Source organism: Sylvia atricapilla, chromosome 1 (assembly GCF_009819655.1).
Source record: "Sylvia atricapilla isolate bSylAtr1 chromosome 1, bSylAtr1.pri, whole genome shotgun sequence".
Classification (NCBI taxonomy): Eukaryota; Metazoa; Chordata; class Aves; order Passeriformes; family Sylviidae; genus Sylvia; species Sylvia atricapilla.
The window spans coordinates 4,538,750-4,822,500 of NC_089140.1; the positions used below are offsets into that span (position 1 = coordinate 4,538,750).

At 46.4% G+C, this 283,751-nt stretch overlaps 7 protein-coding genes across 7 annotated transcripts; 4 read left to right on the forward strand and 3 right to left on the reverse strand.

The window, feature by feature from the left end:
• The first annotated feature begins 8,295 nt into the window (after positions 1-8,295).
• Positions 8,296-26,354, forward strand: LOC136362515 (cryptochrome DASH-like). Its single transcript, XM_066321170.1, has 14 exons — positions 8,296-8,390; positions 8,491-8,663; positions 9,730-9,823; positions 10,104-10,234; positions 11,195-11,343; positions 12,259-12,347; positions 14,321-14,394; positions 16,021-16,110; positions 18,132-18,211; positions 19,458-19,517; positions 20,554-20,711; positions 23,515-23,634; positions 24,606-24,780; positions 25,956-26,354. The coding sequence occupies exons 1-14, from the start codon at positions 8,331-8,333 to the stop codon at positions 26,051-26,053; spliced, it is 1,551 nt and encodes a 516-aa protein (XP_066177267.1). The 5' UTR covers positions 8,296-8,330; the 3' UTR covers positions 26,054-26,354.
• A 1,539-nt stretch (positions 26,355-27,893) lies between these two features.
• On the forward strand, positions 27,894-39,810 carry MYD88 (MYD88 innate immune signal transduction adaptor). The gene is made up of 5 exons (XM_066313964.1): positions 27,894-28,257; positions 32,710-32,841; positions 34,433-34,613; positions 35,146-35,237; positions 36,818-39,810. The coding sequence occupies exons 1-5, from the start codon at positions 27,918-27,920 to the stop codon at positions 36,970-36,972; spliced, it is 900 nt and encodes a 299-aa protein (XP_066170061.1). The 5' UTR covers positions 27,894-27,917; the 3' UTR covers positions 36,973-39,810.
• A 9,610-nt stretch (positions 39,811-49,420) lies between these two features.
• Positions 49,421-137,189, forward strand: OXSR1 (oxidative stress responsive kinase 1). The gene is made up of 18 exons (XM_066314004.1): positions 49,421-49,649; positions 68,663-68,775; positions 78,237-78,345; positions 88,918-89,059; positions 103,283-103,338; positions 112,408-112,517; positions 115,919-116,020; positions 118,655-118,788; positions 120,626-120,674; positions 123,318-123,383; positions 123,625-123,747; positions 128,345-128,380; positions 129,854-130,030; positions 131,486-131,562; positions 132,408-132,460; positions 132,762-132,830; positions 133,564-133,628; positions 134,483-137,189. The coding sequence occupies exons 1-18, from the start codon at positions 49,580-49,582 to the stop codon at positions 134,555-134,557; spliced, it is 1,626 nt and encodes a 541-aa protein (XP_066170101.1). The 5' UTR covers positions 49,421-49,579; the 3' UTR covers positions 134,558-137,189.
• Positions 137,190-138,507: 1,318 nt separating this feature from the next.
• On the forward strand, positions 138,508-144,612 carry LOC136358114 (solute carrier family 22 member 13-like). Its single transcript, XM_066313978.1, has 10 exons — positions 138,508-138,888; positions 139,879-139,982; positions 140,316-140,470; positions 140,794-140,962; positions 141,392-141,512; positions 142,086-142,180; positions 142,488-142,702; positions 143,145-143,253; positions 143,373-143,583; positions 144,039-144,612. Exons 1-10 carry the CDS (start codon positions 138,517-138,519, stop codon positions 144,132-144,134), a joined length of 1,647 nt encoding a protein of 548 aa, XP_066170075.1. The 5' UTR covers positions 138,508-138,516; the 3' UTR covers positions 144,135-144,612.
• Positions 144,613-148,553: 3,941 nt separating this feature from the next.
• On the reverse strand, positions 148,554-154,409 carry LOC136358671 (solute carrier family 22 member 13-like). Its single transcript, XM_066314601.1, has 10 exons — positions 154,038-154,409; positions 152,659-152,762; positions 152,067-152,221; positions 151,795-151,963; positions 151,240-151,360; positions 150,574-150,668; positions 149,873-150,087; positions 149,032-149,140; positions 148,707-148,917; positions 148,554-148,580 (listed from the first exon to the last, which is right to left on the reverse strand). Exons 1-10 carry the CDS (start codon positions 154,407-154,409, stop codon positions 148,554-148,556), a joined length of 1,578 nt encoding a protein of 525 aa, XP_066170698.1.
• Positions 154,410-168,609: 14,200 nt separating this feature from the next.
• Positions 168,610-188,104, reverse strand: XIRP1 (xin actin binding repeat containing 1). The gene is made up of 4 exons (XM_066313992.1): positions 188,072-188,104; positions 179,490-179,644; positions 178,192-178,245; positions 168,610-176,590 (listed from the first exon to the last, which is right to left on the reverse strand). Exon 4 carries the CDS (start codon positions 176,588-176,590, stop codon positions 168,941-168,943), a length of 7,650 nt encoding a protein of 2,549 aa, XP_066170089.1. The 5' UTR covers positions 178,192-178,245; positions 179,490-179,644; positions 188,072-188,104; the 3' UTR covers positions 168,610-168,940.
• LOC136358812 (uncharacterized) lies at positions 178,872-198,101 on the reverse strand. The gene is made up of 6 exons (XM_066314860.1): positions 197,974-198,101; positions 196,684-196,738; positions 194,944-195,348; positions 194,102-194,183; positions 179,490-179,644; positions 178,872-178,883 (listed from the first exon to the last, which is right to left on the reverse strand). The coding sequence occupies exons 1-6, from the start codon at positions 198,099-198,101 to the stop codon at positions 178,872-178,874; spliced, it is 837 nt and encodes a 278-aa protein (XP_066170957.1).
• Between the last annotated feature and the right edge of the window lie 85,650 nt (positions 198,102-283,751).

Below are 283,751 nucleotides of genomic sequence, written 5' to 3' on the forward strand. Positions count from 1 at the left end.
GGCATGGAAACCCAAGAGCAGGGAGCCACTCTCCATGCACTGCCATCAAACAATGGGGAATACTGCAACACCCCATCTTGAGGGGTTGGGAAGTTGCTCCATGGGGGAGTCAGAGCAAAGAGATGCTCCCCAGCCCTCTCTGACCAGCATTTGTGTCCATCCACAGCTGCCTGGAGAGAGATTTCAGATCTTACAAAGCAAAGGCTGAAGGCTACATGTGACACACAGAGGGAGCAGCTTGCAGCAGCCAGCAGTGCCAATCAACCAAAAAGAACAGGTTTAAACTCATATTTCTTTGAAGCTGGGTGTGACTTACACTAATATTGAGAGGTATGAATGAGTTTTTTTTTTTTTTTTTTTGGTGGTAGTCATAACATGAATTTTCACAGCTGAACGTAAATTTCCACACTGCCTCTGTTCCATGACTCACCTTCTCTGCCCAAACAGAGGGAAGAAAAACATCTCCAAAAAGGACAGAATGAAAGTGAAGAGGGTCTGATTTCTGGGTGGGTTGTTAAGGAAACATTGTTGGAGGGCATTTTTCCGTGAAGTTTTTTCACATGTGCATAGTGCTTGGAACTTATGTCAACCAAACCAAACTGTATTTGCAAGGTGGCTCTGTCACAGTGGTGAAAAGTGTGAAGCTGGAAGCCTGGAGAGCAACGCTGCTTCTCTGCAAACAGGCTCAGTTTAAACTTTCTCAGGTAAGGTCAGAACTATTCCAGAATATTTATGGGTTCATCTGGCACCTGAATATTGTGGAAAATCACACAAGAAATATTGTCCTTGTGGCATTTGCAGCTGAGACTGCAAGAAAGCCAAAAATTGCAGTGGACATCCTGTGTTTGCATCTCAACTCTCTGAAACTTCAGAGAAAACCTTGAGACTTTCCTTGAAAAGAACCAAGATTCTCCACCATGCAACTGGTTTTTCTTGAGCAGAGTGTAAGGGACAAGAGAAGGACTGAAAGAGCATGGCCCACACATGGATATAGGTAAGTGTCTCCAGACTGCCCTGCTCTTTGTCCCCACTGATAACAGGATTTTGTTCCTTGAGAATATGAGCCTATTTCTCCAATCTGTCTCTTGATTTGAAAGATAACCAATCTACAGGGGTGTAGGCAAAGCCACCCATTATAATCACAGGATTTTGGCTGCCTTTTTTGAGCTATTTACTGTAATCTTGCCAGGAGCTTTTCAGGAATATTTGTACTCCAGCAATTGAAAGGAGATCGTGTATGAGCAGCCATCAAACCCCAATTTCTTTGTATTTCTTCCCATTTACCCACACAGAGCTGGATTTTTGGTGACAGAAATCAAAGGAAGTATTGAGTGATTTACTGCAAGTGGGATCTCTCCAATTTGCCACAGAGTTATCTGCACGCACCAAGTGGAAACCTCCAGTTTTTCCTTTACATCTGTCACGAGGGGGAAGAAATCACTGAAACAATCAAAACCTGGCTGTTTACACGTGTTTTGTTTTATAAATGGACTTGTATAGAAAGTTGCAGCGCTGCCGCACAGACAGCTCGCATAAATCTCTTATCACAAAAGCCATATGTCCTCATTTCCTCATCTGCGGCGAAACACAAGCCGTGGCGCTCCGATAATTAGGAAGCTGGAGGTAAAGCCCTCAGCATCCAGCAGGAGGAAAGTGGATGTGGGTGAAGGTTGCAAAACACAAAGCAGAGCAGTTTGGGTTCGAGCCGTGCCGCTCGTCCTCGCGGCTTTCCATTGCGCGCGCGGCGCTCGCGTGTTTGCAAACCAGTTCCTCCACGGATGGATACTGGAAGCACTGGGAGGGCCTGAGGGTGCCTGATCTTCCCCACTCAGTTTGCACTGAGTTGGCAGACTGGTGGCTGCTCTTTGCAGGGCAGAAATCCTTCCCTTGGAAAGGACTCTAGGTCAGAGCTCAAAAGGCAGTGAACTGCCCCGGTGCCATTTCAGGACCTTTGATGGGATCTCCAGACAGGGAGAGGGGGAGAAAAGTACCCACTGATGGTCCTGGAAAAACCCTTCTCCTTGGATGACCAGATGGCACAGTGGAGGATTCCTTGTTCTTTGCATGGACCAAATACATTCATCTGGGAAGAAGGAACAGAAGGGTCCCAGAGGACCACTCAGACATATTTTGGCTTCTCCCTTACCAAAAACTCAAGATGACTCTACCTGTGCTCCTTGTTGGCACTGGTATACCAAACCAGTGTCATTCATTAACCTTTAACTTCACCCACAAATTTCCATAAAGCCACTCTAAAATGGATAAAAATTAACTGAGAGTGTACAATTAGCACAGCTGCTGTTATGGCATGTCTGGGTCTTTCCAAACTTTTTTTTTTTTCCCCCCTCAAAAAAGACATTTCCTAAATTTCAGCTCAGCCAGCAATGGTGAAATGCCCTTTTGCCCAGCTTGGTGTGCTTTGTGTAAGGGGTATTTATTTAATCCATCTGAAACTACATGAGAAAGGAGAGAAATATCCCGGCGGCGAGATAAGATGATTATCTTCCTGGCAAACAATAGGAACGTGGTCAAAATTAAAAATAATTTGATTGCAAATAGGAAGCCTAGTAAAGCAGCAGGACTAGAGGAAACATGACTAATTTTTTTTTTAGCTTGTCTGAACTCACAGAGCAGAGCTTTGCGAGAGCCATAACTTTGAAATATAGATCTGTAGAAAACCCATGGGGGGAGGATGGCAACAGTCCAACTGCAATAGTACAATAGAGGCAAGTTCATGCAGCTGGTAGGTCCGACCTAAATGGCTGAATAGCAACAGACAAAAGCTATTTTAGGTGTTGTTTGGTGGGGACAGTAAATATGAATTGGGGAGGAGTGGAGAAAGTGAAGGTGCTTTTTTCAAAGGCTTTTTTTTTAATTTGTTTCCATTCCTTTGCCATTTTCCTTGGCAAAACCATGATGCCAGTGTCACCTGCAAGAGCAGCACTAAGCTCTCCTTACTGAGCCTACAGCTCAGTGTTTCACATCCCTGGTCAATGTTGGTTCTTCCCATCTCCAGCAAAGAGCCTCACTTTCTGCAGGGCAAGGAGAAGATGGCTGCAGGACCATGATCCCCTTGGGGTTTGCTTCCAAGAGAAAAATCCAATAGGTGTGACACCTTAAAATGGCATTTCCTTCTAATAATGATTACCCTGCAAATTGTTTCTGTGATTCCCAGAAATATTGTCTACTGAACTGCTGCCCCCTTTAAACAAAATTCAACATGAACCCTCATGTGGGGGTGTGAAGAAGAAAAGGGTGTGTAGGACAGCTGTTCCTCAGCACCCATGGCAGGACTGTAACCTCTTCCTCTGCCCCTGACAGTGCCCAAATCTGCTGTAGACATCCCACTGAGCTGGGCAGATACAGAGCTGCAATCCTTGTCCTTGTGTCACAGCCTGTGTGTCTGAAATTGCCTGGTGACTATTGATTTTTAACCCCGTGGACAGGAACATTTGGATGTTTTTAAATATCTTAGATGATTTGACTGTAACCCTCTCTATCTATATATTTTCTAGAATTTCCTGTGCTTTTAATAACACCATTAGAGCTGGGTGTCTGATATGAGGGCAGTCACCACTCAAACTGCCCTGTGCAAGAGGGAAGTGATGTTACATCCATTTTACAGCAGAAGAAATTCTGCTGTAGGCAGAGGGTTGAAATGATCCCTTCCAAGAACACGAGGAGAAGCATGGAGGAGAACACAACACAGACACCATGTTCCTAGGTCTAGTTGTGACCACAAAACCACAGCTGCTTCTTTTTTTTTCTCTTTAAAAGCCTCTTGAACAGAGTTGGGTTTTGTTTGTGTTTTTTTTTGGTTTTTTTGGTTTTTTTTTGTCAGCTGAGGGTTGAAGTAAATCAATCCTTGGTTAGCTCTGTTGAATTCCATCAGCCAAGGATGTGAGTACACTTGACTGATATTAAGCTACTTCAGTTGCAGAGGTGCAAGTCTGATCCTTTGCCTGGGTAGATACTTTTTTCTAGTGTTTTGAGGGTGTAGTAAAAGCCAGGTGAGATTGTGCTGCAAACCTGTGTGCCAGCCGACACCGGAGCAGCTGACACCGGAGACTAAACAGTATTTAAGCCACTTGGCAAAGCTTACACAGGTCCAGTAATTGTAGGTGGATGAGAGCTTGCAGAGGGTCATTAGGTTCCTGATGGAGGAAACACCGCTGAAAGGCAGAAGAGGAAATGACAGATTTAATGAATAGTGGTCACAAGCTGAACTACAAAGAGCAATCAGTCTCTATGTTTTCCTACAAGGACGATCACAGCAGAACCAAGGCCAGACAGTCCCTGCACTGTCTCTGATGGCAAGACCCCTCCAAACCAGAATGACAAATGGCATCAGGGAAAAAGCCTCTGACCCGTAGAAAGAGTGGCTGCATTTCTGCAGGCAGAGAACTGAACCCTTGGAGCAGGGCTATGTCCTCCTGCTTCCACCAGGGAAGAGAGTGCCAAGCCTTCTGCAGTCAAAACATCAAAGCATTGTCTCTAGAAGGAAATGGGCATTAAAAGCAGGTTGACAGTGATAATAATGGTTCCAAAAGCTAAAAGATAGATCTAGGTGCAGTATCAGATATGCATGAAAAGAGAGAGGTGTTTGGTGGATGGGATTTATCACGCTACTCAAACTGTGCTTGTCATAGTCAAAGAGCCATTAGAGCACACACTTGGTTGTATCAGGACTGGAAACAGAATCTCTAATCTGTCCCTGAGCAGAGCTGCACTCTGTGTTGATCCCAGAGTTTTTACGCTTTTATGAAAACAGTTAATGATGACATGATTCAAGATTCTGTGAAGGGCTCGGAGGGAGAATCAGTAAAACATCAAATAATGATGTCAAACTTTTCATGCATGACAAGCTAAATGCAAAAAGCGTCATTCTCGCAGAGACTTGAAAGGAGCAACAGTTGGGATTTGCTTCCAAAATGAAAAGGGAAGTGTTTCAGGCCAATTTGTGCTTTTGACAGGTGAAACACCACCTGAATTAAAATGGTGGGTACACATGGTGAATGAAATTGGACACAGGCACTTGTGAACATGGGAGGGGAGGGAAGGAGAGGAGAGAAAAAGAGAAATGTCACAAATTTGGCTATATTTCTATCATGTTTTTGTATTTATTCAGCAAAAGCCATAAAAGCTGACCTTCCTGTAGGGGTGATGAGGTACAATCCTCTGTTACCCAGGATGGGTACGACAGGCAGTCCTGACTGTCACACTCAACACCAGGAATAGACAAGAGACCATGAATGGCTTTAATGAGCGAAAAAGGACATCCAAAGATGCCAGGGGAAAAGGACTGATGAATGATTATTGACTTGGAAGTTGGGGTCTGTCCATGGCCTGGTATCCCAGGGGGTTTTCTCTGAGAAACAAAGAGCTCACATGCTGCTGTTCACATTGATAGCCAATTCTTTTATTACAGGTCCCCTGTGTAACTTTGTTGTAGCTCCTAGACTTCCTCCCATGTCCCATGTATTGCCTAACTTCAGGACTCCAGGAAAGGAGTTGGTTCTTGGAGGATACTTAGAAGAACAAAAATGACAGTGGACAGCATGTTCCCTCCATACTGGCATAGAGATTGCTGGTATTGCAAGCAGCCAATGCTCCCCTGCCTCCAAAAGGGAGAATGGAAAGCTGGAACACCATCCTGGAGGAAAGAGACAGGTGTCAGTGGGGGAAAAAAAGAAAGCTTTTGTTCTCATTGACTGTGTTCATCTGAATGGAAAATCCAGGCAAGGAGACTGGCAAGCCTGCAGTTCACAATGCCAGGTCTCCTGCTTTCTAATTTTAGAACAAAGTACTCCTGCCCACACTGCCTTTCCTAAACACCTCTGTTACACTTATTTTCAGAGCATGATTTCATAAGGTCTCACAGAAACAGGAACGAGGCAGATGTACTTGCAGAATCTGAAGAGAAGAAACTCTGTAAGTAAAAAAACCTATCTTTTTTCTCAGGGTAGAATCCAGACTGGATGTGATCAGCACTGTTTTAGGAAGCACTGGCTCCAGTGTGCAACACTCTCCTACAAGGGTGCAAAAGAAATAAAACCAACCTCCAGCCATGCAACAGAAAGGCTTTGGTGTTGGGTATAAATCTGGGTTCTGGGCCTGAGCAAACTGCCCATCCCCTTATGGATATCTGTTTTTCCTGCCCACTCTTGCTGGATCACCACATCCAACAGCCTTGTGGGTGCAGAGTCTGTTGTGCTGCTCTTGCTGCCAGTGCTGGACACTTCACATCTTTTATATCAATACAAATCAAAAGCTGGCAGAGACTCACTGTTTAACCCACTTTTCTTTCCTCGCTGTCACATCAGGAATTTCAAAACTTCTCTTGGTGTTATGTTGCCAGAGGTGTGTATTCAGTGGAAACCACCCTGCCTTGCCAATGGGAAATACCCCCTTTGCAGGCAGCAGGGCACCCCTTTTGTGCACACCCTTTTGAGGAGGCTCTTGGCATTGCAGTGCACGTGGGTGGCTGTCTCGTAGCTCTGAGTAAGCTGCAGGAGGATGTCAGCATTGCCAGACTTGGCCCAGCTTAATGTCAACCAAGACACTGTGGGGGAAGCCTGACTGCAAACAAAAGCAAAGCCAACTTTTGTCTGTTTGCACTGTTTGTCCTCGTCCAAATGAAGGCAAAGGCAAACAGGGAAGATTTATAAACTGGAGGGGTTTTTTTCATTATTTCTAATATGATAAAGAGTCATGTTGTCTTCTAAGCATTGCAAGCGGACAGCAGTGTTTTCCTGGGGCATGAGCCAAAGTTTTGGCTCCTCTTTTACCAAACATGAGCCCTCTGGGGTGAGTCACTGGTTCTCAATGGGCTGCAGCTGCTGAGCCAGGAAAAGGAGCCCTTGGTGCACAGAGAAGGCATCAGGAGATGATGTGTCATGTGGGTTACACAGGGAGCCACATCACTTCCCACAGCCAGCTGATGCAGGCTGCATGCAGAGCACCACCAGGCCTGGGGGAGGTGGAGATGAAGCCAGGACTCCCCAGGACCCACTGGGGTTTGGGGACCACATTTAATCTCTGCTCAGCTGCTCAGAGTGTGGCTTCACTAAAAAATCCGCTTCAGCAATTCAGGTACTTAAATGAGCTGCAGAAACTCATTGCTGTGAATCTGGATCCTGAATCATCACCAGCTCCTTGCTTCCACATGTTAACCCCTTCTCCATCCTCTCCCATGCCCGGACAATCAGTGGAGTTACACAAGGGAAGCAGGTGGCTGGAGAACACATCGACCAAGCATTTCCCAGAATCATAGAATCGTTGAAGTTGAGCAAGGCCTCCAGCCCAACCATTAACGCAGCGCTGCCACATCCACCACCGAGCTGTGTCCCTAAGGATGGTGACTCCACTACATCCTTGGGCAGGCAGTTCCTGCGCTTGGTTTCCTCTTTTGAGACTAGCTGAATGAAAAAAAAAAAAAAAAGGATCCCGAGGGACAATTCAATGAGTAAGAGTTTGTGTGACCACTGGTGCCATACATCAGCTGATGGAAGCCATAGCATGAGGCAAAGCCTTCTCACTTCAGCCGCTTCTGTCAGCGCTGAGAACAAAGTACATTAATTATCGCTAATCTACAGCTCGCCTTCTGCCGGTCAGCAGGTGACAAAGCTGATTCCTGTGCTAGTGGCCATCACATCGCAGCCTTGGCATTTAAAGGATAAGCAGCGATCAACGCTGCCAGAGCAGGGCCAGGCTCGGTGTCACCGACCTCAGCAGAGTGTCGCTGTCACCGCGGCTGAAGCGCTGCAGCGCGGAGTGAGGCGGCTCCCTGATGATATAATGTGTGAAAGATAAAGAGATTAAAAAAGATAAAGAGGTTAAAAAAAACCCAAAACCAACCAACCAACCAAACAAACAAACAAAAAACCCACACCACCTGGCAATAAGAGCGACCGGCCAGGGCAGAGCTCTGGTGAGATTCAGGGGACTCCAGACCTAGGGAAGCGATCTCATTGCGCTCCCGCTCAGCACAGCGCTGCAGCGCGGAGTGAGGCGGCTCCCTGATGATAATGGGTGAAAGATGAAAAGATTTAAAAGATAAAGAGGTTAAAAAAAAAATAACCAAGAAAAAAAAAAAAAACCACCCGGCAATAAGAGCGACCGGCCGGGGCCGGGCTCTGGGGACATTCCGGGGACTCCAGACCCAGGGAAGCGCCCTCAGGGCCGGGACCCGCCCGTCCCACGGGATGCGCTGGGGCGGACGCGGCGATCCGGAGGCAGGACGGCTCCTCCCCGGCGGGGCGGGATGAGGGGCCGGGCACAGAGACCCCGAGCCGGGCCGGGCGAGGTGGCAGAGGCCACAGCGAGGGACAATGTCGGGGACAGCGGCCATCTGCCTGCTGCGCTGCGATCTGCGCGCCCACGACAACCAGGTGAGGACCGCCGGGGGATTCCGTGGGGACACGGCTGCTGTTGGGCACGATGGAGAGGGATTCTCCCTGCATCCTGCCCCGGGCCGCTCTGTGCTTCCAGGTGCTGCACTGGGCTCAGCACAAGGCGGATTTCCTGATTCCCCTGTACTGCTTCGACCCGCGGCACTACCTGGGCACACACTGCTACGGGCTGCCGAAGACGGGGCCCCACAGGCTCCGGTTTTTGCTGGAAAGTGTGAAGGATCTGAGGGAAACGCTCAAGAAAAAAGGAAGGTAGTTGAGAAAGCGCCGTGTAAATAACAGGTTTCTGTTTTCCTGCTCTTTTTCAGCACATACCTGTCTGTGCTGTGGCTCGGATCGTGTTGGGTGCTCTGGGCTCTGGTGGTGGCTTGTTTCAGAGAGACACGGCCCCTCTGTTAGATACAGTCGGGTGCCATGTGTGTGTAGCTGCTGTTGAGGTGACCTGCTGTGGTCACCTGCACAGGCTCTGTGCCACGGGGGTTTTGCTTTTTGAGGTGTCCCAGATGAGCCTTGAGGTGTCAGCCTTGAGTGCTTTGCCCAGAGTGCTGACAGTGGGAAACAGGATTTTGAGTTGTGGGCAATTACATTAACCACTGTGGCCTGGAGCCTTCCTTGTCTCTGGGAGCTGGTTTGAGATAGACCAGCGTGGATGCTGGCTTCTGAGACTGGAGAGTTACATTTCTTTATACCCTGTCCCACTAAGCCGAGTCTCTAGACTTGGATATCCTTGTTTATAATGCCTTTAGGACCATAACTGGGGTAGACCAGGGCCTGGATGATCCATTACCAGGTGATACCTGTCTTTGTAGAGCAAAGTGCCATAGAATAGTTTGGGCTGGAAGAGACCTTTAAAGGCCATCTAGTCCAACCCCCTGCAATGAGCAGGGGACATCTTCAACCAGATCTGGTTCAGAGCCCTGTTCAGTCTGGCCTTGAATATTTCCAGGGATGGAACAACCTCTCTGAGAAACTTGGAGAAGGTGGATCAGCCATCCCATGAATCTCTTTAGTGTGTGAGGATGAACAGATTCACTTTTAGGTAACAGCCTGGCTTGGTGCCCAGTCATCCTTTCTATGGCATGCAGAATGGCAGAAATGTGTTTGACACAAACTAAGCCCCAGAGGCTTACAAGCTCTGTTCAGGGGCTCCTAAAAAATGCAGGCTGGTTAAATCCTGTCTGTGTGCCTCCACACGCTGTCTGTGCTCCATAGAAAACTAGGACACCAGGAGTGCCTGCCTGGGCTGGGATGATGGCCTCTTGTACACATAAATAACAATAACATCAAACCTATTTCAGGGCACTACTTTGTATTTCAGTACCCTGGTTGTGAGGAAGGGGAAGCCGGAAGATGTGGTCTGTGATCTGATTACTCAGCTGGGCTCTGTCACCGCTGTGGTTTTCCATGAAGAGGTAAGGGAAACGCTTAAGTGACACAATTAAAAGATAAAATTATGCTGTGAAGGTTTCTTCCATGACCAAGTGGTGATGCAGATCCTGCGTGTTCAGAGCCTTTCTTGGCTGTGGTGTTGTTAACTTTGGGGACACTGGGGAGTTCCTGGGATGGGGACTCCCTGAGTGGGAGTCCTCGATGGGCCAAAGGGATGAAGGTAATGTGGAGGGCAAGACCAGCGTCTTTGTGCATGTGGGAGCTGCATTTGTGCAGCCCTGGCTTCACTGTTTTGTTCTCTAGGCCACGCAGGAGGAGCTGGATGTGGAGAAGGGGCTGTGCCAGGTGTGTAGGCAGCACGGGGTGAAGATTCAGACGTTTTGGGGCTCCACGCTGTACCATCGGGATGATCTTCCCTTCAGGCCTATTGACAGGTGGGCTGCTCTGTGCTGTCACCCCTCCACTGTCCCCTTTGTTTCTCACTCAGGAGGGCTCCCAGTCCTCTGGTCCCACAGACAAAGGACCTGTTAGTCCATCTGTTTTGGCTTTTATGGAACAGTGCTGTCATGCTCAGGCACACAAAGGTGGAGCAGCACATTCAACCCTCTGCACTAGTAGGATTTATGTTTTTGTATGTATAAAGCCAAGGTGTGTGTCTGACCAGAGGTCTTTTCCAGTCCTCTTAAGATCATCAAATCAAACCATTAACTAAGCCAAGCCCATCAGTAAACCGTGTCCTTCAATGCCACATTTGCACATCTTTTAAATCCTCCAGGAACAGTGACTCCACCATTTCCCTGGACAGCTTCTTCCAGCCTGACCACCCTTTCTGTGAAGAAACTTTTCCTAATAGCCAATCTAAACTTCACCTGAAGCAACTTCATAGAACCATTACATGGTTTGGGTTGGAAGGAACCTAAGAGATGATTTACTTCCATCCCCCCTTTGGTGTGTGTACTCTTCATGCTCCCTCAGTAGTCACTTGAAGTGTAGTTAATGGAGTTGAGTGATTCATGTAATTCTGGAGAAAATGTAAATAATAAGGGTGGACAAGTGAGGCCATAAAAATGCCTGTTTTTCTCCTTTGACTGAAAAGGCACCAGGAGGATGAAGATTTTTACACTGAGATCAGCTGTGTTAATCAGCAGTTAGGTGAACCTAACCAAGGCACGCCTTAAATTGAAAAGGCACGATTTGCATCAGAAGCAGAAAGAAATTGGGCGAAGGGCTGAGCTGTTATCCCCGGGGCACCCGCCCCTATTGTGCCTGGCTGTGTTCAAACAGGCATCACAAACCTGGGAGGACAGCCTGGAATGCTAATCCTGCTGCTGAGGAAGGGGTGTGTGGTGTGTGGAGGGGCCAGGGCAGTGCCATGACTGCTCCTGTCTGTGCAGGTTACCTGATGTCTACACCCACTTCCGAAAAGAGCTGGAATCCAGGGCCAAGGTCAGGCCAACCCTGAGGATGGCAGATCAGCTCAAACCCCTGGCTCCAGGGCTGGAAGAAGGGACTATCCCTACAATGGAGGATTTTGGACAGAAGGGTGAGAAAAAACTTAATTTGGAAGTTGCTCTGATGACATGCTGCTTAGATCTGTTTTGAAAAATGGGGTTTACAAATGTGGCTTCCTGCTGCCCCAGATTCCCAGATGTTCAGCCAGGGTGAAGTAGGTACCTGCAGTGGCTGCACTTGAGCTCTGATGGTTAATGCAAACCAAACATCTTGCAGTGCATATTATATTCTGTCACAGAAAAAAGAAGTCTTTTTGTAAAAATGCAGAGGCAACTAGTGCTTGAGAGACACATGAAATGCAGTCCCTAAGGATGATTGGATTGTCAAGGCCCTTTCAGTTTGGGAGGTGCTGTAGAAGCATCTGTCTTTAGTTGCAGGGTTAGGCAGATATTTGTCTTCAAATTAAAAGAGAGTAGATTTAGATTAGATATGAAGAAGAAATTCTTCCCTGTGAGGGTGGAGAGGCCCTGGCACAGGCTGCCCAGAGAAGCTGTGGATGGGCCATCATTGGAAGTGTCCAAGGCCAGGCTGGACAGGGCTTGGAGCAACCTGGGATAGTGGAAGGTGTCCCTGCTCATGGCAGGGGGTAGAATGAGATGATCTTAATGTCCCCTCCAACCCAAACTATTCTGTGATTCCACGATACATCTCTTACCAAAACACAGAGGCAGTGGTTGCCCTTCAAACTGTAACTAAGCCTCAGTTCAGTCACACTGGAAATGAAAATAAATTCCCTGTGTGGAGGAGCTGCCCTGCAGCTGGGTAGGAAACATTCTCTTAGTGATTTTTAATGTGCTTGATATGACCCTTATTTTAAAGGAAGAACACATAGTCTTTTCTGCCCCCAAAGCAGACATCCCCACTGCTGAGCATCCCTGGGTTTTATGCTCCCTGCCTTGGAGATGTGTTCCCAGGGGGTAACAAGTGTTGGTGTTTTATGTGGCAGATCCTGTGACTGATCCACGAACAGCCTTCCCCTGCAGTGGAGGAGAGACCCAGGCTTTAATGAGGCTGCAATATTATTTTTGGGACACGGTAACTCTTACATTTCCTTGCCTACATCCTCCCCCTTGTACACATGGCTGTGCAAATGGGTGAGGCTGCAATTTCACTTCCTAATAATATTTCCTATGCTCCTGTATAAAACTTAACAGGGGAGGGAATTAGCATTATTTCAGTTTTTCAGAGAGACAAACTACACCAAAAAGAACTCATCTGGGACTGGGGAATGTAAGTCAAATACTTAGAAACCTAGTTTATTGGCCATCTCTCTGAAGTGTTTTTTCCCATTAGTTTCTGGGACTGGGGACAAAACTTTTTAGCTGCTTTACCTTGATTTGCTTCTTCTATGCTCATGTCCCACATCATCAGCAATTAGTTCCTCTGTTTTGGAGGAGTGAAAAGTGGCCTGAAGGGCTGGAATTGCAACTGGGGTGAGTTCTGCTCACAGTTATAAATAGTGGGAGGTTTCTGTAGTCTGGTTTAAAATCTTCCAGCCAATAATGACAACTTCCTTGCTTTGGTGGAGTGAGGCTCCTGCTGACTGCATTTTGTCAGACAGTTTTTGAACTTCTTTCTGGTCTAGTTTGAGGAACTTTTTTGAATTTGCCTTGTCTGAATCCAAAGGTACATGTGCTGATTTCCAACAGCATCAGACCACAAGGAGCTTTCTGGATAAAGGAGGGAGCACCTCTCCAGCTGAGATGGGTTAAAAGTGTGGTGTTCCCAGCGCCTCACTGGAACAGCCCCCAGGGCATCCTTTCGGCTGTGTTTCCCAAATTCCTGCATTCCTTTGCTTTTGGGGAGCATTGTCCTGGTTTAAGCCCATGAGGCAGCTCAGCCCTACAGCAGCTGCTCCCTCAGTTCCTGCCAGTGAGATGAAGGAGAGATTTAGAAGGATTAAAGTGAGAAAAGTCACGTGTTGAGTTAAAGACCATTTTATAGGGAAAGCAAAAGCTGCATGCACAGGCAAAGCAAGGTAAGGATTCATTTAATGCTTCCCACCAGTGGGCAGGTGGGTTCAGTTCAGCCATCCTCAAGAAAGCACAGCTCCACCACAGTTACTTGGGAAGACAAATGGCATCACTCCAAACATCCTGACTTCCAGCTTTATATGCTGAGCATGACATCATTTGGGTCAGCTGGGGTCGGCTGTCCCAGCTGTGTCCTCTTCCAAATCCTTGTGCACCCCCAGCCTCCTCAGGGTGGGGTGGTGAGAGAAGCAGAAAGGGCCTTGAGGCTGTGTGAGCTCTGCTCTGCAGTAAGGAAAACATTGGTGTGCTCTCTGCACTGTTTTCAGCACAAATCCAAAACAGCCCCACAATAGCTACAATGAAGAAAATTAACTCCATCCCAACCAAAATGAGTACAAGTGTGCTTGGCTTCTGCTCTTGGTCAAGCATTAATATAATCAGAGCTGGAAAACCTCTTCCTTCTTTTTGTTGTAATTTACTTCCCCAGTGAGCTACAACTGCCCTTTAGGGACTGTAACCTGTGCAGTGAGGGTGACCAAGGAGAGATTGGTCTTCCCTATGTCCTCTGCATTGTCCATGGAATGCTCAGGACATGGAAGATCTGCATCCTGCTGTAAATGTGTGGGGCACAGAAACAGCAGCAGTCAGGGTTCCTGCAGCTGAGTGTTGGGTGCTGTCACACTGCTTCTGTAACCCACAAACCACAAGGCTGCCAGTTCCACTGGTGCTTTTCAGTGGGTTTTTGATCCAGAATCAGATGGGAATGGGCAGGGAGCAGCACAGCTTGTAGAAAGAAACGTGCCACAGGCTGAAATGGGGAGCACAGCTTGTGACACACACCCCAGAGCTGGAATGAAAACTGCTGGCCTGATCCATGCCTGTGTGCTGGAGGCAGGAATTGGGCAGCTGTGCAATCCTCGCAGGCAGCCATGAGAGGGAGCCCAGCCCTGCCAGATTGCTCTGGCTCCAGAAGGAAAGAACATTTAGCGGGTTGTTTGTAAAGTATTGAAACCTTTTGTTCTTTTGCTCTCATAGAACCTGGTTGCTTCTTACAAGGAGACTCGGAACGAGCTGGTGGGAATGGATTACTCAACCAAATTCGCACCATGGTAAAAGTTTTTGTTAAGACTGGGAAATCCTTTTCTGCTTCCACCCCAAAGTGATGTTACCTGCCTGCTGAGTGCTGCTGGGCACGGGCAGGGATCTAGATGTGGTTCCTTTGGACCTTTCTGTTGTGGTAGAGCAGCTCTGAGGCTGCACGTCCCTGGAAGTGCTGCAGAGAGGCAGAACTTTGCTGAGATCTGGGTGTTCTGGGAGCATCAGTGTGGACAAGGGAGCAGCAGGGACTCACCATTTGCTTTGTGTGGGAAAGGGAGAGGCAGAGAGGCAGCACAGCTTCAGTGTGGTGGTAGGGCTGTAGCAGAACTCAGCCCAGGCTTGGCTTCCTGAATACTCTGGGGCAAGTCACCTCACCTCACTGATATTCTCCTTCTGCGGGGTGAAGAGACTTCTGATTATTCCTGTTGAAAAGGATCTTTTGTTCAGATTAATATCTTGATTTTTAATTAGGGGCTTTAGTCCCTGCTGCTGGAAGGAGGCAGAGTTAATTCCAGTCTGGAATTGCAGCAGCAGAACCCAGTTCAGCCTAAGCTGAGAGCATCTGAATTCTCCTAACAGAATTTCAATGAGAACCAAATTTCTGAGGCTGTTGCAGGTCAGGATTTCTTGTTTCCAACGAGCTTTGTGCTTTGATGGTTGCAGTGGATGGCTCCATCTGGTGGCACTTCGGGGTCCCAGGACTGCTGGCTCTGTGGAAGTTTGTTATTTGTGGCCTCCACTTCAGTTTTTCCAAGCTGCCCATTTGCTCAGAGCAAACAGTCCTGTTCTGCCTGCCCCAAAATGTCTCTCTGTCATGTAATTAAAATCAGAGCAGTTCAAGTTGCAGCCAGTCATTCCCATCTCATGCTGGCCATTAGAGCTGGTCAGCAATTAAGGAAAAACTCTTCAAAGCCTTTCTTCCTGTTTCCCCCAATTAATTTGAACATCCAGTGTTTTCACAAGGTGTAGTGGAAATGGCAGAAAAGGCATTTCCAGGAAAAGCAAGGTAAAAGTTGTTCTTTATCACCCTCTATGATGGGGTTGGAGTCTGCAAGTTCTTTCCTGTCTTGGCCTCAGCACTGATTTGGAACAAATGGAAGGAGCCCAGTGGGTTGAAATGCCAGAGCAGGGTTTGATTCCCTAGTTTTCCTGCCAAGGCTCAGGTTTTCAGCAGTCACTTGCCTCCTGTGATTGCTCAAACGAGCCACTGAGGTTCTGCAGGAAAAGGAGCCCTGGGCATAGGATAAGGAGGTTTGTGGTAAAAGGACAGGTAGGACATGTGATGCAGAGGGTGACATTTGAGATTCTTTTCTGGGTTTGTCATTGGGTTAAATAATTTAGGCAAAACTTGCCAAACTTGAGTAAACTGATTTATCTTCGTAGCTTGGAGACTCCTGTAACAGTCATACCCCAGGAAGGGGAGGATTTTGATTCTTGGAAGAGAATTCTCCTTCTTGAAGAGTTGCAGAGAAGTTACAACTGACTAGAGCCATTTAGGAAGTCAGGGTCAGAACTGCAAGCCGAACAGAAGTTTTAGACAACACCTCTTGACACAAAACTGCCCCTCTTCTCCCTCTGAGCTGACACCAAGCTGTCAGTCCTGCGTGGCACTCAGGACATCACTCCTCTGCTTTCAGGCTGGCACTGGGCTGCATCTCACCTCGATACATCTATGAGCAGATCCAGAAGTATGAGAGAGAGAGAACAGCAAATCAGAGCACATCCTGGTATGTCTTTGCACCATCAGCATGGCTTATTTTCTCTGAGAAGGAGCCTGGCATTTTAGGCACAGGAAAGTGATTTGTTGACTCTCTTTGTAATTAATGTTTGTTTTTCCTGTGCCTGCTGGCTGGTTCCTCTGGGTTGCACTGTAGTTCTCTTTCAGTGCAGATTTATTACTCTGTCTTTGACACCCAGGGGCTGTAGGCACTTTGTAAGTAAAGATTATGAATGCCAGTTGTCATGATTATTGCTGGGAAAGCGTGGCTCATGATTTTGGAAAACAATCTCAGCAAATCAGCACCATCCGTCTCTGTGTTGTTGTTCTGGGCTAAATGAGAAGGAAGGAGAGTTTACAAATAAAAGCCAAATGGTTTCTCAGACCGGGGACATGAGCCCCAAAGTCTCAGTGACTGTGTGACTCATGCAAATCTCATGATGTTTGAAGGTCTCATGGCCACAAGTCCAGCAAGTGGCCCTGTGGTTGCTCAGCTGCCTGGCTGTGACCACCACGTCAGAGCAGAGGGGAGGAGGGCACTGGGAATTGGGTTTAATGCATCCCATCTTGTCACCGTGCTCCTCCTCACCTCTCAGGTTATCCATCCCTGGGCTGGCCTTGAACTTGTTCAGATCTGCCCAGACACTGAATCAGAACCTGGAATTCTGACAGAGAAACAGGTTCGTGGTAGAGCCTGGCCTGACGCTACACCTGAATGGGAAAAATCCCAACCCACAACGTCTGTGCAACCGCTAGAACTAAATATTCATTTTGGTTTGTTACATTTGCAACATGTCAAACAGCACAGTGGTTGGTGAAGAGCAGGCAGAACACTGCCAACCATTCTGGCTAAAATGCTCAGTTTCATTAAAATTCAAATGACAGATAAAATACCAACACCCATCAAGTGGATGTTTGGGGTTTTTTAACTTCAAAGACGATTAAATAAGGAAAGATTTCAAGAAATGAACATAACTCCTGTTTTCCATCTAACAGTCAGCCAGCCTGCTGGCAGCTGGCATGCCATGGTGATTTTAGCATTTTGAAGTGTTCAGTAATTATAAAAATGAAACTGTCAAGCTCCCAAGAAGTTAATTGTACAATGAAGTACAGGTCATGGTGGCTGCATGAGGGACTCGTTGAACCTCAGTGTTATGACACTGCTTTTTAGGATTTAGACAGTGTCCTGTTCAGGCTGGACATTAGGAGGAATTTCTTCACTGAAAGGTGATTAGACATGGGAGTGGATTTGCCAGGGAGGTGGTGGAGTCACTGTCCCTGAAGGTATTTAAGGGAAGACTGGACTCAGTGCCATGTTCTGGTTGACACGGTGGTGTTTGGTCATAGATGGGTCAGGATGGTCTCAGAGGTCTTTTCCAACCTAACTGAATCCCTAATTCTGTGATTCTGTTCCATAACCAGATTATCCAGAAGGATCTTGTCAGCCTAAAAATCAGCTGAGCAGAGTGCTTCCCATATGGCATAGAGTTGAAGCAGGTCTCTGAGGCTGATGTGCCATCATTTTATAAAAAGCTCTTTTATATAAAAGTTTTTATATAAAACAGTCCTTTTTTTTTCCCATGGGCCTGTCATCTGATCTAATGGGCTGGAGCACTGTAAACCAGCTTTGAAAGGTGTCTCAGAGTCCCTTGCAAAGGTTACTGCTTAAATCAATGCAAAGCTCTCAGGCATGTTCTCCTTCCTGTGGAAGTGTGAAGCTGAACGAGGCCCTCTCCCTGCTCTGTGGAGAATTACATCCCACCAGGGATGGAGGAGGGACATATTTCCTGAAACTCTGCCTCCTGCATGTGAGCTAAGGAAAGCTTCCAGGTGATTCATGCAGAGTTTGCTTTCCCTGTAAGCCAGGTAAGCAGGCTTGGGGAAAGAACTGGTGCCACAGGGAAGGTCCCTGAGACTGCTCATTGTGGATAAACTCTCATGGTGTTAATGATGGGTTGTATGGAAGGAAAACCCTCGTTCAGTAATCATATCTGACCCACAGTGTAATACTGAGGTGGCTCTGTGTTTCAGGGTCCTGTTTGAATTGCTGTGGAGGGATTACTTTCACTTTGTGGCCCTGAAGTACGGCAGGAGGATTTTCTCATTAAGAGGTGTGTATGGTTCACCACATTTAGGGGGGAAAGGTACTCTCTTACAACAGGGAAAGTAAGAGAAGAGGCTATTGGAATTAAGTTCTACAAAAGTTCCTCTCGTGGTGCTTGTATCACCACCCTGGGATGCTGCTGGGAACTCTCTGTTAGCACAAAACTGTCTCAGCACCACAGTGCTGGACACTGATCCCCAAATCTTTAGATTTGATTAGATTTGGAGTCTTACTGACACGTGTTTGTGGGAGAGAGCAGCACAAGGAGAGTGAAGATGCTGTTTCCAGAGATATTGCACCTTTCAGCAGGATCCAGGCTTCAGGCTTGCCCGAGTTCTCAGAGGACCTGGGACAGGGCAGGAACTGAGCCAGCAGGGTGAATCCCAAGAAATTGGATATTGCACTACATATCTAAAATCAGAATGGGATTCAGCTCCAGCCCCAGTGACAGGAACATGAAATGAGGGTCTGAACACTCAGTGCAGCAACAAATACCCAGCCCATGTGTCAGGAGACCCTGCAGGAGATGCCTGTGCTGGGTGAGCTGCTCTGCAGGTGATGCAGCACTGGCTTAGATGCTCCAGGGCAGCCTGCCTGGCATCCAGCTGTGGCTGCAGAGGGACACGTCTCTCTCAGGGCCTGTGTCACATCTGCCAGGCCTGTGTGGCTGTTCTGATGGCATTGGATGGGCCTGATCTTGAATGTTTGTAGCTAGAGCTGAGTTGTCCCTGCTGCACTGCACAGAAGGCCATAATTGTCCCCGGATCCTGCAAACATTAAATCATCCCCTCATCTGTTCATATCCCATTTGCAGGGGCAAAGTGTTACCTGGGGCTTCTGCCAGGTAGTTCTGGGTGTAATACCTGCTATAGGAACAGATTTCATATAAACATTGTCCTGGAGTAAAACTGATAAAAGAAAATACCAGCGTGGGCCAGAGTACATCTCTGTCCACTTGTGAGGTCTGAGTCATGTTTAATTAAAAAAGATAAAAAAAAAAATCAGCCAAACAAACAGACAAAATCCATTAGGGCTTGAGCACTCTCTGTGTGCAAAAGACACCCCTTTGCAACACTTGAGGGGAGGACTGGATCATCTCTAAACCTGTGCAGAAGGTTTGTTTGTAATGGCACTGAGAGGCTGAGCTTCACCCTCATGCCCCGTGTCAGCCAAGCACCCCTGGCTGTGTTGTGCTATAAATAACTGATTGTGTCAGTATTTCTTCATCAGCAGGTCATTATTTTCCTGCACAGGGCTTCAAAGTAAAGAGATCCCTTGGAAAAAGGACCTTCAGCTCTTCGACTGTTGGAAAGGTCAGTAGAAACCCCAGGTGTGGCTGGGTGTGTTGTGTTCTCCACGTGTCTGTTGGGGCTCACAGGTACCTTAACACTGGCTCAGGTCTCTGTAGGGGAGCTGCCAGCATGGTCAGGGCTGGCATTTAAACTGGCATCACCAAGGTATCAATGTGTGTGGCTTCCCTTCCCAGGCTGAACACCACACAGGAGCAGCCCACAGGGATGCCCTGCTTTGGGAGGTGCACTGCAGGTAGATTTTCCTGCCCAGCAGGGAGTGTTTGTGACCTGCTGGTCCCTTCTGTTTAGTCACACAGAGGCTGACCAGCCCTTCTTATCAGTATCAGATTGCCATGCCTGCTATGTTTGGTTCTGTTTGCTTTTGGTTACAAGGTTACAATACATTTAGACTAAATCACATCTTTTGTAGTCCCACAGCCTTTTCTTTAGCTGTTATAACTTTGTTGTTGTAACAAGAATAGCAAGGATAATATCTCAAAACTTGGAGGGACCAACAGATTAAAGTATTAGAATCAGTGCAATGCACACCTCTGTATCTTTTTTCGTGTTAATGCCACGTGTACCCATTTGCACACAGGATAAAATAAATCATCCTGGCACTGTAAAATCTTTTCCTTAACAACAGACAAACTCTACTTTTCAGGTACTAACCCTGGGGGATTTGTCCAGTGCATCCCTCTGTTAGTCACCTATCAAGAATCTTTCTGTTCTTGGCCCATCTCACTGTTGTCTGCATATTTATTTTACTCTGAAAAATTCCCTTCAACCCACCTGATTGTTTTTCCAGTCTGAGATTTTTCTGTAATACTCCTTTTCTTCTTGCCAAAACTTCTCCCCAGCTTAATTTTCAGTACGATATCCCATTTAATTTCCAGTGGATCTTAGTGGCTGCACTCCAGCTGAACCACACTGAAATCCCTCCTTGCTGCTGTGCACTGGCAGTGTAATGAAAATGACTATGAATGCATGACCACAGGGTGGTTTATGAGTGCCCAAAAGCATCCTGATTCCCCAGTGCTGTGTTTTGTCTCTGCAGAGGGCAGAACTGGGGTCCCTTTTGTGGATGCCAACATGAGGGAGCTGAGTGCCACGGGCTTCATGTCAAACAGAGGACGGCAGAACGTCGCCAGCTTCCTCACCAAGGACCTGGGGCTGGACTGGAGGATGGGGGCAGAATGGTTTGAATACCTGCTGGTAAGACTGGGCCCTTTGTGTACCTGGAGCTGAATGACAGGCAGGAGGACAGGCCTGGTTTACAAGAAAGGGTACAGGTGATAATCAGTAATTTTCAGGCTGGTACAAGACCATGTAGGCACTTTTTTCAGGGTGTGAACTTCCCAAAGCTCACATAAGTAAAAGGAATTTTTCCACAGTGGAGCTGCCATTAACAAAGATAGGAGCTAGGAAGTTTGCTTCAAGTAAGTGTTGATTCTCTGTGTAGGGTTTTAGCCAGAGATCTGCTGCACTTGAGAAGACTTTCAAACATGAATTATGCTAACAATGCTCTGATTTCCCCACTCCAGAGACTGGGGAGGAGGACAGCCCAGAAATAGAACATAAAAAGAAGTGTGTGCTGGCACAGTGTCCACGCATTGATGGCTGTTGACTGGGAAGCCATCTAGTCAAGCACAGGCAAGTAGGGACAATAGCTGGATCAGCTTCCACAGAGCTCCACCCTGGATGCTGGAGGCATCCTTCTTCATTCTGGGGTGTTCCAGGCCTCCCTGCCAACTGGAGCACCAATTCCTCTCTCATATATCAATCAGCAGCTGTGTGAGCTCAGTTAAATAGCTGGGTCACTTTTCCGACCTCAGTCCCCATGGATTCTCTTGGTACTGACTGAAAAAAGGCCAAATACTCACATCAGCCTGACATTAAAGGTCTTATCTGTGGAATACAGGACGCTATTGGCAATCAGAAAACTTTCCACTCACTCAGAGTGCTCAATGGGCAGAGAAAGCCCAGTTGCCATGCAAATATCTGCAATTTAAAGAGACTTTTTTTTTGTGATTTTTTTTTTTTTAACTTGCTTGGAGCTGGGCTCTGACATGGCTTTGGTTGCAAGAGGAAAATCTGGGTGCTGTGAGCAGCAGTGGGCTTGGACAACAACGTGGTGCAGGACTTCAGGATCCTCCAGAAAGGGGGTTTGGAAGCTTCATGCTTTTCCAGATAAGAGCAAGAGCCTTCCACAAGTGTCCTATTCCACAAGTGAGGAAGACCTGGAAGGTCTCACACTAGAAAGATGCTGCCTGTGTTATTTATTCCTAAGGATATGAATCCCAGCCTTGCTGGAAGCAGAATTCAGCATGCTGCACTGGCCCTTCCACCTTGGCAAGCCCCAGATGCTGATGGCCACTGTAGGTTGGTGTGGCACAGGCTGATCCTTGTGCCCATCTTGTGTCACACAGCTCTGTTACTGTAACCTGGTGGCATCCCCAGAGCAGCACACAGGAAACATCAGCTTGGTGGGGAGGACATGGCTGTAGAAGGGTAGAGGCCAGTACAGAACTGAAACTGGTCTCACTTGCCTCTAAGAAAAGGAAAGCAACGCCTATTTCATCTCCAGTACTGCCAGCAAAGGCTCCCTGAGTGTTTGTGTGTGCCATCCACACAAGACAGGCAGGGAAACTGAGGCACAAGCTCTCTGCAACCCACCAGAGCCAGGGGAAAGGCCAGAGGCCACTGGTGTCCTGAACTGAGAATATTTCAGCTCTGACTTCATTGATTTCATTCACAGGGTCAGGCCCCAAGGAAAGGCAGAGAAACAAACAGAAGAGAATGCCAGGAAGGGGCAAGGCTGGGGGGGAAATGAGCCTGCCTCCTCCAGGCCCCCTTGGATTTGCCCTCACCTCCCACACACTCTTTCCTGCACGTTAATCACACAATCAGGCCTCCAATTGCATCTTTCTTCCCTCCTTATCTCAGCAGCTGGAGGAAGTGAGCTGGGAAGGGGAAGCCTGGTGCCCAGGGAGCAGAGCTGGCTGCTGCTCACCCTGACCCCAGCACTCACTGGCTCTGCAGAGAAAGGGCAGCTTGACAGAGCCCATTCCCTGAGCCCTCTGCCATCCTGGAGCATGATGCTCCTCACCCCAAGGAGTGGCTGAGATCTTGGAAACATCTCTTTGTGGACTGGTGGCTGCTGTGGCTGCAGTCAGGGGAGAAGAGAATGGCACTGAACCAGCTCTTTCTGCCACAGCTGCTGCTTTTGCAGCACACACACCCCTAGGAATGCTCAGAAATCCCAGACCCTCCTTGCTATCGCTTCCACTCTGCTCCTGAGCAGGGTTTGAATTGTCCTACAACTGGAAAACTTCTGGTGTTGGATTTAAGCCACCCTGCCCAGCTGAAGAGCACTCAGATGGGATCATGTTCTGCTTTCATTTGTAGTGTTCCAAAAGCCCTGCTCCATGTTATATAAGCATCCTTGAGAGCTTTTTATTTGTTTGGAGAAGGAATAACTTGACAATGGGAAAAAACTGCAGTGCTTGTATTGTTTGTATCTTCATATGCACTGTGTGGCTTCTCTGCACAGTCTGAGTTAGACTTCTCTCCAAACTGCCTAGTAGGATCTGCAGAGATGATTTTGCCAGTGTGTGGTATCTGGGTAATGGGTCAGAAAGAATTTTCTCTCATATTCAAATACTTTTCTTTTGGAATAGGAGCATTCAAATGCTAGGGCTACTTGTGAAGTCTGCCAAATTATGGCAGAAAGAGAAGGATTTCCTTTAAAAGGAAACTGAGACTTTGGTTGGACTTTTATCTGTCTCGCTGACCTAAGTATTGTGAATTGAAGTAGCCTGGGAAGCTGATCCCAGCTGTAAAAAACAGCCTTTTCTGAGCCAGATGCCTGTACCAACATGGGGGAGCTCTGACCATCCCAGTCTGGCTGGAGTGAATCCCATTCAAGGAGTTTTCCCCCTGAGCTGAAGGATGGATGAGAAGATTGACCAAGGGCCAGCCCAGCTCTCCTGACCTGTTTCCTCCCTCTGTTCTCAAGGTGGATTACGATGTTTGTAGCAATTACGGCAACTGGTTATACAGCGCTGGCATTGGCAACAACCCACGGGACAACAGGAAGTTTAACATGATCAAACAAGGCCTGGATTACGATGGGAATGTAAGTCTTCTTCGGCTGTTTTACAAGGATGAGTGCAGTGAAGGACACGTGGTGTTTTCAGGGAGCAGAGGAGACCAATGTGCTGTGTGGATATGAAATCAGTTCTTCTGTCTCCTGGGCAACAGTAGGGCAAGTTCCCCCTTGTGTATAGGGCAATGTCACTTTAACAACCTGCTGCTGGTCCCAGGGAGCCTAGGACTCCCCACACCCTCCCTGGTCAGTGTGTGAAGTGTTTCATCACCATTTCTTTGGGGTCACAGCCACATCCCATCAGTATCTCATACAGATGCTTCCCTGAGCACGGAGCAGCTTCTTGGAGAACTCAGGAGTTGCTTGAGAAACAGAACATTCCTTGAGAGGTGCTGAAGAGTAGATTAAACCTGCAACTCCTCTGACTGTCCTCTCTTAAATGGTGGGAGCAGATAAACTGCCCTTTCCATGTGCTTAGCCAGTATTCACATACTGGATTACCTGTTTCTACACTATTCCTTAGCTTTACATCAGGCTGTGCTGTTGCCTTTTGACACTGTAGCTGGCAGGATTTAACAAGAAATGAGAAATTAGTCCTAGTAGAGGACACAGCAGTAGAGTTAAATAGGAGAGATTCAGGAACAAAGAGTGTTCACTGAGCTAGTCACCCTATTTTCCTTCAGTCACTGGATGCTTCTTGGGGGTGATTTCATGTCAGGATGTCCTAAACAGGGCAGGTGGACAGTGCTGAAAATGCACCTCTAGCTGCAGTATGAGCATGGGAGAAGAGCTCCAGCATTCAGGTCTCTCTTCAGGCACTATTTCTGGCTGGAGGATTTAGCAAGAGGGGCTCAGGCTTGTCAGAGGTGACTGAAGCTGTACAACACCATCTTCTCTACCTGGAAATCTGGCTCCTCCCTTTCCCATTGAGAAAGAGCCTTGCTGGGAAGCACTTACAGATTGTCACTGACTGGATCCTGTCCCTCTGGTTCTGTTTGCAGGGGGATTATGTCCGGCTCTGGGTGCCAGAACTGCAGGGCATAAAGGGAGCAGACATCCACACCCCCTGGGCACTGAGCAGTGCTGCTCTCTCCCAGGCAGGAGTAACTCTAGGTGAGACCTACCCACGGCCAGTGGTGACAGCCCCAGAGTGGAGCAGACACATCCACCAGAGGCCTGTGAGTACTGGGAGGGCTGGGATGGGGTGGGAGGGCTCCAGGGGCTGCTCTGCATCAGCCTCTGTCAGTCCTGCTCTTCTTTCTCAGGTGTAAAGAGAAAAAAAGTTGTTTTATTGCAAGCTGACATTACATCACAGCAGGGACTGTGCAGCCAGGATTGTGTAGCTGTCTGTCCTACCTGCTGTGGTGAAGGATGTAAATTTTTGCTGCCTCTTGTGTAGTCAGCAGGGCTTAGCAATAGCATATCCTGAGCATCCTCCCATGCCCTGGCAGCCCTGCCAGAGGGATGGGGTTTCTCCAAGGCCCCCACTGGTGTGATCACCCCCCAGTGCAGGTTAGATAGAAAACAGCTCAGTGTCATTTCTGTTCAGGAGGTGGAAGTAAAAACAACCAACTTCCTGCTTGAGTGCATCCAAACTGGAGTCAGCAAGACCTGTAAATATGGGGACTGCTCCTTGCACTTTGCTTTTGGGGTGTATCTCCCCTTTAGAATGGGGGCAGAACGAGATGTTGATCCTGTAATATGTCAAGGCTTTTATCTGCTGCTTGGGACACTGTTCTTGGAGGAGATGGGTATGGAAGGAAATGGATGTTACCAAGGCTTATGTGTTATAAGAGTGTTCAGCATATTGCCTTTGCCCCATGCATCTTCCCTTCCTCTTGAGTGAGGATACTTTATAGAGGCTCAAATTTAAGCATTGCACCAAGTCAGTGAAGAATGAAGCATGCCCCCATTTCAGGTTTTAATCCCAAGGTGAAGTAGCAAATTTTTAGGCCAGATTCCTTTGCCATGAGTGGAAAGTTTTTTTGGAAGCAAAGCCTTCTTCATTTATTGGAGGGCCTGGATTAGTAACCTTCTGGGATGAGAGGAAGGACTCTGCAGGAGCATCTTAGTGTGACACTACTTTGAGGCAGTGGTGAAACTTGAAGCCAAAAAGCTTCTCCATCAGGCAAAAGTTGAATTTTGAGCAACTTTCCTAGCTCACCATACCAGAAACCCTCATTTCCTAAATCCCAGCCTACAGCAGTGCCTGTCAGGCCTTCCTGCCTTTTTGGGTGAACTTGGGAGGCAGAGGTTCCATGTGCACATTCCCCTGGATGTCAGCACTGCTTTGTGACCAAATCCAGTCTGCAGCATCAGTAAATATCTCACTGTTCCTTGTCATTTGCCACAGGGAGGAAGTCCCCATCCCAGGGGCAGGAGGGGACCAGCTCAGCACAAGGACAGAGGAATAGGTTTTTATTTCTCCCGCAAGAAAGATGCTTGCTGAAGGAGTGCTCAGCAGGAGGTTTTGCTGCTGAGGGTGCCTGGATAATGGTTAATCACCTTGAAGAAGCCAAAGGTCCAGGTTTGGCATGGTAAAATAACACAGAATCTGCCTGTCTGGTGTTCCCAGGGACACTTGCTGGATGTGGGTGTTTGGAGGTTGTGTATTAGCACCTCTCCTTGCAATCTGGAGCCAGTGGTTTATGTGGCAGGTGTTCAATCAGTCCTGAAACTTCTTATGCTCATTTTTCATGTTTTAAAGTTTTAAACCCACCAACTGTTGTGCAATTAAAAGTTTTTCTACCGAAATATTTTATCTTCCTCATTTCCACAGAGCTCCATAGATAGAGACTGCAGGGGATGGTTTTTTACTCTGTGTCCTGCAGTACTTTGGAGAAGCAGCGTGTTCCTCCTGAAAATTTCCTTGCAGTACCCTGTTGTTTTTGGTACTATCCTGGAAGCTGAAAAACATTCAGTTTATACCCAGGAATTGTGTTTTGTACTCAGCATCAAAAACAGTTTGAAATGGATCCCTGGCCATTTTTAGGATTTTATTTTTATGCAGAATATTCTGCTTCCTGGAAGAGTTTGGGAATTTGGAGATGGCCATATTTGTGCTGTCATGGTGCATTGTCATCTAAGGGGAGCCCAGATCTCCGAAAGATGGGACATGGTTCTGGATTTATTGCTTCTAGAGATCCACTGGGCCTGTTCTGTCAAGAATAACTGTAATACTGTAAAATCTCTGAACACTCTGGGTTGATAGGTTCAGGTCTGGTGAGAAATAAACAGACATTGAACAAAAAGAGCAAGTTGTTCTGCCAAAAGCAGAAAAACCAAGTACCCTGTCAGAGCCACATTAACAATTGTAACATTTCTTGTATATGGGGCTTCTATATGTAGCCCATATACATATACATATATATATGGGCTACATATACAAGCCCCATATACATATACATATACATATACATATACATATACATATACATATACATATACATATACACCCCCTAAATTCATCAGGGGTTCAAATAAATTGAACCCTAAATTCAAATATCTGTATATATAAATATTAATATAAATTCATCAGGGGGTGATTTGGGGGGGAATAGAGTGAAACAGCTTTAGTGACAGCACTGTTGTCTCTGGCATAAGTGTCTCCTGACACACAGCACAGATCCCTGTCCAGGTCACTCCAGAGGGCAGGGCACTATGTTTGGACAAAGCCCAGCAGGAGAATCACAGGATCAATTAGGCTGGAAAAGTCCTCTGAGATCAATGAGTCCAACCTGCGACCCAACATCACCATGTCAGAGTGCCACGTCCAGTCTTTCCTTAAACAGCACCAGGGATGGTGATTCCACCACCTCTCTGGGGAAGCCCATTCCAATGTAGTCAATCTTTCTGTGAAAGAAAAAAAAAAAAAAATCTTCCTGATGTCCAACCTAAGCTTACCCAGCACAGTTTAAGATTCTGTCATCTTGCCCTATCATTAATTGCCTGGGAGAAGAGCAATACCTGTCTATACACTTGTCTACATCTTCCTGTCACGAGGGAGTTTTAGAGAGTGATAATATATTCCCTGGGCCTCCTTTTCTCCAGATTAAACACCTTCAGCTCAGTTGGGCTCCTCCTCACAGGACGAGTGTTTCAGACCATTCCCCAGCTCCGTTCCGTTCTCCGGCCCCTGAATGCCCTTCGTGCGGACCCAGGAGCGGAGCACAGGGGCATCATCCATCCCCGCGGTCCTGCCGCCCCCGGGCTCGGTACAAACCCGTGCTGCCCCGCAGCGGAGGCGGCGGAGAGGCGGGGCGAGCCGGGAAGCGAAAGTGCCGGGAAGGGGAAGTTCGGAACGCGGCACGGCCATGGCCACAGCTCCATGGGAGCCCGGCTCCGGCCCCGGGCCCGTCCCGCTGGAGCTGCACGCCGTGCCCATGGTCGCGCTGAACTACGGCGTCCGCCGCCGCCTCGGCCTCTACCTGAACCCGCGGGCGGCCGCCGCCGCAGACTGGACGGCGCTGGCGGAGGCGCTGGGATGCAGCTTCCTGGAAATCCGGCGGCTGGAGGGGCTGGCCGACCCCACGGCCACGCTGCTGGAGGAATGGCCGAGGCGCTGTCCCGGCGGGGCCACTGTGGGGCAGCTCCTCGATGTGCTGCGCCGCTTGGGTCGCCACGATGTCCTGACGGACCTGGCCGGCAGCGTGGGTGAGGCGCTGGGGACGGGGAGAGCCGGGATAGCCCCGGGAATTCCGGATAGCCCCGGGAGTCCTGGATAGCCTCGAGAGTCCTGGATAGCCCCGGGAGTCCGGGATAGCCCCGGGAATCCCGGAGAACCCCGGAGACTGCCCTCGGTGCTGCATCCTTGATGCCTGGGGAAGGAGGGGATGCTGTTCGCGTTGGTCTTTCTGTTCATATCGGTCTGTTCGTGTTGCTCTTTGCTGCTCGGGCCGCGGAGGTGAGGTTAAGAAGAAAATCCCGCTCGAGAAGCCCTTTCCAGGTTACGGAGTGACATCCTCGGGATGTCGGGAGGGCCACAAAGATGCTCCGAAGGCTGGGACACGTGTGCTGTGGAGACAGGCAGAGAACTGGGGGTGTTCAGCCTGAAGAGGAGACCTCAGAGCCCCTTCCAGTGCCTGAAGGGGGCTTAGAAAAAGGACAGAGGGGGACTTGTTGCGTAGGTGAATAGTGATAGGATAAGGGAGAATGGTTTTAAACTAAAAGAAGAGAGATTTAGATTAGATGTTAGAAGATTAGATATTAGATTAGGTATTGGGAAGAAAATCTTCCCAGTGAGGGTGGGGAGGCCCTGGCACAGGTGCCAAGAGAAGCTGTGGCTGCCCCTGGATCCCTGGAAGTGTCCAAGGGCAGGTTGGATGCTGCTTTGAGCAATGTGGGATACTGGAAGGTGTCCCTGCCCATGGCAAGGGGTCAGAATGAGGTGACCTGTAAGGTCCCTTCCAACCCAAACCATTCTGTGATTCACAGAAGTCTCACCTGGCTCCCAGGAGAGATGTGTGCTGTGTTTCTGCTAACCATGAGCCTTGCAAAGTAACCTAGGGCCCTGTCTTATCCCAAACCTTCAATTAAAAAGTTTCTGTGTGTCAAAAGATGCTCTTAGCCAAGTTAGCTAGGAGATGGATTGCAGTGACACTGGGCAGTGTGAAAATTATGATGTAGTGTGGATATAGTGTGATAGGAAGATGTTGGGAGAGATGAGGGATGTGTGGAACTGGATAAGGTCAGGAGAAAAAAAATCCATGCACACTGAAAAAATTGAGATAGGTCAATGAAAAGGATGAAGGTCCTTGTGCTGTTCTGATAACTTTTTCTTTTTTGGGCTCTCTGTATTCTTTGTGGTCAGAGAAATTCGGAGGGAGCCCAGCTGTCATCATAAGGGGAAATTTCTTGCCAAAGGATTTCCAAAGCCAGAGAATTCCCTGAAGGGCCTCTGTTGTATAATAGAGCTTATAATAGAGTTAGCAATGAGGAAGTAATGAATCTCACTTCCTGTTACTCATGGAGATAAAGGAAGATGAAGAAATGCATCTCTGTAGAGAGCCTGACCAAGAAGCAATGGAGGACTTCCCTTTGTGGTTCTTCCTGCTTAAGATCACAGTCTGAAGGGCAGGTTTTGGGAAAGGCAAAAGCATCAGTGTGCTTTCTGATCTGCTTATCAGAGGTTCCTAACACATCTGGGGCAGCTTCCAGCTGTGCAAAAGATCTGGGGCTTCACAAAAACATTGGGATCACCCAGGCTGGTTCTGGCCCTGAGCACAGGACCTGTCTGTCCCACTGCAAGGGAGTGTGGTGGATGGACTTTGTCAGAGCTGGAATAGACTCCAGCAGAATGACTGGGAAGAGCCTGGGTTGCTGTAGATTGCAGGAAAATCACAAGTTTTACCCAGATAAGAGGAGACAGGTAAATTCTTGGAAGAGGGGCCCACTAAGGGCTGTTCAACAAAAACACTGGCTGTGGCTCAGGAAATTCCTTACCTGTGAATAGTCCAAAGGACAGATTATAAAAATAGTTTGTAGAGTATACCAAAAAGATAGATTTTGTGGAAATACGTATATATGTATATGTTAGGGAAATATATATATGCAGTACTTGAGACAGGATGAGGCTTGGGGCTGGTGGACCTTCAGCCTGACCAGTGGGACTGTTCCTCTTCTATGATATTTGGTTGAGGACTGCACTGAGGGCTTGTTACCTGTTGCTGGTGCTCTTGCAGAAGTTAGAGATGGAAAGGAGAGGAGAGGAGAGGTTTCATGTACTCTTGTGCATGGTATTTCCTGATGCCAGGGGCATCTTTGTGTACACTGGAACTTCTTCAGTGAGATGCAGCTCAGAATGAGAAAACATCGGTGTCAATGTCCCAGCAGCTCTGCCCTAACTGTGATCTTTCCCAGCAGTTTATTTCGCTGTGGAATCATTTTCAGGGATGTGAAGCTTTTTGCTTTGATACATTTGTACTCTTTCCTGCTGAAACTCAAGGATTTTTGTTTCTTCTGTGACCTGTTACAGCAACGCTACTTTCCTGCCTGTCAGTTACTGGGTCTGTTTTCTCTGTGTTCTCATCATGCTACTGATTTTGTGCTTTATATTTCATGTTTCTATTCTTTTTTTCCCAATTCCTTGGGGATTTGTTTGACTGCCAGAGGAATGTAAAGACTACTTAGGTGCTTGGTGGAGGAGGACAGCTTGGAGGAGTTTCTTGCTACTTGGTTGTGTTGTTTAGCATCCTTTATCTTCATGGTCTAAAGTCATCCCTGATCCTTGTTCACTCTCATTAACCTGTACAATCAGGTGTTGTTTGCAGCTGGGGACTGATCCATCCCAAATCAGAGGCAAGGAGAGAAGACTTGGAGCAAATGCACTGTAAATGAACATTTCTCTATTGAGCATTATGCAATGCTGTTAAATAAGTGCCTCTTCTTGCCTATTCAGCAGTATTTTGGATTGTGAACCTGGCTCCTGAGGGAATTAAGGCATACTTAAGGTGGTGGCTGTGTGCCAGTCCTTCCTTTAAGACTGCTGAACCCATTGGCAACTTCAAAGTGACTTTAATCATGATTTCAAAGATACTGACTTAGATGACACACCTCATGCAACAGGCAGCTGGCAGAGATCTGGGACCTGAGTTAGGGTTCTGGTGAGGAAAGTTGTGAAATCTGAACCTTCTGGCTGGTAAAGAACGTGGCTGATTGTTCCCTCTGCGGGACTGGGGAGGCTGAGGGGAGGAGAAAGGCAGATTGGGAATGCCTCAGCCTCAGGAAAGGCTTTGATCAGATCTGAGCCTTATTAGATTGGAGATAATCCAGTAACAAGATGCAAAGCTGAGATAGAAGCAGGGGATGGGGGCTCAAGCTGGGCTCCTACAGACCTGCTTTTGCCAGCTTGTGTTACAGGAGGACTCACTGGGCTCCCACCAGCATCCTGCACTTCCAAGGGATCCTTTCCTCTGCTGTTGCACCAGTCAGCTGTGCCAGTGATTAACACTTGTTGGGTTGGATTTTTTTTTTTTAATTTTAAGTAAAGGGAAAGTCTCTAAGGAGCCTTATCTTTTTCTTAATTCCTGTTTTCAAATCTCCTTTTACTTTCAGTTCTTCTGTAATTGCAGCGTAGCAGAGGCTGCAGAGTTTCTTGTTGCTTCTCCGAAGGCTTCACATGTAGATTTATGATTTATTTTTAAACCAGGTCTGTTTAGAATAGATCTGTGCCCATCACTGACCTGATTGGGAAGGTCACACCTGTGACTGTGACACATCTTTGCCCTTCAGTTATCTCAGGGTGGCATTCATGTCTACTCTGCTTGGGATAGGAGGATCCCTATTGCTGTTGCACAACATAAAAGCTGCTTCAGGGACTCCTTAAATTTTTACATGGTCCTGCTGTATGTGGTGAGTGTGTGTAGTCATTGTCACCTGCAGTTGTCTTGGCTGGCAAAGGCTGGGGGTGTGAATCAGCTTTTGTGTGTCTGCAGAGAGTTGGTAAGGTTGGAAAAGACCTACAGGATCATTAACCCAGCACTGCCAAGGCCACCTCTAAACCCTTTCCCCAAGTGCCACATCTACACATCTTTGAATTCCCTCCAGGGATGCTGACTCCACCATTGCCCTGGGCAGCCTGTTCCAGTGCCTGACCACTCTTTCAGTGGAGAATTGTTCCCTAATGTCCAATCTAAACCTCCCCTGGTGGAGCTTGAGGCCATTTTTTCTTGTCTTACGGCTTTTTACATGGGCAGAAAAACTGACATCATGAAAACCTCCCCTACTATTTTGTGATTTCAAATACTTCAAAATGCAGAATGGTGAGAGCAGATAGCAGAGTTGGGAGCTGCTCTGTACCTTATGCCTGGTATTGAAGGTGTACTGGGATATAGTAGAGCTAAGGGGAGGAGGAGGAATAAAACAAGTAAAAGAAAGTACTTAAAATATCAAGAGTGATTTTCAGGAATTAATTGCTAGAGGAGGTGGTGGAGGCAGCATCAAAATGTTCAGAAAAAGGTGAGAGAAATTCTACACACTGAAAGAAACAGACAGGGGGTTTCCCTTGAGCATCCCTGATCCATGAAATAGCTATTCCTGTTTTAATGAACTCCAGCAGTGTAAACCCATGTCACAGGAGCCTCTTGCCCTGGCTGTGTGTTTTTGCAGAGGAGGACTGTAAGAAGTACTTGCAGAGGAAGCAGGAAGAGGCCAACCAGCCTGTCCAAGTGCCAGCAGTGGACAGCAGCGTGCCCAAGACATCGGAACTGATGGGCATCACCATCAGGGATGATCCGTATGGTGAGAGCCCACACTTCCATTGCTGCCTGATGCCTCGTGCTGGGATCGCCTTCCCCATGGGAAGTGTAGAAAACCTGTTTGCTTTCATAATTCCCACAACTTTTCAGACCCCAGGCCAGCATGCTTTCTTCATTTTTCCTGTTTCTTAGAGCAGAGAGGGAAAACAAACCTGGGGAGCACTTCACCCAGGAACAGGCTGGCACAGAGCCACTGGACACACATGGGAGGAGACTTCATGGAAGAATGTCCCTTAGCCCAGCCTGGCCCAGAGCTGCTGAAAGCTCAAGGGGTTGGAGCCCAGGGAGAAGGGTGTCATAGGTGACTTCCCTGCCCTGTCTTTGGCAGGTGGAACCACCTTGAATGAAAAGGAAGTGGGTTTGAAGTAGGACTGGGTGTGCAGTGGGTGGGGAGAGGAAATGGGTTCTGTGGGTGTGGGCTGCTGTGTGTGCAGCCCTGCATGTGCAGCCAGGTGTGTGTACTCATGTGCTGGCCAGTCTGACTTTGGGTGGCCACCTTTGCTGCATGTGTGAACATCAATAACCATCCCCAAATGTCCACAGACCAATATTCTGGTGTTTGTACGTGGCAGCTTTGCCTGATGTGACCCCCAAGTTAGTGCCATGCCCCTGCAGCTGTACCCTCAGTTTGACTGACCTGGCAGACATTCTCCTTCTGCTTCACTGGATGCTTCTTGGGCTGAATCTGCCTGCTGGGTTGATACTTTCCTCAGCAGCTTTTAGAGCCTGACCTATTTTTTTCGCTGTGGTAGGCTTTAACTGGCATAAAAAATGGAATATATCTGTAGTGACACTGATATGGAAAAAAAAAAAAATAACACAGTTGGAAACTATCCAGCAGTATTAAAGCACTTAATAATTATGAGAAACATTGCCTTAAAAAGCAGCACTTTAATATTTGGATAACTTCTAAATAAACAAGAGCTGCCAGCCATTAATGTAATTGGAAAGCAAGCCCATTAGGATATGACTTCAGGTAACCAGGCTTGACATCTTAGGCATAAAAATGACAGCTTCCAAATTTCAAGGCTCACCCCATAGCTCCATCAACAGCAGATGGCAGGACATTGCTGAATGCTGTTTTGGTTGGGAAGTTTGAATCTCTGTGATCTGAACTAGGGAAAAAGGACCCGAGCCACAAGGATATTACAGATGTGAAACTCCCAGTGGAATTCCAGGGTGTCAGGGCTCTGATTGCATACCCTGGGGTGCTCTGCTCCCTCCAGCTCCACCCAGACTCCCCGTGGTTTGATGTCATTGCCTCCACAGATTTTGCCTGTCTGTAACTCAGCTCCTTTCCCTGACCCTTGACAGGCAATGTGGGTGTGTGTGAACAGCCTGGCCAGTGAAAGCAGCCAGGGCACTCATGTGTGTTACCTCCTGCCAGCCCTGTTAAGGACAGGAGTGGGCTGAAGGGCAGCTCATCTAATAAAATTCTAAATTACCTTTGCAAGTTTGGCCAGAGCTTTTCTGTCAGACTCCTGATTAAAGTCTGTGGGAGCTCTTGAAAATTCACTACAGGAGCGAACTTCATTTACAGTAGAAGATGACAGCTACATTTTTAATGGTTTCAGGGAGTGGAACAGAGATATTTGATGCCTTCATCTGCTACTGTCAGAAGGACCTCCAGTTTGTCCAGGAGATGATCAGGGAGCTGGAGCAAACAGAGTTCAAACTGAAGCTCTGTGTATTTGACCGGGATGTCTTGCCAGGAGCCTGTGTGTGGTCCATCAGCGGAGAACTTATAGAGAGGAGGTAAGTGAACCGTGGCTCTTGGGGCCAGCTGTGAGTGTAGTGGAACATCACATTCATTTGACAGGGATGTCTGCAGCGTGGTGCCAGTGAAACAGCAAAAATCCACAAGAATGTCTTAATGGGGTTTGTTTTATGCTCTTGGCTCAAGAAGCACGACTCAGGCGTTCCGCAGTGTGTCACTTCATTTTGTTCATGAGGGAGGTGCCACTGTGGTGATGCTACTTATGTTCAGTTGCTTTTCTTTGCCTTGTGTGTCATGTATAGACACAGGATCACATAAGGGTTGCACAGACACTCTGGACTTCACTGTTTCCTCATTTTTTGGTTTATGAGTGTGTATCTGTAACCAGGTTTTTCTGTGTGACGTCACTATGTGTCTGTCAGTCATTCCTGCTCTGCAGTTAATTCCTGCTGGAACACAGCCAGGTCCTTCTCCACTGGAGCAATTCAGAGCAGTACATGTTTCTGTTTGTGGGACTGAAAACCATGTCATTTGACATTTTATCTGTTTTCTCCCCTGTTTATTCTCCAGGTGTCGGAGGATGGTGGTTGTCGTTTCAGATGACTACCTGGAAAGCGACGAATGTGATTTCCAGACCAAATTTGCTCTTAGTCTTTCCCCAGGTAAGATCACACAAATATTCCACTTACAATTGCACATTATCATTTTTATTACAATGACATCTAAACCTTCAGCTGAGGTCAGTGGGCACTGTACCACTGGAACTAACAGGGGCTTCATAATTTGGTTGTGCAGGCAGAGGCTTGGGCTCAGTCCTTCCCTGCTCTTGACCTCTCTCACATAGCTGTGAGCAAGAAGCTGCTTGTGCTGCACTGCTCCAGCTGTCAGTGAGATAATGCTGCCTGCTCCAGAAATGTCAGAGCTGCATGTCAGGTATGTGAAGGGCTTCCAGATCCATACAGGAAAATTTGCTGCTAAAGAGACAAGTAGTATAATAAATCCAGGATGTTTGTGAGTAAAGCTGGGAATTAGGTGACAGGTAATGAATATGCAGATTTCAAGGCCAGGCTGGATGGGGCTCTGAAGCAACCTGGTCTAGAAGGTGTCTCTGCTCATAGCAAGGGGATTGGAACTGGATGATCTTCAAGGCCTCTTCCAACCTAACCCATTCCATTTTATGATTCTTGCAGGGATCCTTGAGTATTATGGATAGGTAAACAAAATACGGAATGAATGTTCAACTTGGGTTGAAAAATTTTTTACATATTTTGTTCTGAATTGAAAAGCCACCAGTTTACTTCTGCCAGCTCTGTTGTGATTGCTCTTCTCTAGCCACTAGTTGTTCTACAATTGTCTGTGTTGCTGGGGACTAACTGCAGGCTCATGGTGTGGAGGATATGTAGAATTGGGAAGAGTATCTGGATATAAAGTCTCTTTTCTAGATGAGGCATCTGACTTGATATTATAAAGGACATGCCAGAGGTTAGACTGGAAGCTGGTGGCAGAGATGGGAATTCACTTCATCTTCCTTGACACACTAATTTCATATCATATCAGTTAATCCATTGAACACTCCCAGGACTTTGTATCAGCCCCCAGTCATCAAGATTTATAGAAAAGTCCTTTTAGTTCTTCACTAGTGTTTTGTGGGCATCACATCTTCCATTAGAACAGGAAAAGAAGTTCCATCTGTATGGAATGACCTGAACTCTGCCAGTGAGAACGTGGGTGAGGTACAGGCTCAGAGAAGTCACAGCATCACCTGTTTGTGTGGGGTGTTAGTAATGAACAGAAGGGTTTGGTGGCAGGCTCTGGGAGCTCCATGGATTACTCCAGCATCTGCTGCAGTTATGAAATCTTGGTCATTTGCTTCATCCTGGTCTCAGTGTCATCACTTGTGCAGTGGAGGTGGTGGCAAGTGTCCCTGTGGAGAGCTACGGGGGGAGAAACTCCTTTGTAGAAGAGCTGCTCCTTCAAGCAGCAGCAGTAACAGGGAGAGTATTCTCATCTCATGGTGTCTCAAAAGCAGCAGTCCATGTTAGCAGGGGGGATTCATTGGGGAACATCTGCAGCCTGAATAAATCAGGACTCAGAGACTCGCTCTCCAGAGTGAGAGCTGGTTGCAGTATAATCAGATGATGCCCAGTCAGGAGCAAACGTGGATCTTGTGCTGTGTGTGCTGTGGATGTGGGCTCTGCCTGTGGCTCTGTGTAACCCTCTGCCTGTGTGACCTCTCTTCCAGGTGCTCGTCAGAAACGGCTGATTCCAGTCAAGTACAAGTCCATGAAGAACGAGTTTCCCAGTATCTTACGGTTCATTACAATTTGTGACTACACCAATCCTTGCACCAAAAAATGGTTCTGGATGAGACTGGCAAAATCCCTCATGCTGCCCTGATGCAAAGCCCTGAGAGCTGGGTGCTCTTGTAACCTGTCCTGGCCGTGCCTTTGGACCAGGGGTGTCCTTGACACAGGGTCTTCCACCACTTCAGAACCTGGATCCTCGCTTGGAGCCTGTGACTGGGAACAAAGAACTCTCTCCAGCACTTTCTCACAACTCTGAGGGGAAATAAAGCAACTGTGTGGGTGTTCTGGGTTAAGTCAGTGAGCAGCAGCATCCAGGATTTGTGGAGTAAGCACTTCCAGTAAAAATACTGAAAATACACATTTCAAGAGTGTGTGATGCAGGAATACTCTGTTGTAAGAACTAGCAAGACCTCAGAGCCTCAAACTACAGGTTTTGTCAATGTTTTAAAAGCTACAGTAACATCGAGGCTTGTGGGAATTTTACCATATTGGACAGGTCTGTCTCTATTCAGGTCACATTTGATTCAGTGACCTTACATCAGCATTTAATATTCCTAGATATTACTAAATTTTTACTTCTCCTTCAGGAGAAATTCAGTCTTAAAATACATCTTCTCAGTGACAGCCCTTACTACACAAAGCAGGGGCTGCTATTGCTCATTGACTTGACCGAGGTCTGCACCTCAGTGGTTTCAGATCTCAAATTCTTTCACCTTTAAAAGCCCTCCAAAACACAGCAGCTTTTGGGATGCCTCAAAGGCATAGACTGATTAAGGAGTGTATTAAATTGACATTTGGGCCGTTTAAAATATGGAGGTGAATGTTACATTAGTAGGAAAGCCTAATTTAATTAACTGCCACAATAATGACTGTATTTCTGTGACTAAGGCTCAGAGCAATGTCAAGACTACTCTGCTTGAATCCTGCCTGTGACTAGTGGATCTCATCAGTACTCCAGGCTGGAGAGCAGGAGTTCTACCCAAAGGAGTGTTTAAAGCGATCCATTGGTATATTAAACAGATTTACAGTAAATATTGACTTTTTAAATTGGGGAAGAGAGGAATCTTGATTATGTCTCTGCAGTTGCTTGAACTCTGCCCCTTTGTTCATTACTTCAGCCACTGACTCATGTTGATTTTACAGCTTAATGTTTTACTAGTTTACATTTTTTAAGGTTGCATCCGGATGGGATTTTATTTTTTTGAATTTTAGCTTTGTTTTAAAGCATTACCAGGGCTGAGACAGAAATGTGCCCTCACGCTCCCTGTCAGTGAATTCATGTCGATGAATCCCTTACTGGGGATGCTGCCAGATCCTGCCCAGGTGCTGCTGCTGCTGGTCCCTCCTGGCTGACATCAGCAGCCCTTGACCTGAGCGTGGTGAAGCTCATTCACACACATCATGTTGGCAGCAGGAGCCATTTTTGGATAGACCCAGGAGCTGGGTGTTTCTACCACAAAAGTAACTGCTGCCATCGTGCCAAGGTGACATTTGCACCTTCCTGTCTTGCTGGAACAAGTGAGAAGTCTGTGGGCACGGGAGGGGGAAAGTTGGGTTGATGAGGGGTTTCTGAATAGTTTGTCTTCAGTGTCCTGTTGCCCTGGGGCCTCTCCTGCAGAAGTGGAGACAGCTGCTTGCCTCGGGTTTTCTGCATAATCTTTAAATGTTAATTATAGAAGAGCTTCAGAAGGCTGCTTGATCCCCAGGCACTGCGGGGGCTCAGTGAATTCTCATACTCCGGAGAGCCTATAAACATCAATTATGGGTCATTACTCGCAGGACCGAACCGGATTCCTCCTGCCTGGAGAGCTGGAAGGGCTCTGGAGGCTCACTGAGGAGCCCGTGCTGTGGACGCTAGAGGGAGGCCATGGCCCACGCTGGTACCCTGTGAGAGAATGCGGGTGGGATGGGGAGACAGCCGGGATGGGCCAGCGGGGCACTAAGCCTGGCATGGAAAAATCACAGCTGGGTTCTCCTCCTCTTCCCCTTGCTCTCCTTCTGGGCAAGGTATACCAAAACCAGCGAGAATTTTGGCAGCTTGAACCTTGTGTGATGTCTTCTGAGTCCTGATGGTTTGGGACTTGGCGTGTTGCATATGAGGGGAAAATAACAGCAAGGAAAAATGAATTGTGTTTGTAATTGATGATTTGGTGATTGCCCAACAGGGAAGCGCTAGTTCTGGAAGGGAAAGCAAACAGAGGGGCTAAATTTGCTAAATTTTCTGAGTTCCAATAGATAAATGCCAAATTCCAGTTAATGGTGAAAGATCTTGGGATCTTATTACCACTCTGCTTGTGGTGCCCTGGCCGTTCTCTCTGCTTGGCTTGGAGCTGGGGAGATCTTACTGTTATGGGAGTTCTGCTTTATTACAAGTTACTATTTATCCTGTAGGCTAAAATAATTATTTTGGGGTAAAGTGAGGTAACAGCCCTAAAACATAAAATATGCTTTAAATATGTATCCTCTTCTATGCAAACCCCAGAGTTTATGCACTTCTGACACTTTCATATATGCCTTGTCACAATAACTTGAAGTGTGACATTGTGAATTATACAAAATGTAGTTCTTGTAAACTGTTTGCCCAGTTCGGTGGCATTTGGGGTTCTCCTCCACTCTTTCATTCTCTGTGGGAGGTCAAAGTTCTTGAACGCCTTTAAAAAAGGGATTCATAAAATTGTGATGTTACAGAGTTTCTTTTATTTTGTTTCTGTCCCTCACTGAAATTGTCTTAGTTAAATCTGTTAGTGCCAAATCATTTATTTTTCTATATAGACATATATATTTATAATAATTTTGTGTCCTGATACCAAGAAAGAAAGCATGTGTCTTTATAGGCATTCTGAAAATAGACAGTGTTTCTGTTTTGCTCCTCAAAAATCCAAACTTTTGCTACTTATGAAAATATTTTAAAATAAAGAATGAAAACCCAGCAGGCTGAATCTACTTTGTAGGCATCCAAGAACAAAACCATGTCTCAAAATTGAGTGTAAGTGAGGAATGATATGGGATATTTCTTTATTTTTTGTGTGTGTGTGTTTTGGCTAAGTAACTTCATCAGAGAGGTTAGTTGGCTGTGCCTGGGAGAGAGAGAAATAGAGTTATGTCATGCCAGGAGGAAAATTTGTCAAGAAATTTGTACTTAGACATGTGGTTCCTCTCCAGGTCTTGGGTGTTTTTTTGTGATCTGTGATCTTTTTGTTTTGTGATGGAAGAATCCATCCTGGATTTCTTCAGCTGTGGTACCCATCAGGCTGGAGGGGACAGAGCCAGGGCTCTGTTGGGATGCTGCTCCTGTTCCACACCCTTTCTGGAGGCCCCAGCAGGGATTATGGCAGCACAGCAATCCCAGGGATTCTGCCAGCTTTATTTCCTTTGGCTTGCAGTCAGTCCAAGCCAGGGAAATAACTTCGAAGCCCAGCAGCTGTTGGGCCAAGGCCGTGCCACAGAAAAGACGAAGGATCACTGAATCACAGAAGCATTGGTTGGAAGGAATTCCTGGAGGTCAAGGCTGAGCTGCTCTTCCCCATGGGAGGGGCCATACCCTAAGCCACTTGCAGGGCCACGTTCCCTATAGAGCATATGAAGTCGTGTCTCTGCTATGGCTACTATGAACATATGGACAGCAGTATGGAAACCATCCCTGGACAGATTATTCTAGATGGAAGCTGCTGGCAAGAGCAGCCTGCCAGGAGGGTCCCATTCCTTGGAAGTGCTGGCATCCCACCACTCCCAGTGCAGCTTTACACACTGCCCTATTCTGTGGTTTGGAGCAGTTAATGATTCTTGCCCATATTTGAGCCTGAGCTCTGATTCAGGTGAGGTTGAGGGGTCCAGCAGCAGCAGCCCTTTTCCAGCTGTCATTCCCCTTGTGCTGAAGAAATATTTCCAGTCCTGTTGTACTTTGGTGCAAGAATGTTGGTGCTGTTTCCTCATTTATTGGAGGACAGCATTTACTTGGTGAAACTGCTGCAGAACGTTCTCAGCTTCAAAGAGAGAGGGTGAGAGGTCAAGTATTGACTTTGATGGATCAAATTCCATCCTTTTTCACCAATGTGACAAGAGTTGTGCTACCAGGAGGGAGGCACTGCGTGGTCCAGAGGGCACATTTACAGGAATAAAATTAGCATAGAGAAGAAAGTGTAATTATGCATAGAAAAATAGCTGGAAAAATGCTGCTTGAGCATCCTGGAAACACATTTTAATAAGGCAATAAAAACCAAACCCCACAAGGTTCACACTGCTGGGAAACATGCTCATAGAGCTTATTAAAGAGCACCTCTGTCAGACCATTTGGGGCTTGACAACATGTGCTGTGTACAAATATTTTGCTAAAGGTAATTTTCTCTAGGTGTTACAACCATTTTCGTATCCCCACTAGGACTTTGAGATGACTTTGAACCCAACCCAACCTCTTGATCAGCACTATCAAGCCCAGCCCTGGAAAAAACTTGTTTATTTTGCAACAAAATCTGCAGTCAGGGGATTGAATAGTGTTGTATTCACTCTGGGACTGTGCTGCGCTGCAAAAGTTTAATTAATTGAAGCTGTGTTTAAGTCTTAAGCAGTTCCAAAGTCTGATTTACAAACAATGCATTTTCTGTTCTGCAGGAGAACCCAGCTTAGCAGAGCCTTTTCCTCATCCTGTTCCCACTGATAAAGCTGCTCATGCCATGGCAGAGGTTGGGACTGCCCTTGCCCTCCAGACAGCATGATCCTTCTATCTCAGCTGGATGCAGGGTTTCCACACAGGCAGGGGCTGCATCCCTGCAGTTCAGAGCATGAAGGCTGATTCCCATCTCCCCAGTTTCTAGTCTTGCTTAGGGTGGGTTTTGGTGGGGCTGGACTGGAAGGACGGAATCAATGTATCTGTATCGTCCATGAAACACTTAACTGTGGCTCTCTACAAAAGGTTGCTTGGAACTTTTTCCTCCTCCTGTTTCCACGCACTTTCCCACCGCCTTGGAGAGCAGGACAACGTGCAGTGTGTCCGGCTGAGCCCAAGGACAGCACAGCTGTTCCATCCTGTGCTTCCAAGCCTCCCCCTCCCCTTCCCAGCAAACACGGAGAACCCCCAGTGAGGAGGCAGGTGGCAGATGGCTGGGAGCACAGAGGCACTGGGAAGAACATGTCAGTGTTTCCTCAACAGTCAAGCATCCAAAGCGTCCCCAGACCAGACAGATTTTGCACATCTCTCAGTCCTTCCTTGCATTCCTGCAGGGAAAGAGCAAAGCAGCATGTCTGGCTGGGTGCCAGCCTCCAGGGAAAGATGCTCTGGGTCCTGCTGGCTCCTAAGGGAAGTGGTTGCTTATTCACCTGTGCCAAGAGAGCAGGAGGGCTCTGCAGAGGAGGCAGTGAGTGACATGATGCAGGACCACAGGAGAACCCTTGCTCAAAGCCCAGTGAGAACATGGGAGGCTCAATGCTACCAATCTTCTGTGGTTTCTTAATGAAATCAAAGTCATGAGGTGATAAAACAGGTCTTTATCCGCTGTTTAGGATGCTGCTCAGGAACTCACGGGGAATATGTTCAGGCAAATGTGGGGTTACCATGAAGTGAACTTTGACAAAGTTTTTGCAGATTTTTTCTGGCTCTGATCTTCAGCTGTGTCCGCCTTCTGTCTGTGTCAGCAGAATGAGATGTATGAGCTGCAAGACCTGAGGTGTTTAACTGCTCATGTGCCATTTCTGAGGCTCTTGCCTCAGAAGCAAATACCACTCAGGAGCAGAAAAACTGGGAAAGCAAACCTGGAGTCCCATGTGCTCTTCCCTGTCCCACTGGAGGCAGGGCAGACAGGGCAGTTGGCTTTACAGCACATTTCCCAAAGTATCCAGAATTCTGGGTGACAGATTTAAAACTACTGAATCATGGAAGATTTAGTGTTTGATTTTTGGTAGCACTTGACAGAGACTCCCCCAGTGAAATACACAGGGAAATGAGATTTCAAGTGCTTTGAGCCAAGGAATAAATTGGACATTGGCCTTAAAACAGCACTGTCTCAGTATCTCTAAAACCTTGCACATAGTTTTTCCATATCAGTAAAGGGCTTTTGAGATCTTAAGAAAGACAAAGAAGAAAAGCATCACATGTTTTACTTTAAATCTATTCAGTGTTAAAATTAATATTCCCTGCTTTTCCTAACAGTTATTCTCTAGACTCCTTGGTGTCTTCACCTCTCCTAGCACTGCACCTGGCATCTGCTTGGCTGTGTTGTGTTTTTGAGCATCAGGAGTGGAAGCTTTTCAGGTTCCCTCTCAGAATCTCGCCTCATCAGCATGCTGCTCTTGGCAGACGGGCTCGTCTTCAGCTCCAAGACATGAATATTGATCAGTCATTTCCTTTGTTACCTTGCATCCCGCCATCGATTTTAATATTTCCCTACTGAAGAGGAAGCATTCAGTACAGGTACAATTACCAATGACAAAAGCTTTCCTTTCCACACCTTTTGCCAGGTGGTGCCTTGAGCTCAGCTCTCCAGAGCTGTGGATCTCTCTCCCTCTCAGCAAGCAGCAATCTGCACAAATCATGCAGCAGTCAATTTGTGTCTATTAAATCAATTTCTGATTCTCTGTGACAGCTTTCCCTGCTGCATGATTTCACACTTCAGCAGTTTGTTTCTGAGGTGCCATGTGTTTTTTTTTTTTTCTTTTTCGAAGGGGTAGTGGTGATAATCCATTTTTTTTGCAGATACCTTACTCATGTCTTCCCTTCCTGCTGCTGTCCTTAAGGGACTTGTACAACTTCAAATGACTCCTAGTGAGTGTCCTCTTGTGGCTCCTCTCTGGCTCCTCATCAGCCCAAAGGGCTGTTCCTGGGCTGTTCCCTGGAGCTTCCTGCTGCTGAAGTGGAATAGCTTCTTCAAGACAAAGCTGCATCTTGGTCCTGTACCTCCCACCTCTATGGTGCAAAATACCAAAGCTGGGAACTGCTGTGACTCATTAATTCATCTCCTTCTTCTTTCCAAGATACCTTATTAGATCGTTCCCATCTTTTAAAAACATTCCTGCATTCTCAGAGGGCTTTCATTACAAATATTTCCTGAGGGCCCTGTGTGGAAGGACCTTGGTCCCCTCCCACTGTCTCCCTGATTCTAGGTTTTCCTTTAGATACACAAAAAGGAGCCTATTTTTAGCAGCTAGCAGTCAATGGCACAGGAATTCATGAGTAGGGAGGAAAGGATGTGAACTATCCAAATATATTTTTTTTTCAAACCAGATCTCTTTACATTCCTATCGCCCCAGTAATAAGCCATGAGTCACTGTTACACTGAACTATTAGACCATTATTGTAAACTCATGTCACTAGAATCTGCTAATGTGAAGCAAAAACCCTGCCTGCCCTCTGCTTTCCTGGGTTCGAGAAGATATTGGCCATTTATAAGGATAAGAACAGTATTCCCTCACACATTTTATTCCCAGATGGCAAAAAGTGAATGAAATCTTATTCAATCCTATCTTTCCTAGAGTTTCTTTTCTCATTGCCTTTTAAGAGAACTCCTCTTACTTCACTGTAACATTACAAAAGAAGTTTTATTTGATTTCTTCAAAGTTTGCCAGCTGGAAATTGGGTCCAAGCACTCCCAGCTGAGAGAATATCCATGCTGTACCACCTGGGAGTAGCAGTGTCACCTCCAAAAGCTGCTTTCTGTGCCCAGTCCTGCCATGGCCACCCCTCCCTGCCATTTGCTGTGGCAGCAGAGAAGCCTCAAGTGTCCCTGGATACTTCAATCTCCTTCCAAGGTTCTGTCAGGGGTTATGTCCAGGCTGGGATCTTTTCTAGAAGAGTTTTGTTGAATAATAAAATTTCAGAATGGTCTTAAATACACACACAAAGCTTTACATCATAGAACCAACAGTCCTTGGCCACCCTTCATCAGCTGCAGAAGAGATGGGCCAAGTGTATCCACTTGTCCATCAGGGTCTGGCTGCTTCCACCAGGCTTATTTTGCACTTTCAAGAACCAGGAAAAAAGCTTTCAAGTACATTCTCATCCCTGTCCTGGTCAGCTGCTTAGAAAATGCTTTATGATGGAGATTTACCCTTCACAGAAGAGGCTGATGGGAAAACCTTTCTGTCCTCAGAAGCTGTGACATTCCCAGGGTGAAAAGAGGTGCAGGCATGTGAAGTGTCTTTCATTGATTTCTGTGAAGACAAAGAGATATGAAGAAAGCATTATTGTAAACCAGAGCAGAGCAAGGGCTTATTATTAAATGGTGGTTCAGGTATGTGCTAATCAAGATCTTGTTATAATTATTTCTTGCAAAGCCCGGCATTGATTTTATATCAGATTGGAAGGAGGCAGCAAAGCTTTAATTTGTTACAGAGAGGGTTAAATGGCTTTCAATTTATATACAAAAAAAAAATAAATCATAAGCTTAGAAGAAAAGAGTAAGAAAAAACCCCTTGGTCATAAACTATTTGCTTGCTTCCTGGAGCTTAAGATCTGGGGGATATTTTCAGTGAAGGAAGTTAGAGAGCAGCACAAAGTTTCTGTTGAGAGGCAGGGTGCTGGGATGAGAAGTGTGTTTGCAGAATGAAAGCTGCTTTCAGTAAACACCCTGTGAGAACCAGAATTCACCTGTTAAAACCGGGCCTTCAGCTACTTGACTTCAAAGTGACCTCAGAGCTGAATTTAAAATGGCTCAGTGATGGGGTGGAGATACAGGGTAGCACACGGGCTCACTTAGGAAAACCTGCTGGTGTGGTTTAGACTGGAATTCAGCTTGTGGTTTGAAAACAACTATTATTAAAAGCTTGCTCCAGTCGGAGGGTTTGAAATCACTGCTCCTTCCTCCACTGCAGGGTCCTCACCTCATTTCTCCAAAGCAAAGCTGCCAGAAGAAACCCCTGGAGACAGAGTGCAGTGCCTGCCTTTGTTTGTTGGAGAGGAAACTGCCTTGTACTTAGTTAAGTAATCAGCTGCAGTTTGATAGAGTAAGGTCCCTTCAATAAACCTGGAAGTGTTTCCATGAAGAGAGAACAGCAGGCAAATTCTGCAGGGGAACAAGGTCAGGCATTCTGCTCGAGGACATGGGCTTGCCCAGCTCCAAAGGCAATAAAAAAGGCATTGTTGGGCTTCCCTCAGCCCAGGCCTGTACCAGGCAGCTCCACAGGCACATTAATTGCCATTGTTTGAACCAGCCCTGGGAGCAACTGCCCTTACAGAGGTTTATGGTGCCTTAAAGAGCCTTAAACCATAAACATGGCAACAATGATGAAATCTGTATGGCCTCAGTACACAAACTGAAGTTTAAATTAGTTTTCTGCGACTCAAGCGTAAATGAAGTTAGTTTATGTTCACTGTTGAGATGAACACAGCATTTTATGATCTTAGAATCATAAAATAGTTTGGGTTGGAAGGGATCTTCAAAGGCCATCCTCCCTGCAATGAGCAGGGACATCTTCCACCAGAACAGATTGCTCAGAGCCCCATCCAACCCGACCTTGAATATCTGCAGGAATGGGGCATTATCACCTCTCTGGGTGACCTGTGCCAGTAACTCATCACCCTTACGATAAAAAAAAATTTCTTCCTGATATGTCATCTAAACCGACAGTCCTTCGGTTTAAAGTCATTCCTCCTTGTCCTATTGTAACGGGCCCTGCTAAAAACTTTGTTCCCATTTTTCTTACAGCAGAGAAGGCCTCCTCTGGATCTGCTCCAACAGCTCCATGTCCTTCCTGTGCTGGGACCCTGGAGCTGGATGCAGCTCTGCAGGTGGGGTCTCACCAGACTGGAGTAGAGGGACAGAATCACCCCCCTTGACCTGCTGACAAAACCCATCAAGGACCTTTTCCCAGGTACTAAAGGTAGCAGTGTCTGTGTGCTGAGCATCAAAAACCAACCCGGGCATGAAACATCATTTTTACAATATTACATGGATGGAAAAACCAAGCTAAGAGCTGGACAGTGCCAGTAAGTTTCACTGAAACAATAAGTAATTGGCCCAGAAAGGCAGGAAACCATGTGCCTTACGAGAAGGGGAGCAGTTTGTGTGAGAGCATGCGTTGTGTGCCTGGTGTGCCAAGGCTTTGGCAGTGCAACACCAAGCCCCAGGATATCAGTGAAATGCAGGAGCCAGGAGAAAGCCTCCATTCTGCTGCAGAATCAAGAGGAGGAAGGCTCTGCCTGCCCTGATCTGTGGTGTTTTACTGGAAGTCAAAAAATTCAGGAAACCCAGCTCTGGAATTTTTTTTTTTTCACAGGGAATTTTTTTTTTTTTCCTAAGGCTGCAGCCTTCCCACCTGAAAGACATCTGAAGTTTTTCCACTTCTCAGTCTCCCCTAAAGCCTGGTCCAGAGCGGAGGTGGATACACCAGGAAACTGCTTTTCCACTTCAGATTTCCACTAAAATTTCTTGTTATTACAAAAGAGTACTTGATTCAGCAGCACCACTTCACAGCTCTTTTATAAATAGAGGCATTGCCTCTGCCCTGAGGAGCTCACAGCCTACACGAGACAGGCAAAATACAGCAAATCCAGAAAAAGAGGATGAGCAGAAGTGATGAAAGAGGAGAAAGTGCTGCTTGGAGGGCTGAAGCTGGCTAAGGAATAAAAGCTTTGTGGAATCCAGCTCCATGTTTTCATCCCTCAGCAGACTCAGCTTGGAACAACTCACTAAATGAATAAGTGCAAGAGCAACCCCTGACTTTTGAGAGACTCAAAATGCTGAGTTCATTAAAAAAAAAAAATGCAAAATTTATGAGACCTGGAGTCTACAAGTGAATGAAAGATCTGGGTTTAAAAATATGGAAATGCATTTTTCATGGCAGAACTGGAAAACTAAAATGTGGCACTCATCTCTCTATGCTCACGTGGTTACTAGTGGTCTTGCCAGTGAACATTTTAAATTTTAATTTTGATCAAAGCCTGTGGTTATTCTTAAAGAACAAGGCACATTGTGGACCTAATCCTACTCCAGTGGTCTAAAGCAGTAAGAGTTTTAGCATTGCCTTCAGAGACAGGATTTTCAGCCCAGAATAAGAGAATCCAAAAGATGGTTCTGAGTGTAAAAGCATGTGGTAAAATTAAGTGTATAAGTCTCTTTTTGTTGTTTGTGCCTGGCTCAGATCCATTTTTAACATGCTGCTAGCTATCAGAAATACTAGACTGGCTACCAGGGTGCCTGCTCTGGGGTAAAACCTGTTTTTAATTGCTATATAAACTCCTTTTATAACATGGTTAAAAGATCACAGAGATGGTTCCGAGCAGTAATTAAGGCATATTTAGCAAATATTAAAAATGGCTCAGCAGGGGAATGTTTAACGCAGACAAGCAGGAAAACAAACAGCTTTTCAGTTGGAGGTTCTGCCTTATGACAGAGCTGTGGAACCCCCTGCACAGCAGCGAGTGAGATGGGGCTGTGGGGCTTTTTGTAGAACACACCAAAAAAAAAAAAGAGTAGAAGGAAGGAGCCGGTGTCCTGCATTAGAGCACGAGTGAAAGCACTGTGGTGAGACCATGCCTTTGGCAATGGCCCTCCACAAAGCTTGGTTCACCAGAGGCATCTCAGGAATTTGTCCTAATAAACTAAAAATACATGTAACTGATGTTCTTTGACCCACAGAAGGGCCTGACATCAAGCCACAAGAAGAGCGACCAGCAAAGAAGGATGAAACCTGATACTACTGAGATTCCAAGTCGGTTCCTGATGGTTTCTAGTCCGGCATTGGAGTAGTGAGATGCTGTTTTCTCTCTTTTCATGTTGGGGGAAAAAAAATAATCATCAAACTACCGACAATTAAATGTGTATATATATTAGAGAGAGACATCAGCTTTCGTGAGTGCCATTCAGCCTTGTATTCCTCACTCTTCTACATTTCAATTCGTTCTCCTCAATGACCACCTGAATGCATCCAGATAAAAAAAAGCTCCGGCTGCGGAGCCTGAAACCATAGGATGAGAGTGCAAGACATCTCCAGGAGGGTGTCGGACATACCCACGAACGCTGGAACTGCAGCGTGGAGAATTGCCCATCCTCGGGGGCTGCGAGAATACCAGGCCTCCTGATCCCTCACAGCCACACGCTATTTTTAAACACGGAATGTGCATCCCTGGAGCCGCCCGCAGGCTGCGGCCGCCCTCACGGCAGGATCAGGCCCGGCCCCGGGGGCACAGGGACCCGGGAAACGCCGGCCCGTGATTGACAGCCGCTCGACCAAACGGAGCAGCGGATCCGGCCGCGGGCAGCCAATCGTTGTCCTCGCTCTTCTTAAACCGGCACCCGCTCCCGCCTTGGGCCTGGGGGCGGGGACAAGAGACGCAGCCGCCATCTTGTGTGTGGCATCCCCGCCCTTTCCTTAGGGGCTCCTCCTCCGTCCTTCGCTTTCAATCCTCCCTTACCGGCCCGTCCCCTGAGGCCGCTGGTGATAACCGAGCGAACCGTAGCGTAGCCGCCTTCTGGCGGCGGGCTAGGAGTGGCCACGCCACACTCAAGATGGCGGCGGGCGGCGCCCCGCCGTGGCGGGCGGGGCGCACGCGGGTGACGTTAGGCGCTCCGGGCATGGGCAGGTGCAGGAGGTGGTGGCGGCCGGAGTTGGGCCGGCGGTAGCGGCGGGAGAGGAGGAGGCGGAGGAGGAGGGGGCTCGGGCTCGGCCGGGGTTCGGGGACAGCCGGGACACCGCAGCGCCTCCTCTCCGCTCCCTCGCCCCTCGGGGACGCTCCCCCTCGCGGCGCGGAGGGCGGCGGGCGCGGCGCGGCCATGGCCGAGGAGCCCAGCGCTCTGCCCTGGTCCATCAACAAGGATGACTACGAGCTGCAGGAGGTCATCGGTGAGCGGTCATCGGGGTCTGGCGGGGTGTAGGCTCCCCCTCGGATGTGAGGGTGTGAGTCCACTGAGGGAACGGGGCTCCGACCCCCCTCAGCTGAGGGGCATCCTGTCACATACCCCGCAAAGGAGTGGGACTGTGCGGCTTCCCCCTCTCTCTGCCATGTGAGGCTGTGAGAGGGTCCGTTCCCCCACGCTGAGCTGTGTGACGGTCTGGGAGACTCCTTAGCTGAGGGGGGTCTGTCTCCCCACTCTGAGGGGTGTGAGGTCTGTCTGCCCACTCTGTGGGTGCCCATCAGCTGGGAGGGTCCCTTCGCACACACCCGGTCAGGGACTGTGTGAGCACCCCCCGCTCCTCCAGCCACGTATGTAGGAAGGATGTGAGAGGCTCTGTCCCCCCGCCTTGCGGGGGACTCTGAGGGGCCCGAGGGTCTGCGGGACCCCTCTGCTGAGGCTGCCGCCTCTCCTCATCTCTGTGTGGAAAGGGATATGTGGGTCTGCCCCATCCCGAGAGAGGATTGTGGCGGTCGCGGGGACGCCGCCCTGGCGAGGGGCTCGTCGCTGGCCTCTGCCCGCTCCTCCGGGCAGGCTCCGTGTCTCCTCTTGTCGGAGTGAGTGGCACGGGCTCCGCTTTGGGGGGCTTCTCCTCCCACCACGGTGTGCTCTGCGATGTGCTGGGTTGAGGCGGCCGGCGGGAGTGAACTCCAGAGCTTGCCTGGGCTCTCTCCTTCCCGGGCACCCCGGTCTTTTTGGGGCATCTCTCGGCAGTGTCGGAGCCCCGCGCTGCTTTGGCCCGGAGGGTTTGGCAGAGCCGCCGAACGAGCCTTTTACCCTGGGATTGTGCTGCTGCCCCGCGTTTTCATTCATTGTCCTCACCTCGAGGCCCCAGCCCTTGCTCTCTCCATTAAATGATTTTTTTTTTCTTTTTTCTTCTTCACTCTCTCTTGGCGTTAAACTGCCCAGTTACCAAAGGCCTCCCGCTGTACTGATTTATTGGCTGTCTCGACCATTTTGCTGGGGTGTGTTTGAGGGATACATTGCTCTAGGGCGAGTGTGTGACACATCAGAGGTGGTGCCACAGGTGACTCTAAGGTCAGTGCCTCCCGTCTCACCCTCCGGAGGCTCGGAATGAAGCCGGAGAGTGGCAGGGCAGGCTCCCGGCCAAAGGGTTTTAGGAAGGAGGTTAATTCTTTGAGTAATCTTTGTGGAGTGCTTTTATTTGAAGTTTTTGGATGACGTAGCACTGTCATGCCCAGGCTTTCCATCTCTGCCTCGTGGGGAGGCTTGTTTTCTGTTAAGGGTGGGAGAGTCTGTGAAAATGCTGTTGTAAGAGATTAAATTTCTTAGCATTGTTTAAAAGTAGGAAGGAACTAAAGCTGTGGAGTGGGGGAAATCCTTTTGGAAATCCCTGTTGCTCTGTGGGATCAGGCTTTGTCCTCTCCCTCTGCTCAGAGGGAGCAACAGCGCTTTAGGAAGACCAACTCCCTGTAAAGACAGAGAAGATGTAATCCTGCAGACGAAGCCTTTAAATCTCCTCTGGAAAATGTGCCCTGGGGAGGAGGATGCTCAGCCTCCCTGATACAGGTGTGGGGAGGAACGGGGAGAACGTGCTACCCATTTCCTAGGGAAAGAGAACTGAATTTCCCTGTATAGGAAATACTTCCTTTTCTCTTGAGAGCCTGCAGAGGGATGCTTTGTGGGCACAAAGCAACGATTTGGACCTGAGTAATCAAGGATAGGAGTGAATGCCGCTTTGTAGCTGGGGAGTGGGGTGAGATGGGAACAAAAGGGAATGTAAATACACTTCTGCTCATGGGAGAACTTGCTGCTGGAGACGCACATTCCTCTGCCTCAGAGTGCTGGGAGGAGCACGGCGATGTGCAGTCTCATGTTAACTGACAGAACTTGGGGAGAAATCTGGAAAAAGCGTTTACTTTCTTCTGTATCTTTTCCCTGTCCCTCTGCTAACTGAGTTTCTGGATGTTGCCTGCTCGCTGAAAGGTTGTGTTGGCATTTTGGCATGTGATGGAGTGTACACTGAGATGTGTATATTGCAAACATATGGTTTCTCTTTTTAACTTTCCTGTCCCCTGCCCCCCCTTTACTCGTTTCAAACACTGGTGTGTCTGCCAGCGGCCTGGATGGAGATGTGACGCAAGTTTCCTAGCACGTATATGATTTGTGGGACAAAATGTCACTGTGTTAACTGAGCTGGACTGCCTTGCCTCCTGCTTCATGTCTCCTGTAAACCTCAAGGGTTTTTTGGTTGGGTTGGTTTTTGTTTCTTTTTTTTTTTTTTTTTTTGAGCTCTCTTCATAACTGAAGAGCTGTAAAGGTTCTTCAGGATGGAACAAAGAGACGTTTTAGTGTGGAAAGAGATGAACCTTGTACTGCTACTTTTAAAGGATTTAACTTGTTTCCTGATGAAAGAAAAATTACTCTTACAATTTAGAGTAAATTTTGAGATTACCAGCTCAGCTGCTTTTTCCTGATGGAAATCCATTTGTAGTCCAGTTTTTTTTAATTTGTGTTGGTTTTGCCTGAAAATAGCCACATGTGGCTTTTATTGGATGTGGATGGTTCCATACCACTCAAGTGCAGGAATACAAAAAGGTTTCCTACCTGCAGTGAGAACCCCTACTGTAAAACTGCCCCCCCTGATTCTGGCTAATAATATATATATAAATAAAAAAGGATTACTCAGCACTGGGGATGACTCATGCCATTATAGAGGTGTGGATTAATATCTGTGTTGATTATGCTTGGTTAGTGTTAATAACTGCTGAGTAGCCTCCTTAGGCTTAAATAACTTCTGGTTAACACTGAATCAGGGAACTTTGATCAGATGAGATCAGATTTTAAAAAATAATAAAATGCAGGTGGGGTAGAGGAAGCAATTTAAAAAGCATTTCAGTGAAATGTACCCCCAGAGTAGCGAGAGCTCTGCAGGTGAATAGGGCCTTTGGAGATGCTGCAATTTTTATCTAAAAAGCAGAACATAGCCTGTGCTGTGGTTGTGAAGGTGGTTGGTCTTCTGAGCGTGGATTGCATATAAATTACTGCAGTCTTCTTTTTGAAGCCTGGAAAAAATTCGACCTCATGCTGCTTGTGCTGATCAGATACTCACACATGCGAGTTCCCCTGGATCTCACAATTCCTCTTGGAAATGCTGGTAGCGGGAGTGAAGTTGGTTGGAACTGGGTCATTCTCGTTTTGCTACTTTTTTGGAAAGATGAGAGCTATGCTGACTGTGGCTGCTTGATTTAGGAGCATCCCCTTTGCTGCAAACAGCCCGTGCCAGAACCAGGAGATAAATTAGTGGTGGGAGTGCTCCCAGGCTCTGTTCTGTGCCCTCTCTCCCCTGACAGATTCCTTCGCAGCGATGAGGACAGTGCAGGCTGCATGAACAGATGTGGTGGGAGTTCCTTATCCCATCAGAAATCAAGCCTAAATTGAAAATTGAAAGTCACCATTTAAGGAATGATTAGTTTTTTTAATGACTGTGGTTTGAGTAGCTTTAGAGTTGGGCTTTGCTTGTGAACATGTTGATGATCTTTTGGGGCTGAATATTTAGATTTTTATCCGTGTTCATCCCAGCCTTGTGTGGGAGAACTTTTTTTGTGGGTAGAGAGGAACTTGTTAGAATTAAGGTATCTGATCTCCCAAATTTTATCAAGATGTCCATGGTCGTCTGTCTGGTGCTTGTGTAGGAGTCTCATGTGCTGAGAAATCATGGCCATTGAAAAAGAGCAGCCTGGAGAAGCTGACCAGGAGCAATTGGGATCTTTGGATGGAAAAAACAGGCTGGAATGGGAGGCTCTTGTCCAGTGATAGCTTTAGGGATTGGGTTTTTTTTTTGGAGTGTGGTGTTCATTGCTGGCTGTGGTGCCTGTGTGCTGGCTGTAGCCGGTTTCACACGCCTGATATTTAAAACCCATTCAAGAAAAATGTTACACTGTACAATATATAACTGCCTGTGCTCTAAATGGAGTGTTTAGGATTCAGTCTTGGAGCCATATGTTTTGTTTTAGCATTTCCTCATGGATTCCCACTCCTCCCCCCCAGCTTTGCTGAGCAAAATTGATTCCTACACTATATTCCCAGTATTCAGGCTGCTTAATTCATTTGAAGACTTTCTTTGTGTGCTCATTTTTTCCACATAAAGTTGGTGGAAGAGCCTTAGTTGTTTTATATTATATTAAAACATACGTTAAATTAACTTTGGGCAAATGTAGATAAGTTAAAAAAATGAGTGGTTATTCAGAGTACTTGGTCTGCTTGGGAATTGAAGTGGGAGATGCTCAGTACCAGTTTCTCTGCTGCTGATTTGCAGACAAATATATCTTATTTGATCCTGAGTGCAACAGAATAGCCAAGCTACTCCTGCATCCAGGCTGCCTTTCCTCTGGACACTTGACACATCTCATTTCTTTCAGACCTTTGATACCATTGCCCTGCTAGAATTAGAGATAAACTGAGTTGCTTTTCACCTCTGGGGAAGTGAAAGAAAAAGGTGTTTGCTTGTGCATGTGCCTTTTTTTAGTGCCTCTGTTGTCTGTGCTCTGATAGGAAGGAGGATAAAACGCACGAGGCAGCAAAATGAGGACTTACAAAGCCAAGCAGAGATGAAGGAGGCTGGCTGGGAAAAATACGTGGTTGTTAGCCTTCCCTGCTGGTTGGAGGGGAGAGCAGAGACAGATCTCGCTGCTTTCAGCTATTCCAGGGTTATTAAGGGGAAAAAACAACAGGCAGGGTGTTTCTTGTGGAAGAGTTCACACTTTCCTGAGACCGGTTTCTATGTAGCAGTTGCTTCCAGTACTGCTAGGTACCTGGACCGATTAATGTTTAACACTTCCATTTCTCAAGAATCCATTTAAATAGTTTCAGTTTAATGCAAATATTTTGGCTGGTGCTGGGGAGTGTGTGGCTGTGCAGTGCTCCTGAGCACACCTGAGGGGTGTACTTGCTGCCTGGCAAATGCATGCCTGGGAGTCTTCTTGCTTCTGCAGCTGATGAAATCTTGAAGAGAATCAACTCTTCCCCAGAACGTTTGTCTATTTAAACTTGGCAGCATCTCTTTTCTTTCTGAGTGTTAGCAGCTTGCCCACTAAGCCAGAGTCTAGAGATGTAATCTTTTATTAAAAGATGGAGCTCTTTAAAATGATGACAATAACACTTACTGCTAATTGTATTAGTGTGTTGCAACAAACTGTGTCTTGGTCAAGCTTTCTTGGAAGATTTCCCCAAAAATGGGCAATATCCATTGTAAATCTCTGCAGCAGTAAATTGAGCTGTGGACATGCTAATGGAGTGCTTGTAAACTCAGTGTTATTAAACTTTCTTAATAGGGAGAGACAGACTTGAGTGCTTTGTGGGTGTAGAAGAATAGCTGTTGGAGCAGTGGAATTTGGCATTGCAAAAGCTTTGAAATATCAGGATTCTGGGGCTTTCCAGACAAGTTCAGCCTATTATCCTGTGTTCCCTTTAGAATCAAACAACTGAGATGCAGATATCAAGGACTTGGCTCTCAAAGTTGCTGCAGTTTCCTGTGACTTCACCTAAGGGAGTTCAGCCTTGACATTTCTAAAAAACACGTGAAACTCTGTCTCTCTTCCTGGCGGCCACATGGGAAAGTCTTGGAGACAGGGGTAGGTCCCTGGCTGACAGGCAGTCCAGGCTCTGGATCCGTAGCTCCTGGTGTGTGAGAAGAGATGGGGCACCTCTGGTAGGCAAAAGAATGCATGTACTAATAAAGGGAGCCAGACTAAGAACCAAATCCAGCTTGTCTGGCTTGAGTAAGACAAGATCACTTTAGCAAATATGTAACTGCAGCCGAATGGCAGCAGTGATACAGGTGCCTGACTGGTACTGAGTGAGAATTTCTCATGTCCCTGGTGTGCATGAACGTAAATGAAGGGACTGACCTTAGTATGGGGTTCTGTCAGCCCCAGGTTTGATCCCTTAACTTGTCTGAGCTTGTTGTTTGCCTTGAAACACTGCTCACGAGTGGAGTTTTCGTGTTAATCATCACAGCCTGCATATTTCATGGTTTTAACCATATTAGGTGGTCCTGTCACACTGTACAAGCAGGTGGGGATTTGTGGTGGTACAAGTGCACAAGCAAAAAAACCCCAGTACTTCTTTTCACAACTGCTCAACAGCTACAATAACCAGCAAAGGTTTTTTCCAAGCCCATTTTCTCACCACTCCCTGAGGTTCTTAAAGGCTGTTTCCTGGTGTGCACCACTGCACACAGAATTTTTGCTTAATGTGAATTTTCTTGTAATTAGGAGAAGTCCCATCCTGGAAAAAAAAATTTGGTTATATATCAACTTCTATCAAACCAGAGTCCAATGTGCCTTGCCAGGATTTCTGAGACCTCTTTGGTTCTACACACAGGTCAGTCTGCAGGGGATGATTGTCTTCCACTCTTAGAGGCTTCCCAGATCCATCAGTGAATGAAGTACAAAGTAAATTCAGAGCACTGATTGATTTTCTCACCGAATTCCCATATTAGGCAAATCTTCCTTTCGCCTCCCATCCCTTACAGTTTTATACAGCTTGCGCTGCATGCTTGTGAAACGACACCTTCAAAGTCTGATAACTCAGTCAAATTAAAATGCATTTGTGAGGGAATACAGAAAAGCTTTTCTGAATGGGGTTTTAATTTTTTGCCAGATTTCAATTTTCTGCTCCAACTGCCTTGTCTGTCCTGAGAGTTTGGGGCGGGGGAGAGAAAAAAAAAAAAATCTTGTTTTCTTTCATTTCACTGTTCCGTGCTAGACTGACTTTATAGCATTTTCCCCAATGGATATTTCCTTTGGGCAAGAAATGAGCCTATGTAAATTCATTCTGGAAAGAAAAGGTACAAGCAGCTGTTAAGGAATAGTGTGAATTGAAATACTTCAGTGATCATCTCTTGCTGTAGTAAATTCTCCTTGGGTTTTGCCAAAGTTTTGTAGTCATGAATGGTAATTTAAGGACAAACTTTACTCTTATTGCTAGCACCTTGCTATTAATAAAGCTGTGTGGGAGGATGCTGTTCCCATTTCAACCATCCACAGAGTTGAATTAAGTTAAAACTGCAGAGTGAAAATTTGACCTTGAGTACCCACCTCACTTCTGGTGAGATCTGACTGAGCACGTGGATTGTCCAGTGGTATCCTCTGCTACCTTGTTGTGTGGAACAACTGGAGTTGACTTTTGCTTTAGAGCAGAGCTAATTGACAAATTTCACAGTTCATTAGAGGGGAGGGTGTTGTCAGGTAGGAAAATGTCTAAAAAACTATTTGTGAATGTGGAATTGTGTTAAGGTACCTGTGGCCGGGTGTGGGATTATTGCATCTTGAGGCAGTTCAACATGTGTTTTGTAAAACTGATGGTTTACAAAATGTTGGATGAAAGCTCCATATTTACTGTTGGACAGGTTGTGCATTTTCAATTTTGATTCTCTCTGAGTTAGGCTGTTGTTCATTTTCAGTCTTCAGGGGATTTTAAGTCGATTTCCTTAGGTTCTGGGGTTCATTCCAGCTCTTCTGAAAAGGAAGCCTTGAAAACAGTGCAGAGGATATTAGAAAATGATGGTATTTGGAAAGTGAGAGAGCACATTAATGGCTGTGGGATGAGAGCACTTAAAGAATATTTTTTTAACAAAATTATCAGCTCTGCTGTGCTCTGAGGTGATACCTGTTGAGGGAAGTGGGGCAGCTGAAACTGCAGTTGGGAATTTCAGGCAGGCAACACAATATTAAGTTATCTTTATGTCTTGAAAATTCATCAGTTGAAGATAATGTTTCTTGTTGTGGAGTAAACACCTTTCCTGCAAAACCCACGGAGATGGATTTTGTGATGTCAATTTTCTGAACAAAACGGGCAATCTCGTGTCACTGATTTTGCTGAGACACAGAGCTGGTGACGACTCCCAGGGCTGTGGAGTTCAGTCCCCTGCTCTGGCTGATGCCAAACTGTATAATCCGTGTACCCAATTAATGAATGCTTGTGCTGGAAATGGCACATGGGGGAATTACTGACACACGTTCTATTAAACACTGAAACCTCCCTGTGACCCTGTCATTGCTGGGTGAAACAGCTGCTTAATGGATTCCCCAGGACAGTGGGAAGTAACAATGCCTCCTCTTTCATAGCACGTGGCTGAGCCTTGGTGGTTTTCTTACTCTTGCTTTGTGTTCAGGCTTTATCTGCAAGGACAATTCCCTGTGAAGGTCCGGGAGAGCTGAACCTTGGCATTGTGCTGTCTCTAAACCTTAAAGGTGTTGATACAAATGTCTCCAGTTTGTCATTCCACAAGAACTACCAGTGGAAACAGAGTTCTTTGGAAACTTGATGTGTTGTGTCTTTACTTCCTAGGCCATTTCTTTGTGAACCTTTCTGTCTCTCAGCATGCAAGGTAGTCATAAAATCATCGAGTCAAGGGATCATTAAGATTGGAAAAGACCTTTAAGATCACCAAGTCCAGTCAATTTCCCTGAACTACTGTGTTCACCACAAACCCTGTCCCCCAGTGCCGACATCCAGTGGTTTTGGAACACTTCCAGGTATGGTGATTCCACCACTTTCCTGGGCAGCCTGTTCCAATGCCTGGCTGCCCTTTCAGTGAAGATGGTTTTCCTAATATCTGAGATAAACCTCTCATGGTGCAGCTTGAGTTGCAATTTCCTCTCACTCTGTGACTTGTCACAGGGGAGAATAGACTGACTCCCACCTTGCCTCAGCCTCCTTTAAGGGAGCTCTAGAGGACAATGAGGACCTCCCTCCAGGAGCAGCAAGCAAGTTGAAAGGTGAAGCTGTAAGTTCCATCCTTTCACTAAAGTAAAAATAGTCATTGAGGATACCAACTGCTGTCTAATAAATAGCTTAGTATTAACAGCTAATAAATACCTTGGTATTGACTTGCAGCAAACTGTACATTAGTGGAAAAAGCATCTTGAGCATGAACAGTTTTCCTGTTGAACGATTCACCAATGCAAATCTTATTTGAACAGCTGAGAGCTCTGATGAACTGGCAGCCTCAGCTCAGTTATTTGTCCAAGTCCTAAGGCTCAGGATGGTTCTCATTACTCTTGGTTAAAGAATGTAATTTTTAACTAGTGGGCTAATCTTTTGTGCTGAACAGATTAATAGATGCAGAAAATATTTACTAGATCAAGATATTTGCTGAAAAGAAAGGATAATAGCCTTTGAAAGAGGATATATCTGATACTTAAAAGCTTATTTACCTAAAATAACCATGGTACTATCAAACATCTGCACTGTAAGCAGACAGATTGTTCTGTTAAGTGGAAACCTGGCCAAATAAAATATCCTCTACAGCTGACAATTACATTTGAGACAGAGTTCAGAGATAAAGATTGGGAGGGAAGGAAGGAGAACACTGGCTTGGCTACTGTACCAGTGCTGTGTTTTGAGCCTTGGTAATACCTGATGACAGCCAGCATGATATTTACATTCCTGCTTATACCATAAAGGTAATTGACAGTGATTAAAAGGGAAGGATGAACCTTCTCCACTGAAGTTGCTGTGTTTGGAAATGGGATGTTTGAGCCTGCTTTCCATCGTGTAGAATTAACACTGCATAGCTGCAGTGCCCTTTAAATTAGCCAGAGATGTTGGCACAAAATCAAATAAATATAATTGGTTTCAAACTAAAAATCTAATTTAGGCATGCTAATAGCATCTTAAGTAAATGTGGCAGGTCACGCAGCACTTGTGTAACTGGCCCTTGGAGCTTACTGTAGTTACTGCCAGGGGGAAAATGGTCTCCGAGGTGTTCCCCGAATCACCTGGGTACCTTGGACAGCTGGAGGGTGTTTTATTAAAGGCATGATGGAATGTCTGCCAGTCTGGACTGATTTGGGATATGGTGAGGCCTGCAGGAGGTTGGGCATACAGCCAAGAGCAGCACCCTCTGCCACCCTCTCTTCCGTGCTTTGGTGTTTGCAGTGGAAATTTTGGAGGAATATCAGATGGGCTGATTGTCCTCCCTGGTAATCCTTCTCTCTGCTGATACCTTTTGTGGCCAGTGACTTTTCCCCTGGTCTTTTTTTTTTTTTTTTTTTTTTTTTTTCCCCCCCCTTGCATCTCTTGCTCTGCTGTGGAGTCTGATGCTGGGGGTCTGCAGCTTTTTGTCTTAGGGAGGCAGTGGAAAGCTTGCCTGGGCTGCATGGGCTGGTGACTGCAGATGAAATCCAACAGCAAAGTGACCCAGTGACAACTTTGTCACATATCTTGCTGACATGCTCTGCGTGGCCAACACTATTCCTCGCCCTCTGTTCCAGTCCTGGCCTGTTTTATATTGACAGGCTGACCATTTTCTCTCCAAGCCTGTCACTTCCCTGCTTAGTCTGTGAGGATTCTCAACCTGAATGTTTGCCAAAGGTGGAAAACAGACGACATTTTTCTGTGGTCAGGGCCTAAGAGATATTGAAAGATTTTTTGAGAGAACAATGCGCTGTGGGGTGGGGTGAGAATTTCCATAAGACTTCCCTTCCTTTCTGCAGAAACCTTGGTGCTGAGTCGTTTAGATTACAGTAGCAAACCTCTCTCCAGCTTAGAAATCAATGTCATTTATTTCTTTATAGTTTAGAGTTCAGTGGGGCCATGGGGAGATGTACCTAGCTGGGGGAATTGCCCATCAGTTGCTGATGGCTCTGAAAATAATATAGGACTCCTTACAAGTGATGAGATATGGGTTTATATTCTTTCCTCTGAATCTGAGATGTGAATTAAAGACTTGGGCAATAAGTCTGCAGCATCAAGTGTTTCTGTACTGATGGACCACTGGAGGGGAAGCATATTTTAACAAGTGCTGGCAGTGCTGTGTGGTCTTTGCAGGCTTCTCATCCTTCTCCACTGTACATGGAGCACTGGGAATCTTGAGAAATACATTGTCTTACATGGGCAGAAACCTCTGGACATGGTGTGTGGTTTTCAGTGGTATTCTCAACTGTGAGAGCTCTTGTCAAGATGGTGAATAACTCACTGTCAGCAAGTTTATGTGCTGTTCAAATGTTTTGGCTCTATTTCTAATTGGACAGCAGACTTTCAGAATATGCTTCTCCTTATTTTCTGAAATTCTTTGAGCATGCTATTAATGCTGGAATATCAGTTGTCTGTTGGACACTGCAGGTGCTGATATTAACTGAGCAAAGACTCAGGCTTTGAGAAAGACACGTAATAGTGTATTAATAACAGAAATCCCTTGTATTGTGAATAGTATTTGAAATCTTTAGCCTCACAACTTGCACAGAATCTCAAACTACTTGAGCTCTGGCTGTACTGGAATAAATGATCAGAGAGTACTGCAAAGTGATACCCCTGCAATTTAAATGAAACAAACAGGAATTCACGAGTGAAAACTGCTTTTTCCTCTTTCTCCTTCCAATTCTTCAATAAAAGGTCTAGACTTTTTTTCTAGTCATCACATGTGCTGGTGTGAAATGGAAATCACTTGTATTTAAGTCTTAATTCTCTGTCTGGACTTGTTACCTCCCCATCCTTGCCCTTTCTCAGGGTGTTGTCCAGCACATGCCCTGTGCCTTACTGTACCTGCAGCCACCTTTGGCTTGAACCCAGCTGAAATTTCCCAGCACTGGGCTGTGTTCAAGGTGAGCCTGAACTGAGAATGAACCTGCTGAATGCAGTGATGTGAGTTAGGCTAGACTGAAGGGCAGGGTGACATTTTGACATTGACCACATGCGTGCAAAGTCTGAAAATTATTTATTTAAATTGGGGTTGAGCTGTTGTTCCTAAAGCCTTTTGATCAGAAATGTGAGGGTAGACACTATCTTGTAAATGTGAGAGTTCAGCTGTTCCAGTGCCTGCAGGACTGTTGGGTGCACACAGTGCAGGTGTCTTCGCATGTAGTGTGTACTTATGCTGTGCTATGTAGTCTGTGGGGATTGCTGGTTTTCCTCCACCCCCCATATAGGCTTTAAATTTGGCTTCCTCACAACTTCCCAGTTACATCTGCTTTGGCTTTCTGCCTTTGCTTATGCTTCCCTGCCTGTATTAGCCAGTGTTTCTCTCCCTCTTCTCTACACAGTATCTTTCCATCTCTGCTGTTGATCAAACACTGCGTGACTCCAGCTGAGAGAAGGTGCACCAAGTTAAACCTGGCCTCTTACTACCCCTACCAGGGTTTTAAATAGGTGCTTGTGCTGTGGATGTGTCATCCTTCAGCTTGTTAAGAAATGTAAAGCCCTGGTTCTTCCCTCAGCTGGCAACACTATTCACCAAAAATTTGTATTGGGAATAAATTGTGGAAGGGTGTCTGTGAGTGAGTGTGGCTGTGTTGGTGCAGCTCTGGGAGCTTCCTGGGGGTAGTTGCATGTCTGCACTCCCATGACGCTGTGGGAGGGGAGCTATGCTCAGTCCTGGGCTTTTGTAACTTCTTTGGGTTCGTGGATTACTGCTCTGCTGCTGCTTCAGTTTACCACAGGCCTCCCGGCCAGGCACAGAGCAAACCCAGCTGAATTCTCCCTTACTGGTTTTCCTGCTGCTCCCAGTGTCTCTACCAGCAGTACTCAGAGCCAGCTTGCTGTTGGAGCTCACTCTGAGCAGTGCTGGAAGCACCCAAGTGATCTTCCTGCTGATTTGGGGCTGTAACTCCACTTCTAGATTTGTTAACACTCTTCCTGCAGTCCCATGCTGAGTAGGTGATGCTTTGCTGTGAAAGCTTTTTCCTCTCACAGGTAAGCAGACTTTTTGCCCCCTCTGTGGCAATACTAAGGATATGTCTGAGTCCTCTTATGAATTCCTTTGGTTTTATTAGTGCTATTTGTAGCTGCTATTGTAGAATGCATCTTCCATTTTGTAGTAAGAATGTGACATGTAGTGGGGAGATGGCTTGAAAAACATGTTCAAGGACCATTAACATTGCATTACTTCACTCTTCCTGAATCGTGGGGCTTGTGCCAGAAAGACTTTGACATCCAGTGGACTCCTGTTACCAAGTCCTGCTTGGGGAAAGGAGTATTCCCACCCCATGCTGAGTTGGCTGGAAATTCGAGAGTAGGATTTTTTTTCTTTTTGCTAGCTTGTTTTTAGAAGCAATCCATTCTTTGCAAGAGAACTCTTCTCACTAGAAACCTCAAATGAGGAACAGAAAATAGAGACATCACTTTGCCTTCGTAGGAAATGGACCAAACAGTGCAAGATCGGTCTGAATTTGCAATCTGGTATTTAATTTCAGGTTTAATTAGATCTGTGTTTGCCCTGTGCTCTATAAGAATGCTTAAGAAGTTCTTTTCCCAGTCTTGTAGCTTCTTGTTTTATTGCTGTATTGTCCTTGGAGTGCATAATCAGAGCAGGGCTCCCACAGCTCTTTGGCATGAGGCTGTCAAAGAGTTGAAGCATCCAGAGATGGAGTGAGCCTGCAGAGACACAAATACCGACCCTGGGTTGTAAAGCATTAAAAGTCTCCTGGGCTTTGGGGTACCTGGAACCTGAAAATCATTGCCTGGTCCAGAGCAGCCTTGCAGGGAAGTGTTTTGTGTGCATTGTTCATAAGAGGAAAACCCGGGGGCACAATTATAAACAGAGCTTGCGTCACGAGCGGCTTTCTGGCACCGCACTCCAGATAGTGGAGGATGGATTCCAGATCTCGCTTAAAAATAGAGAGGTCGTGTGTGTGCAGGGAAGGGGGGAAGCACTGGGCAGGGTTGTGTGGAGGTGTTGGGTTCAGCATTGCCCTGTGCTGAGGGACACTTGGGAATGTGACTTATGGGGCAGGTGTGGAGGGCTGGATTTCCCCAGCCTTACAAGAGCTGTTGCTCTCCTCAACAACAGGGAATTAATGGGTGCCTAATGGTAAGTTTTAGAGGAGATGAAACTGAATCGTGCAGAGGTGCATGGTGGAAGGACAAGGTTAGGAGCAAAACTGGGAGATCTGGTTAGTTAGCAAGGGGGAAAAAATTTACAATGTGGGTGGTCAAACACAGAAGAACCCAAAAAATTGTAGAAATATCTCTTGTTAAAGCAAATCTAAACTAGACTGCATTTGGTGCTGAGGAACCTGATCTAAGTTGGGATTTGATGCTGGTTTCAGCAGGAGGGAGTCCACCCTTCTGCTGAAAGCAGGATCAAATCCCAACTTTAGGTTCATTCAGACCTAAATGGTTCGTTATGTTCATTTGACCTTGGGAAAGAATATTTCCTCTACAGAGAGGATTTGATACTGCAGTAGGATAAGGACTGATGCTCCGAGACTGTTATGGAACATGTCCCCTGTTGATTGTAACAGCTTTGTGAGCAACCAAGTTAGAGTGAGGGGAAACTTTCACATCTCTGAGGGTCCCTGAAGTAGATTTAAAGCTGGGGCAGCACTGTTTTGTGAGTCCTCCTTCCATGTAACTACTTCAAATTGCTATTGCACGTGGTGGGAGAATGCTATCCTGGAGCCAGGATTTGATGCTTGTCTTGTGACCATTTGGCACGACTGTTCCATTGCTTAAGCAGATCTCTCTGCCAAGAGGATCTCTGGCTTCAGTTGCATTTGCCTGGCAAGAGGCATCAGTGCAATTCATCCCAGTCTTACTGGGGGAGCTGCAATGTCCTTATGTGGCTGCAGAGATTCAGTTAAATTAGAGACAAAGTATGGAAGAACATGCTGTGTCCTCTGGTCAGTCCCCTGTCCTTCCACTCCTCCAATTAGCCTTGAAATAATTGGTTTCTCTTAACTTCAGCTGAGATCTCAGAGGGTTTGTCTTTGTTTTCAAAAATGGAAGCTTCATGTAAATTGTGGAACTGTGGAAGAGATGGTGTCCAGCCTCCTTTGAAAGCTGATGCTTGGCTTTCGTGGGGAGTTTGTCTCAACTTAAGGAGTTCAAGCTGGAGTTGTAGGTGCTGAAGGTACAGGGACCAGGGATCCAGAGGAGATAACCTGGAAAATCAAGCTTCAATAACTGAGTGCTTGGGGACTTTTTTGATTCTGGTTATTTTAATCCTTTCAGGGGTTGGTTTTAGTTCAGAAAGAGCCATTTCATCGTAGAAACATGAAAGAAGCAGGGGTTAGAAAGGGTATGTTTTCTTCTTAAGGCGGTGTTTTCTAAAGTAGGTCATGACCCTCTTATGCAGGAATTTTGCAGCTGCTATCCTAAGGGTCAGAACTATATCTGAGAGCCTACAGTGGCAAAAGCAGGGGGTATTAAGCAGATCCTAATACTCATTTGGGGTCTTTTTCGTCCCCATCATCCTTCAACAAAATGATCTCCTGCTTTTCAGGAATAAAGCAGCAAGCATTTGGCTGTGCCTGGTTTTCATTGTTTTGCTAAGCCGTTGTGTTGGAAGAGATTAACCAGGGAGCAAATTTTCTCCAAAAGCTGATCTTGAGAGAGGCAAAGAGCCTCAGCACTGACCTTGATCAGAGTGTCTTGAGGTGGGGAGTGAACATTAACCCTGTGCTGTCCACATTATCGGGACTGCACTTGGCTCTGATCGCAGCAGATCTGTGACTGCCTGGAGAGTTGGTTTGTCCAAGTTGTGCTACCGTGGCACAAACTGCCCTTGGGGTTTTTCCTCATCGAGGATTGTTCCTAGCAGCCCAGGAAATCTCTTCTCTTCCCGTTGTTGCCCATATATTTGTTGCCTGCTCTGAAATTTTACAGAACTTCCTCAATGAGCTTTCTCTTTTTCTCTCTGTTGGTCTCATCTCTCCCTAAGCTTGTTTTCACTTAGCAATGTGTTCAGCATCCTCTCTGCAGCTTCTCTCCTTTTCTTTCTTTTGCCATCCTGGCATTTAATAAACAAACCATGTGGCTGCAAAGCCTCTAGTGCCCATGTTGCCATGTTTTCTGAACTCTCCAAAGAAGCATGGAAACCTGTCTTTGTTTGGTCCCAGAAGCACGGCACGCTGCTGCTGCCACCAAAGAGCAGCTTGCTTGTGGCACATCGTGCTGCAGCTTGGCTTAATCCTCGCTTGATACGCCTTTGAGATTTCATTGTTTCTCTATAATTAGTGCTACAGAGGAGCTGAAAGAAATGACGAATTAGCGGGAGAGGGGGGAGTGGGGAGAGCAGGTGGTGATCGAACTAAAGAGAGCTGCCAGAAAAGTAGGAGCAGCAGGGAATTAAAGGGGAGGAGTCTCAAATTCAGATGATTCCCTGCCATGTGCCCAGGAGGATTTAGTTTGGGATTTCATTACTGTTCAAATAATGCCATACACTCATAACAGATCGAGTCCCTGTAGGCTGGGGCATTGTCCAGCACTTAGTGAAAAGCAATTTTTGCCCTAAAGTCCTAGTGAGCATTGATCCTGCAAACTTGAGGACTGGAAAGGAGCTGTAGTGTAAGTGGTCCTGCTTTTAATTAGGCTGTATCTATTGTTTCTGGTAGTAACATCCTAAAAGAATAAAATACAAAGCTATTCTTTGTGTGGTGACTTCTTTAAAACTCTGGACTTCATCTTCTGAAGGATTTGGTTCACAGTGATGATGTTGCATCTGGACTGAAAGAAGCACCTCTGTGAGTTGTGCTTACACAAGCTGGGTTTAACTGGCACAGAAATCCTGGGATGTCATGCTGTGGGGGGGAAGCAGGAGTATGCTGACACTGTTGGGTGTCTGAGATATCCAGAAAGAGTCTTTGAACACAGATAGCTGTGCTGATGAGGACAGGTAGCTTTAGAGGTAAAAATACACACTGAGAAACCAACTGGGGAGTGAAAAGGGTTGTGTGACAAGCCAGTCCTCTGAGGTGCAGAATCATATATTCTTCCAGCATCTGGCTTGTGTTTTCAGCCTCTATTACTATGCACCAAGACATCCAAAGAAAGAAATCATAATACTGGTGCTTTGAATGTTCAGCAGCAACATTTCTTCTGGGATCTAACTCTTTCCAAAGAACTGATAAAGTGTTTGTTTTTTTGTTCTGACTTCTGCAAGGCTGTTGCTGTAGGATGACCAGCAGTGGTAGGAAGTGCAAACTCACTTCTGCCTTTTGTCACCACTTCTGTGTGTGCTGTTCTCTTTGTCTTGAGCCTTTATGGTTTTAATTTTTTTTCCCCACTAAAGAAGCAGCAGAAACAAAACAAATGAAGCAGGTACTGGGTGGAGAGGAGTAAGTCAGTGCCACCCAGGATTCCCAGTGAGTGGGAATTCATTTGTTCTGGGTCTGCAGCTTTCATGCTGGATTCCTGCACCTGCTGGGCAGAGTGACTCCAGGGAGTGCCTGTGGAGGTTTGCTTTTGGGATGTTTGTCCTGTGCTAAATGTTGTGTATTTCAGCTCTGCTCCTGGCAGTCTAACCAAACTCTGCTGTCAAAACCTCCCCCCTTCCTCTTTCTGACCACTTTCTGTTAAATATCCACAGAGACCTCTCTGTCATCTGTCACTTGCTCAAGAACCTGCTTACAGCACTCAAAGTTTGTTTTCAAAGCCCCTTGTAAATATTCTTACTGTTATTGCTGTCCTTTTCCCTAATAACTTTGTTTTGGTTTGTGCTATGAATAGTCTGAAAAACAATATGTGTGCAAGTAATAAATGGCCTCAGTCTTGAACTTCTTAAAAACCCATTTGCTTTGGGAAATAATAATGCTTTTGCAGCCTTAGCATTTTGTGTTCTGCACACTTCTGCCATTAAAATGTAAACTCCTGAGTACAGGGAGTCCTGGCAAAGCTGCTCCTGATGTCCAGGGTGCACTGGCCATGCCATATAAAGTGAAATCTAGGTCCTGTAGCTCCCCTGTAGCAGGTGCTGGTTGGGGATTAAAGGAGCAGAGTCCCACAGTTCAGGGCTTTTCAGTTTATTTCAGTGCAACTCAGAATGGAGCAGTGTTCTTCAATCTTTCAGGGCTGGGTTTCAGGCTCTTTCCCTCACCTGGAACTTTATTTGAATTGGTGCAACTTGGTGTGAGAAGGCTCCTGATGGTGATTGTGGGGGGCTTCAGTAGCCTTCGTTTGAAAACTAAAGTTTTTGCCCTCGGTTTACGTGAATGTACTAGAAAAAAAAATTACAAAGCTTGCAAAAATGTACTTTACCTGAATTGCAGAATCTGGAAGTAGTTTTTATAGTGTTAAAAATAGGAGAATCTGCTAAAATAGGTGTGTTACACCAAAATGCAGAATAGTTGTTTTTGTTTCTCTTTATTAGCATTTTTTAGGTATTTGCAATAGGAACCTATAAGCTATTTTCCACGTATCTTGCCTCTTTTTTTATTAATGTGGATCTACTCCTTTCCAGTGAAGTGTGTAAATGTGGGGAACCATGATGAAGGTAGAAAGCAGAACAACAAGGTGTCCTACTGATTAGGTGAATGCTGCAACAGCCTCTGGAGGCCAACAAAATCAACTTAACATCAAATAGATTTTAAGTCTCACTATTGCAAGCTCCCTTTCATGTCAAAAGATATGATGTTGTGAATACTTTAAATCCAGAACTCCCTACTTGTAGCAGTTTGAAGAACTGTGTGTTAAAATGTGGGTTTTTTCCCCTGTTGGAATTCAAATGTTCTGGGGCTGTGGTTTTCAACCCAGAAACTGATGCAGTGTGAGAGCTTGAGCTGAACCTGCTTGAATGAAACCCACCTCGTGTCTTTGCATAAAATGAGGAGAGATGAGAACAGCAATTTATGCATAAAAATATTTGAAAAATCTCATTAGTGTCAATACCAAAGAGTGGCTTGTTTTGACAGTTTGGGTGAACACATCAGGTTAAAAGTATGTGTGACCTCAGTGACATATCTTTTAAAAGTACATGAGTAGAATCACTCTTTTATAAGGAAACTGAAGTCTAGAGAGGGTTTTTGGTCTGCAGAGCTGTAATGATCCCTGGAAGGGATCATAAAGATCCACTTGTTTTCCTTCGGTTGCCCAGCACTTGGATGTGGTGGCTGAGCCAACCCACGGAGCTGCACAGTGGGGGAAGTGCCTAGAGCGCTTTCACTGGGTTTTTACCTGCCTCTGCTGTCTTTACTATCTGGCACTCAGGATTTGGTTGCCTGGCCTCATTCCCTTTGTGCTGAGGTCTGTGAGGTGTTGGTAACTCTCTGTTTTTCCCCCCAGGGAGCGGAGCGACTGCGGTGGTCCAGGCAGCCTTCTGCGCTCCCAAGAAGGAGAAGGTGGCCATTAAACGGATCAACCTCGAGAAGTGTCAGACGAGCATGGATGAACTCCTGGTATGCAATCACAATTGTCTGGGCAGTTGTATTTCAGTTATTTCTGAAATATCTCTTTGCCAAGTGCTTTTAAAACCTTTCTTGAGGTAGGATGAAGGTGAGGAAACTCGACTGACTTCATTAGAGGCAGATCAGCTCTCCTGGTTTTGGGACATGGGACTTAAAATGTTAAAAAGATCAACTGTTGCAAAACTTCAGACTGTTTGTTTAGAGCTCAGCACTTTGTATAATCCCTTTGTTTTGAACTGAGTTAATGTGCAAGTGTGAAGCTCTGCTGTACCCACAAGAGCTCTGAAGTTTGAGGGGGATCCAGAGGGGTACATGCTTTCAGAACATTTAAAATTTAAGGGAATGGCTTTGCTTTCTTTTCCTTTCCTGCAGTTCTTTACATTTTCCCCCTTCACCTGTAAAGAGAAAAACTGAATGAATTAGCTGTTGTTACTAATCTCTTTCTAGTACTGATGCCAGCTAAAGGGATCACTGACGTATTGCAGACTGCCATATGGAAAGCCCTGTAACTCTGAGTTCAGGACAGGAGACAGAGTCCTTTGGAGCTGTAGCACTGTAATTTTCTGCTGCTCTGGACCTCTTTCCTCAAGGTTGTCTCAATGAAAAACAGATTTTTGCAGTGGTAACTGAAATTTCCCTTTTCTCATCTGGCTCCTGTGTTGATGGGCTTGGTTTTCTTCTCCTTGTGTGTGTGAGCTGGTGCCTCTGCAGTGCAGTGGTTGTCTCATTCACCTCATATCTGGAAGGTCCCTGAATTTAAGCCAGGCAGACACAGAGATTCCTGTGAACATCGAGGTGTCTCCACTAGAATGAGAAAGCTCTCTGGGTCAAAACTTTCCACAGTAAATATTGGCATTATGGAGGTGAGGGCCTGGTACCATCTTTTCTTCTGAAGCACCTCCCTAAGATTTTTATAATCCTGCCTTGTCTTTCTGTCCCCTTGAATTTTAATTTCTGTCCCCTTGAATTTTAAATCCCCTGTAATTTACCTCAGACACTTGTTTTGGTGCTTGCAATTAGAAGATAGAATAGAAACGGAATAACGGAATTTGAGAGTCCTGCTACCTCTATATTTGTATGATCTTCAGCAAATCACCTGAACCACAGTTCCAGTTTCCATCTAGTGTCTGATGGTATTTTTGTCATTATGGGTGTCTGCAGATCTGCCCTGGTTGAGAGGAAAGGCCCCATTCAGTCTGTCAGTGCTCCTGTGGAGGGTTTGCGTGTGGGACTCAGGGTGGCCTGTGTTCAAATCCTCTTAGGGCTCATGCTAGTGTAGGAGTTCAAGATCTCTTCTCACAGTTTGTCTTTTTGTCCTTATGCCAACCCTTGGTATCCTTTTCAAGCCTTTTGGTTGGCTTGCCCATACTACCCTGCCTCAGTGGTGTTCCTGAGTGCATTATCAGGGTGTCGTAATTGAGACTGTGATTCTTTGAGTAATTGCCAATTCTGGCTAAAAACATCAGGTTCAGAAAGAGACACTGCACAGATTTGATGTGTAATTTTAGATAAGTACTTCTAATTGCACATTTTAAAGTCTCTGGCTGACCCATTCCTCACAATGATTTTTCTTGTTATGGGTGGGCCTGCAATGTATTGCTGTTGTCAGCTCTCCAGAGCTTCCAGTTTTGGACTGGATCTGGTGTGGATTCTTCTCTGGGCTTAAGTGTGCAGCTGTAAGTATTCTTGAATTTAAAAGTAACAGAAGGATGGAAGATGGTTCTAGCTGTAGCAGCTCCCAGGGGCAGGGCTTGCTGTGGTGGGTGTGTTGTGTGAAAAAGTGTTTTCCCTGGGATTGTTCTGAATTTGTCAGTTTGTTGAATCACCAGTTTTGTTTCTCAGTGCAAGAGCCAAAAGAATGGAAGTTCCTGATTTCCCAGCTCTGTGTCCTCTTACCTTCACTTCTTTTTATCTTGTTTCCATATCTGCTTCTACCCTAAAGTAAATATTCTCAGGATTTATGGTCTTGTAGTCTCCCTTCATGGCAATTTTCCCAATTAGTTTAATTAACTTTTCTGAGCAACTACTTTGTATTGCAGGATTGTGCCTTCCCCACAAGAAAAAAAAAGGGAACTGTAGATGGTTGCAGGTTCCAATTGTTCTAAGAAGCAAATGCAAAGACAAATAGGATGAATTCACTTTGGGGTATGTTATGCCCCCACCTTGCTTTCTCCTTTCCCCCAGTGCAGTTAAAATCAGAAACTGGGGCTTTCATGAGCTCCATCATTATCCTTCTGTTGCTCTGAAGGTATTTGAACTCAGCAGTCAGCTTATGGTGAACTCTGCTTTCCTGCCTGGGGTCAGGAGGATGCTCTTGGGCTACAGCACTGCCCACTCATTGGGCAGTGCAATAGCAAAGGGAAAATTGTGTTTAAATTATTTTCTAATTATTTCTCTGCAGTGCCTCAGACCTGATAGACTTCTCTGTTGAAGCAAGCTTCCTTATTCCCAGAAGCTGCATAGTCAGGGAGGTAGAACACATTGCTTGGGAGGGAGTACACATTGTAGGGAGACCAGCAAGCAGTACTGCCATCCTTAAAAAGATTATTTGCTTCTTGTACACTTTTTTCAATGTCTGTGCTGCTTGGAGGTTTGCACTTGTAGTTCTTGGGATGCAGGAGAAGAGGAAGGTTAATCTGGAGTGGGAAATGCAGAGTAAGTGGCTCTATCACCAGCTGGATGGATATGAGTGGCCTTGAGCTTCCTTTTAGCCAAATAGGTGTCCTGAGGCCAGGAAATCTGGGACCACGTCCTTGCTTTGGAGGTGCTTACAGTGAGTAAGTGCTATGACTTGGCTCATTAAAAGTATTGATCTTGAGCCTTTTATCTCAGTATACATTTGAGCCGTGTGGGTGGTGAGGAATAAACTGCACATTTTGCATATACTGTATGACATTGTAGGTTAATGCACTGGATTTATTTATTGCTGCTGTGGGCAATGGAAAAGGCAGGAAGGGCCAGTTTTGTTGAATCATGAGCAAGCCAAGTCAAGGGCATTCAGCTCTTCAGCTGAAGTGCTAATTGCTGTAAAGAATGGAGACAGCAGGAGCCATGCTGTGCAGAGATGGGCCCCTTTCTAACCCAGCTACTGAATTAGGTGATGTTTGTCAGGAATTTATTTCCATGCTTCATTTTTATCTTTTTCCCTGTACATTGTTGCATGCTCACAGATCTTTCCTGGACTGCCTGTGGGATTCAGCTGACAGAGAAGTACAATGTAGATTATAATGATTCTTGCTCAGGGGTGTGACTGGGAGTGGAGCGTAAGGAGAGGTGGTCAAATACAGTGTTGTCTACAAATGATCTTGCACTTCTTGATTTATGACTAAAGTTCTACTTCTTATTTGTCTTGCAACCCACGGTAGTTAACTACCACACTGGTGTGGGTTTGCAAACAGTCTGCTTGCTCGTGTGTTGTATTTCACAGCTGCACACCATTCAGAGCTGTGTTTTGCTCTGACTCTTTTCCATTGTGGGATGCTGGTTGCTTTGCTGCTGTTGCCAATCCTTGAAACAGTGGTGTAACATCTGCCTCAAAATAACCATGCCTCCAGCCTTTTTTCTTGTATATAAGTGCTTTCTTGGTTTAAAGAATTACTGATCTAAAAGGCCTTTAAATCCCCCCTCTGTCCTACAAACTCTACTTCATTTTCATGCAATTAAAGCTGAGTTTTCTTTCATCCAGATGGAGACTTTTTTTCTCCATGAGTAGCAGATGATGTGGGTTGTCAGCTTAGCAGTTACCAGGAATGTTGTACAGCAGAGAGGGAAACATAAGCTAATGGGATATTTCACATTGGGCTTTCCCAGCTGGGGGGAAATGCTGCCTGTTTATTCCCTGAGATGATTCAACAGAAGACAGGCTCAGGAAAGAGCATGGAGGATGTGGTGCTGCTGTTCCTAGAAAGATTCCAAATTCTTCAGACTCCAGAGACTGATGGCCCTGGGCCTGACAGGTTGCACACGAGAAGTGAAGGTACTGCTCTTTCAGTGCTATGGCCAGTGGGCAGTTAAGGAGGCTGAGGGAACAAGTTGAACTGCAGTTAAACAGAAATGTCCTTTAGAATTTCATGGGAATAACCCAGGGAACTTGCTGCCAATAACATGGAGATCAAATATTGCATGAGATTAAATAAATCAACCTATAGCTGAGAAGGTTAAATTAGATAGGATTTAAAAAAAGGATTATTAAATCCCCTGGTTTAAAGCATAAACCAACTGTTAACTGCTCAGGCTTAGTCAGAAGTCTACCCTATGGGCAGATAATTGTGTAACTGCTTTTTATAGGGTTTTTACACCTTCTTTTGAAGACTTGGACAGGATATTGAACTGCCTTTGATCTGACAGACCACTTCCTACAAGTGGATTAACCAGCCTATGAGGTTGTTGGGAACAAAGCAGCAGATTGCTGTGGAAGTAGTACAGATGTTTCATCCATGCCTGTCATCTGATGGGAATTGCCATTATAATTCCATTTCCAGGCCTGAGGACCTTCACACTTGCTCCAGGGAAAAGAAGTCCTCAAATGTCAGTGCCAGGCAGCCTGATAAATGATATGTGGTTTCTGCATGGTTATTTGATCTGCTGTGTTATGTGTTCCTTGCATGTTGGGATTGCAGCTTAAGACTTAAACCTGTGCTGGGTACAGCTTGGTTGTATTAGTTATCAAAGCAGCACCAACAAAAGTCTTAATTACTGGACTGGTTTATGTTTTGGTTTGGTTTTGGGTTTTTTTGTGTAAAGTTCACTATGAACATCAGAATTAATGGTGGGTGAAATCCTGAACATGGAATATTTCCCTTCATTTGGGCTGGATGAGTGTGAGATGGTGCATGTAAAAAACTCCAGAGTTTGCAGCTGTCTGTGGGCACTGATCACATTGAAAGCATTGCTGAGCTGTAAGCGCTGGGTGTTGATCTGAACAGCTGTGAGGTCAGTGCTAGGTTAGTTGAGGATGTGGGTAGAGCTGGTTTCTATCTGTGAGAGGAGGCAGTCACTCACCCATTTGCTTTTTGGCTGAAACCAATTACAAATGGCCGTGTAGGAATTGCTATACCACAAGAATTCAGGAACACCTGCTTCCTGCACTTTCCACCAGTGCTGAAGAGTTTGAAAGAGGGAATGACCACTGAATGAGGCTGAAGAGCAGCTATTAAAATGGGCAACTGCTGAATGACTTGCCATGCGACTGTTTTGTTCCCATCACTAAAGATTACTTAATGGTTGAATGGTATTTTTCCCTTTCAGAATTGTTTCTTTTCCACTGTTGTTCTAGGGCTAATTTAACCCCTCTTTGCTCATGCCAGTTTAGCTCCTGTAGCCACTTGAGGCAAGGAGTTGGATCAGAATCTCTGATTTTGTGCTTTTCCCCTACCTTCTTAATAAAATGTCTCTTGAGTTGATTTTGGTAGAAGAACAGGTTTGGTTTTATTTTTTATTTTTAGTTTTGTGGCCAGCTCAGAAGGCAAATGAATTATTATTGTCAGTTTTACAACCTTTTAGCTAAACCGTTTAAACTTCACTTGGAGCAGAATGTGAATGATTATGGCTGCCTGAAGGACTAGAACTCTAAATCCTGCTTTAAAAGGATGAAGAGCAGCTTTAATGCCTTATCTCTCAGCTGAAATCTCATGGTGTAAGATCTTTGCCAGCCATAGTTGAAGCATTGGTGTTTTCAAGGGGTGATCACATCTGACCTGCTTTGATTTCTGTCCCAGCCATGCTTTCCCTCCCCACTTCTCTTATGGTTGTGATTCCTTTCAAACAGGGTAGCCACGTTGACAGCTCTCTGGATTCCTCTAAAGCTACAGGAAGCCACATGAAAGCACTCTGCTGCTGTGCTCTATCTCTCGAGTTCATGTCAACATGTAGGAAGTAAAACTAAATAAAGCACAATTTTTATCCTGGTATTTGAGAGCAAGTGCCTCTGAAGGAAGCCTCAGGGGCAGATAAACACAGAGTAAAAGGTGGTGATGTGAAAAGAAACTCGAGCTGGTATCTAAAACACAGCCTTACCTCCTCCTATTAATTCAAATTTCAGTTGTTTGTCAGTGGGCAAATAAACTCTCATCCAAAATAGCTGATTTCTAGAAATATGTCTGATTTACAGGAGACTAATATGTTGCTTATGATTCTAGATTAGACTTCACTGCAGTTTTATTACTGTTTTGCAGGCCTTGAAATGTTTCTTTTATTGCCTGTAGAAGTACTGAGAACACTTGTCAGAACCCTTAATGGAAGCCATGGAGGCATTTAGACCTAATCCCAGTCTATTTGCTTTTGGTATTTGACAATACAGATATTTTTAATATCTCACCCGGGGTGAGCATGTAACCATTTCCAAACCATTGCCTGTGTCTAGACATGTTTGTGTCGGGAATTCATTCTCCATAGCTGAGCAGAAAGCAGAGCAATTTATGGGAATTGGCAGGGAGGTTGTGTCTCATCACTGGAGCCATGGAGTGTGAGGGAGGAGCTGCTTATCACCCCCTGCATCTGTGGATGGCTTGGGGGTCTGTATCAAGTGACCCATGGCTGTTGGCAGAGAGGGAGTAAACCAACCTTTCCACCTTAAAACTTGTATAGAGCAGCCCAAATAAATTGTTACAGAGGTGTGGAAATCACTGAGTTTTTTATTAGCAGGCTTCCAATGTAATTTTGATGCTGGGGGAAATATGAGAAGCACAGTTGTAACTGTTATCTGGGGACAGCAGTCTTATTAGAGAGGTAGGAAGAGGAAACCTTTACCTGCTGTGACTTTGTTGTGTTTGAAGAGCAGCAAAGTCTCCCAAAAGCTTTGGGAATAGTATTAAAGCTAAGCTTACTACACACAAAATGGCTGTTGCTGCATTTTATCTCTTCCTACTCTAAATATCCTTTTGAGCAGAGCTGCCCAGGGATCCCTGAGTGGGATTCCTGCTTTAGCTACAGCCCTTCAGCCCCTGCATCTGTACTGCTGGAGCAGACTGTGGATGGATGACAGAATTGGCTTGGTTTCAGTTATGCCAGGAAGCATTTTAACCACAAAACCCCTGTGATTTGCCACTATCACTTAAAACAATTGTATGGGTTGAGCTTTCAGGATGTTGGTACCCTCTTTGGGGGAGAACAGGAACCAAGCTTTGATGTAGCCAGTGTGAGATTAGCCTAGAAAACTGCTGAAAATGAAATGGGGGTTTGTGATGGGAGGGGAAGTCTGCCTGGCTGCTGCTCCTTCTGATTGGTAATAATGTAAAAACACTGGAAATCGTGGGCTGTGATGCAATTAATTATTCAGAGCTGTGCTACACTGTGTGAGAAATGGATTAATCTGTCTGTATTACACATCCACTGGCTGACAGAGGTGTTTAATTGCACAGATCAGGTTTGTGATTATTTATTTTTACTCTTTATGCTTTGGTGCACATGACAGACTTGAGCTATTTTTTTTTCCAGTTGTGTTTCCCAGCCTAGGGAGCAGATTGTGGTAGTGAATGACAGAGGAAGTTCTTAGAAAATAATAATAAAATGGTAACTAAGTGTCACCAAATGCCTGAAAAAATCTGTAGTATGGGGCTGCTTAAATGGCAAAAATCTCATCTAGCTCTAGGATCTTAAATAAACCTGGTCCAGGCTTTATCTCATTGCCTCCTGTACTCCAGTAGCATACACAAACATATATTAAATATGCAATGTTTGTATATATTTCTCATATTACTCTTTTGGTCTCCCAGGGAACTGCTTCAAAATATTTTGAGCAGTCTAGCTGAGAAAATAGAAAGCCAGCTCCCCTAGATACTTGCTGAGAGTGGTGGATTTGGGGCAGGTCTGGCTGATGGCATGGATTACCAGTCCTGCTAGTTGCTTTCCACCTTGTTTTCCTCTGGTGCCACTTGATCTTGTGTAGTATATTTTAATTGTCAGAGTGAGAGGCACAGAGAACCACAGAAAACTCCAAAGTTGCAGATTTATTTCCTTTGTGAAAAATGACTTGACACTAGTGAAAGTTTCCAAGGAAGGGAGCTGGAGCTGTCAGAGTAAGCAAAATATATTGTTTTAAGCTGTATTTATTTTCACAGAGTGTTTTTCAGTCAGAGTATGCTTCATGGAGATGAATAGCTTATTCCCCACTCTTCAAATATCCTTTCCTGTTTAGAAGGATTCTTCTTTAATCTCCTTGTTAAGTTTCCTGGAAAGTTGGTGCCTCTCCTGGGGAAGCAGCGAGAGGAACCAATTGCTTTGGATTCCTCAAATGCACCTACTCCCTGAAAAGCAGTGCTAAGTGGATAAATCAACATGAGCTTGTTCCTTTGGAGCTGTGATTGCCAGCTCAGGCCTTGCCAAAGGGAAGCAGTGGCTTTACTCTGAACTCAGCTACAAGCAGAGCTCTGTACAGGAGCAGGAGCAAAATGTGCTGCATTTGTGAGGTGTCCTGGGCACGAGTGAATTCTTCTCAGAGCTCTTTCTTGTACTTCAGTACCAGGGAAGTCTTGTGCTTAGAGGGAGAGAAGGATCAGGGGTTGAAGGGCCTTTGCTCTCCTCCTTCCTTGTGTGCTGTGAAGGAACGCTGTAGTTGGGAGCAGAAGTTCAGGGGATGAGTGTCTGGGGTGGGCACAATTTGTCAGGTTGAGGGACTTGGCTGAAGCATAAAGGCCCAGCTGGGTGCAGTGCAGGGTGCCAGGCTTGGCTCAGTGGATGACTTTTGTCTATGGACAGCCAAGAAACTGTGATTCTTTCTGTCCAAACTGGTGATTTGTGCTTGCATAATGAAATCAGTGTTTTGTGTGGTGTTGTTCCCTCCGTAACCTGGAAAACCTGAACCCGTAACCAACACTAAGCACAGTCAAAACTCAAAACAGTTTAATATCTCAAGATATTTCATATTGTCCTTGACTGGTAGTGTCTACTGCCTTTCTAATCTCAAAGTGATCCCTCTCTTCTTCCAGTGTGACAAAGGATACAGCTGTCCTTTGTGCCTTCAACCTAATTGAGCTAAGCCATCTGCTTTCCTGCTGGGAAGAAACATTAGGAATAAGAGGCCATTTTTCCCCAGAGGCCAGTATTTCCTTTTCTCATCCAAATGATAGTCTTCAACAGATTAAGCATCTGTTGCATAGCGGTTTACTGAAAGGAGAAGTCGGCATTAACTTCCTAGGTCACAAACTGAAGTGAATTTTTGGGAGTATTCTGTTGTAGCTGTGTGCAGGTATTTTGATTGCCACGACTTTGATGGCCTCACCACGGGTTTTTTGGTTAACTTTTTCTTCCTCTAGACAGACAGGAAGAACCATAAAATACCTTTTGGCTCTAGTATGATGCAGCTTGAGTGTTCAGAGTGTTTGTGGATTTTCTGCATTTACCTTCTAGGTATCCTTTTTCTTTGCACCCTGTTTGTGTCTTGAGGAGGATAATTTCTGTGCCCGAGGAGTGATTGTCACTCTGTCCAACTGCTAATGTTTTATTTTTCTCTACAGAAAGAAATTCAAGCCATGAGTCAGTGCCATCACCCCAACATTGTATCTTACTACACATCCTTTGTGGTGAAAGATGAGCTTTGGCTGGTGATGAAGTTACTTAGTGGAGGTGAGTGGTCCAATTTCTTTACCCTAAAGGCAGCATAAAAACCTGTCCTCTCTCCTTCCTCTCTCCCTTCTTTACCTCTTTAAGTTTTCCACCTGTGAATTAAGACATTTTGTAGACTTGTAAGTTGTTTAGGTTGGAAAAAAACCTCCAGGATCAGAAAGTCCAACCATTACCCCAGCACTGCCAAGTTCACCACTAAAACCCTGTCCCCAGGTGTCACATCCACCCACCTTTTAAACACCCGTGGGGATGAGAACTCCACCACCTCCCCAGACAGCCTGTTCCAATGCTGAACATTTCCAGGAAGAAATCTTAAGTGTTTCTTAAGGTCCAAACCTCCCCTGGTGCAACTCGAGGCACCTTCACCTTGTCCTACTGCTTGTTCCCTGGGAGCAGAGCCTGACCTCACCCCCAGCTGTCCCCTCCTGTCAGGGAGTTGTGCAGAGCCACAAGGTCCCCCCTGAGCCTCCTTTTCTCCAGGCTGAGCCCCTTCCCCAGCTCCCTCAGCTGCTCCTGGTGCTCCAGAGCCTTCCCCAGCTCCGTTCCCTTTCTGGACACACTCCAGCCCCTCAATGTCTTTTTTTGTCATGAGGGGCCCAAAAGTGACTCGAGGGTTGGAGGTGTGACCTCAGCAGTGCCCAGCAGAGGGGACAATCCCTGTCCTGGTGCTGCTGTCACACTATTGCTGACCCAGGGGCCATTGGCCTTTCTGCCCATCTGGCCAAAGTCTGGCTCACATTCAGCCCCTGTCACCAGCATCCCCAGATCCCTTCCCACCAGGCAGCTTTCCAGCCATTCTGTATCAATAGTAACATTTGATTGCAACCCATTCAGCTCAGAAATAGCTTCTTGTGTTATGTCCATCAGTAGTAACACCTAACTGGCTTTTAAAAATCACTGCCTGGTTAACACAGAGCCAGGGAAACTTCCCTTTTCTGGATTTATTCTCTCAGACACTGGAGAAATAGCTTTTTTTTGAGAGAGAGTTTGAAAATTTTTTATCAGTAATGTTTTATTTGAAGTCATAATATTTTCCAGGCTCTCTGTTTAAGTTACAGCTGAGACAAGAAATGGAATCAAGTTCTGGATGATAAAACAAAGGGCTGTTGCTAAATCCTGGGCCTGTCTTTAGAAGACTTCATTTTCCTGGCACTGCAGTGAACAGGAATTGAAATCTGAAAAAAAAAAATCCCTATTTTCTTGCTTTAAAAAAACCCCTCAACCTGGCTTCTCTGTTCTTGGCTTAATTTTGTGGACTGTAAAATACCAGGAGATGATGTGGAAAAATCTGGCTAAACCTGTTTGCATTTTGCACAAGAGCTCAACAATGGCCATAAAATATGTCTCTTTGAAGGTGTTCTTTAGATAATTTTAGCAGTTCTTTGGGGGGAAGTCAAATTCCATGCCAACCTTAAGTCTGTCTTAAAAGGTTTTGAATGTCACATGTGCTCATGTGTCATTAAGCAATACCCTCTGTTCTCTTAGACAGACAAGTAACAGGTCTTTAAAGATGAGATGACTATTTGTGTGTGGAAAAGAACCCCCTGCCAGCTTAGAGCCAGCAGTGTTGCTTTGTGTATAAAAAGTGTATCTATGGGAAAGTTTCCACAACAGGAGGAAATGGCATTTCAGGGGTGCTGGAGAGGCAGCAGCAGCGGGTTTGGCTTTTTCCAGGAGAGTACACAACCTCTTGGAAGAAAATGCACAGCTGCCTCCATCACTTCACAGCAGTTTTCTGTCAGAATCGAGTCATGATGAGGCTCATCCTTGAACCTCCAAATGTTGTCTCTGTTTATTTTCAATTTTGTGTGGAGGTGGGTTGTTGTTTTTTTTTTGTATACAACTGGGAAAAAGTCAGACCATCATTATCAAGGCACCACAGATGTAAAGAATACACTGGAAAATTTCAGGAAAAATAATTATTGCTTCAGAACCAGACTCTTGCTGGTGTGAATGATGACCTGCTTCTCATTTAATATTCCCTTTGAATGGGCTTTTATGTTCTTCAGCCTGATAATTAACCCTTGTGCAGCACTGGCATTTAGTGAGGGACTTGCAGTAAAGCAGTGCTAGGAAATCTCCCTACTTATTCTGTTGCATATGTTGAAGAGTAGAGTCATACAGTAGAAGATAGACCAGTAAGAGTGTAATTCTTCCCTCTCCCCAACATTACTCTGAGTCAGTGTTTTCTCACTTTAAAGGAATAATTTGAAGGCTGGAGGAATTACTAAAGTAAATAGAAAGACTTTGAGAATGACCTGTCTCTTTCTAAGCAGGAGGATACCTTGTGAGGTATTTTTCAGCTGTTTTATTTTGTATACTTTTTACTTCATACTTTTTAATATCTGTGCTTCAGGAATTTCATATTAGATGTCATAGGCAAATTTTACAGCACAGTCTAAAGGACGGGGGAAGAAACTTGTGATGGGAGCTTTCTGACTGAAGAGCTTTTTCATTCACTTTTAATGAGACTATTTTCAGTTGGTCTTAGGCAGAGTGATTTATGTAACAAGAGACACTTCTAAAACTGCCTCTCATTCCTTTGAGCTTAGTTCTTATCAGTAATAAAGTGGCTCGTTTTGCGGTCATCTGTCATCCAGTGGGAAAAATAATGATCTGGGTTTCTCAACAGGAAAAACCTTCGAGCTGGTTTTTTAACCAGAAAACAAAAGCAAAGAAAAAAGCCCCCAAAACAAAACCAAAAACAAACAAGCAGACAAAAAACCCTCCACCAAAACAGACCCGAACCAGAGTACAGCCTAAGGCTTTCATTTTGTTTAGCTGTTCTAAAAGATTTGTACATCCTAATAAGTATGTATGAAATGCGTTCTGGTGTCCATTCTATATCTTGACCATGGCTTTTGCCCTTGAGAGTTTATTCTGGGTAAGTTCAGAATTTTACTGCATTTTTTTCCTGTCAGTGTATGCTGGTGTGTGATTTCAGGCTGAAACTAGTTTTAATTTCAGCATACAAACACTGACTTCAGTAATTTGATAAACAGTCCACAAGACAGTTCAATCTGTAATGCAAGCCTTTGTTGTTGTTGTTATAAGCACAATTTAATTTCTTCTCTGGTTGCAGTATTTTGTTAAAATCCTAACCTGGTCATACATGCAAGTGCTTTAGAAATGTCTCTAAGGGAAAATACTCTATATCCATGAATTGCTATTGTCGAACAGTGCCTGGCTTCTCCAGGGGGTACACTCAAAGGTGCCTTAATTACCTGACTGACATTGTCACTGAAACAGAACTATTTGTCTCCACAAGTGCTCTGTTGATGGGAGATTTCTATATTTGAAAGCTGTCAGCAGCCAGGAGGTAGTGTTGGGGAGCTGATGTGCATCAGAGCCCAGCCAGGCTGGTGGGAGCCACTGCTCAGAGCCATGTGAACTGGCAGCGCTGAGCCCAGAGCAGGTGTGGAGTTGCTGATGGCAGAAACGTGGCTGTGATGAGATGCAGCTCTTAGAGACCAGGGGTGCTGGTGTGTCCAGTTACTGACAGCCTCTTTCAGGTCTGCTGATGTGTGTCTGTGTGACGTTTGTGAAGTGTCTGCTGTTTCTGTTCCCTTCAGTAAAAAGTGCAGACCCTTTTCTCTAATGATGGAAGTTCTGTAGGGTTCCAAGCTTAGCAGCATGAACTCGACACCCCTTTGAGTCCAGTGTTACTACAAACTAAAATCCAATGGCTATTTCTAGACAACTGCTGACCTGCTCTTTGCCTCTCTGGCATTCTCCTGCCATGAATTTTACTCGTGCCTTTTTAAAGCCTGCTAAAGCCCAGTCCTGTTCTCAAACTCCTGTGGCTTTTTAGTAGGAAGAGGAGCAGCTGCGCTTTTGTTCTTGTGCTTTCACATTGTGACCTGCTTGCTCTTCTAAATTCTCCCTGCTTTTAACAAGCTCTCATTTCACAGGTGACCCATGGCTGTAGAGAGCTCTATAAAACAGTTGCTTCTATGAAGCAGCCAGCTCTGGTGCTACATCGCTCAGCTACATCACACAACAGTTTTTCCTGTCTTAGCCTGCAGCAGCTAAAACCTCCAAAATATTTTTAAACTGTGCAAATCCTTTAAATACTGAAACGTTTTCAGGCAGGGCTTTTGGATATTCTGCTCCTGACAAAATCTGCTAAGGAGATTGCCGTATTGAAATAGTTAAACCTTTTATTTTCCATAAGTTTGGAAGATTAGCTAATCAACTTCTTACTTCAACCTTTGATCTCAAGTTCAGAATGCCAGACCAAACGAGGCAGACAAGTCTTAGTTCTCTACCAGGGAGTTAGGACATCTTGTTCTGCTTCTGCTGTGTTAATCTCTGATCTGGCCCCTCCTAATTCCAACAGAGAGTTAGGATCAAAGCATAAACCAGAGGTCCTTAGAAATCTTCATGTTTCTGCTGAATTATTTTCTTAGGAGAGACACATGCTATTTTTAATTCATCTGGAGGGGTTTTGATTTTATTTGTAGAAGCACAACTTAATTTCAAACAATTAAGGATGGGATAAGTCAGAAGCAGGGGATGGCAGGGACTGTACGTGATTGCAGAATGCAAACTGTGTGGATACATTGCCACTCCTAACTGTAATAAGAAAAGCATGAAAAATTAGTTTGTCTTCAGATTTTCTCCTATAAATGTCTTGATCACAACAGCAATAGGCTGTTTTGCTCCCTTTATTGTATTATCTTGTTTTCTGCCTTAATCTTTTCATATTTCTTCTGCATCCTTGCACATGCCCTGGGGGGAAGGAGGCAAGAAGTGGATGTTTCCTTAGCTTCCCTCTAAAGAGGTTTAACCAGGATTATGTCTTTTCCTTTGTTTTGTATAACTTGTTGTTTCCTTTACTTTGCTGCTCTCCAGCTGTATCTGTATTCCTCAGGCCCAGAAGGGGATTGAATCCAAGCAGTTCTTCCTTCTTATGCATTTTCTTCATCTGTTTGCCAGAGACTGACAAGGTGCAGGTTTAATTCTTGGCTCTAATGACAGCCAGGCTCACCGAAACCACTGGCTAATGCTGAGATGTCTTGAAAAGAGTAGTGGTGAATCTGCCAACTCCCCCTTCTCAAAGGTTCAGCCTGTTCAGCATCAGTCTTTGTCAGGTTTGGGGTAGATTTTGGTTCTCACAAAGTTGTCTGGTTATTCCCCAGCACTGTTTTCAAGCCTATTTGTGCCAGACCTCTAAATGGCCAATCAGTGCAGGCACTGTCACCTGCTTAGTTTGGTTTTCTTTTCAAGTTGGAAGTTAGAGAATTAAATTTTCCCATTCTGCTTCCCAGACAAAGTTAAATGAGGAGTTTTCTTTGCATTTAAAGTGTATCTTGGTTCTGTCACTTAAGTTATAACATGCAAGATATGGTTCCCATAGCAACCAGCTCTGCTGTACATTTTTTCTTCCTCTGGGGGCATGTAAAATTCCAGCTGGAACACTCCTGCATTTATCTCTAATCTTGTTCCAAACAAGCTTTCCTTTCTGCTCAGGTATTCATGCCCTTCTCTGCATCAGCCTCAATGTGCTGAAGTGCTAAGCAGTGTCACTGATGACTGTGGATGTTTTCTTCCTCTGCTGAGGAGAAACGTCAGAAACAGGCTTCCTAAATGCCATTCCACAGCCTTGCTGGTGTAGGTGAGGTCAAGGAGTCGTGTTTTGGATTTGGAACAGGAAGTCTCGACGTTTGTGGTGGTTTGCTGTTGAAAGTGAATCAGTGGAACAATTAGGACTTCTTGCCCCGAGGGTGCCATTATACAGAAGTTTTCTTCAGCAGCAAAGCTGGTTTGAGGAGTTCCTGGCTGTTTGGTCTCCACCCTGCCTGGAAAACTGGATTTCCAGTTACTGCAGTGATCCAATTTTATAGTATGGCTTCTTAAGAGGATGCAGGGGCACACCAGTGAGGTGGTGAACCCTGTAACTTTAATTTGATTTTGTTGCCATAGGTTACCTGGTATCTTTGGAGTGGTACATAATTCATGGTGTTGAAAGAGTCAGTTTTGCTGGATATGTGTGGGTAGAAAGTCAGGACTGCTTTTGCTGGGATCCAAGAATGTCCATTGCCAGTGATCTGCCTGATGTCAATATCCAAAACCTGAATGTCCTTCTCTTACAAGCAGTTAAAGGTTGGGCTCTCTCAGCCGAGGGTAAATCTGTGTACAGGTTCCTTCTGACCTGTGCTGTCCTTAGGAGCTACTGCATTAGCAGCTTTTGGAGCAGACTGGGAAGCTTGTGAGTTTGAGCAGAAAACCACTTCCCTCTCAACTACTGTACAGTTTACGCTGAGAGCTTGCCCTTTACTGAGGAGGTGCATTTCCATGACCATTGGTGTCAGTACTCTGAGACATTTGGATGATGAATAACAAGTCATGCTAAATGCTTTATCAGATTGCACAGCATCTCGTAGGCTTCCTGTTGATGTGCTGCACTGTGTATATTTGATGGGCAGGAATTCGTTTCAGCTGCATTTTTTCCATATCAATCACTAAATGTTGTCTCCTTTCCTTTGTCTTGTGTTAGGCTTTGAGATCAGTTGCTCATCACCAGCTTTCTTTAAACATCCTTGTTAATGACAGCATTATTTATATTTATGGTTAGTCTCCAGTTCTGACCCTATTCTCTGTGTCTTGTTTTGTCTTCTCGTGGTATGTAGCCCTTCTGGGCTTGGAAGAGCATTCCCTTCAGCCTCAGCCAAAGTTAATTTCTTTTTTTTCCCTTTCTCTGACTTAGGGTTCACCTTCCTGTACTGTGAGTCCATACTTGCTACTGGTGAATTTTTAATGAGAAAAAATCATGAGGGATTTGTTGTAATCAAGCATAATACACACCAGAGTGCTTCATAGCATTATCTAAAATAGCGGTTTTATTTTAGGGAGGACTCAAAGATTTTATTTTTCTTCTCTGGAGACATTGTATGAATTTGTTTTCTCCTTGAAAATCTTGTAACTGTTAATACAGAGCAGGGTACCTTATTTCTAGAGTGATCCTCTTGCCACTGGGTTCTGCCTTACAGTGAGATTGAGCAGTTTGCACATGGAGCACAAATCCATTGTACAGCTGTGTTTAAGCAGAGATCCAGCTGTGTTTGGATGTTCTCTCTCTTGCCCGGTTACTCCTAAACTGGTTTGAAGCTGGCAGTCTCCAGTCATGCTGGTGTTTCCCAGCAGTGTGGTCAGTTTGTTAAGCACATCCTCTGGTGTGGTTTAGGCCCTGGTTCCAGTTCAGCTGAATTAGTTTCCAGTTAATTTTAGCAGTTATTGTATTGCTGGATTGGGAACAGGCCACTGTGCAAAACAGTCAAATTTCTCTTTAGATTGACTCCCTGATCTCTTGGTGTGGGGATTTGTCTGTGTCCTGAGGCAGTGGAGGTCTTACCCTGAGTGTGTCACACACGTAACTGAGACCCCTGGGACCAACTTTGCCTTGAGTTTATCAGCCTAATGCTGCAATCCAATCCTGGCCTTCTAGCAGGAGGTGTTTTCCTTGACAGTGACATTCCCATGACTTCTCCTTTCAAAGTAGCTCCTACCTTGGCTGTGGGCTTCTCTTTAGGGAGTTGGTTACTCTGTTGCTCCATGCCAGGCTTCCTGAGCCAGAATGCTGGAAAATTGCATGGAGCAGTGCTTGGAAATGTAGCTTGGCTTTGTTCTTTGTATTCCCTGGTCTGTGCTTAATGAAGTTGGAGTTGTGAGTCAGAACTGACTCCTAAACTTAATGATTTGTGAGTTGGAAAAATCAGTTTCATGGTGCTGTGGTGCCAGTGGCCAAACCCTGAGCAGACAAGTGGGGGATGATCCTAAGAACACTTTGTCCAGCAGAAAGGTGGCTCTTGAGTTGACTTTCTACTCTTTCCTGCAGTGGGCATTTTGCTGATCTCTTTTTGCTGTTCTCCTTTCTGTAGAGGGCTGGCAAATTCCCCCACTTCTATGAACATCTCAATGTGAAAGTAGTTTTAAAATAAATGTGCTTAAAGTGTCAGGCAGGATTGGGAGCAGATATAGCCTGGGTGTGAATCAGCCTTTTCACAACCAGGACTAGCTCTGTGCATGCCCTCTTGTCTGTCTACCCTCCACCCTCCTTTCAGGGTTAAATGCAACCTCTAACTTGGCTAAATAGAGGATTTTTTTGACCAAATGAATTTGAACACCATATGATCTGCCTCCTCATGTTCCCTGAGCCCTTTGCAGGAGAAGGGAGATGTTTGTGAACAAAGTCTGCTAACGGAGCCGTGGGTGGAAAGAGGACAAAACGAGTACGTGAAGAATCACATATTTTCACTGGACTTCTAAAACAAGTGACAGTTTGTTCTCCAGATTAAGGCACATTTCAGAGGAAAAGCATGAACAAGTGGATGTGGAGGGGCTTTTTTGGTGGGGTTTTTTATGATGCCACAAAAATTCTTGTCCAGAATAAGAAGCCTCAAACTTAGTAAGCACATGCTCTTTAGATGTGAAAAGATGATAGACTGAAGGCCAGGTGAGTCTTTATGACATACAACAGAAGATTCTTTTCTCAGAACATAAAGGTGAGATTTCAGTGAAGGGATTCATCTCCAACATCTGAAATCTCAGCTTTCTTCAGTAAAGATACTCTCGCTCTGATGCAGAAAGTCCAAAGTATGTCAAAATCACCTGAGAAACCTTTGGCTAAAATCCATGTTAAAATTCACTAAATATGAGTGTATTTCTCTGCTTGGTAAAGGAAGGCTGAACACTGAGTACTGAGTATATATATTTTCTTGCATAAAATGTTGGGGCGATGTTATGTAACTTCATTTCTGTATTTTTCTCATTTTCCTCTGGTTTTTTTTTCTATTTTTGTTACAGTCTTCTATGTTAAGATTGTGTCCTCTGCAAATATCTTCAACTAAGCAAAGATTTTTTTGGTAAAAGGAAGCTGAAGGTGCCATTCAGGGCAACCAGTTTATCCCTTAATTTATATCCTAGGTTTACTGGATGTCTTGATGTCCAGGTGAAGCTGATGCCAGTGGGCCAGAGAAGATGGAAAGTGAGAAACAGTGGCTCTGCTGGCTGCAGGAGCTCAGCATATTCTGCTTTACACCAACTAAGGGACACTGTGCACCCATGTTATTGTTTCCTGTGCAGTTTGAATTGTGCAAAATGAGCCTTTCCACATAGTGTTTGTATTCAAACCTTGCAGCTTCTGCTTTCGTAGGAGAATGCAAAAGGAAAATACTCTTCTAAGTGAAAACTGATCTGCACGATTGTTTTTGGGCTAGAAATTCAATTGGGGTAGTTAATAAAATAAATGTTAAAGAGGAAGGAGTTTTTTGCCTACCTGAATCTGAAGGGTGAGAAGAAAATCAAACCAAAAACCTCCACTGTATTTTTCCCTTGCTTCAGGAATTTATGAGGTGAAACTTCTGATCCTCCCATGGGCCAAATGCATGAGAGTTTCTGTTCTTCAGATCCAAAAATAATTTTCTCTTACTTTCTTGACTGTGAGTTAGGAACAATGAACTTCTTTAAACTTTCCTAAAACTGTACTTAGCTTTTCTAAACTAGCTGAGTTAATACTGGGATGTTCTTACCCTGCAAGTTTCCTGTTCAAAGACAGGCGAAGCTGCAATTTGTTCTCTCCAGTTGTGCCTGCTTTTCTCATTCTTTAAGAACTTCCCAGTACTGCTGACACTGCTTTGTGCTCGTAGCTGTAAAAACCCTACTAGTCCCTGTCCAGTCATTAAACCATAGAAACCCAAGTTTGAAGGGGCTAAATGGCACAGGCTTTGGAAAAGAGGCTTAGCCATGCCATGCTGGAGCAATAAAAAGTTCTGACAAGTATCTTCAGTCCAGATTCAAGTACAAAGAGGGCAGTGCCCCGTGTCTGTGGGAAGCAGGGCCTTGCACAAGAGGCCTGGTGAGAGTCACTGGTTCCATTTATTCTTGGGTGCAGTTTGAAGAAGTGGTTTGCTCTCTAAAGCCTGGTTTGTCAGGGAAGATGATGTCATTCACACCATGCTTGGGAGAGAGACTAAACATGCTTCTAGGGAAGGAGCTAAGCTATTCCAGTTTTGTACACAGTGAAGAAGGGATTTACTGTCAGAATTCAGCCTCATTTGTTCTCTATTTAATGATTTCCACTTTTTTCCCTGTTAGGGTTGTACCAGCTCTTAACAGATGAGGTTTTTCCTGCTATCCCTCTGCACAGAATTTGTAGGAGCTGAAAAAGAGTGCCTAATTTTGTCAAGCTTGTTGCCTTCAGCTTGAGAGTCTTGGCAGCCCCCTGCTTTTTCCATTTCCCCCTTCAGCATCTCCAGCACTCAGCACTAAGCCAGCTGTAGCATCAGTATCTACTTGTAAACCTTCCAAGAGTCCTGTGTCTGTACCTTTTACATTTTGACTTGTTCAAATAACTTCTCAGTTTTTTGTGTTCACAGGGGTTTTACAGCCCACCGTGCGGCTCTGCCCCCAGGGGTGCAATTACTGCCTCTGCTTTCCTGCAGCAAAAGCTTCAATTCTGACTCTGATCCAGACCATCATCAGTGAATTTCTTGTGTATTAAGCAATGATAAATTACACTTAACTATGAATTGGTTCTTCTAGTTTAAACTAAGATATTTAACTCTTCTCTAGGCTCTGTTTTGGATATTATCAAGCATATTGTGGCCAAAGGAGAACACAAGACTGGTGTCCTGGATGAAGCCTGTATAGCCACAATCCTAAAGGAAGTGCTGGAGGGACTGGACTACCTACATAAAAACGGGCAAATCCACAGGTATTTTATGGTTTTTTTCACTTTGTCATAAAATGTTATTGGAACAGAGTAGCTTGAGCACAGAGTTTCATCCCATAACTTGCTGAGGGTATAAAGAGAAGAAAGTAAAAAAGGTGGAAGTTTAATTAAAATGCAGAATTCAAATGGCTGTATTCTGTATACTATGTCTATATTCAGTGACTATTTGAGGCAAAAATCAGGGTAAGTTTTGGGGTGTTGAAAGTCCTAATACAGAGAATCTCTTTCTAAATGTCAGCATTCAGCTGCAAAGTGTAGTTGCTGGAAAGCTGGAAAACTTCCACTGGTTTTGTTTCTTGCAGAGGTACAAGTTACCAAGAGCACTGCACAGAGTTGAGCAATTTAATAAGAAGTCCTTCCAACTCTGATTTTTTTTTTTTGAGGTTAACTGCAAGATTAACATAATAAAATTAGAATTTTAATAATTTCATTAAAAAAGGAAATAAAAATAATGGAAAAAACTTACTCTGTAGGCAAAGCCCAGTTAACTAATGGCCTGTGATTTGACAGATCACTGAAATTCATGGGTTTCTGTGCTGCTGTCTTGTTTGGGATGTGTTTTTAAATCACATTTCCCTCTGTCCTGGTGTCAAGGTGTGGTGTAGTTCAGTAGGAGAAGATGCCAAGTTGATCTGTTCTACATTAAAAAGACTGAGATTTGCAATCCTAAATATGTGCTGAAAATAGAATATACTGCTTGTGGGTAATACACACAATCCCAGCCACAGACTGCTACTGGAACAGCCTCTTCTTTCTTGGGAATTTTGTGAGCTTGGCTCTCTTCTGGTACAATGCCATTATAAGCATTGCTGCTGCTGTGCTGGAGTAAGTTTCTGTCCTCTTATAGCTGCAGAAGAAGAGGTAATGTTTTTGCCAAAACATTATTTTAATTAGAAAATAGAAGAAGTATTCACAGTTTCAATCAAACTGACTGGCTTGTGTACGTTATTTTGGATTAAAAGAAAAGAAACAGTTGGAAATAATTCAGGTGGAATTCTTCTCCCTGAAAGGAGCCTCAAATTTCAGTTTCCAGTCTCAACTAACATTCTCATTTAACAGGAATCATTGTCTTTATTTGAGACAGTTTTAATTTCATAGCTGATTGCTTGTTGTTTTGTTTTTTGAGATAAGACTTGGGGTGGCTCTGGGAATTCAGAGTAAAGTAATAAACCAACTTACTTGCCAATTACATTGTAACTTTTTACTTTGCCGTAAGTAATTGACAAAATTGTGCTCATCTGTGACCTGCACTTGGTTTGCTCGGCTGGTTTAGTTATCTTCTGGTCTAGTGAAATTGAAATATATATGTTAAAGCAGCAGAAACCTGTTAAATCTCAGTTTCTCAGAAGATACCCATAATGTTTTATGTTATGAAGAGAGGTGGTTCTCCATTTGGCTGGTTGCAGTGGAAAAGCAAAACTAGTAAATGTGGTGAAGATTAGAGAGTATATATTTATGTGTGTGGTATGGGGTTCGTTTTACTGCACTCAGCAAAAATACCATGTTCACAAAATTCCCACTGCTGGTCTGAAGAAAATATGATTCACATTGAATCATTTGGAAGTGAACTGGATCAAACCTGCTGTGACCATTCTCATCCTGCTCACTGAAGCATTTTGCCCATACCTCAGTAAAGGAATCAGAGCTGTGTCATTGCTGCAGTTTAAGTTTGTGTTTCATCCCTGTATTTTGGGGGTGCTCCAAAAGTTGTGTAATATTTTATCATAGAAAGGGTTTGGATTATCTCATTGTGCTGGGCACAGTGGTCTGGGAAATTTGGAGAAGTGGGATACAGGAGGAAAGTTGTGTTTTTCCTACCTGTGGAGCAAAGCTGTTTTGGCTGTTGGCAGAAGGCAAGCTGACATGCCTTTGAAGGATGAAACATGTTTCCTTAATGGAGTTCATCATGCTGTGTTCCATTTTATCCAGATGTGTGTGTGCTGCTGAGGAAAACAGAGTTGAAAGTTGTAGTGCAGCTGGAACCTTTCCTCATCCCTAGGCAGATCTGTATGGATTTCCCATTTTGCTTAATGCTAGGGGTCGTAAGATTGGTCATGGCTGATGGGAAAGGCAGGTGGAAATCTTGCAGCCATGCCTGAGATGCTCTGAGAGGAAGTGTTTAAAATAACTGAACTTTGTTCCCCTGGGTCAGCTTAAAGTATGTGGCTCTAAAGAGAAGCACATCCAGTGATGGCTGAACTGCAGATATTGTGTGTGAAGTGTGGGGCAGCTGTAGTTGAGGTGAACTTCAGGCCAGAGCAAGATCAGCTGTGAAGGGTCAAAATTAAAGGGCTTTAGTTAAGACCTGGAACAGCCAGCCCAAAGCAAGCAGCCATCTAGCAGGAAAAATGTTCAGCTGGTTGTGCTAAATATCCCAACTCTGCTCATGTTACGCCTTGGAGAAAACAACTTGATAAAATTAGAGCCTCAGTATGAGTGAATGACTGTAATTAGCACATCTGAAGTTGGACAGCCAGGCCGGTGACACAGCCCAAAGGATGAATATTGGGTCCCAAATGTGATTTTGTGGGCACTGTAGACCAGAAGTGGGGCTGTAAATCACCAGTGAGATCAGAGAACATATTTCTGTCCGTGGAGCTACTCAATACTTCTAAATTATGCATGATCTTAAATGGGTAAATGAAGTTAACACGTGAAAAACTGGCTTAATGAAATTTTGCTGCTGCTGAATCTTGCTCTGCCTACTCCTGCCTTGAACTTAATGCCACTTCCAATTAAGGTTTGGGAAGCTCGCTTGGTGTGGAAGTGTAAATCCCTGCTTTGGACAGGAGAGGAGTTTGACAGTATTCTCTAGAGGAGATTAGAAAGCCAAATATCTAGTGAAGGTTTAAATTATAATTTTTTTCTTGTTTACTTTCCTAATTAACAGCCGCAGCGAGCCTGAGACTTGAATAGACGCCATTGTTCAGGAATAAATGCTGAAGTCTCCCACATTGCCTAAAGTGATGCTTTGCTTTTTTTTGTTTTCATCTTGCAAGGGCTGATGGGAAGTGTTTGAGGCCTTATGGCAAAGACAAAGGAGAAGACAAAATCAGTTTTATTGTCATGAACGCTCTATACCACAGTAACAATTGATTACAAATGGTCCCCATTCTGCTCCAGAATCACCAGTATGTGCCTTATCTGGGAGTTGGCAGCTCCCTGCCTTCACTGCCCTGTGCCTGTCCCTGTCCCTGTCGCTGTCCCTGGCCACCTCTCCTGTGCCAGCTGCTACTGTCCCTGTTGTGGTTTCCTGCGTAGCACGGTGATCCCAGTGCGGATTTGAAATCCCAGTGATCCGGCTCATGTTAAGTGAGTTAAGTACCTGGGCAGCAGCCAGAGCGCTGAGGACACAGGGCCAGACTGGGAAGCCCTGGGATGAAGCTGTGCTGCAGGAATCTGCTCGGGCACATTTCTTTATGGAAGTCAAACAAGACTGATGTGCTGTGAGGGGTCGCTGCCAGGCTAATCTGGGCTGGGTGACACTCAGGGTATGTTGTACCTCTTCCCCATTTGGACTCTGATTCCTTTGTGTATTTGGGGATTAGCAGGAGTTTGATGAATGACTTAGAAATAAAACCAAAGCAAAAGCAACCCAAGAGGTTTTATTGCTTAAAAAGATTTATTGGAGGGAACTTCAAGGCTTTCTTTTTCAGGTGGTGCTGCGTATGGCAGGCTGACAAATGAATCATGCTGATTAACTGTTACAAGGTCTCTCTGTCTTTCTCCCTATTTTTATCTCTGAGCTTATCTTGTGTTCATGATTAGCTGTTGTGTAACTGAATATTTTAGTTAGACCAGGTGAAATAATACACTGCTCAAATATAACCAGATTCTCCTATTGCAGCACAATAAATGTGATACTGTTCTGGTTTTTTGTAAAAACAAAAAAAGCCTGGGAAGTGGTTTAGAGTTGCATGCACTTGAGCTATTGGCATGGCAGCAATCCAGCTATTAGTTTGTTTGCTGCTCTACTTCTTACAGGGTGAGAGGAGCAGCAACATGTTTTGTGTGTTGAGTTAGATCAGCCTATGCTCCCATACAAAATGTTTGAGGGGTTTTTAGTGTCTTCAAAATGAGAATGTGGGCAGCGGGGTGCTGGGACAGCTGTTGGAATTTGGCTTTGAAGAGACCCTGGAAACAATATTCTTGCTGTGCTTTTATGCCAAATAGGTTTGGGGTTTTTTTTGTTGTAGTTTTTATTTTTTCTTTTTTGACCTTAGGATGGTTTTGACAGGGAATCAAAGTTTAATTCTTTGCCTTTTTACCCATACTAAGAGTAATTAACTCTTGAAAAATGGGTATCTATCTATCTATCTGCACATACACATCACCAATATTTGTGTGTGGGATTTTGCAGGAGCTCACCTCCAGTATCAAGTTTTTGATTTAAGTTGAAGGAGCTGGTGGATATATATTTTCAGCAGAATTTGGCTGTCCTACAGGATTCAAGCTTAATTTTCATGTAGCTGATTAATGCATTGATAGCCATGCTGGCAGGTATTGTGGTTAAACTGGATTTCAGTGTGCCTCTGGAATACTGGACTTTCATGTTCCTGTAGGAATTCTGTGGGAGAACTTCAAGCCCTCCTCTCAGTGCTGTGATCCTGCTCTGGGGAGTGTGTTTTGGAAGTGAACTTTGGTAGGGGAGGATTGAGGAATGGATAACAGGATGTGGAGCCTTTCCACCTCTAATTGCCAGTTTGATTTTAAGTCAAGACACCAGTAATTTGAAAGTTGGCTGTTGCTTAGCTTTGGGAAGTGCAATTTTTTTATTCATGGAGGTGTACTTTGGTCTCTTCTCTCTTATAGTATGGGATGGGTAGAAATAACCTTTAGAGCTGGTAGTTAATAGAAATTCTAGAGCTTTAATTTGTGAACAATTCAGAAGCCAGAAGAATAGAAGTGTTACTCTTGTGTGTCCCAGTAGGAAGGAGGACAAGAGGCTGCTCTAGATTGTACTGGGTGATTTGTTCCCCAAATAAACCTTGTTGTGCAGTGTCAAGGGCTCAAGGACCACTGAATCCCCACTCCCTGCACAGTCAGACTGGGGTGTATTGTGGTGGTTTGGCAAAGCAGCACGTTTTGGTGGCTGTTTCTTCCATTGCATCATCCAGAAATTCGTTGTTTAAAAAAAAAAAGAAAATTCCCTGTGGTTACCGAGAGATAATACAAACCAGATGTAAATCCCAAATCTGCAGACAGCCAGAAACAATAACTCCTGTGGAGACTGTTTTCCTCAAAGTGGATAAAGACAGTCTAAAACCTGGGATTCCAACCTCTGATGGTAAATATCATTGCTGCTGAAATCACAGGGGCACTGGGGGTCTGCAGTGGCTCCAGGTGATGCCCCAGCTCCTGGGAACTCCCTGCAGTACAAGGGTGAGCTCCAGGGTGATGCCTGAAGGTGTGGCTGCTGCAATCAGGTGTTTCCCCGTGTCATTTCCCTCACACCCAGGAGCTACCTCTGAACTTTGTCACTGGCTGTCCCACAGATACTCCAGGTAACTTTGAGTTTGGAGGTTTAGTTCAAAAGTAAACCCAACGGTTTTGTAGAGCTACTCTGGCCTTTTATGAAGGAAGAGGAGTTTTTAGGTTTTTCTCTCTGCTCTGCTACATGGAGATGGGAAGCAGGAAAAAATGAAGAGTGGGAAAATAGAGGTTGGGTGATCTTGTGAAGGTCCAACAGCAGTGACAGGTTTTGGTCAGTGATCCATGACTGAGTTGTACACTCACATAATGGTGGTTTCTAGCAATTCTCAAATTGTCAGCAGTATTTGAATTTGATGTGTTTCCAGGGGGAATAATCATTTGCGATCTGCAGCATAAAATGTATCAAGTGAAAATGTAACAGACTTTTAGCTTTTACTCGGGGGAAACCAAGTGCCATTCACACGTGTACAACACTGGAAATCTTTCTCATGTCACTGCCTTGATCTGGTGTAGATTGCTGAGACTAGGTCACCCAGTATAGGCTCTTGCAGCATCTCTCCAGCAGCAAAGTAATTGTTTAAATTGTCTTGTTCATCTGTTCTACTGTGATGATACATGACGTGGATATAACTCATTTCAAAGAGACAGCTTTGGATATTGTCCCTTCTTTTGGGGCTCCAGAATTCCTGGCCTTCATAGATCCTAAAAGTTGCATCTGCAGAGGTGCTTTAAACATTTATTCAGACCACTGCAGTCTTTTTATTCATGTCTTATGCTAAAGCAGGAGAAAAGGGCCACTTTCTAAATTTGTGCAGTAGCATATTAAAAACATACAAGAAATTTTCCAAGGCTGCATCAGAAATTATTTTTTATATTTACTAAATTGAATTCTATCTTGCCTTGTAGAGTTCTAATAAAACTTTGATATTAGAAAGTAAAGTGAATACTTTCAAAAACAAAAGTGAGACAAAATCCACACACATTTAGGGCAACAAAGAAAGAACAGCAACAGAGAAATCTATCTCTTCATGGTAGCCTGGAAAGCATCACCAAGTGAGACTGGGAGTTCAGAGAGGACTTGTTTCCTTTGTACAGATACCTGACTTTATAACTGCCTTCTCCATTTTATGGAAATAACTGGATGAAATAGAGATCTTTCTTCCTATGCTGGTCATGCTTAAAACTGTCATCTTACAGATTTTGGAGAAGGAAGTCTTTCTGACATGTTTCTTGTGAGCCCTGGCTGTCTTGACTTTCTCCTCCTGTATCACACTGCAGACGTGGCTGAGCAGGAGCTGTGGGTGGCTTTGGAGATAGGGACAGCACTTGGCTGCATGAGGAATGGACCTTGTGTGTGTAGAGACAGATTTACTGCTTCTTCAGAACAGGGTGCTTATTGCCTTTGGGAACTGGAGACCTTTTTGAGCTCGCCCGTGTCAATTTTTTGTGGCCTAATTTGATCCAAATTGGTTCTGTATTTGCTAGAATGACCTTTCATCTTTCCATCACAGCAGGGATATGTGTGAATCACTGACATTCCTGTTCCTTCTGTTACCTGATGCAGCTTGTTCTCATACTGGGGTGATGTACACGTGGTAATTTTTTGGAAATTCTTATTCCTGAGCATACTAGGAATATTCTGACATTTGGGAGACACTGCAGCATGGTGGTGTCACTGGTATTGCCACGTGAAGCAAACTCACCTCTTTCCACATGAAAGAATTTGACATGAACTACTGAAACAAGACCACCTTTTAACTTGACTATTTCCCTCTTTTACCAATGACTAAGGCAAGGTGTCCCAAAAATATCTGGGCCTCCAGGGGTAGGAAGAGACTTTGTGACTCCACAGCTCACTCTCTGTGTTGCTCTTCATGCAGCAGCTGTTAAAGAGTCTTTGTGCCTTGTCCCCACTGCAGTCCTTAGGAAGCAGGATCAGGAAATGGACAGGCTGAATAGATGAATTTGTGGAAGAAATCCTGTTACAATTTTAGCTGCTGTTCAACATATGAAAGCTTGATTTTAAAGCCTGCTGGGCAGAGTCCTTTCCCTATGCAAGAGAAAAAACTGAAGTTCTGACAGAAAAGGGGAAACTTTCAAAGTGGTGTATGAAGTTGGAGATGGAGCTTCTCTCTTGGAGCAACTGCTGGAGGTTGTCAGAAGCGTGGGCTGTTTGGCAGATCCTCCTTGCCATGAGCAGATGTTACAGCTGTGATGTGCTTTGGGGTGAATGTGTGAAAGGCCTCGATACAGGAGGAAGTGGGGCAGTGAGTATTGGTGTGGTTAGATCATCTCCATGTTGAGAGGCAGGCCTAGCTCCAGTGCTGGTAGCAGTATTTTCTGGCTGAAGGAGCTGATGTGTCTGAAAACTGTTTCTTAAGGGTTTGGATCTAGCTGGAGCAACTTGCCTCTCATTGATGTGCAGTTGAGGTTACTTGAGCACTGCTGCTGGGCTGGGTGCTGGATCCCATGCCAGGGATGGGAGGTGGAGTCCAAGGCAGGCAGGATCTGTCCTTGAAACGCACCTCTCTTTAATCCTCTGTTAGACTTGAACCACGTGGGAAGGGAAGGAATTAATGAGAACACCAAACCATCAGAGACAGAGTTGGCACAGGAATGAGAAGTGTGAACTGGATGTAATTTGCTGAGATAAAGGAAAATTGCAGGCGTTGAGATAGCGGTGGCTGTGTGACAGACAGGGACACAGTGAAGGATGTGACACACTGCTGCCTGTCTCACTTCATAATAAAGCCTTGCACCGAGTTAGCCCAAGGTCTGCAGCTCTTTCTGTACTGCCTCAGCATCTTCCCAGCCCCTGGAGCTATTCAGACAGCCAAGATGACAGTGAATTTCAGGCAGATCTCCTGCAGCTTTTCTTTAGTGAGTCGTCCCTTGTCTGAGCTGCCAGAGCAACTTGACCTAAAAGAAATCAAATTTGAGTGTGGTTTGGGCCCCAAACCCTCTACTTAAAGCAGCAGTCCTGCAGCACTGGAGGGCAGAAAATCGAGAGGGGTTGTACCTAGTAAATGCATTGTGGAGCCTCTGAAAGATATGTTATGTTTTTACACTGAAGTGCAATGGGAGATGAATTTCTCATGCAGCCCTTACTGAGGTTTTCCTATGCCAGGTGACAGGATGGAGTTATCTCTCCCAGGAGGTCTTCACTGCACTCAGAGTGATCTGCCTGGATCCTACGGGTGGGGCAAGAAGAAAACAAGTACTTGCTGTACTCTTAAAGCTCTGTGTGATGGAAGCTGACAGTCCTTTCCAGTGGGCTTTGTCTTCACGTGGCTCTGTTTGCAAAGTCACAGTCTGTCAGTCACTTCTGCCTTTTAAAGCCTTGCTTCAGACTGCTTAAAAAAAACCAAGCCTGAGAAACTTTTAAAATTCCTGGTAACACTGGATTATTCACCTGACTTTCTCCAGCCATTAAAATGATAATTCAAAAGCCTTTAATTATTCCCACCTATGTAGCTCTCATGAAGGTGTAGCTTCAAAAACTGCTTCCACCGTTTTGAGTCTTGGAGTTAATGATGAGTTGCCTTGTGCTGCTGGCTCAGCTCCTGTGTGGAGGCCGTGGTCTTTTACCACAGCCCAGCAGCTGAGAGCAGCTCAGAGAAGGGAAAAGCAGCAGTTGCTGTGTTTCCCTGATCCTGGGCAATAAAGCATGTCACTGGGCTGGTCCCCTGCTGGAATTTATGGCAGCCTGGCTGCTGCTGCTGGGCCTGGCTGCCAGTGGCCACGAGGACCTGCTGAGAGGGCTGTGGATGAGCAGGGGTGAAGCAAGCTGTGGACTTGGCTTTCTCTGCTCTCCTCTTATGCTGGGCTCAGCAGGGAGTATGGAAACTGCTCTGCCAGCTCTCTGCCATTGGAAAACCTTCAAGCTCTGGGAGATGTTTCCAAGTCCGGCTCTGCAGTTCAGTCCAGCTCTGTAACAGGCAGCAGTTGCACCTTGCCCAAGAGTTTGGAACTTCAGGTTCAACGCTGTGGCGAATGGAAAATGTTGGTGCACACAGCTTTTCTGAGCAGGACCAGGGACATGCTAATGTATAGCACTTCAGTGCAATTGCCTTGAATGCCTTCTCCTATGTGGTACTGAACGTGCTGACATTTGAGGGGGTAAAAATACTGATCTGCCTGCACGCTCCAAGCCTAGTTTACATTTTGCAGCTCTAAATGGTAAAGCTCTTGCCTGTCACCAGCTTTTTATATCTTGGTGTATAAGGCAGAGTGAAGAGGTGACACAGGTAACAGCATATTATTGAAGTGAGGAATGCTTAATGGTAGAGGGACAGCAGCACTCATTTGGTATAAAATGTCACAGATTGCCTCATATTTAACTGTATGTAGAGATACTGTTGTGGAAGTATTTTAAAAACTATTTAGAACACTGTCAACTCCAGCAATTGGTTGCATTCAACATAAATATTTTGAGTTATTATTCATTACCATTAAAAGAAAATAGTAATTGTTGCATCTTGCACCTTCTGTTTTTTTAAATGAAACTTGGCAGGACCAACCGCTCCTTCCTCGTGCCAAATTATGCACTATAGAGTTCAGTCCATGAAAATTTATTGTTGCAGTTGATGTAAATTGCATCTAATGGGCAAATGACTCATGGCTGTGCTTACAGCCAGCTTTGTGTTCTACAGGCACATGCCAGCAGGTTGGAAGCAGAGGCAGAGTAAACAGGGCTTATCTGTTTGCCCTCTCCTGCGACAGTTTTCTTCTCACTGCTGAGCTCCTGGGCTGACACTCTTTGCTCAGGTCCCTTCTGTTGTGGTTGCTGTGGCTGTAACAACCACCGTGGGGTGAGGCCAAGGATTGAGGGCAACAGGATTGAGGATGGATCTGAGCATTTAGCAGGATTTTAAGGACTCTGTAATGTGAACAAACCACCAGGATACAGTTCATGTAGTTTCCCTGTGCCCCACTGAAAAAATTAATTATGGGGAACGTGGAACATGGCACTTAAAACTGGGGAGCATCATCTCATTGCCTTCCTGTGCTCCCAAATCTCCTGTAGCTGGAGCTTGGCCGTAATTTTGTTGTTGGGATGAGATTTGGTTGCACAGCACCCCATGCCTAGGGCCCAGCCCCAACCTGGAGACATTGATGTGATATAACCCTTGTCTGGTCAAACTGGGAAGCTGAACCAGTTTGGAATGCAGATGAAGAATGGTTTCTGCCCTGCTGTGAAACCTTTCAAGGCTGATGTGGAGAATCCAGCTCTGCACTGGAGCGAGTCCAAACCGCTCTTCCCACTCTGGTTGTGAAGTACAAGGTAAATAAAAACATAGTTGTTATTTTTTGGAAAGGCTCTTCTTGAAGGTTTTAGAAGAGAGGAAGATGACAGCTGTGGAGCAGGAGTGTCCAGAACTACTGTAGCATTTGTTAAGCTATTGACAAGAAAGTTTACTCCAGCCTTCTGTAACTTCATTTAAAATGTGATATAATTATTGTTTACGCTAAAGCTGCTTCCTGTTTCCACTATAGCAATTATGCCAGAGGCACACCATTTATTCCCAGTGTATCAGCCCAGGATATGGTCATTACCACATTAATGGGAAGTGCCTTCAAATTGTTACACTTGGCAGTAACTATATCCTGGAGTAACAAACTTCTCGCCATTCAGCTCACAAGTTTATAAGCATCTCCTGGTGAAAATAAACAGGAAAGCGCTGATCCTCTTTCCCCTGCCCCATTGCTTCAAATGCACTTAATTTTAAATACTATTTTACAGGAGAACCTGCCTCAAAGATGCTGCTACTGCACCAATGTATGCCAAAAGGAAGGGGTTTGTGCTCACCCAGTGTTAAAGCTGCTCTGTGTTCACCTGATGCTGTTGCTGTGCTGTTACTGCAGCCTGTCACTACAGCCACTGTCACTGGGGTGGGGAATGGGAAAGCTGGAAATTGCTTCTCTGGAACAATGACTCCTCAATGGAAACAGTGACTCCTCAAACATCTGGCTGCCCCATCAGTTTTGCTGCTCTGGGGTGGAGTGTGCCAGGCTGGAGTGAATGACAGCCTTCACAGAGGGCTGGTCACTGTGAGGAAGTGCCACATGAAGTGATGATTTAATTCTGTAGTTGGACTTGGATATTTGGCAGTGGCTGTCTTGGCCTTCTGGATTTCATATTGTGGCCGTGACTTGTTTTAATTTCTTGAACTAGCTTTAAGCATCATATTTTCTGACTTTTGTTTCCAATGAGAAAATATGTAAATTTTAATTAATCCAAGCTGAAGTTATAAAGAAAGAAATCCTTTTGATTTGAGGTGGTTAAGGGCCTGGAGTCCTTTGGCTCATTTTTTCTATGGGATTCAATCTGAGTGCTTGTTTGGCTACTTCTTGCATTCCAAGCCTGTCCAGCTTGCTCTCCTGTTGTGGGATTGGTTTGGTGATAGGGAATGCCTGCTGGTTTCTGACTGCTGTTGCTATGCCAGTGAAACTTGCCTGAGTTGTTTTGGATTATGAAGTGTGTGACAGTTGAGACTTCATCCTTAAAAATCTTCCCTGGCACTTCCTTCGTGGCTGAGTGTGGTCTGTTGTGAGGGCTTGGTGAGCCACACGTGCAGCTCTGCCAGAGGGGAAGTTTGGAAAGGCTGCACAATAGTGCATGGCTCAGCTTACTGGGGAAATGGTCCAGCATCCTGGGCTGCCTTGGAGTACAGATGGAAGAGGAAATTACTCTTACTCCAGTAAGAGAAGGAATAACTTCAACAGGCAGCCTCATGCACACTGTTCCTTTCCCCATAACCTGGAACTGGCAGGGCCTCGTGCATCCTGGCTGTCACAGGAGAATCAGCTGTGGGTAAACATTTCCAGTAGGACTGGAGAGTTTCCTGAAGGCCCTGTGTTCCCTCTGAATGAGTGCTGGTGTGCAGGGGGATTCCTGGAGGTGGCTGTGCCTGTGCCAAACACATTTCCCACTGTGTGAGCCAGCTCCTTGCCTAGCACACCCCAGATTTCGGTGCTGCGCTCCCGTGGCTCCATGTGCTCCTGGGGCTGGATCCCAAAGGCATCTTCTACCTGAATATTGGCAGGGAGTTTTTCCATTCCTCCTTGTTATGGACCGTGAGCAGTTTGTGGGAGTGCTGGGCTCAGTCAGGGTTGTGTCTCTCAAGGCAAGTAGCTCAGCAGCACCAATTATATTTGATTTGGCCAATGGATGCTATGGGGGGGGTGGTGTAGCCACCTGCTTAATTTTGCATTAAATCCCTTCAGATCCTTCATATATTTAAGAGCATCCATTGATGCTGTGTTGTCTGCAATGGCTACCAGGTGCTGATTGCAGGAAGAAAACAAAAAGTCATGCTTCTGGAAGGGAGGGTCAGCTTCTTGAGGCTATCAGATCTGTATAAAACTGAAGTTATGAGACACGTGGTCATTATTAAAGCAAATTAGAATTTTCCCTGTACTCCCTCTCACACCTGTGCTTCAAACTGGGGTTAGACTCCAGGATGGGCACTTGCTAGCAAGAGGTGTACACTTGGCATGACTTGAAATACCAGTTTGAAGGCTAAAAGTACTGCCAGCTGCAGTTTGCTCTTCATCTTTAGTGGGAGTATTTTATGGGCAGTTTTTGTTCTGCTGTGTGCTGGGGAAAAGGATTGCCATTGCCACTGTCCTAGACTGGATATTGGGAAGAGTCTGATAAATGCTAGTGCTGGAGAGGATGTGTTTAAAATTATCCTGGCCTGGAACTGGCAGTGGCCCAGCCTCCTCTTCAGAATAGCAAAGCCAGGAAGGAGGAGATTTCCAGGGCCTGACTGGGGCTCTTTGGCCAGGCCATCACACCAGTTCTGTTCTCATGATGCACTAGGGAGGAGAGGAAAAAATAGTTTTGGACTTCTTTTTGTATGTGAAAGGATTTGGAATATTTGCCAAAGGCAGTGGAGGAAAAATCTGCTTGTTTTAGGTTTGTTTTCATCTTTTTGCTCCTGTTCCACGTGGGTTCCTGGGCAGTGCAAGTTCAGCAGCCTGTGCTGTTGAACAGGGGTGTCGACTATGAAGTGCTTCTCTTGGCTTGGCGTGTGGAGCAGCCTGTAAAAATAAACTGGAAAACTTCAAAGTATTTGCAGTGAAAGTAGTGTTGCCCTCAAGGATGGGGAAGTGTTGCTGTTAACCTGAAAATCAGAGCTTTTGGCTAAAAAAAGGGTAGTACAAAACATTCATAGGACATGCTGAATGTTCTTGTGCGTTTGTTTATTAAAAAAAAAAAAAAAAGAAGATAACAGGGAGACTTTTTTTCACTGGCCAGGCTCGTTAAGCCAGGAGCAAACAACATTTTTCTACTCTCTAGATTTTCATCAGTGTACAGGGCTAAATTGATTTCCTGAGGAAACCCAGGAACTTCTCTAGGGCTGGAGAGCAGTGAGATGTGGGGCTGGGGAGAACCAGATCAGCTCACACTGTCTCTTGAAGTCTCTCTCCTAGAGGGGTACATGAGTATCTGACCAGTGCTAGGTTCACTTTTCACCTTTTCAGCTCATTCTAAGAACCTGAGACAAACCACTTTCCTTGCATTTTAACCTTCTCAGAGTTTTAAATTTTCTTCTCTGTGTGTAGTACCTAAAATAGAAATCATACAAATACTACTTAATACCGTCTACTGAAGTTGCAATTAAGTCCCTATTTCTGCATGATTTGAGTCAAGAAATACTAATATAAGAAACAAAGTATAAGAAACAATAACCTTTTAGTGTATTTTTTGTTGGTTGAAGTGAAGATTTAATGACTTCCACTTATTGTTGCTTTATCTTTCTGCAGGGATGTGAAAGCAGGAAATATTCTTCTTGGAGAAGATGGCTCAGTGCAAATTGCAGGTAACTTTCCTGGTAGCTTTGAGTAAACTTTAGGCATAACTGCATATCCAAAGAAACAGTTTAACGATCAAGGAGAAACCTGCATAAAAATGTTAGCTTCAAAAAGCCCTACAGTTCATAAAACAAACAAAAAACCCCAACAATCAACAAACCACAAACCAAAACGAAAAGCCAACCCAGAGTTTATTACTTCTTGTTATCTTAAAATACTATTACTTGGAATAATGACAATCAGCAGATATAAATCATTTGATTGTGAAGTCCTCAGAATCAATAGATCAGATAAAGTTCTTGGCATAAGCTAGTCAGATTTTTACATCAGCAAGTTTATGGGCTTGGAAGTGGAGTGCACAGACCTCACTGATTTATCATTGACATTTGAGATGGTTTTCCACAGGTCTCTGGTGAAGGGTGAACAGATCCATCAGAAGGAAATGGCCATATCTGATGGTAAAAGTCATTTAGGGAAACACCAACTGGTCAAACTGCTCCTGTAGATGCTCCCTGCTCTGCTTCAGTTGAGCTGCATGGCAGAGAGGGTGTTTAAGTGCCTGCCCTGGCCCAGCCCAAACTGGGGTGAGCTGGAAGTCTTGGAGGCAGTCATGCAAAGAAAAACTGTTAAGACAGTTGCTTTAGCTAATACAGGTGTGCCTGGAGATGTGTGCTGCAGTCACTGCTGACAGGAGCTGCAGCAACAGAGCTGTGCTGGGAACAGTCCTGGCTGGGGACAGACCATGGAGAAGAGGGTGTTGTGTGGAGTGTTTTCCTCCCCTGATCCTCTTCTGATCTTTTATTTCCTACATGTTCCTCCAGACTTCACTCTTCTTTCCAGAAATCAAGAATTATGCCCCCTCCCTGAAAACATTCAGGGTTGAATGGGGCTCTGAGCAACCTGTTCTGGTTGAAGGCATCCCTGCCTGTGCCAGGGGGTTGGACATGGTGACCATTAAAGGTCCCTTCCAACTCAAATTATTCTGTGTTTTTGACTATTATTATTATTATTGCAGACTATTAAGTAAGCCAAGATTTTTGGAGAGTACATTTAGAACCTGTGATATTTCATTTTCCTTCTCTTCCCAGCATGCTGAGTACAATTTTTCTCCAGTTCTCCTTCCCCTCAGTACTGTGTTCTTGCCGTGGATCTTGTAGTGCCTTTCCAGTCCCAGTGCCACCTCTAGCTGGGAGCAGAGCTCGTGTCCTGTCCTTCCAGCTTGGCAAACATCCCTGGACGTGTGTAACATTTTCAATCCCATGTATAATTGGGAAGAGCCATATCTGTGTGACAAAGTCTCTTCTTTAGTGCCCTGTCCTGCTGGTAAAGTCACAGCAGTGGGTCAGGCCAGTGTGCTGGGAGTTTAGGGATGAGGCAGTGACTCTTGTGTGAGGGAGAAGTGCCTGTAGCATTGTTTCTTCCTTTGGAGTATCTGTGTCTGGCTTTGATTCTTGGAATGAAAGGTGTAGATTTTCCACCCGGAAACAGAACATGTTGCAATGCAGTTTTTTATAGGTAACTCTCCTCTCTGCAGAGGACAATAAGCCCTTTTACAGGACATGGCACCTATTTCTGTTTAAAACCTGAAGTATCTGTTTTCTTTTTTAAATCTCCTGGTGCCCTTAATGCCTGCTCTTATATTTCTAATGAGGTGTAAATAATTCAGTTATTTGGCAACTGATGGAAGATAGGGAGTGGCTTCAAAAATGCTTAAAGGAGCAAACTTTATACAGTGAAATCCTACATTTTTTTTCCGTAATGGGACCAAGATATAACACATTGGATTTGTAATTGCATGGAGCTTTTGATGCTGTTTTGGGAGAGGCTGCAAGAAGCTGTAACTCTGAGTGTTTCAGCCAAGCCCAGAGAGGGCTGCTTGAGTTTCTCTTCCACAAGGCTGTCAGGGCTTGGCGTTTTTGTATTAAGGGTTATTGGCAACAGGTACCTGTTCGTGTATTTTTTCTGCTGAGCAGTTTTTAGTTGATAACTAGATTTAAGGTTGGCTGGTCTTAGCTCTGTGCATTTCAGAGGACTTTTTTTGTCTGTGATTTTACATGTTCCCTAGACTGAAGTACTCCTGGTTTATATGTGCAACACTGAAATGATGAAATTCATCTCTCTGCATATCCTGCGAAAGCAGCACTGCGAGATGTGCACAGTTCCCTCTTTACAAATTCTTGCTTTGAACATGCAGAAGGACCAACCCTGCCACCTTTCATCAGCCACAGCAGGGCCACTAAACCAAGGTCAGAGGGTTCACTGCAGTGGCAGGAAGCACTTTAGTTTTTGTGGAGGCAGCTGATGACTTGAAAGAAATGAAAATAAATGAATGAATAATAGAGAAGAGCCTGACCTGGTCATAAGAGATGAGATTTTGTTTCTGTGGGAATTTCTGACACTTAAGCTTCCTTGCCTCCTGACCCAGCATGAAGTAGCAGAATTTCTGGGGAATTTTTTGAGGAGGAAAAAATGCTGGAAGCAAACCAATCCCAATAAAAATGAGTTTTGTTTCAGTGAGATCAAAGCACTTGCCTTTGACAATAAAATTAATGCATATTATGAATAATTCTGTTGATTGTTGAGCGCTTCAATTATGAGCTGGATGACATCACTTCGTTCCCATGAAACAAACGGCTCTTAAGTTTCGCTGGAAAGTTACACCACGAGATAAAAAACAAAAGATTGATCAGCTGTGGAATGTAGCCTGAGGGTTGGAGTGAATGGGGCACCTCCCTGCAAGGAGCTGGTTTGGTATACATGAAAAATTTAAATCATGTAGCAGGGAAGAAAGACTTCCATTCTTTTATAATGACTCCTTCCTTTCTGCCTCTATCCAAACTGCCTGTGAACAGTTGTTAAGAAGGTCTTATTCAATCTTTGGCTTTTTGACCTTGTGTTCCTGTGCATTTCCTACTGCTTGACACAATTCCTGCTCCTTATCCCAGATGAAATGTAATTCTCAAATGTAAATGAGGAATGTACATCTCAATCTGGAAATCCTTTGAGGGGTGGAAAAAAAGCAAAAGTGCATTTGAGGTTTGAAGTGGTGGAAACCTCACTGCAGGACTGTGCCTCCACAACGTGTCAGTGAATTTAATTATTCAAAACTGTCACTGTATGGAATTCATGGCAGTAACTTTGCTGCAGTATTACACAGCTCTGACCAGTGAAAATTAAAGCCTCTTCTGTGGATTTTGGGCTGTGAAATTCTGTTAAGGCTGAACAGAAAAAGCAGCTTGATGAAGGTGTGTCAGACATTTCTCAGGTTCTCTTCATAACCCTGAATTGGTGTTGTGCATATGGGGAAAGCTACTGTGGGAGCACAGTGAACTGAGGTGGCTGCAGGTAAAGAGGTGGAAAGATCTGTGAGCTCGGGGGCATCTGCTGAAAGTGGGAATTCTAAAAATCCCTTTAATGTCTTGCACAAATTCCCAGCTTGAAACTCCTCCCCAAGTCTTATTTTTACTCATGACTCTATTTTTAACTGTGTCGCTCCTTTGGCTTTCAAAAAGTGCATCCGCTGAACCAAGGAGAAAATTGCCTTTAACAGATCCAGCTGACCAGCAAGACCCAAAGTGAGGTAGTTTGCTTCTATCTTAACATTTCTCTTTTTTTCCCCGCAAGGGCACTGGCTTGAGCTTGTGGCTTGGCACCAAGTTTTCGGAGCCTGTTGCAATTCAGAGTGCCGCTTTCTCAGTTTGAAGTTTGGATTAATCTGTCCTCTGGAGAGAGCAGGGCTCTTTCCCAGATACCATTGTTCTGGGCTGTGCTGACAGTGGTTGCAATGTAAATGGAGATAGCCACGTTCTTTTGTGTTCCAGTCTCTCCATGGCAATTACTTCATTTCTTTTAATCAGAGCATAAAACCTCTTTGCCCTGGCATTTATCAGCTCCCTGGAGTCTAAAAGTCCACGCATAAAAACACTCTGTCAAGATAAAACTGCATCGGCATCAGTATTGATGCATAAACCAGGAGATGGCTAAGCAAGGCTTTGCATTTGTCAGTTTATTTAATTATGCAGGACCTATAAATTACTGTGAAATGAAATGAACATCTTGATAGACTGGGAAGGGATGGGAGAGGTTGAGGAGAAACTCTCCCAGGGTGCATGAGACTTGCTCAGTAGGAGCCACTCTCCAGCCATGGTGCATGCTACTGACACTGAATGCAAACATTTTATTTTATTCCTCTCATTTATCCACTGGGATATTAAATGATGCTGTCACCCACCCCTCTGAGATTGAACGTGATGACACAGGTGTCTGCTGAAGGCTGAGAGGTGCACATCCCTCCATGTGTGGATTTTTTTGGTCGTGGATACAATAACACGATCTCTTCAGGATTTAAAACCGGACTTCTCAAGGCGCCCTCCCGAGCGGTGCCGCAGTGTCAGCCATGGCCTGGGCAGGCCGTGTTGCCAAGCACTTGAAGTAGATTGAGATTTCACTAAGTCGTTCAGGACTTGCTAATTGATCCTGGGCAATTTGCCTAACCCCCTCTCTCTTTATCTATTTATAAAACGGGGATAGTTAAGGCCAGGCAAAACTTGTGTAACTGAATTTGTGTAACTTTCCACAAATCCATGCCAGCTTGTCACTGGTTCGCTGTGTTCCTGACTGCTCTTAATTCATTGCACTAAAATAGCGCTCTACATAAACATCGAGCTATGATGCAGGCAGTGTCATTCCCCACTTTCCCTTAGGAAACTCTAACTTTGGGAGATTAAATTGCCTGAACAAGGGGCAAGGCACAAATCTAACTTGGGAGGGGAGTGTCAGTTGTAGGGCTCACTCGAAGAGCATGTGTTGTATCATGAACACCTTGGAGCTTCTTCTCCCTTTAAAAAAAAAAAAAAAAAAAAAAAAAAAGACCCGAAGTATTTTTCTCTATGATTGGTGAAGACTTTTAGGGCCTCTCCTGCAGCAGCGAGTTGTGAAATAACTTTTTCTTTGTGTCACTTGCACTATCTGTGTTTCCTGAGGAGCTGTTGCACCATTTGATTGTTGAAACCACTTGTGAACGTCTCTGAGGGCAGTGGGTGGCATCACCCAGCCTGGGCTTTGTCATCCTGAAGTTACTTTGTGAAGTAGGAGCAAAAGTGTGTATTTACAGATCCAATACCACGGTGCATCCATCTAGACTTTAAAAGGAAAGAAGCCTTTGATTCTTGTTCTCCACTAATCTTCTTTTTATCTGGTGTCCTACCACCTGCTGCGTTCTCAGCACAAAATTGCTATTTATCACTGCCTTCCTCTTCTTGCTGCCAAGTTCATTCATCTTCAGTGCTCTAAAAGCTTTAAGGTTTGCAGGAAAGCACTAAGTACAACTGCAGATATTTTCTGATGGTGAACAACTGAACAAGAAGGAAGGTGACCAGTGAAAAAAGCCCCTAGTGCTGTCTTCTGAAACGCTTTTTGTTTAGAGGCAACTCAAAGTGATTTTCGAGTCAAGATTGAATTATTCTGTTTTTCTGTCCCTGTTGAAGTAGAAAATGGCACTAGGGTCTGATTCAAGCACTAAATTCTGTAGGAACCCTTCTGATATCAGCAGGTTTTGGTCCTGGCTCTTAGTGCACATTCTTCCTTCCTTTCCTTTCTATCTACCTTGTAGTAGCTACATGCAGTAGCAGGTACTTGGGCTTTTTAGCACTGAGGTAATGCTATAATATGAGAGAGCTGATTTTTAACATCTGACTTTTAGAATTGGATCAAACAATCTAAAATGTATGGTAGACTGAGAGACACACCTGCAGTGGTACCTGTTGTGATATGGTCTTGCCACAGCATTCTTGTGTTGAGTTGTTTGTGCTGGGTCTTCCCCTTCAGCTTCTACATTTCCTGAGTGGCCAGAGTAGTTTTTAAGTTTGACTATTTGGATACCTTAGTACCAAGAACTGTTGCTCCATGGAAACGTTTCCTATTTCAAACACCACTCTGCAACTTCAATGCTACTGTAGAGTGTCCTATAGGGTGTGTGGTTTGCAACATGTGTTTCTGCTGGAAGGGACAAAATTTGCCATATTTTGTGCAGAGCCTGCATCAGGAGAGTTGACATATCTCATCCTGGATTGATTTTGCTGTGATATGAGAGTCTGGAGATACGTATCTTATGTTTTGGGGTATTTTTTTTTAACAATCTTTGGTTTAAATGACTGAAATATATCAGTCTTTTCTACATTGCTTCAGAAAAATAAAAATTTTAAAAAGTCCCACCACTTCCATCCAGACACTCTGGAGACTGTTATTTGCTATCAGGTTGCTGGAAGTCTGCAGGTTTTGGGCTCCTTTAGGATGTCTGACAGTCGGCGGATCCCCAGCAGTGGTGGTTACTGGTACTGCAAGCCGAGTCCAACCATTTCCAATTCCTCCCTGTCTCTGGTGATTCAGTCCTTTCCAGTTATCACTGTAGTGAGCCAATATAAACTACGAGCTGCCAAGGAAGAGTACAAATGTGTAAACACTTTGGAGCTATCCTGAATTTCATGGGTTTTCCCATTTTCTAGAGTTAAGTTCATTTGCAATAACCAAGTTCTGTTGTAACCTTTCTAGGGGCAGAGAAACTGAGGGTGCAGATGGTCCCAACTGCTCAGAAGTAGGAATTGAACCCAAACTTGTGTTTGAGGCTGTGTTTTATTGCTTTGCAGATATTTCCTGAGAGCAGGCACATTCTTATCTGAATAGCTGGGGCTTGGATAAAGTTAGTAAGATGACATTTGAGAAGATGGTCCCAAAGTCATTCCTTACAGGGGAGTAGCACAGGCTGTTTGAGCCTGTTTTAGCCCACTGGAAATGAGGGAAATTAATTGGGAAAACATTAACTAAATCAACCATGTAATGAAATAAACTTTAATTCCATTTAAGCTTTCTTCAGATGGCAGATGTAGGGGCCTGATTTCCATCTGGAATTTATAAACCCATGTTTGATGTGAGATGTGGTGAATACTGTGTGAAGGACTTGCATTTTTACTGCTGGAATGCTTTTGCTTTGAATGGCATTTCCTTTCCCCTCAAAATGACTGCATGGAAACTTGAGGTAAGATAATATGTGCAAGTTCAAATACAGCACATCACAATAAAATGCTGATGGCACTTGGACAAGTTTCTGTTGTATTATCTTAAAAGAACTTCTAATTGCTCCTGTGTTTAGAACAATAGATCTTGGGAGACTTCCTGTAATGAGCAGTGAAAGGCAACTTTACTCTCAATCTTTTAGGGGAGTTCCTGCAGTTTCTGAGAAAAGGAAAGATGGTGGATACTCACAATAAAAGATGTCAGAGCAAAAATCACTCTTGCAAAAAAAAGTGCATTTCCAGAAGGTTCAGATTGCAGTACTGACGGGGGCAGTCATCCATCTAGGTGTGTTAAAACTTGAAGCATAGCAGGGAGGCAAGATGCCTTTGGAAAAAGGAAAAGAACAGGACAGCACATCTGGAAGAGCTGAATCCTAATGATAGGCTTTTGTTAGTGCTGGTTTTAGCCCTGTGATTTCTGTGCAACTTTCTGTAATGTCACCTTGCAGTTACCCGTGTCTAGTATTTCAGTAAGCACTAAGTTCCTGTCCTGGAAGTCTCTAACTGAAGTGAGCTGGAAGCTTTCAGCATCTTCTGAGTGATAACTTCAGAGATGTTTCTCAAATATTGAAATTCTAATAAGAAGTGACTCATTGCACTGCTGCTGTCATGCAGAGGGAACTTGGGACAGTCCTCATATGGATACCATGACTTACAAATTGTAAGGAGGGACTTTATGTTTGCAGTTAATTCTTCAGTTTAATGTCCTTAAGCCACAGATTAACTCTGGCTCCTCTGGCCACAGAGGCAAAGGCTTTTACATTTTGCATTGTTAACAGAGTTTCAAGGATTTTCAAACCAGTTGTGATCAATAATGTTCTGGTTTTCTGTTAAGTAGCCCTGAAATTTTGGAGATTTGCCCTCCAAGTCTACAATCAATCTCAAAAATTTGAGATTTTGAGGCATTTGAGATTGCTTGTACTATGTTTTTAAAAAAACAGTGATTGTGTGGATAAAGTTATGGGGAATTGAGTTATACTGAGTTATAGGCCCTTTGCAAGCCTGTAATTCAGCAATACATGAATAGTGTAGTTTGGAGCAGATTGGAAATACTTACTGTGTTAATTATTTCACTGTCACTGGATTATTTTTTTTCCCTCCAAAGTGCCATCCTATCTTGAATGACTTGGCTGCTAGATCCATTGTAATGCTCTTCTCAGAACAAACATTATCCCATTGCTATCCCTGTATGCTGCTGCTGGTTACAGATTCTGTTTTCTATGCCATTCTTTATTGCATAAAACATGAGGTTACAACATAGCTGTCACATAAGAGTGATTTGTTCCAAGAAATGCAATTACCAGTGAGTGCAAAGGGCATCCATGAGCATCCTGGTTTGTGAAAGGTGTTTCAGGTGAGGTGATGCTGTGCAGGGTGTGAATCACTGTCTGTGAGGCTCCTCTGGGATGCTTGGATTGGTCTGTGGCTTGTTCAGTATCATCAGGTCCCATTAAAGCACTGAGCATTTCAGCCATGGAGGATTATCAAATAAAGCATATTTTGGTGATAAAAAATTCAGAATAAGGAGCTGATACCTCAGTTAGGACAGTTAAATGTTTTCAAGGCACTTTTTCTGCACTCAGCTTGATTGCTGTGGGTGTCACAGGATGCTGCTTGAGAGTCAGTACAGTTATGTGTGTGTGCAAATGTCAATACAGCTCTGGCTGGCAGGGCAGGTTTGTACAGCAGCAGGGCTGCTGGGGGAGTGTGAGCAGCCTCTAATGTGACCAGTGGGCTGTAATGGAAAGTGGAATTTTCCTCTCTGCCGGCCCGGGCTGAAAGCTCTGCTGTCCCCAGGAGCTGAATGGCGAACTGCTGAATGGCAGTTCATGTACCAGCACTCAGCTAACTGTTGATCATTCCTCCTTTATTAGGAAACCCCTCATGCGTGACTGCATGGTCTGGTACTTAATAGGTGGCTGGGAATATGAGGGGAAAGAAGGGACAGCCCTTCAGTTTGCTCAGGAAATGTGTTCTTAATAAATTCTGCTTTTGTTTTCTTTTCAGACTTCGGTGTTAGCGCGTTCCTGGCCACTGGTGGTGACATTACCAGGAATAAAGTCAGGAAAACTTTTGTGGGCACACCTTGCTGGATGGCACCAGAAGTTATGGAACAGGTGAATTGTTTTTCTCGGTGTCCTCTGATCTGCACCTGGCATTCCCTGTTATCAGCAATGACTATATTTCTTTCTAACTAAGATGATAATTTGACATCCTGAAGGGTTTTTTTAAAACCACAGGATTTTCTTTGACTTGCATATTGCAGCCAGACTTGTACTGGGGAATGTTAAATGTTTCAGTAGATTTTTGCCCCATTGCTTCTCTTTGGGCTCTTGTCTAAGGTGAGGTTGAGACAGCTCAGTTGTTGCATAAAGAAGATTAACCTGCCCCTCCCTTTTGCATGAATGTGAGGTAGAATATAAATAGCTTCACACATGGTAAATATGCACATACACAGCTCAGGAACGTGCTCTTCTGCATCTGCAAATGTAAGAATTTGGGGTAGTTAGTTGTGACATGTCAGAGTGGGGAGTTAAGTCAGTATAATAACACACATTTGATTTCATTCAAGTTTTTAGCTTTTATTGGCTTGTGAGTATCTAAATGCTGAGGAATGCTTGCATCTCCCCCTTCTTCCTCTGCTCTTTTGGCTCACTAAAAGATGTCATACTTCTTCCCCTTATCTGGAAAAATGTCACTTTTTGTCCTCCACTGCTTCTAGACTAAACTACAAAAGCTTTGTGTAACTTCTGATGCAGGACGCCTGGAAACTTTGTTTTATGTAAAATTGCTGCCCATTTCTTAGCAAGATTCACAGAGATTATTACACCACAGTCTTACCAGGGCATTTGCAGCAGCTGTCGATGGCACTGATGTTCACTGCCATGAACATTCTGAAAATTATCCCTCATCTCCTTAAAATCACCCAGAAGCCTGGGTTTCTGACAGGTGTGCTAAGCAGAAATATAACTGGCTATGAATGGGTTTCCATTTTTCTTTCCAAATTTCTTTAAACAAAAATATTTCAGGATTTGTTTTATTAAAGTAAATCCACCTTGATACATTTCTCCTTGCTTTTGTTCCCAATAAAATGTTTTGAAGCGTAGGAGAATCTTGAATAAGACCCCCATGTATATATCTGTATCTAAAATCAAATGCAACTAAACACAAGTGCAATAAAGTGCATTTTTTCCAATATGTAAAACTCCCTGAGGAATGGAGATAATTTTGGAGGAGCCTAAATATATTATTGATGAAAGGCTTGTTCAATGTTTGGCCTTTTCAGTGGCTCCCCATGGTGGCACCGAGGGGATGGTGCATTCCAGCACTGCTCAGAGTGCAGGTCTAACAAGGCAAAATAAAGCCACACTTCCCAAGTCAAGGTTGTCTTTGCCAACTTGATTCTGAACTGCTTCACTGTCATATTCTTCTGGATTTTTTTATTTAATGCTGAGTTAAAATTTAAAAAAAAATAAGAGTATTTGGTGTTTCTGAAGCTAAATCAGAGCTGTCCCTTGCTTTTCTGTCCTGTGTGTTGTGCCCAGGGCTCAGCAGCCTGGCCAGGACCTAATGGTGGTGCTCCAGGCTCTTTGCAGCTGCAATCCTCAGGACAAAAAGGAAAAAAAGACCTTAAGGAGGGAGCTAAAAATGGGAAATAAAGGTTTCAGTAACAAAGTGAGGGGTGGCTCCCCACAAATGTGTTTCCAAAGGAGGTAAGTTATTTAGGGAGTGCAGTACCTCCACCAAGGCTGTGCACATCTAGCCAGTTGCAAATATCATGTTAAAGCAATATTTGGGATGCTGGTGATGCTGATGTGAAATCCTTCAGTGTCCATTAGGTGATCTTGCTGCCTTCCAGCAGGTGTCACTCTGAGCCACTGGATCCAGCCGGGAAGAGGGACAGAAGGGCTTGCTCTAGGTTGGCCTTTCACGTGTGGATATTATCGACCCAATTCCATCTGGTTTGCTTCAGCACCATTAAATTCCTTCAGAATGTTAATATTTGATTGCTCAAAATTGTCCTTTAATGTATGGTCACTTGACAGATTTATGGCAAAAAAAGCCAGAAGTTGATGAGAAAAATGAATGTTGTTGATATAAACTAACTGCAGGGTGGTGACTAATGTGTTGGACAGATGTCAAGATGAGCTGCTGGAGACAGTTTTGAGCTTTACAGCTTTCACTTGCAAGCAGGATTATGTGAAATAATGAAAAAACCCTTGCACTAAACAGTTAAAATCTTGTCAGGAAATGGGGAGTTGTACAGTGTTTTGGTGTGCTGCAAGAGTAACTGAAAGATGGAGCTAAGAAATACCCAAAAGTTATTCTCAAAACCTAGAAATAGTGTAAGACAAAAAACCACCTTTACAGTGTATTTCTTCTTGTCCTGTGCTCTTTTAAATGTTACTAGTTATCTGTGCTTGTTTATTTAACTGACTTGAAATCTGTTCAAAGTCATGGCATCCATTAACTGAGGCACTTCAAGAAGCATTTCAGACTTTTAGGGCTCGTGAAAGTTGTGCTTACAGGGTGGAAGAAATCAGTGCAAGATAAAAATTCCTGTCTCTATAACAAGCTTCAGTCCAACTCTAGTATTACGTTACAAATAGTGCAGGAGGGGTTTTTGTTAGCTTGCCAAGATTCAAGATCATCTTTAAGGTAGCTTGGGGAATGCTTTTTGGCTGCATCACAAGAAGTGTCTTTCTGAAGCTTGTTAGGTTAGCTGAGCACAGTACCCCTGTTAGCTCTGCTCTTGCTTCAACTTTCATTTTTCCATAGTGTAGCGAGAAGAAACACAAACCATCCCAAGCAACCAAAATGCTTTGATTTTTGAAGCTGCTCTTGAAGTTAGTACATAATGTCTCTCCCCTGCAGCGGAGAAAGCAAGTGCCAAAATATTACCTAATGATAATGAGGAAGTAACTGCTTTGGCATATGAAATATTTTTTCCTGTGCAGGAGGGGAAGTAAATGCTATAAATTTTCCTGAACAAGCCTGTGTTTAATGTCAAGTGCAGAAGCTACTGTTAATTAATGGAGGGAAACATTAGTCTGCAGGCAGGAATGAGGGGCTTTTACTGGGCTGGTGTGTCGTGAAGTTCCAGGATGAAGCATATTTGCAGTCAGGTTGATTAAGTGCTTGACTAAAAGTGTAGTGAGGCGGGTGTCCCAAGAGGTAGCAGTCCATCTATTAACTATGAGAGTTTTATTACACAGTGTAATGACTCTCTGTGTCTGTGTGCAAAAGTCAGAGCCTGGGTTAGCCCAGTGCCCCTTTATGTTCTGCAGCAGAGTTTATGGCAGAGCAGTCCTCGTTGTACAGTGCACAACCATGATTTCAACATACTGTGACTTCTAAAACACCTCCTTGAAGGTATGAGGAGCTGGGGGGAGAGGAGAGAGAGAGTTTTGTTTCCATCTCTAGTACTGGTCTTTCCAAAATTGTGGGGAAAGGGTGTGTGAAAGGGCTGGTAGTGCAGGATAGCAAGAGGCACATGATAACATCTAATATTTTTCAGGTCAGAGGATACGATTTCAAGGCAGACATCTGGAGCTTTGGCATCACTGCTATTGAACTGGCCACGGGAGCAGCTCCTTACCATAAATACCCACCGATGAAGGTGAGCAAATCTCCAGATATTTGTGCCAGATAAGGGATCAGTGTGTTCTGTGGATGTTTCCGAGAATTTGGCTAGCGTGTTGCACAGAAGAGTTTGTCCTCTCAACTTAGCATGTTGCATAGGAGAGTTTGTCCTTTCAACCTGCACTTGTGGATCATGATGTTCCTGGATGTATCTTGAGTCACCTTTTAAAAATACGCCACTTCATCAGCATTATCTGAAACTGCAGTTTTTATTTAGATCCTGAGTCTCACCATTCTTAAGGAAAGTGCTGTGTGTTTTAAACCTCTGAAGTCAGCAGATGTTTTTAGGGTTATAAATAATGATCCAGAATGCCTTATGGGCACCCAGTGACACTTAGCTAGCAATTCTTTCCCTTGCACTAATAATCCTTCTTAATGCCTCTCAGACGTTCTCTTGATATGTCTTGTGTTACCAGTTATCCAAAAGAATGTTCAATTTTGTTTAATGCTGACAATCCTATCAATCACTGATCCAGTTCAAAGTGCTACATCGGTTTGAAACTGGTATTGGCAACAATAGTATTTTATTAAGGTTGAAATGAAAGAAATGTTCTTATTTAAACCTTGGCACATCAGAATTCTTTTTCAAATATCTTTAACCTTAGATCACTTTATAAGTTTGGTTAATGCTCTGTTTCCTGACCCTTGAGTCATGTTGCTCTTTCAGGGGAAGGGTACATCTCAAAGTTAAGAGTTGACACCGTCAGTTGAGGTCTGAAGCATCCTCTCCTTCTACTGAGCTTTGAGATCTTTTTCCTTATCTCCTTTGTGATATCTGATGAGACCTTGTCTCAATCACAAAACTTTTAAGCCCCTTTGGCCCACCCTCTTGAAGGCCACTTGAGTTCTCCTCTTGGGATGTGTGGCTCTTTGGATGAAGCATGAGAATGTGGAGAGCCTGTCCTACCCCCAGGGTTCATGGTTAGAGCAGTGACATGGGATATGAGGCCTGTGGGTGTCAAGTCCTTCTATTGTTGGCCTTGGGAGAGTGATGTTTTACACAGGGAGGTAGTGATAGGGCAAAGGGGAGGGGCTGTGAACTAAAAGAGGAGAGATTTAGATTAAATGTGAATAAGGAGTTCTTTACTGTGAGGGTGGTGAGGCGCTGGAACATGTTACCAAGAGAAGCTGTGGATGCCCCATCCCTGGAGGTGTTCAAGGCTAGGCTGGGTGGGAGTTGGAGCAACCTGGGCTAGTGGAAGAGGTGTCTCTGTGCATGGCAGGGGGATTGGAATTAAATGAGCTTTAGGGTCCCTTCCAACCCAAACCATTCAATGACACTGTGGGCAAACTCCCATTTTGTAAGTCTTAACTTCTGAAGTGCTGTGGGAATTGGGTGTCACTTCTTCAGGGCCTGGGTGAATCTCCTCCCACACCACAGTTACAATGGCATTTGGAAATCCAGCTACTCCTAATTGAGAACAGGCACATCCATGCCAAATGGATGGACTTTGCACAGGTTTAACTCTTGTAGAGCAGAATTAGTTTTAAGAATTGTCATCTACATGCAGGGACTGTGAAGAAGCTGAGTAGAAATGCCATTGAATTTCCTACAGCGGCTGTGGCAGAGCAAAGAGCAGTTCAGGGGAAAGTGCTGCTGATTTAGGTGCTGCTGGTTTCATTGGTATTTCCTTCTGGGCTCTGATTATTGGTAGCATTTTGCAGAAGCTTCTACAAGTTGTACTTCTGTTTATTGTGGTTTGCACAGGATGAAGCTTTGAATGCCAACATCACCTATTTAGTATCAACAGCACGTATTAAGTGCTGTCATATGCTAGATAGAATTGAGTCCCCAGTTCTGTGAGGTTTGGGTTCCAGTCATGCAGCCTGCAAGAAGACTTCCCAGTTTTATTTATTGAATGTAATTGTATTGCACTGCAGATTAATTTTGTTATGCAGCAAAAGTACTCATGCATTAAGTGACCCTTCAAGGATGGGGAAGAAAGCAGGGAATTCTGTCATGGGCTGTATAATTTCAGCTAGATTGATGGGCTTTTGCTGCCCTAAGCAATATAGCTGTTGAAAGCTATTTAAATGTGCTATGTGCTGTTTCCTTTTCTAAAAATAGATATTCATCTGTATGTAGGTGACAAGTGGAAATGGAAATGAGTAATTCTCTTCCTTTCCTTCAGAATATTGAAGTGATGTGAGAGAAAGAACCAGTTTGGCTTGATAGGTGCTTATGAGAGGAATGTCTTCACCTGCTGTCACATTGGTACATGGAAGTGAACTCATGTATTTTTATGTTGTCCCTCTGTCTTTAATTTGATTTCTAGCTAAGAAATACCTCAGGGAGGTACATTGAATCAAAACCCTTAAACAACTGCTCATCTTGAAGGAGGAAAACTGGTAGAAGTTCTGCTCTGCTTGCACTTTTAATCCCACAAAACAGCCTTGAAAACACATACCAGCCTTGTGTTTGGCTCATAGACTGCAGTGTGGGTCAAGAGATGGGATGGAAAGCAGTAACTTAAATTGTGTGTCTTTGTTGTTAACACATTGTTGACTTAGATGCTTGATGAAAGTGCTTGTCTAAAATACATTTTCCTGAAGATCTGTCTCTAACAAAGCCCAAGGAAAATCTCATTGCCAATAGCAATAATTATTTCAGGTCTTAATGCTGACACTACAAAATGATCCTCCGTCTTTGGAAACTGGTGTGCAAGATAAGGAGATGCTGAAGAAATATGGGAAATCATTTAGGAAGATGATTTCATCGTGCCTACAAAAAGACCCTGAAAAAAGGTAAGAGTGGATCACACTAAAATAAATTCAAGCAAACAAGCAAACAAAAGAAACCCCCAAACTCACAAACATCATGTTCTCTGTTTTTTGAAGTTGGTATACTCTCTGCCCCTCCAACCTTTCAGTTACAAGGAACACAGCAATCTTTCTGTGTGGCAACAAATTCTCTTGGCTGTCCTTATTTTTATGGGTAAATGTCTGGCACTATGCCTGGCCAGGGCACACATTTTCCATTTGGGTTAATGAGAGTGCATCCCAGTCCACTGCCTGGGTAGGGCCATTCTCCCTTGGCCACCTCCAGCAGGTGACTTCAGTTCATTATCCCAGTCAAAACTGGGTTCCCAGTCAAAACTGCTTTGTGTTTACAAATCAGAAATGACAGGTTGGGCAATATGTGTTTACTTGCAAAACTACATAAATAAACTTTTTAAAATTTGCCAGTGCAGAGAATGCTTTCAGTGTCCTTTTGACTTGTTTAATTATATGTAATATTTGGTTTGGATGAGAAATCAGGAAAAACACTGGCAAATTTTACCAACATGTTTTCATCAATACAGATTGCTTAAGTGACCTGATGACACTTTCAGCCTTCCTTGAACAGTATCTTGACTGCTCAGTGACGTAGGAAATATTACCAAGGGGATGGTGTGTTTGCTGTGCCATTTTTAATACCTCTTAGATTGTGGGTTTTTTTCCTCCTCAGTAAGCAGACTTAATTCTGGAAAGGAAAAAGTACTTTCATAAAATAGTAATAATGAAGACATTTTTCAGTTCCCTCTTGTGTCAGATCCAGGAACACAGGCTTCTCACGCACTGTGCAATGAGTCTCTCTCTTCTAACAAGCATTACACTTGAAATGATTAATGAATCTAGTGGAGTGCTTGATAAAAGTTGATAGCTGGATTTTTTTTTCCCAGCATGACATTTTTTCACCTTTCTAAAGCATATCCTATCCTTGCAGGTTAGGATGTGTGCTGATCAGATTATACATAATCACCGAATTGTGGCACACCACTCCTCTCTCCTCAAGCACTCCTGACAGCCACTGGCATTGACTCTGGAAGCAGGAGGCTGACATATTGCATGGGAAGAGAATTTAGTGCTTTTTCATTATTTTAAGGGCTCCCTGCTCTAAGGTGGATGCCTTTTGTTGGAGTTGTCTGTGATGAAATAAACCCTGTGATGAATGGCCTTTCCAAGTCACTGATTAAACTCTGTTGCTATTTAAGCACTGTTTGCAGTGTGGAAAATGCTGTAAGCTGCTACTTTCTCATATAGGCTTGAGTCTTTAGCAAATTCCTCCTAAACAAACTAAGGGATGTCTCACACTTTCCAGTATTTATTCTGAAGTCTGACTTAAAGAGGAAAATAGTTTATTCTTGTTCATTTTCTTTAGACCAAGATTGATCATCCCACTTGTGTTTAATAGAATTAATTACACACGCTTAATCACATATCTCTGAAATAACTGTTACTTGCACAGGGTGAGTACTGCACTCCAGTGATGGTTCTGTGATTTCCATTTTGAGCAGTTTTTATCTGTGATCCCGTTGTTATCTTAAGTGTCTCAAGTTCAGCAGCAAAATGGGAGCAAATTCTCCCCAGCAGTCCCAAGTTATTCATTGCTTTTGAACAGAATAGGCCTTGTTCAGAACACTCTGAGTAATTTAAAAGATTGCTGGTGTAAAATTTACTTGGAATACATTGATTTTAGGGGAATTATACAGGAGAAGCTGATGCCCTCACGAGATGCCAACAAGCCGCAGCAGCCTGGAAGACCGTTGGGTTGAAAGGGAGCATTTATAATTGTCTTTTCTACATCTGTTTTTATTGACAGACCAACAGCAGCAGAACTCCTAAGACACAAATTTTTCACAAAAGCAAAGGTAAGAAAACACTTCCTAAACTGATTTGTGCAGAGGCTGTGGAAAGGACTTTTCAGAAGCATGATAGGTGTGGGTGACAGCTTTACTGGCAAGAGTGTGGGCTCTTTCACTTAGAGCCAGCAGAGCTGAGTGAGTTGAATGGGTCATTGTGAAGGAGCAGAATAAAATCCCCCTTCTGTATCTCCTGTGTATGCTGTTGTTAACAGAAATCATCTAGGAATTCTTGTGCATTTAAATGTCTTGAGCATTTAAATGTCTATCAGTGTCTTTTGGGTTTGTTCTTCCTTTGTAATGGTGCCATTCTGGCTGCCTGTCCAACCATAAAAGTCTCTGCTGCAGCGAGTGTAACTTAGACTTTAGTAAACTCTATAATCAATCTGTGTGCAAGGGGTTGAATGGGGGCCACTGTGCAAGAGCTACCTAAAGATATTTCACCCTGTGTTGCCGTATGGAAAGAGAAGATCCTGTGCTACAAAACAGTGGGAAACTCCCATTTCTAGCCTTGGAGTGAACTGCCAGCAAGCATTATGTAATTACTGCCTGGAGATTAGTGCATATGCACCATGCGAGGTCTTACTGCAGGAGGCAGACAGCAGTAACACAGGGCAGGATTTGCATTTCCTTGGGCATGAGGAATGTATTCTGTTTGCCCTTTTTTTTTTTTTTTTTTTTTTTTTTTTTTTTTTTTTTTTTTGTAATCAAAGTGCACAGGATTTATAGCAGAATACAGATTAAACTGTCAGAAAGAGACTGCATACTTGGCATAGCACAGCAGCATCATCAATTAATCAGAGTAGTTTTCAACTCCCAGATTGAGATGCCTAAATAGAATTGGCCACACCAGGTATCTGTACAGGAGCTGGATGCCCTATTAAAGCTGACAGGAATCTTAACAGGTGCAACCCAGGGGGAGTTGCACTCCTCTTCATGAGGAGAAGCGCAGAGGCAAGTCCTGAGCTCTTTGGTGAGCAGTTACAGGAGCTGAGGGAATGACCTGAAGCTGTGTCAGGGGATATTTGGTTTGGATATTAGGGAAAGGTACTTCCCCCAGAGGATGGGGAACAGGCTCCTCAGGAAATGGTCATGGCCTTAAGGCTGCCAGAGTTCCAGGAGCATGTGGACAACACTTCTGGTAGGACTGTTGGGGTGTCCTGTGCAGGGCCAGGAGCTGGACTCCATCCTTGTGGGTCCCTTCCAACTCAGGGTGTTGTGTGATTTGATAATTCTATGAAGCAGGGAAGTCTGGAGGGTGATCCAGTTGATGAAATGCAGAATAACATTTAGGGCAAAGTTGCTTTAGGGCAAGTTTAATTGATGTCTGGGCTCTTGACATTATTAACTGGGGTTCCACTGTCCATAGTGGGATTTTAGGCAGCTGATTAGTCTGCATCTGTATGCTGGATGCACATATGTTGGTGTCCAAAGTGACAAGATGGTTTACACATTGCTGACCTTTCTCCATTTGGTTCTGCAAGTTCTGGTTCATGTTACACTTCATTGTGTGTTAAATCTCTTTCCTGCTTTCATTAAGCTGCTGGAGACATATTAGCATGGGTAGTGATAGAAAATTAACATTGTTGTAAATGAGGCAGTGCTTAACCCAGCATCTGAAATGCAAACGTGTGCTAGTTCACACTTGGGGTTAAATTACTGTCACACATCAGCCACTGCCAAACTGACAGCTGGAACTTGAGGGCTGAAGAGTGCAGCTTCTACACATCTATATTGAGTCATATATTTAAATACCATCTAGGTTATGTAAAAGTATGGTTTGATAATGCTGGGAGCCACTTATCAGGAATGACAGAGTGTGTCTTGAGACTCTCCATCCTGGGGGAGTTCTGGGAGCTCTGCGTGGGCAGGGACAGCAGAGCTTTCCTATTGCTCTGGTGCGGTGTGGAATACCCAGCCAAATAGCAGGGTGCCAGCCTGGACTGCCCTGCTTCCCCATCTGCCACAAGTTTGGCCCTACAGTTCAGCAGTGAGAAAACTGTGTTCTCAGGAGCCCACATTGGCCAGTCTGGAGCAGCCTGCTGAAGAGGAAATTTAATACAATAAAGCATCACAGGAGTTCCCCAGTATTGTCTGTTGTGATCATTGCATTTGCTTCCTCTCTAAACATAAATGCTGTACATTTTTTCAGCCACTTTAAATCTTGCTGCTCCAATTTCTGTTTACTCCAGCACTGAGGGATTCCTGCATCCCAACCTGTCTGACATCTGAGGTTTGCCTTTGACAGTTGGACAGGCATAAATTTAGGAATAAGATAAAGCAAAGGGGTTGGATCCAGGTGGTGTAGCATCTGCAAGTGGAAGAATGCCAAATGCCTCAGCAGGGTACCACATACTGCAGTATAATATGGATATTTCCAAATAAATCAGAATAATATCCATCTCCTCAGTTGTTAATTCCATGTCACTTTGTATAAGGAGACTGCCACTGTTAACTGTAAAGGTATTTAGGATGAAACATCACACACTGCAGCCCAAAGTAGGGGAGTGGTTAATATCCTTAGGGGAATAGGGATAAAACATGTAAACCAATTTCTGATAGAAACAGCTTAACAGTTACTTTATCAGAGACAGTGAAGGCATCAAAGGACATTTTCAGCAATGCAAATGTTTGGTATTTTTTTCTTTGCAGAATAAAGAGTTTTTACAAGAGAAAATGTTGCAGAGAGCGCCAACAATCACTGAAAGATCCAAAAAGGTACTGAAAACCTCCTGGGCTCTTGCTGTTACAGTTGTACTATTTTTTGTGCTTGTATTCACATTTTTAATGATAACTACTGCAGTACAGCTTTTTCTAGGTAGAGCTATTCATTTCAGTAAAATGATCAGACAGCATGGCAGGTGATGGAATCTGAAGATGTTCTGGTGCTGTTTCTTCTAAAATCAACTGTAGAAACTGTTTGCTTGGGATGTAAGTTCTGTGTCCTTGTGCTGAGCAGGTCCGGAGAGTCCCAGGCTCCAGCGGGCGTCTTCATAAGACTGAAGATGGTGGCTGGGAATGGAGTGATGATGAGCTTGATGAAGAAAGTGAGGAAGGCAGAGCAGCAATTTCACAGCTCAGGGTGGGTCCTCAAACTCCACTGTATTTTGTTTTGCTTTCCAGTTGTGGTAGGTCTAAAAATATTTGGGGAGCCCATGGCCTTAAGCATGATACACAGCAGGCTGTAATCTCTTCCCTCGAGTTGGGAGCTGAAGCACAGAAAGCAGACTGAAGGTTGCAGAAATTGTATTGATCTTTTCTGTCATTGTGGTGTGGCACAGCTGGTCTCATTCAGGGATGTTCAGCATAATTGGAAATGTTAATTCAGACAGCCTGCTCCCAGCTCAGCATACTAATTCACTGCAGCTAGGATATTCTCTTTAAGGGTGTTAACTGCTTTTTTCTGGAAGTGTCAGAAGAGGTTTTATCCTACTGCCCTCTCCAGGATGGAGCTGAAATCAATAGGTCCTGTTCTTATGGCAGATTCTTGAAACATGGAAGGCTTGGTTCTGCCCCTCCAGTTACACTGAAATCAATTAATCCTGCCAGGAAACCTCATAGCATCCCTCAGGTCACAGGAGTGATTAGTCTTGTGCTTGAAAATCCTCAAGAAAACACCACTTTCCCCTCTCCCAACACATGTACAAATGCTCTGACAGCTCAGAGGAGTAATGTGTAACGATCAGCTGAAAGATTACAATGAATTTTCAGGTTGTCTTCCCCCAGCAGTCACCTGTGTGTGTTTTGACTATAATGGTTTGCCTGGTCCCTTTTCACTTTAGCAGGTGGCTGGTAGTGGACTCTGTGTTTTAATCATCCTGTAATTGAATTAGTGAGGCAGTGAGGGATTTTTAGTATGAAATCGAATTAGTGAGGCAGTGAGGAAGCTTTTCAGTATGAAAGGGAAAAAAGCAGCATTGGTTTGAAGTATTTATCCCTTTACAGCTTCTCTTGTTTCTCTTTCATTAGTCTGGCTTCTGTTGCTGTTGTGAATAGACGCTTAAATATCAAATGCAAAATTTTGCATCTTTTCAGCGTCTTTTGAAATGCGTGGGTTTTTAAAAGCCACTTGATACAGTAAATGCATTATTTGTGACAGCAATTCTTGTGACTTCTTAAAGAGCTTATTGTGTCCAGCTTCATATAATACATGATCAAGGAAAATCTCTGGGTACCAGGTGGCTACTACTGAAATTCTCTGATGCTTTATATGCTGAATTCTTCTAAATTCCTTTTGTGTAGGCTAGAGTACGATCAAATTTTAGGAGGCAGTATTGTAAAAGACCCTAAGTCTGTTCTAGAGATTATTTAGAACTTGTTGTATCTTGTCTCAAAGCCCAGGATACCATAACTGAACACTGTTTACTGTGTTTTGAACAGTACTTACTTGTTTCATTCCTCTTAGGCAGGAAAAAGCAGATTGACACACATGTTTACAAGCTCCTTTTCAAGACAGTTTTTTCTTGACACTTTGATATATTTTCCTTGTACTGCTGCCTGTCTTGATCACTCTAATTTGGGCTGTGCTTGGCCTTTACTTGTAGGTCTCCCATTCAGCAAACCTTTGGGATGGATGTTGGAGTAGTAGGTCTTAATTCAGTTGCCTCCCTGTAGATTTGTATTATCATTTTGGAGGCACCCCATGTGTAGCACAGCACTCTGGGGCACCTGTATGTTTCAGGATGTCAGGAAAGGCACTGTGGCACCTCAGACCTCACTACATTTCTGCCTGGGTACTTGAATTTGATTCTTTTTCAAGCAGTCCTAAGACTTGTATGCCACCTGCCGATTTTTGCCATGAATATGGTGGTGTTATTGAGGATTAGTGTTTATCCTGTGTTTCTGGTCGTATTTCAAACACTTGGTATAAATTCTACCTGTTTGTAAATCCCTCTGCAATTTTAACCAAGTTGTTGGATAGAATAACTTGTGTTAACTAGGTGGCACCTTATTTTCCTGCCCATTGCAGTGGGGGTGGAATAGAGGATTTTTAAAGGGCCTTTCCAACCCAAAACATTTTGTTTCTCTGTGATTCCACCTGTACCTGCATTTTACTGCTGTCAGCCAGAAAGTAAAAGGAGGCCCTGTGGATTGACTTAATGTGCCAAAATACTGAAGTATTAACCTGCATAAAATCATCTACATAAATGAGAAGTGTTGGTATTTTTTACTTGTTTCCACTTTACAGAAAAAAATAGGGTGAATTTCGTATGTGCAAACATGCATTTTACAAGTCTCTTCCTAGGACTTCCTGCACCTTAAACAGGCAAATATTTATTATACTCAGAGCCAGAAATAGCTCTTCAATTCACTGAATATGGTTACTTGCTGGGTCAGCATTACCTTTTGGGTATAAAGACCTTCTGAACTTCCTGTCTGCATTTAAAACTTTGAATTCAAATTAAAACAGTAGTGCTCTGTGGGCTTTTAAATTGTGCACCTTCTGTTGCCCAATAAATCTGTGCAGTGATGAGTTGTGTGGTCACATTTCACTGCTTACTCTCGTCATCTTTGATTACACAAGCAAAAATGAGTTAGAACTAATCCCCAAAGTCATCCTATTTGTGCCTTAGGTAAATGTTTTTTAATGTTTGTCCTGTTTTCTTTCTGTCCATGTGTTTCATAAAATCATAGAATTACTAAGGTTGGAAAAGACCTCCAGGATTGTTGAGTCCAACTGATAGCCCAGAACCACTGTGTTCACCATGAAACCCTGTTCCAAGTGCCACCTCTTTGTTTTCTGACCACCTCCAGAGATGGTGACTCTACCACTTCCCTGGGCACCCTTTCAGTGAAGAAATCTTTCCTAATATCCAGTCTAAACCTCCCTTGGTGCAACTTGAAGCCATTTCTTCTTTTCACTTGTTACCTGGGAAAAGAGCCTGATCCCCACCTGGTTGTCCCCTCCTGTCAGGGAGATGTGGAGAGTGACAAGGTCTCCCCTGAGCCTCCTTTCCTCCAGGCTGAGCCCTGCCCAGGCTTCCTCAGCTGCTCCTGGTGCTCCAGAGCCATTCCCAGCTCCATTGCCCTTCTTTGGACTTGCTCCAGACCCTCAATTTCCTTCTGGTAGTGAGGGGCCCAAAACTGAAGACAGCATTCAAAGTGCCTCATCAGTGCTGAGTACAAAACACAGTCACTGCCCTGGTCCTGCTGGCCATGCTGTTCCTCATACAGGCCAGGTGCCACTGGCCTTCTTGGCCACCTGGGCACTTGCTGGCTCATATTCAGCTGGCTCTCATCACTCCTGGGTGTCATTTATCTGGATCAGTTAGTTGTCAGCTGAGGGGCAGGGCCACTGTTTCCATACTCATCTGTACTGTGCTTAGCACACTGATCTTTCAGATAAGTTCATTTTGTGTAATTCCTTGAGGCATCCAGGTACTCTTGGATATGGGCTTTGTTCCTGGAAGAACACTGCAGCAGATGTAGAGCAGGGTTATTTCTCTGGGAGCAATGCCATGGTTTTCATCCCACCTGGTAACTGTCAAGTGAAGGCTGAGCACACTGAGATGGATTCCAGGCTTTACCTTTCAGTGACTTTGTCCCTGACGTTGCCTACACATAGTCATGCTCAGGGAACTGTTCCTTCTCCCCCTGTCCAGAGGCCTTTTTGAAACTTGCTGTTCTGGGAGTAAGACTTCTTAAACTTTTCTCACAAGAAGCTTCTGAGTCATATGTTACAAATTTCTTTGATCTGCAATCATTAAGATAGTGGCCTCTGTTAGTGGAGAAACTCGCTCAGAGTAGGGGCATGATGAGCCTTAATGTTCTGCTGTCCAGCTTGTACTATCCAAGCAGCAAACTGTGAGACTATTAGGTCACAGGGTGATTTTTTTATTCCCAGCACTGACCAAACCATCCCACCTATCTCCACATAATAATTGGACTTGCTGGAAGTCAAAGCTGCAGGCTCTCTTAATTGCAGGGCTTTCCAGGAGTACTTGGCAATTCCTCCCTGCTCACGTGAAACAGCTAGTGCAGTGTTACCTTTGTTTTACTGATAAGCAAAAGTTGATCATGTTGCTTTGCCTGCACTTTCCCCATTTGTTCCACTGGTCTCTTTGTTCCACTGCTGAGTGTACACTCAGCTGTCAGTTCTCTGCTTTCTCTCACAAGGAGCACAGCAGAATGCAGGATCCAAGGCCAGGGAGAGCAGACCAGGGATTTCTTTCTCAAAAGCAGCACAAGCAAGGCTGATTCCCTCCTCTCACCCTACAAAGGTTCTGCATGTTTTAAGCAAGTTGTTTCGGGGACTACCTGCCTAAGTAAGTGAAGGGAATTTGTTTTGTAGCAGAATTCTGCCAGGCACATCTGTGCGTGTCTTTTTCTGCCAGACTTGAGTAGCTTAAAATGGATTTTCCCATCTTGATGCTTAAGTAATTTAATCCAAGTCTGAGTGATCTTCAAGAGTCCTGGATTTTGCTAATGACTAACAGTGATGGCAACTTAGGGTATTGTGTGCCCCTGTGGAAATGCTGACTGCAGGGTCTGAAACGTGGCTGTGCTTCTGGGTGTCACAACAAATTGTGTGGTATCCCTTTTATCATGAATTGTAATACACATGCATAGCTTGAAACAATTATGTAGATTTCTCATGTTCAGTATGGTTCTGACAAGTCCTCCTAGTCAGTAAGCTTCACTGTGGTCTAGGCAATGACATCTTTCTCTCTGTTTTTTAGTCTCCCAGAGTGAAAGAACCTGTACAGAATTCCGAGGTAAGTTATAATTGCAAATGGCTACTTGAAAAAATGACTCCTAGTTATTGCTGTTGTTTCAAGGAACATGCTTTATTAGCCTTTGAAAGCAATGCTGTGTGAAGTAGAAGCCAGTATCTAGCTGAGCTCTGTTTGAAGAGCTCCCTATAAAAAGAATCCTTGGCTGTGTAAAGCCAAGAGCTCTTCTTGATGTTTGTGGTATGTCTTGTCAGCTTGCTGTGGCAAAAATCTGTTTGTTGCAAGGTAATGAATTGGTCACAAGAATAATCTAAGCAAAACAACTGTCTTCTCATTTCCTCCTTAAGAAAAACCCAAACTACACAAACCAAACAGAACACAACTTTAGGATGTTTGGTTTGCATTGTCTAATTCTCTGGTTTGGAGCCTGTGCTCAGAACTGTGAAAGAATTCTATAGTAGTGTTTGATAGCAAAGGTGACTTCAGTTGCAATTTATCGTGTTTTTTTCAGTTCTGAACTGTTTTTTACATCAGGATTATTAGTATGTCTCATCTTTCAATGATAGGAACAGCTTATCTGCCAGAGACTGTGCTCTGTCTGTCTTCTCCCTACCTGTGTTGAAAGATAAACAGAGCTGTCTCCTAGAAATTTGTCTTGGGTTGGACTGTCCTGTTCTTCCTTCATTTCCAAGAAGTGTTTATAAAGGGAGATTTTGAGAAACACGACAGTTCTGGCACTGTAATTTGACATAAATTCTGAATTCCAAAAAAAGCTGAAAACCAGAATCCCTTTAGGATGAATATTCCCATTGGAGGTCTGTCCAGGTTTCCAGCATTGAAGGTGATTTATATTTCCTACAACCTGTCAGAGTAAGCTGCAGGGCACACTGAGGTGCCATCAAGCTGACAGTTCTTTAGCTCCCATGCCAAAATTGGCTTCTCTGTACTGAATAACTAGAGGTAAAAAAGAGATTAAACTTCCATTTAGCTCTTTTTCCTCACCCTCAAATTAATTTCATATGGGGTTTTTGTTTGGTTGGTTTTGTTTTTTGCAGGAGACTAAAGTCAAGTCCAATCGTAAATCTTCTCTAGTGTGATTTGAGAAACTCTGAATTCACTTTCCATTGACACCCAAATTACTCTGACATTTACTTGGTGAAAGGCTCAGTTGTTGATAGTTATCTCACTGCTTTGCTGGGGTTTGTTCTCTGAAAGGAGCTACAAGTCAAAGCAGGGCTGATCTGCTCTGAGGGTATGGCTACTGGAAGAATAAGTCCAAGATCCACAACCATGCAGTATCTGGGTTTACTGCTGAGTAAAACTTGAAGATGTCAGGACAGAATGAGCCCCTGGACACTAACTTGGGATCAGCATTAGTGCCCAGGAGGCCTGGGAGTGCCCTTGGCACGGAACTTCTCTAAGTGATTTATGTGGCAGACAAGCACTTCTGGGAAAGCTGGTGCTTCAGTCAGAACTCTTGAGTTCCTTTTCTCTAAAACTCCTTTTTGCTTGCAGCTGTTTCCATCAGCTGAGCCTCCAGGTCCTTCACTCACTGCTCCAGCACAGGCACCTACTGAACTACCTCAGGCTGCAGGACAAGCACCTGCACAACCTCCAACTGCTGTACCTCCACCCAGCCAGGCTCCTCCAGCAGCCCCAGCAGCAGCAGCAGCAGCCCCTGCAGCAGCCCAGGTAAGAGCAGACACCCTTCCTGCCAGCTTTCAGCTTTCCCCTTAGCTGTTCTATTCCAGGTGTGCTAGAACAGTCTGAAACAGTGCAAGTTTGACATGTTCTTGGCAACGTTAAAATAGCTTTAATGCTTAAATCAACCTCCTTCAACTGTCTTTAAAAAGGCCAGTATTTAATCCCTGGATTTTATGCAGCAGTTGAAACACCAGCAGCACTGGAGGCTGGAGCAGTGTTGGTGTCAGTGACATTTGAGATAGGCACTAGCAGAGTATCTGCCACTAGTGCCCAATACCTTATTTTCTGGTATCTTGTCCTAAGCTGAATTTCATGAACTTGTGTCAGTGTGTTTTTCTCTATAGCTCTTACTGTCAATGTGCTCTATTTTATAGCTCTACATGTGTTCTTCCTCTGTCAGTGTGTTATACTTTATGGCTCTCCTCTGGTTCTTGTTAATCACTGGTTACTGTTTTGCAGAGCTCTGGGCTTCTCCATGAACCCTTGTTTGTTTTCACTGACCTGGTGGTTTTCGGCTTCAGCAGAAATACCAGGTTGTGATCAGAAGCCCTGAGCTGCATTGCTGGGCCAAAAGCACCTTGGAGTAAAATTCTAGTCTTAAACAAAGGGTTATTTTCTTTTTCTCATGTGAAAAAACAAGTGATCTAGATGAAAAACACTTAATTTAAGCCTAGAAGTCTTGAGTATCAGCCTGGTGTTGTGCCTGTCTTGTTCCTGTAGGTATAAAACACTTGCCTCAGCATGGGCAGTACAGGTGACTGACCCATCTCTGTTTTATTTGGGGTTTTTTGGTGGAGATTGAATAACTCTGAGCTCTGTACTGGAAATACCACAAGTGCTGTAACAAGTGCAGGGCAACTCCTGGATTGTCCCTACTGGAAATCTGCTGCTAACCAATATGAGATTATTTGATTACACATTTCAATAGTTCCTCAGAAGTAATTCAGAATAGAAAATAGGCAGCTATAAAATTGCTGCTAGAGGCTCTTAAAGTCTTTGATCTCAGGGGAAAAAAGGTAACTGAGAGTACACGCTAATCTGCCAATTAATTTTTTTCCTGATACAGTTGCATCAGGTTTTTAAATCAGATGTTTGGGGCAGGGATTAAAACACAGGAGGTCTTGAAGCTGTCTTGAATATCCAAAAACTTTAAGTTTTAATGCAAAGCAAGTAATCTTTGTACATTTAACATGTCTGAAGTCTCCTGCCATTTTGGCATTTCTCAAAGTTGTGCAGCTTTTATTCTTTTCGAGGCAATTGCGGAGTTTTCCTGTGTGAAGTTTTCCTGGTTCATTGGTCTGTTGTCTTTCTCACTGTAGTTCCATGATTCCAGTGATGAGTTAAACTTTTACTTGTATCTATAGTTGATCAAGGTTATCTCTAGTTTTAAAACCAGAGCAAGGAATTGTTAACCTGCTTTAAAATAATGCAATCCTATTGCAGGCCCCACCTACTGCCCCCGCTGCAGCTCCGGTACAGGAAGATGTGAGAGTCCCCATCAACCTTGTATTAAGGTTAAGGTAAGGACACAAAACTGACTTGTTTTCTTAACGTGACCCTTTGTAGAGAGGCCCACTGGCACTCTTCTGTGCCTTTTAATTAATAGGGTGCTGGTTAATTGTTTGTCAGCTTGGATATTTCATCTGCTCTTCTGAAACTGCGACCTGGAAAAGCAGTTTATCACATTCACTTCAGTTTGGCTAAACCTGTGTATTGAAAGAGGTTTTGATACTTGTGTAAACATTGCTAAACTTTCATGGAGTGGGAAGAAGGAATTAGCTGGGTTCCCTAAGGGGATTCAGGGATCCAGGGGTTCTGGCTTTGTGCTGGACCATCTTAATCCTCTCTGAGAGTGAAGAGCTTTTACCCAGTTCAGGGAGTGGATTCTCTTTCTGTGGCAGAAAAAAGGATCTTTGTACACTCATTACACACACTGAAGTTTCTCATTAAAAAAATCTGCCACTCATCTCTGAAGGCATCCTGGTTGTTGGTAGGCATTGGAGTGGAGGTCCTGAACATCACTTCCATAATGTGTGTGCATCTGCAGCCCGTGAGCACTTCCATCCTCTGAAACTGTGCTCCAAGGATATCTCTGCTGAGGGATCTGAGTTGCTGAGGCAGTGGAACAGCATGGCCTTGTACCAGAGAGGTGGCACTCACCTATCCTGGACTGGCCCAGGCTCTGTCAGGTTGGGAGGCAGACTGTGCTGCCTCCACATGCACATCTCAGTGATGAATTTCTGCCCTTTGAGGGGGTAGAATGCAATGAATTCACAGAGTGATTATTCAGTGACAGCACTCTCTTTTGGCCACCTGTCATTCCATGACATGGTCTCCTTCATATAAAATCCTCTTCTTTCCACAGGAATTCAAATAAAGAGCTCCATGATATTCGGTTTGAATTCACCCCAGGGAAAGGTGAGCTGGTGTGAAATTCCAGTGTGTGAAGGGGAGGTTGTGTGTTTGGTGGTGTGCTGTTGTGTGAGTGTCTGCCCATGGTGCCTTCCTAAAGGGCTTGTGGTTGGGCTTGGAGCACTGCTCCAAAACCCATGGATATGGCTAAAGTACACGACTTGGTGTGCACCCTGGTATCTGTCTTTTGTAAAGAGCACTTCTGCCTTTTTTTGTACAAGCTCCTTTAGGTTTCTGTGTGATGCCTTCACCAGCTGGACAATTTCTGCTCTGCTGTGATGGCTCTTGTGGTTTTTTTCTCTAACAGATACTGCAGATGGTGTGTCTCAGGAGCTCATTTCAGCAGGTCTTGTCGATGGCAGAGATCTGGTAATAGGTAATCACAAATTATTTTTTCTGCTCTAACGGTTTCAGTGATTTTTTGCATGTTAAAAATGACCTGATAAGTGGCTGATAGGAAAATTTCCTCTGGCCTTGATTCTCTACCCCAGTGGGCCCTGCACAACTGCTGTCAATTCTGGTGACAGGTCTGTGCCAACATGTAGGCAACCCCCAGTTCACAAGATGATTTAGTTGATAACATTGTGAAGCAAATGTTCCTTGTAATGCAGAATGAAGTCTAATTGATGCATTAGCCAAATCATTATCATCTGACAGGGATGCATCACCAAACTGCTGCACAAGCCTGTCCTGCTCACAGGTCCTGAACAAGAGAGCTCTGGGACTGGAATCAGCCAGGCTTTTTGGGTTTAATTAGGGCTGGGGAAGGAAGTGTGAGGTGCACGTGCCCTGGGGCAGCAGCATGAGCTGTATGGGGGAAAAATTAACTGGATTTCCAGATGCAGTTGGGCATTTATTACTATGGATCCCATCACATCCTGGGAATAATAACTGCCTCTCAAAGAGTAATGTGGTAACAATAACAGCATGTTCACAGTTCAAAGCTTTAGGTTTAAGTAGACTGAGTCTAATTGAGACCTAACCCTTTCCTTATCAGTGTAAAAATTCAAAGTGTGTTGAGTAATAGAAAGAGGACTAATGAGTTTGGGATGTTTTTCTCCAGCCTGTTCTAATATTTGCCCATTTTCTTCATGTCTGTGTGATTTCAGTTGCAGCTAATTTGCAGAAAATTGTGGAAGAGCCCCAGGCAAACAGATCCATCACTTTCAGACTGGTATTTATTCCTGTTCCCTAACTGATCAAGTTGTCCCTTGCAAGGAGAAGGCATTGCATGTAGATGTCTACTGCAGGCATCTGATGTATGCACTCTAAATCCTCCCTTCTTTCCCAAAGCTTCTTACTGGTTCTGTGACTGTAGGCTCTGCAGGCTCCCTGCTTGTATCCTCTGAGCAGCACCTGGCATAAATAAGCATGAGATGATGTGCTAATTAATATATATAAATGTTGCCAAGGGTATTTTTGGGGCTTGAGATGTGCACTTGCAGAAATATTTCCAAGCAGATGGACGGGTTAAGAATTGCCACAGACTCCTTTCTTGGAGGATGAGAATGAGAGGGGTCCAGATACATTGTCTCTAGGAGGAAATGGGGAAATGAAGAAGAAAAAAGGAAAATAAAAGAGTGGTGGGCCAAAGAAGAGAGCCAAAACTCAGAGTAGAGCAGGTGAATCTTTTGGAGGTGGTGAAATTCAGAGGAGGTGTTACAGTGGCAAAGCAAAGGTGTAACCAGGTTATTGGAAGTGAAGCAGTAAGTGCTCCTAATTTTTACTCTTCCTGTAAGGAGTTTTCACTTGTTTTGCCCCAGTTATTGCACATACAATGTCTTGTTGGAGCAGACATTGACACAGCTTCAATCCCAGGCCTTCATAGTTTAAAAAAAAAAAAGGGGGGGGGGGGCAAAAATGCAAAAGCACTCAATTTTAACTTTGGGTAGTGCAAGCTGCTGAATACAGTGCAAAGCTGTCCTGTGTCTGCTTCCTCCTCCCACCCTGTCTGATACACCTGCTTTTGGTTTCTGCTGGAAGGTAGAGCATGTGTGTTACTATTTGGATCTCTCTTCCTTGTTTCAGGCATCTGGTGTCGATGGCTCAGAAATTCCGGATGATGGCAAACTTATAGGATTTGCACAGCTCAGCATCAGCTAAACATTGGTCCCAGGAGATGTTTCCCAACAGAGAACCCACATGTGCATATTCGTAATGCTTCTGTTAGCCTAAAAAAAAAAAAAAACCAACAAAAAAAACAACCACTACTGCCAAAGAATTGAACTACAGCCCCCTTCCTAGAAGCTTTAACATTTTCCTTAATAGGATCACAAACCTTCCTGAAATTACCGATGATGTTTACACCTTTTGTAAACAACTCTCATGTTTTTGTATCTGTCATCTCAAACATGCAGACCCAACACATCATTGCCTGCATGTTCATTTTATTATTGCCTTACTTTAAAGAAAAATACTACTGAGTACGAAGCAGGGGGTTCCACTGCTCTGATGATCTTGCCTAAGTGTTTGCTTACATGTGGTTTCATTTTTTTTTCACTTGCTATTTTTGCACAAGTTTTAATACTGAACGGATTTTTTTTTTTTTTTGGTTCTTTACCTGCTTCTCCTTCTATCTGAAACACCAATGTACGTGTGGTTTGGGTCACCTGGAGTGCTGAGAAATCTGCTTCTCTTTGGCTGTGTGTTTTAAAACTGCTGGCTTGAATGCTTGCACCTGAGAAAGCAAGCGGAGTCTTAACCCACAGGAGGGAGAGCTGCCTTCCCTTGTGTTTGTGTTTTTGAGAAGTTCTTTGACTTTGAGTGTTAGAAGTCAGCTTCCCTTTGTAAACTGCCTTAATTTTTTTTTCTTCTTTATCATTTTGGTTCTTTCCACATGAGTGCCAGGCATGGCATGAGGGCTGAACCTTTTAATTTCCATTCAGCAGTCCTTCCTGCTGCTTTCATTCTGCATCTTAGACGTAGTCTGTTCTTGAAGCAGACCATGGAGGCATTGCTGCCTGGAAAGGGGTCTTTCAGATGATGTACACCATATCCATGGTCACAGGGAGATGACGTCTATGTCACTCTGCCTTTGGAACAGATGCACTTCCAAGTGTCCCTGACACCCAGTTTGGTCACACCTGGCTGGCCTCCCACCGTGTTCCCCAGTCCTTTGCAAGCTGGTACCCGTGGAACCATCCCTGTCGTGTTTTACAGCAATAAAGAATCACCAGTCGAGTGGCTGTACTGGGCAAAAGCGGGCACTGGGTTTGTCCCTCCTGCACTAAATCCCTTGGGTCGTCGGGCTGTGCATCAGCCCAAGCCTCGGCGTTTGATCAGGATGTCACTGCACCCCTGTCACACACGTATTTAGCTTTTCTTTCCATGTGGTGTTGAAGTTGAGTTTCTACATGAATAATATAAATTATGCTCTGAGTTTGATAAGAGACACTTGTAATGCAATATGTGAATAATAAATGGTGTTGACTATTTTTTTTTTCCTACTGTTTCACAGTTGGCCTTTGTAACTGCTCTTGGCTCTGGAGTGTTTTCTACACAGAAATTATAAGTCTGTAATTTAACACGCAGATGGAAATGAGCTTTGTTTCCATCACACACAAACAATGCAGAAACAGAGCAGAATGACTAGGTTCAATTAGGACTTTTGTTCTGTTTTGTTGGGTTTTTTTGGGTTTTTTGTTTTGTTTTTTTTTTTTAATTTTCAAGTCTTCAGATGAACAATCTGTATTTATATCTTGTTCTCTATGAGCAGCTGTGGAAGCTTCCTGAATTGTGCATGTTCTTTTTTTACCGCCCCTGTTGCTTGTAGCCTCTGGGTGGATATTGGCTGTGTCCCCATGGGCTGTTTGCAGCCCCATGGCTGCTGAGTGTGAAGGGGAGGGAGAGGAAGATGAGAATTTGGGAGTGAGATCATCCCAGGGTGCTGAGCCAGTGCTCTCTAGAGCCAAGGAGGCAAGTGCCCGATAGCAGGGAGTTGGTGGCTGGGCTGGCCACATGTGTGTTGGCACCATTCCCTGTGGCCTGACACAAAGCACTCCCTACAGTGTCCCCCACTGAGCTTGTTGGCTTGGGAAGAGCAGGCTGGCACCTTGATTTTCCCATCACCCTGTGCTCAGTGTGGATGTGTTGGGAGCCTTTAGGATACAGAGACAAGGTAGTTGTGGTACAGTATTATTTTCCCTCTGCCTGCATGCCCTGGGGACCTCCTCGTTCATTTGTGTACTGGTGCTGAGGAAGGCTAGGACTCAAACTGCTCAAATGGAACAATGCAGCATCTATTTATTGTTATTTCCCATTTTCCCAAAGCCAGGACTTAGAGAGCTTGAGCTCACGCTAACCCAAGGTTCCGTAGTTCTTTAATGGAGAAAATTAGCAAGGAAGAAGCTGATGGGTTTTGCTCTATAGATCTCCAGATCTTTTGGGTAGGGATCCAAAATATTTACTTGGGCTATTACAGTGCTAGACAACTGTCTTTTCTGATGTTGTTCCAGTAAGTGCCAATGCTGTTCATAATTGTTTTCCAGTGTCATTAAGAATTTGGTTTTTGTGCAAATTTCTGATCTGAACCTGGAAGCAGGTGGTAATTTTAAGTTAGTTCCTACTTTTAAGGACAATGCTCTGTTAATGAAAACGGATCCTCTTCACAACTTTGGTGTATTGTAGATTATAATGAAAGATGTAAAATAGTCAGGCTTTTTTTCCTTTTTTGGACTTTGTATTTTACTGCATGTGTCTAATTTTTAATCAATAAAGAACAAATTGTCCATTGCCAGGTTTTGATGTGTGGTTTCCTTGTCACTGGGTTGGATGGTGTGTCTTGAGGAAGGGGTTTGTCTGAGTGGTGTCTGCAACCCCGGGGGGCGTTTCTCTTTGGGGTGGTGGGAGGAGATCAAGTCCAGGCTGGATGGAGCTCTGAGTAACCTGGTCTGGTGGGAGGTGTCCCAGTTGTCCCTGGCAGAGGGTTGGAACTGGATGAGCTTTAAGGTGCCTTCCACCCTGAACCATTCCATGAGTGCATCTCTGCAGGAGTTGTGTGCAGAAGTGGAGCCGTGAGGGCACTCAGAATGGTGCCCTGAGAGCTTGTCTCCAGCTGAGGGGTTTGCTCCAAGCTCTGCATGCCTCGTGCAGCTGGGAATGAGTTTCCCCTGGCCAAGAATGCCTCAGGATGACACAGGCTGGTGTGAAAGTGGGAGGATTTATACCCTCACAAGCGGTGAGAGCATGAACTGCACTCCCTCCTCTTCTCCACAGTAACTGTTCTTAGTGGGTGCCCATGTCAACTCAACCCCAGTGGGGCATCCATGGTCTGTTTTCCAGCATGTTTTACAGTGCCTTTCTCATGGATCTGTGGGCAGCAGGAGTATCCAAGTGGATTTTGGGCACTCAAGGACATCTCAAAGGGGCCCTACGCAAATGCTTTTCCTACATGAGGGATGGGCTGAGTAACGCTGGACTTGAGTTCCTGGTGATCATTTTAAGCGTTTGGGCCTCAAGAACTATTGCCCTCTGTCAAATTTGTCCCATCCTTTTACCTCTTCTCCAAGTCCTCTCCACATTTAGCACCCCAGCCTGCAGGGTGGCCCAGAACTGGTGGGAAGGGGGGACATCCTGTGTCTGGCTTGTTTGTGTTCCATAAGGAAGCTGCAAAAGATGGAGAAAATGGGAGCTCCCATCCCCTGGAATCACAATGAACTGACTGCCCTTCCTCATCTCTGCTTCTGCCCATCCATTAACATAATTCCCTTTATTCCCCTGGGCTGTTCCCAGCTCTGCATCATGCCGGGCTCATTTTGGCCTCTCTGAATCTTGCTTTCCTGAGTGGTTCAGCAAATGCAGCTGTTGCAGCCACTATGGAGAAGAGGCTGTTCCCTGTTAATGCCATCTGGCCATGGCAGAGGTGGCCCAGGTTCCCTGAAACACGGGTCCTTCTGCTCCAGCCAGCACTGGATGTTTGTGGGTAGCACAGGGATGATTAATATATTACATGATGCACTTCTAGTGACTGCCTATGACTGCAGAGCTTATCTGAGGTTTAAACATTAATTCCAGCCCTCTGAGAAGTCTGTCCCAGCACTGTCCTGTCCCAGACACAGCCACCAATGTCAGCTGTCGGGGAAATTTTGAAAGCGGTTGGTGATTTTGGGCGATTCCAGAAATGCCTGGTGCTGCTCTCTGTGATCCCCTGCCTCAGTGTGGCTTTCCACCAGTTTTGCCAGCTTTTCATGGTGGTGGAAGAGCCTCACCACTGTGACACCAGCTGGATCCGTGCCGTGGGCCCCAACCTGACAGAGGAAGAGCAGCTGAACCTCACCGTGCCCCGGGGTGCCGATGGGGAGTTTGAGCAGTGCTCCATGTACTCCCCAGTGGACTGGGACCTCGATTCCATCCTGGCCTATGGACTCAATGACACGGAGAAGTGCATCAATGGCTGGGTGTACCCCTCAGAGCAGCCACCCTCCCTGCTGACCGAGGTCTGTATTTGCTGTTTGATGAGACAGGGGTGTGGAAGGGGTGGGACACCCAAATGGCCACGGTTCCCCCGGAGCTGGTGCCTGACTGTGGTGCACTTGGGATTTACAGCAGATGTGGGTTGGGGACCTTTGCTCCACCATGCAAGCCCCAGGTGTGGTCCTGGAGAGGGTTCAGGCTGTGACAGAGGTTCCGGTGAGGGGATAAATCACTCCTGGAGGGGTGTCCTGCCCCTGGGTTTCCCCATCCCTTAACATACAGGGGTTAACCTTTCCAACTTAACATGTGTGGAATGGTTTGGCTCGGAAGGGTCCTTTAAAAGTTGTCCAACCCACAACATCACAATTGTTAGCTGAGAAAAATGTTAAATTAAGATAAAGTAGAGTAGGTTTGGATTGAATATTAGTAAGGAATTCTTTCTGTGAGGGTGGTCAAGCCCTATCACAGGCTGCCCAGAGAAGCTGTGGCTGACCCATCCCTGGAAGTGTCCAAGGCCAGATTAGGTAGGGTTCTGATCTACCTGGTCTAGTGTAAGGTGCCCTGCCTGTGACAAGAGAGTTTAAATTAGGTGATCTTTAATGTCCCTTCCAACCCAAACCATTTTATGGTTCTATGATCCTTCCTATGTCACTTTTTCCATTGATGTCCTCTGGATGCTGGCAGTTGCAGGACATCTCTTTAACAGAAAGTATTGTCCCAGAAATCAGCATTGCATCCATCCTTTCTCCTATGGGACATCAGGTGGTCTGGCAGGAAGGAAGCTGCTGCTTCTGTCCCCAGGCCCACCTAAAGCAAAATTTGCTGACCAGGAGGCTCCCTGGGTTGGCTGGGCTGGATGAGGAGGACTCCTGCAGGTCCCAGTGCATGGGAGAAGGACCCAATGGAGTGCCCCAAGGACTTGTCCCACCTCTGAGTTGTGTGCCCTGTGCATACTCTGGGGATTCACCTCCTTGGAAGGGGGTATACCAAAGCATCTGTGTCTCCTTTTCCAGTTCGACCTGGTGTGTGACAGGAAGAACCTGAATGACATTGCCCAGGCCATTTACATGGCAGGGCTTCTCCTGGGATCCATGATCTTTGGGCCTCTGAGTGACAGGTGAGGAGCACAACCCTCTGCCCAGGGTCTGTGCAAAGCCAGCACAGGTGCAGGTGGTGTGAGCCTGTCTGGACTGTGCACCCTGTGCATTTTTTCACCACTTCTCACTAACAGGGACCCTGACCAAAGTCCTCTGGTCCCATGAGGACATGGCCACACAGGGAGGGGAAGGGAGAGAGACACAGCGTGTGTGTACAGTGCTTCACTTGTAACCCCACAGTCTAATCTGAGCCTTATCAGGGTGGTAAAGATCACTATATAACCTGCTGGGCTCCTTGCCATCTCGGTGGGGTCTCTCCACACACCGATTGTGTCTTCCCTGTTTCTCCCCAGGATTGGCCGCCGCCCAGTCATTCTGCTCTCCATCTTCCTCCAGGGCTTGTTTGGCCTGGGAATTGCCTTTGTGCCCCATTTCTATGTGTACATGGCCTTCAGGTGTGTTGTGGGGGCCTCCGTGACAGGCATCACCATGACAATACTGGCCTTAGGTGAGTAGGATGCCCTTGCCCTGGGGCATCTCAAGATGCAATAGAAAAGTTTTCAAAGAAAAAAAAAATGTTCGTGTTTGACTAGAAAAACACCCTGACGAGGACAGGTCTTGATCTTCACTGTCTTTTGGTACTTTGGCAACGTCTCAGTCCTCAGTCAGAGCTTTGGGGAGCATCTCTCCCCAGCCAGTGCTCAGAGGAGGGCAAGGGGACAGTGTCCCAGCACAGGAGGTCAGTCTAATCCTCACCTCCAGAATGATTCTTCTCCAGGGAAACACCCTGTTTGCCTCAGGGGAAACCCTGAGCTCTCTTCTTCCTTTCAGCTACGGAATGGATCGGTGTCTCCTCCCGGCCAAAGGCAGTGCTCACTTCTCACTGCTGTTTCGCCATCGGGCAGATGATTTTGGCTGGTTTGAGTTATGGGATCCGCAACTGGAGGCTGCTGGAAATTGCAGGATCTGTTATTATATTTGCCTTTTTCTTCTGCATCGGGTAAGTAGGATGTGGACAGAGCTCCTGCAGACATGACAGCAGTGTGAGGGTGTGAGTGAGGAGGTAGCAGCAGCTCAGAACCAAGCTGGGTCGTTCCTATCGGAGTGCAGGTACTGGAGGAGCTGCTGCGGAGCTCAGCACATCTCCCTGGGCACTGGACTGCTGAGACCAGCAGCTGCTTTGCTTCAGGTCTCCAAATGTGGCCTTTGGAGCCTAAATTTAGGGTCTTTAGGCCCATCAATCCCATGGGCCACTCACTTCAGAGGTGGACTTGATGATCCTTGTGGGTCCCTTCCAAGGCAGAGGATTCTGTGCTTCTGGGATCTGATTCTGGGCTGGCCAAGGCTTGCTGGGTGTGGTCCCAGAGAAAGGGGCCGTGGGGGAGCCCAGCAGGACACTGCAGCATGTCCTGGCCTTCCCTCCTGGCAGGGTGATCCCAGAGTCACCTCGCTGGCTGGTGACCAAAGGCAGAATCGAGGAAGCCAAGAAGGTCCTGCAGAAGGCGGCAGCCACCAACAAGCGCAGCCTCCCGCCAGAGCTCCTGGAGCAGGTACTGGGGGGTTCTTGTCCTCAGACACTGCCCTGGGCCTTGCAGCAGCCCCTGGAGCTCAGCCCACAAACATCTCTCCATTCCCACTGGGGATGGTCTGGGCAAGGGCTCTCAGGACTCCAGCTCCAGCTGAGTTACACAGGGATGAGGTCAGGGAAGAGGCCCAGCTTCTGCTGAGGCTCAGCCTGGAGCTTTCTGGGAACCACCTGAGCATGTGGGAAGGACTGAAATGCTTCCCTGGCTTCTGTCCTGTGAGGACCCCAGGAGTGTCACTGATGAGCACAGAGTCTCTGTTTAGTCTGGGGGTTTCCATGCAGAAATGCCTGAAGGGCACTTCCCTCCTTGCCCACCCCAAAGTTCCTATGCTGGGGAGATGTTCATCCTGAGGAGCCTCTCAGTCACCACCCCTGTGCTGGGCACCCAGGGCACAGAGGCAGGAGCCCAGCCCCACTGGGCTGCCCTCCCTCCCAGAGCTCTGTGCCACTGATGCTTGCCATGGAGTGCCGATGGAAAAGGAGCTGGACACGGGTTTCCTTTTCCTGCTCTGACTCTTTGACTTTCTGTGTTTTGAAGCTGAAGCCTGAGAAGCAGGTCAAGTCTGGAAGTTTCCTGGATCTCTTTCGGAAGAAGCACCTGCAGAAGGTGACTTTAATCATGTCATGTGCCTGGTAAGACATTCCCTGGTGCATTCTTCCAAAACTTCTAGGTGAAAGAAAAGGAGGGATTGACAATAAGTCATTTAGAAAACTACTTTGTGTGTTTTGAGTGTTATTTGATGGGTGTTCTGCTTCTGGTTCTTTAAGATGCTTTGTGGGAAAGGTTATAGCATTTCCAGCTTTGGCAGGCCTGTGGTATTCCTCTGGTTTTGCGTTTCCTCGGAAATGCTGTGGCTTGGCCAAGATGTTGTCATTGGAGATCAGTGCTGCGTCTCCTCATGGCTGTCACCTGCTCAGTGCCACCCTGCCTGGCTTACAGGTTTGTGAACAGCTTCGTCTACTACGGGCTGAGTCTGAACGTGACCAATTTTGGCCTGGACATCTACCTGACTCAGCTGGCCTTCGGAGCAGTGGAAATCCCAGCCCGCGTTGGCTGTATCTTCACTCTGCAGAGGTTTGGGAGGAGGAAAACGCAGGCTGTTCTCCTGGTGCTGAGTGGCCTGGTGTGTCTGATCATCACTGGCATCCCTGAAGGTGAATGACCTCGTCCCATTCGGAGAGGACATCCTCTGGGACAAGGGAGGCACAGAGCCCCAACCCTTCCCTCGTCCTCCCAGCCAGGGTGGCCACATCCCTCTAGGCCTGAGCTGACCCTGGCCGCAGAGGCCTGGCTGAACCCTCAGGGCTTGTTCCAAAAACCCGAAACTCTTCTTGCTGAGTGTGCTAGCAGAGGGCAGAGCTGAGCCCAGTGGGCCCCCCGTCAACAGGGGGGAAAATTAATACCTGAGGAGGTGAGAGGATGGATGCAGAGTGCACTAAAAGTGGCCAGCAGGCCAGAGCAGCCTGGTCCACGCTCAGACACTGTCAGAGGCGATGCAGGTGACACAGTTGTCCCTGCAATCCCCAGTCGCCATCCCTAAGTGATGCCGAGCCTTCCCCATCCCATAGCAGCCGTCTCTCCTCCTCCTCCCCTCAGACCAGCCCGTGGCAACCACCGTCCTGGCCACCATCGGCAAGTTCGCTGCCTCAGCCTCCTTCTCCACCTCCTTCGTCTATGCTGCCGAGCTCTTCCCCACGATCGTCAGGTGAGCTCTCCCCACACACACACACACACGGGAGGCTCCCTCAGGCGCGGCCGGCGGTGCCGATGGGGCAGGAGCCCTGTGGTGCCGTGGTGGCCGCCGCCCACACCTCGCTCCCGCAGGCAGACGGGCGTGGGGCTGTGCTCCATGTCGGCGCGGGTGGCCGGCATCCTGGCGCCGCTGGTCCGCCTCCTGGGCCAGTACCACCGCGCCATCCCCATGGCCGTCTTCGGGAGCACGCCGGTGCTGGGAGGGCTGCTCTGTGTCCTGCTCCCCGAGACCCGCGGCACGGAGCTGCCAGATGACACAGGCGACGGGCAGCCCCCGGCCGAGGTGGGTCCCTGGGGCCGCCATGGGGCGGGCGTGTGGGGAGCCAGCGCTGGGGGTTTCTTTAGGGATTACAGAGGTGGGAGGCCATGGGGTGGGGCTGTCCCACTGTGGAGGGACGGGAGGGTAGCCCATAAACCTGTTTGTGGAGGTCATCCCTTCATTCCTGTCCATGGGATAGAGCAGCCGGTGCCCCGCTTTCCTGCCTCTGCCCTCCTCAGGGAAGGAAGCGCTGGTGCCTCGTAGCCGCATCCTCGGGCTTTCCCAGCTCCCAGCCCTCATTCCCCATGGGACCTGGTGGAATTGCAGCCCAATACTTTTGTTGTCTTGCTGGGAGAAGCGTGTCCGTAGAACAGTAGGAAATGGGCTGCAGGTTGCTGAAGGCCGCTTGTCTCAGGGACGGCCGCCACCAGCTCATCGCACACCTTTCCTGGCTTTTACACCCTTGTCCCTTCCATCAGGTCTGCGAAAATGCCACCAGCGGCTCTCAGAACGGGCAGGTGAAAGGAAAAGGCGACGGCCAAGACAGTGAGAGCACGAAGACCACGTACTTCTAGCTGGGTCTGTGTGTGCCCTGACAAAGGCAGCCCAGTGCTGTGTGGGCACTGAGGACAGGCAGGGTCTCTCCACCACCATTGCCAATTCTTGGGTTTCCTTGTCTTTTCTGCCTTCCTGTATCTCCCTCTGTAGCTTGTCCTCGGGCACTGCAGGCTGTCACTGGTGTCCAACAGTGCTCTCAGCAGAGAAAATTCGGTGCTTTTTACTTGAGGGGAAAAAAGAAAGAAATCGAGAATTAGAATGGAGGCACCTCCTCTTCATTTCTCCTGTTGTGTCTCCATGAAGGTGAGACTGGAAACTCTGTCCAGAGACACCCACTAGAGCATTGAATAAAGTTGCAAGAGAGAACTGGGCTCACTAACAGGAGAGCCGGAGCAGATGCAGCACTGAAAATAATCTCACACTTGCAAGGAGTGATTTATCGTGACTGTCTAGCAAGATCATCCTGTTCTCTCATAAAAACACTCCTTTTTTTTTTTTTTTTTTTTTTTAATTTGAAATACTCAGCTGAGAAAAAAAAAAGCTATGATGGAAGAAACAGCATGCAGGGAGCAAGGATGTCTAACAGGCAGCAGAATTTTCACTTTATTGCTGGTGGCTTTGAATTGATGCCTGTCATGGTGCTTTGGGTGTGGTAAATGGTGCTGTTGTGCTGCAGTGTGGGACCAAATGGATTTGTCTATTCCAGGAAATTGAGGGATGTTCTGGGAGTTGGTCTCTTAAAAAATGTGCAAATCTTTCTAGGAAATGTCAAGACTTTTCTACTCTGTTCTAATCTATTCCTTTTTTGCTTGATCCATTTTGTCTTTGAAAGATTTTGGGCCATTTTTGTCTTATACTGTGAAGAAAAAACAAGTGTTTTTCCTGTGCTTCCCTTCATATTATCTCATGCCCCTCAGTCCAACTTTCCTTTCCCAATGAATGGGTGCAGATGAAGCCTGGGAATTGCCCATGGTGGTTCTTCATCTTTGACTGTACAGTTCAAATGTTTTTTTCTGGTATTGTCAAGAAATGTTAAACCAGAGTATTTCTTCTCTCCATTTTCATGCCTACATGTTTTCCATGGACCAAAATACCTCATGGAGATTCAGTTTGATCAAGACAGAGTTTTGGATAAATTCAGTGCCACGTGACAATGTCCTGCCAGGAGGGACTGGTCGTGGTGCTGTTTTCCCTCTGGCACTGCTTTTCAGAGGATTTGCTGTGGTGCTCCTGTTCAGCACCCTGGGAACAGAGGAGCTCAGTCCCTTGCCCTTTCCTTGGAAAAGGCTGGGGAGTGCCTCCTTTAGGCTTTTATGGAAAACAAGGCATTGAGGGTGAAGGCAGAGGGAAGAGCTTGGAGCCAAATGTACAGTTATAGAAGGAACCACTTTGGAAATCGTACTCTGAGAATCTCTGTTTTAGTTCATTTCATAAATAAAGGCATCCAAGCACAGCTGATGTACTTCTGCTTCCAGCTCATTTGTGTCTCCTGTGGGCTGAAAATCCATTTCATGGAATCTTGGAGTAGTTTGGGTGGGAAGGGACCTTAATGATCATCCTGTTGCAATCCTCCCCTTCCACATGCAGGGACACCTTCCACTATCCTAGGATGCACCAAGCCACATCCAACCTGGCCTTGGACACTTCCAGGGATAGAAGTGTCATCACCACCCTCACAGGGAAGGATTTCTTCCTAATATCTAATTTATATCTCCCCTCTATCAGTTTTAAGCCATTCCACCTTGTCCTGTCACTCCGTGCTCTTGTCCCAAGGCCCTCTCCAGCTCTCTTGGAGCCCATTCAGGCAATGGAAGGGGCTCTAAGGTCTCCCTGGGGCCTTCTTCAGGCAGAACAGTCCAAACTCCCTCAGCCTTTCCTCCTAGGAGAGGTTCTTCAATCCTTCTAATCATCTTTGTGGCCTCATCTGGATTCACTCTGCTCTGTATTAGATTTTATCTGTTCTTCCCTAGATCACTGAACCGTGTCAGTTTGCATACCCCTGGACTGTGCACTTGAAGAGCACCTGAATGGCTTGACTCATGTTTTGCCCAGCTCAGCACAAATGGGAGGATATCCAATGTTTTTGGAGTGCCTTAGTGTCACTCCCACCCAGCCCACACATGGCCTTGCACTGTAGTGAGTAGAGGTGACTGCACAAAGTGGAGCCAGGAGTGCTGGAACAGCATGTGGGAATGCAAACATAAACCTGTGGGAATGCAAATGCATTTTTGCTGCACACAGTGAGGTGTTCTGGCCTCTCATGATTGAGGCCATGGGCAAAGGGTAAAATGTGACCTAAGGTATAACTAAGGCAAAGAGAATGATTCCATATTGAGGGAGAGAGTGAAAAGGCTGATGAGGCGATGAGGACAAAATGAGGTAGAGAGGTTTAGTTGAGAAGAACATTTTAGAGACAAATTTAAGAGAAAATGCCCTGGAATTAATGTTTCCTCCAAAGAGAATGGCTTCAGTAATTCCTTTTTCTGTCAATGACAAAATGGATACCAGTGGGTAAAAGTGATAAAACCCATTTATTGACAAAGTGCCCGCATGGCAAAGGAAAAAAATGGAATAAATGCTAGATATTGAACAGTCAGAACCTTACCCTGAACACACCCCCCCACGCCCCCACAGCAGAACAAAACCCCCAAAATGCCAGGGAAAGAAACAAACAGAGGCTGTGTGGTGGGGGAACAAAATGGCACCAGCTTTTTTTGTCTCAGGGAAGGAAAAAAAAATCATGCAGCAGCTTGGGCAAAACAGATGTGAACCTGTGGCACCTCTGGCATTGGTCTCCTCCTCCCAGCAAATGAAGCTGATGGATTTTAGTGTCTTATCTCTGGTTGGTTCAGCTTTTCCCAAGGGCTTGGGCAGGGCAGAGCAGGTCCTGCACTCCTGCCTGATCGGCTCCTGGCCATTGTCTGATCTTGAACCAAAACCACACTGAACAGTTCAAGGAAAAAAACCAAAAGCTGCCAAAGGATTGCTGCTGCAGTCTCTGCAGGCCAGGAAAAGGAGGAAAAAAGAAAATTTGTGTTAATCTAACCATTCAGTGTTCCATTCCATTCAGTGCCAAAGTGCAGATCTTGCAAACTCCCTATCCCACCTCCAGCCATGGCCATGTTCCACATGACTGAGGTGATTTTGTGCACCAAAGCACAAAATGAATATCAGCTCCAGGCACATCTGGCCTGGACTTGGGACACCCCAGCCCTCGAAACACCATTTACTAGAGCACAAAGAGATTGGGAACCAAAGGGTGCAGCAAATCTGAGTGAGCAGCCTTCTCCTTCTTTGAGAGTAGTGATGTGCTTGAGGAAATGGATTCATTAGCACTGAAATACAACCTCTGTTGGCAAAAAATTAGCAGAGGAGAGGAGCCCACTTTTCTCTTTCTTTTGCATGACACTGGATGATACTAAAGGGCTGTGACTGAGCTGACAGCAGCCAACTAAAGGTCACTGTAAAAGGCTCACCATGACTGAGGAAAGCTGTTCAAATGCCCGCACAGTTTGGCATCGAATTTCAGCATTCTCATGCAATTCAGAAAACTTCTACAGCTGCTAGTAGAGAAAATAAATGCAGATTGTTCATTGGAAGACTTTGAAAAAAGAAAAAAATCCTTATTGAACTCAGCCACTCTGCTTTAACACTGTTTTTGCATTGTTTGTGTGTGATGGAAACAAAGCTCGTTTCCATCTGCGTGTTAAATTACAGACTTATAATTTCTGTGTAGAAAACACTCCAGAGCCAAGAGCAGTTACAAAGGCCAACTGTGAAACAGTAGGAAAAAAAAAAGTCAACACCATTTATTATTCACATATTGCATTACAAGTGTCTCTTATCAAACTCAGAGCATAATTTATATTATTCATGTAGAAACTCAACTTCAACACCACATGGAAAGAAAAGCTAAATACGTGTGTGACAGGGGTGCAGTGACATCCTGATCAAACGCCGAGGCTTGGGCTGATGCACAGCCCGACGACCCAAGGGATTTAGTGCAGGAGGGACAAACCCAGTGCCCGCTTTTGCCCAGTACAGCCACTCGACTGGTGATTCTTTATTGCTGTAAAACACGACAAGGATGGTTCCACGGGTACCAGCTTGCAAAGGACTGGGGAACACGGTGGGAGGCCAGCCAGGTGTGACCAAACTGGGTGTCAGGGACACTTGGAAGTGCATCTGTTCCAAAGGCAGAGTGACATAGACGTCCTCTTCCTTTGACCATGGATATGGTGTACATCATCTGAAAGACCCCTTTCCAGGCAGCAATGCCTCCATGGTCTGCTTCAAGAATGATGGAATCAGACTAGACTGGGTCTAGGCTCTCTGGAGGTGGGCAGACTTTCTGGTTCATGGTGGTTCAATCATCACTTGCTCTCTGAGCATTTGCAGACATTCTTCTCCAAGTCTCTGTCATCAACTCTGGTGTCTCAGAAAGACTCATCAGTTTTCTGCTCCTGAAGATAAGAAGGAAAGAGGAGGGGATGAGACTGTAGTCATCCCTAACTCTGACTTTTTTTTTGGCTTAAATTAACATTTTTTGATTTTTTTTCCCCCTTAATTTCAGAGTTCCCTGTACCCACCTCTTCTGGAGGTTGGTCGTTCCCAGTGTCATCTGCCAGCTCAATGCCTCGGGTCTCAGGCAGCAGGATGCAGAGCAGGGCCACCAGCACAGGGATGCTCCCAAAGATGGCCATGGGGATGGCCCGGTGGTACTGGTCCAGGGGAATGATCAGCGGGGCCAGGATCCCAGCCACCCTGGCCATGGTCGAGCACAGCCCCACGCCCGTCTGCCTGGGGGAGAGAGGAGCAGGTTTGGGCAGGGATCAGCCCTCCTGGACTGAATGTGGCCCCACGGCCACCTCCAGCCATGGCAGAAGGAGGTCCTGATGTGTGGGGATGTCTCACCTGAGTATGGTGGGGAAGAGCTCAGCAGAGTAGACATAGGAGGTGGAGAAAGCGGCCGTGGACGTGAGCTTGCCGATAACGGCCAGGACGGTGATTACCAGGGACTGTTCTGAGGGGAAGAGGAGAGACAACCACTGTAACCTCCAGGGGAATGATTCACTTGGGAACAGAATTCTCTGCAGTGGGATTTCTTGGGACAGCCCTTTCTAATAGACTCACTAAGCAAACCTACCACCAAACCCATTGGAAATGATCCTCAGCATACCCTTACCTGAAAAATACCCTCTGGCAAAGAGAACTGAGATTTCTTCTGAGGCCTTGGGCATTTTCTAGATCTGCAACTGAAGTGAGCTGCTAAGCCACCACAGGTGTTTTGGGAGTTCTTGGCTGGAAATGCCATGTCCCTGACCTCACTCACAGCAGTGGCACAGCAGCAGGGGTGGGATATGGACTGGGGCACAAACAGATGCAAACAGATGAGGGCGAGTGGGCATTTGCTTTTTCTCTTTATCTAAGAAAGGGAGATGTTGCTTTTAAAGCACTGCTGCTGCTATACCTTTCTGCCAGGAGGTGGTGGTGTCTAGTGGGGGGTGGTTTGTAATGGACACTGCCTGCCAAGGGCCAGGAGCTGTGGAAGAACCAGGCACAGCCCTGAGGGAGAAGGAATCGAAGGTGAGGGGAAGCCAGAATGTTGGGGATGATGCACCCTGGCCTGTGACAGTGGAGGCAGCTGAGCTCGTGGGAGTGAGGGTGAGTCTGCCAGGATGGGAGGATGGGTCTGAACAAGGGTAGGGATGTCCAGAGCTCTGCCTAGCTCTGCTCACAGGCTGGGAAGGTTCACCTTCAGGGATGCCAGTGAGGATGAGACATAAAAGGCCAGACAGCAGCAGGAAAACGCTCTGCACTTTCTTCCTCCCAAACCATTCCAGCAGGAAAATGCAGGAAATTCGAGCTGGAAGCTCCACTGCCCCAAAGGCCAGCTGTGTCAGGTAGATGTTCAGACCAAAATCTGTCACGCTGAGGCTCAGCCCATAGTAGGCAATACTGTCTGCAAACCTGAAATTCAAGTAAAGCAGAATAGTACATGTCACCAGATGGGTTTACAACCAAGAATTAAAAAGGTTAGAACACATGCAACTTACTTAAACTCCCAACAATCTCTGTTTTGGTTCTAATCAGCTACACTGTTTTGTGGGATATAGTTGCAGGAGATAAAGCAGAATAGAGCTCCATATGGTCAGGAAACACTAGACTGAACTCAAAGCTTCTAGATAGGCGCAAAACTACCCCAAGGCCCAGGGGTTGCCAAAGCTGGAATTACTCAAGCCTTTCTAGCAAAACCCACAGAATCATGGATAATCACCTTCTTTCCATGTCCAGACATGGTAAATCTGGCCCAGTATGTGAAGGTAGAATGATAGCAGATAAAGACATACATGTATATATTACCAGAAAAATCCCTTTAATTTACTATTCTTGTCTACCATCAACACCTTTTCTTTCACCTACTAGTTTTGACAGAGGGACGAGGGAATGTCTTACCAGGCACATGACATGATTAAAGTCACCTTCTGCAGGTGCTTCTTCCGAAAGAGATCCAGGAAACTTCCAGACTTGACCTGCTTCTCAGGCTTCAGCTTCAAAACACAGAAAGTCAGAGTCAGAGCAGGAAAAGGAAACCCGTGTCCAGCTCCTTTTCCATCGGCACTCCATGGCAAGCATCAGTGGCACAGAGCTCTGGGAGGGAGGGCAGCCCAGTGGGGCTGGGCTCCTGCCTCTGTGCCCTGGGTGCCCAGCACAGGGGTGGTGACTGAGAGGCTCCTCAGGATGAACATCTCCCCAGCGTAGGAACTTTGGGGTGGGCAAGGAGGGAAGTCCCCTTCAGGCATTTCTGCATGGAAACCCCCAGACTAAACAGAGACTCTGTGCTCATCAGTGACACTCCTGGGGTCCTCACAGGACAGAAGCCAGGGAAGCATTTCAGTCCTTCCCACATGCTCAGGTGGTTCCCAGAAAGCTCCAGGCTGAGCCTCAGCAGAAGCTGGGCCTCTTCCCTGACCTCATCCCTGTGTAACTCAGCTGGAGCTGGAGTCCCCAGAGCCCTTGCCCAGACCATCCCCAGCAGGAATGGAGAGATGTTTGTGGGCTGAGCTCCAGGGGCTGCTGCAAGGCCCAGGGTAGTGTCTGAGGACAAGAACCCCCCAGTACCTGCTCCAGGAGCTCTGGCGGGAGGCTGCGCTTGTTGGTGGCTGCCGCCTTCTGCAGGACCTTCTTGGCTTCCTCGATTCTGCCTTTGGTCACCAGCCAGCGAGGTGACTCTGGGATCACCCTGCCAGGAGGGAAGGCCAGGACATGCTGCAGTGTCCTGCTGGGCTCCCCCACGGCCCCTTTCTCTGGGACCACACCCAGCAAGCCTTGGCCAGCCCAGAATCAGATCCCAGAAGCACAGAATCCTCTGCGTTGGAAGGGACCCACAAGGATCATCAAGTCCACCTCTGAAGTGAGTGGCCCATGGGATTGATGGGCCTAAAGACCCTAAATTTAGGCTCCAAAGGCCACATTTGGAGACCTGAAGCAAAGCAGCTGCTGGTCTCAGCAGTCCAGTGCCCAGGGAGATGTGCTGAGCTCTGCAGCAGCTCCTCCAGTACACCGATGGGAACGACCCAGCTTGGTTCTGAGCTACTGCCACCTCCTCACTCTCCCCCCTCACATAAGTGTTGCGATGAGCATCACTCCTAGAAACTCTGCCCTGCTCCTGCTTACCAGAAGTAGAAGAAAAGGGCAAACATAGGGGCAGATCCTGCAATTTCCAGCAGCCTCCAGTTGCGGATCCCATAACTCAAACCAGCCACCGACATCTGCCCAATGGCGAAAGCCGTGTGAGTGATCATCAGTGCCTTTGTGCGGTGAGAGATGCCAACCCATTCTGTAGCTAAGAGGAAAAACAAAGGTTCAGGCTTTGCTTTGGCCTCTCTTTTGTCGTTGTATCTTGTGAGGCCATGTCTGCTGCCTCAGGGCAAGGGCTTCCCACTCACCCAGAGATACGACGATAACCATAATTCCTGACACTGCAGCTCCCACGACAAACCTGATGGCCATGAACAAATAGATGTGGGGCACAAAGGCAGCTGCCAGGCCAAACACAGCCTGGATGAGGATGCAGATGAGAAAGGCTGGCCGCCTGCCTATCCTGTGGAAGAAGAGGGAAGACCTAGTCAGTACCTGCAGAGACCCCATGGGGAGAGAGAAGAGCCCAGGAGGGATTTAAAGTGATTTGAGAACCAGAGGAGATTTGACATCCATGTGAACATGGCTCCTCTATACACCCCAAGAAATAACGTGCAGAAAAATCAGTGTTGACCCATCATGGTTCTGGCAAATCCTGAGACACCAGCAGGGGTTAAACTTGTGGTTCCTGAACCCACCCCACAAGGCTGTATCTGCCTCTGTTTCAACCCTCAGACATTTCCAGACCTCTCAGGTGGCCCCAGATGCCCAATCACAGGCAAGGGCATTGAATCCTATGAAAGGAGCAGTTCATGTTCAGAGCATGGACAGTCTGCACCCTCATCTGAGCTGTCCCTGGGTGCTGGGCAGTGTCTCTGAGAAGGAACTGTGTTTTCTCACCTGTCACTTAGCATCCCAAAGAGTGTGGCTCCTACGAGAAGCCCGGCCATGTAGATGGACTGGGAGATATCATTCAGGACTGCCCTGTCACACACCAGGTCAAACTGGAGGAAGGAAAACACAGGTGCTGTGGCTTTTGACAGACACCAGCTGCTTTCTGGTTCATGGTGGATCCAGGATCTGGGTGCCTGAGCTTTTGCTCCAGCCCTTGGGAGCAGAGAACCCCTCACAAGGGCATGAGCCCTTCATGGTGAACACTCAGGACACAAATAAATGGTGGGAGAGGCACATGAGGTGCTCAGAATGCCTCTGCATCCTGGTGCAGATCTGCTGGGTGCTGGGATGTGCAGGATCCCCTCCAGCCCAAACATCCCTGCAGGAACATCCCAGTTGGCAAGTTTTGTTTAGAGTGTGACCTTGGGGTGAGAGCTGTATCAGCTTTCTTCTCTGGCTGAAAAGGCAGGACAGGGTGTAAAGAGGAGGAGAGCAGTGTTTTGTCTGATAAAGGACAAGCATAGGAATGGGAAGGGATGCAGCTGCTGAAAACTCCAGAGAAGCCTTGTCTGAAATGGACTTGGTGCTTCAGGGACACTGAGGAGCCTTTGCAAATGCCAGAGGCTGGACTTTCTCCTCTGTTCCAGCTCAGAGCAAGGTACTTGTGAGAAAGTGCTGGAGCTGGCAGGTAAGAAAGGAGGCAGGAGGAATGAGAGAAAGTGGGAAAGGAACAAAGGTCCACAGAGGGAGAATCACAGAATCATGGAATCATTTAGGTTGGAAAAGACCTCCAAGAACATCAAATACAACCTTTGACAGACCACTACCATGTAAACTAGAAGGTGGGAGATAGGCAGAATGGAGAAGTTGAGACCGCATGGCCCCAGGCGTGCCTTGTTGCAGCCCTGAAGGTTTCTGGAGGCCCAAGAAATATCAGTGACAAGCACTTGGAAGGTAAATGTCCTTCACAGAGAAGATGATGAGTAGAATCAGGCTGAAGAACAGGGGATACTGTGGCAGGGATGCCCAAAAGGTCCTTCCAGGCAACTACATCCTGAAGTCAAGGGTCTGGATACTGGAAAGGCTGTGCAGAACATGTGCTAGACTCACACTCACTGCCTGTGCCCTCCCCAGCCATCTTCATCATGGCCTTCCTTCTGTGACAACCCCGCAGAGATTCCAGCTGCCATCTGTGTGATGGAGGCAAAATCCTGCAGTAAATCTCAACCTGACTGCACCACAGCTGGCAGTGGCTGACCAAACCACAGGCCAGGATGTTCCCGTCCCCTCCCACCACAGCTAGCAGTGGCTGACCAAACCACAGGCCAGGATGTTCCCGTCCCCTCCCTTCCACGCCCCTGTCTCATCAAACAGCAAATACAGACCTCGGTCAGCAGGGAGGGTGGCTGCTCTGAGGGGTACACCCAGCCATTGATGCACTTCTCCGTGTCATTGAGTCCATAGGCCAGGATGGAATCGAGGTCCCAGTCCACTGGGGAGTACATGGAGCACTGCTCAAACTCCCCATCGGCGCCCCGGGGCACGGTGAGGTTCAGCTGCTCTTCCTCCGTCAGGTTGGGGCCCACGGCACGGATCCAGCTGGTGTCACAGTGGTGAGGCTCTTCCACCACCATGAACACTTGGCCAACCATTTGGAAAGGGTTGAGAAGTAGTGGGAGGGCGAGGAGCAGCATCAGCAGTTTCTGATAGAGCCCATACTCCCCCAGAGCACTTAAAAGATCTCCGAATTCAGCCATGGCGAGCGCCTCTGTGGCCAGGCTGCACTGGTGCCTATGGCTTATATAGGCAAATATTAATGTTTAAACTGTGTGAGCACTAAAGCCCTAATCCAATATGATAAAATATGATAAAATGAACACCTGTACTGGCACACCAGTCCATTATGATGATACAGTGCAGTCCTACAGGATGCACTTTGTCACCAGACATTCCCTCCCTGCTCTTGGAAACAGAGCAAAGGTGCTGGAGCACTGCCCCTCTTGGAGATAGTAGAGTGACATCTTGTCCTTTTCCATCTTGTTCTTGCCTCAGATGTGTCACAAGGCCTCCTGAAAGCAACTGTGCTTCAGCACAAGGTTTTTGTCTGAGGTGTGGAGTTGGGATTCTACAATTGAGGGTAAATTTTACTTGGTGTGGGGATGCAAGCAGAGTAAATTTGCTGCTCCCATTAATGGTGTAATGACTGCATAACACATCCTGGAGACTGTATGTAAGACGCAGAAGAACACTTCTCCTCTGGACCAGGAAATATGCCTTGTAGTCCAGTAGACTTGGTCTTTACAGCTGTGTCCCAAGCTCTCTATTTTCATTTGCAGAAACTCTGGTTAGTCATAAAACTAGATCTAAACTACCATTTATTGGGGATAATCCTAGAATAGACCAGGCTTAGAGTGTACCCTCAGGGAAAACAGCACTTTACACACACAGACATTTAGAACACACAGGATCTGGCAAATGACACCAGCTTGGCTTTGCCTGAGGTTGTCACTTGAAAAGCAGATTGACTTGATTTCTTCTGTACATCTGAACTGCTTCCTGGGTAGACTCCCTGAGTGGTTTGTGTCTTTATTCCTGGTAAACTGGGTGGCTGGGTTGCCCTCAGTGTGTGAAATTTTGTGTGTAATTTGGCAAAGGTTGGTTTTACTAGACCCCCTGGCTGCTTTTACCAGAGCTATGAACACATCACATGCTTGCTCATTTCAAATCTCCTCTCAAATTCTTTGGCTTTCACTCTCAATGCCCATTGTATATCTGAGCTTACAACAAAATCACTGCTGGGTCACACAAGCCTGCATTGGTGTTTCATGAGTGAGAATAGCTCTGTTGTGCTTATGAAAGTCACTAAAGAAGAATTATATTGGATTTTAAAGCATCACCCCCTGAGCTGGAGTGGGAGATCATAGTGGTTGGTGCTGTTCAGAGTAAAGGAAGAGAGGAGTAAATGTTACTTAGAATTGTGTGAATTCACACCAGTGCTGTGCATTTATCATCTGAACACACCATACAGCCAAATGTCACTCAGCTCTGCATCCACATCCTTGGATGAGAGGACTTGCTGTTATTCAGACATTCCCTGAGCAGGAGGCTGAGCTACATGACTTCCAGAGATTCCTTTTACCCTAAATCTGTCTCTGGCTTTTTGGTGGGATGACTTGGCCAAGGAGATCTGCTCTGGCAGAGACATTTTGTCCCTGTCCTGCCTTCTCTATCAGTGTGCAACAGGCACAAATCTTCAGGTTCACCCAGTTGCCTGTGGTTCAAGGTCTTCCCTCCCATTCCTCAGCCCCCAGGATTTTCTGTGGCAGAGGTCTGATTTATGACTATAAAACCTCCTTGGGAGTGACTCAGATCGGAGTGAGTTTCACATGTTAATACAGATGTGACTCCTTCCTTAAAGCTGTTCTTCCAGCCATGACCAGACTGGCCCTTCTGAAACCCTGGCAAAGCTTCAGTCCTTTGTCACCCTCAGATGACATCTCTCATGGAAAGGTGTCTTCATAACTGTCTCCATCATCTGAGGGGGTCAATGCTACATGGTGGAGATCTCTCAGGGAGAAAGGCTGGGACAGCCCTGCAAGCTGCTGTTTCCTGGAGCCCCATTGGTAGGGATTCTGAGCTGATTTCCCTCTGTCCAGCAGTTCTGCTCAGGTGGATTATTAAGGCTTGCAAAGCCTCTTGAAAATGGAGAAGTGTCTATCGAGTGCCATCAGAAACCAGCAGGTCTGAGGGAAGCCTGGACTGGGCAGCTGGAAACCTGAACATCCATGTCAAGGACCAGGGAGGGGGAGCATCTTCCTAGAGAGAGGTTCAGAAAAAGAAAACACTGCCTGGGAATGAGGCCTAGTGCAGGAAATAGAGCACTGATGCATTACTCCATGGATTTGACTTTTCTCTGTACATCAGGAGTAACAGTGGCCGGAGGCCCCTTTGGACACCTCTGTCCTGGAGTGAATTGTGGGGAAATGGATTCACACCCACTGACTGTGGTGCTCCTGCCTTTTCCCTCCTCCTCTCAGAGCTGGCAGGGAGGGACCAGGCTTATGGCTGTCATCTGGCAGTGACATCTAGAGCATCACTCTGATCACCTTTTGCACAGGTGACAGGGCCTGTGACACCCCCTTCCCACTGCTCCAGTGAGAGGTGTTGGATCTCTGCAAGCCTCCTCTCCACCTCCAAGCACAGCCTGCCCAGGTTTCAGGCACAGCTCTGAGACAGCAGTTCCTTTACCCTCAGCCCCTTTACCCACTCCAAGGTGAGATTCAGAATTTGAGGAGTTATATAAATTTCAAGGATATCCTTTTTTCCCCTCTGATTTATACTGATTGAGCTGTTTCCCTGCACAGAGCACTAATATTCCTTTGCAGTAGATGCAGTCATTAAGCAGCTTTACTCCTCCAGCAGATCTGACGGAGCCGGGGTTATTTTGGCACTAGTGAGGCAGGGAGATTGTTGGGGAATTTTATTTTATTTTATTTTATTTTATTTTACTTTATTTATTTCTTTCATTTCATTTCATTTTTAAAAAGTTATTTTATTGATTTTAATTAATTTAATTTTGTTCTATTTTAAAAATTAGTCATTTTAACACCTTTATCTTCATTTTTTTACAGACTGCTGATTAAAACGTGAATTAATATGCTCTATGACCGTTTTGATTAGTGCACGTGTTCACGCTTCTGGGGTTTCTCTCGAGCTTGTTTACCATTAGTGTAATTGTTAACTCCTATTACACTTATGTAATATTTATGCAAAGAGCAGTCGTGGAGGAGCAGAGTGCAATGGGGGAACACAGGGCACAGGGGAAACAGATTCCACAATGTCCCCACACCCCAAGACTTCAAGACACCAGGGTTCATTTCCCTCCTCAGCCCTTCTGACCTTGCAAGGTCATTTAACTTTGCTTATCATTGTACAGCTGATTTCAAGAATCACTTTTGGTCCCATATCAGCTAACTTGTGCTTCAGGGAACACTGTGTGAGTTTTTTAACCCTTTTTTTTTTTTTGGCTTTTTTTTTTTTTTTTTTTTTTCACCTATACAAAGAACTCCTTCTCTGAAAGGTCATAATTCAACGTCTCCAAGTCTTCGGAAGACAGACTGTCATAATCTTCTTCAGCTCCTGATGTTTTTCTGCTCCTGTTCATTTTTCCAGAAGCCTCCTGGCCCATTTTGGTTGAATCAACATCAAAATGATCAAAGACACCCTGATTAGAGGTTTCTGAAGCGCAGCTGTCGAACGTGTATGTTAAGGGCAAATTGTCATCCTGTGTAGGGAGATGCTTTTTTGTGGAGCCTTCAGCACTGAGACCCATTCCAAACATTTCTTCTGCTGCCTTTGGAGCCTGGCCTTGTGGATCCACCTGCAGCAGGAGTTCACAGCTCTGAATCCCTTCCAGGTCTCTAATATTCATCTCATCCTGCCCATCAAGAAGTGAGAGGCTGGAGGTGTCCCAGAGCTCTAGTGAGGTGTTTGTTTCTGATGAGATTTCCTGGAATAAATCTGAAGGATTTGGATCAAAGAAAGGTGGACTCTCTGCCTCTGAGTTTTGCAGGTCTGAAGTTGGAGTTTTATTTGCTATACTGGGGAAATCTTGTTCTCTTGAAAAGAACAAGTTACCGCCCCCTAGAAAATCCATGTTGCTGAACTGAAGCTCAGCATCCTTGAGTAACTTTTCTGAATTGCCTGGTGAAAAAACTATCCCATCCTGTGCCACTGTGTCCTGGACATCCAAACTCAACAGGTTCTGGGTTCCTGGCACATGAGCATCATGGTGATTCCCCTCCCTGGTGAGATTTTTGCTGTTGTCAGCTGCAGGCACAAGCTCTGGAGGAAGCTGCAGAGGGTTTGTTCCATGATTTGAGATTCCTGCAGCTTCTTTCTGATTTTTCTGTGTTGGCATGAGAGGAGGCCAACAGCTGTCCTGTTGCTGCCAAACCTGACTATTTAAAGACACTTGGTCATGAAGGTAAAGTTCAGTTCCCTCATGTTTATCATCATGTGACAGGGCTGTGCTGGGAGCTGACAACATGACATCAGTCTCCTTGCCCTCAGCAGAGCCTGAGAATCCTCCAGAGCTCTCCTGGAGATGTTTAGGGAACACCACCATCTCTCCAGGCTGTGGCAGCTGATCATTCTTGGAGGCATTTTGCTTTGCTTGGCTGGAGGAGCTGAGGAGGCCCCGAGCCTTTTCTGTCCTGCCATAAATATTTGCTTTTTCTGAGGATGATGCAGGGTTTTTTTGTGGACTCTGCTTCTTCTCTGAGGAGTGACCGAACAAAGTGGCAAGGGCTGATTGGGGTTTTGTGGGTTTCCTCTGGGGTGTTGTTTCTTTCTTGGGAATTCTGCCTTTGTCTTCAGAGCCAAAAAGGGTAATGAGGGGGTTTTTCCCAAGCCTGAAACCTTTACCTGATGTCTCTCTGTAGGCTTGGCTGCTTCTGGCCTCCTTGCTCTGTGACCCAGGCACTGTGCTTTCCCCTGGAAGTTTCAGATCCACTTTTTCTTCACCTACTCTATGGCCTGCAGATTTGTCCAAGGATGTATTTGGTTTGGAATATTCTGATGTCTTGCCTGGTTGCTCAGAAATGTGCAAGGTGTTTTCACTAAGAACTTCCCTGGAATCCTTTGATTTGGAGTTGTTGACTTCATCAACATGTGAGGGGCAAGTGGCACAAGTTCCTTTCAGAGGTGTGTCTGTTGATACTAGAAAATCCTTGCCAGATGATTTAGTATCATGTCTCCAAATATCCTCATGAGTGTTATTTTTCGGTGGGCCACATGTATCCTGAGGTTCTGTTTCTTGTAAAGAGGACACATTGTGATCATCTGTCCTGTCTGGACAACCAGATGAAGAGATTCTGCTCTTTTCAGCTTCATTTTCCTGAGATGTATGCTCAGGACTGGGCTCTTCCAGAGATGCTGACATAGGTCTTGGTTTCTCTTCTTTTGTCTTCTCAAATTCTGCCCCTTTGCTCTCAATTCCAGGCGAATCACTTATGCTGGATGGCTGCACAGCTTCCCCCAAAGTCAATGGCATCTCTTTCCCAGGGAGTTCTTTGGTGTTTGTCTTTGATTTCTCATTCAACATTTCAGTGATCTCAGGTGACACTCCCAGCCCTCCTGGCTCCAGGGAACCTGATGATACAGAAGAGGTCCTCAACACACCAGAGGGGGAATGTGCTTGTTCATCTTTATTTTCAGGGGGATCAGCATCCTCAGCTATATATTTTAGCTCTATATTTGTGTTGTTTCTGGTTTTGGGCTCTCCTGGCACGTGGATGATCTGTGTGCTGTTTGTTCCCTCTCCAAGGTCATGCTTGGCCCCTGCAGTGTCTGGGGTGGCTACAATCACTTCAGGCTTGTCATCTGTGATTGTGTCTCCTTTGCTGGGTGTGCTCAGTGACCCACGGACCTTGTTGTGTGTCACTGGGAGCTCTGTGGCAGCGAGAGGGCAGCCCCCTGTGCCCCCCAGGTACATCCTCGGGGTGGGTTTGGTGCTTTGGTGTGTGGAGTGGGAGGGAAGTGAGGCACGAGGCAGGGGTTTCACAGGCTCCAGGACGGGAGGGAGGGAGGCACAGGCAGGTCTTCTCTTCAGCTGGGCTTGGCCCTGCTGGATTGCAGCCACTCTCTGGGACACCTTCCCACCCTGCTTCCCCTCAGGCACATCTCCATGTCCAGTCTCTTCTCTCTGCTCTCTGTTCTTGGGCCAGGAACACACCTGCTCTCTTTCCTTGGCGTAGGTGATTCCAGGTAAGAATGTTCCCTTCTCCACTGCTCCCTCTTTACCCCTGAGCACCATTCTGCCTGCCCTGCTGCCTGCAGCCTGGTAGGTTGGCAGGCTCAGTGCAGGCTTTTTCCAGGAGCACACTCCATTTCCAGCTTTCCCATCGACAGCCAAGGCTGGTTCTGAAGGTGGCCAGACCGTTCTGAGCTTGTTCCCTAAGAGGACAGCCCTGCTGTTCCTGTGCTCAGCCAGCTGCAGATCACACTGCGCACTGAAGGGTGCAGGTTTCTCTCTTGCTTCAGTCTTTTTGGCCCTGTTACACCAGTCCCAGGGCTGTGGTCCCTGCTGAACGTGCTGGTGCTCCAGCCTTTCCATCTCACTTCTGCTTCCAGCCCCAGCCATCAGCTTGTAGTGAACTTGGCAGTAAAACACCCCGTGGAGGGCAGCATAGTTTTGCAAGCTGGAAAACACATTGGCACAGTTGTCAGTGGCTGTGTGGGAGGGGAGCTGTAGCACTGATGGACAGGCTTTCAGCAAAATCATTCTTCAGTGGGGAAGGGAAGGAGGGGTTTGAAGAATGAAACCTTTCAAAAGTAGTGCTGGCTTTCTCAGAATATGTTTGATTTTTCTTTCAAAGATCAAAACAACATGAAATATTAAACATTTCCTTGCAACACCTCTGGGGGCTGTAGCCCAGGTTATGTGCAATCCCTTTCTCATTTACAGGCCAGGCTACATACCAGCACTTCATCTCTGCCCCTGTACACACAGCATGGACCTTGTGGGTAATAGTGCCCAGGGCTCCCATGACATAACAACTGCAGGAAGTGTCTGCAGAGCTGGGGGCAACAGGATTTCAAGCAGCTTCACAGGGGATGACTGTCTCAGCGACTGAAAAGTTGAAAACAAGTCAGCATTGTGCCCTGGTGACAGGGAAGCCAACCACATCCTCAGCTGCATGGCCTAGAGAAGTGAATGTTCCTCTGTACTTGACTTTTGTAGGATTCCATGCAGAGTACTTTGTCCAGTTTTGGGCTCTTCACAGCAAAAACCACATTGCTGTACTGGAAGGAATCCAGCAAAAAAACACTGAAATGGTGAGGGACCTGTGTCATCTGAGGAGAGGCTGAGAGCTGGGTTAGCCAGGACCTACCAGGATAAAGTTAGGAGGGAGAAACTCATGGTTGTGTGTTTTTGTTGTGTGGGAGGTAATAGAAAAGATATACAGGGCTGGAGTGCTCTTGGAGAGGAGCAGTGACAGGACGAGAGGCAATTGGAACAAGTTGTAACACAGGGAATTGTGATGAGATGTAAGAAAAGCCATTGCCACTGGTGGTCAGATGTTCAAAGAGGGCCCCAACTGAGACTGTGTAACCTCCAGCCTTGGACCATTCACACCTTTCCTGGACATGTCCTGAACTCCTGCCCTCCTTGGGCCTGAGAATGCTGGGTGGAGACTTCCAGAGGTGCCTTCCAGCCTACCTGACTTGATGTGATGCTTCTTGGGAACATGATTTGGTGGTGGACATTGTTGGGTACATGGTTGGACTCAATGATCTTAGAGGTGTTTTCCAACCTTAATGATTCTATGGTTCTATGAACATAGGAGGCACCAAATGACTCCTCCAATTACATCCCCTATCAGTATTCCTAAACTGTAAATATTTACTGTAGTTTCAGCTCAGCCTTGTACCACCATCCGTGCAGATTCCTGACCCACAGGTGTCTGCAGGCTTGAGGTGGGCAGACTTCAGCCTGCAGTGATGGAGAGGCAGATGGAATCAGGGAAACTGCCTGCCCTTTTTCCTCATTTCCTGAGTCCTACTCTGTCATAATTACCCTTGGAAAATTTGATGGAAACTACTTGAGCATTCCCTTAAAAATCAATGCACCTGAGTCCTTCCACTCACCTGAGCTTTCTCCCACAGACCTGGCAGCAGAAACACCAGTGGTGCACACAGACCTTGTCAGTGACCACACGCTCCATGGGGTACACAGGCTTCAGGCAGGAGGCACACGTTTCTTTCAACATGGGCTGAAGGAGGAGAGAATGAGGTTAAATAACTGAATCATGGCTACCTGGAAGTTCATCTGCAAGGTAATTTACTGAATCTCCTGCTTGTGTTGTGTTTTCTTGTTATTCTCTTGTAGGTCTATTGAGAACAGAGAGTTCAGATTTCCTGTCGGACTCAATTTGCCTGTCATCTTGGATGGGTCACTGTAAATTTTCAGCCAGAACATCCTTGGATCTCTGATGAGAAAAAGTATCTTTATTTGATTGAGAGTAAATTGTTCGTTCAGATGAATCATTTAAAAACCTTGAGTGAGGTAAGAAATGTTTCTCTGGCTCAAAAACTTTGTGCAACTCCTGGAATCGCTGGTGTCTTATGGCTGCTCACACAGACATAGTCCAAACCCTGGAAAGGCAGCTCATATCAGCTTAAAGCTTCCACAGCTCCATGGATTTACTCCACTGTGTTTACTTTCTGGATTGTGTTGTGTGCCATGACCTGATTCCCCAAACACCTCTTTATGTGAAAAGCCCAGAGAATCTCTCTGGAATGCATTGCCAGCACCAGCCACATTAGTGGAAAGAGAGAGGGGAAAAAGAATCTTGGCTATCAGCCCAGCTGTAGAAATAGCTCCAGGTATTCTGCATGGTCAAATGACCCAGAGGATGCATGTGGCAGTGAGGATGTCTCTGTGCACTCCTCACTGTGGTGCAAAGCAGAGGCTCAACTTAGCTGGTGAGTTAATCTGAAAATGCAGGTTTTCCAAAGCCCCAGAAGGAGCACACCTGGCCCAGCCTAACTCTGGCAGGTGAGTGCTCTGAGTACTGACACTCCCTCACATCAGGGAGTGCCTCTTTGTAGGGAGCTTATTTGCCACAGTTTTGCTGAGGGTTTCTGATCCCTTTGGTTTTTGGTTTTTTTTCCGTATGTTCCTACCCTGGTTTGCAGCATTTTCAGCTCAAAGAAAAGGTGAGTTTACTTTTTGCTGTCATGTGGACTGGCTGATGGCCAGATTTTAGCTGTGACCAAAGTAAACAAGTTGGCATCTAGAGAAGTTGTGGATGCCCCTTCCCTGGAAATGTTCAGGGCCAGATTGGATGGGCCCTGAGCAACCTGATCTAGTGGAAAGTGTCCCTGCCCATGGCAGGTTTTGAAATTAGATGATCTTCAAGGTCCCTTCCAAAACATTCTCTGGTTCTGTGTTTCTATGAAACAGGAAAGATGTTTCTGTATCTCCAGAGATGATGTGACATGAAGAAGAACAAGACGGAACAAAACCTTGTCTTTTACTTGCAACTGACATCTGGGGAACCAATTTTTAACTTTTTGACTTTTAACTTCCATTTATCTGAACATACCATTAAGGCCAAGTCATCTTTGTTTTCCTGTGACAACACTTTTAAGAAGATGAGTTTAACATCTTGAGGTTTCTTTCTTCCTTCTAGAGGGAAGCATGCAAACAAAATCCCTGTCTTTCCTTCAGTCTGAAACGATCCCAGCACCCCTCTGCACTTCCAGTCCTTTGCAGAGGGGCAGGCAAAGGTCTGTAAGTGAATACAGAAGTAATGGGTGTCTAAACTCCCAGTGTTCTTGGTGGAGGTCTAGTTAAGGGAATCTAAAGATTCTAAAGAATCTGAAACATCTACTCTGAAACAGGCCCATGTAGTTGTACAAAATCAATCTGCTTGCAAAGTGAGTTTCACCAGTGTGACTGCAGAACTTCCTCTGATGGTGATGAGCTCTCACCCAACACAAGGGTCTGTGTCCTGGCAGAGAAGGGAGTAACTTCACATGTCTGTATTATATAAGAAAAAATATGCTTTCCTTTAATCATGAGCAAAGAAGGAAGCAGAGCTATTTAGCAAACAAGCAGGATTTCTCTCCTCTAAACTGGGAATGAATGTCTGAACTCCTGGATTGTGCTTCCAGAGTGGGATAACCTTTTATAGCGGATACTGGTCTTTTTCACGAGGGAATTTATTTTCAACGCTCCTTGTCTGACGCATGGGGAGCACTTCTTCTAGTCAGAGGTGTATTTGTCAGCCCCAGGAACAAGCCTTCCTAATGGTCTGGAAGATAGAGAGGTGATTAGAAACAATTGAATGGCACTCTGGGCAAGGAATTATCCTAAGGCTTCTGTGAAAAGCACTTACAGGGTGTTCCTGGAAGGCTCTTCCAGCACTCTGCTGATTACTGCAGTGCTGAAAGTTGCAGCTGGATTATGGCTTATCAGTTGTTGCCTTTTTTTCCTTGTGTGAATGAAAACCTTTATACAGCAGTAAAGGTCAGCCTGAAAACGCCTGTGTTATTGATAAGCAGAGGAGCTGGGGAGGGGTCTGGAGCACAGGGCTTGTGAGGAGCAGCTGAGGGAGCTGGAGAGGCTCAGCCTGTAGAAAAGGAGGCTCAAGGGGCACCTTCTCACTCTCTACAACTCTCTGACAGGAGGGTGCAGTTCTGGGGTTGTCTCTACTCCAAGCAGAAAGTGATAGGACCAAAGGAAATAGCCTCAAGTTGTGCCAGGAGAGGTTTAGATTGAGTGTTAAAAAGTATTTCCTCACAGAAAATCGTATCAGGCATTGGAAGAGGCTGCCCAGGGCAGTGGTGGAGGGATTTAAAGGATGTGTAGATGTGGCCCTTGGGGACAGGGCTTAGTGGCATGTTGGTAGGGCTGGGTTAATGGTTGGACTCATGGTCTTGGAGAGCTTTCCCAACCTTAAGGATTCTGTGGTGAGCACGAATCTTTCAGACTGAAGACTGAGTGTCCTCAGGGGAGCCAGTGACTGACAGGGCTGGGAAGGGCAGCTCTTTTTATGGGCACTTCAAATGCAGCCTATTTCCTGTCCACTGCTGCAAAAGAACCAAACCTGTAGCTGAACTTGTCCTTTGACCCCTCAAGGAGGTACAGTTCTGACAATACCAACTGGCCTCTGTCTCCTGGTCCAGATAACTCTCCCACCCTGCTTACTTTTAAAAATATCTACTGTGTGGGGATGCAGAGACCCAGCAGGGCAAAGAACAATGAACAATGCCATGTCTTGTACCCCCAAAATCACAGAAAATCTGTGACAGCTCATTTGGGATCTGAAAGTTTGTATGTGCTCTGCTGGTTTATTATTGCAAAGTCTGAAGTGCTGGGAATGTGAGCTGATCCTTCAGCTCGTGTTTGAGTTTCAAATCTTTGCATTTGTTTTTTCTTTCCAACTCTTTCAGTGTCTCAAGGAGCCATGTATGGTGCTGAAATAATGCAGCATCTGTCTCCTCATCATATTTCAGTTTCTAGCTGATGGAAATGCCATGAAAGAAACACGCCTTAAATGATCTTAGCCTCATAAATGGCTCTTTGAGACATTTAAAATCCTGTAAAACCAGATACACAAACAATAGGATTGGTATTTTTAAGCAATGGCAGTGCAGGATATTTGGGTTTATTTGAGTTTATGTGGAGTAATTTTCATTGCCCAAATAACCTGTTTGCAGCTTACTAAAATTGCTCCACAGCTGTCCTTCAAGAGAAATGGAACAAACGTGTGATGGAAGCTGAGATGGAAACAAACAGGGAGAAGAAAGGAGTGTTGAAAAAATTTTGAAGATGATCTCCAGATAATTTTTGCAACTGGTCTTACTAAAGGAATTAGGAAGGTCTGAGTAGTTCTTTCTTTCTGATTGCTTGAAAATAGATTTGTTCATTTTATGATGATCTGCTCTTCCAGCTCAGCCTTCAGCATGGAACTGAAAATTATGTCCCTATTCATCTTTTGGCATGTCTTTCAAATACATGGGGTTTTAGACGTAAATCAATGCATTCTGGCTTTGTACCTCTTTCCTGGGGAGGGAGCAGAAATTCAACATGGTCCAGAACACCTCGAACAAGGTGTTCATACTGCAAGATGACAACTGCTATTTAAAACCTAACTGTGGGCTTAGGGATATGGAGTGGCAGACTCAGAGCTGTCCCTTCCTCTCCAGTGTCCTGCTCCTAATTAATTTGTGTGGGCTCTTTTTTCCTCTGAGGAAAAAAGGCAAACATTATCTGTAACAACTTACTAATTTCTTTTTAATGAAGTTACTGTCCCATTGTCAGATAAAACGATGGACTGAGCGATGAGGTGTCTGCCTGTAGATCAATCAGAAGAGGTACAGTCAGACCCAGAGGTTGGCAGACTGAGTCTGAGCAAGGCTGTAGGACACAGCTCCACAGCCTCACCTCGAGTCCTGTGGGCAGTTTTGGTCACCACAACATGAGAAGGACATCAAACAATTAGAGAGTGTCTAAGAGAGGGCAACAAAGGTGGTGAAGGGCCTTGAGGAGAAGCCTTGTGAGGAGCAGCTGAGGACACTTGGTCTGTTCAGCCTGGAGAAGAGGAGACTGAAGGGGAGACCTCACTGTACTTACAACTTCCCCATGAGGAGGAGGGACTGATCGCCTCTCTGTGTGACCAGTGACAGGAACTGAGGGAATGGCCTGAAATTGTTATAGGGGAGGTTTATGTTGGATGTCAGGAAAATGTTCCTTCCCCAGAAGGTGGCTGGGCACTGGAACAGGCGCCCAGGGAAGTGGTCACAGCACCAGCCTGAGCTCAGGAAATGTTTGCACAATGCTCTCAGCCACATGGTGGGATTTTTGGGGATTTCCTGTGCAGGGCCTGGAGCTGGACTCGATGGTCCCTGAGGATCCCCTCCAACTCAGGATATGCTGTGATTCTGTGAGGAACCACCTGGACCCTCCATGGGCTCCTCACATTCCCCCACACCTGGAGTGAACTCCGTGCCACCCACCCACCCCTGAGCTCAGGGGGAGGTGAGGCACAGCAGTGAGAAAGGGCTGGGAGCTGGGGTTGTTTATCCTGGAGAAAAGGAGACTCAGAGGTGACCTTATCACTCTGTACAACTCCCTGAAAGGTGGCTGTGCTCAGGTGAGTGTTGGGCTCTTTCTCCAGGCAACATCCAACAAAATGAGAGGACGCTTAAGTCTTAAGAGGATACTTAAGGAGTCTTAAGCTGTGCCAAGGGAAATATAGGTTGGATATAAGGAAAATATTTTTTATGGAAAGGGTGGTAAAGTATTAGAATGGCCTGCCTGGGGAGGTGGTGGAGTCACCTTCCCTGGATGTGTTTAGAGAAAGACTGGATGTGGCACTCGGTGCCAGGGTTTAGTTGAGGTGGATTCAATGATCTTGAAGGTCTCTTCCAACCTGGTGATTCTGTGATCAACTGCTCCTTGGCAAGCTTATGGGGGCCCAACACCTCAGCTGCCTTCTCCCATAGGGAAGAGGGATACACACAAGTGTCCAGAACTTTCCTGGTGTGCTCGTCCTACTCAGGCTCCACACACCTACACAGAGCCCTGGTCTGTATCACCCTGAACTCATTTTTCAGATAAGAATATGAACACTCTTTGCTGCAGGGCTGATGATCCACCCACCCTGTAAAGCAGATGCAGACCAAATCCCTCCAGTGACTCAGAGTGGTCTCAATGTGTGATTCCACTGGTCCATCAAGAGATGATTTCTAGGTATTTTCAGAGGAAACAAGCACTGAACAAAAGAAACTCAACCAGACCAAAATATTTTTAGAGGTAAAGTTTACCGTCAAAATGCAGCAGTAGAAGTTAAAATAAAAAAAAAAGCCACAAAATATCTAAAATCTTGAGTTGAGAATGTACAAAACAAAGTCATAATAATAAGAAAAATTGCTTTACAAAGTCTCAAAATGAATTTAAACAGTAAACATGTAGGAAAGCATGGAAAATCTAAAATAAGGGTTTTGTGTATACTATATAATATAATAATAAATTACAAATCTAGAAAGAAAGAAAAGAAAGCAGTAACCATTCTGACTCAAGAACCTTTCATAGCATCTTTCTTTGGGGGAATGGCATTGATGGTAACTGTAGGTCTTGCCTTTACAAATTCCAGTATCATCAAACACTTTCCAAGAACTGAAAAACAAACTGATAAATAACTCCCCCAAGTCCAAGAGTGACAACAACTCAAGATTTTTTTTTTCCTTTTCTTTTCTTAATGGCTAAGAGAAAACCTATCCAACCCACCCGTCAGTATGAGCTTGTAGATATATATATACATGTGTGTGTTATGTGTAGGATGCCCTTCTTAGAAAAAGAAGGTACCATAAAGGGGTTAGTTTGCCAATGACCAGATTGATTGGTTCTTTAATTGATCCTACCTATCCTTCCTTCTGCAGTAATCAAACACCTCCAACCACCCCCACCAAACATTCCAAGGGGAAGTACCCTAAGGTGCCCATGGATGGATTTTTCCCTTGTGCTTCTAACAGTGACAGGACTCTGGGTTGTGTTGCAGCACCAAGTCTGTTGGGTTGGCCAGGTGAGGGCTGTTCTCCAGTGTCAAGGCAGGCTGCACTTGTCCTGTCTGCGTGCAAACACCAAGATGATGACCCTGAGAAGTCCTTAGGGTGTAGGTAAATCCCTGTATGTAATGTGGATAAACCAGGAGAAATGTTTATTGTGGCCTTTCTCTTTTGTCTTCCACAGTCCTCTCTTGTTCTCCAGAATCTCCTATTTCTTTGGCTTGGAGTTGCCAAAGGTGACAAAGACCACTCCTGGCTCCTGAAAACTCCCATTGGTGTGGAAGTCTTCACCTGGGCTCTTCAAGTACCTCCGAAACACAGGTGAGGCAGACACCTCATACTGGGGATGGGAGACCACATCACACGTGGAGGACGTTTGTGTCTCTGATTGCTTGGTGACTGTGGTGGACGAAGTGATGATTTTGTTTCCAAACTGGTCCATTTCCTCATACTGCTCCATGACAGTCCGGGTGGCTCCGTAGAGCTTGGACCCGTCGGGCCCCGTCTGCAGCTCCAAGATGCTTTTCTGCCTCCGTGGATTTTGTGGACTGGGAACATTCAGGGAGCGGTACTCTGAAAAGCTGCCTTTCACCCCACAGTGGCAGCTGTCTTTGGAGGTGTCCAGAGAACACTTCTCTTTGTCACTGGTTGGGTGGTTGTTGGCATTGCCAGGAGTGTGCTGTTTCAAGGAGCTCAGCCCAGCTTTTGTTTGGACGGGGTCTGGCCTCTTCTCTAAGGGTTTCGTGTCGTGCCCATCAGACCTTGCTGAGGAGTGGTTATAGGAGCTAAAGCTGTTCTGAGCAAAAGCATCCCTCTTTCCTGGAGAGTCAAGACAGTCTGGTGAAGGGCCATCCTGGGGAGAATGTGCTGTCCTGGGTGATTCTGCAGGTTTCCTGGCAGCAGACTCAATGGAGATATAGGAAGGTGAGGAGGGAGAGCTGACACGAGACTGAATGAGGCGGGGAACCTCTAGCTCTGCCTTGGCTGCCTCTGTCTTTTCTGCCACCTTTGCACTTTCCACAGATGCTGCTTCCCCTGTCTCCAGCACGGCTTCCTCTTGCCTGGCTTTGCTTGAAACAATGCTGATTTTACGGATATTGCTGCTGCTCACAGAGCTTTGGGTGCTCCCCAGAGACTCCTTGAACAGCCCTGAGAGCCCAGCGATGTCTGACTCAGACTTGAGACTGGAAACAGAATAAATAGCTTTCTTGATGGCCTCCTCGATGTCCTGGATGCGGGCAAGTGTCTGCTCCTTCAGGTGGAGGATCTCAGCACTCGCTCGCTCCAGGTCCTCAAAAACCAGATCCACTGAGGAGGCACTGTCAGTGTCCTCCTTTGCCCCAGCCTTGTCCTGGTGCTTGGCCTTCTGGCGCACAACCCACTCGGGGACCTTCTCAAAGAAGCTCTTGAGAGCTTTCACATCCACTTTGCTTGTCTCCTCCTCAAACTCCCTCACTCGGGTCAAGATCTCTTGCAGTTGCTCCTGCCTCCTGAGGTTCTCAAAGATCTCCATGGCCTCCTTGACGTTGCCTTTCATGATCTCCTCCTTGTGTACTGACAACCTCTTCCGACGCTCATCTTCCGTTTCTCTCTTTTTTTTCTCTCTCATAACCACCGCTGGCTTCTCTTGGGCAGGTGTCTCTGTCTCCCTATCAGGACATTTCTGCTGCCTGCTATTTCCCTGCTGGTGCTCCTCAAAGGAGTTCATTGACTGCTGATGGAAGGACATTAAATGAGACATTTGCCTCCTCTCATGCACCTGCTGCACGACTCTCTGACTATCCCACAATCCATAAGAATTGGATACACTTTCCCTTTCCACCTTGGATGAGGCATTTTGCGCAGTGCCGTCTCCTCTTTTTGGAGTGGTATTGTGACCCGCAGGGGAGGTGCTTGGCTCAGTTTGTCCTAGCACATCCTGTGTCTGTGCTCTGCCAGGACAGGCTGGAGGTGAAGAGCACCCATTCTCCTCTCGGCACGGCTCTGTCTGCCTTTGAGCCACCTCGCCTGGGCATCTCCTTGGAGCAGCTGCTTTATCACCCATCATTCCCTGCTTGACTTCAAAACCAACCACTCCATTTTTGATTGGCTTTGAGGTCTTAGCACTGTCTGGTTCTACCTTTCCTTGTCCTTTGCTGGCCTTGTACCTTTCTTCTGCTATTTGAAGAGGGGTTTTGGCTGTGTATTTTGGCAGCTTTCGCTCAGGGTTTATACCCTGAACTGTGACAGACTTCTTCACAGATGTCTCTAAATTGCAGCATTTTGCTTGAACCTCCTCATAGGATGATTGTTCATGAACTTCCATGCAACTTAATCCCTGCTCTGTGGGGGAAGGCCTTGGCTTGTTAATCTCCCTCAAGCCTGAAGGTTTTGGAGGCAGGGGTGGAGGGATGGGTTTTGTCGATCTGTTTGTGCTGTAATTTGCAGAGGCAGAATGTGCCTCATGTAAGAGGTGCTCAGGTTTTGGCGGGGGAACAGGTTTTTTCCTGGGTGGGGCAGTAGTTTCTGGTTTTGGAGGAGTCCTGGGCTTCTCTGCGGGACTCTGGTCACTGGGTTTGCAGGACAGAGAAGGGAGAGGAGGAAGAGGGGTCTGAAGCAGTGCAGAACATCCTGGGGCTTCATCTTCTCTTGCTGCTTTAGTTGAGGGTGGGCAATGCTCTGCTTTCATCACAGCAACTGAGGGAGGAGGAGGAAAGTCATTATCAGCCTGTGACCCTGAAGCCACTACAGCAGTCTCGTTACTAGCGAGTTGAGTCTCATTTTTCTTTTTACACACAGAATAGGACTGCCCTGCATTTCTGTATATCATAGCAGCTTTAAAATCCCCTCTGGAGACATTAACGTTAGACTTTTCCAGCGACTGAAGTGTGGCTTTTAAATTACCTCGGACAACGTCCTCCTTTTCTACCAGGCGCTGTTCTGTGGCGGCACTTTGCAGTGCTCTGATAGCTGTCTGCACATCCCCTCTGACACCAACATCTCTTTCTTCTTGCACTGATTGCTCTTTGTAATCAGACTCAACACAAGGGTTTATATAGGTTTTCACGGGTGTGGCAGTATAAAGGCCATCCTTAATGCTAAAATCTCTACTGGGCACAACTTGGATTTCCTGGCTCAATAGTTGTCCTCCCTGTACTTCCTCAGAAGCACTGACCTTTTTGTGTGATGCTATGCTCTTCTGAGACACGCTTGTGTGGGTCTTGGATGCCTCCTGGACTCTAGTGGTGGTGGTCCTGGTGGCAGTGCTGCTGCTCTCCTGCTTGGTGGATGAATTGTCCTGTTGGTGTACGGTCGATTGAAGGGTCGTGGTCCCCTGTGAGCTGACTGTCTGCTGCCTGCAGGCTGTGTGGACCTCCTCCCTGTTCCTCTGGAACTTGCTCTGAACGTGGTGCTGAATGTTTTTTGCTTCTGCTGTCGCCAGTCTCAGGCTTTGCATTGCAGCCTGAAGATCAGTCCCCAGGGCCTTTTCTTCTGTCTGAGTCTGGCTGGCTTCCCCAGGCACCACACTCTGCTGTTTCCCATCCACTTCTGCCCTCTGAGCTGTCACTTGGGCTGGAAATGGGCGTTGTATCATAGCTTTTGGTTCCTTCAAATGCGTAGTGGTGGCTTCTTCTTTCTCTGCCTTCTTGCTGGCATCTGCAACCCTTTGGATTGACTTTGTAGTCACCTTAAGCCCTCCGGACAGAACTTCTTCCTTTCCCATCACCGTGCGCATGGGCTTCCCAAGACATTGCACAGTGGTGCCTGTCACACCTGCTGCATGCACAGCCTCTCTCTCTAACACACCCTCTCTGCCCATGCTTTCACATGCAAATCCCTTTTTCGCTCCCTCCACAGCCCCTGGCTCACCTCCTGCAATCACTTTCTCTATTTGTTCTTTATTTGGCAGGACATGTACGTTAACCCCCGGAACAACCCGAGGGCCGCTCTCATCTGCCCCCTCCTCCTCGGCTTGGGAAGAGATGAGAGACTGTATCTCTGACTCCTGCTGGAGGTTCTTCAGATAGCTGAGGTCTCCCTTCTCAATGCAGCTCGCAAAAAGTTGGACATTTCCCTTCTCGTTGTCCTCACGCTTGATGGTGGCTGCTGCTTTCTGCTCCTGAGAAGAAGCCAACAAGTTCCCAATTGTTGACTTCACATCCCCCTTGACAACTTTCTGCTGGACAGAATGGAACAGGAGGGAGTAGAGAGTCATCTTCACTGATCCCGACTTTGTCTCTTGCAGGACCATCCCCTTTTTGAGGGAAGCATCTTGACTAAGGAGACCCTGTAAGGCCTTGGCTACATCTCCACTCAAGTCTTCTTTGCCTTTAACAGCTTCACTCTGGTCTAGCAGCTGCAATGGGCTTACTTTGATCTTGCCCTCTCTGTCCTCCTCCACCAGCATGCTCTGTGCTTCCACGTTGGTCCTGTGCAGGAGCTGCAGCATAATCCTTTGCAAGTGGCCTCCCACAATCTCCTCTTTCAGGATCTCTGGAGCTCCTGGGCTGCTGAGCTGGTACTTCACCATCTTGACACTCTCCATATCATTAGCTTCAATGAGGATCCCATCATGCTGGATAGCCTGGCAAGTGCAGAGAGTCTCTAAAGTCTCCTTCATGGTTCTTTCCTTCAGTTCTATTTCTATGCTACCTTCAGAAGCACTGAATTTATCCAGGGGTGTGCTCTCAAAGAGCCAGGTTGTGCTTTTCACATCCGCACGAGGGATCTCTTCTTGGGCCCCAGCGCTGGCCGTCACCTCTGTGTCCTTCAGGGTGTCCATGGGCTGGGTTTCAAACAACCAGGTGCAGCGTTTTACATCCCCTTTCTGGCTGTCCTCTCTCTGCACTGTGCTCAGGGATGAGCTTCTCTCTGCGTCCCCGTACAGGGAGTCCACGGGATGGTTCTCAAAGAGCCAAGTGGATGTCCTCACGTCGCCCCGCTGCACGTCACTGACACTGACCATCCTCACGTACTTCTTCTGGCCCACCTGCTGGGACTCAAAGAGCTGCTTGTTGGACTGAACATCTCCCTTCTGCACATCATCCACTGTTCTGGGCACAGACAGCTTTCCCCCCGAGAAGGAGTCAAGAGGCTCAGTCTCAAACCTCCACCGGGCAGTCTGGACATCTCCTTTCTTGATGTCCTCTTGGGTGACAGCCCTGATCACAAACACCTCTTCTTCCTTCTTGATCTGATCCAGGGGCTTAGTTTCAAACAACCACCGGGCACCTTTCATGTCACCTTTCATGATTTCTTCTTTCTGCACTGAGGTGACCTCATGGTATCCCCCCTCTTTGTCCTGGATAGCGTATAAGGGTTGGCTTTCAAAGAGCATTGTGCAGGACTTGACATTAGCTTTGCTCATGGTGTCTTTCTGGATCTTCTGGAGTTCTGTTTCATCCACTTTGTCATGGATTTGGTCAAGGGAATATGTCTCAAATACGAACCTTTTTCCTCCAACATCTTCCCCCTTGACATCCTTTTCAGGAGGTATTTCCTGGATGCCCTCAGAGTTGTCCTTCAGGGTGTCCATGGGGTAGTTCTCAAAGAGCCACGTGAACTTGTGCACAGACCCAGCTGCAATTGTTCCAGCATCATTCTGGGATTTTGGCTTGGTGGCTGTGTCCAAGGGCTTGGCTTCAAAGAACTCTTTCACTCTGGACACTTCTCCAGACTGGAACTCCACACGACTGGAGTACCGCACGGTTTTTTTCCGGTCAGCTTCACTGACAGTGCTGCTGCCCAAGGGTTCAGTCTCAAACAGGTGCCGGACAGTTTTGACATCCACTCCCTGCAATTCCTCCTGACTGTAGGCCTTACTGACTTGCAAATACTGCTCCTCCTGGCCTTTCAGGGAATCCAGGGGCTGAGTCTCAAACATCCATGTGTAGGACTTCACGTCACCTTGGGGCATGCTGCCATCCTCCTCCTGCTTCTTCTCAGCCTTCTCGTACAGGGTGTGCATGGGCTGGGTCTCAAACAGCCACCGGCAGGTCTTCACATCTCCCTTCTGGGAGATCTCCCGCTTCACTGAGGGATGCTTCTCCCCTTCCGTGGCTTGGAGATGGATGACATCCATGGGCTGCGTTTCAAAGAGCCACTTGGCTGTCCTGACATCACCAGCCACCACCTCTTGTTTTGTGATCCCCCGTATTATATCCACCTTCTTGATGCTTTCGTCAAACTGATCCAGGGGCCTGGTTTCAAACATCCACTTGTAGTTCTTGACGTCACCGCTGATGATCTGCTCTCTGCTCACAGAGGTGACTTCGTGGAAATTGCCAAAGCTATCCTTGATGGCATACAGGGGTGTTGTCTCAAACAGGATTTGGTTGGCTTTGACGTTGCCAGCTGGGATCTTCTCCTCTTCTTTGGTGGTGGGCTCAGCATCAGCCTGCTTAATGCTGTCTAAGGGGAGAGTCTCAAACAGGGTCTTGAAAGATTTCACATCCCCTTTCACTACCTCTTCCATGCTGGCGGCTGGAATTTCTTCCTCAAATGCCTTGGAGATACTGCCAAAGGGGCAGGTCTCAAAGACATGTTTTCTTTGCTTCACATCTCCCTTCTCCTCTGCTGAAAGCTCTACTTTCTTCAAACGTCCCACCTCAAAATTGTCTTTCAGGGTTTCCATTGGCTGTGTTTCGAAGAGCCACAGTGTAGATTTCACATCACCTCCAATGACTTGTTCTTTGGCTACAACACTTTCTGAAGCTTCTCCTTTCAGGGAGTCAAGAGTCTGGGTCTCAAAGAGCAATCGTTGTTTAGTGACATCTGCCCCCGTGACAAAATCTGTCGAAGCCTTGAAGTCCTGTTCTTCAACTGTGATTTCTCTGATGGCATCCAGAGGCTGAGTTTCAAATATCCACCTCGCACCACTGACATCCGGCCTCCCAATTTCTTCCAGTGAAATCCCACGGATTATCTGCACTTTGGAGGTGTCCTTGTTGATGGTATCCAAGGGCTGAGTCTCAAAGAGCCAGCGAGCTGTCCTGACTGCATTGCTCTGAATTTCTTCTCGGCAGACAGACTTGATTTCATGGATAGTCCCACTTTTGTCTCTGATGGCACACAGGGGTTCTGTTTGGAAGAGCCTGACAGTCTTCTTAACATCGCCTTTAAGCTCCTGGATTTCTGACTTGAGTTGTAGGATGCTCTTCTCCTCCACTGAGGAGCAGCGTCCTATGGCATCCAAGGACTGTGCTTCAAAGAGCTGTTTGGCCCCTTTCACATCGCCTCCCTGGACAGGATCCTTGAGAACTGCCTCCTGCACCTCAGTTTCATCAGAATACAGTTTATTTAATGTGTCCAGTGGCTGGGTTTCAAAGAGCCACCGGGCGGTGCGAACATCCCCTTTGGCAAGGTCTGTCTCTGACACCTTGGCTGATGTTGACAGGTTGTATCCATTTATGGACTGGCTCTCAAACCTCAGGGACGTGCTTTTCACATCCCCACTGGGGATGATCTCTTCTTCTGTCAGCTTCTTCGTGGCCTGATGGTCCCCAATGGAGTCAAGTGCCCAGTTCTCAAAAATCCAGCGCATGGACTGAACCTCTCCTGGGAGAACTTTATCCAGGTTCACGGAGGCCTGTGCACTGGGATCCTCGGTGTTAAGCATTTCTGCCAGGTCCTCAGTCACAGCTTCTTCCAGGTTCTTCCTGAGCTCGGGGTGCATGTGCCTGTAGAGCCTCTTCAGCTCGTTCACCTGGCGCTGCTGGTAGAACTTGGAGAAGGCTTGCTTAGGGGGAGGCACAGGGAGTGCATTGAGATCCTGACCCCCTGGAGCAACGACCTGGACTGAGCCAACAGCTGGAGGGGGAGGCAAGTCATCTTCCATTTTCTTGGTGGCAACTTTAGATGGTTTCTGAGCTTCGGACATCTTTGGGGAAATAGTTTTAAACGTCAGCATGACTTCTCACCCCCCCATCCCCGTGGCTGTTAATGGAGTGAACAGCAAAGGGAAAAGCCAACAGGGGAAATCCATGCACCCAGTCAGCTCCATACCTTTGGTTCAGTAGCACACAGCACTCCAAAAATCACATCACTGCACACGCTGCAGGCCTGGTGTTAGCGCTGGTTCCACAGCAAAACGAGGTCTCTAATCCACGTGAGGTGGTTAGTCTACAATTCCCAGGATTCAGTCCAGCTAGAGCACAACAGAGGTGCCTGGTTTGGACTATGTGACCAAGAGAGAATGACCACAAAAAGGGTAAGGCTAACTTAGAAAAGTCAGCGAAAAGTTAACTTCTCCCTCCTGCTGTCCAGTGTCCAGAACTCTTGTGTCCCTGGCTGAGGACCTGCAGAGAGTCTGGGAACAAAAAGATCTGGGGGCAGGAGAAAGCCAAGGAGCTATTTGTGAAGAGGTCTCGAGAAGAAAATGGGGAGAAGGAACCAAAATGTCGAGCAGAGATGAGATTGGCTGGTGAGGTAACATGATGAGCTTTTGGGGTGCCCACTCACTGCTCAGGAGGGAGAGCATGGGGAAGGATGTTCATCAGATTAATTATTTCTTCTGTTACAGTCAGAAATGTGCCCCACGTCACCATTTGCACAAGAATAGATGCACATTTACACAGTTGGAGGCTTAAATAAAGCTCTTCTGACTTGCAGACTTGTACAGGCACTAGGCTAACTAAGGTTTGCAAACTGCTGGAATCAGCAGGCCTGATGATCTGTGCTGGCTGAGGAAGAAAAGCAAGGCTGAGGGACCAGAGGTTAGGGTAACCTCCAGCTATATTTCCTCCTATAGCTGAAGGCCAGGAAAGTTAAACCTGTTTATGCTCAGTCAGACTGAGCTCATCTCAAATTCACAGCAGTGTTGGTACAGAAGTGAACAGAGCAGGCTGTGGTTGTCCCTCTGAGCTTCCAATTTCTGCAACTTTTCTCCTCAGTTTGTGCATCCTGGGCGCTGAACACTGCACTGAATACCTGCAACCTGCACTGCCTGGCCATTTATCTAGAGGGAAGGTAGCTGAAGCCTTTGATCATTGTCTAAAAGAGACTGTAATCCTGGTGGCTTTCCTTTCAGTAAACAGATCTGCTGACCCTTGGCATGCCTGTGCAGTTACGTCTGCAGAGTTATGCCCGGAATATTATTAGTTGTTGCTCAAAGCAATGGTGCACGGTGTTATTTCACTCTGTTACACACAGATTGTTCTGGCTAAAAATAAGTTTTGAACATTAGTAGAAAGAAACCCACACTTAGAACACCAAAATCAGCATATTTTGCAGCGGGTGAAAAAAAAAGCAGATCTTTCGCATGAGCCAATGTACTTGGAATGCACTTTTTAAAATAAGGGGTTGGGTTTGTTTTTTTTTAAATCTGTGAAGAATTTCTGAATGTGGGGAAAGGCAGCCGAGCAGCTGATAGCTATATTCAGAATTTAAGTGCTCCTGGCTGCCTTGTGTGGGTATTTAGATCACACTCGCAGGCCACAAATATTTGGTTAGATAACGGTGCTTATCTAAAACATTTCCTACCTTGCTTTTTTTCTGTCTCTGGGGAGAGTGAATGGAGTTGTCCTTCACAGTACTCTGGAAAAGATAGGAGGAGAAATGCCATTAAACTACACAGCAAGACACATTATTGGCATATATATTTTTATATACTTATGTGTACTAATGTGTATATCAATTACAGAGAACTGAAAACCATGCAAGTGTGATTTTCTCTTTTGGTTCTTTGGCAGTTCTGTACAGTTGAGAAAGCAGTCCTATTCCATGTTGATCAGATATGTGTTTATTAATGTCTCAGTCAACCAACAAAACCCCAAATATTTTTTTTAAAGTTAGGGGAAAATCAAAACTAGCACTGATCTCTCCAAAGTTTGATTTAGCCTATATTTTTCCTTACGCTTCAATATTTAAAAAAAAAAAAAGAAACTAATCTACATTTGTAATTGCATTATGAATTGTGTCATTGATTGCTTTGTCATTTTTAAAAATTCTCTTGGTTTTTCTAACCAGCTGTAATTTTCCAAGTGCAGTCTCCACTTACTTTTTTTCAAGTGAGACTGTTTCATCTGGACCTCTCCCTGATAAACACTGGAGAGACTACATCTCTCAACAGGGGCCCCATAAAAGATTGAGAGTGTGGGGAAACACGAATGTGCCTGCAAGAAGGGTCCAGATTTGAAATCTCATCCCATGTCACTCCTGGATCACCAGTGGAACTGGGGAAATGGGAAAAAAATGCCTTACAACCCTTATAACCTGTATTATCCTGTGACCCAATGATCAGCCTGGAGTGAGGGATTAAATCCCTGGATCTCAGACAAAGTGATATAAACAGAGAAGCACAGGGAGGTTACACTGCAAAGTTATCCTTGAATGTAGCATATATGGACATATATAGATATATATGTGTGTGTGGGAATGAGGATAGCATGCAGACCTATATATTGCTCTGTACTAAGTATTTCCTCCATGGATGTATGGGAATATAAATGCACAAATAAAGAAGAAATCTTAATATGAGTAAACTGTATAGCCTAATGGATGTAAGGGTGTGTATGTGCCTGTGTGAATTTATTAAGTATGTGATCTATGCATGTGTTTGTGTACATGCACGTACACATGTGTACTTGTATATATGATATATTTGTACACATTTATCTTGCATTTGCAAACGGCAAGGGGAAAACGGTCACTTTGGGGAAACCAAAGGGTGTCTGTTCAGATTTACAGAGCCAGACACGTTCTCTGTCACCGTGTCACAGCCACTTGGGGGCCGGGACATGGCTGGGATGCCGCTGGGGAGGGCAGGGCTCGGTCCTTACCGGCTGCGCGGAGCTGGCGCCAGCAGCAGCAGCTGTCTGTGAGAGATACAGAGCCGACAGCTCCTTCACCGAGGGCGCACAGAACCTCCCTCGTCCTTGCTGGAGTGTGTGGCTGGTGTTGCTTGACGGGTCTAAAAATGACCGCGCCTGATCATCTGAAACAGGGACAGACAGAGAGGTGTGTGGTGAGCCATGAGGTGCAGACAGGAGGGCAGGGCCAGCAGGGCTTTCCAAGGGCTCTGGCACCTCACACCCAGTCCTCCCACAGCCCCCACTTTGGTCCCCCAAAACTTCACATCACACTCTTCTGGTTCGGGGAAGAAACATGGACATTCCCATCTCCTTCATGGCTGGGGCAGAGTAGCAATCCTGGGTGGGAGTGATGCTTTGGCAGTGACCTGGTGGCCCCATTCCTGCATCCCTGAGCAAGGCCATCACCAAACACAAGTGAGTCAGAGGACATGGAGGAGCTACACAGACGCAGTTTGAGCCAATTCCTACTTTTTTTTGCTCCATGGCCACACCACTCTCCTGTGGATGCATCTCACAAGTGATTATAGCCACTTTTCTCCTCTGGGAGCTCATTTCAGGAGAGATGAAAAGGGTGAGATTTGCCATAGGATGTAGCAGGGAGCTCTTGGTAGGGCCTTCAAACCCTGCTCTGAATTTAGAAGTCTGTTATCTTGAGCTTCACTATGGGGGTCCCCACTGGAGCTTCAGTTTTCAGAGAAAGAAACAGCTCCAAAATGTAGCTGAGAACTTTCTTTTTGCATTAATCTGCCAGGTGTGAGGATGGTTATCTCCACCTCCCATCACAGAAATACATAATATATAGAGCTTTATACCTATAGGGTGCAACTCAGCCCTCCAGGTTAGTCAGGGCTGTGATCTCTGCTCCCACTGTAAAAACACGAGAAGCTTCTCCTGTTCTCTGCAGGGCTTGTGCTGCTGCATTCAGATTTAGTGAGGTATTTGCAATGCTTTTGGTTTGAACAATGGGCTCTCTCTCCACAAATCCAGCTATTGCACAGCCAGGAAAGGGCTGATGTACTTTTTAATATGTGCACACTAGAAGCCCTGCAGCCAATCCAGCATTCTTTGCCCTCAAACCTCAGCCCCCAAACCACAAGAATTAGATAACAACAAACCTAACGACTCTTCTTCTTTGTGTTCTGCATTTTAAGTTCAGATTTTCAAGTTTTTCTCTAAAATACTGAAAGAAAATTACTCCGGTTTTATTTTAAATTGACAAGAAGCAACTCCAGGCACTAAAAATGTGCTTCAAATGAAATAGATGTGGTCTTGAAAACCACATCTAGGAGATGGGAGCACCTCATGGCAAGGCAGGGACCTTGTCTAAGCTGACACAAGTATTCCTGTGCTCGACCATTTTGGTGAGAAATTCTTAGCAAAAGCAGTCCTGTGTCCATGAGCTGGGCTGGTGATGTTTAATGTTCTCCTCCCACCCCAGGTTATGGGCATTATTGTTGAGATGATATAATTTGTACTGACCTATAGGTTCACATAGTGCACAAAGAAAAGCAACATGCCCCTCCAGCCACGAACAAATAGTGCAGCTGAAGGGAGATTTCCAGTTCAGGCAGTGGGAAATAGCACAGTGTCAGTGCTGCCCGTTCCTTCACCCTTTAGCTTGGATGGATGAAAGGCCACAGGGCTTGTTTTAATGGCAGATATAATTAGAGACAAGGCTTTTGTTGAAGCCATCCCCTTATTGCTGCCTTTGTTTTCTTTTCTTTCCTTTCCTTTTTCTTTTTTTTTTTTTTTTTTCTTCTTCCCTTCTCATTTCTGACTATTTTTATTTTTTCTTGCCGTACACAGCCTGTGCACAGCCCTGCGCTTGCTTATCACTTCTCACAAAGCCTCCTGCCTTGGAGAAGGGCTGCTCCAGCCCTGTGCGCTGCCTCTGCGCTTGCACAAAATCTGGTCTCTGCCTGACTGAAACAGGCTGCTGCCTCCCTCCAAACCGCTAATTATAGATAAGAGCCGAAGAACAACAGCTCGTTCCGCTACCAGAGAGGCTGAGCTGTCACGTGTGCGACATCCGAGAGGCACCGAGGACATCTCGGGAGCCGGGAGCGAGGTGCGGCTTCACAGCATCCCCCGGGAGGAGCGCGGAGCTTCCCGCCTGGAGATGCTGCAGCGCGGGGAAAAGCCGCTATGCACACCAGGCTGAGGGTGATATTTGTTGTGTATGAGGTGGAAGGCCAGTCGGAAAGCTGTGCCGGGCTCCAGGTTTCTGCCCCGCTGAGCCAAAGGGCTCCTCCGCTCGGCATCCGCTCCGGCGCTGAGTGATGCATCCCGCGCCGCGCTGATTGACTGCACGACTGCCGCCCCGGGGGTGTTAAACACGATACTTGAGGCATTAAAGCACCCCCCACCGTGAGCTAAAATAGGAGGAAAAGATCTCCTGAAACCCCCCTCCTGTTGTCCCAGCCAGTGGCTGGCACGGCGGCCGACGGCGTCGGTGTCCCAATGAAGGATACAGGGAATGCTCCTCCCTGCTGGCGTTTGTCGGCAAAATGTCCTTCGTGTACTGACACGGCTGGCGCCGGATGAATCTGCACATTTTGTGTGAGGGGCTGCAATGTTTGGACTGCCCATAAGGAGCAGCTGTCGGGCTTCTTGAGTTCTTCCCATGCCCCGTGTGTGTGCAGGTCGGGCTTGGTTTACAGCCTCTCTGCCCCCAGGCAGGCGGGGAGGGCTGTGAGACATGCAAACTTGCAACAGAGGAAAATAATCCCTTGTATTCGTTCGTACTGACTGATCTTTCTAAACACAGGGGGAGAAGGCAAGGAAATGGGGAGGAAAACACTTTTAAATATTCATCTGAATGTTCACTCACTTCCTCTCCAATTATTACCCATAAATCACTCAACTGCTCTGTGTCCTGCTGGAGATAATATTGCAGGTCTCTTGAACCAGAATCAACTTACACCTGGCAGCCAACTCCTAACAAGTGGAAAACAAATCGCCAACAAAACCTCTGCCCCCTCCCTCCCCTGAGAAAACCCCTTCTCACCAGGAACAGGGCAGCTCTGCCTCACTCTACTTGCTATTTAAACCACTTTATCCTATGAACAAACAACGCTACCCACCTGTTGGTGTCCACCACCTCTGCTGCTGGCACTCCTTCACAGCCCGGCTCCCACCACCAACCCCAGTGAGCTACCCAATGCCTGAGTCACCTATTAAAAAAGGAAGCTGCAAGCTCAGCACCAGTCTCCCTGGTCGCCTGGCCAACCACATGTCATCAGCTGTGCTCCCAAAATCAGCCGCCCTGAGCAAACACAGCCGCTAAGCAAAGCCCTTTGTGTGGCTCCGGGAGCTGGGGGTTGTGTAATGGGGTTGGGATGGGGCTTGCACAGGGATGGAGAAACCAGAGGGGAAAGGGTGGTCTGTGGGGCAAGTTCTGCCAGGTCCTGTCCTTTTCCATTGCTCACTGATGGGAGCAGCACTGCAGAGAGCAGCTCCTCCTGAATTCAGCATCCTCCATCCTCTCTTGGTGTCTGCTTGGCTTTGCTGCTCTGCAGGTCAGTTCTGGGTTTTCAGTGTTGGCTGCTGGGCCTGGCCTGGAGCAGAGATGTGCTGTGGTCTCATGCCTTGGCTATGCCACAGCTCCACTGCCACCAGACATTTGGTGCATCCCATGGTGCAGGACCCAAACCCAATTCTCAGAGGAGCAAAGAGACTCATGTCCTTTAGCACTGGGGAAGTCAGGGCAGGAAAACAAGTGATTTCTTCAGATAGTGAAAGCAACTTTCTATTCTGAGGGGATGGAGGTGAACTGACAAGGAGGTGAACTGCTTTGTGGCTCTCTGGGCTGGTTTCCTAAGAGTTTGGGACTGGCATTCCCTCCTGCCTGGGATCAGCCATGAGTTTTCCCCATCAGACAGTCACTACCAGCTCAGCCTCCTGACCCAGGAGGGTGTGACACTCCTGTGTGACTGGACGTGTCCCCAGTACCACCTGCTTGTTGCTGCTGCTCATCCCAGTGAAACATTAGCATCTCACTGACCTGTCCCAAAGCTGGAAGCACATCCCTGCAGACGGGGACCCCATTTCTAAGTGCCTCTACCCTTGGATGTGGCAGCTGCATGTGCAGAATCACATCTGTCCCATCCTCCTCCCAGTTTTTCTCCCCAGAGAATCAGTTCCCTGGCAAAAGTGACTCCTAAATACCAACACAGGCTGGGCTGGGGGAATTTGCACGGATGGGTGAGCACCCATAAAAGCTGGCTGGGAAACCAGTGCTGCTGCTTAATCCAGGAGCCAGGCAGCCCATTGGGGGTGCTCAGTCAGTGGGGAAAGGTTTAAATCTCTGCCCTAACCCCTCTGCCAGCAGCCCAGGTCCACAGGGAAGCTCTGCCTGAGGGGACACATTCTGAGGGAGGTGTGGGAAGCAGGGCAGGCTCCCTGCTGCCCCAGTTTGGAGGCTGCTGAAAAGGTGAGTGGGTCTGGGATGCTTCAGTGATGGGTGGGCAGGGAAGGGTAGTCCTGGGATGGGGAGCATTTGGGCAGGAGAGAATCTCTATCTGTTCCTCATTGCCCTCATGACCCACTCAGGAGGCTTTAGAGAATGTTAAAATACCATCTGTTTTGTTCTGAAGGAGTGGGGAAAAAAGGTGAGACAAAGAGGCAAATGGGAGCATTGATGAAATTTGAGAATCTAGCAAAGAGTGAGGAGCAGTCATGCTCTAAAACACTCTGCTCACCCTCACGGGTGCTCCCTCCTGATGCCCAGATCACACTTTGTTCTCTTTTCAAACCGCAGTACTTTCTCTCATTTTCAGCCCTACAAAGGACTGCGTGTGTTTGAAATTCAAGCTTTTGATTTCTGCCGTGGATCGGCCCATTATGTGCCAGAGTGGCAATTGTAAACGTGTTCTTTTCACATAGAATTCATGTGGTTTTTTTACTGTTTGGGTCCAAGAGTACCTGGGTATAACTGTATGGGCTAGGAATCAACCTTTAAAAGTAAGTATTGAGATTTTCTCATGCTCACCTACCAGCTCAGATGTAAGAACAGCACTGATTACAGTTGGATGATTAATGAAAATCACACAACTTAACGAGGCTTTTTTTTTCCCTGATTCCAAACTTTCATGAGTACGCTTTGTCCTTTCAAATAAATTTGTCTAGCATCACATACAATAGATCCCTGATTTGGAGGTGGGGAGCACTGATGGTATAGAACATAAATGTAATGACTAACACATATCAGATAAATAGAAATAATTCCCTTTTGAAAGGGTTTAAGAGAGATTTTGCCCTGTCTGCAAGCAATATCTTGCAATTATTAGAGGAACTCTGGTACATAGAGTTAATAGGTGATTTCTGGGGTGGGAAATGGGCTGAAAAGAAAAGCATTAGAAACAGAGAAAGGTGCTAGACGAAGAAATAAAATAAAATAATGTAACTAAAGACCAGCTGTGTTGAAGAGGAAATAAGATTTAAACGATCATTTCATTAGCATTAGGATTTTTCTACTAATTATAGTAAAATAATTAACGATTTTCACATGTATAAAGTTGCATTTGCAAATCTGAGAGGGTGGGAGGTGGTGGGGAAAAAAAAAAAAAAAGTGTCTTATTTCCTGCCCTTGATTTTCATAATCAGATCTCTTTGCAATTTCCAGCTCCTCCAAACTGAAGGTTCATGATCTTTGATCACCTCTGCAAATGTTTTTGGCTCTTTAGTATCAGCTGGAATGTCCTTTGCAGGAGCAGCATCACGACCCCCCCAGGTAATTTAAAGAGCTTCTGAGAAGAGTTGGGAAAATTTAGCCTCAGGCAGAGCCGAGTATCTGCCCCAAGGCAGCTCGGGGCTATTTCTGGGCTTTGCAAAAATCCAGGAATGTGGAGGACTCTATTCTGGGCACCCAAAAAAATGCCAAGAAGCTCTGCTGAGAGACAGCTGCGAGTGGCACTGCTCTTTGGGGACATGGTCTTCCCGCGTGGGCCAACTGCTGCGGGCTTGGCTTTCCTTGGGGAGGTTCCAGCATCCCTCCATCCTCACCCACGGCTGGGTACCAGGGGCCTGGGGGATGTGGGTGCAGCCCTGACTGTGCCCTCGGCACTGCCCCGCTCTCTGTGTCCCTCTGCAGAGTTCATAAAGGGTTAATAAAGGCCGAGGGGATGTTTAGTGGCTGTCCCCTGCTCTGTGTCACCGGCGGTGTCCAGCCCTGCCCGCTGACACATCGTGGGTCACGCCCGTTCTCGTACCCTCCAGCGACTCTTTATCTGCTATTCACAGAGGGTTTTTTTCACTGGAATGGTGATAAACACCCTGTTTGACATCCATCCCCCTGCTCCTCCATCTCCCCTATCCCACCACCAGCGCTGCTTTCATCCCTAACCCTCTCCCAGCACCTTTTCCCTCCTCCTGAGATGCAGTGCAGCATCTCAGCCTTCAGAGCCTGGAGTTCAGGATGGTCATTCATGATAACAGCTTCCCTCTCTCTAAAACCCACTTCCCCACACTCAGCTCCCCGCTGGAACAGCCTCAGCTTGAGGAGAGGAGAGGGCTCTTCTTGGCATGCCACAAATACCAGACCTTTTAAGGGAAGCCTTCTCTCACCCCTCGGAAAAGATCCCTTGGGAATGTGCGCGCCCCGTGAGCATCCCCAGCCTCACACGCTGCCTGGGATGCAGGGCCCAGCTGGGACCGGGGCTGTGCCGTGCACCTCTCAGCATTTCTTTGCCGTGCCATGGTGTTTACGTGGGGGCATTGCAGGGATGCCACGTGCCCTTGCCTTGCTTTTCTATTCCTGTCCCGGTGTTTCCATGCTGCTGTCGGCTCTTTATCGCCGGCGGCCAAGAAAACTTAGAACTGTTTTGGGAGAAAGAGTCACACCCAGAACCAATTTAGCAGTACCCTTTAAAGAGAAAACCCCGAACCCACTTGTAGCTGCTGAGATTCTCGGGAATTTCCATTTGTTTCTGAGTAAGGCAAATTGCCAGCGAAAAAATGGGAGGGGAGAGAAATGGTTGGCTTGAAAATGCAAGATACTAATAAGGTACAGGACTTCAAGGAAAGATTCCTACTGCTCCGTTCAATCCCAGTCCTGGGACTTTCACCAGTGCTAAAGAAGGATTTTCTTCCTCTTACTAACAGGTTTAGGGCATCCTTGCCTGGTTCCCCCCCAAAAGGAAGCCTTTGTATCCTGTAAAGTACTGCGTCTATTCAAAGGTTGAAAACAGCCTTTGCAAGATATTCCTACAAATTTCCACCCATGCTGAATCTCTTAATTGCTACTAGTGAATCATTTCCCACTTTGCCTGAACAAGAGTATAGATTTTTATATTTTGCCTCTTCTCATGAAGTGATATCTATAGCTGAGACATAGAGAAAGGAAGACAACTCCACCTTCCTTTGCTTAAATCCCTGTTTTCTAAGAAAAATCTAAAAAATCTAAAGTTATTTCACTTTTTTTTTTTTTTTACAGAGATTTGAGTGAAAACTGGACACCTGGAGGGAACTGGGGAAAGCCACAGAATTTCTGTTATTCAGATGTGAATCTCAGAAGGAAATATCGGCCATCGACAAATTCATGAGCTAGAAGAAATTGTGCTTTCAGGACCCCTCAGGACTGAGGGGCATCCCCAGGACCTGAAGTCCTGGCTTTCCTGGTGACCACGAGTCAGCCCTTAGAGCCAAAAGGCAAATGGATAATCAGGTATGAGACACACATGCACACAAAGGGGCACATTTCTGCTCCATCTTAGAGTGAGGCAGGTTTTTGGAGTGTCCTTCCACACATGAGAGCACAAACAGGGAGTGGGGTATGGCCACAATAATGCTGCTGACCCCACAGGCTCCTGAAGCCCTTGGTTTGGCTCAGGGTCACAAACACATTTTTCAACCCTCTCTGGAGACAGAGATTGAAGAGAGAGGGAAAGAAATTCCCTCCTTAACTAATCCTTCCCTGCCTCCTGCTCCCTAGGGATGTAAGATGAAGCAAAGTTCATTTCCTTCTGAACAGTCCATGTTTTCCTGCCTACCCACTAGCAATCCTGAACAGGGTTTGGGGTTGGAAGGTGTCACCTCCACCCCCAGCATCCCTCTGGCTCAATTGGATCCCACACAGATTCTTTCCCCTGTTTGTGCTCAAAGTGATCAAAGTCATAAATAACAGTAGCTTGTTGGTTTTTTTTGGTTTGTTGGGTTTTTTTTTTTTTTTTTCTTTTTTTTTTTGAGAAAGGAGACACTTAGATCTGTCCCCATGAATTTAAGCTTCAAATCTGGGATTTTTCAGTATTTTAGGACAGAAGAAAAGCACAGAGTTACAATGCTCTGTTTCTGTCTAGAACATGCCCAGGTGCCCTAAACCATGGTTTTGAACCAAACCAACGCCACCATACATGGAGCAGACCTACAGCACAGAGCGGATTTACCAAGATCTGGGCCAGCAGAATAAAACCCATGGCTTCCCATGAGCTGCAACACCACTTTCACAGCTTAAAACACTAAGCATCCTCCTTTGCCCTGCATTTTAGGATCAGTCTGAGGTTCATTATCATGCAACGCTTCACCCCCTTCTAATCTTCCCCAAAATTACTTACAGGGAGGTCTCTGTAGTCCCAACAGATGAGTCGTGTCTCAGACAGCCCCAGTGGAAAACCAGTGTGAAACCCAGGGCCAGGCAGCCCTTTGTGTATCCCAAAAGGAGCCCTGCTCCACACCCCACACCCTCGGTCCTGTTCACTGCCTCCCAGTGGTCTCTGCCTGCTGGTTTTATCTCAGACTGCTGGGCTATGTTGAGAGGATGAACCACTTGGTCTATTTTTAGGGGAACAGCGAAGTTGCTCTTCCACCAGGCTGAGTCAATCATGAGTCCCTGCAATCCTGCACGCGGGTTGGGAAAGGCTGGGGGCCCTGGCTTATCTTCAGAATTTATCCATTCAAAATATCCCTGGTGTAACCTGGTACGGCATGGGGATGCATCCAGGCACTGGTGCCATGGGGAAGAGGCATTTCCCTGACTCACTGTCATGTCCTCAGGCTGGGATCCTCACAGCCAGGCCCCCCCCGTCACCTCTGGCCACAGCCAAAGTTTTAAGAGAAAAGCTGGGAAGGTGACAGGCCTCGTTATGTACATTTTTTGCTTCCCTCTTTTCTCATCAGGTCCAGTATTTCAGAAGCAGGAATGAAAAAAATGACTTTGGGAAAGTGACTGAAGAAGGACAACCACTCCACCTGCTTTATGGTCAGAGGGGAATTCCTCCTGTCATTGCAGCAATGTGGTGTCACAGGTAGCTGCTCTGGGAACTGTTTGGAGAGGGATAATAATAAAACATTCAAACCTGGAGGACTCTCCATGTTCAGCTGGGCAAAGGGTGCTACTTTTAACATGTTAGTGGTGGGTAAAACTCTGTGCCAGAGCTGGTGATCCTGCTTGGCCAAGGTGATTTGTAAATAAAGACATAACCAAAGGCTCTGGGGGTGATTTTCAGAGTCCAGCTTTAGCAGGCTGGGAAACCAATTTGACTGATGTACCCAGTGATATTGAACCAGGCCCAGCTGTTCTCTCTTTGGTTTGCTTTTCTGACACCTTTAGAGAGTGAATATTTGAGAACGTCACCCAGTGGCAATGGAAGATGTGCCAGAAGGCCCCATCACCTGAGATAAAACACTCCATGCTCTTCGTTGCAAAGGGCCAAGCAACTGATGCTGATTTTCCAGTTTCACACAATCCCAGAATGGTTTGGTTGGAAGAGACATTAAAAATCATCCAGTTCCCAACCCCCTGCCATGGACCTTCCTCTAGGCCAGATCCTCAAGGCCCCATCCAATCTGGCCATGAGCACTTCCCGGGATGGGTCATCTACAGTTTCTCTGGGCAATCCATTTCAGTGCCTCACTACCCTCTGAGTAAAGGTGCTTTTTTTTTTTTCTCTCCTCTTTTAGTTTTAAATAATTCCCCCTTGTTTTAGTTTTAAATAATTGCCCCCTCTCACTATGTGCCCATGTAAAATGTTCCTTTCCCCTTTTTTTCATAAGCCCCCTTTGAGTACTGAGATGTTTAAGTTTTTTCATGCACTTCTCCTGAACAGTTTTGCTGGACTTTTAGAGGGGTGTTTGGGGGGCTGCTGCCCTTTCTCTTTTCCCTGTGGGTCTGCAGGTGTCAGGAGAGGATGCTGCACATCACCCAGGCTGCAGCTCAGCATCAGGTGGGATTTCCTTGCCAACACCACGTGGCACCACATCCCATCACAACATGTCCAGCTGCAGTCGAACATCTGTTTTCACTGAGGCCCCTGGAAGGGCCCAGCTCCTCCCTGCTGTAGCCCAGTTTCCTTCACTATCCTGCAGGGCTGGGAGCTGCTGTCCCCCTGCTGTCTGTGTTAAGCCTGCTGCCTCTGGAGTTCATCACTCCTCCTTCTGATGTGGTCTCTGCCTTCTTTGTTACTTCCCTCCATAAATGAGGATCAGAAAAAGAGCTGTCAGGAGGGTGACAGGAGGTCCTGGATGGGCAGCCAGGTGGTGGGGCAGAGGGCTGGGGGTGACAGGGGCTGTCAGCAAACACACACCTGCTCAGGTAGCACCAATGGCAGCAGTGTCTGCAAACACAGCAGCACGCTGAGAACTGAGATATCTTATTTATTCTGTGTGGATGGAGGGACAGAAATGTGGGAGGTGAAGGGCGGAGCAAATCAGCTCAGTCAGCAGCTGGCAGTGGGTATTTGTGTGTCATGGCAGGGACACACAGGGGGTGTGTGTAAATGTGTAAATCTGTGTGGAGCTCTGTTTTCATCTGCAAAATCTGTGTGTTCCGTCTGCACACACGGCTGCCTGTTCACACTCCTGCCGTCCCTCTGCACCCCTGGGTGAAGGACCTGCTCTGCTCTGGGCTGTGACTTCCACGTGTGTCCCCATCAGTGCCCCTGCAAACTCCTGCAGCCCTGGGAGATCTGAGCCACCTGACAGCTCTGCACAGCTCCTGGGGAAAGGGTTTTGTCCTCCTGTCTGAAAGACAGCGACTAATTAGAAGGCAGGAAATGAGAAAAAATAAATCACTGAGGCACTGAGTGTGTGAGGGGAGAGACCAGCAGCCCCAGGGCGTGGAGCAGAGGGCAAACCTGAGCCCTTGGTTGGGATGGGGAGGCTCTTGCTGGAAGCCCAGTGAAGGGGCAGGGGGGTCTGAGCAAGGAAAAGGCTCTTTAGGTTGGATTGAGTGAAAGCAGAGACTGGGGCTTGCAGGAAAAGCCAATTAGGAGGGACAAGCTTGTCTGCTGTGATTGTTGGCAGATCTCGGCCAGGCTGCTCAGCAGAGGCTGAGCTTTCCCCTGCCCTCCCTGCGATCCCGTGTGCTCCCACGGCATCGTCCCCCCAAAATTCCTGTGATCCCAGCTCCCCTAACCCATCACAGGGCTGGGAGAGGTGACAGCGGATGGGTGGCACGTCCTGCTGCCCCTTCTTTCTGTGATGTGAGATGTTGGAGTCGGGGGGCAAGATGGATTTCGTGCTCAAACACCCCAAGTTTCCCTCCTGCCCGAATGGCAGAGGCACAGAGCAGTGAGAGCTGGACAGGAGTCCTGACATTCACCTCCTGCTTGTCATGCCCATGAAAAGCAACTGCTGAAAGGCAAATGAGCTTTCAAGGATGATTTTGACTGCAGGAGCCTCTATCATGGCAAATGCCGGAGCTTCCTTGAGCTCGGAGGCGTCTCTGGCATGAGCACAGCCTGTTTTATCTTAAACCAGCATTTCCCCCCGCCGCCTGTCAGACCTTTCCAGTTCGCTGGCGATGTTCTCTCGCTGAGCAGCGAGATGCAGACGGCGGAGCTCTGGCTGCATAGCCCCGGGTCACGGCGACAGGGCTGGTGACAGTCCCCGCCACCTCTGGGGCTGCGACACGGCGGCCGGAGCATCCCTGCGGAGCGCGATTTGGGGACGGAACGAGTCGGTTCCCTTGTCGCTAGATGGCACCGCACCCCCTCGCAGGGGAACGTGGGGATGCTGCAGCCAGCGGGGGATGGAGCCTCCCCTGCCCAGCAAACCCCGGAACCAAAGGAGAGTCTCCCTGAGGGCAGGATGGGGCACCCCACTGCTTCCTGCCCTCTCCTGGCTTGGAAAATTCCCCTTTTGTAGAGGTGGAAATGAACATGAGTGGAACAGAACAGAATAGGATAGGATAGGATAGAATAGAATAGAATAGAATTAGAATAGAATAGAATAGAATAGAATAGAATAGAATAGAATAGAATAGAATAGAATAGAATAGAATAGAATAGAATAGAATAGAATAGAATAGGAGGGGTTTGCAGGTGGGTTTGAGGCTGCCTGGACGCTCTGTAATTTGCAGTCACCTCAGGCTCCTGTTTCATCTTTGCACAGGGGTGACATTCCTGTGTGCCCTTCAGCTGGAAGCTCTGGATGATGGAACAGTGTTAATACACACGTGCACAAACCTCTTCCTTGGCCACAATTCCCTCTCTCTGACTGCCAAAATTCATCTAGAAGTTGTTGATTTTTAAATCCAGAGTACTCAGAAGATTCTACCTACAATAAATTAGCTGGTGCCTTCTCCTTTTGAATATTAAAGGACTCAAGCTTTCAACTATTTCCCTCTGGGAAAAACGATTCCTTGATTTGCCGTTTTCCTTCCTAGGGAGAATTTTGTTCTGCTGTGTAAGTCTTCCAGTGCTCAGTTTAATCTCATTACTGCAGACTGCAGCCACTTGGACCTCTTTAATTAGTGACTTGGTGACATCTTTGGTGGCAGCTTCCTCTGGATCATCTGATATAGCCAGGGTGACCAGGGGCACAGCCCAGCTGCTTTGGCTGCCTGGGAATGTACTTTTCTAAGGAGTGTAAAAGCCATTCCCTCTGTGCAGTGCTCAGAGTGTCTGTGCAATGCAGCAGTGTCTCAGATGTGACTGTGTTGTGCCTGCAAAGAGATGCAGCCACTGGTGCTTTGACTTTTGGTGCAGTTATTCAGCTCCAAAGTGATGTGTTTGCTGATAAGCCCAGCTCCAGCTAGCAGAGCTGTCTTGGACACTGCCAAGCTGCTGGCCTCCATATCAGACATCCCAGCCCCTGAGAAGTGTTATTTTGTGGCTTCAAACCACTTGACACTGCTTTCCCCATCCCAAGTCTGGGATGTCCCCTCCTCATCCTCAGGAAGGGCAGCAGGGCTGTCCCTGTGGGGTGGTGGAGACTGCCACAGAAGATTTGCTCTGGTCACTGCTGGGGCTCCTGGAGCACCAACATCTCTCTCACTCCATGGGAAGGATGGAGCACAGCACAGGTACAGCCTTGGATACATCTGGTCTCTGAGAGATTTGGGACAGCTGGCTCCTGGACTTTTTTAGGAAGCATTACAACTCCAGTCTCTGAGCAAATCCAGCACATACCTCAGTGGAAGCTGTCGTATTCCCAGCTCCCTGGATGGAATTGCCTCCCCAGAAGGACCTCACACAAAGCCCTCCCAATGAAGCACATGAAGCCATGGCTATTACAAGGCCTTTGAGTCAGGGTGTAAGGCTCTAAGATAGGCCATGATTCACCCCTGGCCAGCCAGAGGAAAAGACATTCCTGGCCCTGGAAAAGGCACACAAAAGTGTGACAGCGTTGAGTTAGATAGCCTGGTGACATCATGTGCTCTGATACTAAAAAAAAATCCCACCAATGTTGTGGAAACCTCAGCTCCATCATTTGTGAGAGACTTCTTTTCCCATGCACTTGGGTAATTAAATACAGGGTCTCAAATCCAGGCAGCGTGTGATCCTTTTTTTCCCCCCTCTTGTGTGAAAGGCAAGAAAGAAATTGAAAGAAAAAAGAACAAATCCTAAATATGCGGTTTAAGGAGACTGTGGATTCCTGATCCAGGGCCACAAATTGTGGGATGGTTCAGTGGTCTCTAATCCAGTCATTATGGGATTTTTGGAGATTTGTTTTTTTTTTTCTGCCTCAAGTCAAACAGCAAAGTTTGGCAAAATTCAACCATTTCCCATTGGATTTCTCACTCTTGACAGATGCCTCTTGCCTTGAAATATCTCTGACCTGCTTTAGTCCTGATGATATCATAACATTAGGGATCACTTACATGCCCTATCTTAAGCCAAGGATGACTCTCCCTGACACACCACTGCTGCCAAATTCAAAGAGGAGCCCAGCCAAGGCTCCTTAGTTAGGTACAAAGGAACCTCTCCCTCTTCCTCTCCTCAAGGCTGAGGTGCAGGGAGGTATTACTCATCCCAAACTAAACATGGACGCATTTCTGCCTTGGTATTTAATAGCAGCTATTTTTAACTGCTGGGCTAAGAGCACAGGGAGAGGCAGCATGGCTCTGTGGACTCATCACTGGCCCAGATCCCGGCTGGGATTTGCCAGCTCTGTGCAGTGGGACTAATCAGGGCTGCAGCCAAGGGGTGGTCTGCTCCCTGTGCTCCCTATCCTTGGCCACATTCCTGGATGTCCAGTCCTGGCAGGACCCGCATGTCCCCAGGCAGCATCGCCTGGTCAGCATCTGCTCTGGGGTTCTGTGGGAAATACAACTCTGTGTAAGGACCAAACACACCCTTCCCAGCCCTGTAGAGGTGGGAACAGGGTAGCAATGATGCCTGGAAACCAAAATAAATCCTACTCACAGCTTCTGCCCGTGGCTGAGTCATCAGCTGTATCTGGCACCGAGGAGATGATCCTCTGCCTGTCCTGGGACTGCTTCCCCTCCTGTGTGGGAACAAGAGCAGGGAAACAGGTAAATTCTCACAAATAGAGGAGAGGAACTGCACCAAAGCCTGGTGTGGGGGAAGTGACAGCACCAGAGGCTTTCCAGAGCCAAAGGTGGCTTTTTATTCCTGTAGGACCCAGCCTTGGCTTTGCTCTGTTCTCTCCAAGGGCTGTGCTTCACAGCTTTTTGGTGCTCCCACTCATTTCCAGAGCTAAGAGGTATTTTCTCCACCTGTCTTTGCCTTTGGGGACACCTTTCAGAGACAAGATTATCCATCCATTTCCTTTATCAACTCCCACAATGAGTTGTGTCTCATTTTGTGTCTCAAACCTGGTGGTGACTGGTGTTGCTCTTTGCTGCCCTCCCAGTGAAGGACCAGTCCCTCATGTGGGCTGATATCATACAGCAAAGAGATGAACATGCTGATTTCTGATTGGATTTCATCCATAATTAATATTCCAGACGATATCAACATGGTTGGTATAATTTCCCATGGTGTAGGTCTGTCTCTAGGCTGCTCATTCCTACCAAATCCTTCCCTCCAAGGGAAGGAATAGTTTGTTGAACATCTGACCTCTGCCCTTGGTGCCATTAAATCACCCAGAGCTGGATGGCACTGGCCGTGAATATCCACGGGGAAACCTGTCCCCTGTGCCTGGGGATTGACATCAGTGGGTAATGAATCACCCCCACAAAGTCCAGGAATTTATCAGGATAAAAAATACCTCCAGGGCCTTTTGAAGAAGAGCTCCTACTGACCTTGGCAGCAGACTCCTTCCCTGAGCTGGTGGCAGGAGTCCATGGAGCCTTCCTCTGGATGCTCTGGAGAGGGGAGAGGAAGGCTGGGTCTCTGGGGGGTTTGCTCTCCATGCTCAGGGGCTGGATTGTTGTCAGGATGTTGGTGTGATCAGCCTCCCTCTTCCTCAAAGGGCCTTTGGGAGATGGTGCCTCCAGTGGAGCACAGTGTGAGTTCTGACAGTGCGGGGGAATTTCAGAGCTGGTCAGGAGTCCTCTGAAATTCCTTGCTGGAGCAGAAATCTTAGGGATGGGAACAGCCTCTGTGGGCTTGCTTGGGCACACGTCACAGGGAGGACAGCGAGGTAAGGCACAGTTTTTCCCCACTGGAGTGGCATTGTTCTGTGGGGGATATCTTGCTTCCATGAGCTAAAAAAAGACAAACCCAAACCCAAAACATTGAAATAGCTTATAGTATATAATTTCAATAATAAATCATGTGACATTTTTATTTCCTGCTCTTCTACTTCAAGCATCACATCTGTCAATTTTCTAACTTAGTGGAATGAAAGAATATCCCATCACTTTCTGTGTTTCTCGGAGTAAATGTCAGGGACACAATTTAAACTCTAGCCTTTCTTTGAAGTGGTCAGGTTTCTGTTTTGCATGTTTCCAGTGAATCCTCCTGACTTGACAATGAACATGCAAAAAAAGCCTTGGAGCAAGAAAAATATGGCCAGTGGTTGTCTTCCCTCTTCAATCATTGCCTTATTCCCATTTCTATCCTCCTGCTCTATGAAAACGTGTTTCCAAACAGTGGGAAAAAAACTCCTTCTTTTTCACTCAGTAAGAAATCTCCAGTTTCTTCTTAGAAACCTGGACTGAAAATAAAAATGTTCAGATTCTGCCTTTTGTTTAATTAGGTGGAATTCATCTTTCTGTGGTCATTTTTAGCAGAAAAGCGGGATAAAATCCAGAATATCTGGCTTCTGGTGTGATATCTTCTCTGTTTTATTCCAGGTTGTATGAGGCCCCTTATCACAAAGTGGGGTCAAATGAGTAAACACAGGGCTGAGAACTGCACATTATGCCAATGAATTTGCAATCAAAATAGGAGGAACACTGGCAGGTGGGAAGTGCCCTTTTGCCATGATGTGAGAACAATAGTCACAGCTTCTGGCTGGGGGAAATTCCATTTAAGATGCCGAATTGCAAATCCCTGAATGCAAAATCTACCTATGAACTTGATGTCTAAAATCCCATTACAGTAAAAAACGCCAAGAAAGTGCTGGAATGGTGGAGTAGAATGGCAGAAATGACACAAGCACCTAATTTGAGAAACACAAGGGCAACATCAAAAAACCTCCAGCTGGTGGTGAAGGAGGGCAGAGATGCCCCAGAGTCAGCCCTACCAGCCCAGTGTGGCTCTCTGGGTGCCTTAATGACTTTCAAGCCAGTTCTAAATCCTCTGCCAGGTCCTTCACTTCTTGATTGTCTTCTATTAGTCTCTACCTCCACCATTTTTCTCCCTCCACAGCAACCTGAATATTGTACATAAAATTTCCACCCTGGAGCATTCTATGCATACCAAGCCATCTGTACATGCTAAGAGGCAGTTGGATCTGACCTGTCCTGGGCTGTCCTCAGAACAGCACCAGTTATTGCAGAAAATGCTGAGTGTTTATTTCTCTCTCATTGCCAAGAACTGGAGCTTTATGTTGTGAGGACAGCCCATACCAACAGCTCTGAGCCTTTGGCTCTCACCTTGAGATGTTCTTGCTTGGTCATGTTTTTTTCACCATTCAGGATGCTCTGGTATCTGCAGGGAAGACAGGAAATGGTATCTGAGTCTCTTTTCAGCCTGAATTTATTTTTTGCATATTGTGGACAGGCTCTGCCTTCCTCTACCCTCTGGAAAATATCAAAGCCAATAGGCTCTAAAGACAAACTTGAAGAGTGACAGAGATGTGAGCAATCTCCCAAAGAGGACTGGTTTTAGCTCAGGGCAGCACTGCCAGAGCCATTGTGAGCCCTCTCCTCCCAAGCTCCATGCAGAAGTGTCCCTGGAGCATCCATGTCCCCGGAGCATCCATGTCCCCACTGCTGGGGGATGTGTTGGGGGTTTATGTTACGAGGTGTATTCTTGCACTTTGCTGATTTATAGCTTGGAGCTGGAGCCAGGCTTTCCAGAAGGTGAATTTATTCAGCTTTAGCCTAATGTAAAGGGATTTATCAAGTCAGTACCTGACCTAATACAACACAAGTGGTGAGTGAGACCTTTGCAGAAGAAACCACCTTCCTTCTGTTCTTGGGGAATGCACTCTCAGTTTCTCCAGAGACCCTGGCAGAGACATGGCTATTTACAGTGGAAACCAACCAATTTTTGGGATATTTGGAACTAAACTGTCCCATGGGGAAGTTCAAGAGACAGACTTGACAGCTGCTCTGTCACTCTTACATGGTGCTTTGGGTTCTGTTCCTAATCTCGTTCGCCTCATTCTTGGCAGCGTTTTGGTCTGACCTCAGTTATGGGTTGTAACAAGAAGAGAAATCAGCCCTTAAGAGGCTTGGGCTGAAATGTGACTCCCCCTGGAGCCTTTTGGTAAGAGACAGTTGAGAGAAACCAGGAGGGGATGCAGTGCCCATACCCCTCTTTCCTCCCCATCAGCTCATCTCTCCGGCATTTGCTCTTTCCCTTGTGGCACCTTACAAACTACCCAGATTAAAAGCTTTAATTGTCCACCTGGGATTGCTCCAGTCCTCGGGGTCAAGGGCAAATTCCTCTGTGTCATTTTATTTAGTGAAGCTTGTCGAGTGTGTCTGGATTTTAAATCAGGACTTGTCTTCCAGGACATAATAGTGCACTGGAAATACAGAACAGACAGGAGCACCTGTGACAGAAAACACGCACCTCTCACTTGAGACCTGACAATTTGGGATGCTGTGCTTGGGAAAGATCATATCTGAGGGAGATCTGTTTGTTGCAGAGGTGGAGAGTCCTCCCTGGAACCTTTTGGATCTGAGGTGAACTGCAACCACAGGTTTAACACCCACCTGGCAACCAGTTCTGAGACAGACACAGCTTTCCTCAGGAGAACTGCCCTGAGCTCTGGGTTGCTCCTGGGAGAATGGCACAGCGAAGGGAAGGACTGAGCTGGCCTCAGCTTCTCAGCTTTTTCCATGTTTTCTGTCTGCTGGCATTGAAACAAGAGAGCAAAGGTTACGGTGCTGGATGTGAAGACTCAGGGAAAAGAGGCCAAAAATCAGTGGCCATCTCCATTCAGGGGAGCAGGCCATCAGGAAAGGGCTGGGGAACCCTGTGCTCAAAGTGCTGTCTTCACAGATATATCTGCAAACCTCATCACTGAAATTCACTTTTGAAAAAAAAAGAAAAGGGTTATAGCAGACAGGAGATAAATTAAATCACACTTAATGCAGGGAATTGGTCTTTTCTGCTCTGTCTACCACTTATTTCATTCTCTGAGACCCCCGAGTTCATCTCTGTGACAGTGAGAGACTTGAAGAAAGGAAAGACGTGAAGAAAATTAACTTTAAATAATTTAAAAGTTATTCCATGTCATTTGCATTTGCATCATTAGTTAAAATTTTCTGATGTTTCCAGTGTCACATAGACCTGAACCAACTCTGGATTCAGACAGTTACAGAAGCTTTAAGTACCCCTTGGCCTCTTCTGCCAAAAATGTTCTTGTTTTCCAGACTTAAGCAATGTGCAGCCGAAGTCTCGGGCATTGTATTTGCAGTGACTGATCTGACACTTGGTAGTACATTAGGTCATCTGGGGTTCATTTTCTGAATGTAGACAGAGCTCTGGGGACCTACAAGTTATATGTAATTGCTTTTTAATTACTGACACAGACATTTGAACTATGGGATTATAAAGTACTTGTATTTACATTTTGAAAGTATTTGTTCTAAAAGCCACGATGCTTGTAAAAAAAAAAAAAAGGTTCATCAGCAGTTTCTGGCCTGAATATTTTTTCAGTGTCCAGTCATTGTCCACCCACATTTGGGTGTCCACTTCTAGATGCCCTCAAAAGGGACAGATTTTTGGGGGGATAGGAATGTCATTGAGCAGCTTGTGAATATCTGCTTCCCTTCTCATGCGTGTTAAAACATCTGAAATAAAGACCAGAGGGAGGGAAATATATTTCTCACTAATTGCTTTAAAGATTTCCTATTTTTTTTCTGGTTTTCCAGGTGATTTTCCATGGTGTTAGAGAAGAGACAGATCTTTTAGATCACAGGCTCCCACCTCCCACAGTTAAGGGGTTGTTTCTCATTTTTGTGGTGGTGTCTAACATTAAACAATTCCAGGTTAAGGGCCCTCCAGGGATTTACTTTGTGGCAAAATGAGCCTGTTAGGAGAGCAGTATTCCCTATCCCTCCTTTCCCTTAAATACAGACAGTCAAGGAAAATACCCTTCTCAGCCCACCCTGAACAGTTCCCACAGCCAGCACAGCACCCCTCTAGCTGCTAAGGGTTTACAGGGATTTTTCTGATATTAATTCATTCCATCTCCTGTGATCTGGGAGGGGGTTTTTTTTGTATAAAAATCACTTACATGCTAGAGCGCTTCCCTCTGCCTGAGATCTGCCATTTGATAGTCTCCTTGGGGCTCTCCAGCACCACGCTGCTGACTCCTTCCTCTGTGCAAGAGAGGAGGCAAAGTCCCTTGGCAGAGCTGCAATTAAATATTAAAAGCTGATGTGCAAGTGGGGATGGTGCTGAATTGGAGAGCTGAAGAGAGAAGGAGATGAAGCCTCCTCCCTCCTCCTGTCAGCTTTCTGTCAATTATTGAGGCCTCATTCCTCCCCATAAAATCAGCAGAGGAGTTCAGATCCTGGCTGGGGCACCCACAGCCATCTAGACCCAAAGGTGGTGTCTGATTTAGGTGGGAAGCTGCTGGAATCTGTGTCCCCACCTTGTTTCAGGATCAGCTCCACTGTAATATGGGGATTTTTAAATGGATGCTTCTGGCACAGGTCATACACACATGCTCCAAACTAGAGAATGTTTTCAGTTCAATTTGTGGTTTTCTGGACTTTGTTGGGGAGGCTCTGCAGGAGCTGCAGGAGAGGACTTCTCTCTGGTGTTAACAGCTCCAGGGAACACACTGCTCCTCCTGGCAAAAATGAAAGGCAGGCCAGAATCCAGATGAAATGAATTGAAATAATTCACCATTACAGGGAACAGAGGGCAGGACCCTCTGAGGAGGTTTGATTTAGCCAAAATCTAAGTTTGATTGAAGTCAGAGTCTGGCAAAAGTAGCCTCCTCAACCTCTCAAAAAGCACCATGGCCACAAAAAGAGCTGCTCTTCAGTTAGCAATAACTGGGTTAAGGTGAAGTTCTCCCTGGGATTTATTCTGTTCACGCTGGAAAGTTGACCAAGCAGCAAAGCCAGTGCACAAACGAGAGCAGAACACTGTGTTGGTTTATAATGAACAAGAAAAGCTACACTTAACATCAAAAACTGGAAAATAATTTACCCAGAAATGACCAAGCTAAGCAAGAAACCTTTGAGATGGGAAGGCAGTGAGTCAGGGCAAGGCAGAGGTCTGGATAAACAAATGGAGTGTCCGTGTCATTGCTGTGGGAAATAATAGCTTGCACTTCTCCATCTGTTCTGATTCAGCTCTTTCTGGAACAAACCTCCTTCCTGAGCTTTTATTTCAGCATCTAAAACAGCTGAGATGCACTAATGGCTTTAATTCTCTGTCCTGTGGATAGAGACAATTTGGTTCCCCATGGTGGACTCTGGTCGTGGTGTCAGCCGTGTTCCTTGCAGCAGTGCCTAAGACCAGCCTGGAGCTGAGCCCTGGCTTTATTCATGCTCAGGTTTGTGCCAGATGTTCTCCCAGGGTCTCCCTGAACTGATGGACAATTCAGTTCTTGCAGGACCGTGCAGGATTCATGGTAATGGGAAAATTCCAGTGACTGCAGCAGCTGCTGGATTATCAAGAGACAAACCTGAGGGAGGACAGAAGGATTTTAATTTTGTGGGCAACCCAAAGCTCTGAAGCTGGGATGCATCCTTGATAGTTATTTATTTTAGTGGAGGAGGATTTGGCTGCCAGAATGAAACAATGAGCACTGCAGTCCTTCCAATAGTGAGTAATAGAGGCTGCTAAAAGCCTCGTGAATTATTTTGGGGACTACTGCTCTCCAGCTCCTCTCTCCATAAAAGGGCTGCATGAAACAATTCCCTGCACAGCTCCGAGGCACCCTCACTAGATAAAGTGTGTTTTGAAACTGTTTTTGCCAGGATTACAGAGCCTTAGGCTGATTCCTCGGCTACTGTCACTGCTGGGGGCCTTGCTCATCTCACAGAGATTTCAGCCTTCGCCATCAGCAGTGCTCTGGGTTTGTCTGTTGGCAAGGATCTGTGGGAAGATGGGATGGAATTCTTCATGCTGAGATGTTACTGGGAAGAGGGGCCTGAATCACATTGATTTGCCTCCAGGTAGCAAATCAAGGCAGTGGGGGACTTGATAGAGGATGGAGGGACTGGATGTAGCAGTCCCAAAACCAACTTTTCTTCCCAGAACCAAGGAAGGGAAATAATCACTCTTGAAGACTCCTGGGGGTTGTGTCTTGCCCCGTGAGGAGCTGGAAGAGATACTTTGAAGAAACTGGAAGCTTTGCTGGGATGTGATTTTTCAGCTTCAGCAGTTCCCTTAGGTAGAGGAGAAGGGGTAAAGAGGTGCTGTGAGGATCATCCAGCACCTCTGTGCTCCCCAAATGCTCATTCCAGCAACCCTTGATATATTTGGGACACAGATTTTGTTCTGGCTGCTCTGCTCCTGTTCTCCAAGGGAAGAAAAGAGTTCAGCACTGACTGTACCTCTGGAAGGACCTTTCCAGAAGTCCTTAACTCTAATTAAAAACTGGTGGCTGAGATAGAAACAGCAGCCAGCCTCAAATACCTTCTCTGCTTCCTGCAGAAAGGTGGGAACATCCACGTTACTTATGTTTGTCTCTATCCTGATGACACCTGGACGGAAAAGGCAACTGAGAAGTTTTAAGAATCCAAGTTTCCTTTTCTCTCCTCTAGTGACAAACAGCCACATCACACCCTTTTCCCTCAAACAGTGGGAGTTTCCCTGCAGATTATGAGAAGGGTGGTAGAAAGTCCTCCAGATGCTTCCACAGGCAGCAGATGATGCCAATTCCATGCTCCTCCTTCGGGTCACACCTTCACCATTAAGGACCACCCATCCTTCCTCGTCCTGGGATTGCATCCCAGGACTGCTCCAGGGTATTTTATTCCAGACACTGAGGCCTCACTGTCTGCCCAGGACATCTCCTGATCACTACACTAAGAGCAATAAGCTCTGCTTTTTTGGGATTTTGTTTGCTATAGTCAGATATTCCGTGGGGAGCATCCAGGCTGGAAGGTGGGGTTTGGTGTCTGGTTCCCTGCTGAAGTGCTGAGCTCTCCAGTACAGACATGGACAGGGATGGGCAGTGCTGCCTCATCTTACCTGAGGCAGGCAGAGGGAATACTGGCAGGGAGCTTGGAACTGGGAGCTACTAATGGTTAACACAGACAATTATTTTCTAGCTGTGTCAAACAGACTGACCTAAGCCCACAAGAGATTTGTGCTGACCAGACAGGGACAGCAGTTTACATAATCACCTCTCTTTTTTTTTTTTTTTTTTTTGACTTTCCCCTCCCCAGTTGTACAATGTTGTATTGTAGCTGTATTCCCACTAAAAACCTGTGTGCTCCTCTTTCTTTCCTCCTCATGTGCCCAAGTTTGCTGCACACAGATTTGTACTCTGCTTCTCAGAGGAGTGTGAGTGGGGATGGTGGGGTGCTAGCAAGCATGAGGGAATAAATCACTCTGGGTGTGAATAGAGATCTGCTCTTTGTTATAAACAGATTGATGCATAAATGACTTTCTGAAAAATACTGATTGTGATGTTTGTTTCCTCCAGATTTGATCCCCAACCAAGGAATTCATAGCAAAACCAGCTACAAGCAGTTGAGGGAAGAACCAGATTTTGCACTCTTTCCAGCACATTCTCCACATTTTTTGGGGGGTGAGGAGAGCCATTTGCCTGTGTGGCCTCAGGGCTGGATGTGTGACTGCACAGCCAGATTTTAATCCTGCAGCTGAAGGCCCTGAGCAGCTCTGGGGAGATGAAGCTCCCAGAGCCAATTCCTTTCCTCTGGTCTGCTGAGCAGGGCTCTGCACAAGCAGTTTGCTAAGGATGGGTGCATTAAGGGAGGAAAAAAATCCTTGCAAAGTCTCTGGTATTTTTTGCTCTCCCTCTCTCAGCCTTCTTCTTCTGGAGACTATCTGGATCCTCACACTCATTTCCATAATTATTGGTTTCATGTTATGTAACCCCCCCCAAAAAAATTATCTATTAAATGCACATGTGGAACTAATGGGGTTTATTTGAAAAGACCTCTCTTTGCATTTGCAGCTGGCACATTTCTTGGTCCATTTTAATGAGTTTCCACAGTCGTGGCACATGCTGGAGAGAGGCCCCACATGTGCTCACCCCGTGCCCCCTGGGACTGTGGGGCTCCAGTTTCACCCCAACATGTAGGAGCACAAATGCCTGGTCTGTGGGAAGCTGCAAGAACCTTCATGAATCCACATTCCCTTTGAATATTCCCTGATTGCCAGGTTTTTCTTCTATGCAAGGTGGAAAGCTTGGATTTTTTTGGGAGGAGCTTTGGAGTTTGTGATGGCAATTTCCACTTCAAGAAACACCTGGCTTCCCCGAGGAAATGAAAAAATACAAATTTTGAAGTTTTTTGGACTCCACTCTCTCAAGTTCAGGTGGTGGTTGAGTTGCAGAGATGGCCAAGGATGTAGGGCTCAGGGTATGGGGACATCCAGCTCCTGTTTGGCCTCAGTAGGTGAAAATGCAGCAAATCCTCCTTCAGTGGAGGCAAGATGTGGCTCAGTGTTACCACAGACACACACTCACCACCACAGGGTGTGTGAAATGAAGTTCATTCTGGACTGCAAAAAATAGAACACTGGTTCTGATATAAAAAAAAAAAAAAAAAGGAGAGAAGGCTTCTGTTGTCTTTAGTTTAGAGTTTTAGGGCCTGATTTTGAGAACAACACTGGCACAGCCTGTAGGACCTGGCAGGGTTTGTGAGTGGATAACACCCGGAAATGCTGCCCAAATTTGACTGTCTCGTGGTGCACAGGACCACGCTGAGGGACAGCAGCAGGTCTGTTTGATGGTTTTTGGGGTTTGATTGTGTGGGGCTACACTCAGACACAGCCTCCACCTCCCCAAGGACCAGACCTGGCCTCGAGCAATACTTGATGATGTCCCTCCTTGCCACACCAGAGCATCCCCCTCTGCGTGAAGGAGAATTAAAGAATCATTTAGGTTGGAAAAGACTTTTGAGAGTGTGAAACCCAGTCATTAACGCAGAACTGCCAGGTCCACCGCTAAAATGTGTCCCCAAGTGCCACATCTGCACAGCTTTTAAATCCCTCCAGGGCTGGTGACCCCACCACTTCTCAGGACAGCCTTGTTCAGTGCCTGATAATTCTTTTGGTGAAGAAATTGTTCCAACCACAACCTCCTCTAGTGCAGCTTGAGGCCATTTCCTCTCATCCTATGATGATGACCCATCATGACCCATCTCCCCAAAATGCTGCTGCTTAAACTCCTGCTTTGCCCTGCTCCCAGGTGGGATCTGTGCCCATCCCCATGGCTGTCTCCATCTGGGGGAATCCTGAGCTGCATCCACCCCTCCTGGATCCACTGATTGACCATGGGTCTCCCATGCTGATATTTGGAAGAGGAACATCAGCTTTCCCCCACACAGCAGGATTTCTTCTGCCACCATGTCTGTGGGTCAACACCCCAGACTTTCCTGAGTTGCTCTCAAAGTCAAATCCCCTTAATTTCTCCCACACCTTTCCACAGGTAGAGGTCACATCCCCTAAATCTTCACTCACTTATCACTGCAGGGAAACTGCTTATTTTTGTGGAAGTAAGGAAGAAAAGAAGGAAAGAAAGGAAGAACTAGAGCTACCTTTAATTCTGAGCACAATAAACCCATGCAGCTAAAAGCTGAGTGATTCTCCTTATGCTGAGTGCTTTGCTCATCCCTTTTCTCAAGGGAAAACCTCATCTTTTCAATCTTTAGTGTATAAACCATCACATCCTGGCTGTATGGGGCTGCAGTGTCCCTTCGGGCTGATCATGTTTTTATTTCACAGGTTTTTCCCCAGGAAAAAGGGGTGATTGCCTGTGATGGTTTTATGAAAGTGTTTGGAGGTGGATGTTCCTTCCACCCTCTTTCCACCCAGCAAAACGCGAAACCGCAGATTGTTCAGGCTTCAGTTTCTCATTGAAAAGTATCTTTTTTTTTTTTTTTTATTCCCCCCCTGGGAAGCTCTGAAAATTAAAACCAGCAAAAATACATTTCTTGTGAGGAGGAAATATTTCCTGGCTGCCTCTAAGACACCACGGGGGCTCTGTGTGTGTGTCTGCAGACTGCACAGTGTGCATACCCCGTGCTTTTGTACTCTTTGGGCAAATATGGGCCAAAAGCCACACAATATAAGGCATATTCCATTTTGTTTTAGGGCCTGGAGCGTACACACTGCCCTGATTGATGCTAAAGGAAGGGGAAAGGCAACAGCAGCCTCTCAGCATCCCTGGTAAACACGCCCTTGGGCACAATCTGCAGCGTATTTTTGGGTTGTTTGAAAAGAGTTGCAAAGGTTTGGTGACCACAACTGTGTATTTTTTTCCCTTTTCTTCCCTGTGCTTGGACTACAACCTCTGGGCAGCACAAACTCTTGTACCTGAAAATGCAGAGCCAGAGGAAAGGGAGCAGCTGTGGGAGATCTGCCTGCCAGCCCTGACCACGAGCCTCGCAGCAAAGAGGTGAAAAAATCTGCCAAGATCTGGGAATGTGAGCGGGGCTGATCTGGGTGAGAGGGAGCTGCTCCCCACTGCAGCCAAGGAGCAGCTCAGGTCCTGCATCACTGCACTGCTGCTGAAAGCCCGGCAGCAAACCCTCCTCCCCTGGTCCCAGGAGGAGGAGAATGTGTGTTGCTCCATGGCTCTCAGCTGGGTCCAGCCCCCGGTGCAGCTGGAGCACAGAGGGATCCAGGGATGCTGGAGGGCTGGGGCACCTCCCCGGGGCCCGGCTCACACAGCCCTGCTCCATCCTCAGCCTCTCTCCAGCTGGCCAGAGCATTGGCAGCTGTCACTGCCTCCCTCCTGGTGCGTGGCTGGGAGCAGGCGAAGGGGTTTGGACGAGGGGATGGGGAACGGGGCAGAATTGCATCATTCTGCCATGTGCCAGGACTCCAAACTGCTCATGTCAGCCTAAAATACATCTTTTTTTTTTTTTTTTTTTTTTTTTTTTTTCTTTTCCTTCCATCAAGGTTAGTTTGACCTTCAAGATCAGACACCAGATGGAACTGTAAGGTTGAAAGGTGCAGAAGTTTGTTTTATTTCGCAGAGGGCTGCAAGGGCTTACAGGCTATAGGTGAACTGGTTGGGTATCAGTTTTATTTCACTTTAATGCCTGCAAGTCCTCACGGAGGAGCTGTATTCCTGAATCCCATGTAATTATCTTGAAGGTCTTCACATGCCAACCTTGTGCAACTGTTAAGGAATAGATCTGGTTTCATATCTGCATGCATCTTTGGAAGGATGCAAATAAGGAGGGAGCATTTGCATACCAAAGTAGGCTCCAAGTGAGATTTATTCAGCATTATTATTATTGTTATTATTAACAGTGGCGTGCTTCTGCGAGTCTCTGGAAGGCAGAAAAGGTAAAAAGAAGAGATTGCTCCCGGCCCTTCTTCTTCTTTCTGTAAATAGATTTGTGAAGCCCGAAACCACCCAGCCCGTGGTGCCACCATTAACTCAAAATACAGAAAGTGCTCTCTGGAAATGGTGCACTGAGGGATTGGGGAGGTGCCTGTGAGCATCCCACAGCTGCCAAACACAGGGAGCCCCGGGGATGTGCCCACCAGGAGACAGAGTCTGTCTGCAGCCACGTGTGGACATATGGAGGAGTGTGTTGGCAGGCGTGTGCAGCCTGTGCCCTCAGGAGCTTGTCGTGCCTCTGACAAGACAAAACCCCCTCTGGGATATGTGGGCTGTTGATGGAGAGCAGTCAGCGAGCCCAGAGCACTCACAGCAGGGGGAAGGGTGGGTTTTCTTTCTGCTCAACCACCACAGACTTCTGCTGTCAGCAGCTCGGGGTTACCTGTGGGCAGATGCTGTGGATAAATAAAGCCCCAACTACAGAGGCTCAAAGCCCTGATTCACTCTCCTTTCTCCTTGCTTGTGACTTCTGCATTTCTGAGCTTTGTTGCTCTGTTTACAGCCCTGTCTTGTCTTTGTGCCTGCAGAGGCAAATACTCTAAATAGGGTGTTTGGAATGAGGTTTGCACATTTTCCATAATCAATATTGGGTTGTTACAGCTTTTTCACCTCGAAGGACTGCTCTCCACTGCTCCCCTGACAGCAGAGGGTCCATTGTAAAACAGCCAAATGTACCTCAAAGCGCATTTGAGGAAGTTTGTCCATCCAAAGAGGCAGAAAATCGAAAATTGTAGGTTTTTGGGGGGGCTATCAAAATGTTGTTCCCAGATGGCTCTTTCCCAAATAGATTTTTTACCGTGGGGGTTGCCCTGAACCACCTGCCCACAGTTTGTTGTGCCTTTGCATGGAGACCTGCACCCACCGCTCCTCCTGATGCATCTCAGCTGAGGGAGCACGGGGGACAGAGGCCAAGCCTTGGCTCCTCCACTGATGCTCAAGGGTGCTGCTTGCAGAGGGGCTTGCAGGGACAGGGCAGAGCCTTTTTCCACGGGTGGATCAGTGTTACACACCTCCCTGCTCTGCCTGTACCTGAAGGGGCATTATGCCAGGCAGGGAGTGGGGAGTGGCAGGTTCTAGAGGAGCTTAGTTGGTTCAGGGCATAAATCTTCCTTGGCAGGTGCCCTGAGGCAGCCTCTCAACCAATCCACTCTGGGAAGGATTTAGAAGGGGAAAAAAAAAAAAAAACAACCCAACACCCCCCCCCCCCCAAAAAAAAAAAAAAAAAAAAAAAAACCCCAACAAAAAAACCACCACCTTCTGAAAAGATAATTTTAGTTAATTTTAACATCCTGTGCAGTTGGTTGTCCCAAATCCCCTCTCTGCTGTCCCCTCACCTGGCATTTTCCTGCCCACAGTTCTCTGCCTGAGTGTGCTGGAACCCCAATTTCCATTCTACCTCTGCACTGGTTCCACGGTGTCACAATGGGACAACCTCTGTCCTCCACCTTCTAGCCTCAAGGTGTTTCCTACTTCTGAAAAACCTGGTTTTGGATAAGGAGCCCACGCGGCCTCCTCCAGGAACACAAGAGGGCGCTTCCACCTCATTTTTTTGGGAGCATTTCCTCAGCAGGGTTTTCTCTCGTCTTGCCCCCGTCAGCTGTGGAAGGTTGGGTGAAGGTCCTTGGAGCAGGGAACTTGTCCCTGTGTTTTCAAGGCCCTCTGCTGAGGGCAACTCCATCCTTACAGCATCCCCCAGAGCAGCACACAGAGCAAAGCAAACCGTGTTTACGTGTATGGAACAGGGATTGTTCCATTTCAGGAATTGGTGGATTTCCAGAGGATGTCTCAGAGGATCTGAGCACGAAGAGATGTCATTGGTTTTGATTATTCGCTGTGAGAAACACAGACATGTCAAGGCATCATTGCTGGCACCCTGTCTGACTGTAACAGAACTGACAGATCCAGGGGAAATTTGGGGTAAGAACAAGAGTTGGAAGACTTTGAAGGGAGAGGGAGTGGAGTTTTTTTGCTCGCTGCCCCTCTGGGTGTGGCAGCAGACATCACACATCTGACATCCTCCCACCAAGGAGGAGGCAGAGCAGGTAAGAAAACTCTCAGAGGTTGGGGAACCTGAACTCCGGCTGAATCCATTTAATCCAGGCCATTTCCTCCCTGGGGCTCTTTTCCTGAGAAGGTTGTTACCTGCTGGTGGCTGTGTCCCAGCTCTGGAGATGGAGAACACAGGCCCCCCAGGCTGACCTGCAGTGCACACACACATCACTGCACTGCCAGTGAAAGGAACTTTTTGTTTGCTGCTGTCCCCAAGAGCTCCATACCTGGAGTCTGAACCAGAGCCTGAAAGTCCAGGCTGTACGACAGGGGTTCTGTACAGGCAGCCTCAGAATTCCCTTCCTGTGCTAGCTCACTCCTAGCAATCTGTTTTCCTCCCTCCATCATCCTCCAAGGCTGTTCCTAGAGAGCCACAGAGTTAAGGGACATCCATGCAGTGGGAACCTGTCCCTCATTGCAGTTATGCAGCTGCACCTAATTACCTGCTCATTAATAAAGCCTAATTAGCCAGCACCCTTTTCTTCTGCACCATTGTCCTATCCCCTCTGTCCCAACACAGGGAAAGCAGTTTTCCCTCCAGCTGTTTGGACAGGGATATTTTTGGTACAGAGCTGGCAGAAAGGGACAAAGTGTTTACAGCCAGAGCAGGGCTGACCTGGAGAAGGCACAGAGTGTGCTGCCAGACACATCTCCTCATACAACCTGCAGGACAAAATCAGAGTGCTGGGGTATTTTCATCACAGCTGTAGGGCTTTAGGTTTTCCTGGGGCTGCATTAATCTCCAGGATGTGGAGGTGGTGGGGTTTTGTGCTGGGTGACATTGGATGGGTTACTTCCTGGTATTAGTGGTTTTTTTTTAAAGATTATTGAATCCAGATACTTTTAAGAATGCCTGTCTTTCAAAAACTGCTCTATGGGAGGAAAGGTCTTTCCTGCAAATCAAGCCATTTTCTGATGTGTAAAGCTGTGTTCTGGAACAGGATGTTCCCCAAACACTAGTTACATGTTAAAGGGTTTTTTCAAGTGTTCTACTTTTAAAAAAAGCAACAAAGGCCATTAGGAGAAAAAGAAACCAAAAGTGCTTGGTATCTCTGAAAATCAGAGTGCCTCTGTTTAGTTTTTCAAATATGGAGCTTGACACAGGCAGGTTCTGATTTCCAGAGCATCCATAGATCCTTGGGGGCAGAGGTGGTGAGGGGGCCTATGAGCAGCTTTGCTGGGTTCTGAAACTGTGTGTGTCTCTTACAGCCAGCTACAAGAGACCTAAAGAGAACATTCCTGTCCCAGCAGACTCTCAGACTCATGGGCTGCACTCAAAAACATGTTTAGGTCTCTTTAAAGTGCATACAAGGGTCCTGCAAAACCTAAACCCTTCTACTGAACAGCTGATCCTTTCTGAACATCTGGATGTGAGAAATGAATGTGGTAAAGAGCTTTGTGAGTAATTAGCAAAAACTGCCTTGGCAACCCTTCAGATGTGTCTCGTGCATGAGGTATTGGTATTTAAAACTCCAAAATTCTCCATCAGCAGAAAAATGTGTCAACATCTCCCTCTTTATATCCCTAATCCTGTCTGTTGTAAGGATCTCCCCAAAGGTCCTGTTCATTTTTCTTTGGAGAACTTGTCTGAGCCTTCCTTCTTTCTCATAAACCTCCACAATTTCATACCTTGACCTTCACATAAAACAAGAAGATGTGGAAGGATTTCATTAGGGGAACCTGCACCTATTTGTTTTAGTAAGGACCAGTTTTCTTCCGGGTCCTTTGAGGTTCTACGTGCCCCATTTTAGTGATTTCTCCAGGAGCTGGCCCTGCAGTGTTTTCTTATTGTTGTTTTCACATTTGCCAGTTGCCTTTTCCCATTAGGCTCCAGCCTTGCAGGGGAAAACATCCCAGATCAGACACCACAGACCTATGGAGCAGCACTGCTTAATGTGACCCATTCTGCAGTGCTTCCACCCGTGTCTGTTCATCCCCCTTTTCCCAGCAGGGTGGAGGAATTTTCCACAGCTCTTGGCAGTTCTGACCTCTGCATTCCCAAGGACACGCTGCCAGGCTCAGCTGAGCGCAGATGTGAGAATGTTCTGCAGATATTCCCCCACTCCTTCTTCACCATGTAAGGGAACCTTGTCCTTCCTCATGCTGGGTGACAGGAGTGGTGTGAATAGTTTTCAGGATTAAGAATGAAATCTGGAGGCTTTCCCCTTTTCTGCTCACGGGTTTGTGGGCTGAAAAGGATTGTCACCATCTGAAGGGCTGGTGAAATGGGTTAATGTTCAGCTCCTCAGACTTGTTCCTGCAGTCTATTTGCTGGGCTGAAGGGATCTGGAGATCCAGCCTGGATGGAGTCCTCCAAACCAGGGCTGGAGAACCCTGAGACAACCTGCGCACAAAACCTCACTGCATCCCCACTAAATAGGGCACTCAAGTCTTCGGGGCTGGAGTCCATCTGGCCCTTCACAGTCACTTAAGCAGAGCTTTCAAATGCAGCTGCCAGGACACCCTCTTCTGTGCTTTGTATGCCGAGAAAATCCCGACCGACCCTTGTCTGCAAGAGACACAAGTTCAGTGCCTATAAACCAACCTCAGCAGCTGCTCTCAGCCAGGGAAACCTCGTGGATGTAGGAAGAGTGTGGGGAAGGGATCCTGTGTTCCTGCCTCTACCCCAGGAGTTTGTGCAAGAGGGATAAGCTGGGAGATAACTTTAACAACATCTTGGCAGTGAGTGAGATTCTGACAGAACATGCAGAGCTGCTGCACTGATGAGAGAGGAACCAGAGGTCTTGGGCATTGTGATAGGATGGTGCTTTGAAAGGTCCTCCAAGGGAGGGAGCAAAACTCTTGGGCACTATGTTGAGATGACTGAAACAACCTCTGAGGTGTTCCAAAGGGAGCAGAGCTCTTAGGAACTGTGCTGGGATGACTGAAACAGCCTCCGAGGTGAGCAGAGGTCTTAGGAACTGTGTCTTAGGAAAGTTTAGGAAGCAGAGGTTTTAGGAACATTTTTAGGAGCTGCCCCTTGCAAAGGGAGCAGAGGCCTTAGGAACTGTGCTGGGATGACTGAAACAGCCTCCAAGGTGTTCCAAAGGGAGCAGAGGCCTTAGGAACTGTGCTGGGATGACTGAAACAGCCTCCAAGGTGTTCCAAAGGGAGCAGAGCTTTTAGGAACTGTGCTGGGATGAAACAACTTCCGAGGTGGCCCATGGCAAGTGAGTCTCAGCTGTGACTTGAGTGTGCTCCTGGTGCCAGGCTTTTAGCAAGGTGAAGGCACAGCCCAGAGCACCTGAATTCAAACCACTGTGACCCAGATTTACCTCTGAGGCTGGCCACGTGCCTGCTGTGTCCATGCTGCCTGGTGTGGGCAATGCTGCCAGTCCCTGGCTGAAGCTGGGCCACCCTCCTCTGGTTGTATTTTATGTCTGATTACTCTCCAGCCTTCTCTCCTTTGTCCTGTCAGTTCACCCCCCGCTGGGAGCTGGACCTCTTTCCAAATGCCTGGCTGGTCTCCCAGAAGCAGCACAACACCATTGTAATGTGTAATTAGGCTGGAATTCTCCTCCAACCCCCTTTTTTATTTAAATTACACCAATCCTTGAGTATGCAAGAGGTTATAAACCCAAGAAGAAGAGGCTCCTCACACTTTTTCCCTCCAACACGTAACATTTTAATATTCTACCTGAACATAGGAAAAATATCATCAGTGATAAAGCCTGACACAGAAAAAGGACAAGTCTTGGAAAGAAGGATTAGGGCAATGCTCCTCTTGTGACTGGGATGTGGCAGAAGAAGTGTTGAGTGAGTTTACCAAGGCCACCTGGCACAGGAAGAGTAGAAGGGATAAAAAAGTAGCACTTCCAAGGCCAGTCCTAATCCTTTGTCCCCTGGCCAACACCTAAATGACTCCAACATATGATCAGGGCTTCATCTTTCATGGACACTTATTCAAAGCAGACTGTAGCCAGACATCAAAACAATACAAAATGCTGTGCAGTAGTGCCAACCTGGATCTTGCCTGTCGTGGCCAAAGTCCAAGGAAAGCACTGAAGGATTTTCAGATGTTGGTTCAGACAAATCCCTGGACTCTTTAATTTGACCATCTCTGATAACCTCTTCCACCAGCTGGGAAGTGGCAGCTCTGTCTGTAAGGTTTCTGCAGTCACCCCTTTCTGAAAACAGCAACTGTTTAAATTCATTAGGTGTTTTGACCTAATGTAGAGTAGACAGATCCCATCAAAGAGCCCAGGACACTTTTAGTGCCCCACAGGAATAATTTCTCTCCCTCTTTGGTATCCAGTCTGCAAAACTGAAATGCTCCACACCAACCTCTGCCATCACAAAGACTCCAAGCTGCATCTGCAATGGAAACACAGAATCATGGAATGATTTGAGTCGGAAGGGGCTTCAAAGATCATCTAATTCCACCCCCCTGACATGGGCAGGGGCACCTTCCACTGTCCAGGTTACTCCAAGCCCTGTCCAAGCCCAGTTTGGACATTTCCAGGGATGTGGCAGCCACAGGTTCTCTGGGCACCCTGTGCCAGGGTCTCCCCACCCTCACTGTAGAGTTTCTCAGTGTAGCTCCATGTTCTCCAGTCGATGATGTGACCCTGGAGACAGAGGGTTTTAAAAGGTAAGAGGTATTTCTAGGAATTTCCCACTTTGCAGATTTTAGGGGAATATAAATGCATGGGGAAAATACAGATATAGGCAACAATTCCTGGAAACTGTCAGGTCTCTCTTATTCCCATTGCCTTGGGTTCACCCTGTCCTCCACACTAAACCAAAACCGATCCCCTCCCCAAATGTGCTGGTTGGTTTAAACATCATCAGAGCAGCTCTGCAGCTGCCTGGCATGGTTAGACTCCATCCTGTTCCTTGTCAGTGTTAATCTAATCTGTATTAGCAGCAGGGCAGGTTACTGTGAAGATGAAGCCAAAGTGCTAAAGGGGAACAGCCACATGACTTTTTTTCCTGTGTAGCAGTTTCTGTAGCAGTGACAGATTTTGGATTACAAGTCCAACTCAGTGTCTGTCAGAAGGATGTAATTCTTGAGCATCACCTGCTAGGAAGCACAGCTGAGATCCTCCTGAGTGCCTGAGCTGACCCCTGTTTTAGATGTTCATACATCTCAGCCCCCTCAGCAGACCCCGATGCTCACCAAGGAGGTGGTTGTCACCTCAGTGGGGACCATTTTTGGGACTTGGTGCCAGCTAACAATTTAACCTTGATGTCCCCTCTGCCAAGGATGTGAGTCTCTTGCGCTCCCTGTTTTAGGGTTATAGACAAAAGTGCCCAGATCCTTGTCCTGATGAAATTTGTCATCTCTATCCAACCTCAGAAAATCCCAGTGCTTAGGATGTCACCCTTCCCCTCACTTAAATGATGTGCTGTCAGTGTAGGTTGGTACCAAAGCCAGGGAAGGGAATAGTGAGAGTAGAAGGATGAGAGAGGGAAGTACAATGTGAAGGTTCTGGCTTCTTTTTCTGCCAAGGTTGGGATTAACAGCACGAGAGATGAAGTTCGTGCTCAGACTCGGTGTTTATTAACTCTTATCTGTATTACAGGCACACAAGCCATGAGTTCTGCAGTGCTGCCAGTTAACAAGGTGCAAACTGGAGCACCTCTCTATCTCTACAAGGTCTTTCCAAGGACAATCTGTCCAACTGTGAAATGCCACCTAAATTATTTTTGCTTTAGACCCAATAACTAACCACTTGAAATCTGCAATGTGGACTTCATTAACCAATTACAGAAAACCACCCAAACCCATGAAGAAGAAGGAAGAAGAAGGTGAAGAAGAAGGACTTAGACAATGCCCAAACTCCTCCATCTTGCTCCATATATTACTATATACTAAAATCTTAAACCCAGGTTTCCAGAATTCCAACAGCACAAGGTCGGTTCAGACCTCCAAAAAGTTTCTCATCATCCAGAAAAGGAAGAAAAAAGAGAGTTTAGGAGACTTGTAACTTTTTGTTGCTCCCAAATGCTGCTTATGAGCTCATGGCACTCAGTGACTTCCAGGCTCTTTAGAAGTCCCTCCCATGGGGGTCTGGACACCCCACAAAACAGCCTGGATCTCTGCTCCACCTGATAGAACCTAAGACAGGACCTGACCCAAGTGTCATGTTAGTCTGTGGATTTCTTTGCTCATCTCTGGATTTTAATTTTTTTTTTGTTTGTTTTCTTTGAGAAGACTCTCACTGAAATTAGAGGGATTGTCCTGAAGTGCAGGTTGTATCTGGAGGAGCATCACCATAACATCTTGCAGTGTGTTGACCCTGACTGGATACCAGACACTCATTAAAGCTGCTCTATCACTCTCTTTCTCAGCTGAACAAGCTTCTGTGGCTGGGCCTGGCAGAGAGGAAATATGGATGGGAAGTCCTCGGCTGTAATGCACATTTTTGTCCCTTGGTGCAAACCAGACTGGTTTTCCAGCATGCTTGAGTTGTGCATCACCCACAGCCAGTCACAAAATGACACTGGACCTTTCCCAAGAATAAATGAGGTTTAAACATACTTTTTTTTTTTTTTTTTCTTTTTAGATGAAAAGCAAGTGTTTTTTTTTTTTTTTTTGCCTAAATTCCTGCTCCATCAACCACATCTGCTGAGCACTGAAGTCTTGAGCTGAAAAATGGGCCTCACCTCTCAGAAATCTTCTTCCCCAATGTATGAGACAATTCTGTGTTGGGTCTGATAAGAGCAATGTGGGCATATTGGTGTAATGAATAGATCAGGGCCATGATACTGTTCTTTAGGTGAGAGCTGGTTCTTTTTGGGACCTCTCTGTCCAGGCAGTGCCAGGTGCATGTCCCCAGGTTGGAGACAAAAAAGTCAGGACATTGAGGCACATGAAGCTGGCAGAGAAAAGATGTGAAGGTAGAAGATGAACAGGCAAAACGAACTCCACCCAATATGTGCTCCAGCTGAGTGAATTTAGGCTCCTGTATTTTATTTTTGAGATACTGTAAGTGGTTTTGAAGTTGAAATGCAATTCTTTAGTTCTGAGAAGATGCCTATGACAACCTCACTTCTTTACAGCCCAAATAATTCTTAGGGCTCTTGCTCAGCAGGCAGAGTATCAGAATATCTCAGAGATGTACCAGATGTATCTATTGAAATTCCTGGTAGCTCCAGGAGTGCAAAGAGAAATGGAACACTCTGCTCTGATTATTTTTTTCCAAGCCATATCTGGGACTATTTTCTATTTTCTCTGTTACAGTTCCTGCTATAATATTTATAATCATGTTATAAATGGGGATGAGGATTTATTGTAGGGTGGCTGTACATCCTGATTTGGCTGGAGATTGTTCCATGAGACCAAGGACATTCCCACCAGTCTGAAAATAACCCTTGGGGTTCCTGGTTTTAATCAGGGCATGAACTTTATCCTGTATCTCCTGAACTCACCCCTGGGAACCTTCCCATTACAGCAGAGCTCATCTGTGGTGCTGGTTCCAGTTCTAGGGACATAATCTGATAAAGTGTGAGCTCCGTGTGCTGGCGCCTGGTGTGGGTGTCATGGTCTAGGTATCTCCACTTTTTAACACTTTTTGGATCTGTTATAAACCAATCTAAAGAGATCAAACCATTCTGAGGTGCTCATTTTGATTGTCATTGCTTGTTGGCTCTGCTCTGGAGGAACCACCTTTGATAGATGAGGCAATTACCTATTTCTTTTTTATCTACATGGACCATGAAGTGGGGCAGAGTAAAGTACTCCAGATAGGAGCAATACTAATGATTCTACGTTCGATGGCTTAATGACAAAGTCAGCTCTCCCTAGCTGGGGGTGCTTGGGGGAGAAAAGCCACCTGTGCTGTCCTGCTGAGGGGTGTAGGGGGACATCCCAGGGTGGGCACATCCTCACAAGTACCTGCTCGAGTGACAGGTGTCCTAAAGCCCTGTCAGCCTCAACAGAGCTCAGTCTGCTCACAGCCACAGAGAATCCATCACCTTGCAGTGGGAATTCTGCTGCCATTCATCAAGTGATATCTCAGCTGTGACTACTTGTCAGAGAAATTTCACTGAGGATGCTTTATCCCCTTACAACCTCCCCTGGACACCTTGATTTACAGCTTCCAGCTCTCAGCCCAGATGGAGCAGGTGATGCAGCCTGAGCAAGCTGGGGAAATGCTGCTGTCACCCACTCGTGGGGAGGCAGCAAGAACCATCTGCTTTCCTTTGTCCCTGGGACCGTGGTGGCTCCAAAGTGCTGGACTGTAACAGCAGGAAAGAGGAGTAGTGCTGGGGACCCTGCCTGTGCCTCATCCAGCAGGCACCTCCTGCACACTGATGTCCTGTGCATGACTTTACAGCAATTTTCCCTTGTGGGCTCTGCAAAAAGGCCCTGCTCCTTTTGCTGATCCCTGTTTACTGCCTTGTTCTTGCTTTGCCCTTCGGCACAGGGTGAGTGACTCTGGCTCTGACCCCTCCTGCTGCTTGCTGAGGCTCAGGCTGTGAGCACAGGGCAGAGAAGTTCCATCTCTGATGTGGTTTCTCTTGGGAGTCAGAAGCTGTGTGGATGTGGGCTCTGGCCTCTCACACATCCCTGTGCCAGAGCAAAGGGCTGGGCAGTGCAGCCCCACCACAGGCACCAAGAACCTCTCTGTGGCTTTGCATTTCTGTGAACCTCATCCATCTCTGTCCCTTCTGGCTCTGGCACAGTTGATCCCACACATGTCACATTTCCTGGTGTGTGTTGGTTTGTGCAGGGGCTGGAGCAGGCTGTGGGGATGTGGCTGGCCAGGGCAGGGAGGGAGGAGAACACCACCTGTGTTCACAGTCCTCTGGGGCAGGTAAGAAAAAGATGATTTTTCAGCTAAAAGGGTAGTAAATATTAATTTCACATCTACCACTATGACTAGCACAGTGTTTGCCATTCTCTAAAACCACGAGGCAGATTCCCTGCTCCCACTGGAGGCACAGGTCAAGCCCTTGTCAGGACCTCTGGGCACAGCCTGCCTCTGTGAGTGCTCCTGTTTGCCTTGTGGTGAGCCAAAAGCCCCACAGAGAGGCAGGATAGGATAATTCAGCCCCAGGACAGGCATTGCCACTGTGCTGGCTGTCTTTGCACAGACCTGCTCAGCCCACAGCATGGGCTGCACTGGCTGAGAGCTGTTTGTGAGACTCTGTGACCCTCTGCCTGGAGAACCTGTCCTCTGCTGTTCTTGTATCGCCCCTAAAGAACTCCTGAGAGAGGGGGTAAGTCAGAGGGCAGCTGGGGAGGAACAAACAGGAGTGACCAGGTTGTATTGGTAATCAGGACAAACCACATCAGGTATGCAGGGTATGGAGAGCCAGGGCATTGATCATTATTAAAAATCCCCATTCCTTTATTTGCTTACCCAGGTGTGAGGTGTGAAGAAGAATTTCTTGGCGTGTGTTTGGGCCATCTCATTATTCACAAATGACAGAGCGAGGCAAAGGGAGTGAATTATGTTGGCCTTTGCAGACAAGTGGCAATAAAATAAGTTTATGGTACCGCCTCCTGCACCATCACATATTTATGTCCCATATTTATCTTGCTTTTTTAGCTGTTTGTGCTTGCTTGTCTCACAAGGCCGTGCCACCTCCATTCCCTGAGACCAGCAAAGGGATGAATTCTGATATTGCAGCTTGTGCTGGGCAGCACTGGACTCCCTGGAGACTTCCAGCCAAAAATTCTTCTGGCATCAGTAAGGGACAACTGAGTTTTATTCTGGCTTCCATAGGTCCCAGCCAAGTGGCTGTGCAGGCCCTTGCTGGGGCTGTGCCCAGCCTCTCTCAGCAGTTTGGGATAGGACCTGCTGCTGAGATCTTGAGCAATAACTGGTGCAGCCCATGGGTACCTGCTCTGAAGGAAGGGCTAGGCTGAAGGATCATCATCACATCCCCATGACCAAGGACTGGCAGCACAAGAGTTTCTGCATGGTGTGGAAGGTCCAACACCCAGGTGTCAAATCTGGTCAGAGGGAAAAACACTGAGGGGAGAGGACACCATTCTGTTATCTTTAAAGCCAGCCATGAAACTTTGGCTGTGTCCCCAGCCAGAGGGGTCAAATACACGGTTTTCTTTGTAGATTCCAACTCTACTCCCCATTTCTCTGTTCCCTGGCTGGCCATGTGCAGCCACAAGACAAAGACATGAAAGCACAGCCCTTTGTGCCATCTGACAGCAGCACACAGCCCCCATCTGTCCCCAGGGTCCCTCTGCAGTGTGACCCCTCCATTGTGCTCCAGCCCTGTCTGCAGGGCAGTGGTTTGGCTTTGCACATATGAATTACCTGTGGAACGACAGACATCTGTCTAAGATGCAAAGTAAAGGACACCAAATTACCAAAAACAGGGCTTCTGATTTCACTTCATGTGGGTGTAGCAATGACTCTTCTCCAAGTTGTCTCTGCTTCCTTTTTCTGAGTTATTGACATATATTCCCTTTTGCTGCCAGCTTTGACAGCTGCTGCTAACTCAGCCAGCACTCATCTCTCAACTCTGAATAATCAAGTGACTGGGACAGCTAACAGAAGGACAGTCTCCCTCTAGGACATGATGGTGCTGACATACAAATGGGTTCACACACAATGAGGTTAAAAAGGAGAGGACCAGGTGGGCAAGAAGTGGATGCTGGTACACGGTGATTTGAAACACGTGAACACAAAATTTCTGCTGCCGCGTTAATCCTCGTGACTGCCCAGATCAGCCTTGAATGCTCAGCGTGGTTCTGCTCTGTCCAGTTCATCTGCATCCCTCTCCTGCACACAGGAGCAGGGGAGAGGCTGCAGGACAGCCACATTTGTCCTTTCCATGCCCTACACAGTGGTGCTAAGGTGGTAAGACAAACAAAATAGTGGAGTCCCAGTTTCTCAGTGTTCTATCAAGAGGGAAATCCCATCCTTTCTGCAAGGAGAAGCCCCTGGAGAGCAGGGATTTAGCAGTATTTTGGTAGTGACCCCCTCACTCTGTCACACCAACCCATCCTAAGTCCCAAGTCCTGCTAATTTTTACCAAAATGCTGAGTGATACCCAGACAATTGGAAATACTGTGGCATTTCCTTGGTGGTGTTACTGTGGAAGACTCAAGGAGTGTCACCAGATGCTTATTCCAACCTTGCTCCTCCCTTGATGCTGCCTCTCATATTTAGCACTCCTGCCAGCCAGCTGCAGAAATTCTGCCCTGAAAAGACGTCCTGGATGTGCCCAGCAGGACTTTGCCTGCACACAGCAAGTGTTTATGTGCCTGCAGGAGTCAAAATATTCCCTCTCCCACCGAGCACCCGGAGCTGGGCGGCCGCATCTACCTGGAGCCTTGGAAATTTTTAACATAAAAAAGAAAAAAAAATGATTTGATTGATTTGGGGAGGGAGAAAGAAACACAAAAGGCCTTAAGATTTCACTGATTTCTCCTGGGACTCTTTTCTGTACACAAAGTGTTTCCTGCTCTGTTCTTGGAAGCATTACCCTTGGCTGGGGCTGGCCTTTAAAACATTACCAGCTGTATGCAAAATAGAGCACAAAGTGCCAAAAAGCCCCGCGGGCTATTTACATTTGGCTGGAGCTTGCTGTGTTGGCCAAGCTACAGAGATACTTTGTTCATGGGCCTTGCAAGGAAAGCAGCTACTTCAAGCTGTTTGGTCCTGTTTATACACAGAGTTACCATGGAAGTCCCCAAGCCCCACAGCTTTGCATACTCACACATCCAGGGTGTATTTTTTTTTTTTTCCAGGACCTGATTTGTCTCCTCTCTCACTTGGCCAGGATTTGGTGGGAAGTTCTGGGATGATGTTCTGGGGTGGATGTGGGATGCAAACTGATACATGTCTCTGGTGAAGGATTTCCTGGGCGCTGGATGTAAGCAAGAGGAGGTGGGGCAATGGGATAGCTGCTGGGACAGCAAGAACATTTTTCCGAGGTGAATTTGGGGGAAAAGTAGGGCTATAAAAAAAATAAACTAATCACAAAGTCTTGCACCTGTATGGAAAGAATAACTTATAATTGTATTGGGTTTTATGTTTACAATCAATAGATACACATTACCTAAAGCGTGATAATCAGCCAAGGGCAACCTGAATTACAAAAATACATAAAATCAAGGCAGCTCTACATGAATTTTTTCAAGATAAATGGTTGTGCCCTTCTATCAGTGCATTTTAAATATTACATTGTGGACTCTCTCTCTCGGAGTATTCATTATATTCTAAAAGCTCAATCTAGAGGAAAGCTCTCTCTCATCAAAGTTAAAAGTATGAAGCAAGTGGCAAATCCCACAACAATAAGAATAGCTAGGGGGGTTTTAGGAGACTTTAGAGAAGAGGTAACTACCTTTGCAATATTTCTCTTTAAGATCATTCAGGTTTCCTTGAATCCTTAGGCTACCACCTCAGCTAATAAGGATGTGTACATCTTGACTTTTCTTTCTGCTATTATTTGTTACTTCAGCTGTTTTATTAAAAAGACTTCTCACAGCCAAAACACTTGTCATTAATCACCTCTTGCCAACATGTCACAGGCAGAGTGACTAATGGCATAGCTGGATATGAGGGTATGGCTGGAGATCCTCTCCTGACTGGCTCTAGGTATCCAGGTTAGGGAATTTTATACCTCTGCCCTGGCAAAACGTTGCTTCCTTGGCCTCACACCAAAGCCCAGGTTCATCTTGTGTCCTTGATGGAGTAGTTTGAATATGTCCTTCTGTACTGCAAGGAACTGAGCTCTCAGTGAGTGTTCGCAGGGGAGTGGGGACACACGAACTACACAAACTAATGGTAAAAATCCACCTCTCCCCGTGTCTGAGATCTGATTTCAGAGCCCGAGTGAGGCCAGTGGGGACTTTTCCCACTCATTTTTGTTGGGCAAGAACATTATAAATGGCTCAAGGCTGAGCATTGCAGGCTGGCCAAAGTTTCCAAACCAGTTGGCCTAAGTGGAGCCTGGACAATGCAGCTACACCTGTGAAATAAAGGTTCTCCTTCTGCTTTGGCTTTCAGACATCCTCAATCAGGAGCAGAAACACTTGGGAAGCAAACCAGCAATGTGTCTGCTGTCTGTGCACTTGCTCTCTACCAAAGAGGGAGTCAGCCAAGCCTGGAGTTCATTCTGTCTTGGCCAATAGTTAATAATAACCCTGCAACAGCTCCTTTTTTTTTTTTTTTTTTTTTCGTTGTTGCAAATTAAGGGTGGATGAATGGCCTGGATAAAATTAGAAATCTCTTCCTGAAAGGCTGAGTTTACAAAGTTATAGCTCCACAGATATCCCATTGCAGCTGGGGAGTCCCAGCTGCTCTCTGGAGGGTGAATAGCTGATAACAAAGTGCAAACGTGTGCTCTGGGTCAGAGGGTGCCCCCACGTCGTGCTGGCTTCACATCACAGCAGCTTTGAGGAGGTGGATGGGGTGATTCCTGATTTCACCTTCCTTCACTGCCAGGACAGGCAGTAGCTGTAGCAGGGAAGTGCCCTGTGAGGTGTTGAGAGATGGGGGCTGATGGGGTTGGATTTTGGATGTGCATGGGTGGGCCAGATCAAAGGAGAGGAAAGGAACTCAGGCTTGGGAAGGAATTTGAGTTCCTTTGAATGTAATGCCCAGCTCTCTGCTGGACAGGGAACTTTCTACATGTGGATAGCCAGGCAGAAAACTGGCAGGTTGTCCCCCATCCCATCTACTGAGTACTGTGACTCCTCCCAGGGCCTTCTGCATGACTTGGATCCACTCTGGCCATTTGTCCTTGAGGCTGCATGGTGAAGTGGTGCCCATGGTTTGAGTGACCCCAGCCCTGAAGGTCCTTATAAAAAACTGGTTTTTTCATAACTGTGAGACCCTGAGCTCTCAAGAGTCTCAGCCATGAGAGAGGTTAACAGCCAGAGGCTCTTTGTGGCAAACCCCACCTTCATTTCCATGTCTTTTTTTGGGGTGAGGGGTGTAAAGTCACAGCTGGATATGACTGAGCAGCTGTGGCAGACCAGGTCTGCCCTTCAGCTGGCTGCTCCCACACCCTTCCCACCACTGAGGCTGATCATATGAGCTCAAACCAGCCTGACTCAAGGTGGACAAATTGGCAGTAGCTGCTTAAAGCATTGTCATTCCCATTTGATGGTGCCACCACAGCTCTGGTGAATGTGGGCTCTGAGCCATTGACTCACATGCATTATTTGGATTTTGCTGGTGTCTAAAATGACCCACTGAGGTCAGTGGAGATGATGTGCACCAGCTCAGTGTCAAGCCCAGCACTTTCTGCACAAGTATTAACATTTATATCCTCTCTGGAAAGGATGGAGAAAGCACAGGTTACCTTCCAAATGAGGTATTAATAAAAAATTCCCCAAACAAAACAATATAAATTTGATACCTAGAAGGTCTGACTGTTGGTTTCAAAAGTCATTCTGAACCCTTATATAACAGTGCAATTAGCTGATACTATAAACTTGTTATGTACCTGCTGGAACACAACAGCTCCTTTGAAGCAATTCAGATCTATTTTGTAATTATAGAATTAGGCCACATGCCATACTTGGGAGATTGTGCAAAGGGGGAAACTTTCCATTTCAAAGTGACTGAGAGCTTCAGTGGCCACAGGCATTCTTTTTCTGGCTGACCAGCAATTAAAAAAATGTAGAACTCTTCAATATATCACTCTTTGGCTGAGTCAAGCACCCCAGGAATCTCCAAGGGGGTCTGCAATGTGCTGACAATAAAGAAATTTCCTGGGACAGTGTAGAACTTTCTCTGCACACTGTCAAATGTGATGGGATCTGGCACCTCCAGCTGCAATTGAAGGGAAGCAGAAAAAAGCTGGTAAAGAATGCCTTAAATAATCCAATGATATTGGTTTCAGGTTTTTTTTTGCAGGCACCCCAGAATTACCACAGCTGGATTTTCCTCTTGCCTAACACTCTTATGTGTCTTCCTCTTTAGGGGGATGGAATGGTCCTGCCTGGGGTGTGACACAAGGCTGGTTATGACATCTCAGCGTTTGGAGTGTCTGGGGGCAGCTCAGAGCTGTTTGATGTGCAGGGTCATGAACAGGAATTGCTGGGATGAAAAGCAGGTTTGGTGGGCCCCAGCTGTGGTGAAACACAAGGAGAGAATGAGCTGGTTCTTGGTTTTGGTGGGGAATTTAGACAGGCCTCCAAAATGGAACAAGGACCTCCAGAGCTCAGAGCAGGATATAATAGTCACCTCTGGGGTAGGTACAAGGTCTGCATTGGATTTGGTGCCCTCAGCCCTTTTTATGTGAAAGTCCATCCCAGAGTGTGACTCTTCTCATCTAAAATGGGCACCAAAGCAGAAGAAAGTGGAGTCTCTTTGTAAGGATCTGTTTTCCCCCATTGTCTCCAGTGGCAGTCCTGTGTGAGGCGTTCATCACAAAGACAACATCAGACCAGATGTTGTCTGTCACTGGGTGACCCCTGTCCCACCCTTGTTTCCAGCTCATCAGCTGTAGGAGCCCCAGCCCTGCCACTGCAGGGAGACACGAACACAACAGTGCCCAAGCTTTTCCCTTGTGAAGGATAAACTTGTCCTCGTCTCCTGAGCACTGCCCTTCTGGATCCCTCATTCGTGGTGTGAGGGACACACAGATTTTGAGCAAGACACCCTGACCCCCAGTGCCCACCTTTCAAGAGTCTTGCTTTGGGTGTAAAAGGACAGTGGTTTGTGGTTTAGAATTTGACACTGCTGGGGCTGGATGACCTGGGACACGCCGCTTTGGGAGCAGTGAAAAGACACTCAAAGGAGTTAAGCTGTGGGATGTCTTTGTGGAAGGGTTTTGAGGATGTGCTGCAACAGAACCTGGGACTCCCAGGAAACCCTCAGCCGCTCCATTTGAAGCCTGGCCAAAACTCTAAATGGAAAGGATTGTTGCTCTCGACATCAGTGCTCTGGTGGGATGAATCCTCAGCCCGGATGAAAGCTGAGCTGCCAGCCCAATTGTCATTCATCACACGACACAGAAATGTCATTTTTTAATGATCAGGCTTCCCTCTGGAGGCTGTGCTGAAGTGATTCCTTGACTGAATGTCTCAGAAGATGTGCTCCAAGGGGGGAGTGTCTCTGGTGGCATAAATCCTCATTTCCTCATTATCTGGGCATTAGTGGAAGCAGGTCACTTTCTGCACAGTACTTTTGAGAGTGTATTTGCATATAGATACAGTGGGTCAGATTCTGGTGCTGGTTTAAATCCTGAATAAGTTCATTAACAATTGTGCATTAAACCATTTGCTATTTGTGAAGTCTGAACCTTCTGAACACAAAAAGACCATAACTAGGGTTTGTAAAACAGCAAAAAATGCAAAAATACATCTGGGACCTTTACAGAAAATTTCAGCAAATTGTCCCCATCCAAGATTAATTTTTGCCTGTCTGAAGATATGCATTTTATTTTTAAAGCTTGTGCATGGACACAATCCTTTCTGTTAAGCAAAGCAGTGCAAATTACTCATATGAACTAATCTGACCTGCCTAACAGCCTCAAATATGACATATATATATGTCTATATACATGCACACCTATATATATGTGCACTTATAGACTCCACAGAAAAGATATTAGCTAGGAGATGATACAGCATCCTCCCCCCAAGTCTACTTTTTCCCTGCCAGGTTTACTGATGGATTTTCCTTGTTATGTCCTGCTGAACTGTCATTGGCAAGAGGACCTTGAAGATGAAGTCAAGCATGAGGTTTAATTGTGTCCATTTAGGCAGCCCTAGAGGGGCCTTTAGTGCTTTTCTTCAAATTGCTCCAAAGATTTTCTTCTCTGTCACCAAGGAGAGTCTTGCAAAAGGAGTAAGGGAGTTTGCCAGCCTGATAACCTGAGTAAACAGAGGAAATGGAAAGCACAAATTTCCCAATGTACCTGACTCTCCCCCTGGTGCAGAAAAATCTGTCCCACCCCTGAGTCCCTGAAACATGCAGAGCATCTCCAAGAGTCCTGAGGTCTGTGGTGTAGGACACCCCTATGAAGTGAAGCTACCAGAGGTCAAAAAAGTGCTGAAATCTGACCCCACAGATGAAGGGGAAGTGTGAAATGTGGAAAAGGGTATGAAACAGTGAATAGTGGCAGTAGCAAAAAAAAAAAAAAAAAAAAAAAAAAAAAAAAAAAAAAAAAAATCCGTTTTTCCCTCTTGTAATTTTAAATAAGTTATTTACATAGCCATGTATTTCATGGGGCTGTTGCTGTCCTTGAGAGCTCTTTCAGCTCATGAGGGCAAAGGGGACATGAGGGCTCTGGAAAAAAGGATTATTTATCTGGGTATCACTGCAAGCATCCCATTTCCTTGGGAAGCTCTCTGAAAGGGCAAGGTTTGAATTTTCTTTTTTCTTTTTCTTTTTTCTTTTTCTTTTTCCTTTTTCTTTTTCCTTTTTCTTTTCTCTTTCTTTTTCTTTTTTCTTTTTCCTTTTTCTTCTTCTTCTTTTTTTTTTTTTTTTTTTTTTTTTGCTTTTGTTTTAAAGAAAAGCTTCCTGCTCTTACCCCAGAGCCTGGATCTCTGCAAACTGAGGACCAGAGAGTCCCTTTGCCATGTGTGTGGTGCCTTTGTGCTCTCCAGCATCACCTGGGTGTTTGGATACTGTCCTTGGGGAAGGATTTTGCATTCACTGATGAGGATCCTCAGTTCCCCAGGTTTTTTCCTGCTCCATTGCTTTGATCAGCTGAGCTTTTTTTGAGACAAGGCTTGACCCCACACCAGGGATGTGCTGGTAGAGCCTGGCTGGGACCCAGCTGCAGGGTCAGAGAGCAACCCTGGGCTCCCTCAGGACCCACCACAGGGATGTGCCAAGCAAATCTACTGTCAGCAGAGAAAATGGCCCACGGTGTGGGCTTCGCAGTGCTCGTGCCAGCTGAAACACAACCACGAAGCTGCTTGCTTTTGTTTGCCCAACAGCCCCCACAAAGCTGGGGGATGACATAAGAAAAGCTGGAAAATTGCAATACTTCATCTTCTACCCACTTCTGCTGTCAGCCTCTAGCTTGAGGCCTGAGCTTTCAAGGCAAGGCACAAGGGACTGGTTTCTACAGGGCCAGGCAGCAGACACAGGTTTATTTGTGCCTAAAGAGCGTGGAGATCATGGGCTGGAGGTTTGTTTCTGGGCTGCAGGGCACTGTGATTGTGGTGGGGTTGCGCCCAGCTCAGTGCTGTGCAGAGCTGGGGGCTGGGGGCTTGCAGAAGAATGTGGATAACATTCTACTGCCCACTCTTCCTGGGGGCCCAGCACCACATTCCCAGGATGCAGGAAGATGCAGATTCTTAGATGAATCATAAGAAATAATAATTTTAGTTATAAATTATAACTGATATGCACTACTACTAGTTATTTATCAATTATTATCCTAATCACACTAATAATTGTGTGATTGAGTCTGGATCCCCTGACCAATAAAGACTGAAGGCAGCCCTTCCCCAAGAAATAATTGCTCTATACACTGACTGGAAGTCAAGAAGTGGAGAAACACAGGGTTATACCAACTTCAGAGATAACTATGGGATAGGCTTCCACACAGAGATGGAAAACTCTTCTCCAACCACAGTCTAGTGCCCTCAGGGGACTTTCCCTGCAGGGCTGTGGTTTAAATCTGCATTGAGACAGCACAGTATTGCATCTATTCCATATTTCTATGCCAGGCCTGGTTTTCCCCAGCAATATCTGTGTGCTGAATAAGCCCTTGGCTCCTCTGATCTCCTCCTGGGTGACAGTGGCTTGGTTTGGCAGCCTGTGTCTCACCAGGATCAGCTCAGCGGGTGCTGTGCTGCTGCACTGGCCACGATCTCTCCATCTCTTTGGATCTGTTCTTTCCTGGGCAGAGTTTAGTTTGCCTTGCCTTAAAAGGAGACAGCCTTCAGCACTGATATATCTTCTCCCCTTGCTCCTCACCGTAGTTTTCATCAGCTGATGGCACATCTGTATTCCTGGGAAACTCAGCTGTCCTCAGCATCCAATTCCTCTCTGTCTCCTGCTCTGCAGGCAGTGATGTATCTTTGCCAATTTACCGAGGAATTAGCTGGGGATAAGGATCTGTGTACACTTTATACTTTGCTTCCCAACACCCACCATTAATAATGAGCATGTCCTTTATGACCTGAGCCTTGTTTTAAGTGAATGCAAAATATTGTCCCTTTCCTTGGTGATCCATAGCCCTTGCAGCCACGCTCTGTTATCTGGAAGGATTCCAAGTGTTTTGGAGCAATGCACTGGAATACATCACAAATGAACCAGTTTTGCTTGTCTAAGTTTTGTCTCTGGGGATTTGGGAGGGATGGCAGGGGAGGAGAGGGATGAATATTTATTAGCTTTTAATCAAAGAAAGTGCTCTCTGTAACCAGACAGGCTACTGTCTGTATCTGATCCAAGAGAGACATCAAGATCCCTGTTCTTTGCTGTGCTGCAGCTCGTGCCCCTCTGAGCTGAGCAAACGGGTTGTAAAGCACTCCAAGAGGTGCCTGTCTCTGTTTAGATTTTGCTGCATCCGGATTTTCCTGGTCATGTTCCCCCGGGATTTTCCTGGAAAAAAAAAAAAAAAAACAAAAAACCAGTCACTGGCTGAGCAGAGATGAACAGCAAAGTGCATGTGCTGTGACACCCTGAGAGAGGAGGTGCATTTTGGGTAAGTTTGCCCATTTGAGCAGCCTGGCCAAGTGGAAGGTGTCCCTGCCCATGGCAGAGATTGGGAACGAGATGATCTTTAAGATACCTTTTTAAAACCAAAACCATCCTGTGATTCTGCGAGTCAGGCAATTTGTACACTGATTGTACATCCTGGGTATCCTGAGTAACCCCTCCAGACCCCATCCTGGATACCCTGAGCAGGGAAAAAATAACGCCTCTCAAGTAGAAAGGAGATAGAAAGCAGCAGAGAACTGGAGCCGTGGAGCAGAGCTGAGCTGGGAGTCAGGGTTTTATGGAAGTGTTTTCCAGACTCAGTTCAGCTCCTGGACTGTGTGTGACACCCCCTGGTCCTGTAGTCTTAACCTGCTGTGAGTGGGATGCCAAGTCAGTGGGGTTACACCATCCCTTTACATTGCTTGGTGTCAAGATAAAAGGTTTGTATCCTGCTGCTCTGTGATGCAGGAATTCTGTGCAGACCCACAAAGGGGGTTTAAAGGCGGGTCCCCAGTGCTTGGTTCACACTTGGGTGTGCCCACTTGACCTCTGTGTCATGAGAGGACAGGCACCAATGGGGAGCCCCAGATCTCCGGGGCAGCATTCATAATTCTGCACTAAGCCAGGCACCAGGGTTCACAATGGTCCATACTGTGAAATTGCCATCAGGCTCCTTGGCACAGCATCCTACTCTCCCAGAGAGGGCCTGGGGACTCTTCAAGGGCTGGCATGGGGCAGGGACCAGCCCCAGCTGTCAGCATGGCTCAGGCCACCCTGGTTAGGGTTTGGAGAGGAGAAGAGGGTTTGGTTTGTAGGCTTGTGTTGTGCCATCCAGCTGTACCACTGCTCTTAGCCTCTGTTATTTGCTGGTGTAGACGTGGTCTCCTTGTTCAGCAAAACCCTGACTGTGAAACTGAGGGACCCTCTTGGAAATTCAACTTCCCAACTAAAAACATCTGGCAGGAGCCCTGTGTTTGTGAGAGGCCAAAGGGAAAATGCCAACAAACCACGCTGCAGGGATCAGATGAGATCAAGGCGAGGCTGGATCACTCCTGAGCAGTTTGGGGCTGAGTTTTACCCTAAGAGACCATTGCAGGACCAAAGTCTTGGGCATGTGCTATCTCTTTCTGCCAGACTGCTCAAACTGCCTCTGTGGCTGCTGCCTCAGCATCTCACACAGCTCTCCAGGCAGAGAGGGATGGGCACACCAGTACCTCTGTTACAGACCAGGAGCTGAGGGGTTAAGTGACTGGGAGCTCTGACATGTAAGAGAAAAAAAACCTCCCAAATCCCAGGGCAGGTGTTAGCCAGAGATTTCTCTTCCTTCTCAGTGGGAATTTTTACCCCACCAATGTTCCAGCAGAGGACCTGGTGCAGGAGCACAGCTGCAACTTTTTAGGCTGCCTCAGATGTGGACTGAGGGCTCTGTCTGCAGCAGGAGGTCCTGGGGGTGGGAAGGGGCTGTGTGTGCCCTGAATACAAAAGAGGCAAATATTTTTCTTATTTCCCAAAGCACACTTCTGTCAGCGCTCGCTCTCCCACCTAGGAAGTGTCCATGCAGGAGGTCTTCTCCTGACCAGAACAGACTGGAGACGCTGACAGGGCAAAGCCTGTGAACATCTGGTATAAACAAAGTCAAGCCTCTGCTTCAGAAACAGCCACACAAAAGAGCCCAGGCACTTCAGTGACAATTCATGGAGCACAATGTCCCTGATCACTGACTCCTTTGGGCTTGCAGGGCTTCAGGGCAGCTGCAGATGTCCTGCAAAGACCAGCAGTGCGACAAGAGCATCACTGCAGAGCTGAGAAAGGCAGGGTCAGATGTCTTGGGAGTGATCACAGGGAAGCAATAAAGGAACCTCCAGATTTGCCTCAGAGCAGTGGCAGGATTGTACCCAAGTCCAGGGCAGGGAGGAAATCACATGCTTGACACTAGGAGTGCAGTGAATGTCAAAGTAAATTCATAATTAATTCTGCACAGTAAAAAAAAATGAAGCAAAACTTTCAGCATCTTTGTCTTGTGGGTTGGCCTTGAGTGGCTGGTGTTTGGGATAAAGGTTTGGCAGCAGTGTGGTGGGGTCCTGCTGGGACACGCTGGAGGACACATCTCCCTTCTCTTCAAACAACCCAAATAGATGGCTGGGGACTACAACCAAGGGCCCATCAGCACCCTGCAGGAGACAGGAACAAGATCCTGAGGCACCAGGGGCAGGTCCCATGGCCCCTCACAGCCAGCTGTCAGCTCAGCCTGAAGATATCCCAGAGCTCTGCTGTCTCTGGCTGTTTGAGAAGCCCCATGCATTTGGGTTTTTCACACAGCTATGCCAGACTGTCCTTTCCCTGGCATTTCTGTCCTGCCTCAGCCATCTCCTGCTGCCTTTTCCCCAAGGTGCTCCTCAGAGCAGCCTGTCTCCTGTCACAGCACCTTGTGCAGAGCCACACCTCACCTCATCCATCTCCTGCCAGCACCGCTGGCTGCCAGCTCTGACTAAACAGCAGCTTCCAGCCTCCTAACAAGGTCATAGGGAATCAGAGTTCTCTGGATCAGGGGAAAATGTCAGACCCTCCTGCCCTACCACCAGCCCTTTTTTACTCCCATTTCTCTCCTTTAGCTTTTCCAGAGGGGTTCAGGGGCTCTTTGCTATGCTGCCAAGACATTGCTGTAGTAGAGAAATGAAAAAAAAAAAAAATCTGGGTGATACATAAACTGATGCCACTTTTGGAAGTTTCAGAAACAAATCTTCCCAGGGCAGAGCTTTAGCCTTTTAAGTTTTGGGCTGGCTCCCTGTGGGGGACGTGCAAGGGTCACTCCTGAGATCAGCACAGCTCGTGCTCAATCCAGGTGAACATTCCAAAATTGATTTGCTTCAACCTATGGAATCCTGCCTTTGTGCTGGGATTTCTGGAGCTCATGCTTAGGGAGGCAGCAGCGTGTGCACAGTGGTGTTGGTGACATGAGATATGACACCTGCAAGGTGCCCATCGGGGTGGAGATGGCTCTTTAGGGAGCCTGTCCCCTGAGAGGGTGGGCAAGGTCTGGATCAAAGCCCGGGGGGGTGTGATGATCAGCCTTTTAGGATCTTTAATCCCTCTGAAAGGCTTTTTCCTCCGGTTCGGCTGGAGGGCTCAGGCTCAGGTGTGAAATGTCAGACATGGGTGCTAAGCAATTGAAGAGGGTGTTGTAAACCACGCTGGGGTTTGGCTGTTCCATTTCCTTTATGTCTCCTGTGTGGCTTGGTGTGGCTCAGGGGCCTTTGGTGACCTCACAGGCTCTGACATTTCCTAAACGTATTCTCTGCACCTTCTTGGTAAAGTTCTTTTGACTTCCAAATGTCTCAGGTGAAAAGTTTTTATGCATAAATATAGGCTTTATTTGGCATTCCCCTGAGAAAAAAAAATAAAGGAAGAAAAAGGAAAAAAAAAGTCAATTTTGATGCAGTGTTTTACCTACTGCTTTATTTTTAAGAGGATAATTTTATAGAATCACAGGTTGGAAGAGACGTAAATGATGAGCTGGTTCAACCTTCCTTAGCAAAAGATGGCCCAAGCTGAATCTTAAATATGTCCAACACTGGGGAATCCAGCTCTTCCCTGGGGAGATTATTCCAATGGCTGATTGTTCTCATTGGAATGGGATGAATTGGTGATACAAAACCCGAGAATAAACCAAATGAAACGCTGTAAAACATTTCATTCCTCAGGGAACAACAACCCCCCCACAAAAGACCCAGAGGCAGCAGCGCATCCTGTCAGTGGAGGGCAGAAGGACATTAGAAATGCAGGGCATGTGCAGGCAGCAGGGCATTAATCATCCCTGGGGGATTTACAGACAATCCTCATGGTGGAGAAGAGGCATCACATCAACCAGGAGAAGGGCTGAGGCAGGACACAGCCGGAGCTGGAGCAGAACATCCCCCCTCTCCCATCAGAGACTGCTCTGTGGACAGGCTGACATTAATCCCACCCAAGCACGCCCAGGACAACACTGGGCAGTCCCAAAAAAGCTTTTCTCTGGCCTGACCAGCAACATTTCATCACTTGTCAGCCGGCCCTCTGCGAGTTCTCACGCTGTGTCCCTGGCACAGCGGCCGCGGCGGGAGCCTCAGCAGGGAGATGTTAATGAAAATCATCGATCAAAGGCAGGGCAGGGCTCCAGGCAGAGAGAGGGGGGCACTGAGAGTCAGACTGTGCTTCCAAGTGTGCGAGCTGCTGGGGGAAGCCTTTGCAAGGAGCCTGGCTTGCACTGCAAGGCTCTTCTCCTCCCTAGCCCACACCTGGATGGAGGGGAAGGGTCTCCAAGCAGTAGGAGCTGGTGGTGGTGGGTTTAGGGTTGGACACTCACCTGTTTCCCAGCTGAAGGTGTGGGGAAAACTGTGTTCTCTTCTCCAAGGGCATGGCTCATGCATGAGAGATTTGGCCTCCAGTTCCCTGCATTCCTCTGTTTATCCCACAGTAAATTCATCACTTGGGTGGAAATGGAAATGTAGCCCAGGGGTGGTCTGAGATCTCCTCCACGAGGGGTGAGACCAGCAAGAATCCTCAGTCTTCTGCTGGGAAGGGTGGAGATGACAGAGAGAGCGCCAAGCACTGCAGCCCATGGCTTTGCTGGCTATGGGATGGATTTGCACCCAGCAGTGGACAGACCCAAGTCTGAGGTGACTGGTCCCTTCTGCAGCATGGAACCCTCCTTGAAGGTGTCTCAAAACCTTGTGTGGGTCACACAGTGCTGTTCAGACACCCTTTATTCAGGGAAATAAAGGTGGTTTTCATACCTGTGGGGCCAAACCTGCTTTCCTCCCACCAGAACTCCACCTGGGCATTTTTTGGTGTCTTTCAGCAGAAGTGAGATCCTGCAGCCTCTGCATCCCCTGTGAGCTTGTGGACGGCCCCTGCTGGCTCTGCAACATCCCAGACTGATGTTCAAGCAGTCATGAGGACCCTGACTCTGCCCCAAATCCTTAATGTAACAAAATGTGGTTGAAATCATAAAGTCTAAGCCTTGCCAGCCTCCATACAGAGGTCTCACCATGATGGTAAAGTTTCAGCAGATCTTATCCACGGGGAAAATAATCTGCACACTTAGGCTCCTCACCCAGAAATGTCTGTGTTTTCAGTGCCACCTCGCAAAAGCTTTGGGGAGGAAAGTAAAAAAAAATAGGCTTTTTAATCTTCTTCTTCTATTTGTTCTGACAAGCAGTCGTACTTTCCTGAATTCAAAGGGGGTTTTCAGGTAAAATGAGAATTTCCTTAGAAAATGTCAGCTTTGGTAGAAATGTTTTAATACTTCTGAAAACAACAAGATTAAGAATATAAGGTTTTTCCCTTGTCTTTCCTGCTCACCTTCTCCTAAAAACAGGTGGGTAGGGAGGGGGAGGAAGACAGAACTTTTTCTGTTATATTTTTTATATTAAGAAAAAAAAAAAATGCAGACAGAGAGAGAGACAGGGCGAGAGAGAGAGACAGAAAATTAACATATTGCCAAGATTTTTTTTTTGTTATTTTATACAGAGCATTTTTTTTTTCCATGGAAAAAGACCATCTTTTTAAAACCAGCTTCAGTTGCTGTTTTTCTATAATTATACCCCAAAGTCTTGGGAACTAGGGCAGAGGAGGCAGTGAGCAGAGAGAGCACTACAGTGTAGACAACCCATGTAGCAGGCACACTGTGGGATTTTTCAACTGTCCTATCTCAGCCATATGGCACATGGGGCTTGTTCCAGGGTAGCACTGCTTCTTTTCCTTTTAAACATCCATCAGGTTTTATGCCATTTTGCTGAAAGTTGTAAAGAAGGAAGGAAAAAGATCATGTAGCTGCCATTAGGATGAACTATCTAATTAGTGTGCAAAAGCACTTGCCTCCTGGAGGGAGAATGAATTAAATGACCTGCGGCGGAGGGTGATTCATTTCTGCTCTGCTCTTGCATTTCCCCTCTCGTGACATGAATCACTTGTCCACCAGCCTGTGCAGGGAGGAGGGCAGAGCTCCTGCATCAGCCTGTGGGGCCAGTGTGAAGGGCTCAGACCCAAACCATCACGAGCAGCCAGACAGGTTCCCTCTTCTTTGTCTTAGAAGATGCTTGTTCAGGTCTCGTGTAGTCTTCCCATGGCTTTTTGCCTTGTGGAGAGAGTATCACACCCCTTACCAGCTCTGACTGAAACATCCCCAGAGCATTTATCTCTCACCCAGGAGGCTTCTCTGCTCTTTGCTGGTGCCTCTGGGCTTGTGCTGCTTCTTGTGCCTCCCTCCTCTCCCTGCCCACCAGCGTTCACGAGCTGGTGGCAACCTCATGTGTTTGTGGACTGGTGGTCAAATGGCCAAAACTGCTCAAGGGTTTTGGAATTTTTCAGAAAAGCCAGGTCTGAGATGTGCACAGGCAGGTACTAGAGTCACAGAAGCCTCATTGCCCCAGGGAACTAGATCAAAACTCTTCCTAAGGTTGTAATGAAGCCTCTAGAAAGGTCTTGGAGGTGGTTTTAATGCAGTGCCACCTTGATGTGACTTCCCAAAGCAGAAATTACAAGGCAAATTGTCATCAGAGCCTTCTCCCACCCCATGAGGTCGGTGATAGGAGCAGAGGAATTTCCTCTTTGCAGCATTCAGCCTTTCCCCTGGAGCAGGCTGAATCCATGTCATTCCCCCAAATACAGACAGTCTCTGGATCATGATATTAACTCAGAGAAAAATCCCAACCTGCTTCTTCAGGAAGCACCTTCCACAGGATTGGTGTGAGCAATGGCCACCTTCCTCCACAACCTGCATGGAAAAGGGTGTTCAGACACTGCTTGAACCACGCCAGGAGTTATAGGGATATTTTAACATCCTTTGAGTGAGAAATGAACTGTTCACTGGAGTAGTGTAGGGTTGAACAGGGAAAGTCAAGGTCCTTTGCTGTTTGGTGGGGCTGGGTCTAGCTTGTGCTCTGTCCATGTGGTGGACTTGGGCAGAAAGTCTTGGAAAAACCTTTTAGGAAACAACAAAGGTCACTACCTCACAAATCTCCATCTGTCCTTTTCTTCCTGCTCTGGACATCCATATCCACAATCACTGGTTTGAGCAGGTCATGCTTGGGGTCCTGGTCAGACTTGTCTCAGCTCCTCTCCTTTTGCTGAAAATATTTCTCTGTTTGCAAATATTGCTGTTTCTGAGAAGGTCATGTTCTACTGATGTGCAGTGCCTGTAGATTTGGCCATCATGGTAAAACTGGGCTGGTCTTCTACCTTAATCTGCTGCCTTTGTATCATGGGTGACAAAAAAAAAAAGGCTCTTAGAAAGGACATGGGGATGCAATTAGTAGCTAAAACACACACTGTCAAGGGAAAAATTTGAAATATGTCACCACCCGAGTTGGACAAAAAGAATGCTGTTGTGTCTTTTGTTAATTTTCCTTTGTTCTTGTCGAAAAAATATTTATGGTAGACAAAAATGACATACTTCTGAAACATCCAGATGGCTGTTTCTACAGCTACTAATTCAAACTTCTGAATGGACTTGATCTTCATGCTCCAAGGAAGCAAAAATCCCTGTTGTCTAAAGGAATTTTTCATCTACCCTCTCATCTCCAGGAAAACTCCCAGACTGCTGGGCAAAACAAGGGTTTTCCTTCATTTTCCCACCAAAGCTGCTCCAGTTGTGTAAGAGCTTTAAATCACAGAATCATGGAATAATATCATAGAATCTTACAGTGGCTTGGGTTGAAAAGGACCTTAAAGATCATCTAGTTCCAGCCCCCCACAATGGGCAAGGATGACACCCACTAAATCACTGTGGCCAGGGCCCAAAAAAATCCAGCCTTAAACACTTCCAGGGATGAAGCATGTCTGTGGGAACATGGACACTGACCTGGACACCTGCATGGAGGGTGCTCAACCACAAGGATGGGTGATGCTGTTTCATTTCACTGAGCAGAGTCATATTTTGGGACTGAAGAAAGATGAGTGCTTCTCTCACCACGTCAATGAACCCAAGGAGAGGTTGAAACTGTGGGGTCCTAACCTGCAATTCCTAGGTCCTGAATTTCTTGGAGAGCCAGATGGATTCAGCTCTGAGAGGGTTCAATACCTCTGAGGATGTCCACAGAAAATGTGGACAGAAACACCTCACAGAAAATGACTTAAACAAATTTGCAAGACAGTATGGTCGAGTGTGTCTTGAAAAAGCAAAAACATTTTAATAAAAGAAGAAAATAATACAAAAACAAAAGAACAAAGCTGAACACGGAGTAGGGACAGGTCCCACACACCTGCTACAACACCCTGAGAATGTGCTGAGAAGCCTCATGCTGTTCCTTAAATACTGAACGATTTGGGTGGGTTTTTTGGCAAACAGCCCAATAGAGAATACCTGTTCTGAGGAACAGGTAAAGAGACATATCAGTGGTTTTGTCCTGGCATTGAGCCAATTACTGCCAGGAGAGCAAAGATGTTTCTAGATCCTTTTACCTTAATATAACAACAAGATGTGGGTCTTAAACCTTTCCCTATATGGAAACACCTCCTTGGTTGTGGGGCGCATTTCTACACCCAGCTCTTTCTTGAAGAGATTTCTTATTTGTTAACAACTTCCCCGACTGAAGACTGACGTTTCCATTTCTGTCTGTAAGGCAGGTGTGAGTTCAGCCCTGCGGCACAAGGAGCAAGAGAGGACTCCAGGTTTTGATGTGCAGGCAGAAGTGCTGGCCCCAGGTGAGTGACAAGGACGGTGACTTGGGGAGGCATTCGGTGTTCAGCCCCCATCACTGCCCACCTCCAACCCGCCTGCCTCCGACCAGACAGCTCTTAAATGCTCCAGATGGGGCTCAGCTTGGCCAGCCTCGGCCTGCCCCTTTCTTCTGACTCAGCCAACCTTGCCAAACAGCCATCGCTTCCCTGGAACATCAAAGGTCTTCATTAGACCCTGTCAATCACGGGGCCGTGTTCCCCTGACGGGCATCCCTGTGTGACAAGGAGCACCAGGGGATCCCCAGCCTGCAGGGGGAGGTCAGCCTGCTTTCAGAGCGGGGGACCATTCATGCCATGCCAATTCCAATTTAGGATGTGTTCTTGGAGGCAGCGAGGTGGAAGGGGAGTTCGTACCAAGCCTGTGAGGCAGGTGCTGCAGCTGTGGGATCCCTGCTCTGTCAAAAGGGAGCTGCTGGATGGCACAGCCCCCACGTGGGAAAAGGCAGCCTTTCCCCCCTGGCCTGGTGGCACGTCCCCAGATGGGGAAGTGGTCCTCAGCCTCTGTCAGCTCTGCTCACATCATCATGTCTCGCTGGGTCCTCTGATGGATGGAAACGGGCAGGACCCATCACAACCTCTCCCCGTCAGCCTGGGGCTGCCTCCACAGAGATTTCACTTCAGGGGTCCACGTCCTGCCTTCCCTCCTGCCCTGATACAGCTTAGCACCTGGTCAGAGTCCTATAAACCACCTGTAAATGTATCGACCTCTGAGGGTCCAGCCCTTGGAGATGGATGTAAAATAATTTCAGCGAGACTGCTCTTCAGAGGTGTTTTAAAAAGTAAAATGTTTAAGAAAGAAAAATAACTAACAAATGTTACAAGAAAACAAATGAAAAGCCTGGCACAGGCAGCTGAGAAACCTCTGGCACCCCACTAACAACACTCCAGAAAGCTGCTCCTTCCTTTGTGCTCCTTCCTAAATACTGAATGTTTTAGGAGGGACAACCTGGCCTGTGTCAATAAGGAGAGGTACAGGATTTGAAGAGCAGTGACAAGGTCCAAGAGGTGCTTATCTTTTGGCCCTGAGCCAATTACTGCCAGGAGGGTAAGGAAAAATCGACGTAAACTTCCTAAAATGTCTAAAGGTAAACTGAAACTCTTTCCCTGTTTGGAAGCACCTGCTGGGGGTGTGGGGTATGTTGCTACATAGCAGGTTTGTTTTCCTCTCAGGAAAGGCTCCCTGGACAATGCAGGATGTTCCCAGACAGCTGATTGCAGCATCAGATGGCACAGGGTGCTGCATGAAGGAATGGTTGTAGTGACCTCCCTCTCCTGGTGTTTCAGGGCTGTGAGATCCACCCTGGGGGCTTTGCAGTGCTGGTGGGCAGCAAAACCTGGGTCTACTGTGAGCTCCAAAGTACTTTTTCCTCCCTCAGTTGATATCTACAAGCAGCATGGGGCACAGGGGACCTTTCTGTGTCCCATTCACAAAGTTGATTCCTGTAGAAGCTGCTATTTCCAGAGCCCAGGAAAGGGCTGTGAGTACAGAGAAGGTTTTGAGCAGGTTGAGGACATATCCTCTCCACAAGGACATATCACCCACTTGGCAGTGGGCTGTGGTGTCATGGGGACAGCTGAGTGTGGGATCTGAATGGCTGGGGTGTTCTCTGAGATGAAACTGAAGATGGCTTTCCCCACTTGGGTGTTTAATCGAGAAAGATGCACTCTTCCCATAAAATGCCCTTTCCATTCAAACTCTCTCCTTGCAACAGGTCTGTGGTGCCAGATGCTGATTTAATACATGTGCAGGAGAATCCTGACCTTAATGGAGGTCTCTTTTTTCCTCCCTTGCTAGAGGAAATGCTTGCAAGTAATGTACCATGTTACAGCCACAATAACGTTTAATGGTTGTGTCCTGTGACTGAGGTTAATGACTAGTTAGGGAAGCTTTTACACTGAGGAATAAAAAAAAACGTATAAAATAAAGCTGGCAAGGAGCAAGAAAGAGGGTAATGACAGATTCTGGCAGTTGCCTACCCCAATTTCAGTCCCAAGGAGGTGAATGTTGTAAAAGCCAACCTAGCAAGCCCTTCTCAGGGCATTGACTTTGCTAAATCTTTGGGAGGGTGAATAAGACAGGTACTCTGTGCAAGGAGCCTGCTGCAGATGGGTAAGAATCTTCTGCTGCAAACAGAGCTGGATATATTTCTTTGGTACCTCATGGACTCACACAGGTTCCCAGAGCCCTGCCACAAGCTTGGTGCAGCAAGCCAAGCCCCTCCAGATGCCTCCCAGTGATGCTGACCCAGCCACCCTTGGTGGGTCACTGTCTCCTCCCTGTGTGCCTTCAGCAGGGCTTAAGCAGCTCAGGTCTCCTTTGAAAGGCCACACAAACTTAATGGAAATGCTCACCTGAGACTGTGATCGCCGATGCTGGGCCCCAGGAGGAGACTGGGGCTCTTTGCTGGCTCCAGACCAGCCCTGCACCAGGGGGTTTTTGTTAAGCCTCACCCTCCTTATGGTCCCTTTTCCCAGCTGAACTTCCAGTATTCTGTAACCTGACTCCATTTATCTGTCTGTGGTTGAATGCTTGCCTTGCCTCCCCCCTGCTCCTTATTTTTTTTTTTTTTTTAACAGTTGTTACTAAAAGGGATTTTTTTTTCCTCCCTCCTTTCTTCTTAATGATTTGCTGCATAAAAAAAGGCCCTGCTGTGCCTGTACTGGTGATAAATGAGAGCCAAGGGAGAAGCCAGGGCTGGTGGGTGACCCAGGTCTCTCTTTTCCCAAGCTCTGAGCTGTGCCCAGGGTGCCAGCTGTGGGACACTGCCCTTCCAGCTGCTGCCAGATGTGCCAACCCCTCCATCACTGCCTGCTCCCCGGTGGCAAGTACAGGGTTGGTCTCCACAGTGGGAACAAAGGGCTGAGAAAGGGAGAAGCCATCTCTGCTCTGTTGGGGGCTTTCTGCCTGCGGGCAACAGGCCTGCAAGCTGGCTCCAGAGGCAGGGCCAAATCAAGGTGGTGCTGGGATTTAATTCCAGCTGGCAGCTAAGTACCACACAGCTGCTTGCTCACATTCCCCACTGCTGGGAGAAGACCTGGAACAAGAAAAGGCGAAATCTGTGTGTTGGTATAAGACTGTTTAATAATTGAAATAAAATAAAACCTAATAACAATAAAATATAATCATTATAATCGTAATGAAAAGGCAGACAACAAAAAGAGAGAGAAATAAAACCCAAGAAAGACAAGTTGTGCACAACACAATTTCCCAGCACTCAGTGACTCGTGCCAGCCTGACCCTGAGCAGCAATCAGTTTATACACTGCCCCCAGTTTATACACTGAGCAGGATGTTCTGTGGTATGGAACGTCCCTCTGGTCCATTCAGCAATTCAGAGCAGTGTCCTGGCCGTGCTCCCTCCCAGCTTCTTGTGCACCTCCTCACTGGCAGAGCACCAGACACTGGAAAGTCCATGACTTAGGGTGAGCACAGCTTAGCAACAACCAAAACATCAGCGTGCTAGCAAAATTATTCTCATCCTAAATCCAAAACACAGCCCTATAGCAGCTACTAGGAAGAGAATTAAAAAACTCTACGCAGCACTGTCTGGTCTGACCCCTCTGCAATGCTCCACAAAGCCCTGCTGAAGGCCAGGGTTGTGCCTGACCATGGCATGACATTAAAACTTCATGGGGATTGAGACAGGAGGGCAGACTCTGAGGATGTGAAGTCCTGGTCAGTTGACCAATGCTCTGTACCCTCTTCCAGAGGGTCTGAATCCAGAATCCATTCCTGCCACAGGCATCCAGGTGTCTGTGTGTGCCTCACCAGGTAAGTGCACTGTGCCCTGCTCAGCGCTGCCTGTGATGTCCCACAAGGGCAGCCACTCCAGAGTTATCAGAATAAGCATCATCAACCTTAAGAGTGCTATAAACACCACTGCCTTTGCCTTGGAGCATCTGAGCCTCAGAGCCTCTCCAGAAAGTCACCTAAAAGATAAAACCTCTTTCTTCTTCTTGAGCATCTCACCCGTGTGTCTCAGCACTGGACAGAGCTGAAATAGCCCTCTGAAATATGATCAAGATGCTTTGATATTTCCAGTGCACCATTCAGTTTAAGCTAAAATACAAAACCTGAGGCGGAAAAAAACCCCAAAACAAAGCGTGCAAACCATGACATACAACCTCATCTCCTTCCTGTGAGGCTTTTGTGTGATGACCCTCAAAAGGAGAAATTAGGGTCTAGATGAGGCTGCCTCACTGACATTCAGAGAGCAGAGTGGTTTCATTGCTGTTCACTGCTCACAGCAGAGTCTTGACTCTCTTTAGGATATTTCTATTGCTGGTGGTTGTAACTTGGACACACATTGTGTGTAGTCTGCAGGATAAAAATAGCTGTCGTGCCTATTTCTGTCAGATCAGAGCACACCAAACCTTTGTTTACCAGTTGCCTTTGATTTAAATTTAGCAGCAAGCCGAGCACTCGAAAGCAGAGGGGAGCTGTGTGACATGAAATCCACCCAGCTAATTTTAGATCACTCTCTGCACAACACTGCAGTGGGTGTAGGTGTGTGATTCCACACAGATGGAAGGGAAAGGAAGAAAGGATTGACCCAGTGTGTGCTGTCACTAAATCTGCCACCCTTGGCAGCATCTGGCTGGATAAAGTGAGTCTCCTGAAGCTCCCAGCTGGGTTTAAGGAGAGCATTCAGCCCCCCCCAGCATTGTCCCATCCCCGAGATGGGGTGCTGGGAGTGTGTGTTGTAGGGTTGCTTGTTTTGGCAGATGTGGTGGTTGCAGTGTGAACTTTCAGAGAGCAGTAGGAAAGGAGAGTTCCTCTCTCTTCTCAATCCCCACCTCCTGGAGTCTCAAGATTTCGAAGACTATCTGTTTCCTTGCTTTGTGCAATGTATATTTTAAGAAAAACTCACAGCTTTGCTCTCCGTGGGAAAAGCTTGGAAATACAGTTCTGAAGGTTTCGACATCAGTCACAAATGAAGGAATCAAATACAAACCTTGGTATGTTTTTATCATCCCATGTTCCAATGAAATCAAACCCCATGTGCTCATGACCCCCTGGCCTCTCCCTCAGGGTCTGGCAGGGATGACATTAGAAGAAATAACTTTTCCTGGCAGACGGTCACTGGGAATTGGAAGCAATGGTTTCTGGTGGATGAACCTGCAAGACATAACAGCCCTGCCTCAGTTTCCCAAACTTCAGAGTGGGCAGACTGTCTTCTTCCCCAAAGGGTCCTGTAATTACCCTGACATGAGGGAATTGTTTCCAGCTCTGGAATGCATGTCCTTATCTCCACCATTTCCTACTACACAGAGGAGTAAGAAAAGGTGCTGAAGTTGTCATAGGCCCTTGGTGAGGGGCTGTGGATATACAGAGAGAGCACTGAGATTCAGCAGCAATTAAATCAGCTTTGCTAGGAGGGTGATTTATATCATGGCATTCCCAATGTCACTCACATCCATTTGCTTTTAGAAACCTTCTAGGGCTCCCACCCAATGCCCAGAGTGTCAGGATACCCCAGTGGTGGCCAAGAACTGTGTCTGACTGTGCCTGTCCCACCACGTACGAGCAATGAGCTCTGTTCGGCTTCTTCTCATCTGCTCAGGTCGATGACAACCCCCTGTTAAAGACAGGCAGGTATTTTCAGTGTCTGCCACTCACATATATAAAGTATATTGAAATTAAAGCCAGGTGCTCAGCTAAGGTAAACCAGCACAGGCTGGTTTGCTTCAGTGGGCAGACACTCATTTACACCACTGAAAGATCTGGCCCATTTCCTATAAAATATCTTATTTTAGGGGAGCTTTGATGCACTTGTTGTGTTTATGGATTTATTTATTTATTTATTCATTTGTAGCAGGACTATATTCACTTCAATCTGTGATGATCTGTCAGAAACAGCTCTAAATATCCTCAGAGTTGTTTTAGGGAAGCAAATAAACTCTTAAAGCTTTTTGATGAATCTTTTCAATCTGACATGATATTGGTGTCACATCCAGTTCCTGTGTGAAACTCCGTGAACTTTAAAAGCACCCCTGTTCTGAACACCCATAGGAGGATGATGCTCACCCATGACATAGCACACTTGGGTGAGACCAAGGAGGCCTTTATGGGTTTCATTTTCTATCATTTTCATGCCTGCACCTTCCAGTTTGTGTGTCTGTGTGAGTTTATTTGTTTGGTTCACTTTTATTTTCTTCAGCCAGTCAGTTGAAGCTCAAAAATCAGAGGTGCAAACATCTTGAAACTGCAATATTTAAATTTGGGGGTTATTCTCCTGGTTAAGTGGTGTTTTTGTGTACTGAAAGGCAAAACGCCCCAGTAACAGCAGCACATCCACTCGGGAGAGGCTGTTCCTTGTTTTCTGGCACAAGGAGCTCTCCCTGGGCTCCAGCTGCACCCCTCTCTGCTCTCCCCAGAGAGCACAGCATCACCTCATGGGAAACAGAAGGCGATTCAAGTAACTTCATGTCAGCAAGGGAATGGAAGATGGCCCTTGTACTTCCAAACTTGGCAGGAAGGGTGAACAAAACCGGAGGGACTCTTGGCTAAATATGGCTTTTTCAGGGCAGGTCCAGGCAGCTGGCCGCAGTTCATCCCCGGGTGCCACTCATCCATCCATCCATCCATCCATCCATCCATCCATCCATCCATCCATCCATCCATCCCTCCCTCCATCCATCCTTCTGTCCATCCATCCATCCATCCATCCATCCATCCATCCATCCATCCATCCATCCATCCGTCTGTCCATCTGTCCGTCCATCCATCCGTCTGTCCATCTGTCCGTCCATCCATCCGTCTGTCCATCTGTCCGTACATCCATCCATCCATCCCTTCATCCATAATCCATCCATCCATCCCTCCATCCATCCATCCACCCATCCCATCCACTGCATGTTATTAATGAGGATGTGAGCGTGCAGCAGCAGCATGGGCAGGCTGGAAGGGGCTCCGCTGTCCCCAGCACAAGGCTGTGGGGACGTTGTCTGTCTTCCAGCTGCCATCCCCTGGGCTCCCAGGGCCCCCTGTCCCACCACCTCCCACCTGCTCCCCGCAGCACCTCTGCCCCACCTGCAGTGCGCTCCCATCGCAGGGCTTCACACGGTGCCTCGGCCTCTGAACTCCTGGTGAAAGGTTTGCAAGGGATGCAGGGGCCCTTCTGGTGGGTTGGGTGGGACCTGGGCAGCGATCAAGACAAAGAGTGTCTAGGAAATAGACATATGATGTTTAGGAGAGGCTTGAAGGGGTGAAGTTGGAGGTATCCTGCTCGGTGAGGCTGAAGGAGTTTGAGAACAAACCCGGAGCAGAATGAATCCTGTAGCAGCACTGCACAAGCCCTTGTGAACCACTGAACACCAGGCAGAGCGGATCTGCACCTCACCATGCAGCATCTCTGGAAAACAGCATCACAAAAGTGATGGCAGGGGTGGGGATTTGGTTGGGGTAGCACCTTCAGGTGAAACATGAGACTTTTAGCTTTGCAGGGGTTGGTGGAGCAAGATTTTCTGTATCTTTTGAGTGTTTGGAGGAGAAGCATCCTGCCTTTCTTCATCAGTGCCAGGAGCAGGTACCCAAAAGGGTACTTTGGGGTGTTGCTGGTGGGTTGGTGGGGTCTCTGCTTCCACACAGAAAAGAATGCTGGCTCAAAGAAACATCATTGAAAACCTGCATGGGAAAAGGGTGGTGCTGGGCTGCCACTGACAGAGCTGCATCTTCTGAGATCATTCCCCAAACAAAGCTGGCAGGTGAGACTGCTGAAGAACAGGGCAAAGACTGGAATATCCCCTGTCCTCCTTGAGGGAAGGAAGCCCAGTGACGCTGGGCTGAGTGAGGAATAAAAGGAGCTCTTCCCTCCCAAGACAAATTTAATGTAATGAAAGACTTAAGAGAAATATTGCAGGCAGGACCCAAAGTAAATGACTTCAGAAAGGGTCTAATGAGACTGGCACTCTCTTCCTTGCCACTTCAATAAGATAAGAAGATTTCAGCTCATGATAGGCCAAGGGTCAACTCAGGAGTTAATGCAGATTTTGAAACAGAAGCCAGGAGTCCTGCAAATTGAAATCCATCCACTCTAGTCCCACACTGTAGCAGAGCAATTTACTGGTGGGTGCATCTTCAGCAAAACCTACTTGTTAATGAGACTGCCTGATTCACGGGCAAAATATCAGTGGAGAAGGGGAAATGAAAAGCTTTTCTGTCCCCAACACATCTACCATGAAATTAAAGCTCTTTGATTGCACCCCTTATTGGAAAGGCAGTAAGTAAAGGGCTGTGCTGGATGGGCCATCCACATCCCTCCCGACTCTATTCACTGTCATTCTGAAAAATGAAAAAAAATTTCCTGGTGTGGTAAGAAATAATTTTCGATCTCTCTGATCCCTTGAGCCTTCCCCACCACCACCAGACACCTGGTGGGATCTGTCCTTGGGGACACGAGGACAGGTAATTTTGTATCTGCTTCCAGTTAAGGCATCCTGCCAGATTACTCCATGACAGGTGAACTTACAGACAAATGCATTTGTGAAGCATCTAAGGACAAAACACAGCTCTGGGTGATGCTGAGGGCTGGCAGGTATCTGACCCTGGTACAGGGCAGCCTGAGAGGAAACGTGGTTACAATCTGTAGGAGCTGCTGGATTGAATTTGGGGAGCCCATGGACGAGTGCCAATTTCCACTCGGAGGCAATAACAGACATTTAATCTGAACTTGTGATCGTGCTCATAGTTTGGCAGAATAACCAGATCTGTAAATGCCCAGCATCTGTAAATCTACTGCTTTTGATGTCGAAGGGTTTTCATGTGTTTTGCAAAGTAAAATATTGACTAAATTATGACCTATTGGAACCTTCCCTGACGACTGCTGTGCGCTGGCAGGCGATAAAAAGGGTGGCTGAGCTTTTTTTGCTCAAGTTTGGTTCCAGCAGATATAAAAGAAGCAATTCAATTAATTGGCTATAGAATGAGGTTCAGAGGTTGTTTAGAGTGAGCTGTGAGATGAGTTGCTGCATTAAGGCTTTTTTTTTAAATGCACCCTGTACAGATAAACCTACAATTTTCCACAAGTGTTTAAACAATACCAGGCTGACATAAACATTGCAGAGGTTCTGGCCTTTAACCTCATGCACATGAGCCAAAGATTTCTTACAACTCAGCTCATTCAACCAGCCTTTTCTTGGTTTCCCAGCTCTTTCTCTTCCTTCACAGCTGTTCAGTGTCATGTCTGAAAGGCTTTTAGAAGAAAGACCTTCCCAAACCTCAATTAATGCAGCTTTTTCTGTGCTGAAGCACATGAGAATTGTCCACAATACCTGTCCCTGCTGCAAAAAGTGAATGCACGGCTGTCTCCAGCCTGAGGGGCAGCACTTTAGTAGGGTGCAAATGGTTTTGTGATGGAAAGGCACCAGGGAATGCTGAATTAGAGTATCTGGCTGAGGTAGAAGAGCTCTGGAGGCTGAATTCTTCTCCCTGGTGGATGGAGTTGTTTTCTTTGAAGGACAGGCCTGACCTCTGGGTTGGCTGTGCTGATGTTGCCAGGGCCAGTTCAGATGCCAGTATTGCTGGGTAGGAGTTTTCTGAACAGCCTTTTTTTCATTAGGAAATGATCATTTTCAAAGCCAAAGCTTTGGCTCCCAAGTCCAACTGGCTTTGGGAAGAGAGTAGAAATTAAAGGTTGAGGAAAAGACTCATCCCTTTCCCTTCTTATGGTGTGATAACTGGGTCAGTGCTGACAACATTCTCCTCTCCAGTTACAGATGCTGGAATCAAACCTCCCCTCTATCTTGCTCAGAGCAGTGATTTGAAAACCAGCCTTCACTCACCTCAGCAGAGCTTCCTTAGTGTCTAACTGTCTGGGTTATTCTGGGTTTTGCCAGAAAATGTAAAAATCTGTGGGCCCCTTGAAATCCTGGGTGGGAAAATCTTTCACATCTCTAAACTGTTCTCAGAAGAGGGAAAAAACAGCTTAAACATCTGGGACAGGATTTTTTATTGTTATTATTTCAAGCCAAGATAAGGCATGACATTATATTTAATGCTGATTGACCGGAGAAGAAAATCGGTTGCTTAGAGTGTAATGCAAAAAAATTCTAACAATGCATGAGAAATCCTGTAATAACAGACCTACTTGAGAATCTGAGTGGCATGAAATGTGAAGTGTACTGTTACTTTAATTGTATTTTTATGCAGACATACTCAATTCCTATTAGTGGCAGAGTTGTGTTTGCATTTGGCCAGAGGCAAAGAATTACTAGTGGACAGTTTAATCAGGATGAAAGAAGGAAAATAAAATTAATGTAGCATGTGCTGGGCTCAGACATTTGTGTTGGAAGAATTTTAACATCTGTATTGTGTGACGCTTGGTCCTGTTTATTTTAAAAACCTGAAAATGAGGGTTGAATGATTTCACACTGGAGTTATGGTTGCCAGTCATTTAGTTCAGGGGTTGAGGTTAGTAAATGAATAATTCCAGTTTGCCAGAAGTCTTTGTTGGTAGTCAGCGGTTAAAAATCAAGGGCTGAAGATGTTGCTGTTTCACTCCTGTGCAAATCCACCCGTCCAATATTTATATAAATACTGCTTTGAAACCAAATGCAGATGGAGTTCCTGCTGGGCTGGGGAGCTCATGAATACCTGCAGCTATTTAGCAAATGCCCTGAAATATTTCATTAGTCCATTGGACAGAGCAGAAAGTGAAATCAACTTGCCTATGTCCTGCCAGTGGATGGCCGATGCCTGATTCAGGAGGGGAGCCCCAAAATAGGGTTGACAGAACCAGAAATTTGTAGCTGTGTGATTATGGATGAGATCATTGAGATGAGCCAGAAGGTGATTCCTCCTGTCCTCAGACAGACCCCTGAGGTGGAAGTGTCAGATGAGGTGCCCCATAGTGGTTCTACTCCTCTGTAAAAAGAGATGATGAAGGCTGTGAAGACAGGAGGACTTATAGTCTGAACATTCTACTTTCCAGGTTTTTGAAGCAAGTAAAGGTGATTCCCACCATGCCTCCTGACTCATCAGCCAAAAAAATAATCCCAGCACTTTTAGATTGGCTCTGCCTGTGCTACTCACCCACCCAGACCTCCAGCTGGCATCATCTGCAGTGACATTGACAACACTGTCAGTGCAGTATTTTCTGATAAAACAAAATTGTCTGAAAAAAAATCTGTTACTCAAATAAAGGGAAAACTGGAGAAAGTTATTCTGCCAAGTGGTAGAATTTGTGTTTATATTTCTATCAGTTCTGGCTTCCCTAAAAAACTTTGCCCTGACATGATCAATCAGAGAAAAGGAATTTTCTTTGCTTGGCCTTCATTTATTTTACCATTTAGTGCTGAGTCTGTTTAGTCAGGAAGGACTTGCTTCCAGACTGCACAGTCAATGAACGATTCATCTTGTCCAAGAGCAAATTAAGCAGAGTGAATAATTAAATGGAAGCACTCAACCAATATTTCTCAGAGCTCTCTTAAACAATTCCCCACAGTCTCCTTGCATCCTCACCCCCAGACAGCTTCAACCTCTCCATTCAGCAGCACCACATCCAACATCCAGCCCAGCCTGTGCCAACACTGGCCAAAGGTTATTTCCATCTGGGTGGTCACTGAGGAAGGCTTGGTGGTCTTGTTCCTGTTCCTATGGGAAAATCTTCTGGACCAAAACCCTCCCTCTCCATTCCAGCAGGATTAATAAGGCCTCCTTGCTGGGAATGGCTGGGCAGGGTGAAGGAGGTTGCCAGAGGAGATGGATGGCTCCTCTGGGGAGAGGGTTCCTCGTGTCAGTGCTGCCCTTCAGGGACACACGGGGCTCTCTGTCTGGCAGGCTTCCCATGGGGGCAGGAAGGGGAATGCTAAATGAGGGTTTCCAGCCAACTGATTGCACCAGGAGGCTTGAGACAAGGATGCTCAGGCCTTTCCAGGTGAGTGTGGGTTGTGCTGTGCAGGCTGGGAGCCGCAGAGGGTGTTGGTGTTCACTGAGGCCAGGCTGAGCAGCAATGGGAGTCTGAGCTCTCCCAGCGAAACTTTTTCATGGCATTCACAGGCTAAACAAGCAGCAGAAGTTGCTGCAGGCATGAAGACCACCTCCTTCCTCACCATTTCCTTCAAACCACTCATCTTGGCAGGGCAGAGCATGATGGATTTAATAAAAAGATCCTCAGTCTTTTGACCCATCAAAGACCTCCCAACTACCACGGAGGCAGCAAAAGTCAAAGACCCAGCTGAGGTCTGAGATGGAAAGAGCTTAGGACACCTGGTTTGTGACATCACCTGAGACCACCATGATGGTGGCCTTGGGCAGAATGTGATGACATGGTTGCTTGGTGACCTTGAAGGTATTTTGAGAGGTGAAGGAGACCCTGACAGTGATCGTTGACTTAGTTTTAGGAAGATTTTGGAAATGAAGACATCAGGTAAAAGATGAAGGGGAGGAGAACTTTAAGGTCCAATACATGCTGTGTTTCTGTGCTATACTGTTGCTGGAGTGGCTTGGGAATTTTTCAGACAAATGTATTTTCTGCAGAAAATTCTAATGGTCATAAACCACTTTTCATGAGATTTAGAAACTTATATCCATGGAATCATTTATGTTGGGAAAGACTTTTAAGAATGTCAAGTCCAACTGCAAATTTATGCAGTCTTGGAAATTATTTTAGGGACAAGGCAGGACCTTGCTCAGATCTGCATACCACTGACCAGGCTATAATTTTTCCAAAACCTCGGTGCCGAGGGATGTGGAAATCCCAGCATCAAGTCTTGGTTTAAAAAGGACATTTGAATACAAAATGAAGCACCTCCAGCAGGCAGTCTAAGACACAGAGCCACTTCAGGACAGCCTAAAGGCAACCTGGTCCATTCATCATTTGGCCTGGACAAATGTTCCTGGATATCAGGAACAGGGACTTGAGCCCCAGCCCCAGAGTGGGGCAGAAGCAGCCTGTCACCATGCTGGGTCTGGGCCAAGAGGATAATTTCATTTCCATCTTAAAGAGTGGAAGTTCTGGGCTTTGTCTCATTGAAGAATGGGGAACCTTTGGAAATCATAAAAAGTTTCATTGGGACCCAGAAACCTTTTCCTGCCAAGTCCTAATTTCCACCACATTACAACAAGCACCTCTGAGGATAGAAAAAGGGAGGAAATCTTGGTTTTCCCATCATGCTGTTGCTGTCAGGCCGGCAATTTTTCACCACTGTGGATGCCACTATCACACAATTCCTTAGCTGAAAGGGGCCCAACAGAGTGAACAATATCCCAATTGGGATGATAAGCTGCAAGACATTATCCAGAGAGATATAAATTGTAGTAATCTATTTGTTCTCTTGCCCGTGGGGTCCTCGTAGTAAACAGGGAGAGCTGGGAAGCGGGTGAGTTCTGACACATCATTTCTCATTGTTCCCAAGGGATGGTGAGCAATCCTAGCGCTGGCAAGCCCGACAGGCAGTAAATGTTTCCTAGAATACAAACAGAGCGGGAGCCAGTGCGTAAAGGCTGCAGAATCACTGTCAAAATGTAATCAGATGAAAAAAAGAAAGCAAAAGCAGAGACCAAGACATGGATGTGGCACCCTGGAGAGGGTGAGGGAGGAATGAAATGAGAACCTGTGAGAAGGTGAAACTCACTCCTTAAAGGATTTGAGGAACTTCTTTAGTAGGAACATGCAGGGACAAGCAGGAGAACTTTCCAGAGGTCTGTGTGTGATAGAAATCAGAGGTGAATCTCTGCTAATGACTCAGTTTATTAAGTCTGAAGATGCTCTGGACCTTTGTGCCCTTTTGTTGCCGTTTCCTCCTTCCAGGTGAAGGGTAATCTCCCCAAAGCACCATTAAGAGCCAGGGAGTTTGGACCTGGCATGGAGCCATATTCCAGCCTTGCTTCCAAATCGGTGGACTTGCACGTTTCCAAGTGCTGACAGCTTTTCATGGAGAGGCACTGGAGGTTGGCAGCCCTGGAGCTGACCCCGTGGTCACACCATAGTCCTGGGTCCCTGTCCCTGCCTGAGAAAAGCACTGACATCTCACCTCAGTGCCTGGCAGCATCTCAAGCCAGCTTCCAAATGTGCAGGGGGAGACTTTGGACAACTTATGGAGACAGCAGGATGCCAGCAAGGATATTGACAGCCTGGACAAAACCCTTCAAAATGGGTTAAAAAAATCAGTATATCCCTACTAAGAGAGGACAGAAGCCACCAGTGGGGTGGCAGATGAATCCAGACAGTGCAGAGAGATGAATTGAGAGGGAAGGAGGCACCTGGAGCTGTCAGCTTTTATCCTCTCAGCCAGGCCTGTGCTGCTCAGCTGTTTTACTGCTTCCCTTCTGCTCAGCCACCCCCCTGCATTTTTGCTTCCCTGCCCCGAGCACACCTCCAAACAGGCATCTGCAGTTTGGACTTGTGCTCACTCCTGGGTGGAGCTGGCATCTTGATTGACTTTTGCCCGAGCCTGAGATGGGGAAATTTGTTCTCCATCCTCCTGTTTGACTTTCTGCTTCCCCGAGGCAGCCAGCAGCTCCACGTTGTGCTGTGACCTTCTGAGGGACGAGGCAGGAAATATCTTCCTGGCTTGCTTAAATAACGAATCTAAAAATCAATTTGTGGAGAGGTTGGAAAGCAATGAGCATACAAATTAACCAGTGTATGAGTAATACATTTGCATCTTGTGGATCCAGTTAACTTCAGAGCAGGCAGAATTTATAACCTACTGAACTCCAAGTATGAGGCTTAAAGAAATTACTGGGAGGAGAATTATTGGGTTGGATACTAGACATCATTCCAGCCCTCATTAATGTTTTCATGTGCTCTTGAAGGTTTCTCCTTAGCAGTACCCATTACTGAGTTTGGGAAAAAAATCAGCCACTGAGATCACTTGGAAAACACTTCGCCTCCTCCCTCTCATTTCCCCAAGTTGCATTTTTATTCTCCGCAGAAACCCGATGGTCAGACAAATTACTTTACAAGTGAGATTCTGATAACAGAAATCATCTTGTAAGCCAAATGCTGATGATGTGCAGATACAATGTCAGGGAAAAAAAAATCTTTTTGCCATGTGCATTCCTTTAGATAGATGGTTCTTCTTTATGGGTGCATTTATGGCACTTTATGACACTTGCTCTATAGTTATGCTCAAACAGAGCCCAGGCAGAGCTCTGGTTTGGTTCAGCCTGACTATTGAGGTAATCCTAGTGGTTCTGTGAAAGGAGGGGAATTGCATGAAGCCATCAGGTCTCCAAGGTTTTGGGCTTGTTTGAGATTTCACAGACCATTGACAAATCCCTGTGAATCATATTTATGATCCTGTCACTTGAGAATAGACACCTGTGGACACCAGCTCCATGGGTCAAAGAGTCTTATTGGTGTCCAGGCCACAGGGGAATGGCCGAGTCACAGCAAGTGTCAGATATCTGGACTCCCCACCTCTTTTTCTCCTGGGGATGGTCTCATTCAGACAGTGAGGGAGCAGCTCCTTTTCTCTGCCCCTCTGCAGACAGCCCCAGTCTTTGAGGATCCCCAGGGAGGAGGAGATGGGAGAGGACAAGTCTCTGTTCACTTTCATCTCTGACAAATTAGCTGCTCTCCCTATGACAGATGTTCCTGCTCCAGGAGGTGCAGAATGGGGGAGGAAGCAGCTGGAGGCAGGTGTGCATCTCCTGCTGGCTGTCCACACAGCTGCATCCCAGCCTGGAGGGCCCTGCACAGCCCCAGGTGGTGCTGAACCAGGGTAACTGCAGGTGGGATGGGTTTAGGACACATGGCTTGATCTTGCCCTAATTTTTGTGAAATACTGTCACAACATCCTCACACTGAGGATTTTTCCCTTTGGAGAGCTCTGGAGATGAAGCTGTTGACACAGATTGGGCCTGAGGGTTTTCTCTGTGTCTTGCATATTTTGGAAATGAGCTCAGACCTGTGCTACCCTGCCAAGGTGAAGGATACTTTTCTCCTGCAAGGGTCATAATTTCCCTCCTGCTTTCCCATTTGAAGTGGGTTTCCTCCACAGTGGTGGCATCCAGAGTGCAGGTTCAGTGCAGTTGTGGCTCCCTGATCATCCAGACATGAGGACACATTACAGCTCACCACTGTGGCCTGGGGAAGGGGACATGCCACTCCCTGCCTCCTCCCAGCACACAGCTGGGGTGTGGATGGGGTGCAGAGCTGGACCAGGACACTGGAAAGCAATTCCAGAGACAGCACAGTGCTGTCTCTGATGGCTTTTCATCTATCCTCAACAGCAGGGAAAATCATCAAAGGGAGAAAAGAAAGGGATTTTAAAAACAAAGACAAACAAAAATAGGTCCCAACTTATAAAATTTGTATCTGAACTTCCTGGAAGCTTGGAGACTTTGGGTGGGGTTTTGTTATGCTGCTGCAGAGAAAATGCCATATGTAAATCTCCTACAACATGAAAGATCACGTTCCCTCGTGATCCAAATAGACAGGGACATATTCCTGGTGATGATCCAAGCAGCTGCACCAGGCAAGGCAAGGATGCTTATGAAAGAGAGGATTGCTGGATATACATAACCTTGCCTGACTAACAGATTCCAGTCTTTTCAGTGAAGGGATTTGAGAATGAAAATTTGGAAGAAATACAAGGGAAAGAACCACAGGTTTTAACATAGGCCACAAAAAGGGTTGTGCTGCACACTGGCTACAATATGTGATAACACAGGAACATGAGCAGTTCTTTGTAAATAACCTTTCCATAGAATTTAAAAGGAGCCTTTTAAATTTCCATAGAATTTAAAAGAAAGCAAGAGGGTGAAAACCCAAGAGGTTTGTCCTCCTGTGGAAGATGTTGGTGCTGTGGACTCAGAGCAGGGTCTTTGTGTGGGGTCCCCAGGCTCTGAAAGTGCCCAGCACTGCTTAAGAAGCCTTTCTGGGCTTGCTTTGGTGAAGTGAAGACTTTTTCCCACCATGGAAATATTTCACATAGCCCTCTGCCCCTCCCTGCCAGCTCCCTGTGTTCAACACAGCTGTGGCCTTGGGAGGCTGAAGTTTTTGCTCACCGAGCAAATATAGGGTACATATGTGAACTCAGGGATGTGAAATGCCTTTCTTTAAGGAACAATGATGTCCCACCCTGGAAAAGCCGCAAAGACATGAGGGGAGGTCTTTGGGGACAAGCTGCAGAGTCCTCTTGTAAATGCACTTCAGCCACAGCTCTGCTCCCTCTCATCTGACAATGAGGGATGGCAGGAGCACATCTGCTCAGGTACAGCTCTTGCCTGGGCAGCAGGCACAGATTTCCCAGCACAGAAATCCACCTGAGCTTTGTTTCTGGCGTGTTGCAAAGGAGAGGATGTGCCATCCATCATTTTCATAAACAGCACTGCCACATGCAGTGCGTTTGTGTGGCCAGATCCTGCGCACAGGATTACAGCTCAGCCAAGGAATTTCTTCCCTGTTGTGTCTCCGGGCATTTAGACTGGGAGGTCTTCTCAGAATAAATGATCTTGCCATTTGTTTTCCATGCATGCTGTGCCCAGCACTGTGGCACCAGGGCTGGAGGCAGCAGCCCTGTGTGGTGCCTGGTGCTGGGAAGAGTGAAGAGAATCTCTGCAGCTGGTGCCTGACCTGCCCAGGGCAGAGCAATCCCTGCCCAGCCTGCTCTGCCAAGGTGACACTGACAGCTCCCTTACAGTGCTTCGTGTTTTAGCACCTATTTCTTTTAAAGGTCTCTGAATACAGCGATTTCCCACTATTCTTCATTTCCCTGCCCTTTGATTTTAAACTTTGCATCAATCTCCTGCTTCAAACAGTAGCCTGCAATGTTATAATAATGCAGGAGGGGCTCCCAAGGACTGATTTAGCTTTGGGTTGCAAGTCAATAAAAGCATGGCTGCACCAGTCCCAGTACAAAAGGCTGTCTTCTCCCAAATCTCGATGTTCCTGCCCTCTGTTTGCTCACTCACCCCTGGTTCCAGCTGTGGAAATTCCCTCTGACCCATGTCAGGCAATGTGAAAAGCACCTTTGCCCGAGGTGTGAGTCCCTGGAGTTCATGAGGTGTTCACGTGCTGGCAGGCTCTGGAGAACAGGGACCCTGGGATCACAGTCCGTGTGACAGCACATCCAGCACAGCCTATTTGTTATCAATTTTCTCTGGGCATTTTTTGCCCTCCCAGTGAAGAGTTGAGAACATTGTTCTGTAAATTAAATGAGAGGATTTTTTTTTTTTTTAATTAATGGGAAATTTAAAGTAGAACAAACGCTCGTTTTCCCAGATGAGGCAAGGAAAAGGATTCTTTTGAACCAGCTCTACAGAGCAGTTCCATTAACTCTTCCATCATGCAACCCAGAACACTTCTCAGTTGTCCTTGAAGGCAGCTACAGCTCGAGCAAAGCTCACAACCTGGAACAACTTCATTTATGATGCAACCACTGAAGGAAAGCAAAACCCCTGCATGCATCAGGGTTGCATACATCATGTGCTGGTCCAGATTCCACACTGTGGGCAGCTCAGCATTTTCAACCCACTCATCTCTGACCACTGCTACTCACAGCATCATTCCTAACCTTGGCAAAATTAGCATTTTGTGGGAGCTTTGAGCATGGGCTGCTGAGCTCCTAGGAGATTCTCAGGATCCACAGGGAGTGCAAAGGACCATCCCCTGGAGGATTCAGCTCTCAGGTTATGACACAAGGATGTGGAGATGCAATTAAGGAAATCTCAGCACTGGTTTGTGCTGTTCCTGATAAAGCACACAACAGAGACAGAAGTGATAGATAAGTTTTTCTCACACCATTTGATGCTGTTGGGAAAACCAGGTAGGTTTGTGGGCACAAGTCTTCAGTGAAGTCTCCTTCTACCAAACAGTTGAGTGAAATTAAATAACACACTCACCATTTGTGTTTTGTGGATTACAGTTCCAGTGATCAATGCTTTAAAGGACCCTTTCTCCCCCTGCTCCCTGAGGACTCATTGTTTATAGATTTTGGGAGCACTTGAGATCTATTAAACTTAACAGGCCTTTTCTTGAGAAGGTTGTACAGAGCAGACTCCTCTACCCTCACATTTTCAATTAGAGCACGCAGCAGCCCCTGGGTGCTGGAGATGAGGAATGGGAGCAGTTGCTCCATCACTCTCTTGTTAGATGGCACTTCTGGCACTCAGTCTGCCAGCATTTGTTGCCTATGAATCATGGTTTCTTTAGCATCTTAAATCCTTAGGCTTTTTGGAAGTTTTCTAGAGGTGTATTTCCTTCCTACTAATAAAATACTGCACCAGGGCTCCTGTCTGCATTGCTAGAGGGGGAGAGGGATGCCAGGATCCTGGATGGTAGCAGGGCCGGTGGATCCAACCATGTGTGAAGACTCCTTAGTCCTGGCCTTCAAGTCACCACAAAACATGGAATATTCTCTTGGGAGGTCCCAGAGAGAGGGGATTTTAAAGGTATTATTGAAGCAGTACTTTCTTGCACAGCCCTAATTCAGTGCAACTGCTCTGTTCCTTTGGGAAATGCCATCCAAACTGATGAAAAACCTCCCTACAGTCCTGTCCCCAGCAGGAGGAGGTGACATACAGGAACGAGAGCTGTGGATGCCTGAGAAGCTTGTAAACACTTTCAAGCCTATTTGTGCTTCGCTCTGAAGTTTATTTGCCTGCTGTAAACATGATAACAAGACAGTAACTTGAAAATAATTATTCAGCCACATTTTTGCAGAAGAAGCAGCTGAACACTCTGCTGGTGAGTTCTACACAGCTACAGCTGTCAGTAACCCTTGCAACACTCCCAGCTGGAGCAGGTAAGGTGGACACAAGGTAGGGAAATGGGCAGGAAAATGTAGTCTTGGGGTGAGGATGGGAACTGATGTTAAGCCTGATTAAGAGCTAAGTAGCAAGGACTGTAAGTGGTAATTGTGAGAGTAAGGACTGTAAGAGTGGGCAGGTTTAAGTGATAAATTGTGAGAGCTGTGGCTAGAAGATGTGGGGAAAGTGATTCCAGATCTCTTGTTCAGGCTGTGACCCTTTTCCAGCAAGGAAGAAGTGTTTGATGCTGCATGTTGTGAGCAGGTGAGAGGGACAGAACTCCAGAGCAGAGAGAACAAGGGGAAAAAGGCCACAGTGCTCTGGTCTGTGTGTGGAGCTCTCCAGGAGCACTTACTGGGAAAGAGATTCAAGAAATTCATTGCTGAATGAATGCAAATGTCAAACGGAGGCTGCTCTCATTCCTGATGGACTGGTGCAGTTTTTGTCTGTGCCTTCTGCCACATCCCACACTTGGCCTGCTTGTTCTCCAGAAGAGCTCTCTGGGCTTGCTGCAGGGCAGACTCACCTGGAGCTGTGCATGCCAAGGGCTTTGGCAGCTGCTGCGTTTAACTTGGCCACCTCAAGGCCACCTCTTTGCTCATGAGAGCTCACTTTATGTGACTCAACTTTGCAAGGCAGCTGTGGGGGCTTCTCACCACAGGGCCCCGGGGGGGAGATCTGAGATCTTAAGTCATGGTTCTTGTAACCACAATATACATTTTCATGATTTAAAAAACACCCTACTATGTTCCCTAGTGGGGAATTTTCTGGTGGATGCCAAAATATGAGAAAATGGGCACAGGGGAGCTGTTCTGAGTGCTGTGTTTGATGCTGGTAGCCCCAGGCATGTTGGACAGCCAGCCACAAGAGAAACCCCTTAACCCTGAGTTTCATGAGGTCACCAGTCTGGATATTCCACAGCCAGTCAATATTAAGCATAAGCCCTCAATTTCCCAGTTCAGTGTCCTCCTGCTCTTCACTTTCTGCCCCACCTCACACCATCTGGGTCAAAACTTCCAAGAAGTGCTCGTTCTTGTTACTCACTGGCCTGTTCTGCAGAGAGAAAACAAAGTAATTGCTGACACATCTCCAGTTCCACTTCTCTGCTCCTCCACGGGGTCCCTGGGGACTGTCCAGCTTGTCCATGAGAACAGAGGGTCAGCACTGGGCAGGTCTTTGCAGCTCTGAAAGGCCAGAACATCTTCCCTGTGCCACCTGGCCAGAGACACCCCATGGCTGGAGCTGTGCCCTGAAGAACTTCCAGGGAGCATCTCCCAGAGGTGCAGCTCAGACACAAGCTGTGCCAGCCATGAAGCACACGACTTTTATTTAATTCTTGCAGGGTTGGAGGTAAAATCTGCCTTTGCTATCTCCTTTCTCACTGATGGTTGCACTGAGGCTGTCCAGGTGGCTGTGGCAGTGAGGGCAAGTGTTGTTTGGGGACTGCAGAGCCTCTTCTGCTGCCAGTATCATCTCAATGTGCTGAGTCCCAGCCCAGCCAGGCTCCTTGGGAAATTCCCGGGGAAGCTCCAGGCCTGAGAGTCTCCAAGAAGCTGACACACTTGGAAGCCTTGGGGGAGGAAAGCTCCTTGTCCCCTGGAAGGCCCTGGCTGGGAATCCTGATAGTGACTCAGTGCTGTGGCATGAGGAGGGCTGCTCCTGTCTCCAGAGACTCCCTCCAGCAAATCCCAGTGATGACAGGCTCTGGGAGAGCTGCTGCACCAAGGATGGAGTGGAGTGGCAGGAGATCCAACAGCAGACCCTCCTGTCCAGGACCAGGCATCTCCTCTCGTTTCCCTCCTCTAAGGCCACTGTCACCAAGGCTGAAGGCTTCCTGCAGATATCTCAGGGAGCAGGCTGGACACTGTGACTTCATTGTGGCTCCAAAGAGGGAACACAGGTCCTTGGTCAGCTGCAGACCAGGTCACTCTGCAGCCTGTCTTGACAGTGCAGGCTAAGAAGAAAGGAACTGCTAACCATTACAAAGTCAGTGGGAGAGTAATCCTTTGTCACCAAAAAAAAAAAAAAAAGGCCTAAAAAAATAATCTTTTTTCCTCAGCTCTGTTTTTGCTAAGTTTTGCTGTTTTGATTCCCAGCTCCTGCAGACCCAGATCCAGTGGTGGTTTTGAGGGTGGATGTCAGCTCTGAAGAGTGTTTGAGGCACATCCAGAGGTGCTGAGCTTTGCAGCAAGATTCCACCACTCAGGTGCACAGGGTTGGAGGTTTGGGAGGAAAACTGCTCCCAGTCAGTCTCTCATGTAGCTTCCTTAAGTAGCAAAGGCATTGCCACATGATCTTACTTGGCTGGTATTAAAATACACATTTTAATGGATGTTGGTTTTTTGGTTTTGGTGGTGTTTTTTTTTTTTTTTTTTTTTTTTTTTTTTTTTGTGTGTGTGGGTTTTTTTGGTCTCTTTTTTTTTTTTTTTTCCTGAGAACATTCTGCAGGTTTTTGCAGATGACGTGGTGACAGAAGAATCTGAGACACTGAAGGATAATGAGGGGGTTTGTCCTTCCTTTTAGCCTGCCTCTACGCTGACCTACAGCTGTAGGAAGGTGGTGAAGGGTCTTTGCCTCTCAGACACTGAACCCGGCGAGTCCAGAGGGTGGTAACAATTTGGGAGAGTTTGAGGAGGGTCCTGCCTCAAGGACCCTCTTAAGAAACCTGCAAGAAAAGCAAGCATTTGACCTTAGAGAGGACTTGAATGAGAAGAGTGCTCCCAGCCAACGAGCTCTGCGTGCCCAGGGCGGCCTGAGAGTAGGGCCTCCTCCTTTAGCAGCATCAAAAGTAGGGATGCCTGCTTTTGCAGCTGGAGATTTTTGTTCTGCTGGTCCATCCTCCGGCAGCTGGAGGCACCCAGACCCGGCTGAGAACAGCCCAGGGCCCGTCTCGGCGCTCTGGGAGCTGGCAGAGCCCACACGGTGGCACTGCCAGCCAGCGTCCCGGCCTGCCACCGCGGCCCTCTGCGGGGACAGGCGGTGACAGCGGGGCGCTGGGCAGGAGATAAACCCGGCAGCAGGGCTGCTGTGGGACAGCTTCACCCTGTCGGGATGAGCCTTGAGCAGCGCTGCACTGCACGCCAGGAGAGCAGGAATGCCACCTTCCACAGGGCACCAGCTGCTCCAGGCCTTTCCTTCCCCAGGCCTGAGGGGACACGTCTTCCTCCGGCGGCAGGTGACACAAGGCCCGTGCTGGAGTCGGCAGCTGGCCAGGATGTTCAGCTGCTCCTTTTGCTGCTGCCAGGAGATTGAAGTTTTAGGGGGATGAAGACCTTGTGTCCCCACATAAACCAAAAGGCCAAGCAGCTTCTGGATAGAGGTGAGGGCCCGTGTGTGACCTTGGCTTCTTCACCCGCAGCAGCTGCCACCCAACAGCCCCATCCTTCACCCACGTGTTTCACACGGGGGCTGTGGCCGAACTCTTCCATCACCTGCAGGAGTAATGAGACCAAACTCGATGATCCCAAGAGCCACTGTGCCAAAGCTGTGCCTGGCCCAGGGCTCAGCCTCAGCCAGATGTCCTCACACAGGGTGGACACGCTGCCAGCTGATTTCTCAGGAGGAGCAGCGTTTCTGAAAAACCATTCGCCCTGGAAGGATCCAGCTGGGGTTAGACATCCCTAAACTGCAGCCCTTTCCCTGGAGAGGAGCCTGGTGGGGCTCACCGTTCTTCTCTGCTGTGGGGCAGATCCCTGGGGCTTGTCTTGCTCTCAGTCACTCTGATGTAGGAGCAGAACAGCCCTGGGGAGGGGGTGACTGATGCATCACCTGCAGCCGGAGCTGGGCACCTTTTGTGACTTCTGCCGGCAGACAGGACCACAGATCATTCCAGATGAATGGAGCCCTAAGTAGTTACACTCGGTATGAATTAATCAAGCTGTTCTCCATCATGTACATCATTTAAAATCACTAAAGCTCTCCTACTGGCATCACTCGGTGGCAGGCTATTGGCATGGCAGGGAGTCTGTTCATGGCAGAGCAGAGTTCTCCCCTCCACCCTCCCACCCCGGCGCGGAATGGGGAGAGGGGTGATCAGTCAAGGTGCTGTCCCAGTGCCTGCTGCTGCTGCCCCACTGTGCTCACCCTGCAGAGCCGGGAATAAGCTCCTCGTGGAAGCATTTCATTAGCACTGTGTGCAGTAAAGCCCAGGGAATGCAGATAAACGGGGACTGAGCTGCCTTCGAGGAAAAATCCCTACAAAAACATTGCCCCCCTTCTCATCAAGCTGTCATAGGAAATGTTGTGGAATGGGAGGTGGAAAGTGTAAAGAGTGGAGTAGGGGGCTGTGGTTTACTTCTGTCTATGCCTTGGGAAGAAACAGACTGCAGGGAAGATTTTCCCTTTGCCAGCAACTTCCTCTGGAATGAGGAGACCACAGGGATGCTTGTACACAGAGAGAGAGGCAAGACACAAGGATGAGCAGGGCCTATTCTTGCCCCAAACCCTTTTCCTCCCCTTTCTCTTTCCCAGGTTAAGTCAGCTCTGCTCCTAAGGGGGATGCTGTCTCTGTCAAGCATAGAATCCATCCCTGGATCCTCCCCCAGAGCCCACCTTGACAGGTTTTAAGCCCAGGTGAACTGAAAATCTGCCTGAGGCTGAGTTTGCAGGCTCAAGCTCTGGTTAATAGTCCCAGAAAAGCAGAGTTGTTCCACGGTCCTCTCTTCCTGGGCAGGGTCAGCCCAGCTGCATTTCATCCCATTTGCCCTGGGCTGAGGTTGCTCAGCCAGGATAATCCAGGAGATGTTGTTAAAGATGCACACAGGTCTCAGGGGTGGGGAGCAGTGCCCTTCAGCACAGGGTGTAACAAACTGCTGAAGAAGTGACAGCACTTTAATGCCTCCTAACTATATGTGCCCCAAAATGTCTGTCTAATGCCTTGCTGCTGGTCTCTAAGTCCTTGGGAAGAGCCCTGCATTAACATGGGCAATTGTTTCATGTCCCCAAGATATTTCTTGTGCTTTTGCTTTGATCTGCACGGTGCAGAATAAAATGCCCTTGAATGCCAGTGTGGGAGACACTTCCTAATCCCCTGAGAAAGATCTTCTCCTATAACCTAATGGTAAGATCAGAAGAATTCCCCAAAAATCCCACTATCAAGAACCAAACAGCTGATCCTGCAGTGGAAGTTGCACAGGATGCATCTATATGCAAGACCCAAGATGTCCTTCAGGGTGACATGTGCTTTGCCACAAAAAGGCTTTAAATCTTTAATGGGAAAGTGCACTTTGCTCCTTTCTACGAACACAGTAGAAGGCTTTAAATAATAGCTGTTCATGTGGCCCTGAAAAAGGTTGTTGTGTGGCTGAACTCTATAAATCTGGACATTTGCTGAGTTGATTTTGCCAAGAAACATGCTAGAGCTGAAAAATGAGCTGGAGGGATAAGACAGTGGCTGCTTGCAGATGCCATGCTGCTGCTGCTGCTGCTCTGCAGAGCTTTGCTTGTCATTTAAAAACATATTAAAGCCCTTTGTAGTAGTGGAAGTTTACTGCTAGCTTGAGGAATTGCTGGGTGAAGCTAAAACCTCCTCACTGTGTAGGTGCAGGATGAGCTTCAACCCAGTCACTGTGAGAGAAGAGAAGGAGAGTTGAATTAGATGCAAATCCAGGTTGAGTGCCATGATTCATTCCACTCTGGTTATGAGAGCAGAGAGCATCTGCTGTCTCTTGCTTCCACTGCTGATGAGCATGGTGTGGGTTTTTTTTTTGTTGTTTGAGGGTTTTATTGTTGTATTTTTTGTTGGTTTTGTTTTTTTTCTTTTTATTTTGTTGTGGGGTTTTTTTGGGGGAGGCTTTTTTTTTTTTTCTTTTTCTTTTTAGTTTTTCTGATATGCTGGTTTAATTAGAATGCTCTTCTTTTGCCAGTAGCACTCCCTTATGCAATACTGGTTATACCAGTACAGATTTATTCCAGGAATAAACAAACCATCAATTTATTTTTTTTTTTAATGAGGATATTTATTCACAAAAGGAGCTGGTAACTGGTAGAGTTTAAATTCCTTTGTCTTTTAGAGGTACAAGAAGCAGATGAATGCTAAGAGCCTTCCAGTGCATTGGCTCTGCTTGTGATCCAACACTGAGCAGCTTTTCCATCCACCTCTGGAACCAACATGGAGTTTGTGCCCCTGGACATCTACAAGTTTTATATGAGCAATTCCACTGAGCCCCCAGCTGCCCGTATCTGACAAGGTGAACATCTCCCAGGCCTTGTTGACTCTATTTTTACTAGACCTTGGGGGAAGATATTCTGTCCTGCTCTATTTTTTCCTGACCCTAAAATGATTCTGAGGATACAACATATACCCGTTTTCTCGAGGGGATTCCCTTGGTGTGAGAGGCTCCAGAATCACCTGGGTCTTGTGCTTTCTGCACTCCTGACACAAGGGGATGGATCTGTGCAAGAAACCAAAAGATCTTAGCAGTTTGCCTGTACTATTGAGCCAAACCAGGGTAGCAAAGTCTACTAGCATGTAATGTCCCATTTCCATTTCATTAATCTCAGCTAGCATTCGAAGAAAAGGGAGTTCACAGCTGACTGTTGGAAATGGGTCTTTCCAGGAATTGTTTGGGACAGTGCTTGTTTGCATGAGCATAAACCAGCCAGTGACTGTGCTGATGATCTAAAAGTATGGCTCATCGAGTTCCACTAGCAGGGAATGTTTCCTGGCACTGCTTAATTTACTACCACAGATCAAGCCAGAAATAGCAAGAACCCTACACTTTGCTCCTCTCCTCCTTCCTTGGTAAGAGAGGCTTGTTCTCCACTTAATATCTTTGGAGGAGTTATTTGTATTCTTCTGTTCACTTTGGTCTCTCACAAGGCATGGTAGAATATTCATCTTTTATTATCTTACACCCTTGTTTCTGTAGAACTCCTGAATGCAAAATGTTTGTGCAGTCTGACAGAGTGAAACTGTCCTGAAAGGAGACTCTGAGAAACCACCTTAGGAGAACCTGCCAGCCAAGGTGTGTAATCAGTGCAGAAAAGATGCAAAGTCACAGCCAGGCATCTTAATAGCTCTGTCCTCCCTGTTCAGGGCTGTTTGAGCCCCTTGACATGAGGAAAAGAGATATATAATGCCCCATCCCTGGAAGTGGTCAAGGCCAGGTTGGATGGGGCTCTGAGCAACCTGGTCTAGTGAAAGGTGTCCCTGCCCATGGCAGAGGTGTTAGAACAGGGTGACATTTAAGGTCCCTTGATCCAAATCATTTGATGGTTCTATGATTCCATGGTATCCACTTTTCAGCCAGCTTCCAGGTCTACTAGTCTTGTCTGAAACCTCCAAGGAAAATAATGCCCTGGGAACCAAATGATGGACCAGGAAACTGAGAGCAAAGCTGGTGCAGGACTGACAGTTCCTCTTGAGTGACGTTTCCTCACTGATATGGAAAAATCCTTCCATCCATCTTTCAGTGTTTCAAGCTGTGGAGGACTTGTGTCTAAGCTGCCATGCCCAGTGATAGATTCACAGCCTGGAATCACTTTTAAAAGGTTTTGTGGATGATTTTAGCGGCCAAAATGTGCCTGCTGTTCCAGTAAAATAACCTTCTTTATTTCCAGCCAGAGCCTTTTATTTCTCTATAAATATTGACAGGAAGGGTGACTCAAAAGATAACTGTGTCCAGGGCTGTTCACCACAGCATTGCTGCCATGGATCCCACTGTGGTCACTCCTCACCATCATGTTGTTGGTATGCTTGCAAGAAAAATGTGGTGATCCAAGCACCATTCTTACATGCAATCACATTATCTGTAAGCCAGGAGCTGATGCTACACTGAAGAGCCCTCTGAGTTTGCTTTATCTGAATATGTTAGGGGTTTGACCTCAGAAAACTACAAATAAACTTGGGAGGAGAGGACAGTGTTGTTGTTAAAGCTGGAGTGTGTGTGTATCAGCTCCTCTTTCCTTCCTGCACAGCTTGTGGCAGATCCCAGTCCCATCTCCAGTGGGCTTTGAGCCACCAGCAGAGTGGAGCAGTTCCAAGAGGAGAGGCTGAAGGGACGCCTGCAGGACAAGCCATGCTGGCAGAGGACATTATTAACTTATTAAGATACTTCCTTGAAAGCCAGAGGTGCAATAAATTGGCACTTTCTAAGTAAAAAATTATCAGATAATCTGCATCCAGGCACGGTGTGGATGTTATTCCCACAACAGGGTGCTCAGAAATGAGAAGAGTCCTTTGTGCAAAGGGCATTTCTGCACAGTTCTGGCTGTTGGGATGGAGATGGCTGCCCCCTTCCCCTGTGGTTTTGGAGGAGGATTTAAACAGACCACTTTTCAAGATCAGGCTGTACTCTCCTTTCCCCTCCCCCTCTTCCCACTGATGTTTTTAGCTCTAAGTCTTGGGGCTGCAAGATGTGACAGTTGCATCTTGTGGCCAAACAGCTTCCCTCTTTCAAACAAGGTGACTTTTGAAAACAAAGCACAACAGGAAAAACCTGACAAAACCAAAGTGCTCTTTTCGTTTCAGCTTTTACAAGACCACTGCTGCTTTTTTTTTTTTGCTGCACCTTTGACAAGACACAAATAATTTCAACTCTAGCAAAGACCCCAGCTGTAGCTCTGCAGAGTAGTCCTCTCGCTTGCTTTGCTTTCCTATTTAGAAAAGGAAAAGGAGTGTGTGAGAGGATGAAAATACTAATTTTCCAAGTGGCCTTGTGCAAGGTGTATTTGAATAGCAAACATGATCTGTAGATCTTGAACTGATGAAATATTTAGTAGCTCTTTGTGACATTGATTCAAAATCTTTTTAAGACTGGAAAAGATGGTTCTTGCCAGAGCCCCATGCAACACAGGGAAGAGGTTTATGGTCCAGGGCCACTTTGTGTCTGTTTTTCATCATCTGATTGAACTACAGCATTTTCTGTTAGAACATGCTCAGTCTTCATTTAAAATCCCTGGATGATGGAGGACCCACTGTATCCACAGATATGTTGTTGCAATGGTTCATTACCTTTGCCATCAGAAGGTGTGTACATCATTTCTAGCCTGAATTGGTGGGATTCATCTTACCTAAATTTGGGTGTTTACAGTGTAGATGTCCACAGCTGGACTGATTACCTGAGAGTCCTTTCTGATTTAAAGGGGGGAAAAAAACCACACTTGGTCATGGTTTCCATGTTCCCTACTTCATCTGTTTGCTTCAGGCTGGGAGGAATCTCACTCTTGGCTGGGGATCTGTTGGCAATACCAGGGCCTGGGATAACTAAATTGAGATGTGTGTGCCCACACTTAGGCAAATGCTGTCTGACACATCTCTCTAACATCTGGCTGCTGCCAGCTCTTTCTCTGGTATTCACCTGCAGCCCCACACAGAAGGCACAGCCAAGTCACTTTTTACTATCTTGGATAAATTAAAGGGGTTGGTATTTCTAAGTGTTTTCCAGATTTCTTATCACTGGAGCTTTTCCCTGAGCTCCTGGGTTCCCAGACCTGTCCTGCTCATGTGCAGGCAAGGCAATGCTCATGTTGTACACCCTGTCATATCTCTCCTCCTTTTTAAACACCCAGTGTTAATATTCGCCTTCTGAGCAGTGCACAGCACTGGAAATTCATTCTACCTCCACATTATCTGGGCAGGTTGTGATCACCTACATCCCTTTACTGACCCTGCACAGAATTGTTCCCATGAGCTTCAGTGGGCCATGAGCTCTTCATTTGTTTAATTACCTGCTCCTCTCTCCCTGTTTCATCTGTTGTTTAATGTTGTCAACAGAGGCTATCTGAGAGATTTAGTTTTCATTTTTTGTTGCATTTTTGCTAAAATTCACCAAGAGCATGGACCCAAGACATGTTCCATCTCCTGGAATTAGTCCTGGGAGATGAGCATTTCCCAATTTAAATAAATCATTGTGATGTATCATAAACTACTTCCTCAGCTGAAAAGGGTTATGCTGACTGCATGGGTTTGAGTGACCTGCAGCCCAACTCTGCACAGGTTGAAGAACTTTTTGCTGTTTGTTTTCTGGAACAGATCTTCTGTTCCTTCCACTCTGATGCCCCTAATTCTTGTATTGGAAAAACCCCGTGATCATACTGTCACTGAAATTTTATTCCTCCTGGACAAGCCAGGCACAGGAGAAAGGACTTGATTGTGAAATGGATTTGATTACTCCACACTTTCTGCCAGCCCTGAGGCCTCAAAGAGGAGACCAGCAATTGAAGGATTAGCACACACCCTCCCCTTCCCCCACAGCCTGTACCCCTCATGCAGATATTTTCACCAGGGTAGGTGCCATATCTAATCACACTTCCACCAGGCCGGGCTGTTTTGACAGAAAGACTCACATGAAACAACAGAAGCCACTCAGTGAGAAAAGAAAAAAGGCTTTTCATGGTCCCCCACAGTGAGTATCTGCTGTGCAACACACACACTCTCTCCCCAACCACAGATCCTATCAGGCTGGACTGAGAGGTGCCTCACGTTTCTTCTCTATCACCAATGCACACACAGCAGTTTTGGAGTTTATAGACAAACTTTATTTTTGGTAAGTAATCTCCAGATCTTTGCACTGCAAAAGGTCACAAATTCCTGACTCTGAGTACGAAACATGGCAGTAAATGTTACTGTGCAAAGGAGCAGAAAGCTCCAACAGCTCTGGCGTGCTGTGCCAAATGGGGGAGATGTTCTGGAACCATGGATGTCCTGCTGCCAAGCAAGGCCATTTCCTCTCCAAGGATGGGATATGCAGAAAAACCCAGAGAAATTCTTCTGCTCTAACCTGGCTGACTGCAATAGCTCATGACTTTCTGCACACCAAAGCCATGACAAGTGGTTGGTATGGTCAATGTTAAGAAATATGTACTGCAATCAGGTTTAAGCCTACTGGAGTCTTCTCCATCTGTAGGCATTCCTGCCCAGGTATCATGGGCATCTGGATTTGGCATTAAATCATCCTAAAATAAAACAAACAAACAAAAAAAAAAATGGGTCTGGCAGCTGGGAAGCTTTGTGTCTCAACTTCGACCTCAAAAATACTGACTTCTGTCTCCATTTTGTGTGGCTGTTTTCTTATATGGCCAAATGAGGAGGAAAACTGGGTCTATTTCTGCAACATCCCCTTCTCTGCTTTACATGGTCCCTGGATGGTGAATTCCCTTGCAGACAGGACAAAGACTGGGGAAAGGAGAACTCTTCAAAATTTCAAGTTCAGCATGTAGGTCCTACCTGTGCCTGTGAAGGGAGAGAGGTGAGGATTTCAACACACCTTTACCAAGCCAGTCCTATGTGTGTCCTGTTTGGAAATACCAGCCTGACATGTGGTCTCTCAGACTGTAACTCCTGTGGGAATCTCAGAAGCACTGGCAAAAGGAAAAGAAAGAAACATCTAAACAGCCTTTTTTTCACAAAGCCAGGCAAAATGATGGCCTCCTGTCCTGTTTGATGCTGACTTCCCAGCAACTGCTGCCTGCCCCTGAGCTGTGCATTCCCCTGTGGGCTGTTGGATCAGACTAGATGATGCTCAGAGCTAGGAGGGGGAGAAAAGAGAAACAGAGAAAAAGAGAAACAGAGAAACAGAGAAAAAGAGAAAAACAGAGAAAAAGCGAAACAGAGAAAAAAAAAGAAACAGAGAAAAAGAAAAACAGAACACGAGCCCAGCTCATGATATCCTCTCGCTGGGGCTGGGGGCTCATGCCAGGTACTCTGCTGTCCCTGCAGGAACAAAGCTGTGCCCCCAGATAGCAGCAAACCTTAAACAATGGCCCAAGCCCATCACCCCCGAGTTGGTGTTTGAATCAGAGCGTGAGTGGGGAGCTGGCAGAGAGTGGTGGGGGGAGGCACGGGGAGGAGGTGTCAGATAATTTATGGGTGAGGTCTTCAAAAGAGCTCTGTTCCCACTCGGGACAACGGGAGCTACCGGGGGCTCCGGGTGCACTTACCACTCCGGTCACGTCGGCACCAAGCCCCCGGTTGGGTGTGCGAAGAATACCCTTCAGTGTGACACTGACCTCTAAAACAAACAGAGGACTGCGGCGCGCTGATGTCCCATTCATCACCGGGTGACAATGGGAGCCGGGCCCGTGAGCCAACAGCGCTGCATTCAGGGCGCTGCCCGGCGGCCCCGGAGCGCTCCGTGCCAGCCCCGTGCCGCTGCCGGGAAGCCGCCGGGAGCCTCGGGGTGCCGCAGCACCGCGGGGAAATCCTGGTCCACAGCTCGTGGAGGGGCTGGGCTGCACGGTGGGATAGCTGGAGACACCCAGCGAGGGCCCGGAGTGAGAACGATGGGGAGGTCCGCGGTGTTTTCTCACCCAGGAGTGTCTCACTTTGTAAGAGGTGTCTTTTCACTCCGGGCTGAGACGAGGGGCTGTCCCAGAGGGGAAAAGATGCCTGAGGGATCTGGATAGGGTCTTCCTCTATGCACTGATGGGGGAGACCAAGAACTGGGAGCACAATACAGCTGTGGTGGAAGGTGATGGAGAATCAGGGTAAAGAGATGGGCATGAAGCATTGCTGGCCATGCTGTGCCACTGAGGGGTAGGCATCTGCACACAGACCCTAAGAGGGGCACTGGAACCTCACTAGCTAACTCCTGTGGCTTCTCTTCTGCAGTCATCAGCTCCAGGATGGATTTTCTCCAACTGCTTCTGCTGTGCACAGCTCTCTGTTGTTGTTCCTATGCAGAAGGACAGAGGAGATGGCTGGTGGCAGGAGAAAATCACGATGTCAGGCTTCAGAGTAATGTGCAGGGGCCATCTGATGGCCCTCTATAAGGCACCAAGCCAGAGGAAGGCTTTCTTGCCCATCCCTGAGCGAGGCTGGGCTGAGCATTAAAGCCTGAAGGTGCACATGCTCAATTTGTTGAGTTTTTTTCTTCATTCACATCCTCCATCAATGGTTAATTCCTCCTGAATGAGCCTTGGACTGTCTGGTGATTGCATTTGCTGGTCACGTCTCTGGATCACAAAAGCAATCGCAGTTGTACATATGTTCCTCATAAGGACCTCTGCAAATGGCCAAAGTGAATATGCAGGGAGTCATTCCCACGTGCAGATTGTAGCTTGAAGAGCGCAATTACAGAGATTCCTCGAAAAAGCTGCCTGTGTAATGTACAGATGTGTACATTCACACTTTTAACAAGCCTGGTCTTATCTAAGCGGGCATCAGGACTGTGAGAAACGCTCCCACACATTTTCAGAGGGAGTTTCAGGGATTAATTCTGCCAAGGACCTGCCTCTTGGAGAAAGTGGCCTTGTGCTGGTGCCTGAAAGATTGTAATGTGCAACATTATCTTTCAACAGACATCTGTGTTAACAACTGAAATGGAATGATGGCACATTAAAAACTTTACTCTGCTGTTGCAAAACACTTGCCAAAAGAACTCCGAGCTGCTGCTGTAGGTTACTCTGAATCATGCCTGAAAATAGCATATCCAGCATTACTTGGAAGCAGGCACAGGGTTGCTAGCAAATCTAATTATCTCCTGGGAAATAAAGCACCAGTGGCCTGTGTGAAAGGCTCAGAGGTGAGTGTAGGCATTGTCCTACCATCCGGGGGAATGATATGTGGATTTGTGACTCCTGTAGGTGGTGGAATCACAGCGCCCTTGCCAATTGTGCAGCTGTCTGATCTTGTGAAGATCACCCACCTAGTGCTGGCTTGGCCTGCGAGGGATCTCAAATAAAGCAAGCAAGGGTGACACGGTGAGAACTCATGTCCTGATTTCCCAGCTCACTGCTCAGAGAGGGACAGTTTTACGAGGGTGAAATGACTCATCTGGCTGAACGTGGTTGTTTCAGCACCTCTGATACTGGGGAGTGCAATTCACATCTTCCTTCTCCTCTGAGTTGTCTGGAAGGGGTCGGTCTGTCTGTCTGTCCCCAGGCTGGCACAAGGAGGCTTGTGCAGCTGGCTGGAGGGTAGGACACGGCTAAAGGACACATGGGGACATCTTACACAGGTGGAGCAGCATCACTGAGGCTGCTCAGGCACTGCAGCAAAGCCTCGATGGTGGGCATTGAATTAGGGACCAAAAACACTCCAGCATATTCTGGAAATCTCTGTGCAAAGCTCGAGAGTGTGGGAACACCACAGGGAAAGCTACAAGGGGTAGGAAGATGAGAACAAAGGGTTTGCAGGAGACCTGTGATGTTTTGGAGCAGCAGCTGGAGATCAGGGGGGACATGTGGGGCACCCAAAGGGACAGTGCATGACAATAAACGAGAACTGAATCTGGCCATAGCTATCACAGAACACGAGTGGAAAGCAGCTCAGAGGTTATGACATCCGCATGAAGATGTCTACAAGCATGTGGAGAACTAGGAAAGAAGATTCTGGAGATATCTGAAATGCCTGATGGCATCCCACTTGAATGTGAAGAAATTACATGGGGTTCTTGTGGCTGGAAGCTGATTTTCAGCTCACATGAGATGACCTTAGAGACAGTTTGACCAAAGGCAGGTGTCTACCCTGGGAAACTGAACAGCACCCTGGAGTCTCAGCTGTATTAACCGGCTCTTTTTCCACTGCAAGGGGCATTTGGATGCCAGATGCTTACCTGTAAGTGCCTAAATTGAATTTGTGTTTATCTTAGTCTCTGGGAATTGCTGCTAGTGCCAGCTGCACGAAGAGCTGTGAGACAGACCTGCAGAGGTAGTGTCAGCACCAGGGAGGACATGATCTCTGGGGGAAGTGATCTGCATTGTGAAGCTGGGGAACAGCATGTGCTGAACAGCTCACTCCCTTCACAGGCATATCCCAAAGAGTTACAAACACAAACCACAGAGCAGGTCACCAGCTTATTTCATCCCTTCGACATCCCGTGTGAACCACACACTCTCCAACACTGGCCAAAATGTTATTTCTCAGGATTATTTATTCTCAGGATTTTTTTTTTTTTTTTTAGACCATGCTAAGAATTACCCTAGTGGGAAAGATGTGGTTTGACTGAGTGAAAAGGCAGCCCCTTCTCCTTAAAAGTTTTGCTATCAGTGCCTGAAAGGTTTATTATTAGTATGTGATCACACACTTAATATGTGTGAAGGCCCCTAAAACTGTGAGCAAGGTTTGGTAATGTTGAGGAGAGCAACATTGTCATTGTGGGGAATATGCAGTATTTTGTACTTTGGTAAAATTAAAGGTACTGTCAAAAGCTCCCTGACTTGAGTCTGGAAGTTGCTGCAATCCAAACAGTTGGCTGTGAGATTGCAAGTGCTGTGTTTTTTTTCCTCTGTGCCATGTTCCAGGCTCATTCTCAGGGAACGTTGTGTTCAGATCATCTCCTGGACTCTGCTCTATTTCACATCAGCAAAGCCATGCCTTCAAACTTAATCCCTCTACCAAATTTCTTGAGCCCTCCAATTTTTTTTATTTTTTTTTTTTCTTGAGCACCAATGGCTCAGTTTAACCTTTTGCAATAATGCAACACTCCCTGGGATAATGCCTGAAGTCTCTGCCTGGTTAGCAATTATTTAAATACTCTGTTATGAATAGGATCAAAGCCTTCTCTTATTGAAACACTCCATTCGATGCCAGAAGTTGTCACCGCATGACAAATGGGTTGCCTGCTCTCTTCTCACAAGCGTGCTCTAACCAGACAGGGCTGGGCAGCCTGTGGGACTGGGGGGGGTTTAATTAATAACAATATTTAATTCCTACAACGGAGCACTTAGGGGAGGATGAATATTGCAGCAGCAGTGCCGAAAAGTGCGAGAGGCTCCATCAGCGCGAAGCTCGGCCGCGCGCTCCCAGAGCTCCACGGAATATTTCAGCCAGGACAATTTTTATTCCTTCTTTTTTTTTTTTCTTTTTTTTTCCCCCTCCTCTCTCAGTTCCTGAGCGGCATAAGTGTCATCGTTCCTCTAACTGATAGTAGCCATGGAAACCGTGACATCACGGCCGACATAGCGATACATAAAAATTCAAGCGGCTGGGGACCGGTTGCTAGGAGAGCTCCGCTCGGGAAAGTCATCGGGCAGGCAGCCAAGGGACGGGAGTCTGCTGAACATGTTGTACTTCACCCTGGTGATTTTACCCTCCTCCCACTATTTTCTCTTTCACATGCAAAGCTTTTTTTTTTTTTTTTTTTTTTTTTTTTTTTTTTTTTTTTTTTTTTTTTTTTTTTTTTTTTTTTTTTTTTTTTCCTTCCCCTCTCTCACTACATTCACCCTTAAATTATTTCAGAGATTTTTGCGAGGGGCTAATGAGCCGGTGGTGGTGGTGGAGTAGCTGCAACGTTTGTAACAGTGTGCGCAAGGTCAGGAAAGAAAGCCACATACTGCACTTAAGATCAAGTAAAAGCCATCACGAGTCACCTTTGTAGCACCTGAGTTGTCGTAAATGTGCATTTCGGATCACTTTTGGACAAGGGTTTTTCACTAAGCTTTATGTATACATAAATTAGAGTAAAAGCCTGACCAATAATCATCAGAAATAAAGGTGATTTGAACCAAGGGTGAGAAGTGACCTCTGTAGTGGGTAAACCCCTCTATTACAACTGGTCTGAATTCAGGAAGTGGAGTGTTTCCAGCAGTTTGAGTCACCTGGTTTCTGGAGAGTTGATGCGTCTCATCTGGTGGTTTTGGACCACTGGTGGTCAAGAGAAACAAGTGAGGCAACACTCGTAGGGCGAGATGTTAATTTTTATAAGACCAAAATTGTTTTATTAGACCAAATCTGTTAGAAAAATCCACAAACTAAAGAAACCCTTCCCCAGGCTCTCAGAGGTTTTATTGAGGCGGCTCATTTGCTTGTTTCAGCATTTTTGGTTGGCTTAATGAGGCCAACAGATCCGGTCACTTTCTGGTGGGTGTATCTTTTTTGGATGTACCTGCAATAAAGGACAACTGGTGTGTCTTGTGCTTGGATGCAATAGATTCAGGGGTACAGGTTTAAATCTGTCTTTCTACATACATGTAAATAAATATAGACTTTTCTTCCCCTCCCAGACTGAAATGCCACTTGCAGAGGAAATTGTGCAAATAGATTTCCACACGACCACTCAAGTGCTAACAAATTACAAGGTCTTAATAAAGGCAATATTCAGACTGAATAATCCTGGTAACTGACCCAACAGTGAAGTGGTGTTGGGGAGCTTTGTCTAGGAATTACTCATCAAAGTTATTTGGTAAAAGGGTTTTGTTTTTCTTTTCCAGAATCTGTGTGTGCAAAATTCTTAGAATGTAATCAGAAACTGAGAAGGAAACAGAAAGGGGGAAAAAATAGCAGTTGATAACTTACTTTCAGACAATCCCTGATTCTGGGAAATGCATGTGCTCTCAGCACACCCGGTGCATCCACACAAACCCAGACAAAACCTGAAGATGCATGGGAGCATCAAAAGAAAATTAAATTATTTTAATTTTTATGAACCAAGTTGTGACCTATTAAACAGATGGTATATCTCCCTCCAGATATAGCTGAGATTTGACTTATTCATGTTTATTAAATGTACAGGATAATGTGTATTAAACACTGAGACCTTCTCAACCATGACTGGAGAAGTTTGGGTTGAAAAGGTGTCTTCTGCTGTGGAAGGATGTTTGCTGTAAATGCATCAAGCTGCTCAATAGGTCACAGTTTGGTTCATAAGAAGGAACAGATAAACCTCTCATTTCATCTGAAGGTGTGTGCATTTCTATGGCATCAAGCTATCGTTTTCCCTGATGATTTTCAGGGAAGATGAAATACTTTGGACAAGCTGCTACTCATTTCACTGCCATTTTGTCTTAATGAACAAGGGTTATTCTTTAGCCACCTGGATAAAAAAAAAAAAAAAAAAAAAAAAAACCAAAAAAAAAACCAAAAAGTTAACCAACAGTGTCTTTTAATAATTATGGCCATAGCAGGATTTGAACTTGCCCCTAAAATAAGGTAGGCACTTTACTGTCTATGAGGATTCAAGATCTTTGGCTACCTTCCATGGGAATTTAAAGGCGTTAAATTAGCTCCAGGAGGGTTTCACTACTGTTCCCTAAATGCGATGGAAGCAGATTTAAATTTACAAGAGGGAAAAGCTAATAATTAAAAACTGAACATAAGGGCTATAAAGTACAAAATGGCCTCCCTTGGACTGGGTTACAAAACTTCATGAAAAGTGCAGCTCCTGCTGTGTAATGCTTTTCTAGAATTACTTAAAAAAAGAGGTTTCTTAAAGGTGTTTTTGTTGCAAATTAATTACTTGTGGCTTCCATGGATCTTACAGCCTATAAAGATATCCCTATTATAGTTTTCATTGATTATTTTATCAGTGGTTCCCCTTCTGCTTCCTCTTGTTACCAAAATCACACCCAAATTAATAGAAGTGTTGGTGAGGAAGTTATGAGAGCCATTATTGCCCCAGATCTGTCATGCCTTAGGACTTGGGGTACAGATCAGAGCAGTCTCCAGTTCCCTCTCAGATTTCATGCATTTCCCCCTTTTCCATGCAACATCCCATGGGCCACTGGCAGGCACTCATCCCAGTAGGTGTCATGGTCCTTGATTGCAAGAACTCTGTCATTTATTGGGATTGTTTTGTTTATCTACCTTTGTGAGACATGAGAGCAAAGAAAATAAATACTCCTAGAGCTGGAGGCAGCTGGAGAAAGGTCTGATGGCAATACAGGGTCTGGCAGCAACCTGGAAGGTGGCAGGGAACTACCAAGGGAACTCATCCTCACTTTCTCCCTTCACTGGAATTCCAAGTATGCAAGTGATGTGAAGCCTCAGCAACCCGAGCTGCTTACACAGAAATGGCACAATGTCTCAGAAATCCTTTACTGGGAGCAAGGGCCAAGAAAACGATCTTGGTTTTGCTGTGTTTCTCCTGCCATGGAATTTTCCTTTCTGAGTTCTAGCGTGTTCATAAGATAGTTTCCTCCCCAGAAACTTCTGCCTCAGCCATCTTTTTCATCTGTGCAGTTCCATTGATCTCCTCATTCCCTTTTGCCTCAAGCCATCAGTTTAATGTTATTATTTTTAATATTTAATCATTGCAAAACTGCTTCTGCATTTTCTCTGACTCTTGTCAAACAAGCAGTTGAATTGTGCTGCCTTCTGGTTTCTTTCCCTAATTCTTCTTTTTCACTGAATTTTTCTCATTCCCAGAAGCTTTACTCTGCTGAGACTGGATTTCCTCCTGTCTTTTCACCCCTAGACTGTTTTCAACCAGAGCACATGAACACCTGGTCTCTTGGGACAGTTGACCCGATATGAAGAACATCACATTATTGGTGAGAGGGTTCTGAAGTGCCTATGGGGAAAAGAGAGTTATCCAGGCAGCCACTGCTGTGGCTTCAATAGCACTTCATCCACAGGAAAATGTTTGAAGGGGATGGTCACTTTAAGCCTGTAGGAAGGCAGAAAATGGGACACAAAGCTGGGTGGGGTTGCCAAGGGTAATCCCCAGCGCTCACTTGCATAAGATAAGGGTGTTTATAGAAAGGTTGTTCTTCGGAGCTAATCCCTGAGGGTGCAAATGTATTCACTGGTCTGAAGGATGCTGCGAGATATCTACATTAGTCAGGTCACTCGTGGCTGGAATTGAACTGTGTCTCCTACTGATCCCATAACAAAAGAGAGCTGAGCAAGGAACAGGGAGCTTTTTTGCTGAGCAAATGTGAAATCTTTGTTCCACTCCTTTGGCAGAGAATTTGCTTCATTTTGTTTAGCACTCCTCTGCAAATGAGCTGCTTAAAAATATGGGTTTCCCTTCTCCTTTTGGAGAAGGACAACAAAAGTTGAAAGATTTTGTGTTTCAGCTTAAATTCCAAGAGGAGGAAAAGCAGGAATGGAAATGTGTTATTTACTCTTATGCTGCTGCTATATATCAACATATATGACTAAGTGACACAGTCTGGGCTCAAACTTTCCTTATCAAGAACTGATCATCTTTGAAGGAAGATTGGAAGAAAGTTTCACCCAGACCTCGTGGTCCCTGGCACAAGGACTCAGTGCTTGCAGAGAGTAAGGGCTGTGAAGGTGTTGCAATTGTCAAACAGAGCTGCTGGCAGTCGGCAGGGCTGGAGGTGTGTTGTACAACAAACTCTTTGCTCCTTGAAGATCAGCTTCTACTTGTTCCCCCAGCATATTAATCATGAGCTGGAGGTGGATGGAGGGGAAGAGATATAAGTTCAGGCTTTAGCAGAACTTTTATGTCTTGAAACTGTCCATGAGTGGAGAGATGACAGGAGATCACAGAATCACAGGGTGTGCTCAGTTGGAAGGGACCCCAAGGATCACCAAGGTTTAAAGCTGTATTTGAGATGTTTTCACTGCACTGATGCTCAGGAAAGAGCAATTCAGACTGACTGAATAGTGCAAGCACCCCTATGTCAGCCAGAAGAGATCACTATTTATTCAACAGCAGCTTTTTTCCACTGACTGGGTGGGGATCAAGGATCTGGTGGCCCAGAGGTTGTAGAGAAGCCTTGGTTTCTCACTGATTTCTGGAGTTCCGGTTGCACACTCTGAGCATTGATGCTCCAAGGTCATCTTCCCCTGGGCTGTCAGATGAGCAGAGTGTAGGATTATCAGTTCTATACAGAGCAGAACAATTTCAACCTGGAAAGTGAATATCCCCAGACACTGTTCTGGTGTCTCCCATCAACTCTTTGGATTTCCATTTCTCCTCCCTCTCTCCATATGCAGTGAAAAGATTCCAAAGGCACTTCCTCATGGAGCAGGGACACAGAGAAGAAAGTCACCCAACAATCTTTTTGACATCCCACTGTGTTGTGTCCTTTCACCAGCAGCAGATGGGTGGATGCAATGAAGCTGCCAGCCAACATCCAAACCATCAATTCCCAATTGGACCTTTCCAAACCCATTGCCTGTGTGAGACTCAGTGGAGGCAGCAGTCCTTGGGCAGAAAGCCTGAGATGATTTCCCTTTGCACAGTGTTTCAGTCAGGAGCCAACCAGACTCTTGCTCAGTATTCAGCATTTAATTTTTTATACTGAAATAAATGGCAAAATTCCCATAATCTTCAAAGGGACTATACAGCCCTGAGTTCCGTGTGTACTTCATTACTTCTAGATGGAAATACATCCACTGAGATCTGATACTGGTGAGATTCAGAGTTTTGTTTTTTTAGCTGCTGTCTACTATTTTACTATTTTATTTTATTTTATTTATTTTATTTTATTTTATTTCATTTTATTCCATTTTATTTTGTTCCACTTTATTTTGTTCCACTTTATTTTACTTTTAACTCTACAAATAAATTCTTCAGTTTACGCAAAGAAAGAAATAACTGGTCCAGCACAGTTTAGTCTGTGATTCTTAATATGAAAACCCAGAGATTTAGATCAAATTATATTCCTGAACAGAGCTTTGGGAAAAGAGGGGTGGTGGCGAACTCAGCTCGACTTTGCAGCGCTGATCCCAATTTCAAGCAAAATCGCCTCCAAACGTTGCAGATGGAATCTCTGCTGGAACAGAGGGGTTGGTTTGCTGGGGAAGAAGCAGAAGAAAACATGTGCCAGGATGAGGTGAAGCTGTGCTGGCAGGGAGGGACGCAGGGACAGCAGTCCCTGGCTGCAGGGGAGGTGAAGGGGTTGACTGAGCAGCCAAGTGCCCAACCCACACAAGGTCCAGTCTTGGTGAAACCACTGTGCCACGACTGCCAGGAGAGTCCCACGTGTGAGGCTGGGACCTGTGGATGCCCCTGGAGCCAGCAGCTGCATCCATAGCTGGCTGCCTTCCCCCGGGGCCCTCCTCACCTGAGCACACGCCTCTTCACAAACACAAACACATCCTCAAAGGGGCTGCCAACCACTGCCGCCTGATTTATGAGCTGCTGTCAGATGCAATGCGATAGAAGGAGGTTTTTGAGCTTCCCAGGGAGACCAGGTGGCTCTGGAGAAACCTCTCTAGGTCAAGGCTGCTGGTGGTTAAGTGCCCCTGGCTACTCACAGCTTGGAAAATGGTACTTTCCTCAGCTGAACTTCTGAAGAAACCTGAGCCCGGGAGGAAATGGATGGGTGGCGATTCTTCATGACCCCAGCTCCTGCAGACAGGAGATGGATTGCCCAGGGCAAGTTATTCCCTAATTGAGCATTGCGGCTGCAGCTGACCCAGCAGGCCCAGTTAGGGACTGTGGCCATGTTCAACCACATGAACCAAAACCAAAATTATTGTGTGTGTTTCGAGAGACGGAGGCGAATTCAGCAAGCAGATGTGAGGAAGAGGGGCAAAGCAAAAGCTGTGAGAGAGCTTCTTGCTCTCCTCTGAGGCACCTGCTTGTGGTCACAGCTGGAAGGGGAGTTCTTGACCCTGGAACCACACCAGTATAGTGATGTCTTTGTGCCTGGCTCAAGACCAGCCAGGGCTCAGCAGCTGGCTGTGCAGGGCCAGGAGCAGAGGGGCAGCAGAAGCCCAGAGTGTCTCTGCACTTGTTTCATTTGAGAGCAGTGCAGATACACTAGGAGAGATAAATCCCACCCAACTGTCCATGGATACACCTCCAGGGGTCAGTGCTAGAGTTACAGCTCCTCAGCATAGAATAGGAAGGGACCCACAGGGATCGTTGAAATCCAGCTCCTGACCCTGCACAGGACATCCCAAAAATCCCACCCTGTGCCTGGGACTGTTTTCCAAACACTGCTGGAGCTCTGGCAGAACTGGGGCCATGCCCATACCCCGGGGAGTCTGTTCAGTGCCCAACCTCCCTCTGAGTGAAAAACCTTTCCCTAAATCCAACCTTTTTAGCATCTCTGCTGAAAAGCACCAGACCAGCTTCGCAGGTGGGGTGGGCAGATGGCATCCAGCTGAAAGGACTCAGTGACACCATTTGTCACAGTAAAGAGCCACCAGACCAGAAGCCACCTTCTTGGCTCATTGCAGCCCTGATACTGCAAGTGGCGAGGCCATATGCTGTCTCCCACCACCTGTGAGTCTGTTCACATCTCATCAGGACCGGTGCTGAGATGCTCTGAGACCTCCCTATTTATATGGCATGGCTTATAAGCTCCTGCATTTATCACTCCATGTGTGAGTCTCGTGCCAGGTTTCAAGTCTGGGATAGATGTCTTTGGTTGCCCAGGAAGGTCAGGATCCTTCTTCTTGACCAAAACCGTCTCCTTCAGTTTTGATGATATTTTTCAATCTGGTTTTGACAGCAATCCATCTTTGAGATAACATTTTATAAAAACCATTTTAATCTTTTTTCTCTTGGTCTCCCTCTCTCATCCTTTTTTTTTTTTTTTTTTTTTTTGAGCAGGTCTAAACTTTCCACACACTGACCCAGACACCAACATGGATCCAGATGGTTGCACTGGGATCTGACCAACAGCAGGAGAACACTGAGCCCAGAGCTCACAGAAATATTCCCAAATCTGAGGACTAAATGCTCTGTGCAGATTCCCCAGAAGTGGGAATTTTCCTCACAGGGAAAGTTTTTTTGCAAGGGAAGACTGCTACAAAGAAGAGCTGCTCTTGCTGCAAGTGTATTTTTTAATCCACATCCCTGTACCTGTGCAGAAATGCCAGTTACGGAAAAAATGAAATATTCACCCAAAAAATAAAATATTCACCCAAAAAGAGGTATTTGCCAACAGTCTTCTTCAGCCAGATGTTTGCCAGTTCTCATTGCCCAGTCCTGCTTTTGTAAAGGCTGTGGGAACTACCAGAATAAGGGAAGGGATGGGGGCATGGCTCCATCCTCCTGCACTCATTCCAGAGGGGAATTGCTCATCTCCAGCTGCTGAACTCCAGCTTTGGTGATGGAGGGCAGGGCCTGAGCTGTGCCTGCCACAGGCAAACCCCAGTGTCCCTCTGCCCCCAGCCCTGGCACTGCCAGGAGAGGAGATGCTGCTCTGCCTGAGGCAGCCAGGGCTGCTGTCAGGGATGGAATGGTGCAGGTTCCTGCTCTGTGTTGCTCACAGAGGGCCAAGGGTGGCTGAGCCACCCCTGCTGGGCTCACCTGGAGCCAGAGGTGGCTGTGGCAGGTCCCTGTGGCATCTCCAGGGCCTGTGTGCTCATTAATAGCATCACTGAGAGCCCGGGGAGGCAGCCAGGGCGGACACTTGTAGTGATACATCTGAATAACTTAGACCATAATGTGTACCAGCCAAACTGTTTGGAGGTATTCTTATCAAACCCTCAGGAATCCATCGAGGTTACTGGGGCAAAACCAGTGCTATAATAAGAAAAAGAAGAGCCTGAGGAGCAAAACACCAAGAATGCAAATCCTAGATAAAGGAGGCTGGTGTGATGATGGATCAATCAGGTGTCCTCAAGGATGTGTGCTGGCTGTGTGGCCAAGATAGAACCATCAAACAATGTGTGATGCCCTGAACGAGCAGCCTTAGAATGCATAACTGTGGCTTGATGCAAACAATAAACAGCTCCTGCTCAGTCATACTGGTTGGTATTCCAGAGGTCCTGAAGCCCTGCAGGCACTTGCCCTCAGCCCGTGTCCCTCAGCCTGAGCAGGGCTCAGCTCACCCCAGGGTGTGTGAGAGGAGAACCGCAGGATGCAGCGGGATGGAGCACAGCAGGAGAGGGCCAGCAGCCAGGATTCCCCCGGGTCCCAGCTGCTTTTTCCTGCAGGGCTGCCCTCTGGAGCTGCTTCACTCCATCCTTAAGCAGAAATCGCTCCTGAAGGAGGTTTTGGAGAGCTGTGAGTTAAATGTGACTCCTCCTTGGCGCCCTGCCCGGCGCTGAGTTCAGGCTGTGAGTCAGGGAGCAGGGGAAGGGAGCCAGGGGATGCTGTCATGCTGCGAGGGGAAATTGGGGCTCCACAGCCTTCCTTAGGTGTGGGTGGTGCTCAAAGGTGACTTTTAAAGGTGGGAATGTCCCCAGTGAGTGACACCTGCTGTACTCCTGGGAGTCGCTGCAAAGTGGGGGCTCCAGGAAAAGGACTCAAACACTGAGCTCAGCTTACATCCCATCCCTCTGTGTCTGGGAGCACTCTGCACTCTCTGAAATGCTGAACATAGTTCATGGACCCTCACATCAGCTGCCCAGCACTCCTGGTCCTACCAAAGGGACACACAGAACCTCTGGACCTGCCAAACCCTTGGCTCACCTCAGCAACCACGCTCTCTGTGACAGCTTTGGGAAGGAGAAGGAAGTGTTTTGAGCCAGGTACACATTTCCAGGGAGCAGGCTGTGAAAAACCAGCTTTTGGCTGCTCTGTTTAGGACCAGCTGGAGATTTTGAGGGAAGCTGGGAGCGAGGTCATGCAGCAGATGCTGATCTGTGCCCTTGCTGCTGTGGCTGCTACATAATGGGAGGGGATTAAGGAGCTGTGTAGGGCAGCACTCTTCCCAGAGCTGATTAAGTGACTTAATTTTGATGGGGACAGACTTTAAGTAGGGCCTCTAGCAATGGGACAAGGGGTAATAGTCTTAAACAAAAGGAGGGTAGATTCAGACTAAATATAAAGTAGAAAATTTTTACAATGAAGGCACCGGAACCGGTTGGCTGTGAGAGGTGGAGGACACTCCATCCCTGAAAAAATTCAACATTTGGATGGGGCTGAGCAACTTGACCTAGCTGAAGGTGACCCTGCTCACTGCAGGGGGGTTGTCCCTTCCAATACAAAACATTCTGTGGCCCTGTGAGCCTATGGAAGTGTATCTTGGCCCACTTTGTGTGAACCAGAGCAGAATACATGAAAACAAAGTGGGGGACCAGGGGGTGGGAGGCACTGCAGAGCTGCTCCCAGCATGGGCAGGGACTTGGTTCCACAGTGCCTTTGGGAGTCACTCACACAGGGAGATGTGCAGGCACAGTTGAGTCCAAAGGGGGCTGGACAGCAAGCTACAAGTCAAATCCATGCATCTGGAGGATGGAGTGGTTTTAAGACTCACCAGCTTGTCTTATTTAAAAATCCCCAAACTGGGACTCTCTGCAATCCTGACCCCCTTCAGGATGCTCTGTTTAGAGAGAATACAGCATTCCTCTCTCAAAATCACATAAACCCCAGAAACCAGGGATGCTAGCAGCTGCTTGGATAATTTGGCTGACTGAGCATGACTTTGATTCATTTATTTTTTGAGAGGGAAATATCTGGCTCAACTGGAGACTAATTCCCTCCCTCTCCTGAGATTGTCTTTAATAGCTAAATCTCAGCTCTCTCCCTTGCTCTCATACCTCTGGAAACAATTGAATCAATTCCTTGTTTATGAAATGCCTGTGTTTATGTACAGTTGACAAAATAAAACCTGTCTTCTATTTTTCTGCCAGATCTCAACAACATTAGTATTTGAGGAAAATTTTCACTTTATTTTGTGTGTTTTTCTCAATCTCCAGTCACAAGCAAGAGCCACCTTTAAAGAATTGGGAAATGAAGTCCAGAGTGAGATACACATCCAGGAATTCAGGTTCTGACCCAAATCTATTTTTCATCCAAACCTGAATCCAAATACAGTTTATTTTCAGAAGCTGATAGCTGGAGCTGGACTTGAAACACACCACACAGATTTCTTTATCACAGATTTAGGTCCTGAAGGTCTGCTTTAGCAGCTGTTTTTCAGATGTTTGCTGGACCCCCTCATCCCTCTAGCTCAGATACATTTTCTCTGCCCTTGGTCATCTGATGGTGAGAGGGGATGATGCTCTTTCAGGCTGAGCAGCAGGATGGCACAGAGCAATCTCTCCTTGCAGGAAGGATTGCCTGATCTATGCTGACTGTCTGCTTCGGGTGAGAAGAATCACAGCAGGACCTCACAAAACTTTAAGGGGATCAAGTGGCAACTTGTTCTCATGAAGATATTCATATGTAGCCCAAAAATGTCATGATTTTGGGCTGGGAAGGCACCTCACATCTGATGGGCAAACCTGGGAATGGGGCAGCAGGAGCTCACTATGGACAAGGAGGGCTTGGGATGCTCCACGTGAAGAACCCAAAAGCTGTGCCTCTGTGCAGCATTCCAGATGTGTTCTCCTGCTCCAGAGAGTTTTAGAGACCACGAAATTAAAAAGGTACTTACATTGGTCCAATGTATAAGTAACACAGATTCAGTTCCTGAGTGGTTTAATCAGTTTCTCTCCCTGCTCTAATGTCAGGCTGGCAAAACATCTCAGCTTCTCCCAGATCCAGGGCAGTGT

Excerpts from the sequence above, each read along its gene's own strand:
- LOC136358114 (XM_066313978.1), top strand. The coding sequence starts at position 138,517 with ATGTCAGCTGTCGGGGAAATTTTGAAAGCGGTTGGTGATTTTGGGCGA. Across the intron at positions 140,963-141,391 it reads GCCTTTTTCTTCTGCATCGG|GGTGATCCCAGAGTCACCTC; the intron begins GTAAGTAGGATG and ends CCCTCCTGGCAG. Across the intron at positions 143,254-143,372 it reads CTCTTCCCCACGATCGTCAG|GCAGACGGGCGTGGGGCTGT; the intron begins GTGAGCTCTCCC and ends TCGCTCCCGCAG.
- LOC136358671 (XM_066314601.1), bottom strand. The coding sequence starts at position 154,409 with ATGGCTGAATTCGGAGATCTTTTAAGTGCTCTGGGGGAGTATGGGCTC. Across the intron at positions 151,361-151,794 it reads GCCCTTTTCTTCTACTTCTG|GGTGATCCCAGAGTCACCTC; the intron begins GTAAGCAGGAGC and ends CCCTCCTGGCAG. Across the intron at positions 148,918-149,031 it reads CTCTTCCCCACCATACTCAG|GCAGACGGGCGTGGGGCTGT; the intron begins GTGAGACATCCC and ends TCTCTCCCCCAG.
- LOC136358812 (XM_066314860.1), bottom strand. The coding sequence starts at position 198,101 with ATGGAAAAAGCTGAGAAGCTGAGGCCAGCTCAGTCCTTCCCTTCGCTG. Across the intron at positions 194,184-194,943 it reads GGAAGGAGTCTGCTGCCAAG|GAGGGGAAGCAGTCCCAGGA; the intron begins GTCAGTAGGAGC and ends GTTCCCACACAG. Across the intron at positions 179,645-194,101 it reads CTCAGCCACGGGCAGAAGCT|ATGATCAGGCGCGGTCATTT; the intron begins GTGAGTAGGATT and ends TCCCTGTTTCAG.
- MYD88 (XM_066313964.1), top strand. The coding sequence starts at position 27,918 with ATGGCCACAGCTCCATGGGAGCCCGGCTCCGGCCCCGGGCCCGTCCCG. Across the intron at positions 28,258-32,709 it reads GGACCTGGCCGGCAGCGTGG|AGGAGGACTGTAAGAAGTAC; the intron begins GTGAGGCGCTGG and ends GTGTTTTTGCAG. Across the intron at positions 32,842-34,432 it reads CATCAGGGATGATCCGTATG|GGAGTGGAACAGAGATATTT; the intron begins GTGAGAGCCCAC and ends TAATGGTTTCAG.
- OXSR1 (XM_066314004.1), top strand. The coding sequence starts at position 49,580 with ATGGCCGAGGAGCCCAGCGCTCTGCCCTGGTCCATCAACAAGGATGAC. Across the intron at positions 132,831-133,563 it reads TGGCAGAGATCTGGTAATAG|TTGCAGCTAATTTGCAGAAA; the intron begins GTAATCACAAAT and ends GTGTGATTTCAG. Across the intron at positions 133,629-134,482 it reads GATCCATCACTTTCAGACTG|GCATCTGGTGTCGATGGCTC; the intron begins GTATTTATTCCT and ends TCCTTGTTTCAG.
- LOC136362515 (XM_066321170.1), top strand. The coding sequence starts at position 8,331 with ATGTCGGGGACAGCGGCCATCTGCCTGCTGCGCTGCGATCTGCGCGCC. Across the intron at positions 11,344-12,258 it reads GGAGGATTTTGGACAGAAGG|ATCCTGTGACTGATCCACGA; the intron begins GTGAGAAAAAAC and ends TTTATGTGGCAG. Across the intron at positions 18,212-19,457 it reads GAGGATTTTCTCATTAAGAG|GGCTTCAAAGTAAAGAGATC; the intron begins GTGTGTATGGTT and ends TTTCCTGCACAG.
- XIRP1 (XM_066313992.1), bottom strand. The coding sequence starts at position 176,590 with ATGTCCGAAGCTCAGAAACCATCTAAAGTTGCCACCAAGAAAATGGAA.